The sequence below is a fragment of the Stegostoma tigrinum genome, chromosome 19 (genome assembly GCF_030684315.1).
Source record: "Stegostoma tigrinum isolate sSteTig4 chromosome 19, sSteTig4.hap1, whole genome shotgun sequence".
NCBI lineage: Eukaryota > Metazoa > Chordata > Chondrichthyes > Orectolobiformes > Stegostomatidae > Stegostoma > Stegostoma tigrinum.
Window position 1 is genome coordinate 13905993 of NC_081372.1, and position 208136 is coordinate 14114128.

Sequence of the window (208136 nt, forward strand, 5' to 3'; positions counted from 1 at the left end):
CATCTGTTCTGCAAAATTCAACGACCTGTGCATCTTTACCCTCTGCTCTATCAGCCCTTCTGGTAATATAGCCCTTATTTTAGACAATAAAATGTGAGGCTGGATGAACACAGCAGGCCCAGCAGCATCTCAGGACCATAAAAACTGACGTTTCGGGCCTAGACCCTTCAACAGAGAGGGGGATGGGGTGAGGGTTCTGGAATAAATAGGGAGAGAGGGGGAGGTGGACCGAAGATGGAGAGAAAAGAAGATAGGTGGAGAGGAGAGTATAGGTGGGGAGGTAGGGAGGGGATAGGTAGTCCAGGGAAGACGGACAGGTCAAGGAGGTGGGTTGAGGTTGGTAGGTAGGAGATGGAGGTGAGGCTTGGGGTGGGAGGAAGGGATGGGTGAGAGGAAGAACAGGTTAGGGAGGCAGAGACAGGTTGGACTGGTTTTGGGATGCAGTGGGTGGGGGGGAAGAGCTGGGCTGGTTGTGTGGTGCAGTGGGGGGAGGGGACGAACTGGGCTGGTTTTGGGATGCGGTGAGGGAAGGAGAGATTTTGAAGCTGGTGAAGTCCACATTGATACCATTGGGCTGCAGGGTTCCCAAGCGGAATATGAGTTGCTGTACCTGCAGCCTTCGGGTGACATCATTGTGGCACTGCAGGAGGCCCATGATGGACATGTCATCTAAAGAATGGGAGGGGGTGTGGGAATGGTTTGCGACTGGGAGGTGCAGTTGTTTATTGCAAACCGAGCGGAGGTGTTCTGCAAAGCGGTCCCCAAGCCTCCACTTGGTTTCCCCAATGTAGAGGAAGCCGCACCGGGTACAGTGGATGCAGTATACCACATTGGCAGATGTGCAGGTGAACCTCTGCTTACTGTGAAAAGTCATCTTGCGGCCTGGGATAGGGGTGAGGGAGGAGGTGTGGGGGCAAGTGTAGAATTTCCTGCGGTTGCAGGGGAAGGTGCCGGGTGTGGTGGGGTTGGAGGGCAGTGTGGAGCGAACAAGGGAGTCACGGAAAGAGTGGTCTCTCTGGAAAGCAGACAGGGGTGGGGATGGAAAAATGTCTTGGGTGGTGGGGTTGGATTGTAGATGGCGGAAGTGTCGGAGGATGATGCGTTGTATCCAGAGGTTGGTGGGGTGGTGTGTGAGAACGAGGGGGATCCTCTTTGGGCGGTTGTGGCGGGGACGGGGTGTGAGGAATGTGTTGCGGGAAATGCGGCAGACGCGCTCAAGGGCGTTCTCGACCACTGTGGGGGGAAAGTTGCGGTCCTTGAAGAACTTGGACATCTAGGATGTGCGGGAGTGGAATGCCTCATCGTCGGAGCAGATGCGGCGGAGGCGGAGGAATTGGGAATAGGGAATGGAATTTTTGCAGGAGGGTGGGTGGGAGGAGGTGTATTCTAGGTAGCTGTGGGAGTCGGTGGGCTTGAAATGGACATCAGTTACAAGCTGGTTGCCTGAGATGGCGATTGAGAGGTCCAGGAAGGTGAGGGATGTGCTGGAGATGGCCCAGGTGAACTGAAGGTTGGGGTGGAGGGTGTTGGTGAAGTGGATGAACTGTTCGAGCTCCTCTGGGGAGCAAGAGGCGGCGCCGATACAGTCATCAATGTAACGGAGGAAGAGGTGGGGTTTGGGGCCTGTGTAGGTGCGGAAGAGGGACTGTTCCACGTAACCTACAAAGAGGCAGGCATAGCTGGGGCCCATGCGGGTGCCCATGGCCACCCCCTTAGTCTGTAGGAAGTGGGAGGAATCGATTAGATGACATGTCCAAAATGGGCCTCCTGCAGTGCCACAATGATGCCACCCGAAGGCTGCAGGAACAGCAACTCATATTCCGCTTGGGAACCCTGCAGCCCAATGGTATCAATGTGGACTTCACCAGCTTCAAAATCTCCCGTTCCCCCACCGCATCCCAAAACTAGCCCAGTTCGTCCCCTCCCCCCACTACACCACACAACCAGCCCAGCTCTTCCCCTCCACCCACTGCATCCCAAAACCAGTCTAACCTGTCTCTACCTCCCTAACCCGTTCTTCCTCTCACCCATCCCTTCCTCCCACCCCAAGCCTCACCTCCATCTCCTACCTACCAACCTCATCCCACCTCCTTGACCTGTCTGTCTTCCCTGGACTGACCTATCTCCTCTCCACCTATCTTCTTTTCTCTCCATCTTCGGTCCGCCTCCCCCTCTCTCCCTATTTATTCCAGAACCCTCACCCCATCCCCCTCTCTGTTGAAGGGTCTAGGCCCGAAACGTCAGCTTTTGTGCTCCTGAGATGCTGCTGGGCCTGCTGTGTTCATCCAGCCTCACATTTTATTATCTTGGATTCTCCAGCATCTGCAGTTCCCATTATCACTAGCCCTTATTTTACTTGGCTTTCAATGTCCTTCCTATCAAAATACATCAATTCATTCTTCTCTGCATTGAACCTCAGATGCCAGTTATCCACCCACTCCACCAACTTATCAGTATCCTTTAGAAGCATAAAGCACAAATTGTGTGAACCCATTACTATCACCTCAGTATGACAGATAGAAATAGGATGGTCAACAGTAAGTTTTGTAACATAGCTTGATAGCATTGCGGAAGATGCTTCCATCACATTGCTGTTGCTCAAAGGTAGACTAATAGGGTGATAATTAGCCAGATCTGTTCTGAAGGAGGGTCACTGGACCTGAAACGATCACTCAGATTTCTGTCCACAGATATTGCCAAACCTGTTGAGTTTTTCCAGCAATTTCTGCTTGTGTTTCCAATTTCCGGCATCCAGAGTTCTTCTGTTTTTTTTATTTGGTAATTAGCTAGGTTGGATTTATTCTGCTCTCTCAGGGTCATTAGCCTTTGCAGTAATCAGTGCCTTCAGCCATTTCTTGATTTCATGTGGAGTGAATCGAACTAGCTGAAAACTGGCCCTGCTAATGCCAGGGACCTCAGAAGGAGGCAGAGATGGATTGTACTCTTTCTTTGCATTTCTGGCTGAAGATGGAAGCAAATGCTTCAGTTTACTCTTTTGCATTGATATCCTAGGCTGCTCCATCATTTAGGATGGAGATAGTTGTGGAGCTTTCACATTCTTAGTATTTTTGTCCATCATCATTCATGACTGGATATGGCAGGATTACAGAACACAGAATAGATCAGTTGGTTGTAGGGTCGCTTAGCTCTGTCTTTTGCAAAGTGTGGAGCTGGAGGAACACTGCAGGCCAGACAACATCAGAGGAGCAGGAATGCTGACATTTCAGGCCGGGACCCTTCTTCAGAAAAGAAGGGTCCTGACCTAAATCGTCAGATTTCCTGTTCTTCTGATGCTCCCTGGCTTGCTGCGTTCCTCCAGCTCCACACTGTGTTATCTCTGATTCCAGCAACTGCAGATCTTGCTATCTCTGTCTTTTGCATGGTGCTTTCCCTGTTGGCATGCAAGTAGTACTGTGTTGCGGCTTTGCCAGGTTGTCACTTCAATTTTTAGGTATGCCTAATATTGCTCCTGTCATGGCTTCTCACACTTTGAATTGGGGTTGGTACCAATTTGAAGGTAATGATAGAGTGGAGGGTTTGCTGGGCCAGATTGCGCTTATGTACAATTCTGCAGCTGCTGATGGCCTACAGCATCTCATGTATGCCAAGTTTTGAGATGGGAGACCTGTTCAGAGTCTGTCCCATTTTTAATGCCGGTAATGCCACACATGATGGATAATATACTCAATGTGAAGACAGATTTAACCTCCACAAGTCAGTGCACTGGCAACTCCCATGATACTGCCACAGAGAGATGCATCTGTGGCAATAGATTGGTGAGGACGAAGTTGCGTAGACACGGGCTGGTGCCTATGTCCTTTAGGCTCTTCTAGCTTGGTCAGTAGTAGTGATATGGAGCCACTCTTAGTGAGGGACAATGATGTTTTCCATCCAGTATATTCTCTACTCCTGCCACCTTCAGTGCTTCCTCCAACTGATGTTCAACACTGAGGCGTATTGATTCTTAGCTGAGGGTTGAGGTAAGGGCTTAAGCAATTAAGTGGGTAACTGTTACCCTGTCCATGGTTTACCTGAAGGCTGGGAAATCCTGGGGTCAATGTTGAGGACTATCAGGCAATCTCCCTTCTGACTATATATCATGTGCTTCAAGCTTCATTGGGACTGTCTCGCCAGTAGGACAGAACATAACTACAATTGTGATGGTAGTAGCTGGAACATTCAAGTTTTTGAGAAGATTTGCAGCTCGGGTTGTGGATGAAGTTGTAGACTTGCTCGCCAAGCCAGTGTGTTTGATTGCAGACATTTCATCATTTTGCTAGGTAACATCGTCAGTGTGCCTCCGGTGAAGCGTTGGTGTTCTGTCTCACTTGTTATTTACATGCCTTGGTTTGCTGGAGTGGTTGGTATCATTTTTGTTCTTTGGTGATTTGTATATCGGGCCCAGTTGAATGTGTGTGTTGATGGAGTTCCAGTTGGAATGCCAGGCCTCCAGCCATTCCCTGGCATGTCTCTGTTTGGCTTGTGCTGTTATAGATGCGTTCTCCCAGTCAAATTTGTGTCCTTTAATTGTGCATGTGTATTGTGAGAATTGTTGATGTCTCTTCGTGGCTAGTTGGTGTTCGTGTATCCTTATGGCCAGTTCTCTTCCAGTTTGGTCTATGTAATGTTTCTCACAGCCCTTGCATGGTAGTTTGTATATTACATTAGTTTTATTGGTTGTCGGTATGGGGTCCTTTATGTTCGTCAGTAGCTGTCACAGGTAGTTGTTGGTTTGTAGACCACCCTGATACCTAGGGGTCTGAGTAGTCTTGTGGTCATCTCTGATATTTCTCTGATGTACGGAGGATGACTTATGTGTCTGGCCGTGTTATGTTTTCTCGTTGTGGTCTGTTGTGGAGGTAATGGCAGATTATGTTTTTTTTGCGTATCCATTGCTTTTAAAAACTCCATATAAGTGCTTCTTTTCTGCTTTGCACAGTTCTGGGTTGCTGCAGTTGTGTCAGTGATAATGGGAACTGCAGATGCTGAAGAATCCAAGATAATAAAGTGTGAAGCTGGATGAACACAGCAGCCAAGCAGCATCTCAGGAGCACAAAAGCTGATGTTTCAGGCCTAGACCCAGTTGTGGCTCGTTGAAAAATGTCCTGATGCAGCTTGTTATGCATGCTGGGATAGTTGGCAGTGTAATTAAGTATCTGGTCCATATGTGTTATCTTTCCATATACTCTAGTCTGGAGATCCCCATTGTTCTTATCTTCCATGATTACATGCAGGAAAGGTAGTCAGTTGTTGTTCTCTTCTTCTTTTGTGAATTTTATTCTGGTGAGGATGTTATTTATGTGTCGGTGAGCTTCTTCTAGTCTTGTGCATTTGAAAAGGTGTCATCTACATAAGAGGGCCCAGCGTTTGGGTTGGATAGTGGGAAGCACTGTCCATTCTAATCTTTGCATTACCGCCTTGGCTATCAGTCTTGATATTGGGGGTCCCATTGGTGTTCCATTGATTTGTTTCAATGTATTGTCTGTAAGGTACAATTCCATGAATACCAGAGAATTATAGAATCATACAGTGCAGAAGAGGCCCTTTGACCCAGCAAGACTGTCCTGCCAAAACTACTCCTTCCCCTACGCTTGTCCCACTTTCCCACACTCGGCTTATCACCTTGGATGAACACTTGAGATGTCATAGCATTCAAGTACTTTTTAAAGGTTGTGAGGTTACCTGCCTGTGCGTTCCTGACTTGCATTATTCTCTGAGTGAAATTTCTGTTCCTCAAATCCCTTTTAAACCTTCTGCATTTCATTTTAAAAATGTGCCCCTTTGTTGTAGCCCTTCAACAAAGGGGAACAGCTGCATTCGATTCAACCTGTTCATGTCCCTCAGGGAATGGCTTACCTGAGAAAGAAAGTAATGGGATTAGAAGCAATTCAGAAATGGTTCACTCCGCTAATTCCTGAGAGGAAGGGCTTGCCTTATGAGGAAAGGTTGAGCAAGCTGGAGCTGTACTCAGTTGCATTCAGAATAATTGAAACATGTAAGATCCTGAGGGGAATTTTCAGGGTGGATGCAAGGATTTGTCCCCTTCTGGGAGAGATTAGAACTAGCAGAAACAGTCTAAAAATAAGGACTCTCCTATTAAGATGGAGATGAGGAGAATTTTTCTTTCCTCATTGGTCTGTGGAATTCTGTGAAAAATGGAAGAAAGGTCATTGAATAGTTTTAACATTGAGTGAAATAGGTTCTTGATTGACAAGGGTGCCAAAGGGTATAGTGGGGTAGACAGGATTATGGAATTGCAGACACAATTATGGCCATCATCAGGCATGATTTTATCAAATAGTGGAGCACGTTGCATGGTCCAAATGGGCTATTCCTGCTCCTACTTCATATCTTTGCATGTTACTATTCACCGTTGCAAATCTTCTTTGCATTTTTTCCAGTGACTCAATATTCTTTCCACAATATGGAGGCCAGAGCTGTATGCAGTACTCTTAGCATGGACTAACCAGACTAACCTGCATGATCTTCTGCAATATCCCCTCCTGTGATTCTGTATAGTCTTTTATCCGTTATTTCATCATTGATCAGAGAATTCATCCTTGCCTGCACAATGAAAGGCAACACAGCTCTGAAATTGGGCTTACCACCTAATTTAGAAGGTTGAAGAAATGACTGTACACAAAAGGAAATGATGATGATCAGAAACAAAACGCTTTAACAATCCCCACAAGCAACATGACTCGCAGTTTCTCCTATGTTCATTAGTAGCCTCTTTAAATTCTCGATCTTTGATGATACTTTTTGATGATCCACCAATTTCCTCCATTTGGTTTTGTGTTCTGTCCTCACTCCCATTGCAAATTATTCTGGCATATTCTTATACTCAAGGGTGCTGTGCAAATCATGAAACAAAAGGCTTGCCTTCATATACAGTCTTAATGGCCATAGGACATCCCAAAGCACTTTACAGTCTTTGGAATGCTTTTGAAGTCACAATTGCAAAATCATAGCCAATTTGCGCATAGAGCCACAGAGAATTACAGCATGGAAAAAGGCTTTTTGGTCCATCACGTCTGCACCAGTCAAAAACAACCAGCTAACTGTTCTAATCCAATTTTCCAGCACTTGGCCCACAAGTGCACCACAGAACATATAACAGTACAGGCCATTGGCCCACGATGTTGTGCTGAACTTTTACCCTAAACCTAAGATCTATCTAACCTCCATCTCAACTGAGACAATCATCGATATGCCTATCCAATAGCCGTTTAAATGCCTCTAATGAGGCCAACTCCACTACCCTGTCTGGCAATGTATTCCATTCCCCCAACACTCTCTGAGTGAACCTACCTCTGATGTCTCCCCTATATCTACCTCCACTCACTTTAAAACTATGCCCCTTCCTAATAGCTACCTCCACCCTAGGAAAAAGTCTCTGGCTGTCCACTCTATCTATAGCTCTGATCATTTTGTACACCTCCATCAAGTCACCTCTCATCCTTCGTTGCTCTAAAGAGAAAAGCCCCAGCCCTCTCACCTTTCCTCATAAGACCTTCCCTCCAGTCCAGGCAACAACCTGGTAAATCTCCTCTGCACCTTTTCTAACGCGTCCACATCTTTCCTGCAAGGTGGTGACCAGAACTGGGCACAAACACTCCAGATGTGGCTGAACCATCTAAATACTTCCTAAATATTTTGAGCGTTTCTGCCTCTACCACTCTTACTTTCTCATCCTCTGCGTGAAGACGTTTTTTCCTCACATTTCCTCTCAGCCTGCTGTCCCTTACCTCAAATCTATTCCCCTGGTCATTGATCCCTCTATCAAGAGGGATTTCCACAGATAACGGCCACTGTTTTAGTGATTTTGGTTGAAGTTAAATATTAGCCAGAGCACTGGAAAGAATTACCCTACTGTTTCAAATTTGTGAAAATTTACATGCACCTATTTGAAACAACTCATGGAAGAGGGCAGCGCAATACCTTGCAATGTCAATTTTGATTCTGTGCTCAATTGAGTAGAATTTGAACAGATAGCCTTCTGACTTGGAAGTTTAGCACAACCACTGAGCCAAAACCTGAGCATTGACAGTGCTGGATTTCAGACAACGGACCCGTATTTTGAGAATCAGGAAAGTCAGTCCTAGCTTCACATCCATCGTATGAGTCTTGAGGATAAGTGTTTTCAGAAAGTGTCTGAACCCAGATACTGTGAATGAGAGCACAGCCCTCACATACCAGAGCTGTATGCTGCTTGATGAAACAAGCTTAAAATGACTTTCAGCCTGTGGCATTTCGAATACAGATTTACAATCATCAGGGTATTTAAGATTATTTGCAGAACAGCAAAGGTGGTGGTGTGTTTGGAGAAACATTTCAATGTACTGAGTTATTATGATTTGCAATGTAACAAAGTGTGGAGCTGGATGAACACAACAGGCCAAGCAGCATCTCAGGAGCACAAAAAGCTGACGTTTTGGGCCTAGACCCTTCAACAGAGAGAGGAAGCTCTCTCTGATGAAGGGTCTAGGCCCAAAGTGTCAGCTTTTTGTGCTCCTGAGATGCTGCTTGGCCTGCTGTGTTCATCCAGCTCCAAACTTTGTTATCTTAGATTCTCCAGCATCTGCAGTTCCCATTATCAATGATTTGCAATGTGTTGCCTTAAAGAGTGCCGGTTATATGCCTGAGAAGGAAAACTATTATAGCATTTTGGGGAAAAAGCACAACAGTGAGACATATTGGGTAGCTCTTTCAGGAGCTGCTATAGGCATAATGGGTTGAATGGACTTGTTCTTTGTTGTAAGATTTGATGAACTCTCTCATTTGCATGTCAGGATGCTTTTACATTCATGGCACTCCATGACAAAGCCAGTCCTGAGTTTGTAACCTTGGTACCAGATCATTGCACAGGGGTCTGAACAACTTTCTCACCAGGATAGAGAGAGCTGTCCAGTAGCCATCCTCAACAAGCATTTTTACAGAGTGAAACAAAACCTCCCGGTAATCTGTCAACCAGTGTTGAACAGCAGCAGCTCCTAATGACACTCAATGTACGAATTGCACAGGACAATACTGTATATCATGGACAAGTATTTAATAAACACACTCTATAGCCTGATGCGTCTCTGGTGAAAGGCATCTTTACCATTATATTACATGACATTAGCACAGATGCATTGTATATTCAATGTGTTCTTTAAGTAAGAACAATTCTCACAGTTTAATAAGCAGTAGATCATGAATGACTGACCAGGCTGCACAATTCAACAGAAAAGTAATTACAAAGATGAAACACTGGTCAGTTCCCATCTCTACTGGGTGTGAATTTCTTATTTTTCTCCTCTTTAAAACTATTTATTTTTAACAGCACACTATAAAAATGTCACTTTCCTGTGAATACAAAGATTATGAATCGGAGAGGCTGCCCAGAATAGGCCAGAGCCAGCAAGTTTCCATAGAAACCAAATTGTAGCAGTCCACGTCCCTCGAACTGACAGAGAATCCGCACAATCCGTCTCCACCAACCTTCATCTGTTGTCTCCACTTATCCTAGTTCTTCTTAATAATCTGAGTGAAAGAAACAGAATAATGTTGTTTACCAGTAATGGAAAGTCAATGGCAGCATATCATAAGAATAAATTATTTCAAATTTAGAACGGCTACCAAAAGAAGCAGGATTAGGTCTTTCACCCTCTCGAGCACACTCTGCCATTCAATGAGATCATGACAGATCTTTGACATCAACGCCATTTTTCCACATTATCTTAACATCCCTTGATATCTTTAATATAAGGGCTAGGCGATGGCCTAATGGTATGATTGCCAGACTATTAATGCAGAGATCCAGGCAATGTTCCAGGAATTTGGGTTTGAATCCCACCATGTTTGATGGTGGAATTTGAATTCAATAATAATCTGGAAATCAGAGACTAATGGCAACTACGGAAACATTACTGATTGTCAGGAAAAATCCATCTGGTTCACTAATGTCCTTTAGGGGATGAAATTGCCATCTTTACTTGACCTGACCTACATGTGACTCCAGGACCCTGAATTAGAGATTGAGAATAAATGCTCACCTGGTCAGTGACGCCCACATCTGATGAATAAAAAAAGAGAGATATCTTTATTCTCTGCCTTCAATACATTCAATGATTGAGCCTCCGCAGCTCTCCAGGGTAGCGATTTCAACGCCCTCAGCGTCAACAATTCCTTCTCAATTTGAAATGGCCTCTTATTTCTGAAACTGTGTGACCAGCCCAAAACCTCCCTACTCCCATCCAGGAAAACATAGTGCCTGGTTTCACCATGTCCAGCCCTCTTTGAACTTTGTATGTTTCAATGAGAATAGCTCTCATCCTTTTGACTTCTAGAGAATACAGGCCCTGTCTCCTCAATTTCTCTCATAGGAAAATGCAGCCAGCCCAGGGCTGGTGAATCCTTGTGGCACTCCCTGGATAGCAAGCGTATACTTCCTTAGGTAAGGAATCCAAAACTGCGTGGAATTCTTCAGGTGGGGAGACGCTATACAATTGGAGCAAGACTTCTTCTCAAAACCCCCTGAAATGAATGCCAACATCCCAATTTACCTTCCTGATTATTAATAATATTAATCATTGCCTGGAATAACTCTTTAGGCAGGATGAAGATGATAGACTGTTGAAAACATAGACATTAGATGGAGAATGATATTGCAGCAATTACTGGTAGACAGAATAGATATTTATCAGCATGAAATTTTCATCATCAGTAATGGAATAACAACATAAAAACTGAATAAATACATGCACAGATGTACATAAAACGGTGTTCAGAATAAATATACCCAAAAAAAACATAAGATTAGGTGCAAAGGTGCCATTCAGCCTATTTGCTCTGTCATTCAATGAGGTACATGGTTAATCTGATAATCCTCAACTCCACTTTCCAACCTTTTCCTCATAAACTTTAAATCCATTATTGAGTAAATGTTGTTCTTATTTGTGTCTTGAATATTCTTGACAATCCAGCCTCACTGGCTCGCTGTGGTAATGAATTTAATACATTCAATATCTTCTGAGGGAAGAAATTCCTCATCTGTCCTCCCCATCTCCCTTACTCAGAGGTGGTGCCCCGGTTCTACAATTCCCTACAACTGAAACAACCTCTCAAATCTACCCAGTCAAGCCCCTAAGAGTCTTAGATGTTTCAGTAAGGTCTCTTCTAATTCTTCTAAACTCCATTTAGCAGTGGCCCAATCTACGCAACTATGCTTCATAAGAAAACCCCTCCTTGCCCAGAATCAACCTAGTGAATTTTGTCTGAACTGCCTCCAATGCCACTATATTATTCCTTAGACAAGGGGACCAAAACCATTCACAGTATTCCAGGTGTGGTCTGCCTACTGCCTTCTATAGTTTTAGCAACACCCCCGTTTTGTTATACTCCATTCCCTTTGAAATAAAAGACAATATTTCACAGCGCTTCCCAATTAGCTGCTGAATTTGTATGCTACCTTTTGTGATTCATTTACTAGGATATCTAAATCCCTTTCTACTACAGGTTTCAGTGACCTTTCTCAAATAGATAGTGTTCATCTCCTCTTCATTCGACAAAGTGCATAACCTCACATTTCTCACATTTTATTCCATCTGCCAAGTTTTTGCCCATTCACTTATCTATATCCCTCTGTGGACTCTTTGTGTCTTTCTCATTACTTGCCTTACCATCTATTTTTGTGTCATCCACAAACTTGGAAACAGTGTCTTCACTTCCCTCATCCAAGTTAGTAATTTATATTAGCACATAGAACATAGAACGGTACAGCACAGAACAGGCCCTTCAGCCCACGATGTTGTGCCGACCATTGATCCTCATGTATGCACCCTTAAATTTCTGTGACCATATGCATGTCCAGCAGTCTCTTAAATGACCCCAATGACCTTGCTTCCACAACTGCTGCTGGCAACGCATTCCATGCTCTCACAACTCTCTGTGTAAAGAATCCGCCTCTGACATCCCCTCTATACTTTCCTCCAACCAGCTTAAAACTATGACCCCTCGTGCTAGCCATTTCTGCCCTGGGAAATAGTCTCTGGCTATCAACTTTGTCTATGCCTCTCATTATCTTGTATACCTCAATTAGGTCCCCTCTCCTCCTCCTTTGCTCCAATGAAAAGAGTCCGAGCTCAGTCAACCTCTCTTCATAAGATAAGCCCTCCAGTCCAGGCAGCATCCTGGTAAACCTCCTCTGAACCCTCTCCAAAGCATCCACATCTTTCCTATAATAGGGCAACCAGAACTGGACGCAGTATTCCAAGTGCAGTCTAACCAAAGTTTTATAGAGCTGCAACAAGATCTCACAACTCTTAAACTCAATCCCCCTGTTAATGAAAGCCAAAACACCATATGCTTTCTTAACAACCCTGTCCACTTGGGTGGCCATTTTAAGGGATCTATGTATCTGCACACCAAGATCCCTCTGTTCCTCCACACTGCCAAGAATCCTATCCTTAATCCTGTACTCAGCTTTCAAATTCGACCTTCCAAAATACATCACCTTGCATTTATCCAGGTTGAACTCCATCTGCCACTTCTCAGCCCATCTCTGCATCCTGTCAATGTCCCGCTGCAGCCTACAACAGCCCTCTACACTGTCAACGACAACTCCAACTTTTGTGTCGTCTGCAAACTTGCTGACCCATCCTTCAATCCCCTCATCCAAGTCATTAATAAAAATTACAAACAGTAGAGGGCCAAGGACAGAGCCCTGTGGAACACCACTCACCACTGACTTCCAGGCAGAATATTTTCCTTCTACTACCACTCGCTGTCTTCTGTTGGCCAGCCAATTCTGTATCCAGACAGCTAAGTTCCCCTGTATCCCATTCCTCCTGACCTTCTGAATGAGCCTACCATGGGGAACCTTATCAAATGCCTTACTGAAGTCCATATGCACCACATCCACAGCTCGACCCTCATCAACTTTTCTAGTCACATCCTCAAAAAACTCGATAAGGTTTTGAGGCATGACCTGCCCCTCACAAAGCCGTGTTGACTGCATTTGATCAAGCCATGCTCTTCCAGATGGTCATAAATCCTATCCCTCAGAATCCTTTCTAACACCTTGCAGACGACAGACTTGAGACTTACTGGTCTGTAATTGCTGGGGATTTCCCTATTTCCTTTCTTGAAGAGAGGAATTACATTTGCCTCTCTCCAGTCCTCAGGTACGACTCCAGTGGAGAGCGAGGATGCAAAGATCCTCGCAAGTGGCGAAGCAATTGCATTTCTCGCTTCCCAAAGCAGCCGAGGACAAATCTGGTCCGGGCCTGGCGTATTATAATGAGTTGTAACTGTAAAGACCATACCTATTTTAGGGAAGCCTGACAGGGTAGATTCTGAGAGGGCGTTGCCTCTAGCTGGTGGGTCTGGCTAGTTCAGAGTAAAATGAGGAGGAGTTTCTTCACTCAGAGGGTTATAAATCTTTGGATTCTCTGCTCTGGAAGGTTATGGAGTTTCATTTGTTGTGTACATTCAAGACTGAGACAGATAGACTTTGACTCCAGGATATGGATAGTGGGTGAAAAAGTTGTATTGAAGTGAATGGGCACAGCAATCTTCTATTCCTACTCCTATTTCACATGTTCTCAACATGGGTTCTCAGACTGAAAACATTCACAATATCAAGTATATAGTGTACAAGACAAAAACAGCAGATGAGATGATGCAGATGTACAGAACACGTGATCATATTTGTGATTTATATATAGGATATGCATAAGACAAAGTATAGAACAAGTTAAAAACATTACATAAGTATACGCAGTCCATGATGAAATACAGACGATAAATTATGGAGGAAGCAGAGATAAAACAGGGCATGTGTCAAATAAATAAAGACACAAAGTACCAAGATGTCCTTTTAGAATTGTTTATTACTGATCAACAATGTTGACAATAGCTTGTCTATCTTCTGACTTTAACATTTGTTTGTTAAAGTGACATAGGTGAACCATCTTGTGTAAGTATGGCAACCAAGTTTTATTCATTTTGTTCTTTCCCCATTATCAGCTCCCAGACCAGCTACAGGTCTTTCCCTCTGGACACTGGGTTTGCAAATTCTCCAGGCTTCCCCTGGATTCTGCAGGAACAGAATATTCCGGAAAACTAGCTGTGGGAAACTCCCAGGGTAATTTAATAATGGAGTACTTTTGATGTGTTAAATTCTTTCAATGCTTTTATTCATTGGATTTAAAAATACTGGAGATGAGCAAGATAGACATGTGACTGAATAGGGAACATTTGAAGCTGGCGATAACAATGCCAATTACACAGTAATCCCTCTCCTTCCAATACATCAAAGATTTGTCTCCGATGAGCCCACATACACTGTGAGCACATGAATAAAACCTGTGATGAATAAGCACTGTGATTTTGCAAGCTTCCGTACAGAGTGCTAGACTCTGACTCAAGCCTTCTCCATTAATGTTGAAAGGGTCGCTTCACCATGGTAACAAGGTACTCTCTATGTTGGGGATGGTGTCAAGGTGACCCAAGTGATACAATCACAGTATCATGCTGCTGGTCACAACTCAACCAACTTACTTCTTAAAAATAAAAAAAACTAGCCTGTCTCAATAATATGTCACATTATGCCGCAGAGCTAGCTGCCCAACAGAAGCACCAGATTTAATCCTCAATTTATGCTGAATTAGCTGATGACGAAACCGGATTTATACTAGGAATGAAAAGAACGCAAAACTGTGGGGAAAAAGGAATGGGATTAACTAAAGAGCTTTTACAAACAGTCAGTTTGTTACAGACAGTTTTCACTGAGCAGCCTCCTTCCATACTGAATCATTTTATAACACTTGCAATTTCTTTGTCATCCTACATGGGAAGTGAGCTTCATTGACATGTCTAGCATTTGCTGCTCCTTCACCATTTCCCTTGATATGAGTAGTTTTCTGATTAATCATTTCAGAGTTTTTTTGGTTAAAAGTCAACCACATGACTGTAAATCTAGAGTCAAATGTAGGCCAGACTGAGCAAGGTCAGCAGATTTCCTTTCCAGAAGGACATCAGTGAACCAACTGGGATATTACAACAATTGATAATAGTTTGGGCTTCATATAATTTCAAATTTATTAAGTGAGTTAAGATTCCACTACCAGCTGTGACAGGATTTGAACTAGTATCCCCTGAGTACGGCCTAGGATTCTGGATTACCATAGTCCAGTGACTTTTGCCACCCGCCAATGCCATTGTGCTGTATTGTGACCACGTCCTGCTGGAGCCTCAAGCCGTCTGATTTGCTTCATTATTGTTATTTATTCAGATAACACGACTTTACCTCCTCTCTCTGGTCTCTGTGTGCTCCAGCTGCTGTTCCTGGAAAAGCCTAAGATCTTCCTGCTGATATCGAGCATCAAACGATCCTTCCCTGCCCCTGAAGGCCAGCAGTTGGCTAGAATTGTCAGCGCTGCGCTCGCGGAGGGACGGATTTGATGGGCACACAACTGTGTCACCATTTTCCTGGGCAAAGACAATAGTTAAAATTAATAGTGATAATGGGAGCTGCAGATGCTGGAGAATCCAAGATTACAAAGTGTGGAGCTAGATGAACACAACAGGCCAAGCAGCATCTCAGGAGCACAAAAGCTGACGTTTCGGGCCTCTCTGATGAAGGGTCTAGGCCCGAAACGTCAGCTTTTGTGCTCCTGAGATGCTGCTTGGCCTGCTGTGTTCATCCAGCTTCACAGTTAAAATTAATAAGTAGGAGGAGGGGCTAGCAGGAGACAAAGAAGAAGAACAGGAGAATAGAAAGAGTCGATATAATTCTATAACAGCTCAAAAAGAGGCCACTCAACCATCATGCTTCTGTCTGCTCTCTGAAAGGCCTACGTACTTAGACCTGCTAACTTACTTCCTCCCTATGGCCTCCTGATCATTTATTTTTAAGTGGAGATTCCAATTATAATGAATGTTATAACTGTATCTTGTTGGAACACTATCCATTCTTTCTAACTTCTAACACTAATTAAAAAAAAATTAGCAGGGAAGACTGGAGTTCTGAATAACGTTCATAGTTCGGTCAGTACCCCCTCTCACTAGAGAATGAACCTTTGGGAACAGCAGGGGTCAGCATGGATTAGGACTGTCACTGCTTGGTCACCCCTATGCTGCAGAAAGCCAAAATAAGCTGCAAGTGTAGCTGTCCTACCCTTATCATTGATTCCAAGATCTTCAGGTAGACCATTAACGCTGCCAATTCAAGATCCTCACTGTAGCTGTTCTTCAAAGGCACTGATCGGTATCCTGAGAAAACGAAAGAGACCTGCTGAGTTAACAGTATGCATTTTAGGAGAAAGTGGGCAAGGATGGAGGGGTAGTAATGGGGGTTGAGGAGGAATACAATGTCAGCCAATAGAACCTAGCAACTTGTGGATAAGATCATTTGAGAATTGCCAGTGGCAGAACATTTTTGGTAGACACAGGAGTCAAAGGTTAAGGAAGCAGAAGACAGGAAAATGGACTTGAGGCGACATCCAGTTTGCTCATAATCTTATTGAATGGCGGACCGTGCTTGGTGGGCCAAATGGCCTACTCCTGTTCCTAAGTCCTGTTTGTTCTCAAAGGGAGCAGGCAGCAATACACCATGTGGGGTGGGCAATCATAGAAAGACAAATAGGCACTCAAGCAACACAGAATGGCATGTGAAACAACATGCAGCATGGCTTATCATACCAAGTAGGAGACAAGAACTGAATTAGTGAGGGACAGCAGGCAAAAGAAGGAAGGTGTTGAAGCAGGACAATGGACAGACATTACACAGCAAGGGGAGACAAGGATGTTTTTCTACCTGTCCTTATGGCTTTGACAGGAAAGGTTGCTTCTGCCAGGAAATTCTGATCGCTGAACACATCTTCCTCATAGACAACAAATCGTAAGAAGCTGAATTCTGGATTAGTGATGTTTATAGAAAATGGCTTTGCTGCCCATGTGGGGTTTAAGCCATTCACTGCTAAAATGGAAAGAAATGAAAATGGAACTGTTACTTCCTTCAGTGTGCCACCAAACAGAAGACATCTTGGGAGCTACAGCAGGCTCAATCTGTTTAGTTCTAGCCTGTTAGGAACTCCTACTTTCTTCAGATCCACACAATCTTCAGTGCCATGACCCAAAGCTCTGGATTTCCCATCCTAACTCTCTCTGCTCTTCTGCTACTCCTTTATTTCCACCTCTTTGACCATGCTTTTTGTTATCTACCCTCAGATTTCCTGATGTAATTCAGTAACTATTTTTGTTGAAATACCTCAGTAAAAGTTCTCCAGGCATTTCCTGTAAGTGCGATAACAATGAAAATTGCTGCTATTCACTATTAATACTGTATCAACATGTTCAACAATAATATGCCTCACTCTGGATTCAGACCTTCTGGCCTGCTCTCGGTCATTTTTTTCATTATCGCTCTTCTTTGCATGCTATTGATCCCTTCTCTAATAACTCTAATGAATTTAACTGTTCTAAGATACCTCCTCAATTGGGTGGTCTTTATGGGTAAGCCATGGGAACTACAGTCACTTTGTAAGACAGATGTAACCTACCTGAGGAAATCAGAACTGTGCCCAATTCTATCCTTGTCTGATATACATGCACAAATACCCCAAGAGGGGTGATAGATACCAATCTGAGGCTTGACCCTGACCAAGAAGCATTGAGGCTAATGGTAATAGTTATTTTAATCAACCTGCTTGGACACACTGTGACACATCTTTCAGCCAGGTGGAATTTGAATTGGACATTCTGGCTCAGAGTTGGGGCCTAAACCACCACTGTGTCACAGACTCTCAAAAATTATTTTGAAAAACCTGGTCAGGAACAGCTCCAGGGATTGTGGGACTCAAACCTGGACCTTCTCATCCAAAGGCAAGCCCCTCAACAGATAACTTACCTTTTCTGCAGAAGTTTGGTAAAGTACATGTTTGGAGAGAATGGTGGTTTGCTTCTTTAGAATCCCTACAATTCTAGACAGGCCATTTGGCCCAACAAGTCCACACCAACTCTTTGGAGAGCATCCCACCCAGACTTACACACCTACTCTATCCCTGTAATGCTGCATTTCCCATGGCTAATCCATCTAACCTGCACATCCATGGATAATATGGGCAATTTAGCATTGCCAATCCACCTAACCTACATATCTTTGGACCATGGAAGAAAACCGACTCAGGGAGAACATGCAAACTCCACACAGACATTCGCCCAAGGCCGGAATTGAACACAGGTCCTTGGCGCTGTGAAGTAGCAATACTGTCCACGGAGCACTGTGCCACCCCTAACATTTCAGTCAGCCTTTAAGAGTCAATGATGTTACTGTAGGTATGAGTCACATGTAGGCCATATTGAGTGAGAATGTAACTTTTTCTTCCCTAAAGGACATTAAGTGAACCAGATAGATTTTTATAACAATAGTTTATTGACAGTAGTTTCATGGTCACCACTCTTGAGACAAATTCAGGATTTATGAATTATTTCTGTTTTCATTCCAGGGTTCAAGTCTTTATCCCCACAGCATTAGCTTAGATCTTTGAACAACTAGTGCAGCGAAATTACCACTACACTAACACTTCTCTACACTCATCCAGTGACATTCAAGGACTTCCTCAACACGGGAACGATGGCGGGATTTTGGGAGTGGGGGTAGTGGCGGATAAGCACCGAGAGTTTTCTCAACAAGCTACTGAAGGAAGAGTGTTTAAGCAGGGACAGTTTTATGGCAGTACCCTTGACCTGATTCAATATACCTCAGGACTAAATTAGAGAATTAACAACAGCCTGGCTGTTATATCCAGTAAGTTAAAATCTAAAAGTGCAGTTGGGGAAACTGCCCTCAAGTGAATCCACATCAGCATTTCCACTGCAGAGTGAATAAGATAAATTGGTGAAAAGTTGATACCAATTTCACAGAGGAAGTTATCACTGTAACTGTGGGCAGGTCTTGGCTGTCTCAGCGGTTGGAACTATGGACGATATTCTTACCAACAATCTCAGTCTTGAACTTGCAGTTATCGTAGTCAGCTCCACAAACCTCGACCTCTACAAATGGAGAGGTTATGCCTCTGCCATTCTTAGGCAAATGACGAGCCCCCAAGACCTGGTGAGATCAATATTAAGAGAATGCAAAAAAAAGTTATTCACCTGTTATATCTCGCTAACCAGTCTTCCACCATAATCTGCATTTCATTAACACTGCTAAAACTGGGTGATATCCCTACAAAGATGGGGTCAACTTCAACATTCATGCTGCTGACATTACTCTCAAATGCTTCATTGTTACCATGCTGATTGGCGTTGTATTGTACACGAACCAGAATTCCCTGCAAGTTAATACTGGCAACTTTGGACCAATGTGCTCCTACTTCTGTTGAAAACACTGCAACTTATGTTCTGATTATCTTCCCTTCTGTAGTGATTGTAACAAGGTCAGCCATGTAGGCCTCACAGAATATGAGTTCCCTGAGGGGCTGGTTAATCTGGTCCAACGAGGGAGCTCTGGCTGCTAAATATAAGCAGGAGTATCAGAGGTTCTGTTCACACTGGCAGCTGGCTCGGAGGAAGCCAGTCCATTGTCAAATACAATGCACATGTAAATAAAGGGTGATGTGGTGATGGGCTATCGGCCTCTATTGAGTTATTTCACCATCCTGACGCTGATCAATTCTTCAATTTGTCTTCAAAACATGCTATTTCCACAACAGTAATTTTGACCTTGTCCGTTGCATTGCATCTTGTCTGTTGAAAGCTTCATGGTGTCCATAATTTCTTCAACCATCTCCTGATTGGCCTTCTATGATTCATCCTACATGATCTCCAAGTCACTCTTCGTCCTCTTAGGTGATCCTGTGGGATCGACGATTACTTGTTTCTGGTTCGATGGATTCTGAGACGAGTGATTATTCAACGCACAATCTGCATACTCAGCCACATGTGGGCAGGTGGTGCGCATACAATTTGTTTGGAAATTTGTGCCCTCCCTTGACTTCACATCTGTACATTTCTAAGTTGACCCTCTTAAGAGCAATTAGGCATGGTAAATAAATTCTGCCTAGCCAGTGACACCCATATCCCATGAAAGAATAAAAAAATTCAATACTCGGCTCTCCATTCACTGTTAGTCCTGTACAGTGGCACCTTACTCGCCAATTACATAAATAAATCACCATTGCAATTCTCTTAATTCTTTGAAACCTCATTCAGTCCAACTGTAGGTGATGCACTCCGTTGAAGTACTGAAGGTATGCTGCCTGTTGGAACTGTTATCTTTAAACTGACAGTCCATAACAGTTACTTGTAAAAGGTCCTTTTACATTATACTGAGGAGTTATCCCTGAAGCCCTGGTGAATATTTATCTCTAAACCACTGTCACAAAAAAAATTATCTGGTCATTTCCTCACTGCAGATCCTGGGAGCTCGTGTCCAAATTGGCTCCTGTGTTTAATACATGACAACATTGACTATGTAACTGATGGTAAAACACGTGGGGGACCTGAAGGTGGTAAAGACTTGACATAAATGTATGTCTTTTCTTTCCCTCAAATAATCCAGTCTCGCATATGTTAGCTCAGTAGACCCTAAAACCCACAGTATGATTTGTTCACTTTTGATATTTTCTTTTATACCAACAGTTGCCTCCCTGATTACTGCGTCACAATTTCTTCCATACAGAAACGCAATAATGCAGTTGCAAAATAACTCTTTGAATCTGTTTAATGTCTGAGAAACTGATTTCAATCTAACCTCACAGACAATAGTCATGTTGAGCATGTGACGCACCTGGAGTTGAATGAAGAGTGACTCGTTTGGCCTCACCGAGTGCTTGTCAAAAGGATCAAACTGCTCATCCCTCATAATGGCTGGCTGGAGAACATATCCACACTTTCCATTCAACATGAACAATGACTGATTCATCTGCATGGGTTTATCTGGGAGACAGAGATAAAACATAAGGAATAAAAATTAGGATACAATACCAAAGACAACTAACTAGGTTTAACCCTTAACCAGTTACAACTAGCCTATAGTCCGTATCAGGTCCAGATTCATAACTTTACTTTGTCAATCCAGGCAAAACTAGAGTAAATGATGAGGTTTTGTGCCAGGATTAATACTGTGAACTTGAGCCTTGCCAAGAACTGTAAAGCTAATACCATGCCCATTCCACCGCAATACAAGGCAGTTCCAATCAACAACATTCTGCATGCTGGTGTGATTGAAATATAAAGAAATAAACTGGCACTGGAAAATAGATGCATGATATGGGATGCTGAATCAGTGTAGTCAAAGGTTGTGGTTTGTGGAGGGTAAAGCTGGGACTATCAGACAGAGTCATTGGACAATCTCCTGTGTACCTATCCGCTAGCTTCATCATCCCTGTTCCCATAACATACGCCCTTCCCTTCTGCATGGTTGTTGTGTACTGTTGTGGGATTGCTTCAGGAAAGTTTTATTTTCTTTAATCTTCCATTAAAAGTGGGCTTTACTGGCAAGGGTAGGATATTTTTGCCTATCATCATTACCCTTGACCTCAGTTGCTCAGTGGGCCATTTCAGAGGACAGTTAAAAGTTAACAACATTTCTGTGGGTCTGGAGTCAGATATAGGTCAGATAAGGTAGAAGTTGCCAGATTTTGTTCCCTAAAGGACACCAATAAAACAGTTCTATAAGAATGAATAATAGTTTTCATGGTCAACTGACTCCTGAGGCAAGCTTTCAATTGCAAGCTTTGTTAATTGACGTTAAATTCCACAAACTGCCATGGTGGGATTTGAACCAAAGCTTCTACAGCATTAGCCTGGAGCCTGCTGGGTTACTGGTCAGTGATATTACCGCTACCCCACCATTCATTCAGGGCTTGATATTGATGAAATGGAAGTCACCCCATTGGGTAATAAGCATTGTTCACTGCCATCCTTCAGTGCACATGACTGCACACCAACATGGAAAACATAGCATGCTCACTCTGCATCAATGGTGCTGAAGTGGAGATATTCAAGACAGTCAGGTTCCTGAGAGATATGAACACCAACAATCTGTCCTAGTCCATCCATGTTGATGTGACAGTCAAGAAAGTACAACAACGCCTCTACTTCCTCAGGAGGCTAAGGAAATTCAGCACGTCTATACCAAGAGTCTGACCAATTTTTATAGATGCACCACAGAAAGCAGCCTATCTGGATGTATCACAGCATGGAATGGTAACTGCTCTTCCCAAGACTACAAGAAATTACAGGGAGTCTGAACGTTCAATCCATCAGGAAAACCAGCCTTCCATCCATTGACTCCATCTACACTTCCCACTGACTTGGGAAAGCAACCAACATAATCAAAGACCCCTCCCACTCCGGTTATACTCCCTGCCACCATCTTCAGTCGAGCAGAAGATATAAAAGCTTGAATACTTGTAAGAACAGACTCAAGTACAGCTTTTTCCCTGCCGTTATCAGACATTTTAATGGGCCTCTCAAATGTAAATGTTGATCTCTCTCCCTCTCTCTCTGTGTACCTTCTCTGAGGCTGTAACACTGTGTTCTGTACTCGGTTCTGCTAACCTAATGCACTTGGTTTGATTTGGTTACATTACATGCAAAACAATACTTTTCACTCTATCTTGGTACATGTGACAACAATAAATAAAATTCAATCTCAATGTCTTGCCTTTAAGATTCCACACAAATGCAGTGCCTCATTCAAATGCTCTGGGCAACAAAAGCCGGTTCAGATGGGGCATTGTTAGGGAATCGGCAACTGATCCAACACAGAGAAAATTGTGTGTGTGGGTTGGGTGAGTTCAGTAGTAATGTGGACAAAAACAGAAAGGAGGAGAAAGTAACAAGGACCTGGGGTCTGGAAGTTCAATGCCACTAACTGACTGCCACAAATCCACATGGGCAGGGGGTCATAGTTGGATGAATCGAGGCGCTGGCCTTTGGGATAGATGCGACTCAGCTGCAGACGGTTGTATTGTAGAAATTTCTTCCCCTTGACTCGGTTCACATATTTCTCTGCTTTGGTTTCTGGAAACGATGACATATCCCGGTAGCAGGCCCGATCACTCCCAATCTCTGCATCACAAAGAAACAACAGGAGAAATTATTGTCTTATCATTTCTTGGATACATTCCTAATTTTACCTGCATCATCTACACACTCAATTTTCTTGGGGAGGGCCAGTCCTTCCCATTATTTGTAATCCACCTTGTCCATTAATCACTGTCCAACTGCTTGACAGTCAGAAAGTTTCATGCTGGCCACGACGCTGCCTGCTCCTTGTGACAATGGTTAGCATGAAGAAATGATCGCTGGGAGAAACAATTTTAGAAAAATGAACATTCTGACCAGACTGCCGTTGTATCCAATGTTTTGCAGTTCATCTCCTAGCTCACTGGTGCCACAACCAGTTTCCTGCTTCCTCAGCAGTGTGATCTGAGTTTCTAACTCTATTTGTAGTTCTGTAATGATGACCAATGTTCAAATTCTTTCTACACCCTTTGGACCCTCACAGATATACCTTTACATTTAGGTAGCCTTCCTGCCTGACACTCAAAATGAAAAGCTACCCTGACACCCACTGGATCTGCACTTTTGGTCTAACCAGGAGATCAACAATAGGTTAAAGGCAAAACACTGCAATATCATTCAGCAGTTTCAAAATCTTGCATGCAGAATGCAAACTAAGCTTCCTGTTGCCACAATTTCAGAACACACTTTTTTGTTAATTTTAAGCATTGTAGATTCCTGTGTCAACATTTCCCATTCAATGTTCCAATGTTAATTTTTTTACAATGTACTGCAGGCTAGGTCCATAGTTTGCCCTGTAAGAAGTTACCTCGGTCTATTCTTCAATTCTGTCGCCATCATGCAATAAAATCTTCTTTTCAACAAAGTGGCCCTGGGCAATAATTGCTATTATTACCTTAGTGTGACGGTCAGATCACTATCGACCTCAATTTTTAAAAAAAATTAGTTACTTCGTCCCACATGTTCTGGTCAGAATGTTGAAGCTCAAGGACTTCAATATTTACCGAATAACAATCAGAAACTGACTGGAATCCTGCTTTATTTTCATTTCACCATTGCCTTGGGGCACAAGAGACAATAGTCAATAGGGCAACAATGTCTCAGGATATAATCTGGGAACATCCTGATATTAAAAGCCAGCCGTCCTAACAGTAAATTGCAGCCTCAAGTGGAGGTACAACACAAGATGCTTGCTTGGACTGAGTGCCAACGGCTCCCTGGCTCCTTTAAATCCTCCAGGTTATGTTCTGTGTTAGTGGCTGCGACCTAACAGATGGATTTCTTCAGGTCTGATTGCTGCTGCTGCAAAAAAAAATTTTCTGACCACAAGTCGGTATTCATTTTTCTTTTTAAAACCCCCACCTTCAATAATTCCCACCACACTGAAATTCTTCTTGGCTCCTACGCCTCCACTTGTTCAGAAGCTTACGTTTACTTCTAACTTCATCGTAGTGTGACTCCATTTTAATGCTTATGTAGTGACTGGAACCAGGTGGATAATATTGACTATGAGATCTTTGATTGGGGTCATTAACCTGGGTCAATCAGTGAGCCCTGCCTGACTAATCTAAAGAGGGGATTCAGCATCTCTTTGGTTCAGGGACTGATTCTGAGCTGGCTGGTTACAGCCAGTGAATGTAAATGGAGGGTGACTTGGTGATGGGGTACTGGCCTCTGCACAGTTATTTCAGCTTCTGACTTTGTGTGACACAGTGGGGTTGGGGGAAATCTGTCTCCTTCAGCTGTTGGACAGGGATAGGGGAGGTGTGCACTCACCTCTCAGTGCTCAGGAATTAAAATACTCGCAGCCACCAGCCGCTGAAGCTGCCAAACTTGCACCAGGACTCACATAACATTAATAGCAATAAAATGGGGCCACACTGGTTAAGGATTTGGGAATAGGCATTTTTGATTACAAGGTTATAATGACTAAGAACAGTTTAGGTCACGTTTCCCAGACCAGAAATATCTGTAGTACAGCAAATCTACACTTAAAAAAAACAAATCCATAACAGTACACAGTCAACACGAAGTGCAGTCCACCAATTCTCCTCTCCCACTCTGCAAACTTATTAGAGAAAGACAACAATTTGTCTTGGACTTGAGGGCAAGGAACTCACACAGAGAGGAATGTAAGTGTGCGTGTGTACCTGTGTGCACGCGCAGGTGTGTGTACACACATCACACATCAACTGTCCCTGTTACTTGCTGCTAACAGGCTGGTGCTGTCCTCAATATCACTTACTTTCTTCATCAAAAGGAACAGGTCTGCAGTACACTACTAGGTCAGAGAGTTCAAGAGCAATCTTCTTCCTGCGCTCCATCATCTTCCCCTCTTCCTTCTAAAGAGTGATCAAAACACAAATCCATAGCTTTAAAATGACATTGCATCAAACCAACCGAATAATTTTGAATTTTTGCTGGCATTCAATTTGTCATACCTGTTCTTGTTAGGACACACTTTCTGTGTTACCTGTTCTTGTTAGGGTGCAGTTTTCTGTGTTACCTGTTCTTGTTAGGACACACTTTCTGTGTTACCTGTTCTTGTTAGGGTACAGTATTCTGTGATACCTGTTCTTGTTAGGACACACTTTCTGTGTTACCTGTTCTTGTTAGGGTACAGTTTTCTGTGTTACCTGTTCTTGTTAGGGTACAGTTTTCTGCGATACCTGTTCTTGTTAGGGTACAGTTTTCTGTGTTACCTGTTCTTGTTAGGACACACTTTCTGTGATACCTGTTCTTGTTAGGGTACAGTTTTCTGTGTTACCTGTTCTTGTTAGGACACACTTTCTGTGATACCTGTTCTTGTTAGGGTACAGTTTTCTGTGTTACCTGTTCTTGTTGGGGTACAGTTTTCTGTGTTACCTGTTCTTGTTAGGGTACAGTTTTCTGCGTTACCTGTTCTTGTTAGGACACACTTTCTGCGATACCTGTCTTGTTAGGGTACAGTTTTCTGTGATACCTGTTCTTGTTAGGACACACTTTCTGTGTTACCTGTTCTTGTTAGGGTACAGTTTTCTGTGATACCTGTTCTTGTTAGGACACACTTTCTGTGTTACCTGTTCTTGTTAGGGTACAGTTTTCTGTGATACCTGTACTTGTTAGGACACACTTTCTGTGATACCTGTTCTTGTTAGGGTACAGTTTTCTGTGTTACCTGTTCTTGTTAGGGTCCAGTTTTCTGTGATACCTGTTCTTGTTAGGGTACAGTTTTCTGTGTTACCTGTTCTTGTTAGGACACACTTTCTGTGATACCTGTTCTTGTTAGGGTACAGTTTTCTGTGATACCTGTTCTTGTTGGGGTACAGTTTTTTGTGTTACCTGTTCTTGTTAGGACACACTTTGTGATACCTATTCTTGTTAGGGTACAGTTTTCTGTGTTACCTGTTCTTGTTAGGGTACAGTTTTCTGCGATACCTGTTCTTGTTAGGGTACAGTTTTCTGTGTTACCTGTTCTTGTTAGGACACACTTTCTGTGATACCTGTTCTTGTTAGGACACACTTTCTGTGTTACCTGTTCTTGTTAGGGTACAGTTTTCTGTGATACCTGTTCTTGTTAGGGTACAGTTTTCTGTGATACCTGTTCTTGTTAGGGTACAGTTTTCTGTTTTACCTGTTCTTGTTAGGGCACACTTTCTGTGATACCTGTTCTTGTTAGGGTACAGCTTTCTGTGTTACCTGTTCTTGTTAGGGTACAGTTTTCTGTGATACCTGTTCTTGTTAGGGTACAGTTTTCTGTGATACCTGTTCTTGTTAGGGTACAGTTTTCTGTGTTACCTGTTCTTGTTAGGACACACTTTCTGTGTTACCTGTTCTTGTTAGGGTACAGTTTTCTGTGATACCTGTTCTTGTTAGGGTACAGTTTTCTGTGATACCTGTTCTTGTTAGGACACACTTTCTGTGTTACCTGTTCTTGTTAGGGTACAGTTTTCTGTGATACCTGTTCTTGTTAGGACACACTTTCTGTGTTACCTGTTCTTGTTAGGACACACTTTCTGTGTTACCTGTTCTTGTTAGGGTACAGTATTCTGTGATACCTGTTCTTGTTAGGACACACTTTCTGTGTTACCTGTTCTTGTTAGGGTACAGTTTTCTGTGTTACCTGTTCTTGTTAGGGTACAGTTTTCTGCGATACCTGTTCTTGTTAGGGTACAGTTTTCTGTGTTACCTGTTCTTGTTAGGACACACTTTCTGTGATACCTGTTCTTGTTAGGGTACAGTTTTCTGTGTTACCTGTTCTTGTTAGGACACACTTTCTGTGATACCTGTTCTTGTTAGGGTACAGTTTTCTGTGTTACCTGTTCTTGTTGGGGTACAGTTTTCTGTGTTACCTGTTCTTGTTAGGGTACAGTTTTCTGCGTTACCTGTTCTTGTTAGGACACACTTTCTGCGATACCTGTCTTGTTAGGGTACAGTTTTCTGTGATACCTGTTCTTGTTAGGACACACTTTCTGTGTTACCTGTTCTTGTTAGGGTACAGTTTTCTGTGATACCTGTTCTTGTTAGGACACACTTTCTGTGTTACCTGTTCTTGTTAGGGTACAGTTTTCTGTGATACCTGTACTTGTTAGGACACACTTTCTGTGATACCTGTTCTTGTTAGGGTACAGTTTTCTGTGTTACCTGTTCTTGTTAGGGTCCAGTTTTCTGTGATACCTGTTCTTGTTAGGGTACAGTTTTCTGTGTTACCTGTTCTTGTTAGGACACACTTTCTGTGATACCTGTTCTTGTTAGGGTACAGTTTTCTGTGTTACCAGTTCTTGTTAGGGTACAGTTTTCTGCGATACCTGTTCTTGTTAGGGTACAGTTTTCTGTGTTACCTGTTCTTGTTAGGACACACTTTCTGTGATACCTGTTCTTGTTGGGGGTACAGTTTTCTGTGTTACCTGTTCTTGTTACGGTAGTTTTCTGCAATACCTGTTCTTGTTAGGACACACTTTCTGCGATACCTGTCTTGTTAGGGTACAGTTTTCTGTGATACCTGTTCTTGTTAGGACACACTTTCTGTGTTACCTGTTCTTGTTAGGGTACAGTTTTCTGTGATACCTGTTCTTGTTAGGGTACAGTTTTCTGTGTTACCTGTTCTTGTTAGGACACACTTTCTGTGATACCTGTTCTTGTTAGGGTACAGTTTTCTGTGTTACCTGTTCTTGTTAGTGTACAGTTTTCTGTGTTACCTGTTCTTGTTCGGACACACTTTCTGTGATACCTGTTCTTGTTAGGGTACAATTTTCTGTGTTACCTGTTCTTGTTAGGGTACAGTTTTCTGTGATACCTGTTCTTGTTAGGGTACAGTTTTCTGTGTTACCTGTTCTTGTTAGGACACACTTTCTGTGATACCTGTTCTTGTTAGGGTACAGTTTTCTGTGATACCTGTTCTTGTTGGGGTACAGTTTTTTGTGTTACCTGTTCTTGTTAGGACACACTTTCTGTGATACCTATTCTTGTTAGGGTACAGTTTTCTGTGTTACCTGTTCTTGTTAGGGTACAGTTTTCTGCGATACCTGTTCTTGTTAGGGTACAGTTTTCTGTGTTACCTGTTCTTGTTAGGACACACTTTCTGTGATACCTGTTCTTGTTAGGACACACTTTCTGTGTTACCTGTTCTTGTTAGGGTACAGTTTTCTGTGATACCTGTTCTTGTTAGGGTACAGTTTTCTGTGATACCTGTTCTTGTTAGGGTACAGTTTTCTGTGTTACCTGTTCTTGTTAGGGCACACTTTCTGTGATACCTGTTCTTGTTAGGGTACAGCTTTCTGTGTTACCTGTTCTTGTTAGGGTACAGTTTTCTGTGATACCTGTTCTTGTTAGGGTACAGTTTTCTGTGATACCTGTTCTTGTTAGGGTACAGTTTTCTGTGTTACCTGTTCTTGTTAGGACACACTTTCTGTGTTACCTGTTCTTGTTAGGGTACAGTTTTCTGTGATACCTGTTCTTGTTAGGGTACAGTTTTCTGTGATACCTGTTCTTGTTAGGACACACTTTCTGTGTTACCTGATCTTGTTAGGGTACAGTTTTCTGTGATACCTGTTCTTGTTGGGGTACAGTTTTTTGTGTTACCTGTTCTTGTTAGGACACACTTTCTGTGATACCTGTTCTTGTTAGGGTACAGTTTTCTGTGTTACCTGTTCTTGTTAGGGTACAGTTTTCTGTGTTACCTGTTCTTGTTAGGACACACTTTCTGTGATACCTGTTCTTGTTAGGGTACAGTTTTCTGTGTTACCTGTTCTTGTTAGGGTACAGTTTTCTGTGATACCTGTTCTTGTTGGGGTACAGTTTTTTGTGTTACCTGTTCTTGTTAGGACACACTTTGTGATACCTATTCTTGTTAGGGTACAGTTTTCTGTGTTACCTGTTCTTGTTAGGGTACAGTTTTCTGCGATACCTGTTCTTGTTAGGGTACAGTTTTCTGTGTTACCTGTTCTTGTTAGGACACACTTTCTGTGATACCTGTTCTTGTTAGGACACACTTTCTGTGTTACCTGTTCTTGTTAGGGTACAGTTTTCTGTGATACCTGTTCTTGTTAGGGTACAGTTTTCTGTGATACCTGTTCTTGTTAGGGTACAGTTTTCTGTGTTACCTGTTCTTGTTAGGGCACACTTTCTGTGATACCTGTTCTTGTTAGGGTACAGCTTTCTGTGTTACCTGTTCTTGTTAGGGTACAGTTTTCTGTGATACCTGTTCTTGTTAGGGTACAGTTTTCTGTGATACCTGTTCTTGTTAGGGTACAGTTTTCTGTGTTACCTGTTCTTGTTAGGACACACTTTCTGTGTTACCTGTTCTTGTTAGGGTACAGTTTTCTGTGATACCTGTTCTTGTTAGGACACACTTTCTGTGTTACCTGTTCTTGTTAGGACACACTTTCTGTGTTACCTGTTCTTGTTAGGGTACAGTATTCTGTGATACCTGTTCTTGTTAGGACACACTTTCTGTGTTACCTGTTCTTGTTAGGGTACAGTTTTCTGTGTTACCTGTTCTTGTTAGGGTACAGTTTTCTGCGATACCTGTTCTTGTTAGGGTACAGTTTTCTGTGTTACCTGTTCTTGTTAGGACACACTTTCTGTGATACCTGTTCTTGTTAGGGTACAGTTTTCTGTGTTACCTGTTCTTGTTAGGACACACTTTCTGTGATACCTGTTCTTGTTAGGGTACAGTTTTCTGTGTTACCTGTTCTTGTTGGGGTACAGTTTTCTGTGTTACCTGTTCTTGTTAGGGTACAGTTTTCTGCGTTACCTGTTCTTGTTAGGACACACTTTCTGCGATACCTGTCTTGTTAGGGTACAGTTTTCTGTGATACCTGTTCTTGTTAGGACACACTTTCTGTGTTACCTGTTCTTGTTAGGGTACAGTTTTCTGTGATACCTGTTCTTGTTAGGACACACTTTCTGTGTTACCTGTTCTTGTTAGGGTACAGTTTTCTGTGATACCTGTACTTGTTAGGACACACTTTCTGTGATACCTGTTCTTGTTAGGGTACAGTTTTCTGTGTTACCTGTTCTTGTTAGGGTCCAGTTTTCTGTGATACCTGTTCTTGTTAGGGTACAGTTTTCTGTGTTACCTGTTCTTGTTAGGACACACTTTCTGTGATACCTGTTCTTGTTAGGGTACAGTTTTCTGTGTTACCTGTTCTTGTTAGGGTACAGTTTTCTGCGATACCTGTTCTTGTTAGGGTACAGTTTTCTGTGTTACCTGTTCTTGTTAGGACACACTTTCTGTGATACCTGTTCTTGTTGGGGGTACAGTTTTCTGTGTTACCTGTTCTTGTTACGGTACAGTTTTCTGCAATACCTGTTCTTGTTAGGACACACTTTCTGCGATACCTGTCTTGTTAGGGTACAGTTTTCTGTGATACCTGTTCTTGTTAGGACACACTTTCTGTGTTACCTGTTCTTGTTAGGGTACAGTTTTCTGTGATACCTGTTCTTGTTAGGGTACAGTTTTCTGTGTTACCTGTTCTTGTTAGGACACACTTTCTGTGATACCTGTTCTTGTTAGGGTACAGTTTTCTGTGTTACCTGTTCTTGTTAGTGTACAGTTTTCTGTGTTACCTGTTCTTGTTAGGACACACTTTCTGTGATACCTGTTCTTGTTAGGGTACAGTTTTCTGTGTTACCTGTTCTTGTTAGGGTACAGTTTTCTGTGATACCTGTTCTTGTTAGGGTACAGTTTTCTGTGTTACCTGTTCTTGTTAGGACACACTTTCTGTGATACCTGTTCTTGTTAGGGTACAGTTTTCTGTGATACCTGTTCTTGTTGGGGTACAGTTTTTTGTGTTACCTGTTCTTGTTAGGACACACTTTCTGTGATACCTATTCTTGTTAGGGTACAGTTTTCTGTGTTACCTGTTCTTGTTAGGGTACAGTTTTCTGCGATACCTGTTCTTGTTAGGGTACAGTTTTCTGTGTTACCTGTTCTTGTTAGGACACACTTTCTGTGATACCTGTTCTTGTTAGGACACACTTTCTGTGTTACCTGTTCTTGTTAGGGTACAGTTTTCTGTGATACCTGTTCTTGTTAGGGTACAGTTTTCTGTGATACCTGTTCTTGTTAGGGTACAGTTTTCTGTGTTACCTGTTCTTGTTAGGGCACACTTTCTGTGATACCTGTTCTTGTTAGGGTACAGCTTTCTGTGTTACCTGTTCTTGTTAGGGTACAGTTTTCTGTGATACCTGTTCTTGTTAGGGTACAGTTTTCTGTGATACCTGTTCTTGTTAGGGTACAGTTTTCTGTGTTACCTGTTCTTGTTAGGACACACTTTCTGTGTTACCTGTTCTTGTTAGGGTACAGTTTTCTGTGATACCTGTTCTTGTTAGGGTACAGTTTTCTGTGATACCTGTTCTTGTTAGGACACACTTTCTGTGTTACCTGATCTTGTTAGGGTACAGTTTTCTGTGTTACCTGTTCTTGTTAGGACACACTTTCTGTGTTACCTGTTCTTGTTAGGGTACAGTTTTCTGTCATACCTGTTCTTGTTAGGGTACAGTTTTCTGTGATACCTGTTCTTGTTAGGGTACAGTTTTCTGTGTTACCTGTTCTTGTTAGGGTACAGTTTTCTGTGTTACCTGTTCTTGTTAGGACACACTTTCTGTGATACCTGTTCTTGTTAGGGTACAGTTTTCTGTGTTACCTGTTCTTGTTAGGGTACAGTTTTCTGTGATACCTGTTCTTGTTAGGGTACAGTTTTCTGTGTTACCTGTTCTTGTTAGGACACACTTTCTGTGATACCTGTTCTTGTTAGGGTACAGTTTTCTGTGATACCTGTTCTTGTTGGGGTACAGTTTTTTGTGTTACCTGTTCTTGTTAGGACACACTTTCTGTGATACCTATTCTTGTTAGGGTACAGTTTTCTGTGTTACCTGTTCTTGTTAGGGTACAGTTTTCTGCGATACCTGTTCTTGTTGGGGTACAGTTTTCTGTGTTACCTGTTCTTGTTAGGACACACTTTCTGTGATACCTGTTCTTGTTAGGACACACTTTCTGTGATACCTGTTCTTGTTAGGGTACAGTTTTCTGTGTTACCTGTTCTTGTTAGGGTACAGTTTTCTGCGATACCTGTTCTTGTTAGGGTACAGTTTTCTGTGTTACCTGTTCTTGTTAGGACACACTTTCTGTGATACCTGTTCTTGTTGGGGGTACAGTTTTCTGTGTTACCTGTTCTTGTTACGGTACAGTTTTCTGCAATACCTGTTCTTGTTAGGACACACTTTCTGCGATACCTGTCTTGTTAGGGTACAGTTTTCTGTGATACCTGTTCTTGTTAGGACACACTTTCTGTGTTACCTGTTCTTGTTAGGGTACAGTTTTCTGTGATACCTGTTCTTGTTAGGGTACAGTTTTCTGTGTTACCTGTTCTTGTTAGGACACACTTTCTGTGATACCTGTTCTTGTTAGGGTACAGTTTTCTGTGTTACCTGTTCTTGTTAGTGTACAGTTTTCTGTGTTACCTGTTCTTGTTAGGACACACTTTCTGTGATACCTGTTCTTGTTAGGGTACAGTTTTCTGTGTTACCTGTTCTTGTTAGGGTACAGTTTTCTGTGATACCTGTTCTTGTTAGGGTACAGTTTTCTGTGTTACCTGTTCTTGTTAGGACACACTTTCTGTGATACCTGTTCTTGTTAGGGTACAGTTTTCTGTGATACCTGTTCTTGTTGGGGTACAGTTTTTTGTGTTACCTGTTCTTGTTAGGACACACTTTCTGTGATACCTATTCTTGTTAGGGTACAGTTTTCTGTGTTACCTGTTCTTGTTAGGGTACAGTTTTCTGCGATACCTGTTCTTGTTAGGGTACAGTTTTCTGTGTTACCTGTTCTTGTTAGGACACACTTTCTGTGATACCTGTTCTTGTTAGGACACACTTTCTGTGTTACCTGTTCTTGTTAGGGTACAGTTTTCTGTGATACCTGTTCTTGTTAGGGTACAGTTTTCTGTGATACCTGTTCTTGTTAGGGTACAGTTTTCTGTGTTACCTGTTCTTGTTAGGGCACACTTTCTGTGATACCTGTTCTTGTTAGGGTACAGCTTTCTGTGTTACCTGTTCTTGTTAGGGTACAGTTTTCTGTGATACCTGTTCTTGTTAGGGTACAGTTTTCTGTGATACCTGTTCTTGTTAGGGTACAGTTTTCTGTGTTACCTGTTCTTGTTAGGACACACTTTCTGTGTTACCTGTTCTTGTTAGGGTACAGTTTTCTGTGATACCTGTTCTTGTTAGGGTACAGTTTTCTGTGATACCTGTTCTTGTTAGGACACACTTTCTGTGTTACCTGATCTTGTTAGGGTACAGTTTTCTGTGTTACCTGTTCTTGTTAGGACACACTTTCTGTGTTACCTGTTCTTGTTAGGGTACAGTTTTCTGTCATACCTGTTCTTGTTAGGGTACAGTTTTCTGTGATACCTGTTCTTGTTAGGGTACAGTTTTCTGTGTTACCTGTTCTTGTTAGGGTACAGTTTTCTGTGTTACCTGTTCTTGTTAGGACACACTTTCTGTGATACCTGTTCTTGTTAGGGTACAGTTTTCTGTGTTACCTGTTCTTGTTAGGGTACAGTTTTCTGTGATACCTGTTCTTGTTAGGGTACAGTTTTCTGTGTTACCTGTTCTTGTTAGGACACACTTTCTGTGATACCTGTTCTTGTTAGGGTACAGTTTTCTGTGATACCTGTTCTTGTTGGGGTACAGTTTTTTGTGTTACCTGTTCTTGTTAGGACACACTTTCTGTGATACCTATTCTTGTTAGGGTACAGTTTTCTGTGTTACCTGTTCTTGTTAGGGTACAGTTTTCTGCGATACCTGTTCTTGTTAGGGTACAGTTTTCTGTGTTACCTGTTCTTGTTAGGACACACTTTCTGTGATACCTGTTCTTGTTAGGACACACTTTCTGTGTTACCTGTTCTTGTTAGGGTACAGTTTTCTGTGATACCTGTTCTTGTTAGGGTACAGTTTTCTGTGATACCTGTTCTTGTTAGGGTACAGTTTTCTGTGTTACCTGTTCTTGTTAGGGCACACTTTCTGTGATACCTGTTCTTGTTAGGGTACAGCTTTCTGTGTTACCTGTTCTTGTTAGGGTACAGTTTTCTGTGATACCTGTTCTTGTTAGGGTACAGTTTTCTGTGATACCTGTTCTTGTTAGGGTACAGTTTTCTGTGTTACCTGTTCTTGTTAGGACACACTTTCTGTGTTACCTGTTCTTGTTAGGGTACAGTTTTCTGTGATACCTGTTCTTGTTAGGGTACAGTTTTCTGTGATACCTGTTCTTGTTAGGACACACTTTCTGTGTTACCTGATCTTGTTAGGGTACAGTTTTCTGTGATACCTGTTCTTGTTGGGGTACAGTTTTTTGTGTTACCTGTTCTTGTTAGGACACACTTTCTGTGATACCTGTTCTTGTTAGGGTACAGTTTTCTGTGTTACCTGTTCTTGATAGGGTACAGTTTTCTGTGTTACCTGTTCTTGTTAGGGTACAGTTTTCTCTGTTACCTGTTCTTGTTAGAACACACTTTCTGTGATACCTGTTCTTGTTAGGGTACAGTTTTCTGTGTTACCTGTTCTTGTTAGGGTACAGTTTTCTGTGATACCTGTTCTTGTTAGGGTACAGTTTTCTGTGTTACCTGTTCTTGTTAGGGTACTGTTTTCTGTGTTACCTGTTCTTGTTAGGACACACTTTCTGTGATACCTGTTCTTGTTAGGGTACAGTTTTCTGTGTTACCTGTTCTTGTTAGGGTACAGTATTCTGTGATACCTGTTCTTGTTAGGGTACAGTTTTCTGTGTTACCTGTTCTTGTTAGGGTACAGTTTTCTGTGATACCTGTTCTTGTTAGGGTACAGTTTTCTGTGATACCTGTTCTTGTTGGGGTACAGTTTTCTGTGATACCTGTTCTTGTTAGGGTACAGTTTTCTGTGATACCTGTTCTTGTTAGGACACACTTTCTGTGATACCTGTTCTTGTTAGAGTACAGTTTTCTGTGTTACCTGTTCTTGTTAGGACACACTTTCTGTGATACCTGTTCTTGTTAGAGTACAGTTTTCTGTGTTACCTGTTCTTGTTAGGGTACAGTTTTCTGCGATACCTGTCTTGTTAGGGTACAGTTTTCTGTGTTACCTGTTCTTGTTAGGACACACTTTCTGTGATACCTGTTCTTGTTCGGGTACAGTTTTCTGTGATACCTGTCTTGTTAGGGTATAGTTTTCTGTGATACCTGTTCTTGTTAGGGTACAGTTTTCTGTGATACCTGTTCTTGTTAGGACACACTTTCTGTGATACCTGTTCTTGTTAGGGTACAGTTTTCTGTGTTACCTGTTCTTGTTAGGACACACTTTCTGTGATACCTGTTCTTGTTAGGGTACAGTTTTCTGTGATACCTGTCTTGTTAGGGTATAGTTTTCTGTGATACCTGTTCTTGTTAGGGTACAGTTTTCTGTGATACCTGTTCTTGTTAGGGTACAGTTTTCTGTGTTACCTGTTCTTGTTAGGGTACAGTTTTCTGCGATACCTGTCTTGTTAGGGTACAGTTTTCTGCGATACCTGTTCTTGTTAGTGTACAGTTTTCTGTGTTACCTGTTCTTGTTCGGACACACTTTCTGTGATACCTGTTCTTGTTAGGGTACAGTTTTCTGTGTTACCTGTTCTTGTTCGGACACACTTTCTGTGATACCTGTTCTTGTTAGGGTACAGTTTTCTGTGTTACCTGTTCTTGTTAGGACACACTTTCTGTGATACCTGTTCTTGTTAGGGTACAGTTTTCTGTGTTACCTGTTCTTGTTAGGGTACAGTTTTCTGTGATACCTGTTCTTGTTAGGGTACAGTTTTCTGTGTTACCTGTTCTTGTTAGGACACACTTTCTGTGATACCTGTTCTTGTTAGGGTACAGTTTTCTGTGATACCTGTTCTTGTTGGGGTACAGTTTTTTGTGTTACCTGTTCTTGTTAGGACACACTTTCTGTGATACCTATTCTTGTTAGGGTACAGTTTTCTGTGTTACCTGTTCTTGTTAGGGTACAGTTTTCTGCGATACCTGTTCTTGTTAGGGTACAGTTTTCTGTGTTACCTGTTCTTGTTAGGACACACTTTCTGTGATACCTGTTCTTGTTAGGACACACTTTCTGTGTTACCTGTTCTTGTTAGGGTACAGTTTTCTGTGATACCTGTTCTTGTTAGGGTACAGTTTTCTGTGATACCTGTTCTTGTTAGGGTACAGTTTTCTGTGTTACCTGTTCTTGTTAGGGCACACTTTCTGTGATACCTGTTCTTGTTAGGGTACAGCTTTCTGTGTTACCTGTTCTTGTTAGGGTACAGTTTTCTGTGATACCTGTTCTTGTTAGGGTACAGTTTTCTGTGATACCTGTTCTTGTTAGGGTACAGTTTTCTGTGTTACCTGTTCTTGTTAGGACACACTTTCTGTGTTACCTGTTCTTGTTAGGGTACAGTTTTCTGTGATACCTGTTCTTGTTAGGGTACAGTTTTCTGTGATACCTGTTCTTGTTAGGACACACTTTCTGTGTTACCTGATCTTGTTAGGGTACAGTTTTCTGTGATACCTGTTCTTGTTGGGGTACAGTTTTTTGTGTTACCTGTTCTTGTTAGGACACACTTTCTGTGATACCTGTTCTTGTTAGGGTACAGTTTTCTGTGTTACCTGTTCTTGTTAGGGTACAGTTTTCTGTGTTACCTGTTCTTGTTAGGACACACTTTCTGTGATACCTGTTCTTGTTAGGGTACAGTTTTCTGTGTTACCTGTTCTTGTTAGGGTACAGTTTTCTGTGATACCTGTTCTTGTTGGGGTACAGTTTTTTGTGTTACCTGTTCTTGTTAGGACACACTTTGTGATACCTATTCTTGTTAGGGTACAGTTTTCTGTGTTACCTGTTCTTGTTAGGGTACAGTTTTCTGCGATACCTGTTCTTGTTAGGGTACAGTTTTCTGTGTTACCTGTTCTTGTTAGGACACACTTTCTGTGATACCTGTTCTTGTTAGGACACACTTTCTGTGTTACCTGTTCTTGTTAGGGTACAGTTTTCTGTGATACCTGTTCTTGTTAGGGTACAGTTTTCTGTGATACCTGTTCTTGTTAGGGTACAGTTTTCTGTGTTACCTGTTCTTGTTAGGGCACACTTTCTGTGATACCTGTTCTTGTTAGGGTACAGCTTTCTGTGTTACCTGTTCTTGTTCGGGTACAGTTTTCTGTGATACCTGTTCTTGTTAGGGTACAGTTTTCTGTGATACCTGTTCTTGTTAGGGTACAGTTTTCTGTGTTACCTGTTCTTGTTAGGACACACTTTCTGTGTTACCTGTTCTTGTTAGGGTACAGTTTTCTGTGATACCTGTTCTTGTTAGGGTACAGTTTTCTGTGATACCTGTTCTTGTTAGGACACATTTTCTGTGTTACCTGTTCTTGTTAGGGTACAGTTTTCTGTGATACCTGTTCTTGTTAGGACACACTTTCTGTGTTATCTGTTCTTGTTAGGACACACTTTCTGTGTTACCTGTTCTTGTTAGGGTACAGTATTCTGTGATACCTGTTCTTGTTAGGACACACTTTCTGTGTTACCTGTTCTTGTTAGGGTACAGTTTTCTGTGTTACCTGTTCTTGTTAGGGTACAGTTTTCTGCGATACCTGTTCTTGTTAGGGTACAGTTTTCTGTGTTACCTGTTCTTGTTAGGACACACTTTCTGTGATACCTGTTCTTGTTAGGGTACAGTTTTCTGTGTTACCTGTTCTTGTTAGGACACACTTTCTGTGATACCTGTTCTTGTTAGGGTACAGTTTTCTGTGTTACCTGTTCTTGTTGGGGTACAGTTTTCTGTGTTACCTGTTCTTGTTAGGGTACAGTTTTCTGCGTTACCTGTTCTTGTTAGGACACACTTTCTGCGATACCTGTCTTGTTAGGGTACAGTTTTCTGTGATACCTGTTCTTGTTAGGACACACTTTCTGTGTTACCTGTTCTTGTTAGGGTACAGTTTTCTGTGATACCTGTTCTTGTTAGGACACACTTTCTGTGTTACCTGTTCTTGTTAGGGTACAGTTTTCTGTGATACCTGTACTTGTTAGGACACACTTTCTGTGATACCTGTTCTTGTTAGGGTACAGTTTTCTGTGTTACCTGTTCTTGTTAGGGTCCAGTTTTCTGTGATACCTGTTCTTGTTAGGGTACAGTTTTCTGTGTTACCTGTTCTTGTTAGGACACACTTTCTGTGATACCTGTTCTTGTTAGGGTACAGTTTTCTGTGTTACCTGTTCTTGTTAGGGTACAGTTTTCTGCGATACCTGTTCTTGTTAGGGTACAGTTTTCTGTGTTACCTGTTCTTGTTAGGACACACTTTCTGTGATACCTGTTCTTGTTGGGGGTACAGTTTTCTGTGTTACCTGTTCTTGTTACGGTACAGTTTTCTGCAATACCTGTTCTTGTTAGGACACACTTTCTGCGATACCTGTCTTGTTAGGGTACAGTTTTCTGTGATACCTGTTCTTGTTAGGACACACTTTCTGTGTTACCTGTTCTTGTTAGGGTACAGTTTTCTGTGATACCTGTTCTTGTTAGGGTACAGTTTTCAGTGTTACCTGTTCTTGTTAGGACACACTTTCTGTGATACCTGTTCTTGTTAGGGTACAGTTTTCTGTGTTACCTGTTCTTGTTAGTGTACAGTTTTCTGTGTTACCTGTTCTTGTTAGGACACACTTTCTGTGATACCTGTTCTTGTTAGGGTACAGTTTTCTGTGTTACCTGTTCTTGTTAGGGTACAGTTTTCTGTGATACCTGTTCTTGTTAGGGTACAGTTTTCTGTGTTACCTGTTCTTGTTAGGACACACTTTCTGTGATACCTGTTCTTGTTAGGGTACAGTTTTCTGTGATACCTGTTCTTGTTGGGGTACAGTTTTTTGTGTTACCTGTTCTTGTTAGGACACACTTTCTGTGATACCTATTCTTGTTAGGGTACAGTTTTCTGTGTTACCTGTTCTTGTTAGGGTACAGTTTTCTGCGATACCTGTTCTTGTTAGGGTACAGTTTTCTGTGTTACCTGTTCTTGTTAGGACACACTTTCTGTGATACCTGTTCTTGTTAGGACACACTTTCTGTGTTACCTGTTCTTGTTAGGGTACAGTTTTCTGTGATACCTGTTCTTGTTAGGGTACAGTTTTCTGTGATACCTGTTCTTGTTAGGGTACAGTTTTCTGTGTTACCTGTTCTTGTTAGGGCACACTTTCTGTGATACCTGTTCTTGTTCGGGTACAGCTTTCTGTGTTACCTGTTCTTGTTAGGGTACAGTTTTCTGCGATACCTGTTCTTGTTAGGGTACAGTTTTCTGTGTTACCTGTTCTTGTTAGGACACACTTTCTGTGATACCTGTTCTTGTTAGGACACACTTTCTGTGTTACCTGTTCTTGTTAGGGTACAGTTTTCTGTGATACCTGTTCTTGTTAGGGTACAGTTTTCTGTGATACCTGTTCTTGTTAGGGTACAGTTTTCTGTGTTACCTGTTCTTGTTAGGGCACACTTTCTGTGATACCTGTTCTTGTTAGGGTACAGCTTTCTGTGTTACCTGTTCTTGTTAGGGTACAGTTTTCTGTGATACCTGTTCTTGTTAGGGTACAGTTTTCTGTGATACCTGTTCTTGTTAGGGTACAGTTTTCTGTGTTACCTGTTCTTGTTAGGACACACTTTCTGTGTTACCTGTTCTTGTTAGGGTACAGTTTTCTGTGATACCTGTTCTTGTTAGGGTACAGTTTTCTGTGATACCTGTTCTTGTTAGGACACACTTTCTGTGTTACCTGATCTTGTTAGGGTACAGTTTTCTGTGTTACCTGTTCTTGTTAGGACACACTTTCTGTGTTACCTGTTCTTGTTAGGGTACAGTTTTCTGTCATACCTGTTCTTGTTAGGGTACAGTTTTCTGTGTTACCTGTTCTTGTTAGGGTACAGTTTTCTGTGTTACCTGTTCTTGTTAGGACACACTTTCTGTGATACCTGTTCTTGTTAGGGTACAGTTTTCTGTGTTACCTGTTCTTGTTAGGGTACAGTTTTCTGTGATACCTGTTCTTGTTAGGGTACAGTTTTCTGTGTTACCTGTTCTTGTTAGGACACACTTTCTGTGATACCTGTTCTTGTTAGGGTACAGTTTTCTGTGATACCTGTTCTTGTTGGGGTACAGTTTTTTGTGTTACCTGTTCTTGTTAGGACACACTTTCTGTGATACCTATTCTTGTTAGGGTACAGTTTTCTGTGTTACCTGTTCTTGTTAGGGTACAGTTTTCTGCGATACCTGTTCTTGTTAGGGTACAGTTTTCTGTGTTACCTGTTCTTGTTAGGACACACTTTCTGTGATACCTGTTCTTGTTAGGACACACTTTCTGTGTTACCTGTTCTTGTTAGGGTACAGTTTTCTGTGATACCTGTTCTTGTTAGGGTACAGTTTTCTGTGATACCTGTTCTTGTTAGGGTACAGTTTTCTGTGTTACCTGTTCTTGTTAGGGCACACTTTCTGTGATACCTGTTCTTGTTAGGGTACAGCTTTCTGTGTTACCTGTTCTTGTTAGGGTACAGTTTTCTGTGATACCTGTTCTTGTTAGGGTACAGTTTTCTGTGATACCTGTTCTTGTTAGGGTACAGTTTTCTGTGTTACCTGTTCTTGTTAGGACACAGTTTCTGTGTTACCTGTTCTTGTTAGGGTACAGTTTTCTGTGATACCTGTTCTTGTTAGGGTACAGTTTTCTGTGATACCTGTTCTTGTTAGGACACACTTTCTGTGTTACCTGATCTTGTTAGGGTACAGTTTTCTGTGATACCTGTTCTTGTTGGGGTACAGTTTTTTGTGTTACCTGTTCTTGTTAGGACACACTTTCTGTGATACCTATTCTTGTTAGGGTACAGTTTTCTGTGTTACCTGTTCTTGTTAGGGTACAGTTTTCTGCGATACCTGTTCTTGTTAGGGTACAGTTTTCTGTGTTACCTGTTCTTGTTAGGACACACTTTCTGTGATACCTGTTCTTGTTAGGACACACTTTCTGTGTTACCTGTTCTTGTTAGGGTACAGTTTTCTGTGATACCTGTTCTTGTTAGGGTACAGTTTTCTGTGATACCTGTTCTTGTTAGGGTACAGTTTTCTGTGTTACCTGTTCTTGTTAGGGCACACTTTCTGTGATACCTGTTCTTGTTAGGGTACAGCTTTCTGTGTTACCTGTTCTTGTTAGGGTACAGTTTTCTGTGATACCTGTTCTTGTTAGGGTACAGTTTTCTGTGATACCTGTTCTTGTTAGGGTACAGTTTTCTGTGTTACCTGTTCTTGTTAGGACACACTTTCTGTGTTACCTGTTCTTGTTAGGGTACAGTTTTCTGTGATACCTGTTCTTGTTAGGGTACAGTTTTCTGTGATACCTGTTCTTGTTAGGACACACTTTCTGTGTTACCTGATCTTGTTAGGGTACAGTTTTCTGTGATACCTGTTCTTGTTGGGGTACAGTTTTTTGTGTTACCTGTTCTTGTTAGGACACACTTTCTGTGATACCTGTTCTTGTTAGGGTACAGTTTTCTGTGTTACCTGTTCTTGATAGGGTACAGTTTTCTGTGTTACCTGTTCTTGTTAGGGTACAGTTTTCTCTGTTACCTGTTCTTGTTAGAACACACTTTCTGTGATACCTGTTCTTGTTAGGGTACAGTTTTCTGTGTTACCTGTTCTTGTTAGGGTACAGTTTTCTGTGATACCTGTTCTTGTTAGGGTACAGTTTTCTGTGATACCTGTTCTTGTTAGGGTACAGTTTTCTGTGTTACCTGTTCTTGTTAGGGTACTGTTTTCTGTGTTACCTGTTCTTGTTAGGACACACTTTCTGTGATACCTGTTCTTGTTAGGGTACAGTTTTCTGTGTTACCTGTTCTTGTTAGGGTACAGTATTCTGTGATACCTGTTCTTGTTAGGGTACAGTTTTCTGTGTTACCTGTTCTTGTTAGGGTACAGTTTTCTGTGATACCTGTTCTTGTTAGGGTACAGTTTTCTGTGATACCTGTTCTTGTTGGGGTACAGTTTTCTGTGTTACCTGTTCTTGTTAGGACACACTTTCTGTGATACCTGTTCTTGTTAGAGTACAGTTTTCTGTGTTACCTGTTCTTGTTAGGGTACAGTTTTCTGCGATACCTGTCTTGTTAGGGTACAGTTTTCTGTGTTACCTGTTCTTGTTAGGACACACTTTCTGTGATACCTGTTCTTGTTCGGGTACAGTTTTCTGTGATACCTGTCTTGTTAGGGTATAGTTTTCTGTGATACCTGTTCTTGTTAGGGTACAGTTTTCTGTGATACCTGTTCTTGTTAGGACACACTTTCTGTGATACCTGTTCTTGTTAGGGTACAGTTTTCTGTGTTACCTGTTCTTGTTAGGACACACTTTCTGTGATACCTGTTCTTGTTAGGGTACAGTTTTCTGTGATACCTGTCTTGTTAGGGTATAGTTTTCTGTGATACCTGTTCTTGTTAGGGTACAGTTTTCTGTGATACCTGTTCTTGTTAGGGTACAGTTTTCTGTGTTACCTGTTCTTGTTAGGGTACAGTTTTCTGCGATACCTGTCTTGTTAGGGTACAGTTTTCTGCGATACCTGTTCTTGTTAGTGTACAGTTTTCTGTGTTACCTGTTCTTGTTCGGACACACTTTCTGTGATACCTGTTCTTGTTAGGGTACAGTTTTCTGTGTTACCTGTTCTTGTTCGGACACACTTTCTGTGATACCTGTTCTTGTTAGGGTACAGTTTTCTGTGTTACCTGTTCTTGTTAGGACACACTTTCTGTGATACCTGTTCTTGTTAGGGTACAGTTTTCTGTGTTACCTGTTCTTGTTAGGGTACAGTTTTCTGTGATACCTGTTCTTGTTAGGGTACAGTTTTCTGTGTTACCTGTTCTTGTTAGGACACACTTTCTGTGATACCTGTTCTTGTTAGGGTACAGTTTTCTGTGATACCTGTTCTTGTTGGGGTACAGTTTTTTGTGTTACCTGTTCTTGTTAGGACACACTTTCTGTGATACCTATTCTTGTTAGGGTACAGTTTTCTGTGTTACCTGTTCTTGTTAGGGTACAGTTTTCTGCGATACCTGTTCTTGTTAGGGTACAGTTTTCTGTGTTACCTGTTCTTGTTAGGACACACTTTCTGTGATACCTGTTCTTGTTAGGACACACTTTCTGTGTTACCTGTTCTTGTTAGGGTACAGTTTTCTGTGATACCTGTTCTTGTTAGGGTACAGTTTTCTGTGATACCTGTTCTTGTTAGGGTACAGTTTTCTGTGTTACCTGTTCTTGTTAGGGCACACTTTCTGTGATACCTGTTCTTGTTAGGGTACAGCTTTCTGTGTTACCTGTTCTTGTTAGGGTACAGTTTTCTGTGATACCTGTTCTTGTTAGGGTACAGTTTTCTGTGATACCTGTTCTTGTTAGGGTACAGTTTTCTGTGTTACCTGTTCTTGTTAGGACACACTTTCTGTGTTACCTGTTCTTGTTAGGGTACAGTTTTCTGTGATACCTGTTCTTGTTAGGGTACAGTTTTCTGTGATACCTGTTCTTGTTAGGACACACTTTCTGTGTTACCTGATCTTGTTAGGGTACAGTTTTCTGTGATACCTGTTCTTGTTGGGGTACAGTTTTTTGTGTTACCTGTTCTTGTTAGGACACACTTTCTGTGATACCTGTTCTTGTTAGGGTACAGTTTTCTGTGTTACCTGTTCTTGTTAGGGTACAGTTTTCTGTGTTACCTGTTCTTGTTAGGACACACTTTCTGTGATACCTGTTCTTGTTAGGGTACAGTTTTCTGTGTTACCTGTTCTTGTTAGGGTACAGTTTTCTGTGATACCTGTTCTTGTTGGGGTACAGTTTTTTGTGTTACCTGTTCTTGTTAGGACACACTTTGTGATACCTATTCTTGTTAGGGTACAGTTTTCTGTGTTACCTGTTCTTGTTAGGGTACAGTTTTCTGCGATACCTGTTCTTGTTAGGGTACAGTTTTCTGTGTTACCTGTTCTTGTTAGGACACACTTTCTGTGATACCTGTTCTTGTTAGGACACACTTTCTGTGTTACCTGTTCTTGTTAGGGTACAGTTTTCTGTGATACCTGTTCTTGTTAGGGTACAGTTTTCTGTGATACCTGTTCTTGTTAGGGTACAGTTTTCTGTGTTACCTGTTCTTGTTAGGGCACACTTTCTGTGATACCTGTTCTTGTTAGGGTACAGCTTTCTGTGTTACCTGTTCTTGTTAGGGTACAGTTTTCTGTGATACCTGTTCTTGTTAGGGTACAGTTTTCTGTGATACCTGTTCTTGTTAGGGTACAGTTTTCTGTGTTACCTGTTCTTGTTAGGACACACTTTCTGTGTTACCTGTTCTTGTTAGGGTACAGTTTTCTGTGATACCTGTTCTTGTTAGGGTACAGTTTTCTGTGATACCTGTTCTTGTTAGGACACACTTTCTGTGTTACCTGTTCTTGTTAGGGTACAGTTTTCTGTGATACCTGTTCTTGTTAGGACACACTTTCTGTGTTACCTGTTCTTGTTAGGACACACTTTCTGTGTTACCTGTTCTTGTTAGGGTACAGTATTCTGTGATACCTGTTCTTGTTAGGACACACTTTCTGTGTTACCTGTTCTTGTTAGGGTACAGTTTTCTGTGTTACCTGTTCTTGTTAGGGTACAGTTTTCTGCGATACCTGTTCTTGTTAGGGTACAGTTTTCTGTGTTACCTGTTCTTGTTAGGACACACTTTCTGTGATACCTGTTCTTGTTAGGGTACAGTTTTCTGTGTTACCTGTTCTTGTTAGGACACACTTTCTGTGATACCTGTTCTTGTTAGGGTACAGTTTTCTGTGTTACCTGTTCTTGTTGGGGTACAGTTTTCTGTGTTACCTGTTCTTGTTAGGGTACAGTTTTCTGCGTTACCTGTTCTTGTTAGGACACACTTTCTGCGATACCTGTCTTGTTAGGGTACAGTTTTCTGTGATACCTGTTCTTGTTAGGACACACTTTCTGTGTTACCTGTTCTTGTTAGGGTACAGTTTTCTGTGATACCTGTTCTTGTTAGGACACACTTTCTGTGTTACCTGTTCTTGTTAGGGTACAGTTTTCTGTGATACCTGTACTTGTTAGGACACACTTTCTGTGATACCTGTTCTTGTTAGGGTACAGTTTTCTGTGTTACCTGTTCTTGTTAGGGTCCAGTTTTCTGTGATACCTGTTCTTGTTAGGGTACAGTTTTCTGTGTTACCTGTTCTTGTTAGGACACACTTTCTGTGATACCTGTTCTTGTTAGGGTACAGTTTTCTGTGTTACCTGTTCTTGTTAGGGTACAGTTTTCTGCGATACCTGTTCTTGTTAGGGTACAGTTTTCTGTGTTACCTGTTCTTGTTAGGACACACTTTCTGTGATACCTGTTCTTGTTGGGGGTACAGTTTTCTGTGTTACCTGTTCTTGTTACGGTACAGTTTTCTGCAATACCTGTTCTTGTTAGGACACACTTTCTGCGATACCTGTCTTGTTAGGGTACAGTTTTCTGTGATACCTGTTCTTGTTAGGACACACTTTCTGTGTTACCTGTTCTTGTTAGGGTACAGTTTTCTGTGATACCTGTTCTTGTTAGGACACACTTTCTGTGTTACCTGTTCTTGTTAGGGTACAGTTTTCTGTGATACCTGTTCTTGTTAGGGTACAGTTTTCAGTGTTACCTGTTCTTGTTAGGACACACTTTCTGTGATACCTGTTCTTGTTAGGGTACAGTTTTCTGTGTTACCTGTTCTTGTTAGTGTACAGTTTTCTGTGTTACCTGTTCTTGTTAGGACACACTTTCTGTGATACCTGTTCTTGTTAGGGTACAGTTTTCTGTGTTACCTGTTCTTGTTAGGGTACAGTTTTCTGTGATACCTGTTCTTGTTAGGGTACAGTTTTCTGTGTTACCTGTTCTTGTTAGGACACACTTTCTGTGATACCTGTTCTTGTTAGGGTACAGTTTTCTGTGATACCTGTTCTTGTTGGGGTACAGTTTTTTGTGTTACCTGTTCTTGTTAGGACACACTTTCTGTGATACCTATTCTTGTTAGGGTACAGTTTTCTGTGTTACCTGTTCTTGTTAGGGTACAGTTTTCTGCGATACCTGTTCTTGTTAGGGTACAGTTTTCTGTGTTACCTGTTCTTGTTAGGACACACTTTCTGTGATACCTGTTCTTGTTAGGACACACTTTCTGTGTTACCTGTTCTTGTTAGGGTACAGTTTTCTGTGATACCTGTTCTTGTTAGGGTACAGTTTTCTGTGATACCTGTTCTTGTTAGGGTACAGTTTTCTGTGTTACCTGTTCTTGTTAGGGCACACTTTCTGTGATACCTGTTCTTGTTAGGGTACAGCTTTCTGTGTTACCTGTTCTTGTTAGGGTACAGTTTTCTGTGATACCTGTTCTTGTTAGGGTACAGTTTTCTGTGATACCTGTTCTTGTTAGGGTACAGTTTTCTGTGTTACCTGTTCTTGTTAGGACACACTTTCTGTGTTACCTGTTCTTGTTAGGGTACAGTTTTCTGTGATACCTGTTCTTGTTAGGGTACAGTTTTCTGTGATACCTGTTCCTGTTAGGACACACTTTCTGTGTTACCTGATCTTGTTAGGGTACAGTTTTCTGTGTTACCTGTTCTTGTTAGGACACACTTTCTGTGTTACCTGTTCTTGTTAGGGTACAGTTTTCTGTGATACCTGTTCTTGTTAGGGTACAGTTTTCTGTGTTACCTGTTCTTGTTAGGACACACTTTCTGTGATACCTGTTCTTGTTAGGGTACAGTTTTCTGTGTTACCTGTTCTTGTTAGGGTACAGTTTTCTGTGATACCTGTTCTTGTTAGGGTACAGTTTTCTGTGTTACCTGTTCTTGTTAGGACACACTTTCTGTGATACCTGTTCTTGTTAGGGTACAGTTTTCTGTGATACCTGTTCTTGTTGGGGTACAGTTTTTTGTGTTACCTGTTCTTGTTAGGACACACTTTCTGTGATACCTATTCTTGTTAGGGTACAGTTTTCTGTGTTACCTGTTCTTGTTAGGGTACAGTTTTCTGCGATACCTGTTCTTGTTAGGGTACAGTTTTGTGTGTTACCTGTTCTTGTTAGGACACACTTTCTGTGATACCTGTTCTTGTTAGGACACACTTTCTGTGTTACCTGTTCTTGTTAGGGTACAGTTTTCTGTGATACCTGTTCTTGTTAGGGTACAGTTTTCTGTGATACCTGTTCTTGTTAGGGTACAGTTTTCTGTGTTACCTGTTCTTGTTAGGGCACACTTTCTGTGATACCTGTTCTTGTTAGGGTACAGCTTTCTGTGTTACCTGTTCTTGTTAGGGTACAGTTTTCTGTGATACCTGTTCTTGTTAGGGTACAGTTTTCTGTGATACCTGTTCTTGTTAGGGTACAGTTTTCTGTGTTACCTGTTCTTGTTAGGACACACTTTCTGTGTTACCTGTTCTTGTTAGGGTACAGTTTTCTGTGATACCTGTTCTTGTTAGGGTACAGTTTTCTGTGATACCTGTTCTTGTTAGGACACACTTTCTGTGTTACCTGATCTTGTTAGGGTACAGTTTTCTGTGATACCTGTTCTTGTTGGGGTACAGTTTTTTGTGTTACCTGTTCTTGTTAGGACACACTTTCTGTGATACCTGTTCTTGTTAGGGTACAGTTTTCTGTGTTACCTGTTCTTGTTAGGGTACAGTTTTCTGTGTTACCTGTTCTTGTTAGGACACACTTTCTGTGATACCTGTTCTTGTTAGGGTACAGTTTTCTGTGTTACCTGTTCTTGTTAGGGTACAGTTTTCTGTGATACCTGTTCTTGTTAGGGTACAGTTTTCTGTGTTACCTGTTCTTGTTAGGGTACTGTTTTCTGTGTTACCTGTTCTTGTTAGGACACACTTTCTGTGATACCTGTTCTTGTTAGGGTACAGTTTTCTGTGTTACCTGTTCTTGTTAGGGTACAGTTTTCTGTGATACCTGTTCTTGTTAGGGTACAGTTTTCTGTGTTACCTGTTCTTGTTAGGGTACAGTTTTCTGTGATACCTGTTCTTGTTAGGGTACAGTTTTCTGTGATACCTGTTCTTGTTGGGGTACAGTTTTCTGTGTTACCTGTTCTTGTTAGGACACACTTTCTGTGATACCTGTTCTTGTTAGAGTACAGTTTTCTGTGTTACCTGTTCTTGTTAGGGTACAGTTTTCTGCGATACCTGTCTTGTTAGGGTACAGTTTTCTGTGTTACCTGTTCTTGTTAGGACACACTTTCTGTGATACCTGTTCTTGTTAGGGTACAGTTTTCTGTGTTACCTGTTCTTGTTAGGACACACTTTCTGTGATACCTGTTCTTGTTCGGGTACAGTTTTCTGTGATACCTGTCTTGTTAGGGTATAGTTTTCTGTGATACCTGTTCTTGTTAGGGTACAGTTTTCTGTGATACCTGTTCTTGTTAGGACACACTTTCTGTGATACCTGTTCTTGTTAGGGTACAGTTTTCTGTGTTACCTGTTCTTGTTAGGACACACTTTCTGTGATACCTGTTCTTGTTAGGGTACAGTTTTCTGTGATACCTGTCTTGTTAGGGTATAGTTTTCTGTGATACCTGTTCTTGTTAGGGTACAGTTTTCTGTGATACCTGTTCTTGTTAGGGTACAGTTTTCTGTGTTACCTGTTCTTGTTAGGGTACAGTTTTCTGCGATACCTGTCTTGTTAGGGTACAGTTTTCTGCGATACCTGTTCTTGTTAGGGTACAGTTTTCTGCGATACCTGTTCTTGTTAGGGTACAGTTTTCTGTGTTACCTGTTCTTGTTAGGGTACAGTTTTCTGCGATACCTGTCTTGTTAGGGTACAGTTTTCTGCGATACCTGTCTTGTTAGGGTACAGTTTTCTGTGATACCTGTTCTTGTTAGGGTAGAATCTCTGGGATGTTAGTTCCTGCTGAGCCTCGTTTCTGGGATGGTCAGTTCTCTCTGGAGTAGAGTTTTGGGGTTACCTGTTCTTGCTGCGGTACAGGAATGTCTCTCTGGCCATGGCAAGTTGCTGCGATATGCTTTCCAGAGAATTTGCATTGGAACGGGTTGAGAGAGCGAGCAGAGCCTACAGTGATTGACCTTGATGAACACTCAGATCTCTCTCCTGGCAGCCTCCAAGATGTAACAGAAACATGTAACTACTATCTTTATAACCAGTGAAAACATCACAGTAACCCAGTATGGAAAAAACAATCTACCTCTGTGCATGAAATTCAATCGAGTGAAAAATCAGATACTAAATGTAGTGCTTGTTTTAAATATAAGGTATAAGCTCTATCATGAATCTCTAACAAAGACAGGAGTAACTAATCCAAAGCTGTTTTCTTTAAGTGTGTGAATTTACCCTGGCGTCTGCAGTCTGTGCTGCTTCCCGGATCTTGGCCACCCAATCATTCATATCTTCCTGTGTTTCTGCTGCCAGGTCCATTGTCTGGCCGGCACGGTTGAATGAACTCACATTTATTTTAAAAACATACGGACGACTACCTTTTCCATCTGGATGAATGGCTGAAATGAGACAAGAAGAGTGAACAAAATAAAATACTGTTTGTCCGATAGCGTGGCTAAGCTCCAAAGTGCTATCGGCCAAAGACAGTCAACTACAGAATCAATGCCAACTACCGTCAACAACAAATTGGGAATTCAAGAAAACATTCTAGATGTCAGTGCATATGTTAACTCCCGATTCTGAAGGGGTTGTTTGAGATTTCAAAAGTCGTGTGGTAAAAGTGAATTGTGGCATGCCTATGTGCAGTTGCCATTTTTTTATTTGCCAGGTAAGGTCTGCTCTTTTGTGCAAGTGAGTCATAACCTCCAACACAGCTTTGCAACATGACGTGTTGCCGGCCTTATCCCTTGTGCTCTGTCAGAAGTGAAACATCCGTTTGTGGGGTGAAATATTGAGGGTAACTGCTAATGGAGTATGATGTGGCTTGGCTGCGTGGAGTTTGCACATTCTCCCCGTGTCTGCGCAGGTTTCCTCTGGGTGCTCCAGTTTCCACCCACAGTCCAAAGATGTGCAGGCTAGGTGGATTGGCCATGCTAAATTGGCCAATCCATCTTGTTCAGGGATGAGTAGATTAGGCGAGTTATAGGGGGATGGGTCTGGGTGGGTCAGTGTGGACTTGTTGGGTCGAAGGGCCTGTTTCCACACTGTAGGGACTTTATGATTCTTTTCTATGAAAAGTAGGGATGAGTCTATCCATCAGTGTAGACAAATAGGTGATTTTCGGGACTGGTAAAATAGGGTCATCATATACACATTGACTTTTATGTCTAGAATTGTCTATTTGGCTCCAATCAATGTGGCAGCTTGGTTTAGTCTTCAAAATAATGGTCTTGCTGCAAAATCAACAATAACAACCTGTATTTATGTAGCACCTCATGCAATAAAACATAATACCACAATAAATAAGTGCAGTAGCAGACAATAAGATATCTCAAGTTTTCCCCATGCTATTTTATAGGATGATGGCCAATCTCCTGTCCCAACCACATTCTCCTTCCAACTCCCCGTATCCCCTAATTTCCTGAGAAACCAGGAAAAAAAGTGTTCATTTTAGACTTAACTATATTTAAGGATAGTGAATCCATAAGTCTTTACGTTGTCATTTCCAAAGACTTACAATCCTATGATGGAAGACATTTTTTCCTCATTTCAGTCATAAATGATCAGCTTCTTCTAGAGCTGTCCAACAACAAACACCATGTCAATAGTTGTTCGACCTTTTCTGAAATTGCGCTGACTCTCTTGCAGCAGATGAGCTAAGATGGATAGCAAAGTCAGTTCATGTTACAGAGTTGAAAGCAGGGGGTTGTAGAGAGAATGCAGATTTGTGGTTGAAAGCTCATCTCTAGATCAGATATGCAACAGCTGGCTCAGTGTCAGATGGGCAGAGGTGATGGTGCCAGTGGGTAGTAAGCAGTTTGTGGTGGAAAGCGAAGAAAATGGCATCAATCTTCCTGAAATTTAATTGTCAATGGTTTCTGCTTATCCGCTACAGAATGTCAAATAAACAATGCATTAATCTAGAGACAGGAAAGGGAACAAAAGAAGGGTTGGTGAGAAAGAGTTGAGTGTTGTCATTGTATGTGTGGAAACTGCGGTGCTTCCGGATCATGTCTCTGTAGGGCAGTTGTCAATGAGAATCATGGGTGATGCCAAAGATAGATCCTTTCGAGATACCAAAGATTAGATTCTAGATAAGATTAGATTCCCTACAGTGTGAAAACAGGCGCTTCGGCCCAACAAGCCCACACCGCCTCTTGAAGCATCCCACCCAGACCCATCCCCCTACAAGCCACACACCCCTAAACACTACGGCCAATTTAGCATGGCCGATCCACCTAGCCTGCACATCTTTGGACTGTGGGAAGAAACCCACGCAGACACGGGGAGAATGTACAAACTCCACATAGACAATTACCCAAGTCTGGAATCGAACCCGGGTCCCTGGTGCTGTGAGATTGCAGTGCTAACCACTGAGCCACCGTGCCGCCCCAAAGTTAATGGTGTAGGAATAAGAGAAGTTGTTTGTGACAATTCTCTGGCTCTGATTAGATAGGTGAGAGAATGCAATGAAGCAAGATGAGTCCCATCCACCTGGACAATTCTGGAGAATGGTGTGATGGGTTGAGAAGGATGAGGAGGGACTGTGTCATAGTCACATAGAACAAAGTTGAAGCTGAATGCAGACAGCGAGTGAATACATTTTATCTCTTTCTCTCGTTTGTTCCAAAGACTCTTAAGTTTGTAATATCTCTGTTCCAAATGTGAAGGGAGCACAAATCTTCTTGACATGAGGCTAACTGCTCATCCTCCATTCACTTACCTCAAATTGTCAGGCAGCCATTCTACTGAGAGGCTGAAGAGGTGGCCACCTGTCAATGCCACTCGCATGCATCTGCCGTAGTCATAACAGTGGCCTTTAGAATATCTCCACTGCCCTTAATGCAAGGATATGTTTCAGGTCTTCTCATGAACGGGAACTGTGCCCTGTCAGTCCATGTCCCTCCACCATAATGAAATGCCTGTCTTTTGGGTTTAAGTTAGTAGCTGGATGATTCACTTGACTCATTTGAGGCTAAATTAGATTTCATCTACTAACTAGGTTATCTTGCTGCTTGTAGGAACTTGCTGTGGGCAAATTGGCTGTCACGTTGCCTATATTATAAGTCACCACACTTCAGAAACACTGAATCAACTATCTTTGGCATCACAAATGTTTCTCATTGTCATCTGCCCCTCAGACACATGATCTAGAAGTACAGCAGTTTTGGATGCCTTAAGATCATGACCAGCACTAGAAATACAAGTCTATCCTCCTTTGTTTTATACACTAAATGGCTCCCATTCCTGTAAGAAACTGCTGGATTTCCACTCAGGTTCAAAGGCAGGACTGATTATTTTTGAAGGAACTAGAGATATCTACTGTGGAGACATTCCCCTTTCTCTTCACGCCAGTTAAATGGCCCTTCAGATTGGTCCCAGTTAGTTAGTGACACTGGCTGAAGAAGGTTAGTTGTGTTTTTACCAGACTCAGTGGCAGTACTCACCAATCTGACAGGAAGGTACATCCAGAGATCCTCCCAGTAAATCCCCGAGAGGACTGTTTTCATTCAGGGGCTGCAAGCGGAGGGAAGAAGAGGAAGAATAAGTACCACACTAGTCAACCTGTCTGTTAAAAGTTCAACACTTCAAACATGCCATTTCTCCCATTGTAGAAATCCCTATGGCATCAAATTAAAACCTCACGAAAGAAAGAGATTCCGTAGTAAAACCATTCCCACAGGAAATGCACTTTCTAGCTTTGTTTCTTACTTTTCAAAAATTCATTCACGGGATATGACTTAACTGTCCTTGAGAAGAAAAAACACAGCACAGCACAGGAACAGGCCCTTCGACCCACCAAGACTGTACCAACACGATGCCTTTCTAAACTAAAAACTGTTTGCCATACATCTGTCTTGATGCCTCTTAAACATTGCTATTATATTCGTCTCCACCACCTCCTTTGGCAGTGCATTTCAAGTGTAAAAAAACCTGCTCTGTCATCTCCTTTCAACTTACTCCCTTTTAATCAAATCTATGTCCATCACTGGTCACAGATCTCTTTGGGGTGTAAGTACAGAGTGATTTTATGAAGGGAGTTCCATGATTTGCTCCTTTGTCAGTTAAAGAGTAGCAATATATTTCCAGAACAGGATGGTGTGTGACTTGGAGCTGGTGGCGTTCCCCATTCTTTCAGGTGGTAGACATTGTTAGTTTGGAAGCTGCTGTTGAAAGAGTTGCTGCGGTGCATCTTGTAGGTGTTACATACTGCTGCTGCTGTGTGTTGGTGTTGAAGAATGGATGTTGAAGGTGGCGGATGGGGTGGGAATCAAAGGGACTGCTTTGTCCTAAATTGCATTGAACTTCTTGAGTGTTGTTGAAACTGCACACAGGCAAGTGCAGAGTATCTCATCACATTTGAGTTGTCGATGGTGGATAGGCACAGGGGAGTAAGGTGGTGAGCTACTCACCGCAGAATTCACAGCCTCTGACCAGCTCTGGCAGCCACAGTATTTATACGTCTGATCCTGTTCAGTTTCTGGTAAAGACTAGCCCCCAGATGCTGACAGTGAGATTCAGCAATGGTCATACCACTGAATGTCAATAGAAGAGGGAACAGGTCTTGAGTTAAGCTAAATCAAGGTGTCTCACCAATCTCTCTGGTTCTGCAGTACTTGGGCTCATTATCTCCTCCACATAGTTGGCAGGGAACCAAAGCTGTCGTTTACCTCCGTAGTCTCCTTTCCACCTGAAAAAGCGTTGGGAAGAGATCAATCACCGTACATAGCAGAGGCAACAGTAGTCAACAGTGGTGATGTAAAACTGAGGCAGGTAGACGTGGGTACGGTGTGATGTTTAGGAACAGATACAAATTGATAGTGTCAGGAAACAGGTTGAAACTTTAATTTGATGTCCGTGTTAAGTACTTTCTAACTGTCTAACCACTACTTTATCAAGTACAAAAGTACTTATGGGCTGGATCTTGAATTTGTGGCTAAGTATGAATGGTGTCATATTTTAGAGCGAATCCCACCAGAAGGTCTAGTCGAAATTCTCACCATATCTTACCAAACACACCTTGTAAACTACGTACCTCGCCCTACGGGCATCCCTCATGTCCTCTGCCCCACCTTACCATGTCTTAGTCCAAGAAAAAATTAAAATTCAGCTGATGACCGCCAAAAGACTGGCATCCCATTTGTCCATGCCATCTTTTAAGAACCACTGTGTCCGAGCACTGACATTCCAAAGTACTCCTGCTTGGTCAAGGATGTTCCTAGAAGGGGAAGATGGCACCGTGATTCTATGACAGGAACGTGAAGGTCCTGCTGGAGGGGCTCATGTAAAGGAGAGGAGTCCTCTTTCCAGAGGACCACCAGAGGAACCTATGCCACCAGAAAAGAAAGCCTCAGCAAATGGGCAAAAACTTGGCACATGGAATATAATGTGGAAAAATGTGAGGTTATATATTTTAGTAGGAAGAATAGAAGAGTTGAATATTATAAAAATGGGGGAAGACTGCAGAAAGCAGTAGCAAAGAGGGACTTGACAGTCCTTGTGCATTAATCACAAAAAATGAGTATACAAGTTCAGTGGGTAATAGGAAAGGAAAATGGACTGTTGGTTTTTATTTCAAGGGGAATGGAATACAAAAATGGGGAGGTCTTGATATATTATACAAGGCTTTAGTCAGATCATAACCTTGAATACTGAATGGTTTTGGTACCCTTATCTAAAGAAAGAAAAACCGGCATTAGTGGCAGTCCAGAGAAGGTTGACTAGGCTCAGTCTGGGTATGGAGGGATTTTCTCAAGATGAGGGTTAAATAGGTTGGGCCTTAACTCATTGGAGTTTAGAAGCATGAGAGATTGTTTCCCTTTGGAGGGAAATCTAGGAACAGAGGGCATTAACTCAGAGAGAAGGGTTGCACATTTAAGACAGAGAAGGAAGAATTTCTTATCTCAGAGGGTTGTTAATTTGTCAAACTCTTTAGTACAGAAGCTGGGTTGTTAACAAAATTCAACGCTATGATTGACAGATTTTAATCAGTAAGGGAATCAAGGGTTATAGGGAAAAGGCAATGGAGTGGAGCTGAGAATGATCAGAACAGCCAAGATCTCACTGAATGGCTGAGGAGACTTGATGGGCCAAATGGTCTACTTCAGCTTCTACATCTAAAAGTCTCAGTCAAATAGATACAACATTCAGGGTAATGGGGAAGAGGATGGATAATGGCACTAAATTAGATTTTCAGAGAGCTGGTGCAGGCAATACAGGCCAAATGGCGTCTTCCACACTGTAATATCTGAAGATGAGGTGTCAACCTGGTGAAGCCAAACAGGACTATTTACATGCCAAACACCGTAAGCAGCAAGTGATAGACAGAGCTAAGTAATCCTATAACCAACGGATCAGATCTAAGCTATGCAGTCCTGCCACATCCAGTTGTGAATGGTGGTGGATAATTAAACAACTCACTGGAGGAAGAGGCTCCACCAATATCCCCATCCTCAGTGATGGAAGAGCCCAGCACATCAGTGCAAAAGATAAGGCTGATGCATTCGCACCAATCTTCAGCCAGAAGTGAGGAGTGGACGATCCATCTTGGCTGCTCCAGTGGTCCTCAGCATCATAGATACCAGTCTTCAGCCAATTCAATTCACTCCTCATGACATCAAGAAACAGTTGGAAACACTGGAAACTGCAAAGGCTACAGGCCCTAACAACATTCCGACAATAGTACGGAAGACTTGTGCTCCAGAACTGGCCGCTCCCCCAGCCAAGCTGTTCCAGTACAGTTACAACACTGGCATCTACCTGACAATGTGGAAAATTGCCTAAGTATGTCCTGTACATAAAAAAGCAGGACAAATCCAACCCAGCCAATTACCACCCCATCAGACTACTCTCAATTACCAGCAAAGTGATAGAAGGTGTCAGTAACAGTGCTATCAAGCAGCACCTGCTCAGCAATAACCTGCTCAGCGATGCCCAGTTTGGGTTCCACCAGGGCCACTCAGCTCCTGACTTCGTTACAGCCTTGGTTCAAATACAGACAAAAAAGAGTTAAACTCCAGGGGTGAGGTGAGAGTGACAGGCCTTGACATCAAGCCTGCATTCGACTGAGTGTGGCATCAAGGAGCCCTGGCAAAACTGGAAGCAATGGGTATCAGGGGACAAATGTTCTGGTGGTTGAAGCCACACCTGACACAAAGGAAGATGGTTGTGGTTGTTGGAGGTCGATCATCTCAGCTCCAGGACATCTCTGCAGGAGTTCCTCAGGGTAGTGTCCTAGGCCCAACCATCTTCAGCTGCTTCATCAATGACCTTCCCTCCATCATAAGGACAGAAATGGGGATGTTCGCCAATGATTGCACAGTGTTCAGCACTATTTGTGAATCCTCAGATACTGGAGCAGTCCATGTTCACATGCGACAAGATCTGGAAAATATCCAGACCCGGGCTGACAAGTGGCAAGTGACATTTGTGCCACACAAATGCCAGGCTATGACCATCACCAATAAGAGACAAGCTAACCCCACCCCTTGACATTCAATGGTGTTGACATCCTGGGAGCTACCGTTGACCAGAAACTCAACTGGACTCACCACATTAACAGAGTGGCTACAAGGGCAGACCAGAAGCTGGGAATACTGTGGTGAATAACTCATCTCCTAACTCCTCAAAACCTGTCCACCATCTACAAGGCACAAGTCAGGAGTGTGTTGGAATACTCCCCACTTGCCTGGATGGGTGCAGCCCCAACAACACTCAAAAAGCTTGACATCATCCAGGACAAGGCAGCCCACTTGTCTGGCACTACACCCATAAACATCTACTCTCTCCACCACTGACGCTCAGTAGCAGCAGTGTGTACTATCTGCAAGATGCCCTGCAAAAATTCACCAAAGATCCTCAGACTGCCCCTTCCAAACCCATGACCACGTCCATTTAGAAGGACAAGGGCAGCAGACACATGGGAACACTATCACCTCCCAGTTCCCTTCCAAGTCACACATCATCCTGACTGGGAAATATATCTCCGTTCCTTCATTGTTGCACGGTGAAGATCCTGGAATTCCCTCCCTAATAGCATTGTGGGTCAACCACAGCAGAAGGAATGCAGCAGTTCAAGAAGGCAGCTCACCACCACCTTCTCAAGAGTAACTAGGGATGGGCATGAAACGCTGACCAGCCAGCGACGCCCAGATCTCATGAAATAAATAGAAAAAAAGAACTCTGTGATTTTAGCAGCCCGACCTAGGTTGCAATCCAGCTTAGTGCCATCTCCACGGCACAGGGGACCAGCAGTGCCATCGGAATTTCAGTGACCTTCTCCACTACATCTGGATAAGTGCCCATTTTTCTCTCTGTTACCTCACCCTCACTTTATCTCTGCCCGTGCAATATCACCTCCCAAGGATCATGTTCCACCATTCTCAGTGTTGCCCACAAAATCTTCCCTGGTTCTGTGTCAATCACCCCTAACCCCAGCACCAGTAACTCTGCAAGGCCTGTGCGCAGTCTCTTCACTTGTTTGAGACACGTCCCTGCCTACAGAGGAGGTCCTCCAGAGTGAGTGGTGAGCTGGGATTCCTATGTTGAGATTTTCATTGTCTAGCTTGTTTGTTGCATTTGGTAAGATAGGAAGCTGCTTATTAATGAGGCAAGTTGGGCCTTTAACGAGACATTTAATGAGCAACAATCCTCCTTCATTTGCAGCTTGCCAGTGCCTACCTAGCAAGAAAACCACCTCGTCACTGACAGAATGTACAAGTTGCTCCTGACAACAAGGTAGGCTTTGGCTCTTCTGATCTCACTACAGCCCTAGTCACTTGGACCCTTGTAAGATTCTACTCTTTGTCTAATAAACAAGGTTACATTCTGAACAAAACTGAACGACTACTAGCCACTGCCAGTGCTGCCTACATCCAGCAAAATGTTGAACAAAGAGCAAAGGACTAGGGAAATCCTTGGGCCTAACAGTACTATAGCGATATGGCAGGGGGTGGCCACGAGGTTGGAGCTCATCATTGCCACATTGGAAGAAAACTCTTCCTTTAGTTTGATCATTGATGAATAGCGGCAACAAAAGGAGTTTTCTTCGAATTCTCAGGGCTGTAGGAGAAAGGTGCCGAATAGGGATTTTTTTGCAGTATTGTTGAGGTATTCTCAAAGAAAGAAGGAAAGTGCTACATCAGCAAAGAACATGCAGCTGTGTAAGTTACTAAACCTGCACTTCTCTGTTGACTCGATCAGAATTTAGTAATAAATGCGGATAAAACAATATAAAATTAAATACTGCAATTGCTGGAAATCTAAAATAAAAGCAGGAAACATGAGTGAAGAAGAAACAGAGTTCATGCTTCAGGTGTATGATACTCCATCTTAACTATGAGTTCTGAGACTAGAGATGAAAAATCATCGACTGAAACTTTAACTCTTTCTCTGTCCTTGCAGACAATGCCTGAACTGCTGAGCATTTCCAGCATCTTCCTTTTCAAGCAATTCCTGATGCTGAAAGGAACCAAGGTAGGCCGTTTGGTCCCTCAAGCACATTCTAGATCTGCACTGTGATTTCACTTACCTGTTTTGGTTCCATCTCACTAATTGAACAAAAGAAGTGAGGTCTTGTGGCTTAGTTTGTAGTGCACTAGCCTCTTAAGTCAGACAATCCGGGTTCAAGTTCCTTCTTGGCCATTGAAGGAATGTTCATGAAATGAGATTCAATAGAATCAGCCTTCTAAAACATCCTCTTGATTGTCGAAAAGAAGTAAAAATTGTACGAAGATGCAGAACAAATCTATCAATCTCAGTTTTGAAATGTTCAATCTGGCTTTTTGGGGAGAGAGTTTCAGGAGGTGATAACCTAGTAGTATTATCATGAGACTGATAATGCAGAGATCCAAATGATACACTGGGGACCTGGGTTCAAATCCTGCCATGGCAGGAGGTGGAATTTGAGTTCAACTTTAAAAAATCTGGAATTAAGAGTTATTGATTGTTGGAAAATTATGTTGAGGTTGTACAGGTCATTGGTGAAGCCACTTCTGTAGAACTGTGTCCACTTCTGGGGGCCCTGTTACAGGAAGGGTATTATTAAGCTGGAGATTTACCAGGATGTTGCCAGGAATGAAGGGTTTGAGTAATAAGAAGAGACCGGATAGGCTGGGATTTTTCCACTGGACGTAAAAGGTTGAGGGGTGACCTTAAAGAAGTTTATAAAATCACGAGGGGCATAGATAAGGTGAATGGCAGGCGTCTTTTCCCTAGAAGGGGGGGGATGTCAAGACTAGGGGGCATATTTTTAAGGTTAGAGGGGAAGGCTTTTAAAGAGACATGACAGGCAATTTTTTTTTTAAAAAACACAGAAAGGGTGGTTTGTGTGTGGAATGAACTTCCAGAGGAAGTGGTGGACATGAGCTCAGTTACAACATTTAAAAGACGTTTGGATAAGTACTTGAACAAGAAAAGTTTAGAGGGATATGGGCCAAGTGCAGGCTGGTGGGACTAGTTTAATTTGAGATGATGATCATCATGGATTGTTTGGACTAAACAGTCTGTTTCTGTGCCATGTGACTCAAAAACACATCTGATTCAGTCCTTTAGGGAAAGAAACTGCTGACCTTACCTAGCCCGGCCTCCATGTGACTTCAGATCCACAGCAATGTGGTTGACTCTTAACCGACCTCTGGGGATGGGCAATAAATGTTGGCTAGCTAGTGGTGCCCACATCCCGTGAATGAATTAAAAAAAAACCATTACTGTTTGTGTGAAGGTATGTTTCCTTACTTTTCTCATGAATGCCCTCTATTTCAAATATTAAGACTGCACTTCCTCGTTTGAGATTCCTTCACTAGATGAAAGAGTTTCTCTCTATTGAACCCTTTAACTGTCACAAACACCAAATTCATTTTACACTTATCCTTCTATATTGAAGGAAATACAAACCAATGGTTCAATTTGCTGTAGAACAATTACCAGGCCTTAATTTATTTAAGGTTACTTTTTCCATGTATATGCCTCAACCTTACCATCCTCCTTCTTGTTTGTCCACATTCTGAATAATGGAGTGTTTGCAGAAGGACAGCTCATCATCACGCTGTGCCTTATAATCATACATCGCTTTCACTGTACACTGTAACACAAAACCAGTGAGAAGCCACATTATAAACACAGACCACAGATGGGCTGGACATGTCTGTAATATATAAAAGCTGTGACATGATTGTAGTGAGATCCTTCTCCTATGCACTGACAATGAACAGAAAGACTGGCTATATCGATCAGACCTGGTTTATGACTCAATCTTATTATACTCCATACCTGTACCAACATTGTCCATTGAGGAAGAAGGTTTGATAGTTAATTTGGCACCTTTGCTAATCATTATCTAAAAGGGAAATATTAGCTCGTATTTCCTGAAATAAGATCTGGGAGGTTGGGATGTTGAGATATAGTTCTCAAAATCTAAGTTGCTGATGACACAGGTGATTTAGTATCAATTGTTACCAGCATGTGGTGCTGTGACCATCTTCTGCATTGAAATGATTACCATCTATTACATACAGAAGGTGCAGCATAAAAAAGGCTATTCAGCCCAACTGATCCTTGTTCCATGAACGCCACTGCCCACCCCTATTCATCTAACCCAATCAGCATGACCTTCTATTCCTTTCTGTCTTCTATGTTTATCAAGTCTCTCATAAATGCACTTATCCTAACATTAGAAGGTTAAAAGATGACGTGGTCAAAATTTTCAAGGCAGGGGTAGGTCAAGTGAGGGGTAGGTCATGCCTTACAAACCTTATCGAGTTTTTTGAGGATGTGACTAGAAAGGTTGATGAGGGTCGAGCTGTGGATGTGGTGTATATGGACTTCAGTAAGGCATTTGATAAGGTTCCCCATGGTAGGCTCATTCAGAAGGTCAGGAGGAATGGGATACAGGGGAACTTAGCTGCTTGGATACAGAATTGGCTGGCCAACAGAAGACAGCGAGTGGTAGTAGAAGGAAAATATTCTGCCTGGAAGTCAGTGGTGAGTGGAGTTCCACAGGGCTCTGTCCTTGGGCCTCTACTGTTTGTAATTTTTATTAATGACTTGGACGAGGGAATTGAAGGATGGGTCAGCAAGTTTGCAGACGACACGAAGGTCGGAGGTGTCGTTGACAGTGTAGAGGGCTGTTGTAGGCTGCAGCGGGACATTGACAGGATGCAGAGATGGGCTGAGAGGTGGCAGATGGAGTTCAACCTGGATAAACGCGAGGTGATGCATTTTGGAAGGTCGAATTTGAAAGCTGAGTACAGGATTAAGGATAGGATTCTTGGCAGCGTGGAGGAACAGAGGGATCTTGGTGTGCAGATACATAGATCCCTTAAAATGGCCACCCAAGTGGACAGGGTTGTTAAGAAAGCATATGGTGTTTTGGCTTTCATTAACAGGGGGATTGAGTTTAAGAGTCGTGAGATCTTGTTGCAGCTCTATAAAACTTTGGTTAGACCGCACTTGGAATACTGCGTCCAGTTCTGGGCGCCCTATTATAGGAAAGATGTGGATGCTTTGGAGAGGGTTCAGAGGAGGTTTACCAGGATGCTGCCTGGACTGGAGGGCTCATCTTATGAAGAGAGGTTGACTGAGCTCGGTCTCTTTTCATTGGAGAAAAGGAGGAGGAGAGGGGACCTAATTGAGGTATACAAGATAATGAGAGGCATAGATAGAGTTGATAGCCAGAGACTATTTCCCAGGGCAGAAATGGCTAGCACGAGGGGTCATAGTTTTAAGCTGGTTGGTGGAAAGTATAGAGGGGATGTCAGAGGCAGGTTCTTTACGCAGAGAGTTGTGAGAGCATGGAATGCGTTGCCAGCAGCAGTTGTGGAAGCAAGGTCATTGGGGTCATTTAAGAGACTGCTGGACATGTATATGGTCACAGAAATTTGAGGGTGCTTACATGAGGATCAATGGTCGGCACAACATTGTGGGCTGAAGGGCCTGTTCTGTGCTGTACTGTTCTATGTTCTATGTTTTCTATGTTCTATTAAGGATAACATTGAAGGTGAACAGAGAAACTGTTTCTGATGGGACTGTCCTATGAAAAGACATTGGGCAAACCGATAATGCAGCCTCTAGAGTTTCAAACAATGAGAGGTGGACACACAAACTCACAAAATACTGAAATAGATAGACAGGGTAGATATAGGTAAAATGTTTTCCCTGGTGCGAGGGCACAATTTAAAAATAAAGGAGATGTCACTAAAGTCTCAGATGCGGAGAATTTTTTTTTTAAACTCTGGGTACTGTGTACCTTTGGAAATCTCTACCTCAGAAGGAAGCTCTGTCTTTGAGTATGTTTAAAGTAGACATTGATAGATTTCCAATTGCTGGTGGCATATAGGGTTGGGAGAAGGAAATGAAATTTTCAATCGACCATGATCATATTGAATGGCGAAGCATGCTGAATAGCCTACTCCTGAGTCTATGCTCCTATGGTAAGGTGTTTCAAGACAAGGGGGTATAGTCTAGTAATTCAATCCAGATCTCAGGACGGACATGAGGCAAAGGCAAGTATATGGAGGTAAGCTGTAAGCTTTGATGGTGGCATGATGATATTGTCACTGGATTTAAATTCACAGAGGCCTACACTAATTCATGAATTCAAATCCCATCACAGCAATTAGTGGAATTTAAATTTAATTAGTTAACAACTCTGGAATAGCCTTGTTGGTAATAATCCGGAAACCATTGGACTGTTGTGAACAGTGGAGTTAGCTAGCTCAGTTGAGTTGATTGTGATGATAAATAAAGCCAGCAGTACAGGCTCAATCATGACAGCTGATGGAGCCCTGCTTCCTCACCTTACCCTGTGATTGTGGAGTTTTCCTTCGAACTATACATAACCATTGCCACTCTCTAATGGACAGACATGCCTATGATTCTTGTGAACAAAGTCCTTCCTGGGCTACTGTTTAAAAATCCGTCTGGTTCACTAACATCATAACTTTGCTCTGAAATGGTCTAGCAAGTGATGCAATTCAAAGGCAATCAGAGATGGGCAATAAATACTGGTTTCACCAGTCCTGTTCGCATTGAAGGAGGGTTAAAATAAAAAAAAAAATTGTAGAACAGACTCAAGCAGCTGAGAGACCTTCTCCAATTTCTATCTAGCCTTCATGTGGTTGTGTGTGCCATATTCTAACCACGCTGGTGAAAATCCTCCTGAATTTCCAATTGCCTTCATTAGTGTTTTTGGCCCCAAGTCCTGATCCCTCCACTATATGTAAGGAGAAACCTTTTCTCTGTGTCTGTTCCAGCTAATCCTCAGCTTTTGTTTTCTTGTGAAATGAATGTCGAGTCTGTTGTCTTGTACACAGCCCTTTCCATCCACAGACCTTATCTTCTGTGATCAAGGTAGCCGTGCAATGTTTGATTGCGAACATTTGTAATTCAAGCTTTCTACATTTTGGAACAGGTAGGATGGACTAAACCATCTTCTTCTGTGTTGCATCATTTTATAGTTCACTGAAGAATATTTTATAATTTGTGTTCTTATATACAGTAATCTGTCAAACTGGCCAGTAGATGGTGCTGTACCATCTCACCCAACATCTAACCATGTTTTTATCTGTTGCTGCCTCAGTAGAAGTCATATCAGATTTGCAGTGTTAATTCTGTTTCTCTGCATGGATGTTACCAGATCGGCCAATTTCTTCTTCTTCTTTTCTAAAAAAAAACTTTCTGTTTGTATTTCATAAGAAACAGGAGCTGGAGTTGGTCATTTTACCCATTGAGACTGTTCTGTCAGTCAACAAAATCACAGCTGATATGATTATAACCTTAACAGCATTTTCTTGCTCACCTCCGTAACTCTTAACTCCCTGGTCAATCAAAGATCTGTCCAAATCAGTTTTGAATACATTCAATGATCCAGCCTCCACTGCTCTCTGTAGGCAGTATTCAAGAGTAATCACTCTTTGACAGAAGAAATTCCTCCTCATCTCTGTCTTAAACAGGATACCCATTATCCTTACACCTCCCTCATTCTAGATTCCTCCATGAGATGAAACATTCTTTCAGCATTTACCCTGTTAAGTCCACTCACGAGCACGTGGATTTTCAACAAGATAATTTCTCCATAATAGGAGATTCCTGCATGGGTCAGTAAATTGCACGGTGGCTCAGTGGTTAGCACTGCAGTCTCACAGTGCCAGGGACCCGGGTTCAATTCCAGTCTCGGGTAACTGTCTGTGCGGAGTTTGCACATTCTCCCCGTGTCTGCGTGGATTTCCTCCGGGTGCTCCGGTTTCCTCCCACAGTCCAAAGATGTGCAGGTGGATCGGCCATGCTAAATTGCCCGTAGTGTTCAGGGGTATGTGGGTTATAGGGGGATGGGCCTGGGCGGGATGCTTCAAGGGGCGGTGTGGACTTGTTGGGCCGAAGGGCCTGTTTCCGCACTGTAGGGAATCTAATCTAAGACTTTGCCCCACAACATTGTGCCTTCAAGTCTGGAATTCTACTCCACTCAACCAGCCTGGTTAAGCCCTGCTATTCCACTTCAGTCCTAATTGTTAGTAAGTTTTTGCATCACTTTGTATTGCTGGTTTTGGGATGCGGTAGGGGGAGGGGAGATTTTGAAGCTTGTGAAGTCCACATTGTTGCCATTGGACTGCAGTGTTCCCAAGTGGAACATGAGTTGCTGTTCCTGCAACCTTCGGGTAGCATTGTTGTGGCACTGTTTCATCCCAAAACCAGCCCAGCTTGTCCCCACCTCCCTAACCTTTCCTTCCTCCCACCTCAAGCCCCACCCCCATCTCCTACTTAGTAACCTCATCCCGCCCCCATGACCTGACCATCCTCCCTGGGCTGACCTGTTGCCTCCCTAACTCCCCACCTACACTCACCTTTACTGGCTCCATCCCCGCCTCTTTGACCTGTCTGTCTCCTCTCCACCTACGTTCTCCTCTAACCATCTTCAATCCGCCTCACCCTTTTTCCCTATTTACTTCAGAACCCCCTTCCCCTCCCCCATTTCTGAAGAAGGGTCTAGGCCTGAAACGTCAGCCTTCCTGCTCCTCTGATGCTGCTTGGCCTGCTGTATTCATCCAGCTCTACACCTTGTTATCTCGGATTCTCCAACATCTGCGGTTCCTACTATCTCTGGGACTATAATCTGGTGTCATGTAATTTCAGACCTTGTCCACACCAGTGCAACACCAGCACCTCCACATCAAGAAAATAAGGCAGGAGAGATAAAGAAAGAGGGAGGGGAGAGATTGACAGAAAGGATACAGGAAAGAAAAGTTGAGAAGGTGATGGAGAGAGATGGGACTGACACCTTGTGCGGACAGAAACAAATGCCGCGTGTGATAAAGGTTTATAATTTAGATTGCTACTTGGAACCCTGGGTTCTAATTGAAAGAACCATGTACGAATTCTAGCTTGATTTGAATTTCTATGTTGTGTGTGTTAAGGGGAAGACACAGATTAAGTATAGTTTTTGAATTTTGTGAATTGCATGGGGTGTCTGGAAATTTGTTTACAAGCATTTTATAGAGGTGATTAAAACTTAAGGTGAATAGTTCATTACAGAAGTGAAAAAGGGCAAAAGGAAAACCTTAGAAAGACAGAAGCAACTGGAAAGTCAGTTAATCTGTCATTAGTGGGTACCAGATACTGGAAGCTAAAGTAGAGAGACAACTGGTCGGAAAAGTACTCAAAGCTGAGTGAATGGAAAACCCACGTGTTTGCTCTGAAAGTGCTGACAAGTCAATAAGAATAAAGCTTCAGAAACCAATTACAGTTGTGCTAACTGAACAATGACCTTTAGAGTGGAGACAGGAGACCTTTCATTGAAGTTTCAGTGTTGGTAAGGTTTTTATTGAAGGTAAAAAGGTTGAAGTTTATGCTATCTATAGTGCATTTGTTTCAAATGATTCTTGTATGGCCAAACATAGTTTGCGTGTTTTTCCTTTCATGTGAAAAACTTTTATGTCATTTTGTTCAAGTACACTGGAAGCCTCGTGTGAATAATGTTCAGTGACCAAGCATGGCAGCAAACAAACTGTAAGAACAGAACTTATTGTATGTCAGGGCAGGTTTCACTCAGGGATCTGATTTGTGCAGTGATCCCATCAGATGGGATCATAACATAAGATAAGAATATACCAGACAGATGTAAAGAGAATAAGATGATAGAGAAATGAGCAAGATCGACACTGATAAAGAGAAGGGATTGACAGGGTAGACGGCAGACGGAATATTTTTTGTTCATTTTCACCATAGCTTTGGCGGTGCCTCTGCCATTGTCTTGCTTCTTCCCTGGTTTTCTTCATGCCTTTCTCAGTTCACATTTCAATGTTATCCACCCATCCCATTTTCTTGTTCCTCTTCCATTTCTACCCTTGATTTCTCCTTCAACTGCTAACAGGACAAGGCTATTGGCTCTTTGTTCCCAATTTCTGCACTTGACCATCTCTCGCTCACATCCTGTAATGGGACTCAACAATCTCAACCTCTCCCCCAAGGAACGTGCAGCCCTCTGCTCCAACCTAAACTTACCTTCAAACCCACAGATAAGGGGGGGCACTGTAGTGGTACCTTTCAATAGCTGAGGCCAGGTGCCAACTCTGAGACTTTCTCCTACTGCCCCCACAATCATGACCCTACCCCTGGCCACCAAACCATCATCTCTCAAACCATTCATAACCTCACCACCTCAGGTGATCTCCCAACTACAGCCTCCAACCTCATCATTCCCCAACCCTGCACCGCCCACTTCTATCTTCTTCCCAAAATCCACAAACCTGGTTGCCCCAGCCAACCTGTTGTCTCTGCTTGCTCCTGCCCCACTGAACTTATCTCTGCTTACCTTGAATCTGTCTCCCCTCCCCCCACCTCAGTCCAGGAACTCCCCACCTACATCTGGGACACCATCCACGCCCTCTACCTCCTCCAAGACTTCCACTTCCCTGGCCCCCAACACCTCATCTTCACAATGGACATCCGATCCCTACACACTTGCATTCCCCAGGCAAATGGGGCAAATCTTCCTGTCCCAAAGGCCCTACCAGTCCCCCTCCAGTGACACACTCATCTGCTTAACTGAACTTGTCCTCACCCTTAGAAACTTCTCCTTTAACTCCTCCCACTTCCAACAGACTAAAGGGCTGGTCATGGCCACGGCCATCTGCATGGCTCCAAGCTATGCCTGCCTCTTAACAGGATACATGGAACAGTGCCTTTTCTGCTGTTACACTGGCACTATCCCCCACCTCTTTCTCCACTACATTGATGACCGTATTGGCGCTGCCTCGTGCTTCCACGAGGATATTGAACAGTTCATTAACTTTACTAGCACCTTTCACCCCAACCTCAAATTCACCTGGACCATCTCTGATACCTCCCTCTACTTCCTGGATCTCTCTGTCTCCATCGCTGATGACCGCCTCAAAACTGACATCCATTTCAAGCCCCACTGACTCCCACAGCTAGCTAGGCTCCACCTCCTCCTCTCACTCACCTTCCTGCAAGAATGCAATCCCCTACTCCCAATTCCTCCGCCTCTGCCGCGGCTGCACCCAAGATGGAGTGTTCTATTCCTGATCATCCCAGATATCCTTTCATTTCAAGGACCGTAACATCCCCTGCAGTCGGTGATCAAAAATATCCTCAAACAAATCTCTTGTGATTCCTGCACCTCTTCCCTCACTTCCCCTGCCTCCAACAAAAAGAAAGACAGAATACCCCTTGTCCTCACATATCACCCCACCAACCTCCATATTCAACGTACCATTCTCCGCCATTTCAGCCACCTACAATCCGACCGTACAACCAAAGATATATTTCCCTCCCCACCTGTATCTGCCTTTCATTGGGACACGTGCTCCGGACTCCCTCATCCGCTCCACACTCCCCACTAATTCCACCACACCTGGCACTTTTCCTTGCAACCCGCAGGAAGTGCTACACCTGCCCCTACACCTCCATCCAAGGCACCAAGCAAACCTTCCACATTAGACAGGGGTTCACCTGCACATCCATCAATGTGGTCTGCATCCACTGCTTCCGATGTGGCCTCCTTTACATCGGTGAGACCAAGTGCAGACCCAGAGACCATTTTATAGAGCTTCTGCACACTATATGCAACAAACGACACCACTTTCCGGTTGCCAACCATTTTAACTCCCTCTCCTACACGCATTTATTTTAAATTTTATTTTTAATCAAACTGCTTAGACTTATTATGACACATACCTGGGGCAGGTGTGCCTTCAACCTTGACCTTCTAACCCAGAGGTAGAGACATTACTCTGCATCACAAGAGCCCTTTTATAGATATTTTCTAATCAATCTGTTCAGTGATGTTATGTCACATCTCTGGAGCTGGTAGAAGTTGAACATAGGGCGCTTGGCACAGAGATGGGCACACCATTACACTGCCACCACAGATCATTAACAGCCTTTATACACCCAGTCAAGTTCTCATCTAATTATTCCCTAACTAACATATCACATAATTAACCATCATCTACTCCCTAGTTCCAGTCAGTCTCAGGCACCTTTCTCGTTTCCTGCTAAATGATTACACTCAGTGGAAGATTGCCTGGCTATGCCCTTAAAGCAAAGGATATGTAAGTGGCCCATTGTGAAACCTAGCCCAGACTCCTCCTGAAGACCATTAAATGATCAAAGAAGTTGTCAACAATTCCATCAAGCAAGAATTCCTCATCAATAACCTGATGACACTCAATTCCTCACCTTTTCCCAGCTTTTATCCAAATATGGAAAAGAGACTTGAGTGCCAGAGATAGGAGTTGTTACCTATGTATCCCACCAAGGAGGCCAGCAAAACTGAGATCAATTGGAACTGAAGTGAAAACTGTTTAAGGACGAGGGTCACTTCTGACAAAATATGTTTCTGGCTGTCACAGAGTGCCACAGCACCAGGACATTACTTCAGGAGAGTCCTTAGGAACCGGTCTCAACTCGGCTAACTGCAGCTGCTTCAGCAATGACCTTCCCTCCATTACACGTTCTGTAATGGGGTTTTTCGCTGATGGTTTCTCAATGTTCACCTCCATACGTAATTCCTCTGAGAATGATACAGTGCACAATGGCTTACATTGCCAGACTTCAGCTAACAAGTAGAGACATTTGTGCCATAAAAGTGCCAAGTAATGAGAAACTCAAATAAGAGAATGCTCAGCTTTCTCACCATGACCTTCAAAGGCATCAGCATTGTCGATTCCCCACCATCAAGATCCTGGGAATGGGGAGGGAAGGTCACCGCCAACCAGCATCTTAACAACATCATGTCTACAATAATAGATCTGAGGAAGGATAATCTGTAATGGATTGCTCACCTCACCACTTAAAACCTTCTCTAGATCCACAAGGCACAAGTCATACGTGTAATGCAAAGCTCCCTCCTACTCAAGATAATCAGAACTGTAGCAACACTTAAGTAGCTCAATGTCCAGCATAGTCACCAATACAAGTGAACTGCACTATGTAAGTGCTGTCAATAGTTATAAAAACCCATCTGACTCAATAATGCAGTTCAAGGAAGGAGGTCTGCCATCCTTATCTGGTCTGGCCTACATGTGACTCCAAACCAAAGGGCGGCATGGTAACTCAGTGGTTAGCGCTGCTGCCTCAGAGTGCCAGGGTCCCAGGTTCAATTCCAGCCTTGTGTAACTGTGTGGAGTTTGCATATTCTCCCTGCGTCTGCATGGATTTCCTCCCACAGTCCAAAGATGAGCAGTTAGGTGGATTGGCCATGCTAAATTGTCCACAGTGTACGGGGATATGGAGGGATTAACTATGGGGAAATGCTGGATTAAGGTAGAGGGGGTTGGGGGTGGGTGGAATGCTCTTTGGAGGATCATTGTGGATGCAATGGGCTGAATGGTCTGCTTTCACACTGTAGGGATTCTACGAAAACCATAGCAATGTGGTTGACTCTTAACTTACCACACCAATTCACTCAGTTCAAAGGTAGTAGGTATATAATAAATATCTATTTAGAATGAATGACAGCAAGTTTGACGGCTCCTGACACTGGCCAACTCAGATCCCTTCTCCCATTTTGGTTACATTGTTTATAATCTCCAGAATAGCACCTTCCTCCTCTCCAACTTTGGCATCCAGAACACAAGAACAGCTGCCCAGTATAAAGGGAATAACATGACCTTCAAGTTCACTTAAAAATTACACATCATCAGAGTTTACACCAAAAGCCTTGAATTTCTACACGAGAGATATGTGCCCTACTTAGAACATATTCCACGGAGGTTTGCAGTTTGTTAGTATATGAACAAGCCATGCATTATAGTTCCTGAAAAAAAAAAAGAGATGCAGGATTGCTTTTACAATGGGATTATTCTTAAGTGAAGAGGAGGAAGCATTTGTCAGTTTTTACCTTAAACGTAGGCATTTGGTTAGCTTCTACATAGAATCCTGGCTGCCGGCCTTCATAAAGGGCCCCATAATCTGGCTCCTGTTAGAAGGAAGGAGAAATTAAATCAACATGTTCTAGCTTTATGCTTTAATCAAACGGGTCAAAAAATCCCATCTACATCTTACAGCCAAGAGGAAAGGAACCAAGAGTCTGTGGAACAAATGAAGTACACATTTCAAAATTCATCCTCATCTTTCAATCTGACTTTTCCTGCACTTTTCAAAACTATCTACATCAATATTGAATGCTATGTTGTCAGGGAGATAAGAGTTTTGTTCCCACCAAAACTATATCAATGTATCAGGAGGTTGTAGTTGGGATTACAGCTCACTGCAGGTGATCCTTGCTTCTCCATGCTGCCTGCTAAGTTCACCTTAGTTCTGTGACAGGCTGACAAAGTAGTGCTCCATTACCTTGTTTTATTTACTTCCCCTCACTCCCTCCCTCCTTCCCTCCCTTTTTGACTTGCTATCTCTGCTTCTCCTCTAATGTAAACAATGCTGAAAAACAAAGGGTGAGTGAGTCAATTTAGAAAACAAGATCAGGATAGGCCATTCAGCCCTTTGAGCCTGCACCACCATTCAACATGGTCACCGCTGATCATGCAATCTCAGTATCACATTTCCACCCTCTCTCCGTCCCCTTTGATCCCTTTAGCTGCAAGGGTCACGTCCAGATCCCTCCTGAATATATCTAATGAACTGGCCCCCAACAGCTTCCTGTGGGTAAGAATTCCACAGGTTCACAACTTTACATGAAGAAATTTTTCCTCATCTCAGTCCTGAATGGCTTGCCCCTTATCCTTAAACTGTGACCCCTTGTTCTAGACTTTCCCAACATAAGGAACATTCTTCCTGCATCTAGCTGGTCCAGTCCCATCAGGATTTTATATCTCTCTAATTCTTCCAAATTCCAGTGAATACAAGCCCAGTCAACTCAATCTTTCCTCATATCTCAGTCCTGCAATCTCAGGTATCAAGCTGATGAACCTTCACTAGATTCCCTCAATACAAAGAATCTCCTTCCTCAAACTGGGAGACCAAAGCTGCACACAAAACTGGCCTCAGCAAGGCCCTGCATAACTGCAGCAAGACATCCCTACCCCAATACACAAAAATCCTCTCGCTATGAAGGCCAGCATGCCATTAGCTTTCCTCACTGCCTGCTGCATCTGTGTGCCAACCTTCAGTGACTTTTCTACCACGACTGCCAGATCTCATTGGACCTCATCTTTTTCCTAAGCTGACACCATTCAGATAATAATCTGCCTTCCTGTTTTTGCCACCAACGTGGATAACCTTACGTTTATCCACATTATATTGTATTTGCCAAGTAGTCGCTCACTCAGCCAGTCTGTCCAAATCACCCTGCAGCCTCTTAGTATCCTCCTCACAGCACACACTGCCACCCAGCTTAGTGATATCTGCAAATTTGGAAATATGGCATTCAATACTTAAATGCAAAGCAACAGGCTCTGGGGATTTAACAGATTCTAATCCCATCAATTTCCCCAATACCGTTTCCTAACTAATAAGGATTTCCTATTGTTCTTCCTTCATGCTTGACCCCCTGTCCCCTGGCATTTCCTGAAGATTATACATATGTATCCTTAGTGAAGGCAGATTCAAAGTATTGTTTAACTGGTCTGCCATCTATTTGTTGTCCATTATGAATTCACCTGATTCTAACTGTAAGCAACCTACATTTGTCTTCACCAGTCTTTATCTCTTCATACATCTACAGAAGCTTTTGCAGTCAGTTTTTATGTTTTCCGCAAGTTTATTTTCACATTCTCTTTTCCCTTTCTGAATTAAACCATTGAATTTTAAATTTCATCCAGTCCTCAAGTTTGCTGCTTTTTCTGTCCAATTTAGATGCCTCTTCTTTTGCTTTAACACTATCTCTGATTTCCCTTGTTAGCAATGGTTGAACCATCTTCCCTGTTTTACTGTTATTCCAGATGGGATGTACAATTGTTGAAATTCATCCATTTGTTCTTTAAATATCTGCCATTGCCTAGCCACTGTCAACCCCTTAAGTATTCTCGGCTGGTTAATGCTAGCCAATGCATGCCTCATAAAGTTTGCTTTCTTTAAGTTCAGAGCACTAGTCTCAGATTTAATTGTGTCACTCTCCATCTTGCTGAAAAATTCTACCATATTATGGTCACGTCTCCCCAAAGGATCTCGCACCACAATTTTGCTAATTAATCCTCTCTCGTTACATAATACCATCTAGGATGGCTTGCTTTCTAGTTGGTTCCTCGACATACTGATCCAGGAATCATACATTCCCGGAAATCCTCCTCCATTGCATTGCTACCAGTTTGGTTAGTCAAATCAATATGTAGACTGAGGTCAGCCATAATAACTGCTGTAACTTTACTGCATGCATCTCTAATTTCCTGTTTGATACAGTCCCCAACCTCACAACTACTGTTTGATGGTCTGTACTTAACTCCCACTACTGACTTTTTCCCCTCTGGTAACTGCAGTTCCACCCATACAGATTCCACAACGTCCAGGCTAATGCCCTCCCTTACTACTGTGTTAATCTCCTTCTTAACCAGCAACACTACCCCACCTCCCTTTCCTTTCTGTCTTTCCTGAAAACTGAATATGCCTGACATTGAATTCGCATCCTTGGTCACCCTGGAGCCAGGTCTCTGTGATCCCAATTACATCATATCCATTAATAACTGTTTACGCAGTTAATTCTTCCACCGTATTACACAGAGCCTTCAGGCTCTTTTTTTCTTAAACATTTCACGCCTTTTGTTTTTGGTTTCTCTGCCTTCCACTTTCACTTTTCCCCTTACTGTGCTTTGTTTCTGTCCCTACTTTACTTCCCCTTGATTCCTGCATTTGTTCCCACCCCCCTGCCATATCAGTTTAAACCTTCCACAACAGCACAAGCAAACATTCCCACTAGGGCATTGGTTCCAGTCCTGCCCCGATGCACTCCGTCCAGTTTGTACTGGTCCCCCCATCCCCAGAACCGGTTCCAACATCCCAGGAGTGTGAATCCCTCCCTCTTGCACCATCCTTCAAGCTACAAATTCATCTTAGCCATCATGACATTCCTACTCTGACAAGCACCTTGCACTTGTAGCAATCCTGAGATTACTATCTTCAAGATCCTACTTTTTTGTTTCACTCCTAAATCCCTAAATTCAGCTTGTCGGACCTCATCCCATTTTTTTCCCCCCTATAAAATTGGTGCCTGTATGCGCCATGACAGTCGGCTGTTTACCCTCCCCCTCCAGAATGTCCGGCAGCTGTTCTGAGACACCCTTGTCCCTTGCACCAGGGAGGCACCATCCCATCTGGACTCTCATTTGCAGCTGCAGAAATGCCTGTCTAGTCCCCTTACAATTGAATGCCACATCATAATTGCTCTGTCATTCTTTCTCCTGCCCTCCTGGGTGCTTCCAACTTATCCTGGTGAGCCATCTCCCCCAACAGTATCCAAAATGGTACACCTGTTCTGCAGACAGATGACTTCACTTCAGGACCCTTGCACTGCTTCCTACGCTTTCTCTGTCGGTCATCTATTCCCTTTCTTCCTTAGTAATTTTTATCTGTGGACTGGCCAACTTACTGAACCTGCTATCCATGATTACCTCAGCCTCGCAAATGCTCCAAAGTGAATCCAGAGCTGTCAAGCTGGCAGGAGTCATGCTAACAAACCCAACTCATTTAAACGTCTTGTACCCACGAGGGTAGCATTTCTGTTTTCTGAGTCAGGACTTCCATTCCAGAGACCTGAGAACATAACCTAGGCTGACGCTTTGGTACAGTACTGAGGAGGTGCTGCAGGATTGGACGAGCCAATTTGAGACCTTAAAGTAAGGACCCCATCTTCCTGTAAGCTAGACATTGAAGATCCCACTTATACAAATGAGGGCTGGGCAGTTTGTTCAATATTTATTTCTCAACCAAGTCATTGATATAGATCTTTTGGCCTTTGACTCATTTCAGGGACATAGCTGTGCATGTATTTGGCAGCTGTGTTTCTGTTTACATCAGTTGATGTGTTTCAAAATGATTATTACATACCTTGGAATACTGTGATGTTCTGACAGGTGCAACATAGAGGCAAGTCTTTCTTTTATCCTTCTGTGGTGAAGTGTAAAGCATTGATTCCTCTGACTGAACACGCAGTTAAGACTGGCTATTCTCCTTATAGGCAAGGTGGATACGAAACGGTGCAATACCTCTCCTTCAAGATCCACCAGTCTTTATTACCAGAGATAATACAGTGTGAAACCGGATGAACACAGCAGGTCAAGCAGCATCAGAGGAGCAGGAAAGCTGACATTTTGGGTCGAGACCCTTCTTCAGAAATTTTCTGAAGGGTCTCGACCCGAAACGTCAGCTTTCCTGCTCCTCTGACGCTGCTTGGCCTGCTGTGTTCTTCCAGTTTCACGCAGTGTTATCTCAGATTCTCCAGCATCTGCAGTTCCTACTATCACTGTAACAGTCTTTCGTACCACTTGGACTGAGGCCAGGAATTCTTCACCTAATATGACTGTGGAAACACCATCACCACAGAAACCACACTGGTTCATGTTATATAAGACACTCGGCCTGAAATGATTGTGTCTCAGAAGCTCTGCTCACTGAAATGTAAATAACAATTTCTGGACAGAGCTACTCAGTAGTTCTACTAGTTTTGTTTTTAGTTTTACAGACTACCACCCTACTATCTGTTCAGAGGCAACAACAACTCTTACCTTGTGTTAATGTAGGTAACCAGTCTTTGTCTAATGTAACCTGTTATCTCTTTATTACTTAAAAGACAACAGTGTGCTACTCGAGAATGTGTGTCTTCTGCTAAAGACTTACTGTGGTTAATCGTTATCTACTTAATACTAATAAACCTCACCTTCAAGGTAAAACGTCACATTTTGCAGCATCATCGGGATGGGCAGATAATGGAAGCTGGTTAGTGATGCCAGGGAGACACTAGAATAAAATCCCACCTACCACAGCCTGGCAGTTCCAGCTTCAAGAAGTCTAATAGCCAAAAGCATTGGAACCAGGAAATCCAAAAGACTGCTTGGTGACAAAATAACGTACATTAACATATTCATGAATAAAACTGGGATTATGAATGAGATTCACTCTAAGATTATCCAATATTGGAGGATTTACAAGCAGGTATGTATCTTCAATTCAATTTTTAAATTCATGCCAAACCTCCCTTTCACCAAAGAGTTGTTCTTTATTGATATCTGGGCCCAGTCTCAGTCCATTTCATTATCATTGATCTGATTCAAAGGACGGCAATGTCAAGTATTGCCATAGACTTACCAGACCAAATGGCTGCTCTCTCATAAGAGAGAGAGAGAGAGAGGAGTGGTAATGGTTTAACCTGAGGGTCACCGCTCCTCAGGCATTGAGAGAGGTTGAGGAGCAGAGTTCTTTATTGTCACCTCAGCTGGGTGGAGAAACTGAATCCAGGCAGTTGGCGTGACTCTACAGTGCAAACTACCCGCCCAGCTAACTGAGCTAACCACGCTTGTTCAAATTGTAAGAAACACTCAGAGTTGGGGGTACCCAACCAGACAGATCAGCATCGACGTTAGATGCAAGCAATGAAAGCAATGCTCCTTGAAGCTGGTTACCAGTTGACTTTACATACTTACTGCAGTGCCAATTTTTTCCAAGGTCTCCTCATTTATTGGATAACGGAGTTTCATCTTCCTGTATAGTGGATTCTTTTCATAGTAGCTGACTAAGTCAACCAGGCTGTCAAACTCCGAACTCCCTAGGATGACGACCTGGCCCTCCTGCTGGACACGACAGTGCTTGATCTTTCCTTCAGCACTGTTTGGAAAAGACAGCAGAGAAATGGGTAGGCTCTGTGGTAGCATTGTCACCCCATGAGTTTGGACTGTGGATTCAAAGTATACCTGAGGTCTCGCCTGCCCTTAAATGGTCCCATGGTGCTTTGAGAGCAGGAGACTTCTGCCCAGAGACTGTAAGTTAACGCCCCAGTGAAGAAACTGCTCAACTCAATGCGTGGTGTGAATATGGAACTCATAACAGACTTGGGTTGTAGTGAACAATACAGATGCTTTTGAGGGGAAACTAGAGAAGCCTATTAGGGAGAAGTGATTAGATAATAGGTGGGTAGCACAGCGATTCAGTGGTTAGCATCGCTGCTTCACAGCAGCATGGACCTGGGTTCGATTCCAGCGTTGGGTAACTGTCTGCACGTTCTCCCCACGCTCTGGCTTCCTCCTGTACTCCAAAGACATGCAGGCTAGGTGGATCGGTCATGCTAAATTGCAGCGTAGTATCCAGGGATGTGTAGGTTAGATAGATTAGCCATGGTCAATATGGGGATAAGACAGGATAGATCTGGACAGGGTGCTCTTTCGAGATTTGGTATGGACTGAATGGGCCAAGTAGCCTCTTTCTGCACTGTAGAGATTCTGTAATTATGGTGGTAGGTGTGGATGAGAAAAGATAGATGGAGGCTCAAGTGGAACACAAACAATATGGTGAAATATTGCAGCATGCTCCTGTGCAGAGAGAACTGTATGTCCTTGTGCCTGACCAATGAAAAAGTTGGACTGCAGGAGCAGCAGGCAATTAAGAAGGCAAATGGAATATTGTCCTTCATTGTTTGAGGGATGGATTTTTAAAGCAGGGAGGATCTGCTGCATCTGTATAAGGTGCTGGTGAGGCCACAGCTGGAGTATTGTGTACTGGTTTAGTCTCCTTTCTTGAGAAAGGATGTACTGGCACTGGAGGAGGTGCAGAGGAGGTTCACTAGGTTGATCTCAGAATTCAGAAGATTGTCTTATAAGGAGAGATGGAGTGGACTGGGACTGTAGTCACTGGAAGTCAGAATGAGGGAGGATCTTTTAGAAACATGTAACATTTTGAAGGGAATAGATAGGATAGAAGCAGGGACATCGTTTCCATTGGCAGCTGAAACTAGAACAAGGGGGCATAGCCTCAAAATAAGGGGGAGCAGGTTTAGACCGAGTTCAGGAGGAACTTCTTCATGCAAAGGGTTGTGAATTTGTGAAAGGTCCTGCTCAGTGAAGCAGTTGAGGCTACCTCGTTGAATGTTTTTAAGGCAAAGATTTTTGAACAGCAAAGGAATTAAGGGTTAAGGTGAGTGGGCGGGTAAGTGGAGCTGAGTTTCAAAAAGATCAGCCATGACCTTATTGAATGGTGGAGAATGCTTGATGGGTCATCTAGTCTATTCCTGCTCCTGTTTCTTATTGACTGTTTGGACCAAATGGCCTGTTTCTGAGCTGTATATGCAATGCAGTTCTATGTAAGCTAGCTGGTAAACTGAATTCACTAAATTGGGACTATTATGCCTTGGCAGAAAATGCCCTTTAAGAAGTGTCAATTGTCATTGAAACACAAATGATTTATCAGTCCCTTTCAGGGAAGGAAATCTATCATATCCAACCTAGAGGGGTCTACAGAATTGTCAATAAAAAGGGTTTCATCAGTGTTGTCCATATCCCAGTATACAATTCACAAAAACACTTACCGGAAAGAGATTGCATATGAGTTGGGCTCATTCCGTTTACGAACAAGGAACGCTCCATCTCTTGGCACCCTCATTAGCATATGCTCCGCCTCTGATCGCGATAAGTTGGCATGGTACCATCTGGGTAATAAAGAATGAAACTAGTAAACAGTTGTACAACAAATGTTATCCATTAAAGATCATTTTCCCAATCTGTAAATATCATAGAATACACGATAATACATACAATAACACCAAGCAAAAGAAAAACAATACAGAATCTGGTAATCAGAAATGAGAACAGAAAATGCTGGAAACTTTCAGTAAGATTGAGGATCAATGATAATACCACAAGGAATATGAAATAACTCCACAGAGGCCGGGTATCCCATCATCAAGTCACACTTTATATATACAAGGAAAGTTCATGACACTGATCCAGCTCCCGCAGAGCCAGCCGTCAGAATCAACACAACACTCATTCTCCTGTCTGTATCTGTCAGCCAGGGCTCCCTGACTGGAACAGATTAACAGCCCCAATCGGGGAACTTATATTCAATACCTCCATCTGGCTGCCCTCATTACACCACTACATCCCACCCCCCCTGAGTCAGAGGACATTGGTCAGTTCCTTTTGTTGTAGCTCCTCCCGGGACATTTTAGCACTGGGTCAGTTTCTCCAACTCTGCCTCTGATAACACATAGGAGCTCACCTCTTGTGCCCAGAGTATCTTGGAAGAAATTCATTCTCCTCTTCAGGTAGCAAAGGCGTTGAAGCAACGACATCTGCCATGTCCGTCTCAGATTCCACTTGATGGACAGGGACAACCCATGGGTTTTGGAAGAGTCAGAAAGACAGTCGAGGAGCCAGGCATGTTTTGGTCCTGCACCATTGGCGAGTTTGCAGCTTTCATATGGTCCATGTACTTGTTCAGCACTGCCTCACCTAACCGAACTTTGTACATCACTTCACCTGACCTAGCGTCGACCAGGCCTCTTACCCATGGAGGGCCATTCCCATGGTTCCCACACCAAACTTGGTTCTCTTAAGTAAACTGTCTCTTTCACTTAGTGGAGTCTTGCAGCCAGCACTGGCATTCCTGATGCCGTTTCAACCTCCCCCCGCCAACAGGTTTGGGAAGATCAGATTTAACCTGGTGTGGAATATTCGCCCCATTGGCAACTCTGTGGAGCTATTCCTATAGTTGCATGAGGGGTGGTCCTATAATCAATAGGAACTGGGGAAGTATGATATCCAGTAGACAGTTTCTTTTAGGCTGCCTTTAATGTTTGGACAGGTCTTTCTGCCAGGCCATTGGATAATGGATGGTATGGAGCTGTCCTTATATGATGAATACGATTCGACTGTAGGAAATATTCAAACTCCCTGCTGGTAAACAATGGTTATCTGTGATCAACACTTCCAGAAAAATTTCTGAAGAAGGGTCTAGGCCTGAAACATCATCATTCCTGCTCCTCTGATGTTGTTTGGCCTGCTGTGCTCATCCAGCTCTACACTTGTTATCTCAGAGCCTATGACACTCCTGTTCTTATCTGTCAGCTGGGGCTCCCTGATTGGACGAGGTTGACAGCCCCAATCAGGGAACGTCTTAATGCGGCACAGTGGCTCAGTGGTTAGCATTGTTGCCTCACAGCACTAGGGACCTGGGTTCATTTCCAGCCTGTGTCTGCTTGAGTTTCCTCCGTTAGCTTCGATTTCCTCCCACAGTCCAAAGATGTGCAGGTTAGGTAGATTTGCTGTGCTAAATTGCCCGTAGTGCCAGGAATATCAGGTTAGATGGATTAGTCATGTACACTATGCAGTGTACAGGGGGAAATCCAGAGTAATAGCCTGGGGGATGTGAGTGTCAGAGGGGGTATGCTCTTTGGAGAGTTGGTGTGGACTTGTTAGGCTGAATGGTTTGTTTCTACACCGTAGGGATTCTTATTCTATGCAATATTCTTTGAGGTCCACCTGGACTGACCTCTTGACAATCATTACAGTGTAGGAGCAGAAGCAGGCCATTCATGGCTGATCTGATCATTCTCATATTCACTTTCTGCCTTATTCTGATAACCCTTGATTTCCTATTTGATTAAAAAGCCTTGAATACAGGCCTCTACGGGAAAAGAATTCCACATTCACTACCCTCAGAGAAGAAATTCCTCATTCTGTTTTACACGGATGACACTTATTCTGAGATTAGGTTATGAATGGTTCCATTCTTGAGTTTTTCATAGTCAATTTGCATGCAAGTCAGAATGCAACACAGTACAATATAAAATAGCCATTTGTACGTGCAAGCAAAAGCTGCATGTTGGATCCTTAAAATTAATATTAATATACCCCTCTATGGGATCTTGTTTGTCTGAGCTTCCATTAAAATGGACATTAGGTAAACTGGACATAGAACATAGAACATTACAGCACAGTACAGGCCCTTCGGCCCTCGATGTTGTACTGACCTGTCAAACCGATCTCAAGCCCATCTAACCTACACTATTCCATGTACGTCCATACGCTTATCCAATGGCAACTTAAATGTACCTGAAGTTGGCAAATCTACTACCGTTGCAGACAAAGCGTTCCATTCCCTTACTACTCTGAGTAAAGAAACTACCTCTGACATCTGTCCTATATCTTTCACCCCTCAATTTAAATTTATGCCCCCTCGTGCTCGCCGTCACCATCCTAGGAAAAAGGCTCTCCCTATCCACCCTATCTAACCCTCTGATTATTTTATATGTTTCAATTAAGTCACCTCTCAACCTTCTTCTCTCTAATGAAAACAGCCTCAAGTCCCTCAGCCTTTCCTCGTAAGACCTTCCCTCCATACCAGGCAACATCCTAGTAAATCTCCTCTGCACCCTTTCCAAAGCTTCCACATCCTTCTTATAACGCGGTGACCAGAACTATACACAATACTCCAAGTGCGGCCACACCAGAGTTTTGTACGGCTTCACCATAACCTCTTGGTTCCGGAACTCGATCCCTCTATTAATAAAAGCTAAAACACTGTATGCCTTAAACTGCGCATATATCATCTGGTCCTCGACTGACAAGGGGAAAATCCTTCCACTTCCACTCTATCAAGTCTCTTAAAAATCTTGTATGTTTCAATAAGGTTGTTTCTCATTTTTCTAAATTCAAAACAACTCAACTTTGCAAGTCAATCCCTCCATACCTGCTATCAGCCCAATGAACCTTCTCTGGAATTTCCTCCAATGCCAGCATGTTTTTCTGCTAGAAATCAAATGAAAGGTCATCGATGGGAAATATTAAAATGATCCTTGCTCAGTGAGTTCCTTGTTATTGTTTCAAATACAACAGAAATTTATGTACTGATGTATTTATACTTCATAATTTTTGGAATACTGCATGCAGTTCTGGTCTGCCTGCTGTAGGAAAGATGTTGTGAAATGCTAAATGGTTCAGAAAAGATTTACAAGAATGTTGCCCAGGGCTGGAGTGCTTGAGCTATAGAGAGAGGCTGAATACCCTGGGGCTATTTTCCCCGGAACATCAGACGCTGAGAGGTGAACCTATAGAGGTTTATAAAATCATGATAGGCATGAGGGGTGAGTAGACATGGTCTTTTAACTGGGGTGGGGGGAATCCAAAACTAGAGGGCTTAGGCTTAAGGTAAGAGGGGAAAGATTTAAAAGGGACCTAAGGGACAACATTTGCACACAGAGGGTGGTGTGTGTATGAAATGAGCTGCTGGAGGGAGTGGTGAAGTCTGGTACAAATACAACATTCAAAAGGCATCTGGACGGGTACACGAATAGGACAGGTTCAGAGGGATATGGGCTAAATGCTAGCAAATGGGATTAAATTTACTTAGGTTATCTGGTCGGCATGGACGAGTTGAACCGAAGGGTCTGTTTCTGTACTGTCCACTCTGTGACTCTATAACTCATCTCCAACTGTCTACTGAGTGTTTTACTCAGTCCAGGCATTGGTTGCCATGATAAGGTACTGTAACAACCTGTTGTCAGTAGTTGATGGGTTCTGCTACTGTCTCTAGTTCTAAGGACTCTGGTGTATTATCTTATCTTCTCCGCTTCAACTCTAGTAATGTTCAGAGATTCACCTAAGATCCCCAGATAGCACCTTCCAAACCCACAACCACTTCTGCCTAGAAGGACAAGGGCTGCAGATACATGGGAACACCACCATCTTCAAATTCCCCATGAAGGCGCTCACCATCCTGACTTGGAAATATAACCGTTCCATCACTGTCGCTGGGTCGAAGTCTTGGAATTCCTTGCCTAATTACATTGTGGCTCAACCCAAGGCAGGAGGACTGCAGCAGTTCAAGAAGGCAGCTCACCACCACCTTCTCAAGAGCAACTAGTGATGGGCAATAAATGCTGGCCAGCCAGCGACGCCCAGATCCCACACATGAATCAGAAACAATCACTACAGTATCATACAGGACAAATGGAGTGTGTACGGTCAGTAGCTGCATCATCTTTTTGGGTAGGCCATTTGCTCTTTGTGCCTGCCAATCAAAAAGGCTGATTGTGTTTAGATGCTATTCAGAAATTCAGTCCTTGTGGGAAATGGCATTAGACTGAAAACAGCAGACAGCTGGTTGTGAAAGCAGCTCATACACATAGAACCTGTGTTGCCTGTTGGACTGATCTGTCACCTGCAGAGGGCAGATGTTCTTTCCCAGATGAATTCTACATTAAATTCTGCAAAGATAAGCCATGCCCTCCATTGGCATCAGCAGAAAACTGTTCACACAGAACTGACTGGGTGCCACCTTTTGGACTAAAGTGAGATAAGAGATAAGCAGTCTGCAGAAAACACACAAGGAAAGTCACAATACAGATAGAACAGAGCCAGGCAGCGTGAACACTCTTTCCACTGAATCCTTTGGTGGAGGTACCTTCCAATGTGATTCTGAAGCAGACAGAGCATGAAAGGGTTCGATCACCAGCCAATTCTCAGGTGACAACGTCAGTGCTACAATGACTCTAGTGCTCCTGTTCCTGTTATCTCAATCGAAAACCCCAACACCGATTACTGCCTTGCTACAGGTTCAGAATGTGCGCAGTCATTTACTTTTCACACCTTCTGCATGCCTTTTGCAAACACATTCTTTCCAATAATGGTGTCCTTCCTCTCACTGTCATCATTTCCTCACTCTTGCTTCACCACCTCCCTCCCCCTCGCGGACACCGGCTCGTTCTCAAACATCCAGCTGCAATTGCAATTGGGCTCTAGCTCCTTCCTGCAGCTAAATGCCTCGAACAGTGAACAAAGTCCCCTTACTCTACTGGAGGGACTGGTGTGGTACTTACTCTTTGCTTTCATGTGCATTAGTCTGAGGTACGGGCTCTGTCAGCCGCATTTCAAACTCATTGCAACGGAGAGGCACCTGTTGATAGTGTGTTATCAAGGCGTAGAGACTGTCGAACACCAGGTTGTCTGTTAGGTAGAATTTGGGGTTACCCGCTTCCTGACGGGAATGGATACGGCAATGCTGCACCTTTCCAGAACGCCTGAAAGGACCGGAAAAATACATTGAGATTCACTTCTTTTCAATAAGCAAGAGGTGAAGTTTACCAGGGAATAAAACTTTCCAGCCTGAAAGCAATGACAAAACAGAAACTAATTAGCCAAATACCCCTGTTGCAGGTGCCAACGGTGGACAGTTTGGACCATGCACAGCAGGGTGGGTAACCCACCACCCTCCCCTTATCCTTGAGCTCACCCCTATAACATTAGGAGGTGGCAGCTCATCACCAAGTGTGAGTAGATAAGGGTTAATTAAGTTTGTTAGAACTCTATTCTCCCTGCTGTTACCCTGTCCACACTATCATTGTGTCATGGGCAATTGGATGGAACTTGGCAGCTTGTTCTCTTTAAAAATGGCATGAAGCACGGCGGGGGGGGTTCTATCTTTGGAAGCTGCATTTTTCCCAATGAGGCACCATACCAGGAGTACTCCTGCTTCCTTCCTAGCTGTTTGGCTATTAAAACACAGTTGTAGCCTGCTCCTTTGATGGCAGACTGTCCCTGCGCAAAACCTGCTGACTTACCTCACTCCAAGATCCATCCATCAATCTCCTTCCTGGACTTTCCTGCAATGCCAGCAAGGTCCACCATGAGGCTCTAACACCACAGGGACTGTTACAATGACCAGTCAAAGATGGCTCTGCATAATTGAGCCTGCCTCCAGAGCTTAATGGTCTTCTTTATCTGTTGGCTTCTTACTGATATTTTATCTGCGCAAAACATCTGCTCACACTCCCTTGCAACTTTCTGCCCCATTTCTGGGAAGCAGTCCCCTTTAGCCATTCCCATATTTCATAGCTCACAATAAACCTTAACCACATCATAACTCTCCTGTAAACTGTAATACATTGGATAGAATCAGAGACTTGGGAGGAGATATAGTATTAGGGGGTATGTATGACTGTGATAGATGAGTAGAACAGCATACAATCTCACAGGCTGCGATGCAATGTCACATAACCTTGCAGCATTGTGGTCAGATAAGGTCACTGTAATATGTTTCTGACATAACGTTAATGTTCTCCTTACTTCCGGTGACTGTGAATATTCTTCAGCAGCAAAATGAGGTTTAAGAACATTAGATAAACTAGAAGACTATGAGACAAAGGAGCAGACATAGACCATTCAGCCCACTGGGTCTGCTGTACTATTCAATGAGATCATGGTGGATCTGATAATCCTCAATTCCATTTTCCTGCCTTTCCCCATAACCCTCTATTCACTTACAGATTAAAAACTATTTATAACAGCCTTGAACATACTTAATGATCCAGCTTCGGCAGCCGTCTGTGGTAAAGAATTCCATAGATTCACCAACCCCAGAGAAGAAATTTCCTCTCACCTGTGTGACTCCTTATTATGAGATTCTGCCCATTGGTCTTAAACTCTCACACACAATCTTTCTGAATTTACCCTGTTCAGTCCTCTAAGAATCTTCCATGGTTCAATTAAGTGGCCTCTCATTCTTCCATATTTGAATGAATACAAGTCCAATCCACTCAACCTCTCCTCATAAGATAGTCACCTTCAATACTGACTTTTATAAACCATCTGGCATGAACATTCCATTTACCCATTCCCAGTATTCTATTTCTCCCATAGTTTCACATCTCTTTTTAACTACCTCTATATACCACCTAGTTCCCCGGAACCATTCCACACTCAAATATCTCTGATATATTACACTTTTCATCATTCTACACACCATTAGTATATCTCATCCCATCTAAGACATAGGGTTCTTGTCTGCACTTACCAGAATGAGAGTGTGTAGTCACCCACAAAGGTTTCACTCTCACGAACCAGAAATGAGCCGTTGGGAGCCCCAGTTTCAATGCAGTACTCTGCGAGCAGCTTCTCTGCGATCTGCCGCCCGTCACGGCCTGCTCCAAGTTTCCCATGGAACCACTTCTCTGTCACATGAAGGTCTGTACCACTACAGGGCTGGAACGGTGAAGAGTATTAGAACTGGGAAGATGGCAAATCACACATTATCCTTATACTCATTTATATTGGTGTTGGTGGAGCGAGGAACGACTCATGGGGCTATCTTACCCAGCCAAACTCTGGTCTCTCCAGCACACATGTTATATTGTAGAATCACACAGTGCAGAAGTGACCCTTTGGCCCATAGCTTCTGTACCACCAAAAATACACTTCAACCTACATCTGTCACACTTTCCCACACTAGACCCATAGCCTTGAGTATTATTATTACTTCGAGTGTTTATCCAAGTACTTTTTAAAGGTTGTGTGGCTTCCCACATCAACTACCCTTTCAGACACAGCATTCCAGGCCCCCACTACCCTCTGGTTGAAAGATGTTTTCCTTAAATCCCCTTCTAAACCTCCTGCCATTCACTTTAAAACTATGCCCCCTTGTTACTAACTCTTTGACTGCTTTCTATTCACCTGGTCCATACTTTTCATAATCGTATACACCTCTATCAGATTCCCCCTCAACCTTCTCTGCTCAAAATAAAACAACCTGGGCTTATCTAGCCTCTCTTCCATCACTGAAATGCTTTATCTCAGGCAACATCCTGGAGATCCTCCTCTGTACTCCCTCCAGTGCAATCACATTCTTCCAGTAGTGTGGTGATCAGAACTGTATACAAATACTGATAAAAGACTGTTTGTATCACTGGAGCCCAGTGTGCAGTAGTGACAGGGATCAGTACTGGGTCCATTCTTGTTGGTGATATTCATAGATGATGTATTCATAGATACAGTAGTCAAACCAAAGTTCTGTACAGCTCAAAGATAACCTCCCTGTCCTTACAACTATGTCACCACTGGTAAAGGTAAGCATCCTATATGCCTTCTTAATTACTCTATTAACCTGCACTGCTGCCTTCAGGGCTCTATGGGCAAGCATCCCATAATCCCTCTGTTGCTCTGAGTTTCCTACTATCCTGCCGTACATTGAATAATCCCTTGTCTTATTCCTTCCTCCAAAGTGCATCACTTCACGTTCAATCACGGTTAAATTCCTTCTGCCACTGATCTGCACATCTGACCAATTTGATACATATTCTCCTGTAACTTAAAACCTACCCCCTGACTGTCAACCACCTGGCCAATCTTTGTGTCTTACACAAACTTTCTAATCATGTGCTCACATTCTCATCTACATCATCTATGAATATCACCAACAAGAATGGACCCAGTACTGATCCCTGTCACTACTGCACACTGGGCTCAGGTGATACAAACAGTCTTTTATCACCACCCCATGTCTCCTACAACGAAGCCAATTTTGGATCCATCTTGTCAAGTTACCCTGGATTCTATGTGCTTTTACATTCTTTATTAGTTTCTCATGTGGGACCTTGTCAAAGACCTTGCTGAAATCCACATAAACCACATCAAGTGCCCTGCCCTCATCTACACACTTGGGTCACCTCATCAAAATATTCAACCAGATTTGTTAGACAGGACCTCCCTCTGACAAAGCAATGCTGACTATGCCTGATCAAATCTTGCCTCTTGAAATGGAGAGTTTCTCCTTTGCTATTTTCTGTGATAGTTCCCCCACCACTGATGTTAGATTCACTAGTTTATAGCTCCCTGGTCTATCTCTACCACTCCACTTGTAACCACATTAGTGGTTGTCCTCTAGTCTTCTGGAACCTCCCCTGTGGCCAGAGACAATTTAAACATTTGGCTCAGGACCCCTGTAATTTCCTCCTCCATCTCTCACAGCAGCCTGGGTTCAACTCATCAGGACCTGGGGATGTGTCCACTTTTAAATCCATCAAAACCTCCTATACCTCCTCACATCTGACATCAACCTGTTCAATAACTTCACAGGCCATCATCTCAAATCACAGGTGCACAATATTTGATATTTTATTGCCTGAAGATCAATCTAGCATGGCCTTGCTCATAGTGATTTGTAAATGGGTCAAGGAGGAAAGAGTGCCAGGGTGAGAGAGCTACACATCTTTACTCTCAGAATTTGAAAAGATTCCCTTCAGAAATTTACTTAAATGTGATACAGATAATTTTAATACTTTTTCTTAGAAATTTTAAAAGTTTTAAATCTTAATTGTCACACAGAAATCACTCCCCACTTTAAATCTTCAGTTCATTCAAGGACCAGCTGGCAGATTAAGGAATAGTCAAGAAATAATTTGTGTGCGAAGGTCTCTTTCTGTTTGGTGCCTATTGTAATCTGCCCTTTGTTTTCCTGGGCATCTGAAATTTTCATTACTTGGTACTTGCTGATCTAGACATTTGTCACCTGTTCTGTCTGAACGTTTTGTTAATCATGAATACAGGCCAGCGGAAAGAAGTAAAAATATTTGCATATTGTTGGGTTGTGACACCTCTTCATACACAACAATGGAAATCTTTCATCCATCATGCATGTGTTGACAAATATGAAGGGAAATGGATAAAATACGTCAGCAAGATCGGTCTGTCAAAATCAATTGCAGAGCAGACATCCTTTTGCTTTGTGTTTTATTGACTGTGAAGTGCTAAGTGCTGTGCCTGGGTCAGAGACATACTATCAGACCATAAGTAAGCTTAAAAACTTTACACAGATCATCAATATTTTAGAACTTCAAAGCTAAATTTTTTTTTGCTTGATAGAGTTAAAAGGCCTGGCCATTTCTCATCTGTACTTAAGTAGGCGGAAGGGTAAGGTCAAAGCAATGTTTCATATTTTCAGCAGTTACGTCTGGGGAATTGAGGCTTGTGGTTTGCACATCCTGCACTCTACAGGGAATTTCTGATGCTCCTGATGGTCTGAATGACCAAACAAGCAGGAGATAACTCCAGCTGAAGCAACTCCTGCTCTAGATTTTTGAGCTGGAGCATCAGCTGGGAATGATGGGCACATCCAAGAGACTGAGGGGTTCTTGGAGTGCACTTTTCAGGATGTAGTCATCTCGCAGCTTAAAGAGTTGCAGGCAGATAGGAAATGGGTGGCTGCAAGGCAGAAGATGGGGAGCAGGCAGATAGTAAGTGAATTCCTGAGTGCATCTTGCTCAGAAACTATATATTAATCGACGAAGATGGTGAAAATGATAATTCTTCTGTGGAGGCCATTCAGAGTCAAGACCATAGCACTTGGGTGGTCTAGCTGTTTGGGGTAGTGGTGGAGGAAGGAGGAGTGTGGAAGAGCAATAATGATAAGGGATTCATTAGCACAGAGAGCAAATGGGACTCAAGATAACATGCTGTTTTACCCCTGGTGCCAGGGTCAAGGATGTCATAGAATGGAAGCAGGAGGGTGAACAGCCAGAGATTATGGTCTCTGTTGGGACCATTGATATAGGTAGAAAGAGATTGATGCCCTGAAAGGAACCTTAAGGAATTTAGATCGGAGATTGAAAAGCAAGACTGCAAAGATAGTAAGTGTAGGGTATCATATCTATGGCTGAAATTAGACCTGAGAGATGGGCAGGATTAGCAATGGAATGTTTCTGGTTGGAGGGTGATCAGAAACAATAGCAAGGCTGATTGAAATTGGGGAAGGGGGGCTTGCCGTCAAGGAATCAATCATAGCAGTGAAGAGGGATGATATTTTGGACAGATTGTCAAATGAGGCCATATGGTGGAAGTAAAAGCCACAGAAGGGGCAAACTATTAGGTGTGTAAGACAAACAGCAAGTGAGTCAAATGTGTAATTTAATTTCATAGTAAGACAGTATTCATATGGAATCTGAATTACCTGAATATTAACTCTACTACAAGACAGGGAGGGAGCAAAATTCTTAAATTGTATTCAGGAGTCCTTTTATAGCCAATCAGTAGGAAGTCCAACAAAGGAGGAGATGTTCTTGGACCTAATATTGAAGTGAGTGTAGGCAGGCAAAAGGCATATCAGTAGGTGAGTATTTTGGAGATAGTGACTGTAACTCAATTAGATTTACGATAGAGAACGATAAGGATGGGCCAGGAATAAGCGTGCAAAACTGAGGCAGGGCTAATTTTACTCTGATCAGTTAAGAATTGGCCTAAGTGGACAGCTAACGAAAGAGGAAGAAATGAGAGTACACGACAAATATGTTCCCTAAAGACAAAGAATGGGGACAACAGCAGAGGACCCTAAATGTCAAGAGACGAAAAGGTTAGGATTAAGAAACAAACAGAAGCTTGTGGCAGATATTGAGGGCTCAATATAGCAGAGTTCCTACAGTATAAATAGTGCAGGGGAGAAACTAAAAACTAAAAAGTAAATTAGGAAAGCTAAGACAGTACATGAGAAAGTTTTGGCAATATACAAAGGGCAAGAGAAGAACTAGGGAAACAGTAAGGCCCATTAAGGATCATAGAAATAACCTGTATGTGGACCCAGAATATGTGGGCACAGTCCTCAATGATTACTTTGTGTTAGTCCTCACACTGGAGAAGGGCCTGTATAGAAATCAGGGTGCAGGGCTGCCAAATACCACATCCACAGTTGGAGAGACAGGGGTTAATTGGGCATAGTCAGCATAAATGTCTTAAGGTAAGGTTGTGTTTGAGAAATGTGATCACAGTTTTTAAGATGGTACCTGAAAATGTTGATGAAGATAATCATTTGATGTGTTCCACATGGACCATGGCAAGGCTTTTGCTCAGATCCCTTGTGGAAAACTGGTAAAGAAAGTAAGTGCCCAAAGGATCCAAGACAAAGTGGCATGTTGGATCCAAAATTAGCTGAGAGTCAGGAAGTAGAGGGCGATGGTAGAGGGGCGTTTTGTGACTGGAATTCTGTTTCCAGTGGGGTTCTGCAGGACTTGGTGCTGGGTCCTTGCTGTTTGTGGTATACATTATTGATCTGGACCTAAATGTCAGATGTATGATCAAGAGGTTCAGTGACGATGTGAGAATTGGCAAGGTGGTGAATAGTCAGGACAATAGCTGTAAACTGTAGGAGAATATCAAGGGATTGGTCAGCCATGCACAGCCATATTCAAAGGGAATTTAACCTGGAAAGGTGTAAGGTTGGGGAGGCAAGGGATTACATGTGAATGGTAGGAACCTGGGAAGCATTAAAGATCACAGGAACCTTGGTGTGTACATCTACAGATTCCCTAAAGGTAGCAGGGCAGGTAGATAAAGGTGGTGAAGAAGACACACGGGATATTTACCTTTATTAGCTGAAGCCCAGAATAATACAGCAAGGTGGTTCTGCAGGGACTGTTTGACACACTGGTTAGGCTGCAAATTGAGTACAGCATGCAGTTCTGGTCACATTATGGATGTGATTGGACCAGAAAGGCTGCCGCTTGGGCTGGAGGGTCAGAACTCTGAGGAAAGATTGAATAGGCTGGGGCTGTTTTTCTTGGTGTAGCAAAAATTGAGAGGGGACCTGATAGAGATCTATAAGCTTATGAAGTGTATTGATAAAGTGAATAGAAAGACACATTTTTCCCATTCATAGAGGCGGGGGGTGTGGGGGTCGATAGTCAGGGGACGTAGATTTAATGTAAGCGGCAGAAGGTAACAGCAGAGTTGAGGAGAATTGTTTTCACCCAGCAGGCAGTCTGAAACTCACTGCCTGTATGAGTGGTTAAGTCAGAAACACTTAAGCAGTTTGCATTGCTGTAGCCTCCAGGGCTATGGGTCACGAGCTGAAGAATGGGATTAGTGAAGTGATGTTTTTATTGACAGCTCTATATGGGCCAAATGGTCTCCCGCTGTACTGTAATTGTCTTTGAGTCTATGAGACTAGACTTGCAAATGGAATGATAACAAAGAAAGAATTAAACCTTTTGTTTGTGGGTCCATCTAGGATCTGTTCTTCCACATTCTTTCTTCAACTTATCTTGCACTCCCTTATGGCTGCACATATCATGTTCAGACTTTGAGGGTGTATTTACTACAATGTTATGTAGTCCTGTGTAAAACAGTAAGCTGCTTGGTGCTTATTCACTCACCTCCCTCTGTTCTTCCTCGTCTTCGTTGGCTTGATTCCCTGATCTCTCCTCTGAATAGTAAATCTTGCTACTCGTGAGGACAAAGTAGTGTGGATTCCATTCCTAGAAAATCCACAGGAAAGAAACAAGATGCCAAGTGGTGAGTACATCACAAGGAACTCATTACTAGCAACACCTAGTTAAGGAACAGGCCTGGGCTATACGAAAAGCTAACAGAATGTTCTATGTTTTATATATTCCTTATACAAACAATATTTTATGGAGTTAATTCTGAGCCTGTAGAGACAGGTGGACTGGGCATGCAACCTCAATCACCCTGCCTCAATGACTTGTTTTCCAGAAACGTGACCCGTTTCACATGTCCCATAATGCCCCTTACTGCCAAACAAAGCCTAAATTGTGTAACTCACAAACATGTCAACAGACCCGTCGCACTCAATGTACCATGCTGTACTGCCATAACAGGAGCAGCAGCTAATCGTTCTAACAGCCTGGGGGAATAACCAGAGGAATATCTCTACACATACTTTGAGAATACTGGGTGGATTGGAAGGGCAGAGGACTGCAACGATTACGAAACATTTTGGTTTTTACATCCAATGTGCTTCCTAGTGCAGTGAAACATTCACACTGGGACCTTGCTATAATGTGACAATGCAGTGATTTTAACTGGTGTGTGCTGTGAAATTTTCAGGAAGCAGTGCTTTCTTGAGTTTGTATACACTCTGCTGCAAACCTCCCTAGTAAGGCTGCAACACACAGTAGATGTAAGTAAATGTGATGTCAATGAGCTATCGTCTATGCTTAAAGAACTGGGTGTGCCATCGAGCTGTTTGTCTCCTTGAAACGTGCCTTGATACTGAAAGGTTGGGAACGACTGTGCACTAACAGAACTTGTTTGGAAAAAGTTTCACGTATATTTTGACCAATACAGCAAAGACAAATTAGATCCATCTTGATGTTCCAAAATAAATCATGGTGCGCTAGAGTATCAATCTTGATCTACAACAGTCAAGTTAACTGTATGTTTTGTGTTTTATCTACCATAGATTGCATTCCATTGCGGCAAAGTTAATATTTTCTAATGAGGTTATTGATCATATTTAAAACACTAATCTTTCCTTTGAATGTACAAGTAGAACAGAACAGCAGTGTACACATCTTCAGTCTCCTACAGTCTAATTTCCAAACCAGAAGTTTTCATGGACATATTGTCATTTTTTCAGGTGAGGGTTATGAACAGGCATTTGCTTTCAAAAGGACATTTATTCAGAGGGAATGTAAACTTTGTGAAACAATTTCTTGTATAATGTACATAAATTAAATTTATACATTCATCTGGTTCAATTATCATCTTATTATCAGATGTTAACACAGAAATAAAAGCAGCCTAATATATTGCTTCAAGTCCATATGCTTACGATTTCTATTTTTAATTGTATTCAAGTAGAATGCATTTCTATTGAATTTATTTTGGCTGATATGAAGAGTCAAGTCAATCACCAGCTTTGATCCAAATCATTTGCAGTGAGACTACTGTGCACCATTATTATGGCTGAACTGAGGAAGCAAGTTCAAGACATTGTTAAAGGAGATCTGTTTGTCCGCATTAACAAATTTCTTCAGCATTTACTGGAAATAATCTTTACACAGAATCTTTGAAAAGAGGCCCCCATTGAGCGTCTTATCCATAATGTAGTCCTGAGATTTAGACCTTGGAGGCCATGTTTCAGAGTGGGATATCTGTACAATTCGGACAAACTGACTTGCGGGAGTAGCTGGTGTGCTCACTACATCCAATGGGTGAAAATAATGTAAGCTGTGGCATTCAGTCTTACAGATTAGAATAAGGGCACTTTGAATTCCTGGCTTAAATGACCTTAGAATTCCTAATCTGGTTGCTAGCTACTGGAAGAGCAGGAGTGAACAACCAAGACTACGATTACATGTGAAGGTCATCATAGTCGAAGAGCCAGCAAGTAGTTACTACAAGGCTCTTGACTGAGATACCAGAAAGCTACTGCCTATGAAATTGAGTCACCAGCTTCAGCAAAGCAGGGAGCGATGTGAACCAAAAAGAAAATGAGGAACTAGCGACGGCAAACTTAAAAATGAACGAGTGTTGCAGCTGACGCAGGATCAGAATCTGCAGCTTGAACAACCAGCTAAGGCTGGAGTTCAAAGCCATTTCTGGCACCTACGTGATTGATTGGATCTTCGAGGTACAAGATTCCATTCTTTATTGAGTTACTGATGTCGTTCTCAGAGTAGGTAGAAGTTGAGACTTCCTCATAAGCACTGCCCTCAGCCAGCTTCTTGTGCTGCAAAGAAGGAAGAGATGAGGAATGAACTGGGAAACATTCCCTCCAGGATCCCAATTAGCCAAATTCCCAGCCACCATGTCCACTATAGCCCCTTATTACATTACATCAGTTTGTAAAATCCAAACTCCTTTACAGTGCTGAGAAAGTGGAGTCCACCCCCATAACTAATCCCAAACCTAAGATTTGTTGAATTAAATTTAAATTTCCACGTTATTTGTTCTTAATCTTATGTTTCTTGCTAATTTGTCCAGTCCTCTTAACTAACTTAGCAACCAAATCACTATGCTACAGTTCCCAATCTTCAGCTTGCTCTCTGCAATTTTACCAAAGTCCAGACCCCGACCTTCATGCTGCAATGATCTTCTCCACTTCTGGGCTCTTAAACAATTAGCAACGTTCACTAACCTCGCACAGCTTCAACTTCACTTCTTCATTTGCTGAAGAAGGGTCCCTACCTGAAAAATCAACATTCCTGCTCCTCTGATACTGCCTGGCCTGCTGTGCTCCTCCAACTCCACACTGTGTTATCTCTGACTCCAGCATCTGCAATTCTTGCATACACATTAATGTAGAGATAGCATGTTCTGTGGACAACCCAGGCTTCAGCGACCTCAGAACTCATCATTCAAGAGGCATTTCCTTCTGCAATCTTCAACTTGATCAAAACTTAAGTTATATCTATAGAGAGCAGTCTGAGCTGTTAAACACATTGTTGCAAAGTGGTAATAGCAACAGACATTTTTTATTTGTTCACTGGATGTGGGCATCACAGATATATTTGCCCAAAGTTTAAATAACAATTGAGTTGTCTGAAAGTACTAAAAGCAGCACCAGATTTCAGGGCTGTACATCCTCCTGAACTTACGTCCAAGATGGCAGCAGAGTAGAAGCACAACGTGTGAGGTCCTCAGCATTGGAGCTCATATAGACCGTCTGCTTCTCTTAATTTTTCTTTCTGTACTCTTTTTTTTAATGTTTCCATTTATTATGGTACCTGACCTCCTTGTAATAACTTCTCCCTGCCCAGGCCTAGCAAAAAGGCTGCTTCCAGTGGCCCTGAATGGCTGTATAGGCCTGGCGCCTGGCGGGAAAGTTTACCGATGTGGCAGTCTTGTCAAGGGAAGGGCGGTCTTGGTCTGGTGTGGCGGTCTTGTCGAGATTGTGAAGGTCTAGTCCTGGCATGGAGATCTCATCCTTGCTTTGGAGGCTGCTCTGGGTCTTCCAGCGGCCCAGAGTGCAGGTCTAGTTCCAGGGTGGAGATCTCGTCCCAGGGTGGAGATCTCATCCCGGTGCGGACTGGGCCCAGCCCTGCACAATGGTTTCAGCTCAATCTTCCAGCGTATCCCAAACCCAGGAGCCGTTAATTGAACTATGATGAACGTGTACTTTCTTGCCTTCTTATTTATGACTTCTGCAACTAATTTAGGCACCATGGTATGGTGGCTTATAAATTTTGTAAAAATACACGTGACAATAAATTGCTATCCTATATTAAAACACCCAGTACTTTCAAATCTAAATGCCCCAACAATATTATAAATATGAAGTATCAGCCAGTTTGACATATCCTAGCTGGGGGAAAGAGTAAGATTTAAAAAACTGTTTCTTCTTTCTAGAGAACATTAAGCAAATCAAGGAGCTGCCAATAATGGCAATGACTGACCTTAATCAGGAATTTTCTCCTCAATTGACTCGGTGAGGGAAGCCCGTCTGCAGTGATATCAACTGGTTTGGTCAGCAGCATATCAGCAAAAACCTTCTTGAAGACATTAGCCATATTTCGTTGTTGAACAATACTACAGTGATCTTCAATGGACAGAATAACAGGAAACCTGCCAAACAATCCACAGCACTAGGGTAAATTTCAAAATGCTGGCATACATGAACTCAGGTAGACTGCAACATCTCTAGCCAGCTCAGATCAGTGAATGCTGCCTTATCCTAAGCTAAATTTCACACTCCTGCAACTGCTCATGTTTTTCCCGAGCTGTTTAAACATAGCTGCTAAACTCATCTATCCAACATACGCAACACATCAGCCAAACTATGTCAAACTATGACCCAACTGTAAAATCTGATCTACACATGTTTAGCTGGTCTTTAAAGCAAGCCAAGGAACTTTAGCTGGACATAATGTCGAACTAGTTTTTTTAACAAATGTACGCAATCTTTTTGTGCCATTTATCTCTTTTGCCGGAGTGCAGTAAATGCTCATTAGTGTCAAGGCTTTGACTAATGCTTCTCTATACATACTTTTCACAACACGGGGGAGTAAAACTATGTGACACATCATCCTCGTCCATCCAGAAAGTCTCTCCATCGCTGCATCCAACTGAATGCTAAGTGATTTCACGATTGTTTCTTTTACATCTTATAGTCACGAAGTCAATATACTTTCAAGAGACAAGCTCATGATGTCACCACAGCATGATTACATGGGACCTGAGGGTATAAAGGTCTCAGACTCTGTCTTATCCCAAGCTCATGGGATTTGGGATGCCGTGTGGTGTTGAAGAAGGGGTTTGATACCGCTGCATTTATTGGTCAGTGCAACGAGTCTAGGAGATGGGAGGCCATGCTGCAGCTGCACAGGACATTGGTTAGGCCACTTTTGGAATGCTGCATTCAGTTCTGGTCTCCCTGCTATGTAAGATATTGTTAAATATTGAAGGGGTTCTGAAAAGATTTACAGGGATGTTGGCAAGTTTGGAGGGTCTGAGCTTTCGGGACAGGCTGGGGCTATTTTCTCTGGAGCGTTGGAGACAGGGGTGACCTTTTGGAGGTTTACAAAATCATAAAGGACATGGATAGGGCAAATAGTCAAGTTCTTTTTCCCAGGGTGGAGGAGATCAAAAATAGAGAGCATAGATTTAAGGTGCAAGGGGGAGGATTTGAAAGGGAGCTAAGGGGCAACTTTTTCATGCAGAGAGTGGTATAGTATGGAATGAGCTGCCAGAGGAAGTGGTGGAGGCTAGTACAATACAACATTTAAAAGGCATTTGGATGGGTACAGGAATAGGAAGGGTTTGGAGAGATGTATGTCAAATGGGACTAGATTAATTCAGGATTTCTGGTCGGCATGGGAGAGTTGGACCGGAGGGTCTGTTTCTGCACTATAAAACTCTATGATTGAAGCATGAAATTCTACCGGAAGTATACTGCTCTTTTTAATCTAATAGCATAATGTTAGCCCAGACACTTAGGTGCCCAAGAATGTAAAGTTTGTATACAATTATTAGCTGTAACAATTATCTGCTGAATTCCCTAAAACCACAATATTACGTCCAGCTTCTTATGATATAGGAAATAATAGTCAGCTAAAACACGTTGTTGGAGTCAAGCAATTACGATTGTTGTCTAATCCTCTAAATACAAGCTCACTGCCGGAACTGAATTTTAATCTGAGCATGAGCTGCCTGCTTTACTATCCAGAATAACATTCAGAGCCAAGTCCACCTGAGGCAGCCCCACCCCGGCCTCCACCAAGTTTCTGGCAGCTGCCTTGTCCCAGAAGCATCACAAGGAGCAGTGCCTTTGCTGGTTCTGCAACAATCACCAGGGAAGGTGTTCAGTAATGTAAACTGGAGACTGAAGTGAGTCTGGGTCTCACCAGAATCACAGTGAGGAAGAAGAGGGACTGGGTGGCACTTCAGATGGGATTTTCATCTGACAGGCCTGAAACTTGCTGGTGGTTGCCCCTACAGTGGATAAAATCCCAGTGTGATGGTTGAAGGAGACTAGTACATGGCCATGAATTAGCTGTTTATGAACCCAATTAGTTCAAAGGTGAGTGGACTACCTGATGACTCTCACACCTGTGGTAAAATTGCAGATGAGAGTATAGGCAGCTACATGGCATCGAAAGCCTGGTGCCCAATATTATGCACCCCAACTCCTACCAGCCCACCCCAGGGTGCTGAAACTTCCTAGGCCTAGTGTAAATCTCTCTATGTTGCGTCAACAAATATTCCAGTATTAGCCATAGGTATCCCTTTTTAATCTGTGGCCATTGTCCTCTGCTTAAAATATTTGTTGACATCTATCGTTTCAGTGCTTTTATTTTCTTAAATGCTAACATCCAAACTCTTCTTAGACAACTAGACTTAACAGTTCAGGATTCCCCACTTTTTCTACATTAAGCCTATCTTCAAGTTGGGCATCCATCTGACATCAATTTACACAGAGTGTACAACTTAGAAAAGACCATTCAGCCCTAATGGTTCATACTGGTGTTACAATTCTACACAAACCGTCATCTGTCCTTCTTCATCAGCAATTGCTTTCTTACTCAGGTGTTTGTTTAACTTTAAACTTAAATGTATCTATTCTATTCACCTTAATTGCTCCTTGTGGTAGTGAGTTCCATATTGAAACTACTCAGGTTTTCACTCCTGAATTATATACTGGGCACATTCGTGGCTATCTTATCACTTGTGGCCTCTGGTTTTTGAGCTTCCCCATGAGTGAGAACACAATTCTAAATCAAACTCTTCCATAACGTTTATGCCCTTTATTGGGTCACCACTCAGACTGGTCTGTGGAACTGATAGTGGTATAGCGGTAAAGTCACTAAGCTAGTAGTCTCAGGACCCAGGTAATTCTCTTGCGCCATGGGTTTGAAACCTTGCCAGTTGGTGGAATTTTAAATTTAATCAATAAACCTGAAATATAATGCTAGTCCTAATAATTGCATCGAGAAAATATCGTCAATTGTCACAAAAACTTTTCCAGTTTGCTGATTCCCTTCGGATGACATGGCAGCTTAGTGGTTAGCACTGCTGCCTCACAGCACCAGGGACTTAGGTTTGATTCCAGACTTGGGTGACAATCCGTGTGGAGATTGCATGTTCCCCTTGTGTCTGTGTGGGTTTCTGCTGGGTGCTAGAGTTTCCTACTACAGTTCAAAGATGTGCAGGTTAGCATTGGCCACGTTAAATTAACTGCAGTGTCCAGGGACATGTGGATTAGGTGGATTAGCCATAAGAAATGCAGGGTTAGAGGGCTGGGTTTGGGTTGGATGCCCTTCTGAAGGCTGGTGCAGATGCGATAGTCTGGACAGCCTCTTTCTGCATTGTAAGGATTCTATGACTTTAGTAAAGGAAATGTATTGTCCTTAGCTGGTCTGGCCTACGTGTGACTCCAGACCCACAGTAATGTTGTTTACCTTTAGCCACCCTCTGAAATTACCTGGCAATGGTATTTCCTTGAACAAACCAAAGTAATTCAGGATGAAAAGCAATACTGGCCTTACCAATGAGGCCCACTTCCCCACAAAGAATCAATAAAGAATCCCATTCAGGTCTTCAAAGTCTCCATTGTGTCTCACTGACTGGGACTTAGCATTCTCCAGGTGTCATCTGAGCAGATTACTGCACAGTTCAATCCAGCTCTGATTTCCAGACTACATCATCTTCAAAGCTTGCTACTTTAGTGGCTTTACTGGAAATGACAATTGTGGCTTTCAAAGAGAATTGAAACATTATCTGAAGGGGAAAACTCCCCGGGACTAGTGCGAAAGGGAGGGGAGTGGGACTATATGAGCTACTCTTGCAGAGAGCTCACCAAAGCAATTGGCTGAATACCCTCTTTCTGTTCTGTAATCATACTTCGATTCTATGACAGTAAATCACCATGAAGAGAGGAAAAGGGAATGCAATGGTTTAAAATGGTGTCAGGTTTTTACTGCTTTAACCAGTGCATACAATGCAACAGAACACCATTTTCTCCAAATGGACAGACTGGCTGATGTAATATGTTGCTGCTTGGGTTCTTTTGCTTAAATTCAAAATGGACAACACACAGGGGTTATCATGATAACAAAAAAGACTTACTCTGAAGTGACAAAAGCATGTTCCTTGATTGTGGTCAGAACATCATTAAACTTGATCTTTGAAGTCAGTGTGTGACCATGGTAAATAACTGGCATTCCCTCAGGTCCGTCCCAGCAATCCACTGTAAGAAATGTCGTAATTGATTCAATATTTTTATAAATACGATGCAAACAAATTGTGCTCAGTTCACTCATTCACACTGTTGATCACATTAATCACTACCCATCTATATCTCTCTTAAATTACTCATTTTTTAAATGGTATCTTCAGTTTATTTTGAGTATAACAACCCTTTTAACATGACTACCACCTCTCCTGCAACTCTGACTCCAAATGGGGTGCAAATGCTGTCCAATGCTTCATCCAAAAGCTCCATATTCAGATGTGCTCCCCAAGTCATATCATCCATCTATTTTGCCACAGTTACCAATTGAGGCAGGGCTTTGTTGTTGTCAGATGTTCACTACGCTGGGACCAACAGACATCCAGACAGAAGTGGGAAATGCAGGATGCGACGAGGTTGCTCCTGATCCTTTACTGAGGGGCCCGTATTCGACACTGTGGCCATCAATGGGAGGTCAGTTCAGGCTCAAATCATTGTCCTCCAGGGTCAAAATAAAGGGGCATCAATTTAAGACTGTGATGAGGAGGGATTTCTTCTTTCAGATAAAAACCACAAGAACTGCGGATGCTGTAACTTAGCAACAAAAACAAAGTTGCTGGAAAAGCTCAGCAGGTCTGGCAACATCTGAGGAAGGGTCACCGGACCCGAAACGTTAACTCTGTTTTCTCCTCCACAGAAGCTGCCAAACCTGCTGAGCTTTTCCAGCAACTTTGTCTTTGTTTCGTCTCTCAGAGGTCTTTGGATTCGTTGCCACAGGCGGCTGTGGGGAGATAGTCCCTGTGTATATTTAAGGCTGAGGTTGATAAGATTCTTGATTAGTCGGGCAATCAAGGATTATGATGACGGGGCAGGAAAGTGGATGTAAGAAATGTCATCTCAGCAATGATCCTATCAAAAGGCAAAGCAGACTCGTGTGGATTATTCCCGTTCCTGTTTCTCACGGTCTTATGGCTGACTCAGGCTGCATGCAGGTGGGGAGGTAATGGCCTAGTGCTCCAATTGCTAGGCTATTTACTAGAGACCCAGGTAATGTCCTGGGGATAACACAGTGTGGAGCTGGAGGAACACAGCTGGCATCAGAGGAGCAGGAAATGTGACATTTCGGATCAGGACCTTTCTTCAGCAAAGTGGGTCCCGACCTGAAACGTCAACATTCCTGCTCCGCTGATGCTGCCTGGCCTGCTGTGTTCCTCCAGCTCCACGCTGTGTTATCTCTGACTCCAGCATTGGCAGTTCTTACTGTCTCTAATGTCCTGGGGACCTGGGGTTTAAATCCCATCATGGAAGATGGTGGAATCTGAATTCAATAAAAATCTGGAATCAAGAAATTAATGATGACTGTGAATCCCATTATCAATTATTAGGAAAAGCCCATTTGGTTTGTTAATGTCCTTTAGGGAAGGAAAATGCCATCCTATCTGTCCTACATATTACTCCAGAGTCTCAGCAGTGTGGTGGACTCTTAAACTGCCCTTGGAATGAGTAATAAATGCAAGCCTCGACTGCAACACCCTCAACCCTTAAATGAATCTTTAAATAAAAGAACATACACAGTTATTCTGATGAAGTGCTGGCTAGAGCTCTGCAACTGAGCGTAAGTCTGTATCCCCAGGAGGCAAAAAATAGTTCTGTCTAAAGGTGAGTGACTTGAAATATTAACTCTGTTTGATGACCTCCAGTAGTACTGGCTGATATGCTGTGTATTTGCAGCATTTTCTGTTTTTATAACTTTAAGTTGTGAGTTTCCGACAAAAGTCTTTCTTTAATTCCGCTTTTTAGATCCAATACTGTGAAATATTCAGGCAGCCACCACTCACTGTAGACATGTCCCTTTGATAAGAGGCCAGGCCACAGAAATCAAGTGTCTGATGCCAGAGTTAGAAGTGCAGGTTACATTAGGACTCAGACAGATCGGCTTTCAATCAACTCTGGAGCTGTTGATGTTCAATAGACACTTGTATTTAAGAGTGGAGTTCTCTGCACTTCAACTTCAGCTATTTGGTCGGGTATAGGGTGTCACATTTTGGAGGATCTCCTTGTGGGACTGCTCCTGGGCCTGGCCAAAGTAGCCATCAACAGGTCCAGGCAGTGGGCTGTGGAGGGCATCATAGTTCCAGACTGCATGCCCTTCATCCAAGGCTATATTTGTGCCCAGGAATCCTCTGATGGAGCATGTAGTGTCCACTAATATCCTCAAAGCTTTAGGAGGTAAGTGGCCACTGCAGGGGGTATGCAGCCTTATTTTTCCATCCAACTCCATTTTAATTTAGTCCCCTCCCTCTTCCTTCACCTTTCCCGCTCACGTTTGGTGTAGTTGCACTGCCCCTGATGGGCTGTGTAAATTGTTCTTTTAATTAGAAATGTGGGTGATTCGATGGTGGTAAAAGAAACTTTAGTTCTTCATACTTGTGGAGCAGCAATAGTGTACCTCAGAGCTCAGAGGCCATGGGTCCAAATCCCATGTGCTCAAGAAGTGTCATAACATCTCTGAACAGGTTGATTAGAAATTTGTGAAAAATCTGTCTGCTCTCCAAGATATTTTCTTTGTGCTATTAGGGCGGGCTGAACTCTTAAGTTTTCAGGAAGCAGATTTGCATTATAAAACAATTACAACTGCTCAAGATCCTTCACATCAGCACTAGGATGGTAATATCAACCTGTTGGTTCAGGTGGAGTTCAGATTGACATTTCCAAGCAGAACAGAAAATGTTCCCAACCATTACAATCCCCTCATCCCTCTCTGTGCTGCACCTGATATCTACCCAATAGTTCACATTGCTGGGTAACAGCTCACAGGAAAACATACTGATTTGCTTACATTCAATACACCGGCATCCCATTCTTAGGCAGCGAGCATAGGCTTCCAGTGAGGATTCGCTGGAGAACTGATCCCCTGTTAGATAGCTGCAACAGAGATAGCAAGACTTACAGGCACATTGCACAGACAGCCAAGCAGAAACACCGTTGACATAAAGGAGTAACTGTTTCACAAGTAGTGGATTTATTGAGCAACACTGTCAATATAGAATAGCATATTAATTCAAAACTTTTTTTTTGGGCAGCACATGCATCCACAGAGACTGAAACTGTCCATGACCATGGCTCTGCCAGGTTGAGTGCCTGCAACCCAGTTCGGACATTGTGACAGTAAATCACCATTGGCCGTAAAGCCATATGGTCGATCTTGGAACAGCTGCAGCACCTGGATTCAGGACCAATGCAGTCAGTAACATTCAGCTGCTACTGTTGGAGGGGGATCGGTTAGCTCTGTTGGCCGGACAGCTAGTTTGTGACGCCAACAGAGCTAACCGATGGGCAGCCATCTGGAACAATGGTGACTTTACTTACTATAACCAACAATATAATCACTACCTGTTCTCATCACTGCCCTGACAAAATTCTACCCTGTACTGTAAACACCATTAGATCATGAATACAGCTGGTCAGAACACATCACATGCACCACACAGAAATGTCTCAGTGCAGTGTAGTGTTACATTGTTAATATAGATCATTTGTTTAGACAGATAATCGGTTTATTGAAAATTAATTACAGGGTCCGGTGCTGAATTGTGATGACAGTACAAATAAAACTATTAATCATAATCCATCATTTTTGATGACCATTAGAGATAAAATTAAACAGAAAATAATAAAGGAATTGCACAAGAATGTGCAGATAAACAATCACAATATGCTATGAAATGCAGGTCTCCTTCATTTATGGATTAGAACTGAAAGGTCTACGATCCCTTGTATTTTGTAATAAAATTGGGTTGTTATGTTGAGTTTATTGAATTCTCAAGCATTTGTATGCTATCTATAAGTTGAATAAAGTGGGGCTGTCTTGTAGTTTATTCATTTTAAATCCTATTTGTGGAATGTTGTCTAATAATGTCAAGGTAAAAGGCATTGAGGACGCTGCTGTTCAGGCCACTTTGCCTAAATATAATTGTTTGATTGGGAGGATGGGAGTGACACTAGCATGGCCAGCATTTATTACCCACACCCATTCCCAGTTGCACTGAGATGGGGGTGGTGAGCGGCCTTCTTGAACCACTCCAGTCTATGTGGCGATAATGCTGTTATGAATAATCACAGGTACAGATGGGCAGTGAAATATGACAGCTTGTTGAACACAGCAGGTCAAACAGCATCTTAGGAGCACAAGAGCTGATGCTTCGGGCAGAGACCCTTTTCTGATGAAAGGTCTAGGCCCGAAACGTCAGCTTTTATGCTCCTGAGATGCTGCTTGGCCTGCTGTGTTCATCCAGCGCCACGCTTTGTTATCTCAGATTCTCCAGCATCTGCAGTTCCCACTATCTCTGTGACAGCTTGTTGTCAGGTTTTTTCTCCCAGAAGGAAAATATATGAATTTGGGAGAGCAACTGAAAACAGCATTTGAAACGAGAAGCAGAAAATGAGGGAGAAACACAGGGAGCATCTTTGGAAGGATAGAGTTGAAAGCAGTAGTAGTTATGGAATATGGAAGATCTACTGAATCTGCACTAATCTATCCACACCAATCGCACTTTCTAGCACTTGGTTTCCAGACCTTAGTTGCTCAGTTGTTGAGTAAATTTAAAAGGAGATCAGATTTTTGGTCAATGAGGAAATTAAAGGATATAAGGATAGGATGGTAAGGTGTAGTTGAGATGGAAGACTAGCATGGTCTTATTGCTAGCAGAATAATCTGAAGGGTCAAATGGCCTACTCCTATAATTTCTTACACCTTGAAAAGTGACAGGAACCTCATTACAGTGTAAGCTGTTTGGTAGAATAACATCCTTCCCTTCTGCTGCTCCAGATGTACAGTTCAAAGAGCTTCTTCATATCACCTTTCCACTCACAGATATGTCACATAACTTCCTGTTTACAGCACTCTCTCTGTCAGCAATACTGAAAGTGGCAGCAACAGGTGCGGGGTTTGTTTCATACAGAATGCTCCTCACAACTTTCAGGAATAGCCTGCTCACTGATGCTCAGTTCAGCTTTCACCGGGGCCACTCAGCTCTTGACTGCACTACAGTTTGGTCCAAGCATGGAGACAAAACAGCTGAGTTCCAAAAGGGAGGTGAAAATGACTGCCCTTGATGTCAAGGTTGCATTTGACCAAGTGCAATATCAAGCAGCCCTAGCAGAACTCGGGTGGAAACTGCAGCCTGGAGTCATTCCTAGCACAAAGGAAGACGGCTGTGGTCATTTGAAGTTAATTATCTTACTCCCAGAACATCACTGCAGGTGATGATTCAACCGTCTTGAGCAATTCAGCAAGTCCGTTCTCTCCGCCATAAGGTCAAAAGCAGAGGTGTTCGGTGATGATTGCACAGTGTTCAGCACCGTTCACAATTCCTCAGAATTTGAAGCAGTCCATTTCCAAATCCAGTAGGACTGGGACAATATTCAGGCTTGGGTTGATAAATGATACGTAACATTGTTGCCATATATGCGCCAGGCAGCGTGACTATGTCTAACATGAGACAAGCTAAGCATTCAACAGTCCAAAGATGTGCAAGTTAGGTGAATTGGCCAAGCTAAATTGCCCATAGTGATGTATAGATTACGTCGGTTATAGGGGGCTGGGTTTGGATGGGATGCTCTGAGGTTCAGTGTGGACTTGTTGGGCCGAAGGGACTGTTTCCACACTATAGGGATTCTATTCTATGAATCTCTCCACAGCATTCAATGGCACTACCAGCACTAAATTCCCCACTATCAACATCTTGGTGGATTATTATTGATCAAAATCTGAACTGGACCAAACATATAAATATCATGCCTACAAATGCAGGGAATTTTGCAGTGAATAGCTCACCTCCTGTTTCCACAATGCCTGTCCACCATCTACAAAGCACAAAACAGGAGTGAGAAAGTATACAGTGTGCAGCTGGAGGAACACAGCAGGCCAGGCAGCATCAGAGGAGCAGGAAAATTGATGTTTTGAGTCAGGATGCTGTCTCGCCTGCTGTGTTCCTCCAGCAACACACTGTACTATCTCCTACACCAGCATCTGCAGTTCTTGCTATCTCTGAGTGAGATAGTATGTGCTCCATTTCCCTGGGTAAGGGTGGCTCCAACAACGCTCAAAAAGCTCAACGGCATTTGGGACAAAGCAGCCTGTTTGATTGGCACTCCATCCACCGCACCATTGACGCAAAATGTCAGCAGTTTGTACCATTTACAAGATGCAATGCAGTAACTCACCCAGGCTCCTTCAACAACACCATCCAGGTGCTCAACCTCTATCATGGATAAGGACAAGGGCAGCAGATGTAATGGAACAGGACCATCTGAAAGTTGCCCTCCAAGTCATACATCATCCTGACTTGGAACTGTATCATCATTCCATCAGCGTTGCTAGGTCAAAATCCTCAAATTCCCTCCCTAACAGTGCTGTTGCTGTCCTTACACCTGAATGACATTAGAAATTCCAGAAAGTAGCTCACCACCACCTTCTCTGGAACAATTAAGCATTTGCAATAAATGTCAGCCTAGCCAGCACCTTGTGCAATGACAAATCACAAAATAGCCTGGCAGATGATTAACCTTTTACACTGCAACAAATACTCCCTAGTTTGCTCTGTACTGGCACTTGGTTTCAGCATGGTTATTCTTCCAGGAGTTTTGTGCATAGAATCTTTTAGCAAAAGATATTACAGATATTGGCAATTTGATCCATATTTCATGCGGAGTTAGTTGCTCTCAACTGGTTAGGTAGTTAATTGTTGCCTGGGCTAGGGAGAGAATTTAAGTTGTCTAGGAATTCCCCATTTTCAATCACTAACCAGCTACTTATGTTTTTATTCGGAAGACAATGGCATTATTGCTGGTGACCCAGAGAATGTTGTGGGAACCCAGGTTCAAATCCTGTCATTGACAGATGGTGGAATTTGATTTCAATAAAAATCTGGAATTAAGACTCTAATGATGAAACCATTGACAATTAGAAAAAAATTTAGGCTAAGAAGCTGTCCTGTATCTTATGGCACAAGGCAGACAATGCATATGCTTAGCACTGTTACTCTAGCCAGACTTCTCCCGGAACTAGTGACAGCTTGTCACTAGAGACTCTAGCTTGACAGTGCCCTTCCCCATCAAGAAATTGAGAGAGGTTCCAGGTTAGCCCCCTCCTCTTCTCCATTCTGAAGGTGCAGGTCTGTAGGCACAAACTTGCCTGTATCTGGCCTATGTGGCCTTATATAGCAAAGCCCAATCTGCCTTTTATCTGCTGTCCCTCTGCAGGGCCATTTTTAAAATTCATTTATGGGATGAGGGCATTGTTTTATAGTCACCATGTATTGCCCATCCCAGAGGGTTAAGTCAACCACTTTGCTATAATGAGGGCAGTTTTGTTCCCTAAAGGACATTAGTGAACCAGATTGGTTTTGCCAACAATTGTCAATGGTTTCCTCCCACCTGCCATATGCAAATTGGGAGGATTTACAGGTTGCTAGTTTAGTTATAAAACCTGAAAGATCTGCAGATACTATGAATCAGGAACAAAAACAAAGTTGCTGGAAAAGCTCAGCAGGTCTGGCAGCATCTGTGGAGGAGAAAACGGAGTTAACGCTTCAGATCTGGGACCCTTCCTCAAACCTGGTGGCTGGGAAAACGTCAGTTTATTTGCAGAAAATAGAGAGGTGGGTGGGGTAGAGAGTAAACAATAGGATTGAGCCCAAAGAGAGAGACAGACAGTTGGGAAGACAAAAGAGTTGCTAACGACCGGGCTGGAAGGGCGAATAGTTGTTAATGGGGACTATTAGTGACTAACAACAGGGGGTGTGTAATGGCAGGCTATGTGATTACAAGGTAAAAACTTTGTTTTTGGTGCTAATTTAGCTATGTAGTTATGAACACACTTTCTTAAGGCTTAACTCCTGGAATAGGGGCCGAGTCCAGAGCACTGGCTCAGGGGCAGGGATGTTACTCACTGGGCTACAAGATGTCTAGAACAAAGTTCAGAACTCAGAAAATTTATTCTAAAGTCAAGGCATTGATTAAAATACATTGATTAAAAACTTTCACTGGAAACCTGGTAGTGTGCTTTAAAGAGATTAGATACATAAGGAGTGGAGACTGCTCACGGCTGTCCACTTCGTAATGATTACTCACGTGTTATGAGATGATGAGATCCAGTAATGAGATAGTGGGTTGCTCATATCTTCTGGGAAGACCTGATCAAAGCTCGAATCCCAAATGGAGTTTTCTTTGGAAAACAGGAAAGTCAGGAACTGAAAGGACAAGGGAATAAACAGTCAAAGATTTCAAGCAGCAACAACAAAAGCTTGCCCAACCTCCACACCCCAATCTCATTTAACACCCCAACAAGGTTACAACTGGATTTAGTAAGGAGCCTAAGTACCACTCTCACCACTTTACTGAGCCCCCTACAGTAAAATGGATGTGCCCACACTATAACTTTTAGCTGCAGTTACACAGCCACATTCACTGCTTCCCCTAGCATTGGCGTATACCTGCTTCCCATTTCAAAAACCTCTCCAGAAACCTCCTGACCTATGTCTTCTGTTACCATAGCCCCCTCTCCCAATCAGTTATGAGTGTCCCCTTTGTTCCTTGCCTGATAGCATGCTGAAGTATTTACCAACAGTTGAGGAGTTGTTTGCTGTAGAGGACCTGATTTCCACATAGACTAAAGCAAGAAATGTAAAATCACTCATGTAGGTTGCATCAAATTTCTTTGTTCCTTCACAGGATGTGGCTACCACTGACGAGGTTGGCATTTATTACTGTTGAGATGATGATGGTGAGCTGCTAAATTGAATACAACTGAGTGGCTGTGACAATGATAAACGCAGAAAATGCTGGCAATAATCAGCAAGTCTAAGCAGCTTCTCTGGAGTGAAAGGGTAAGCTTTCAGGTTGATGATCTTTCATCAGATCAGTTCTGATCAATCTGTGCACATTAACAGCTCCTCTTGGTACAGGTGCTGCCTGACCTGCTGGCATTTTCAGCATTTTTTAATCTTTGTCCAGATTTCCAACATCCATAGCTTTTTGCTTCTGTTGTGGTCATTTCACAGAGGGAGAGTCAACCACATTGCAATGGGTCTTGAGTCACATGCAACTCACAGCAGGTAAGGATAGTGAACTTCATCACCTCAAGGGTTTTATTGAAACAGGAAGGCTCTTACACCAGCCAGGGTCATGTTATCTTAGCTAGTCTCAGAAACCAAGGTGTGAGAGCTGGATGAACACAGCAGGCCAAGCAGCATCAGAGGAGCAGGAAAGCTGACGTTTTGGGTCTAGATCCTTCTTCAGAAAATGAAGGTCTAGACCTGAAACGTCAGCCTTCCTGCACCTCTGATGCTGCTTGACCTGCTGTGTTCATCCAGCTCTACACCTTGTTATCTCAGATTCTCCAGCATCTGCAGTTCTTACTACTTCTGAGACTAGCTGGTCGTTCCACATCAGTCCATTTGAATTTATGTTCCTCAACTGCTTTTGCGGAATTTGAACACTTATCTCCAGTGCAGGAGTCTAGGCCTGAGGATTAACAGGCCAGTAACATAACCACAATGTTACCGTATATCAACTGAGCTGTATGCTTTGTGGAATACTATTCCAATCCACAGCAGACAGTAGTGGCTTCTGGAATTCTCTCACCCAGGTTCTGTGGATGCTGAATCAATTGGAATTTAACAAAGGCTGAGATTGATAAGGCATTTTTGGGTAAATATTTCATAGTTATGAAGTATAAAAGAAATCAAAGTTACAGTGTGAAAAAGCAAAAAAGAGAAGGAAAGAGGGAGTAAGAAAAAAGACTTGGCAGGCAACGTAAGAGGGAGCCCCAAAATCTTCTATAGGCACATACATAGTAAAAGGGCAGTAATAGTAGGTTTAGGTGTAAGTCCCCCTGGTGACCCTGTCTCCAAAGGCATGGCCAGCATGAAAGAACCCTTTGCATCTGTCTTTAGCAAGGAAGAAGAAGTTACCCATTCTTTCTTTCATGTGAAAGAGGAAGAAATCCAGTTGCTAGGAGTGTTTATAAGTGAGGAGGAGGAGGAATTGGATAGGCTGTCGGAATTAAAGTTGCCAAGGTACCAGGGCCAGATACTGAGGGAACTGGGAGTGGAAATTGTGGAAGGACTGCCAATAACTTTTCAGTCTTCCTTAGAGTCAGGGCAGAAGACTGGAGAATTACGACCATTAACGCATGTTCAAAAAAAGCTACTGCAGGCTCACCAGTTTAACTACCATGGTGGAAATTTCTGGAAACAATAATTTCGGGACAGAATTAGTTTTCAGAGGGAGTCATTATAGATTTCTTAAGAGAAAATCATATTTAACTAAATTGCTGCCTTTTTTTGAAAAGGCAACAAATAGAATCATTGCGAGCAATGTTGTTGATGTGGTATACATGCAACTTCCAGAAAGGATTGGATACTTTGCTTCACAATAAAGCTGTGCGAAAATTAGAGATCATGAAATACAGGAGACACTAGCAACATGGAGAGAAAACTGGCTGAGTGACAGGAAACAGACAGCAATGGTTAATGGATAATTTTCAGGTTGCAGGAAGTTGGAACTGGAGTTCTCCAGAGGTCAGTGTTGGCCTACTTGCTTTATCTGATATAAAATACTGATTTAGACCTTGGTGTACAATGGAAAGCTTGGAATTACTGTAATTTATGAGAACGACATAAAGAAACGTCAGAAGGATTTTGGGATAGCAAGAACTGCAGATGCTGGAGTCAGAGACAACATAGTATGGAGCTGCAGGAACACAGCAGGCCAGGCAGCATCAGAGGAGCAGGAAAGTTGATGTGTTGGGTCAGGACTCGTTTTCAGAAAATGAAGGAGGAGGGTTCTGACTGAAATGTCAAACTTTCCTGCTCCTCTGATGCTGCCTGGCCTGCTGTGTTCCTCCAGTTCCATAGTGTGTTGTCATAAGGATGTTGACAAGTTGGAGGAGTGAGGTAGATAGATGGTAGATGAAGTTCAATGTAGGAAAGTATGAGGTGATGTATTTTAGTAGGAAGATCATGGAGACACAATAATAATAAAAAAAGAAGAACAACTCTAAAGGGTGCACTAGAGCAGAGGGACCTTGGGTGTGCACATGTGTAATTCATTAAAGATGGAAGGACAGGTTGAGACAGCAGTTAACATACAGTATCCATTTGTAGAGTACAACAGCAAGGTGGTTATGTTGAACTTATATGAGACATTAGTTTGGCTTCAGTTGGATTATCAGATATAGTTCTAGGCTCCACACTTCAGGAAAGATATGAAGACATTGGACAGAAGTATAAAACAGACTTATACAAGAATGGATCCCGAGCTGAGAAACTTCAGTTTTGAAAACAGATGAGAGACATTGGGCTTCTTTCTTCGGAGAAGAGAAGACTGAGAAGAAGTTTGATATCAGTTTCCAAAATCACAAGAGATCTGGACAAAGTAGATGGGGAGAAATTGTTCCCACTTGAAAAATGATAGGGAATAAGAGGGCATGTATTTAAAGTAACTAGTACATTATGCAGAATTGATATGAAGAAAAGCATTTTCACAGAACAAGTGCTTCAAGTCTGGAATTCTCTGCCTAGGAATGTGGTGGAGGCAGGTTCTTAGAAACATAGAAAATTGGACCAGGATTAGGCCATTTGGCCCCTTGAGGCTGCTTTCCCATTCAATATGATCATGGTTGATCCTCTATCTCAGTGCCATACTCCTGTTCCCTCCCCATTCTCCTTGCTGCCTTCAGTGAGTTGAAATCTACTTCTTTCTTAAATATAATCAGCGATTTGGCCTCTGCAGCCATATATGATGGATGTACTCCAAAGGGGATTAGATGGATACTTGGAAAAGAAAAATGAGTAGGGTTAGGGACAGAAGCCAGAAGAATGGCACTAACTGAGATGCTCATTCAGAGAGCTAGTACAAGGATGATAGGCCAAATTACCTCCTTCTGCCGTGTAACAATTCTATGATTCTTATTTAGATGCAAATCTAACATTAGTCCAATCAAAAAGGCTCCTGCAGCCAAAAAAGTTTAAGAATCATTAATCATAGCAGAGATAACAACTGAATACACAGAGAACTTGGCTGCTACCACTGTAACTGAAAACTTAGGCCACAAAGACTATGCCCACTGCTCTATGATATGGTTTCCATACAATGGTGCTACATATTGGCGATATACATATTAGTGCTTATGTGATTTTTTTTCGAAACTTATTCTTGCAAAGGTGGCAAATCTTGCTGGAGCATCCAATGGCATCTTAAACACCAAGCTGAGTTTTGCTAATTTTGCAGACTTGGGCAGCACGCCCAAGATGTAACCTTAGGACTTGAGCACAGAACTCAAAATGGTTGCGCACTACTGATGGATTGCTGCACTTTCAAAGGTACTACCTTTTGGTTGAGACATTAAACCAAGACTCCAATTGCCCCATGTATGTAAATGCACTCTCTCAAAACTTGGCAGACATCTTATTGGCAGTGTTCTGACCAATATTTATCCCTCAATGAATAACATAAAAGCACATCATGTGGTAGTTGTGACATTATTTTTGACGGTTTATTGCTGTGCGCCGAGTGCTCTATGTCTAAAGTTCACAGAAGTGACATTTGTAATGTATTGTTCTTAGAATGAGGGTGTCACTGGCTACATCAGCTTTTATTGTCCATCCGTAATTATTCTTCTTCACTTGTAGGACATGGCCATTGCGGCTGGCCAGCATTTTGCTGCCCGTACCTGGTTGCTCTTGACAAAGTGATAGTGAATTGATTTCTTGAACTTGCTTTTAGGAGGGAATTCTAGGATTTTGACCCAGTGGTAACGAAGGAATGGCAATATATTTCTAAGTCTAGATCCTGAGAGATTTGGAAGGGAACTTGCAGATGGTGGTATTCCCATCTATCTGCTGCCCATGTCCTTCTGATGGAAGTTGTGGTTGGTTTGGTAGGTGCTGTCTGAGGATCTTTGGTGAATTTCTGCAGTCATTCTTGTGGCTAGTATACACCGCTGCCGCTGAGCGTCAGTGGTGGAGGGAGTGGATGTAGTGACAATCAAGTGGGCTGCTTTGTCCTGGATGGTGTCAAGCTTCTTGAGTGTTGTTGGAGCTGCACTCGTCCAGGCAAGTGGGGAGTATTCCATCACACTCCTGCCTCGTGCCTTGTAAATGGTGGACAGGCTTTGAGGAGTCAGGAGGTGAGTTACTTGCTGCAGTATTCCTAGCCTCTGAACTACTCTTGTAGCCACTATATTTATGTGACAAGTCCAGTTGAGCTTCTGGTAAATGGTAGTCCTAAGGACGTTGATAGTGGGGGATTCAGTGATGGTAACACTATTGAATGTCAAGAGATGGTGTTTAGGTTATCCCTTATTGGATATGGTCGTAGCCTGGGCATTTGTGTGGTGTCAGTGTTACTTGCCACCTGTCAGCCCAAGCCCAGGTCTTGTTGCATTTGAACATCGACTGTTTCGGTATCTGAGAAGTCACAAATGATGCTGAACATTGTGCAATCATGAGCGAACATCCCCATTTCTGACATTAAGATGGAGGGAAGGTCATTGATGAAGCAGTTATAGATGGTTTGGCCTAGAACACTACCCTGGAAACTCCTGCAGAGAGGCCCAGAAGCTTAGGTGGCAGACCTCTAATAACCACAATCATCGTCCTATGTGCCAGGTATGACTCCAATCAGTGAAGAGATGGCCCCTGATAATTGTTAATTCCAGTTTTGCTAGGGGCCTTGATGCCTCGGTCAAAAGCGACCTCAATGTCAAGAGTTGTCACTCACATCACCTCTGGAATTCAGCTCTAACTCCATTTGCTGATGACACCACCATAGTGGTTCAGATCTCAAACAATGATGAGACAGAGCCCAGGAAAGAGACAGAGAGCTTAGAGGCTTGGTGTAAAGACAACAATCTCTCCACCAAATGTCAGCAAACAGGCGCTGGTCATTGAATTCAGGAGGACACACCATGTCTGTATCAATGGTGGAGTGGTCAAGAACTGCACGTTCCTAGGAATAAAAAAAAATCACCAGCAATCTTTCCTGGCCAATTCACATTGAGGCTACAGTCAACTCCAACACCTCTACTCTCTCAGAAGACCAAGGAAACCCAGCATGTCCACAATGAGTCTTACCAATCTTCATAGATGCACCAAGGAAAGCATCCTATTCAGAAGCATCATTCCTTGGTATGGTAATTGCTCTGTCCAAGACCACAAGAAACTACAGAGAATTGTGAACATAGCCCAGTCCATCACAAAAACCAGCCTTCCAACTATTGGCTCTGTCTATACTTTATGCTGCCTCGGGAAATTAGCCAACATTATCAAAGACATTTCCCACCCCGTCTATTTTCTCTTCCACTGGGCAGAAGATATGAAGGTTTGAAAACATCTACCAACAGATTTATGAATAGCTTTTTCCCTGCAGTTATCAGGCCTTTGAATGGACCCCTCGCATATTAGAGTTGATCTTTCTACACAACTTCTCTAACTATAACACAGTAATCTGCATTCTGTTCTATCACCCCAATATACTTATGTAAGGTATGGTTTGTCTGGTTTGTATGCAAAACAATGCTTTTCACTGTATTTCAGTACATGTGACAATAATAAATCAAATGAAATCAAAATCAGTTCTTTTGTCTATATTTGAACCAAGGCTGTAATGAGGTCAGGAGCTGAGTGGTCCTGGTGGAACCCAAACTGGGCATCGCTGAGCAGGTGCTGCTTGATAGCACCGTTGATGACACCTTCCATCACTTTACTGATGAACGAGAGTAAGCGGATGGGGCAATAATCAGCCGGGTTGGAGTGTCCTGCTTTTTGTGTGCATGATATACCTGGGCAATCTTCCACAGCGACAGATAGATGCCACTGTCATAACTGTAGTGGAACAGCTTGGCTAGGGGAGCGGCAAGTTCTGGAGCACAAGTCTTCAGTACCTTTGCCAGAATGTTGTCAGGGCCCAAAGTCTTTGCAGTATCCGATGTCTCCAAACATCTCTTGCTATCACGTGGAGTGAATCACCCTTGAAAAGCTGATGGTGAACTGCCTTCTTGAACTGCTGCACTCCTTGTTGTATCGGTACAGTCTGTGAGGTAGACTGTTCAGGATTTTGACCTAATGGCACCGAAGTAACATATTTCCAAGGCTGGATGTAAGTGGCTTGGAGGGGAACTTGCAGACGTAAATCTGCTGGCATCCAGTTGATAGAGGTCGGTAGGCTTGGAAGGTGTGGTATAAGGAGCTTTGGTGAGTTTCTGCAGTGCATCTTGGAGCTGGTACACATGACTGCTACCAGGCATTGGTGGTGGTGAGACTGAATGTTTCAGGTGTGGATTGAGTGCTGATCAAGTGGGTTGTTCTGCTTTGGATGCTATCAAGCTTCTTGAATGTTCTTTGAGCTGCATGCACTTGTATACTTATGGAGTATTCCATCACACTCTGGGCATGTGCTCTAGAGATGGCAGACAAGTGAGGAAGTGAGTTACTCACCATCTCAGAATTCCCAGCATCTGCTTTTCTAACCACAGTATTAATATGGCTGTTTTGCACTTCAAAAGTCCTCTTCAAAAAGTACTTTGGGATTTTCTACGGTCATTAAAGGTGCTATATAAATGCAAGCTTTTCACTTTTTTTCTTCCTTCCTTCCTGCTTACAGCACAGACCCCGCTGTTTCATTGTTACTTCATGGTGAAGCTGAATGGCTGAAGCCCACAACTAACCCACAGCTGGAGGTAATCTTACCTCATCGAGGTAGAAAAATGGATCGTCAATCTCACGGAGTGGATCGCTAAGGTAACTGAACATGAACTCTCTCACTTGGTGTATATCTGTTGCCCACAATTCCTAGACACGAAATAAAACAGAACATCAGCAGTGCACAGGAGTGATATATCACCACTTAAATCCTAGGTTAAGGAACATTTAAGTTAAAAAAAATACTAAGTGATCACTGAGACAGTATCAAAGGTTACATTAACCGTTCTGAAATAGAACAATGATTACTGAGCGCTATGACTGAATTTTCCTACAAAGGTACGGTGGACACCACTCTCCTTTATAAGTTTCCAGGTTGGCACTGATCTTTTTCACTCAGCACAGAATCTGTAAACAGCAGGAGTGCTGTTCCAATACGCTAATGTCAAATATTTGCCAGTCAACTGCCCACCCTTGGCCAGTTTTTCATTTCTTTAAGATTTTTCATGGGACACGGGTGCTGCTGAGAAGGCCAGTGTTTATTGTCTGTCCCACCTCCTGCTCCAGAGTAACAGTCAATCATGTCACTGTCGGTCCCACATAGGCTAGACCAGGTGAGAGTGGCAGATTTCCCTTCCTCAAGGTCATTAGTGAACCAGGTGGATTTTCATCGCATTCAGTTTCATGGTCATTGGAGCTAGATTTCAATTCCAGATTTTTTCCTGCAAATTTTAATTTAAATTGCACCAACTGGTGTGACAACACCTGAATCCCCCAGGGAATTAGCCTGAAGGTTACACAAGGACAGTATTAACCTGTGGATTACTAGCCCGGCAACGGTACCACCATCTTCCCCATTTCCTTATTTTAAGATGCACATTGCCAGCCTTCCCTCTTGCTCAGAAGAACAACTTGATTGAAAGAAAATAGTTTAATGCTAAATGAAAAACCCTAAGGGAGAATTTTTGCTCTATTAAATTTGGAAAGTACTTGATGATGGCAGGTACCAATTAGATATTGCATGGCTGTTTTTTTTTTAACCCTGAGAGAAGGTTTATCCCACTCACCTTCTGATATTCCAGCAGGAAATGCTGGAAATCCTGCAGTGAGACTTGACTGAGTTCAGGCCTCTCACAGCTCCTGTGGAATGGAAACATCACAAGTTAATTTGGAAAAGCCAGAAGAGGCTGAAAAGTTACTTCAATCAAAGCAAAATACTGTGGATGCTGACAATCTGAGAAACAGGTGTTGAAAACACTGGAGAAATTCAGCAGCTCTGGCAGTATCAGTGGAAACAGCAAACAGGGTTAATGTTTTTGAGTCTGGTAGTGACATGGAAATGATTAATCTCTTTGACAAATGCCTTTGACAGAGTGATTGAAGGATCCTTGCTGTTTGCCTCTGTTGATTAAAAATGATCACGACTCTTGAGTGGTTCAGTTCGGGGCCTGGGATGGAGGGCAAGGAGTTGGAGGTGCATGAGGACCCAATAATGAGGATCCTGGGCCTCATCTTATTGGGGGCCCAGACCAGCAGCACTGGAACCTGCAATTTCTATTGATTGTAGACACTCCAGCAGAACAACGTGATGATTATGTGAGCAGTTTGACCCCAGTGCTGGCTGCACTGGGCAAGCTGGTCAAACCAACGGGTGAGGTGATGCAGCTTGGCATTACCACCTTTGTTATCTCTCAACTTGGCTGTTCCAGTATGTTTATAGCCCGTGTCCCACGATCTACCTTCTCGGAATTCAAAGTCACCTAAAAGTTTGCTGCCCATTTCTTATCTTGCGCCAAGTCCCATTCCCCATCCTCACTGACTTACACTGGGTTCCAGTTAGCAATGTTTTAATTTTAAAATTCTCATCCTCACTTTCAAATCCCTTTCTGTTCTCACCTGTCTCTATTGCTGTTATCTCTACAACCCTCTGAGATACCGGCACTCCTCGAATTCTGGAAGGTGGACATTCCCAATTACAACTGCCTCCAGGAGATTAAATCCCGGGTTTTCGGAATTATTTTCCTAGGCCTCTCCGCTTCTCTACCTTACTTTACTGTCCTACATCACATCTTAAAACCTACCTCAGACCAGGTTTTTGGCCATTTTATCTAATATGCCTGCAAATAAAACAAAGAACTGTGGATTCTGCAGATCTGAAACAAAAACAGAAATTGCTGGAGAAATTCAGTAGGTCTGGCAACATCTGTGGAGAGAAAGCAGAGTTAACGTCTCAAGTCATTTTGAACATTTCGAACTCTTGTTCTGATGTTCTTGGCTATTGCAGTCATCATCGGGCTTCTTGCGAAGAGCTGATTAACTCTTGATGCCAGGAGCTGAGCAGCTTAGCTATTTTTTTTTAATTTGCTATTCTGTTGAAGACCTGTGAGAGTGACAAGTGCCAATCACCAGGAGTGGGTCTTGAGCAATGAAGTACAGTATCCTATAGGAACACGGTAGGCTAGACAATGTTCTCTGATTAACGTCTCAGTGTAACAGTTTAGTTTCAGAGTTGTGCCCTTTGACCTCTAGGCCAGCAAAGCGAGCTACCCAGATCAGATACAGGTACAGTATGGAAATGCTTCTCCACATTTTGGATAGAGGAAGAATTTTTTATTTTACTGCCAAATGTGGGCAAATCGTGTTGAGACTAATGCACTCATTCTAAGTGGTGGTGATTACAACATTTAACATGAAAATAACCCAAGTAACTGGTGATCTAGAAAGCCTTTAAAGTAGCACTTTGCCCCAACTGGTTACAGGTGGCATTCTGCACTTACTTTTGAAGAAAGTGAACCTCCATCTGGGGAAGGGAAGAAGAAAATAAAATCAGAGAAATGCTTCTTACACAAACACACACAAAATAAAGCATTCTCCTGCCTTAACGCACATTGGTGGCAACGCGCGAAAAGTCCAGAGTGCAGACTGGATCAAGGATACTCTTATTGATGATCTACTGCTGAGCAATTCCCCTTTTCTTTTATCCTTGACACCAACCCCTCTCAGCCCACTCTCAGGAAACCATTTGAGGTGCTGAATCCCAACACAATAACATCACCAATTTAGACAGCCAAGAGCAACGATTTCAGTTCAATTTCTTATCCTCCCTGGCCTGGTTTTATTTAAAACGGAATGAATTTTTACTGAACCCCTTTCATCATCTCAGGATGGGTTTTCCAGCAAATAAATTTCTCTCAAGTGTAGCCCCTACGATGAAACAGGAAATAGGGTGGCTAATTCACACACAGCAAGCTCCCAACAGGATAAGTGACCGGATAAACTTCAATTGGTGAACACTGGAGGTAGGAACAGAGGACGGCAGAGCTGGGAATTCCCGGTGGCAGGCTGTGTGCAAGTTTGCTGGCACCTTTCTGCCTCTGGGCTATTTTTACACAGGGAGGTCAGGCCTGATGAAGGTTGTGTGTCTGCAAGCAATGGCAGCTCATTGGCATAATGAAAATGCCAGCTGCGGACAACAAAGGGCCCCACTGGGACATCTTGGAGTATGGCAAATGCGTGCTGATAGGGAAGGGGGTGACCACTGGCCGCCTCCTTGCTGCCACCATACCTGCTTGTCCACAGCCACGGGCACAGGCTGCCCTACAGAATGGCTCTTTCTCTCCAATGGTGAGTCTACAGCTATGGCCATTTGAAGAAATCAGGGAGTTATGTCCCCAACCTGTCAGCGCTCTGGCTTCCCAAGATCTCTCTCTCTCAATCCCCATCCCACACCGTCTTCGATTGTACAGTGAGCGCACCCTCTGGATGCTCATCACTAAATCATGGATGATGGAGTCAGGACCCACAAATGATCCCAACATCGGAGCCGAAGGTGTAAATGCTGCCCAATAATCAAATTTTAGTGATGTCAGTTGAGAGTCATCTCTGGTTCAGAGTAACAGGAGAATTCCTCCTTTGAAAGAGTGCTACGCAGCCTTTTATGGCTGCTTACAGGGTGATACCAGGCCCTGGTTTCATGTCATCTGCAAGACTGCACCTCAGACAGTGCAGCACTCCCTCAGCTTCCATCAAATCAATCCTACATTGAAATCAGTTCATTGAAGTCAGACTAATGGATCAATTCTGGGACCTTAGGGCTCAGTGCTATTCCAGATCTTCCTTAAACAATGACATTAAATAAAGAACATTATCTAAAATTATAGCTCAGGATCTTTCATTCCTTCAGGTACACAGTGACATTGAGAAGCCTGTACATAATGTGCTAATTAGTCAATTCCTTATCAGTACTGGAACGATCAGTGCCTTCAGCAATTTTATGTAGCGACCTTGATTGTCCCTCAGAAGTACTTTGGGATGCACTTCAGACATATTAATTCTTAATTTTAAAACCCATTCATCACATTTGGCACTTACATGTTTCTGAGCGTTGAACATCAGGTTACGATACAGCTGAGCAAACTGGCAGTAAGTGACATCCCCACTCCGCAACTCCATGTCCTAAGGGCATAAGAAGTCATCAGGGAACTGAAATTATGTCATTTTATTCCCAGTACTAAATACAATCCGATGTTACTGTTACGTAGCACCATTCCACAGAAGAGGAGGAGCGTGGGGAACTTCACTTCCTGCCCCCCACCGGCTTCTTCCAGTTGCATTTGTAACTAAAGCAGACATTCCTGGATGTGAGTAGCCACAAACAATGCTGTCATAAATAATACCTCACCTCATTATTGATCAGCATGCAACGATGTACTAATGACACGAGGTTAATTCCCGGAATGGCGGGACTATCACACGTTGAAAGATTGGAGCGACTGGGCTTGTATACACTTGAGTTTAAAAGGATGAGAGGGGATCTGATTGAGACGTATAAGATCATTAAGGGATTGGACACTCTGGAGGCAGGAAGCATGTTTCCGCTGATGGGTGAGTCCAGAACCAGAGGACACAGTTTAAAAATAAGGGGTAGGCCATTTAGAACAGAGTTGAGGAAAAACTTCTTCACCCAGAGAGTGGTGGATATATGGAGTGCTCTGCCCCAGACGGCAGTGGAGGCCAACTCTCTGGATACTTTCAAGAAAGAGATAGATAGAGCTCTTAAAGATAGTGGAATCAAGGGTTATGGGGATAAGGCAGGAACAGGATACTGATTGTGGATGATCAGCCATGATCATAACGAATGGTGGTGTTGGCTCGAAGGGCCGAATGGCCTACTCCAGCACCTATTGTCTATTGACACCAGTTGCTGCAGCATCACATTTAAGTTGCTACAGGATCATATAGCAAGCATTAGTCAATTCAAGTTCTCCACAGAGACTACAGCTTGCCCAGGATTCTTTCATGTGCAGTGATTGCTAAACACAGAATTACCTAATACAGGCTCGCATCTGGAGCTCTGCAGTATCTTAAAGACAGCATCATACAAGAACAATGAATGGTGCTGCATGGTATTGAGACATTGGGTGATACAGCATCATATAGTAGTGAATGATGCAGTATGATACAGACAGAATGAGTGGTATGGTATCATATGCAGAGACACTGAGTAGTGCAGCATGGTACAGAGACATCGGCATCATATAGAGACACTGAATGGTGCAGTATAGTGTATAGACAATGCTGGTACAACATCTGGGACAAAAAACAGAATTTTCTGGAAAAGCTCAGTGGGTCTGGCAGCACCAGTGAAAAACAAATCGGAGAGTTCACGTTTTGGGTCCGGTGACCTCAGTACAGTTCTGTGGAAGGGACACCAGACCTGAAATGTTAACTCTGATTATTTTCTTCACAGATGCTGCCAGACCTGCTGAGCTTTTCCAACAACTTCTGTTTTTCTTCCTGATTTACAGCATCCGCAGTTCTTTTGGTTTTTATTTGGTGGTACAACATCACAGAGAAGCAATGACACAACATGGTATAGGGACAGTGAATGGTACATCATCATGTTGAAACACTGGGTGGGACAGCATGGAATGGAGACACTGGACAGTTCAACAATATATGGTAGTTCTGGATGGTGTGTAAGTTTTAAGGAGACAGTGGATAGACATGGGGATACTGGATGACAAACAGCTTGTCTGATGACCCTAGCAGGTAATGTTCAAAAGAATAACAGTTCTGCATTGGCAACAGAGTCAGTCAAACAAAGAATGAGCAGAGAAGAGAGGTAGGATTAGACTTGGAGTCTGAGAGGGATCTGAGGAAAAATGTAGTAGCTGAATAGGTGGAGGCTTGGCAGTACTAGGAAAACAAACACAAAGTAAGGTAAGAGAATGAAGAAAAAGCAAAATTTCTTTATGAAACCACCTTGTCTGCTTTCATAGGACGAAACTGGTTTGAGACAATAAATATTTTAGATAGAATAAAGGAAGTCTAGAAGTCTAGTTGCTTCAGTGCACTACACAGATAACAGCAATCAGCAGCATTATGTTAAAAGCAAGAATTTAAAATAAGATAATCAGCTTAAATAAAATTTCTTTGACAAATGAAGTGTGTGCAGAAAGAAGTAAATTACCGTAATTTTTTCCCGCAGAAATCTCATGTTGGGCACTCGGTAGTTGACTTGAGCCAACATGTTCTTCAGATCCTTCACAGTGATCCTAGAAGAGGGGAAATATACTGTTATCCTTGAGACATTTTGACTTGTAACATGCAATATGGTTGGTAACTGAGGTGTTACCACTTGTCCAATCCCTGAAGCAATAACCTGGTGATGAGGCCCAGCTAAGTGAGGTATTCGAGAGTGCACTGGACCTTTTCTTTGGATATGAATAGTGTGCACGGGAAAGGCAGGAAATTGGCATCAGGTATACCAGCCAGGCTGGACAATAGAGCCAGTGCAGGCAGGACGGGCTGAACAGCCTCTTTTTGCTTTATAATAATCCTGTGATTCCATGATAACTTGCACACTGAAGTGGTGTCCACGCTGTTCACACATCCTAACCCGCTGAGAACTACATCTCAGTCAGGTTGGCTGGATGAGTGAATCACTTCCCTGGAGAGAAATGGAGAGAACAGCGAAAGCAAAGTTCACTCAGAGGCTGCTGTCAGCTGGTGACATTGCCTGGGAATTCTGTGATCTCAGTTATGGAACCAAACAGAGGAGTTAGAAGCACTTTGCTTTTGTACAAATTTCGAATGTGGCCATCTTTTATTTTTCATTCCTAATATCAAGCTCTTTTGTAACTTTTGGGTGGGGTACTTATGTTTCATAAGGACATTCTGTGTTAAATAGCCATTTTACATGTCTGCTCCGCATGGTGCAGTCATCATCTTGTTTTGTTGCGGAACTCCACTTCTTTAGCAGAATTCCACATCTTTTGTACAGTTATTGAGGGAAAACTCAACACTCATTGTCCAGCACAGCCTAGAATGCAATATTTGCAAAGCTACACACATTGAAGATACACAGGCACATAGGTAGAAATCACAAACAAATAGATAATACACGCCACAGTTTCCATTGTCTGTGAGGATACCATGCAAGTATCTTCAGATATCAAAGGGCTATTAAAGTTGGGTAAATATTGCTCATAGAATCCTTACAGTACAGAAGCAGGCCATCCGGCCTGTCAAAACCACACCCTCTCTCCCAACATGCATCCCACCCAAATAGACATCCTTACCCTCTCCTTGTAACCCTGCAGTTACTGTGGCTAATCCACCCAACCTACACATCCTGGACACTATGGACAATTGAACATGGCCAATCCTCCTAACCTGCATATCTTTGGATTGGGAGAGGAAACCAGAGCACCCAGAGGAAACCCATGCAGACACAGGCAGAATGTGGAAACTTCATACAGGCAATGGCTCAAGGATGGAATCAAGCCCGGGTCCCTAGTGCTTTGAGGCAGCAGTGCTAACCACTAAGCCACCGCGCCAGGTAGTTCTACAACAACATTTTCCAGTTTGGCGGTGATCGGGCCTGATGACACGGATCGTTCCATCCTCACCCCTAAGTGATGTGGAAGCCTATTACAATACCAATTTCACAGTAAAATGAAGATTGTGTGACACAGTGGCTATTGTCCCTGCCTTAGAGCCAGAAGCAGTAGGTTCAGATCCCATTCTTTGGCTTGATGCTGCGAAAGCTGTGTGCATAATGCAGCCAAGAACATCAACCTGTAAATCCCTCCTACGTACAGATTGGCAAAAGATTCCTTGAAAGCCTGGTGATGGAAAGAAAGCTGGTCTCTCCACTGTCACTGTCCAAAGCCCCTTGTTATAGTATATGTGTAAAGGTGCATGATACCACAGCAACTCAGACTTTCTTGAGTAAACTGTAACACCCATCACCATCATGGTCAGGTTCGGCTAACAGAGCACAAGCCGCTTTTGAGTCCCTACTGATGTATACAGCTCACTTTCCACTCTTCTCTTGTACTTGAGTACATGTGAGAATAAAACACAATTCTAATTCAATACCGTATGTTCACTCCCCAAACTGTTGTGCAGCTCAGAACATACAGTGTAGGAACAGGCCCGCTAAGTCTGACAAAGGTTTTTTTCAGAAGAAAGAAAATACAAGATATTTTTTGCAGGATTTATTTTGAATTGTATTCTTTATCCTCCTAACTATCTATACAGAGTGGTCACCACACGATTTATCTGATGATTTACCTGAAATACTAACACTTGCTTTTCTCCCCACAATTGCTGCCTGGCTTCCTGTGGTTCCAGCACTTTCTGTTGACATGACAGAATTTACTACTAGCTGTCCCACTAATCTAGACTAGGGTAGACGGGGTTAGCGGTTAGCACTGCTGCCTCACAGCGCCAGGGGCCCGGGTTCAATTCCACCCCCGAGTGACTGTCTGTGCGGAGTTTGCACATTCTCGACGTGTCTGCGTGGGTTTCCGCCCACAGTCCAAGCATGTGCAGGCTAGGTGGATTGGCCATGCTAAATTGCCCGTAGTGTTCAGGGGTGTGTGGGTTAGGTGGGATGCTCCGAGAGTCGGTATGGGCTTGTTGGGCTGAAAAGCCTGCTTCCACACTATAGAGATTCTATGATACAAATCCAAACCTCCAACTGGCAAACAATCTGTCAAGAGCAGGACTGACAAATTATTGTAAACTGGGAAGTTGCCAGATTCTGATAAATAACTCATGCAATAATCAGCATTGCCTTACTGATTTGTGAACTACCCGCACTTCAGTGAAAGGGGATCACATAATTTATCACACGTTCCTGCCTGCTTTTATGACAGTCTTTGGGGTCACCAATTGTGGCAACCATCAGACATTGTACCACAATGTGATAGAGAGCATTAAACTATAGAGGAAGATCCATAAATCACTGACACAAAACAGCCCGAAAGGACAGGCAAACACTCATACAGGCGCACCTATAAAACATACAAACACACTTAAATCTAGACACACATGCGCCTTCAAACGCACACATTTATTCAGACACGCACAAACATACAGAAACATAGGCAGACTGACAGACAGATCCACAAACACAGACACATGCTTGTCGACACACACATCTGTCAAAGACAAAAGACAAGCAAGCACACGCACGCACACACACGCACGCGCACACACACGCACGCGCGCACACACACGCACGCGCACGCACACGCACGCGCACGCACACGCACGCGCACGCACGCGCACACGCGCACACACACACACACACACACACACGCAAAGATAGTTCTAAGAAGAGGCACAAGATTGAAGTTTTGTCTTGTACTCATCAGAACTGAAACAAAAGGAAACCAACTTTACAAAGATAACAACAATTTATATAGTATGAATAAGAGGCCGTGCAAGCCATTGTATTCTATAGATTGTTGCTTCCTTTCTAAAATCAGTTTTCTTCACCCCAATGAGCGCAAGATGTAAAGCTTTAACTGGTTTAAGGTTTAAGAACCATTCTCCACCTTTCCCAATCTGTGTTGTTCAAATATGTTTGAATCTCAAGTTGTTTTGGAGAATGCACACTCATGACTGGAGTGAGAGATGGCTCTTCAATTGCAAATCTATAAGCCCAGAAGCATCATTAAGGAGTATTCAGTTTAAACTGTGAGGATGAGCAAGTTGCGAGGGGAGGGAGGGGCAGAGGAAGAAGGAAAAGAAATCTCCCAGCCCTATCCCTGACACTCCAATTCCGACATAAATTCTGCATTCCAAAAGGAAACCACTAGCTGGGATTTACCGGTCCTCCCGATTTCGGTCTACATTGTAGAAATGCTTCCTCAGCCACCTACAATAAAAAAAAGACAGAATTCAATCAGCTGGGGGCTTCTTCATAACTTACTGTTCCTGCTCTGAGCAACAGAGTTTTCTCCAAAATGCAAATAAATTTCTCCAAAAGGTTGCAAACGGCTCAGTGCAGGCACACCCACATTTCTGTAAACTGTGAATTGTGCAGTGCAACGTAAAACGAATGAAGTCTGTAGGTGATGACTTTTAGATTGGCCCCAGATTGCTCCTTTGTTTTGTTAATCATTTATTCCGTCCAATCAATTGAATGTTATATTCTGCAACTCAGAATTTACACTTGTATAATATTGTCAAATGCAGAATGGACAACATCTTCTGAATCTTGCTGCTCCAGTTTAAGAACTACAAAACGGAAGAGTCCTACTAAGACAAAAAAAAAGCACATTCGACACGAATAGCAGAGATATTGGTCATTAGTATCAGAGATAGTGAGAACTGCTGATGCTGGAGAATCGGAGATAACAAGGAGTAGAGCTGGATGAACACAGCAGGCCAAGCAGCATCAGAGGAGAAGGAAAGCTGACGTTTCGGGTCTGGACCCTTCTTCAGAAGAAATCATTTCAGCCTGCTGTGTTCATCCAGCTCTACTCCTTGTTATCTTGGTCATTAGTGTGACTTATACAGAATCACAGAGCAATACAATAGCCCAAAGACTGTGAGTCAACTCGACCGGTAGGCAACCCATTTAGTTCTACTCTTCAACTCCTTTCTGAAATCCGATAAATTTCATATGTTTGTCTGATTCTCCTTAAAAGGATACTACTGCTTTTGTCTCCAACAATCTGTTAGATGAAGTGGTCCAAATTCTAACCACATGGTGTGTAAAATGATTTTTCTTTACTGCGCCATCTGAGCCTTCAACTGTTGGGAACAATTCTGATCTAAATACTTCATAGCTTTAAATTCTTTAACTAAATCTCTTCACCATTTCCAAATCTATGAAGGACAGCACCAGTTTCTTCAGTCTATTACTACTGCAATCCCTTACCTCTGGAACAACTCCAGTAAATCTGTGCCTCTCAAAGGCCTTCATATCCATTCTAAAGTGTGAAGCCAGAACTGGACTCTATAACTTTAGCTGGGGCCTGTGTGGTGGTGGGGTGTTACTTTGCCCCACCATAGCAAGTTTGGAGGGTCAGAGGGCATTGGCTGAGAAGCTGGGGCAATATAGATGGGGGGTAAGATTGCCATAGCTGCTGGGGAAATTTCCCAAGAGATGCCTGGAAAGCAGATTGCCTACCTGCTCCATGGAAATGGACAGGCACCCTCCATAAAGACCCAGTCAAGAGCAATATGACAGCACCAAGGGGCCTTGACAGATTAGCCCCATCATGCACAGAGGTTACCAGCTCCATGGAGCAGCTCTTTCTACAGCATTCTGAAGGGGTTTCCAAGCCTAGGTCTCATTACCCACGAAGAAGGGGCCATTGTTCAAAAAGACAATGGACATTGGCTGAAAGGGCTTCCCTCTGCTTCGAGTGGCCTATTGATCGGATCCCTTCAAAGTGTCTGTTGTGATTTACGGACCAGGCTGAGTCCATCATGTGACCCTGCTGTCCTGTTCCCTGACCTGAGCCCATAGGAGACATCTCTCCTGCGGTGGAGAGTGGTAACTGGTGCCCCAAAGCTCAAGTCAGCATTGAGAGGACACCCAGTACCTTTCATGAGGAAATGAGCCATTTGCAGAGACAACCAGGAGGCTGACCCTGGAAATATAACTTGGAAGGTCTCCGTCCTGACAGGCTGAATAAGCTGGGGCTATATTCCCAGGAGCATCGGAGGCAGAACTTATAGAAGTTTATAAAAATCACGAGAGACACGGATAGGGTCGATAGCCAAGCTCTTTTTCCCAGGGTACGGGAGTCCAAAACTGGGAGGGCTTAAATTTAAAATGAGAGGTGGAAAAGATACAAAAGGGACCTAAAGGGCAACTTTTTCCACTTAGGGTGTGCAGAGTGCAAGGAATGAGCTGCCAGAGGAAGTGGTGGAGGCTGGTACAATTACAACTTTTAAAAGGCATCTGGATGGGTACATGAATAAAAAGGGTTTAGAAGGATATGGGCCAAATGTTGACAAATAGGACGAGGTTAATTTCGGGTATCTGATCGGCACGGTTCTTTTTCCATGCTGTATAACTCTATGATTCAAAGTGCAGGATCAGGGCCCATTTAGTTCTGGCCTCGGGGCCTTGAAGCTGTGCAAGGACCAAGATTTCCATCATTCATGGCTGTTCACAAAGCCTAGGCTCCCACTTGCTTTATTACTTGCTAACCTTATTTACCACCCTCAAAGATTTGTGCCGAGTATTCCTGGCTTCTTGGATCCCATTCCCATTTAGAATTGTACCATTCCTCTTGCATTCTCTTTTTTCATTCTCCCTAGGGAAATACATCAGCTTATACTTTTCTACCTGTTTAACTTTATCTGCTGTGAGTCTATCTATTCCACTCACTTGTCCATCTGTTCTTGTTGGCCCTTACTATCTCCCTCACAAACTGATCATTATCCACAGTCCTTGGGGAAACAAGGCGAGAGAGGTTCATTGAAATCTTAATTATCTATCATCTTTAGAAAATTGAAGTATGGACTGACTGTAAATTCAAGTGACCCAAGCAAAGGCCCTCCAACCAGATCACATTTCCCTTCTTTTAATCAGATTAATAGAGTCATCCATCCACTTAGAAGAGCAAGGATAAAAGTTGACACAAGACAAACTTATATAAGATTGCCTATCCTTTGCTTTTGAGTCTGCTAGCACCAAGCATTAATTTTCTGGAGACAACAGTAAGCAAGGTCTTAATAAGATAGTTTAGCTGTTGCTTCCTCCTCAAGGGCTGAGCAGAACGGTCAATGTGAGACTCTGTGCTGGAAAATGGAAAAAACAGCTTGGACCCACTGTAATGGGAGAGTTGCTGGTGCCAGCCTGCAGTCAGGGCCTGGCAGATATTCTCTCTCTGGATTTGCATAGCAAGAGGTAAAAAAACAAAACTAGGCAGTCAGATCCAGCCAAGACTGCAAAGAAAGTCAGATCATTTAGACAAAAAAAAACTGCAAGGGTTAAGGAGGAAAATCTGTCAGTTTCATTAGGGACTGCATTGTCCATGTCAAGCCAGACAACTTACATGTGTGGTAAAGTTGTATTTTGTGTTGTCTCTCAAGATCAAACTACACAGCTTGAACAAAGAGATTACACTTGCATCTGGATGTTGTCACGCTACAAAGAAAAGCACGTTCCTTATTATATTCCAAAAGAACATTGAATTTGCAGCACAGAAATGGGTGGCACGTTAGGAAAGCACTATAAAAATGCAAGTCTTTAACTTGTGCGCTTGCCCAGGTCTCAGTAGACAATTCACTATTAAAGCAGCATTGCCAAGACCTTTGATTGACAAAGTTTACTTGATTCTCACTGATCTCACCCATCCAGGAGACTTGCGATAGCAGCAGAGTCACAGCAGATCTGCTCAGGTTGGGATTTAAGTGTTCTGTACACCAAGTGTGGGGACAGGTAAGTTCACGGGCGATGATCTCTCTCTGCCCCTCCCCCAATCCTGCCTGCCAACCAGAAGGCCGCAAGCCCCAGCAGGGTATTTCAATGACATCTCATGAACTGCTCGTCCAATCAGGAGCTTTGCCACTGAACAGCCACCCAGATTGGGGTGGCAGCCAACAAGAGGCCAGGAGCCTCAGAGACTTGGACAGCATCACTTGGGGCCAAGGAGGAAGCACACCTGACTCATCTCGTGAGGACAGTCTCACAGGGAGGGGAGGATGCTAAGGTCAGGGTTGGGGGGTGGGTTAGGGTTAGGGGGTTGGGGGGTGGCTAGGGAGGGGTTGGAATTGGTGGTGGGGAACCAGCTCTCAGTAGCCACTGCCATGGCCCCATTGTTAGCCCCGACTGCCCACACTTCAAGTGGAGGCCTCACCCAACCCAGCAGGTAGGCCGCTAAACTTCGCTTCCCTGGTCTTCTGAGATGGCTCGTAATCGAGAGGTGATGAGCTGAAATCCTTAAGGAGCCTCAATCGAACAGTTATTGAGGTTTTTTTTGAGGGGGCTGAGAAGATCATTGACAAGCTTCTTTGTCTGGGACTTTTTGGAACGGGGGAAAAAGTATCTCCCTGGGGCCAAACTGCTCAATTATTTGTCCTTCCTGTTGGAATAACTCCATAAAGTCTGGTATCCCATCACTGAGTCAGTCTTTATTTACACGTGGAAAGTTCACGACACTGATCCAGCTTCCTCAGAGACAGCTCGCAGATTGAACAGAACTCCTGTCAGAGATAGTAGGGACTGCGGATGCTGGAGAATCTCAGATAACAAGGTGTAGAGCTGGATGAACACAGCAGAACAAGCAGCATCAGAGGAACAGGAAAGCTGACGTTTCTGAAGAAGGGTCTAGGCCAGAAACAGCAGCTTTCCTGGTCCTCTGATGCTGCTTGACCTGCTGTGTTCATCTAGCTCCATACTTTGGTATCTCAGATTCTCCTGACACTTCTGTTTGTATCTGTCAGCCAGGTTAACAGCCCCAATGAGGGAGTTTATATTCTATGACCTGGCTAATCTGGTTACAATCATTACACCCATCAATATCCTCTCTTATTTTATGGAGGGGTAAAACAATAAAATACAAACAAAGAAAATAAAACCAAAGAAGTTTCCAGATTTGTTGAGTTTCTCCAGCACTTTCTGCTTTTGTTCTATCATGGAGTAAATTGGTCCTCTGCCTTTTCTCCAGACCCTCATTTAGCCGTTTTGAGAATCACAAGTATTAAGAGTGCTAGTGGACAGATATCTTGTTCCCACTTTCTGCACCAGCTGTGGCACTATGGTGAGGTACAGTCAAGTTTAGTGTCATTCGTTCTCACTGTTAAATTAATTGGATGATATGCAGGTGATGGGCAGTAACTGGGGATCTATTTGAGGCCCTACAAATAGAACTAGACTGAAACATGGTTGTTGAGTGAGAGGTGAATGTTTTCAATAATAAAATGACTGCATATTAAAGTGTGCATAGATTGCCTCCAGTCCTACTTTAAACCACCTCCCTTTCACAAACAGAACATTCACTTGTGATTTAACATCTGCCAGGAGCTGGAATGAAATTCACAAATTGTAATTCATCTCCCATACATTTTTAACCAATGCTTTGTTGATTACCATAGGTGATTACCAGTTGTCATGTTGTAACAAAATTAAGATGTCACCTTTGCAAACATTCTCTCTTGCAATCTTTACAAGATACCAACAAAAATCACACAAATGTTTCTCGTGCAAAGTAACTCGGTTTCCTTCTGTCTCGTTGTGTGAGTGGTTCAAGTTAGCATTGATGGTACGACAGGAAATCTGCATAAGTTTATACTGGCAGCTGCAGATCTCCCAGGAAGTGAACACAAGCTTGTGCAGATTAGTGAGCCATTACTTCAAAGCCTGGGAAATGTGCCCAAACTTGTACAAACCAACCCTTACAAATACTCTGCTAATGATTCCAATATTGTGGTGGCAGCAAATATTTACATGATAAAACCCCAATTGAGGAAATAATGTTCTGATAATGGAAACCAAACTATAAGCAAAATATCGCCATATTAGTTGAAAGAAAGTTCTTAAGAAGAATCATATTAGGAATCAAAACTTTAACTCAGTTTCTCTCCCCACTGATGCTGCCAGACCTAATGAATTCCTCCAGCACTGACTATTTTTGTTTCAGATTTCCAGCATCTGCTGTATTCTACTGCTGTATTACTTGAATCTCACTTGGATGGTGAAACAGGGTGCATAAGCTTGGCTTGGATCTCTTTGAGGATTGAAGATTGAAGTGCTTAGAATAATTAGAACAGTCCAGTTGGGTAGAAACAGAAAGCTTCATCAGAAACTTCAGAATCCTTCACCTGAAAGAGGAGCGAAAGAACACAGTTTTCAATGTTAAATTGGGTCCCATCTTTGATCCCTCAGCCATGTTGGCCTCAACTAGAGTTGCTTCAGAGAGTGTTAAAGCTAGCGTTAAAAACCTGTGGGCTGGGAATGGTTAAAAATCTGCAAGATTTCTAGCATCAAGTTGTCTTCCAGTGACTGCAGCTGGAAAGTGAAGTGAAAATGATCAGAACTATGATTCATAGTGTTTTTTGTTGGGAAATGATATTAACGGCTTTGATACCAAAGGGCATGATGGTATAATAATTACATTATTGGACTTGTAATCCAGGACTAGGGTAAGATCCAGAGACAAGATTAAATCTCATCACAGTAGCTAAGGAACTTAGATTCAATGAATTAAATAAGCTAGGATTAGCTACGGGGATAATACGAATGTTGCTGTGCCTTTCAAAACCCATCTGGTTCACAAATGTCCTTCAGGGAAGGAGCATTTGCTGTCATTATCCAGTTGGTCTACGTGCAACTGCAAACCCACAACAATATGCTTGACTCCTAACTGATCTCTGAAATCACTGAATCCCTGTGTGGAAGCAGGCCATTCAGCCCATCTGCACCAACACTCCAAAAAGCTCCCACCCAGGCCCATCCCTGTAACCCTGCATTTCCCATGGCTAATCTGCCTAGCCTGCACATCCCCGGAAACTACTAGCAATTTAGCACAGCCAATCCACCTAAACTTCACATCTTTGGACTGTGGGACGAAACTGGAGCACCCAGAGGAAAATGGCACAGACACGGGGAAAATGTGCAACCGCCACACAGATAGTCGCCCAAGGCTGGAATTGAACCTGGTTCCCTGGTGCTGTGAGGCAGCAGTGCTAACCATTGAGCTATCGTGCCACCCCTGCATGCTACTCCGTTTTATTCAAGAACAATGCTGCTGGAAAGGGAGTACCAGGATTCTGATGCAGTGATGGTGAAGGAATAGTGTTGTAGTTCTGAGTCAGGATGGTGTGTGGCTTGCAGAGTGGAACTCCCATGCAACCTGCTGCCTTTATCCTACTAAGGTGGTCAAAGATCAGACTGTGTGGCCAGGCAGGTTCAACAGCCCCCATTACTTATTCCTGCACCTATTTCTTATACTTGTCTCTGCATTATGTCCCATTATTAGAAAAGCAATTTGGAAGAACACATATAACAATCCAAGATTTCCATACCAAAGAAATGGAATGTGAATTACAGTACTCACTGCAAAATAGTGATCCTGTTATTGTGTGATTGGTAGCTAAATTTCAATCTGTTCGTTATAATTTGAGGATGATTTTATGACAAAAAATTCTGCGTTTTCAACATTATGTAGTGACAGTAATAGAGCCGTAAAATGAAAGTATAGAATAAATTGAATTTACAGATTGTTTGAATTGATTTTGAATAAAACAGTGAACACTTAATCCTTAATTCCATCTGTAAGGTATGCATATTGTTGCAATGTCAGTGTAGATTCAGAAAGTAAATCATCTCAGCCCCTCCTGCAAAATGGCTTGAAAGAGTCCAGGAAGCAGGCACATGTGACTGACTGTTATAGGATTGAAATGGGGTCTGGGAGCCGTTTCTAAACATTTTTAATCATCTGAACAAAGTGATTTTCTGGAACATACATCCCTCTGAAAGCACAGAGGAAACAAATTCAATAGTAACTGTCAAAAGGAAATTGGATACAGAGTTGAAACGGATAAATGTGCACATTTAAAGGGAAAGGCTAGGAGAGTGGAAATAACTGAGCAGCTCTTTTGGAGGGCTGTCACAGACACAATGGGCTGAATGGCCTCCTCCTGTGTTTTAAAATTCTATACTTATGGTACCAAGAAGGAACAATCCAGCTGCTGTGTATATACAATGGTTTTGAGTATCTTCATGAACCAGGTACAAAGACAATGATACACTTTAGGCATCCCTTGTAAACACACACCCATCAAAATGATATCAATCCAAGGGGACAGCTCTTTTCTTTTACCTCTCTATCTGAAGTGGTGTTGGCGATTTCATCGTGTCTGTCAAAAGCCAGTTCAGCCCCGTTATCCACATGTTCATCTCTTCTTCGGAAGTAGCTGTGAAGAGCGTGACAAGAGGAGAGCGTGAGAAGGAGAACAATACTATTCTCAAACTGGCTGAGCATAGAAGTCTGAAAGTTAATGCTGGGGCTAATGTCCCATTAGTCCGACATCTGCATGCAATCATGCAATTTGATTGAACACAAGTCAGCGAATCATTCATTCATATCGACACTGCAATTGCCAGATTTCTTGGCTAGCTGACTGGAACAGAACTGTCCTTCCATATCAGTTTAAACCTGCACTAATAAACAGTGGCATGTTGTTGATTCCTGTTTAAACCATTCAGGAGCATTTTCTGGCCTGTAAGAATATTGCATCAGTCTTCCAAAAGTGCCATTAACTTTGTACTAAACTGTACTCAGGAAGCTGGTGTGTATTGATGGCAAATTCCCAGGCTCTGCTGTCCCAAGGCAATTAGTCAAGAGAGAACATGTGTTTACAAGTACATTCCCTTCACCTAATTCTCTCGTGATGTCTGCCACCTCTATGGGCCTTAGCCATCAACTGGCAAATGCAGAGAGTGTCAGATAAAGATTGGAATCAGGCCAAGTACTGATTGCTGTGTGATGGTCACAAGATGAGATGAAGAGGATGAAAAAAGTACATCATAAAATGAAGAATGCATGTATGAAAATGTAGGCGGTTCTGAACCAAAACTTTCCTTTTTATTTGTTAAATGGGAAGATGGCCATCACTGGCTAGGCAGCATTTATTGCCCATCCCTAATTGCCCAGAGGACAGTTCAGAGTCAACCACATTGCTGTGGGTCTGGAGTCGCATGTAGGCCAGACCAGGTAAGGATGGCAGTTTGCTTCCCTAAAGGACATTAGTGAACCAGATGGGTTTTTCACGACAATCGACAATGGATTCCCAGTCATTTTTTGATTCTTAATTCCAGATATTTTTACTGAATTCAAATTCCACCATCTGCTGTAGTGAGATTCGAACCCAGGTCCCCAGAATGGTATCTAATCTCTGGATTAACAGTCCAGCGATAATATCACTAGGCCATTGCCTCCCCTTACTATTACTTGTAATGCTACTTTGAACTGGAAGAATGACCAATCTGGGATCTACCTAACTGTAGTAAGAAATTTACCTGCTAGGCTGAGAGTTTTTAGCCGGAATTCCATTCCATACAGAATGACGAAACAGTGAGCTAAATCGGCCCGGGATATATCAGACCTGGCGGCATCATCCTGGTATCGTTCAAAATCCCGGGAATTTCTTCCTGAACGAATCTCTTTGATTTCCCGAATATCAACTGGAAGAAAAGAAAAAGGTTTATCAAATCAAGAGTGCTCTTTGTTCTTTTCAAAAATCCACACATTCCTGGTTTATGCACAAAAGATGCTATTCACAGTTAGCAAGCTGTTTGTGAGCGCCTTAGGTTCAGGAAGTGATACAGTTGTTCATTTGGTTCAACTTTTGCAGGGCACTGGGAGGATACAATAGTAAAGCTGAAAATTTAACAGAGTTAATGCCTAGTGGCAATATTAATAAGGAAATATTGCAGTCTACATGTGGAGGATGGGAAAGAAGAAACAGTGTACAGTAACAATAACAGCTTGCATTGATGTAGTGCCTTTCATGTAATAAAAATCATAGAAACCATACAGTAAATACAAAAGGCCATTCAGCCCACACTGACTTTCTGAACAGCACCCTATCTCTGTAAGCCCTTATTTACTATGGCTAATCCACCTAGCTTGCACATCCCCAGATGCTACAGGTAATTTAGCACAACCAATCCACCTAACCAGAGTATCTGGTGGAAACCCATGGAGAAACGGGGAGAAATGTGCAAACTCCACATAGATAGTCACTCGAGGTTGCAATTGAACCTGGGTCCCTGGTGCTGTGAAGGAGCAGTGCTAACCACTGAGGCATTCCTCATCTCTCAAGGCTCTCCACAGGCACATGATAAAGAAAAACCAACCTCTCCCTTAATACTGCCACTAGACACCATGGTTGCACCCTCTAGTGATAGGATATGGTGGGCAACTGTTTTAACCATTCATTGCCCAGATCTGGCTAAGCCTCTTCAAACATCACTGGGTCCTGTTCTCATTAAAAAAAAAATGCTCTTTATGCTAGGATCATCCTAGAATGGAAAGATAACATCCAGTTTTTTTTAATCTATTGTGAATTATCTTCTTAAATCTCCTTTCTATCCTTGTGTCCACTACATACAAGGACTGCTTTGTCATTAAAGAGTTGCCTCTGGCACATCCCTTCATTGCACTATCGCAGCTGGCTAAACATCCACCAACATACACTCCTATCCTGGTCCTGAATTCTCACCTTTCTATACTTTTGCTCTTATCTCTCCTCGTGCAGCCTGAGAGCTCATCTTGTCCATGAGGATCACATCGTTCTCCAAAGCCTCAACATTGCAGTCTACCTTTATGGGACGGCTCTCACCTGCTTCCATTTTTTGTTTCGTTAATTGGAGCCAGAAAGTCATTTGTGGTGACTTCACTTCCTACCCCACTACCATTACCACTGGTGTTTCCTTCGCCCCCTCCTGTTTCTCACCTACATGCTGTCATTTTGTAATAGTACCTGAAGGTACAGTGCTAGTTTTCACATTTATCTGTCGAAACCCTGCTGTCCCACTTCTCTTGACTCTCTTACAGTTGCTACATGGTCAGACTACTTAACTAACATTGAATTTTCTTCAACTAAACATTGGGAAAACCAACAGTTATTACGTTTGATCCCTTCTGCCAAACTCTATTCCCTAATTGTTGACTCTATCCATTTCCCTGGCAACAGTCTGAGATGAAGCCAATCTGTTTGTAAACCTGGTGCCACATTTGATCCTGAGATGAACTTTCAACCCTACATTCATGCCATTACTCAGACCAACTATGTCCACCTCCATGGCCATTTTCATCCCTATCCTAGTTAATCAGTTGCTGAAACCCTCATCAATGCATTTGTTGCCTCCAGACTTCACTTGATTTAACCACACTTGGCTGCTCTCTCACATTTCACCCTCCATAAACTTGAGGTCATCCAAACCTTTACCGCCCACATCTTAACTTGCAGCTCCTGCACCATGCCGTGTCATTGACCTACACTTGCTCTTACACGCATCACACTCTGCTCAAGCGCAAAATCTGCATTTTAAACTCCTCACACTTGCTTCCAAATCCTGCTGTTGCTGTGACCTTCCGATTCTTCGTAATCGCCAGCCCATAAACCCGAGATATCCGTGCTCCTATGATCCTGCCCTCTTCAGCACCTCTGTCACCACTGGTCATTCTGCCTCTAGTCTCCCAAGTGCCAAGTTTTGGAACTTCCTTCACCTTGTTTTCTGACTTTAAGGCACTTCTTAAAACATAAAACGTTTAGTCAGCTGACCTAATATCACTTAGGCGACTTTTTGTTATTTTTCTTTGTAATGGTCGTATGAAGAGCCTTGGGACATTTCACTATTTTAAAGGCTTTATATAAGTTGCTACAGTATCTCAGAAAGAAAGAAGATAAAATGCAGTAAAAAAAAGGAAAGAAAGGATTCCATTTCCATGGCGCTTTTCACATCTCCCAAAGTGTACTGCAGAAAATGAAGCACTTAGGCATTTCATTACTGTAATTAGCAAATTCAGCAGCCAGTTTGTGCACAGCAAGATCCCATAAACCACAGTGTGGTAACTGAACTTGTTTTTATTAAGTGATGCTGTCTCATAGAAAATACAATAGCTAAAACAGTGGGGAGAATATTTCCACTCTTCTTTAAAATAGTGCCACAATATATTATCGGCCCATTAAAGACAGGGTTAACATTGTACCAGGTGGATGGTGTCTCTGACTGCGTGGCACACCATCAGAATTGTTCTAGAGTGGGAGCTAAGCCTACAATTTCCTGGCTCAGACGCTAAACACTGAATCACTGGTTAAAACATTGCCTTAAATAGAAATCATTCCATTCAGGTGGAAAACTGGGTTTAAAGCATGCTCCACACTGTTCCAATCACCTCTAGGAAAACTCCAGAAACACAAGGAAAACCAAGGTGAGACGGGGTGAGGGTCAGGGTTAAAAATGTCATTCAACATCCCGAGATTTGATTTCTATCCCAATGTATTCTCCTAACATACCAACACTTGTATAACGTTAGCTTGCATGGCATCTTTGCAAAAAAAATCCCATACGTCATTTATTGCTTCTTGGTAAATTCATTCTTTCTTTACGTCAGAAGGTGCCTGATTGAGATTGAACAAACACGGTGACCGATCGAGTTAAGTCAGTGACAATGCAGCTAAGGGGTAGGGCTGTTGAGGCCATGCAAGACAAAAATCACAGTCTTTCAGGTTGATGGCTGAGTCTTCAAATCCCACTAACTTTGTCCTTTTTTGGAATGGCTGGTAAAATCGGGGAAAAGATCAGTGAAGAAGGACAATTCAGATTTTACCATGGGTTAGTTAAGAGGATGGAGGTGTTAAGGTGGATTGAATAAACTCTCTCATCTGGAGTTATGTTGAAGCCATCAATTTTCAACCTGTATTACTGAGTTTCATTTAAATCCAGTCCTGCATTACGCGCAACTCATCTGCTTCCCTCATCCCTCTCCTCCCTGCTTTCTCTTACCAAGTCGTTTCAGGATTTTGTCTCTAATCAAAGACAACTACAAAGTAAAAATAACCTGCACTGATATAGCACTTCTAATGTAGCAAAAATTCCCAACGAACCTCATCTGACTAGAATTGACACTGGGTCAAACAGATACGAGAAAGAATTCCGAGTAAAGGGAGGAGGGAACTAGGGTTGGAGATTTAGGGAAAAAAATTCAGAGAATTCCAAATTCTGAAGACACAGGCACCCACCAGCGGTGGAGGTAAATGTTGTATTCCAGATCGTCATGAAGGATTGAACTAGAGCTTAATCTTTATATGTTTCTTAAAATTTTATTTACAATGATACATTTGAACAATGTATGCCGCCTCACCAAACACCTGCCATTTCAGTCTGTTCCTATTTCGAATTATTTTTATTAATAACATACTCGGTGGTCATCACATCTGAGATGGGAATTGAACCCAGATTGAAAGGAGCACAAGTTCATGTCAACCATCCACTCACAAGCAAACTCAACCAATACACAAATAACACACAGGCGATACGTAAGAGGTCAGATTTGAAGGAATTCTTGAAGGGTAACCTTTGAGATGAGGAAAATTCATTAAAAAACAAGGTAATTTTTAGTTAAAAGATAATCATTTTCAAAACTAAGGTGGGAGATTAATCTGACCAAAAATTAACCCTATGAGACTATCCTTCCTTTTTAAATGAAGTGGACTGGTGGAATAATCAACAAACGCAAAGTGTAAAGATATCAACTATCAGGAAGATCTTATCGAGAAGTTTGAACTTAGCACTTTGTAACATTACATCAGGGAGCTCAGATCAATATCATAAGCTGATAAATCGCATCAGTCAGACCTTAAGGATCACCACCTTAAGACACTGGCAACCACAGCTAGGCTTTATCAACTGTAAGGTTGTGAAATTTTCTTTTTAATCATTTATTTGAAGGATTGCCCATTCCAAATGCTGTCAAGAAGGCAGCTGCAAGTTCCTTCTGGTGCATGTACGCCCACAGAGTTGTTAGAGAATGTTCCAAGATTTTGACCCCATGACAGTGAAGGAAAGGCGAATTATTTCCAGTTCAAATGGTTTGGAGGTTACAGGCAAACTTGGTGCACTAGTTATCTCTATAGCACAGAAACAGGAGTCTGGAAGATTGCTGAAGAAATCTTGAGGTTGTTGCTGTGCATTTTTGTACATGATTCCCAGTGCAGCTACAATATGCTGGGAGTGAATACTGAAGGTAGTGGATGAGGTGGGGCTAATTAAATGGGCTTCATTGCTCTGAATGGCATTGAGCTTCTCGAGCAAGATTAGCCACTGGAGGGTGATCCTTCACACTCCTGAAATGTGCCCAATGTGGGTTTTAAAATCTATAGTTGCCTCAAGAAATTAAAAGGTAGTTAGTACAGCCCTGGGAGTGGAGTAACAGTTCAATATAGTTAAAGTTCAATAAATAGTTTACCCAAAAAAATGGGTTGGTAATATTTTGCAAGACCAAGGTATTAAGGATTATAGAACTAAGGTAGGTTGATGAAAGGTAAAATATGAATCAGCTTATGATCTAAATGAAACAGGAAACAGGCTCAACGGGTTGAATTTCTATTCCATGTTCTTATGTACGAGCATAATCTGAAAGAAATGTATATAGCATCTTTCATGACCGTGGCGTATTCCAAAGCACTTTACAGTCAATGAAGTAGTAGTGAAATGCTACGGCAACGCTGAAAAGGTAGCAGCCAATTTGTGAACAGCAGTTTCCCATAAACAGCAACGACATCATGACTAGGTCATCTATTTTTAATGATGTTGGTTAAGGGATAAAGATTAGCTAGGATGCCAGGGTGAAATGCTCCTTATTCTTCCTTTGAAATATGCCATTGAGTCTATTACGTCAAGTCAATTGACAGACAAGGCTTGTCTGACAATGCAGTATCATACGATCCCTACAGTGTGGAAACAGGCCCTTCGGTCCAACAAGTCCACAACAACTCTTGGAGCATGCCACCCAGACCCATCCCCCTAATTTACACATCCCTGAACACCACGGGCAATTTAGCATGGCCAATCCACCTAGCCTGCACATCTTTGGATTGTGGGAGGAAACCCATGCAGACAGGGGTAAGAATGTGCAAACTCCACACGGACAGTCGCCCAAGGCTGGAATCGAAACAGGGCCCCTGGCGCTATGAGGCTGTAGTGCTAGCCACTGAGCCATCAGCTGCCCTAAGTGCTCCCTCAGCACTGCATAGAAGTGTCAGCCTAGATTATAAACTCAAGATCCTGGATGTGGATTTAAAGTCACAATTTTCTGACTCAGAGGCAAGGGTGCTACTCATTGGGCTGTGACAGAGATCGAAACGCAACAGTGCATGCAAACAATGTTTGGATCAAAATGATGAAGGAGGTCTGGCATGGTTCAAGTTGCATGGTGCAATTGTTCTTAACTCGGAGAAGCACGTAATTTGAGCTGTGCAAGGAGTATGACAAGCAAATTGCTGCAGATGCTGGAATCTGCAAGGAAAAGCATGAGCTGAATCTGACATCTCCCTTTTAGCTGGACTGCTGTGGGTGGGGATATCCTCCAACATTCAGCTGGCTCGTGTATTGGCTGGGGCGGGGGGAGGGGGTACCCTGGCTGTAAGGGGATGCCTAATTCACAAGAGGAATGAATTAACATCCACTGCAAGCTCTGCATTGACAGCTCTGGCTGCCAGGGATCTGGTCTCAGCAGATGTCTGCACTTGGAGAACAGAGGCCGCTTTGTTCCACTACTGCTGGGGTCAGCTGACAAGCCAGCAGCTCTGAAAATTTGCCAGATTTCTCCCCAGAAACATAACCTCCTCCCGCAAGGCCTTCGCCTCTGCGGTATGTGCTGGGACACAGCTGAAAAAGGCCTGAGAGGCAACGGGTGCCCAGCAATCCATGACACGACAGCAAGACTGCAAGAGGGCGCAAATCTCAAGATGACCGCAGAAATGAATTAAAAGGAACCTTAAGTGAAAGAAAGGTTCACATAGATCATGGTTAGAAAGCAGAATTCTCTGCCACAAAACCACTGAAGCACAGTTCAAACATATGTATACAAAGAATATATTTGCCTAAAAACAGACTTGCACACTAAACAGGATAGAAGGTTTTGTCCAACAAATGACCAACAGTTCTTCAATAACAGCAAGGCTGATGAAAGAAAGCAATGCATAGGATTATCTGCCAAAGGTCTTAAAGACCCCATCATGTATAGGGGCTGGCTATGCTAATACAAATCAGCTGTGACATGACTCTGAAGTAGGTAACTTGACCCTGGAGTTTCTCCCTTCCTCAAATGTTAGGAATGCTACCCAATCCACCACAAAACTCCTCTGAGCGAGCCAAGACCCTGCAGCAGTGATAGCCCAGCTCACCTCAAATGCAGACAAAAAGAAAGTAGGTTTAGATCTCCATTAGCTCTCAAGATACTTCCCTAACCAACCTGTTCACAGATGCTACTACATGCCCCTGGCGCAAGTGCAACTTGAATCCAGACCTCCTAGTCCAAAGGTAGAGACACTTCCACTGCACTACAACAGCTCTCCGCATTCTTTCTAATCAACCTGTTCAGACGTTAGGTTCGACTTGAAACTGGTCCTCCTGGCTCAGAGGTAGAGGCACTACTAGAAACAGTCCAGCAATAAAACCACTTGGTCATCACCTCCCCTCCCATTAGCACTCTGTACTCCTGGCAGAAATAGGTATCAGCTGTGGTTTACTAAGTAGCACCTTCATCTCTTTGATCCAGAAGGTTGTTGGTTCAAGTCTCGCTCCAGATCTTAAATGTAAGAAATCAGATCTGATGCTCTCGTGCTTAAGGGCATCAGAGCAGATTTCATTTGGATAAGATGTTAAACTGAGCTCCCAACTGTACTTTCAGGTCAAGCTCCGAAAACTGTTCAGGCACTCACCCAAAGAACGGCAGGAGAGCTATCCTCAGTTTATTAGTCAATATGTGTCTCTTATTAATCCTATTATCTCCTATCGCAAAATCAGGTCGTCTGGTGATATCACATTGCTGTTTTTGGGAGCTTGCTGTGCACAGATTTGCTACATTATTTCCTACAACACAATGGTAGCTTGACTTCAAACCATTCCTTCATTAGTAAGTTTTGGGACATCTGGTGGTTGTGAAAGGAGCTATTAAAATACATGACTTCTTTTAAATGAGGAGACAGCAGTGATTGCAGACAGCTTTAATCAGAAGATTTAATGAGAGATCAGGCTGCCCTCTGCTATTTATGTTTTGTGGTTCTAACATTTAGCTATTTATGTTGCAGAGTGAGATGCTGACTGGATATAGTCACAAAGAAGAAAACATAGTTTTAAAAGGTTAGTTAGTGCTGAACTGCACAAGAGGCAGCACATTTTAAATGACCCATTTGTAATGGTAGTTTGTGACAACTAATGGTGTAATTTGCTTGTTTCTAGGCGATTGTCTGTGGAAAGGCAAGATGGTATGCAGGTTGGCGATTGTAATAAATGGTGCCAGTGCTTTCAATATATAACTGAAGGAGAAGGGATGATGAGTATAACTTATAGAATCATTCGAGTGCAGAAGGCAGCCATTTGGCCTATCAAGTCAATGCTGGCCCTCTGAACGAGCATGTAAATTTAACACTATTCCCTCACCTCTTCCTCTTAACCCTGCCCTTGTTTCTGTTCAAATTATCATTTACTGCCCTCTTGAATGCCTTGATTGAATCTGCACTGACCATACTTCTAGATAGCACATTCCAGATCCTAATTACTCACTGTGTGAACAAGCTTTCACTTCCATCAAATCTGTTTATTTCTACAATTACTTTTAAAAAATGCTGTCTCATTCTTGACCCTCTTTGAAATTCCTCGAATTGCACCAATAACAAGCACTGAACATTCAGGCTAAATAGATTCATGCTGCTTCACCGAGATATACTCGGAGCATCTGCAAGCCCCGAGAATCTACAGTGTGTAGGACATACAGGGCTATGGGTGGTAAGCCATAGGGTGACTGATAGAAGGGGAAATGGAGGGAATATCTTTTATGAAGAAAATTTCAAGCCCCTTCCTATGACTGAGGCTGTGTCTTGGAATGCAGCAAGCAGAGAGTCCCCTTGTCTGTGTTACATCAGCCCCTTAACATGTACTGAATACAGATACTTATCAGGCAAATTTACAAAATAAGCTCTGATCTAAAGGCTGCCAGGCAGTTGATCAGATCTCTTCAGGTTCCCTGCTCGCATCTGGACCCAATTTATCAGAGGGGCATCACACTCAGTCAGTGTCGCTTTGCGTGGGTTTTCAACATCAATGTAGGCCACCAGTACACAAAAACAGCCTCATTTGCAGCTCCAATAAATTATACGAGGCTTGTCAAAGACGAGGATTTCCAAAAGTTCTGGCAGGGAAGTCCTCTCTTTAGACAGAGTTCTAACTGATATGTGAGGTTCTGTGCACACTGTGCAAGCATGTCAATTCCCAATGGAAAGAATTCTCTGCTCTGTCAGACCCAGAGATGAGCAAAGTTGTTGCCAGCACATGAATTAAAAAAAAAACAACTTTGGAACCACAAATGACAGCATTACTCTTCTGCTTTGGTTTAAACCATGGACAAAAATTCAGCTCCTTTAGTGCAAATGGGTTTGGCTAACTAACGTGATCTACAGCACTGGGTGTAGCATTTGTGTCCCAAATTCAAAAGGTTATGAGCCTCGAGGACCCCTTCACAGGCTTGAGCGCAATATCCAGGCTGACACCTCAGTAAAAAGCTGAGACAAAGCAGCACTCAGTGATGCTGACTTTTCATTGGAGCAAAGAAGGATGAGAGGTGATTTGTTAGAGGTTTACAACATGAGGAGAGACATAGATACAGTGGATAGTCAGAGACTGTTTCCCAGGGTGGAAATGACTATTACAAGGGGGCATAACATTAAGGTGATTGGAGGAAGGTATAGGGGAGATGTCAGAGGTAGGTTCTTCACACAGGGAGTGGTGGGCGTGTGGAATGCGCTGCCAGCAGTGATAGTGGACTCAATACTTTAGACACTTTTAAGCGACTCTCGGATAGGCACATGGAGGATAATAAAATGTAAGGTATGCAGGGTAGATTGATCTTAGTAGGATAATGGGTCGGCACAACATAGTGGGCCGAAGGGCCTCTGCTGTGCTGTACTGTTCTATGTTCAATGAAATTTTAAACAAAAGCTCATCTGCCCTCTCATGTAGACATGAGGAACCCGCAGTATTATTTGTAAAGCCATCAGGTGAATTCTCCCCATCCTCCCATGCATTATCCACCCCCTTGACAAAGGCCAAGACAAATAAATGAATTATCTGGTCATGGGCCCACAGCTACGTATGGGAGCTTGCTGTATGTGAATAGGCTTCCTTATATCCTACGTAACAATGGTGACTGCCTTTCACAAGTACTTCTTTGCTTGCAATAGTGCTTCGAATAAAGAAAGGTGCTATGCAAACATAGAATTGTTACAGTGTAGAAGGAGGCCAATCAACCCATTGTACCAGCACTAGTTCTATTACCCAGTGCCAGTACCCTGCCTTTTCCCCATACCCAACACACAATTTCTAATTTCCTGAATGCTTCAATTGAACCTGCCTCCACCATATTTTCAGGCAGTGTATTCCAAACCCTATCTATTCAGAGTGATTTTTTTTTAAACTCTTGTTTCATTTGCACATCAGTTTAAATCTATGCCCTCTTGTTCTTTTTTCTATCACATGCAAGAACAGTTTCTCCCTACCTACTCTGTCCAGGCCATACATAATTTTGAAAAACCTCCATTAAACTCCTCTCAATCTTCTTCTCTCCATGGAGGACAATCCCAATTTCTTCAAAGATCCTCATAATGGAAGTTTCTCATTCTTGGAACCATTCTTGTAAACTGCTTCTGCATTCTCTCCAATGCATTCACATCTTTCCTATAATTTGGTGCCCGAGAGTCCTCCCTCAAAATTAAATATTCTATGAAATTAATTTATTGCTTATGTCAATGTCATTACTGTTTGATTTATGGCAATTGACCTGACAGGGTTCTTTGTGATCAGATAAACAGAATGCCAAACTTTTTACTAGATCCAGGTCTGTTATTTGAGAATCTTCTCTTAACTTCAGTGATGCACAGGTTTTAAGATGTTGCTACTGCTCTGGTTCAGATTTCTTATCCGATGCCACTTAGGCCAGGAGAGTTTGGTGAAACAGAGTGAACCACAGTGAAGTCTACAAACGTCACACTGTTACAGAATTGCTATTACCGTGCAGTTAAGGAGATTAAGAAATATTACATCGGCTGACAAGTAACTACACGTATAGTCTTTCAACATTCAAAGTCACAAGACCCCAGCAGGATAATTAATTCTAAAGTCAGTCAAAAATTACAGACACAATAGACTGAACATAGCTGGAGGCCAATTATTGAAACTGTAACGAATTCACCTTCGCAGTCTTCACATGTCTCATATCACAAGTGAATGCATGAGCGAGTATCTGAAGAGGGATCCTTTGTAGCTTTGTACGGACCGACAAGTTAAAGAAAATGCTTGGAATAAGAGCACTTTTAGAAAGGCTCAGTGTTATTGACCATCCCTAGTTGCACTTCAGAAGGTGGTGAGCTGTCTTCTTGAACTGCTTCAGTCCTTGTGGTGTAAGTGCACTGTATAGATTATCTACTTTTTGGAGATGGTCTCTGCCTGGCACTTGTGGCGTGTGAATGTTATGTGCTGCTAGTCAGGAAAGGTCTGAATGTTATCAGAGATAATGGGAACTGCAGATGCTGGAGATTCCATATCCTGGGTTTGCTGCATGAAGGAGGAGTCACAAATGTACTGAGGACTATGTAACCATGAATGAGCTTCCCAACGAACTTCTGAACTTATGATAGTAGGAAAGTTATCGATGAAACAGAATTTACGTGCAAGTATAAAATGCATATGCTGCAACCAAAAATTTTGCTAAATCTCTCAGTTCTGAATTTTTTTGTTTCAAGTAAATACCCAATTCCCTTTGAAAGTTACTGTTGAATCTGCTGGCACTGCAATTTCAGCTAACACGTTCCAGATTGTAACCGCTGGCTATGCAGAAGTTTTAACAATTGAATCCTATGCAGAAGAAAACCAGGAAAGGAAGCAACGAATCTTCAGAATTTTAAATTTAAGATTTAAGATGTGGTGAATAACAGTATGGCAGATCAGAACATTATGATGCATACCAACTGTGCCTCTTTCTCCCACACGCATTAGTACCAGGCCAGGGAATTTGTAGAATGTTTAAGTGGACACCACAGCTTTCAGCCCTTCCCTTGTCAATGTATTAATCTGTTCAAACTGCACATCGTTCAGGAGCTTCCTAAAGTTTGGACTTTCTGATTCAAGAAACAGCACCCACGTCTCAGCTTCGCCCAAGTCACAGGCATAATAAACAATCCATGTTCTATGACACCAGCATCATGAAGCAACAGCAGAGATAAAATGAGAATGATTAGTAAGGATGACCAAGGGAATTTGGTCCCATGTGTCTCTCACTCAGTAGCAAGATTGCTAATGTTTTGTGAATAACTGTCGTGATTCTCCTCTGAAAGAATACCTTAGAAGAAAGTACTTCCATTATACTGCTTTAGTCACAATAAGATCAACCCTGAAAGTACTTTTATTTTTCCAGTTTGTTGCTTCTTCTGGTTATTACCAGAGTTACAGGCCCAGTGACTGCTGACTGCTCCTTGGTGAAACTCAGGTGAGTCTGGACAGTAAATGTTGGAGGTTAACGTAACAATGAGAATAATTACCACCCAGTTCAAATCACCTTTCTCCCAATGCTCGAATGCACACCTTATCATGCAGCAGCAACAAGTGAGAGGAATCCCGCATATATCTATCTCTGCTTCTGAGATCTGAGTCCACGAAAAGATCAGCCATGATCTTATTGAATGGCAGAGTGGGCTTGAAGGGCCGAATGGCCTACTCCTGCTCCTAGTTCTTATATTCGTTGAAAGAACCTCAATGGTGGCAGCTCGTGTGCATTTCTAATTCAACCAAGGGTAGAAGGTGGTGAGTCTCTCACGGTGCTTGGCTCTGCTTGACGTTAGGGTAATTTCTTTTCAATCCCTTCCCTTATGTTACCATGCATCATGTCAAGTACAACATCACAGTCACAGCTGCCAACCCTGCAGGACTGTCTTGCAATGTCAAGGATTTAAGATTAATTTCTAGCAGACTATGACTGTTAACAGCCAGGAGAAATAAAATATTTCTTTTCGTTTACAAAACTGAAATCTTTATTAGTTCTAAAAACACAGGAGATGCGCAAAAAGGCAATCAAAAGTCTTCCAGAATCATTACAAAGAAAACCACTCACCCATCAAGTCCATGTCAGCTCTCTGTTGAGCAGGCCCATCAGATCCATTCACTCTTGTGCTATAATCATAGCCCTTCAAGTTTATCTCTGTCTAATGCCCACCCTATCTGCCTTGAGGTATAGGCAGAGGCTGAATAGGCTGGGCGTTTTCCCCTGGAACATGGGAATTGGAGGGCTGACCTTACAGAGGTTGAAATCATGAGAGGCAACGACAGGGTGAATAGCCAAGGCCTTTTTCCCAGGTTAGGGGAGTCTGAAATTAGAGGGCGTAGGTTTAAGGTTGGAGGGGTAAGATTTAAAAGGGGCCAGAAGGGTAACTTTTTCCCCCGGAGGTTAGTGTGTGCATGAATGAGGGGCCAGAGGCAGGGGCAGAAGTGGAAGTACTGCATTTAAATGACATCTGGATGGGTGGCAAACAGGGCTAGACCAGTTTACCATAGCTGGTTGGCATGAATGAGTTGGACCGAAGGGTCTGTTTCTGTGCTGCATAACTCTAACTCGATAATTTCCTTTTGAAGCTATTGGTCTCCTTTTCTTCCACCATCCTCGTGAACAGCAAGTTCCAGGTTATTGTGACTCTGTAAAATAATTACCCCCATGCAAACCTTGTGCAAAGAGTTGAAATTGGTATCCCTTGTCTTTGTATCATCAAATACTAGAAATCGTTTCTTTGCCTGCTTTATCTAAAGCTATCATAGACTTGAATGCTTCAATTGAATCTTCTCTCAATCTCCCAGACTCCAAAGGAGTCTTGCATCTCCCACCTAACTTTTTAGTGTTTCATCCCTCTGAAACTAACTGGCAAATCTCTTCTGCACCCACTCAAACACGCCCACATTCTTCTCAAAGTGTGGAGGCCAGAACCAAATGTGATCAATACTCCAGCCATGCCTCAAACAGAAAGATTTTTTAAAAGCTCTGTAAGAACCTACTTACTTTTGTATTCGAGACCTCAATTTCCGAAACCCAAGGTTGTATAAGTTTAGTTATCTTCTCTCTCAGCATGTTCTGTGAATTTCAAAGATATATGCACATGAATGTCTGGGTCCCTTTGCTGGTAGGCCCTCTTTCGAACAGTGCCAAAGTGTATTTCATCGTGCTCCCTTTCCCTTCTGCCAAAAATACATCACCTCACACTTCTTAAACTGCATTTGTCACTTGTCTGTTCATTCTCCTAGCCTATGTTCTGTTGCAGTGGAGCGACACCATCCTCACTGCTTGCCATACCTTCAAGTTTGGTATTATTGGCAAAATTATTTCAACAAACAAAAAAGTAGACCGAACTCTAACCCTCAGGGAACCTAGGTCCATCATACTTCAAAATCAGCACTGTGAATACTACTCGGTCCTTAAGCCAATTGTTTCTTTCAAGCTATCGGTGACCCTCTTGTTGCATGATCCTAAATGTTGTTGACCAGCTTTTATGTGGCCAAATGCTTTCTTAACATCCGTATAAACTGCATCCACTGTTTCAACTTGTTTCATAGATGCCACACCATGGGGATGGACTTGCTGGGTGACCAAAGGTAGGTCTGTGTGGTCCAGAGGTCAAGTGATGGAAACTCCAGGAATACATCCGGAGTTGCCAAACCTTGCCACAGCCACACACATAGCAGCTGGAAGATCCACTCCCAGGATTCTCTTGCTGTTGTTCTGTAGCCAGCTCTACAGGGCGTGAGACAGATTAGAGCTGGTAAGTGTTTCGACTTGATCATTTGGGGTTTTGAAAATGCTTGCACAGGCAAAACAAAACTGAGTCACCACAGAGAAAAATTACGCAGAAACCCTGAAAACCAGTGTGAATAGTTTAACAACTTCATAGCTGCGACGGTGACATTGACTTCACTCCTCTTTTTATCTCTGTCTCCTGCAGCATTCACGAGTTATTCTACCACCCCAGCTCCAAACGGAAGCATAGGGTCCATTTGGTTACTGCACAGAGGACTTTTGGTCTGACAACGTCATCTGGAACAACAAACAATGTGGAAGGATCACAAAAACAGTTCAGATCTCATGAGCTAACAGATTTAAGTCAATACACTTGGAGTGTCCAATGCAAGTCACATTTACACATCTATGAGAAATATAATTAGTCATGCCTATTCCATGTACCAGAAAGATCTGGGTTCAAGTCCCAGATTCTGGAGAGGTGTGTACAATATCCCAGTTATTTTAAATCAACCTCTGGAGCAGTGTAATTTCAATCTAGACCCCCTGGTCCAACAGTATGGACAGTACCACTGTGCCACAAAGGGGCCCTAACAACACTTTTTTTTCCCCATTCAATCTACTTTTCTAATCAGAGATGTTATTACACACCTTTAGGACAGGTGGTACCTGAACCCCAGCCTCCTAGTCCAGAGGCAGGTACACTATCACTGTGCCACAAGAGGACCCCTAACACATCTGAAATGTTTTAAGAAAAACTAATCTATTTTTCCCAATCAACTTGTGGAGAGATGTTATGACATGCCTCTGGAGCAAGTGGGATGTGAACCAAAGCCTGCTGGTTCAGAGATAGGGTCACTACCTCTGCATCACAACAGCATTACTCCCAATTTTCACTGTCTTCATGCCCATTCCCTTGCTAATCATTTTGTCATCCTGTTGTGCTGTACTTTTCCCTTTCCTTGTCCCATTTCTCTTCATGAATACAGTTCCTACTCTTACCTGTTGCTTGCTCTTTCTCTCTTGTCAACCTACAACTTGGCCCTCCACACTCCACCACTACCTGAATCTGGTAGCGTAAGACTGGATTCACTCCTCTCGGCACTCCTCCAGCTGGTATCATCTCCCATGCATACCTGATGTAGAAAATACCTATTCCCACAACCCCTCACCTCCCACCAAGGGTCCTTGCTATAGTTAGCCAGTAGTGCTGAGAAAATGGAAGCATGGTGGCTCAGTGGTTAGCACTGCTGCCTAACACAGCCAAGGACACAGGTTTGATTCCAGCCTCAGGCAACAGCCTGCATGGAGTTTGTACATTCTCCCCATCTCTCTATGGGTTTCCTTTGAGTGCTCTGGTTTACATTAGATTAGATTCCCTACAGTGTGGAAACAGGTCCTTCGGCCCAACAAGTCCACATCGCCCCTTGAAGCACCCCACCCAGATCCATCCCCCTACAACTCTCACACCCCTAAACACTACGGGTAATTTAATCCCACAGTCTAAAGTTGTGCCATGCAAAATTGCCCTTAATGTCCAGGAGTGTGCAGGCTAGGTGGATTAGCCAGGGGAAAATGCTGGGCCACGGGGTGGGTGGGATGCTCTTCAGATGGTTGCAGTGTGGACTCAATGGGCCAAATGGCCTGCTTCCACACTGTAGGGAGTCTATGATTTTGTGAGAGTGGAGCAGGCCTGTGAATAAAAGAGATGCCATTGGGCAGCTGGAGGTGAGTGGGAGTTGAGAGCAAAGGAACCTAATTGTGTTAATTTTAGCTAGCAAACGCAAGATACAACAACAAACATCTGCACAAAATTCTGGTGTTTGACTCACCCCAGTTTCCACATGCTTGGCAATTCACACTGTCCATAAAGTACTCTCATTAACAGTTAATACATTTGTTAGTCATTATAATATGCAAAAACACAACACCACAGACACATTATTAGGATTGCGGTTTCTACAAGTGACCAAAATTGACAAAACTCAATTTAAATGGCGAAACTACTACCACAAGCAGAGTGCTCACAGCACATTTAAATACTGGAGACTTTGATAGGCGTCATTAAGAAAAAGGTCAACGTTGGGGAATATGTCTTACAAGCCTTCTTAATTTGAAGCAGCAGGTAGATGAATGCTCAGACAGGTGTGCTCTTAAGCCAAGATCTTCTCTATTTTTCCATGCTACAACATGGTTGCATCATACGGATGTCACACCTGGCCCTTACAAGCAACATTTCCTCTAAGCTGCACAGCTCCGTACATTGGTATGCCAATTGTGGCATTGACGTCTAGTTCTGGAAGCTGCTACCTCAGAACCCCACACAGCTGGCAAAAAAATTAGAGGAATGCTGCTTACAACCCTGTCTCTACAGGTTCAGGATCAAATTCACCATAAAGGGAAAAATAGTAAAACGGAGCAGAGGAAGGCCATTTGGCGACTTGAGCTTGTGCTGCCATTCTATATGGTCATGGCTGCTCATCCAACTCAGTCGCCTATTCTCACTTTGTCCTCATCCCCTTTGATCCCTTGGACTCTAAAAACTGTATGTAACAGGGCAGGGTTTGCCTCCTCATAATGACTCACTTCCAAGGTGACAGCTCAAGTTCATTCGCATTCTTAAAAGGTACAGTGCCTAATCCACTCTCAGAGCATTGGGTTCAGGCTGTTGTCCATTACTTATTATCTCCATTAATCCAAAAAGCATTGCGAATATTTGGAATTCTCAATTCCTCGAGAGCTGCTCCTGCTCAGTTATTTAGTACATGCAATAATGAGGTTAGGAAAGACTTAATTAAGGGAATTGCGCAAAAGAATGGAGCTAAGGTAAAACATGAGCCATGATCGTGTTGGATGGCACAGCAGGTTCAACAGGACAAAATGGACTAATCCGTCTAATATTTCTTGCATTCTTAGGAGAGGATCTGTTCTTCGAAACACTATTCTACAAAAACAGTACCACCGGGCACAGAAACCCAAAGCATAGATTCAACCTAAAAGTACTAGGGAGAAAGAAAAGGCCCTGATAATATTCACTAAACCCACATCCCACCCCCATTGTGCTCATCACGCTAAGCTTTGTTTGTGTTAGAGAATGGTACATTGTACCACTTTGGTGCTCAGAGACAACGTCATTGTAAAGCTACAAGTAAACAAGTAGATTCCATCTGCTCCACACCAACCATATGCCTTACCTCTTATCTCAGAAAGAAACCACGTGTCAGGTGGGGTTGACATTTTTTTCCCCATTTCTCCTACACCAGCCATTCTATCAGGTCTAAATTGAATTGTGAACTTAGCAACAAATTAAAGGTCTGCAGTTTAGGAGAGATAGTAGCTTTCAGATAGGAATTAAGAAGGCTCAAAGAGGGTTCCCCTCGAAATTTATTACAAGAGGATTGGTCACTTACTTTTGGCCCCTCCATGAATCCCAATTTCATTCCCTCTACTGGTGTTCAAAGCTGAGCCAGGCTTTCAAAACCTTTCATTCAATGCTTTCAGCCATTCAACATCCTGACGCAGGAATATACTGCCATTCCTACAGCTTTGTTGGCTCAAAATCCTGAAATTCCCTCTCTTGCGCCACTGTGGGTCAACCCACAGCATATGGATTGCTACAGTTCAAGGCAGCAGCTCGCCACCACCTACTCAAGGGCAATGAGGGATGGGCAATAAATTCTGACCCATCCAGCAACGGCTACATTCTATGGGTAAATATATAGAATCCTGGCGACCTATTTGACCACGAACTTAACTGCCAACTGTCATATCAACTCTATCACCAAGATTGATATTTAGACCCTCCCACTACACCCAACGTCAGCTCATGTGCAGTTGAAAAACAACTCAAGATATCTTCTGTTCAAGGTGTCCCATGATACACAAAGACTGGCGTGGTGATTGATGAGGAGTTTTTCTTTGAGAGGACAATTTGACACCACACTTAGAATTTATTAGGATACTGCAACAGTCGGGCTGAAACTTGCAACAATAACAATGCTACAATTAGCCCCCGCCACCCAGACAGTAGGAGTGGGTACATCAGTTAGGATTTGCTTCTCATTGACGTCCAGGGATGGCACTGTGGATCAGCAGTTAGCAGTGCTGCCTCACAGTGCCGGGGAAGCAGGTTCGATTCCACGCTTGGGTGGCTGTGCAAACTCTGCAGAGACAGAGACATTCTCCCTCTGTCTGTGTAGGTTTCCTCCCACCGTCCAAAAGATGTGCAGGCTAGGTGGATTGGCAACGCTAAATTGCTCATAGTGTCCATGGCTGTGCAGGCTAGGTAAGGCAGCCATTGGAAAAGCAAGGTTGTGGGACAAGGCAGAGGATGGGTCTGGGTGGGATAGTCGTCAGAGGGTTGGTGTGGATTTGATGGGCTGAATGGCCTGTTTCCACACAGATCTATGTGGAGGACAAAACTCAAAAGTGTGATAACCCCACCAGTAAACCTTACTGTCCAAGGGGAGATGGGAGGAATGGGTGGGTAGAAAACCCATACACTGAGGAAGAGAATGTTAGATTTCTCCCCTCAAAGAATGCAGCGTAACTCTGGCACGTACATCAGAGTTCCCACCCTCCAGACAGTCAGTGGCAATAAGCTTTATCATTTGACAACAGTGAGCCTGTCCCCTGTCCTCGCTTGACCGCTCTGGAAGAAGTTCAATGTAATAAGGATCAAAATTCACTTTACCCCTTCCTCCATCAGTCAGAAGCACTCAAGTCATAAGGTCAGAACCAGCTGCTATTCTGTTGGAGATGAACCGACTTAGCAAATCAGGATCCACTCAAGGAGTTTAATGATTAGTTTTACATTCGGCATTTTATTTAATTTGATCAATTTTTCAGGGGATCTTTTAAAATGGAATTATAAAAAGGTCCTAATCATTCAGGAGGGAAATGGGAGCGCATTTAGGGAAAACTGTTCTGTCAGTCAACAAATTGGCAGGAAAAAATGAAGAGTCAACGTCTCATCTCATCGCCAAAGCTTGTATTTCTTCATTTCGGTTCTAAGTAGATTCACAGAGTGGTTACTCCCTCCCCAAGAATTAGGTTTCTAAGAATACAGTTTCTGATAGCACAATCTGTCACCTGAAGAGAAACTGTTATGAAACCTCACAGAACACATTTCAAAAAGCCTCGACAGGAAGTTAGCAGCAGTACGGCTGCCGTGCGGTCTCTGTCAAGTCAAACGATGTCAAATAGAACAAGCAAAGAATGAGCAACATGTTAGCAGCATTTGTGGAAGCTAGTATGCAGCACCTGGCTGTGGGCTAGTTTGTTTCCTGCCAGCCTACAACAACTGCATTCAGAGGAAGAGATAGCAGTGTTATATGGGCTACAGGGAAGCAACAGGCCAATGAAGAGAGCCACAAGTGCCTGTGATCTTCTACCCTCACTTAGTGTACCCCCTTGCAAGTCAACACACCCTCCTCCCAATGTGAAAGTATAAAAGGAACAATACACAGTTATAATTATCCCCCACGGTCATTTCCATTACCTGGACAACCTCAGGAAACAGCCAAACTGAGGGATTTGGGACAGAGAGAATCCATAATCTTGCTTCTTCAAATTAATTTTCCTTTGGAGCTGGTAGCATTAGAAAATTGGGAAGGCAAAGAGCAACAGGGCTTGGGTATAAAATTAGAGTTAGAGCTGATGTCTGGAAATGCTACTTCACACAGGCGTGAAGATCTCTCCAATCACCCACACATCACTATATATTAAAAAAAAATCTCAACAGCGAGATTGGTGAGACTTTTCCTCAGCAAGGCTTTTCAGGAAGATGGAACTAAAAATTAGATAAATACAGATCAGCCATTATCTAACAAGAACAGGATAGCCAGCTCCTGAGTTCCCTACGTTCTTAATTCAACAGCAAAAATAACTGGGAATTGTTGGGCAGTGATTTAAACAAGAAACTATTTCATAACATTAAAGACGCCATGTTAAATCAAAGTGCTTTACAGGGGCATAATCAAACAATACTTTGACACCAACTTTTTGAGGAAATAGGAGATGAGCTAAAGGTGAGTCAAAGAAGGGGTTTTGAGGAGTGCTTTAAAGATAAAAGCTAAATAAATCACAACGTTTAGGGAGGGAATTCTATGACTTAGCGTCTAGACAACTGGAGACATGAATCCAAATGATGGTGTAATAAAATTTGTGGATGGGCAACTACTCCAAATTGGTGCTAAAATATCAGAGGCCTGGAACATTCTGTACAGGAAGAATTAGAGACTGAGTAACGCAGTGCTGCATTGACAGAGGCATTGTTCTCACTGACAGAGCAGAGTGAGGAACTAAAGTCAGCTTAGTGTCAAACCACATGGAGACGCTACTCATCATTCACCATTGCCAGAGTCAATGCTTGTGGAGGTGAATGGAGTTGACCACGGTTACAGGGAGCTGGCAAGGGTTTAGTTACATTAAAAAGTGTGGCAAAATTATTATTATTCACCTGACTCTCAACGGAGCAAATTGTCTCTGGGGCAATTAGGGGCCATCAACAAATGCTAGCTGTGCCGTGGTGTTCACATTCTACAAGAGGTCATGGAAATTTAAAGTTTGAGAAGATCAGAAACCTAAATTGGGTCAAGGCCATTACAGACACAGTGAGGTAATTACTGAGGAGATTAATAAAATAAATCAATAGCATATATCTTGAATGCTACAGAAGGGAAATGTTGATAAGATTATCTTCAGAGACATGAGGCGTTATTTCCAATATTCTATTAAAGAATACATTTAGCTTGCGAAGGCAATAGAGATCACGAGAAAGGGAAAGTGGTTTCAAAAGAAACACTTTGACAGAGCTCCCAGAGACTTTTGCATCCCGTGTTATATAATGAGGCATTTTAAAATTAAGTTACTGGATGTGGGCAACACCAGCTGGGCCAGCATTTATTGCCCATCCTCAATTGCCCTTGAGAGGGTGAAAGGGAGCGACTTTCTTAAACCACTGTAGACCATGTGCTGTTGATGGAGTTACAATACTCCCGGATTTTTGTCCAGCATTACTGAGGAAATGGTGATATATTTTCAAGTCAGGAGTGGGCAACTAGGTGGTAGTAATTGTGGGTTTGGAAAGCACTGACTGAGGAGCCTCGGTGAATTTTAAGTGCACCTCGTAGATGGCACACAATGCTGCTATTTTGTTGGTGGAAGGGGTAAATATTTACAGATGTGGTGCCAATTACGTGTCTTGGTTTGTGTCAAACTTTGAGTGCTCTCGAATCCGCACACATCCAGGCAAATGGGAGTGTTCCATCACATGGCTGACTTGTGATGGACAGATGAGGAGGTAGTTGCTGCAGATTCCTAGACTCGGAACTGCTCTTGTAGTCGTTATATGTATTGACCAGAAGCTGAACTGGGCTAGCAAATGATATCCGCAAACTGATCAGTGGGCAAATGCCTGTCTCATTTCTGCTCCTCAGTTACCACAATCCTCCCCTCCTGTCACCCCGTACTCTTCTTCAACGAAGAAAAGCATCCACTTTCCTCAGGAATTCAAGACAATTGTCAGGAACCTCAACAGCACAGCACGGTCAATAAATTCCTTTTATGCGCAACACTTGCCGTGCAGTTTGAGTCCGCTATTGTCTGCACAGCGAGATCCCACACACAGCAGTGAGACAAATGACTAGTTACAACCTGGTGGCAAGGAAAGTGAATCTGGCCCAGGAATCTCGAAAAAAGTTCAGCTCTCATGTGCCACCTCCAATTGGAATGATCCCAGAATACAAGGACAGGATTTAGGTTAACATCTCCCATGCCTGGAATCTGGTGCCCTGACAACATCAAAGCCAGAGTGCATATAAATTTAACCAGCTGAAACCCTGGAGTACAAACTGAAACCAAAATAAAATCTCTTTCTGGCACACAGGCACCAGAGCTACCAAACACAGTCAGATATACTGCTGAGCTAAATGACATTCAATTCTTAGTTTGTGCAGCAAGAATTCACAGTAAATATAGTTACCCATAAAAGAAGCAGCGCTATGCCAACAAGGTCCAGCTCCCCATTTCACACACTAATTCACACAGTGTCCACTTAATCAGAACAATCTGTGGCTTCAGGCCCATATTATTTCTTTGAAGGGCAAATCAATTTTATCCAAAGTTCAATTTTAAGACTAACCAGCAAATTGCTGTCAACGAACACAAGAATCAGATGAACCAAACATGAAACCACAGAGGAGAGCAGGATTAAACGAGAAAACAAAAACAGCAAGATTCAGGTAAAGCTCTATCCCCTCGGTCAGAAAGCAGCTTTAGATGCTTATAAAAAGAACCTTAAGCCTTTTTAAGGCAATATTCTACTTGTAGAACTGACTTTTACAGAAGGCAGTTTTAGATTTGAATTGGACGAGGCTAGCGAGAAGGAGTAGGCAAGTGTACACTGTTGCTCCTTCAACAAACGGCATTGTGACTGTCCCGGCGAGTGCAAGGCAAAAATCTTTCAGGATTCATCCTTATTCAGCAATATTTATCAAAGATAAATTTGAAGATTAAATAGAAAACATGCCTTAAGCAGTTGAGAACAGTTAAGTGATTTCCAAAGGCACAGACTGCGAGCTATTTATCATTCTTCAGAAAAGGACCAGCCAAGCTACAGTCTGCCTTCTCTGCTGGCAGAAGACTAGTCAGAGACAAGCAGAATTTCTTTGTGCATTCTTAATCCCCCATCTCAGTGCCCAAGTACAGTTCAACCAGTTGAATTCAACATGACCAGGAGGCCGAATTTGAGACCTTTCTTGTGTTCCTAGGATGTTTCTTTGCAGTGAAATCTGTTCTATCAAACACCATGATAACTGCACATTCTAGCTTCCCATGTCACCTTGTGCATCTCCCCACACAAGCACAGCAAAGTAGCAAAGAATGTTTTTTGCACCAGTTTGTCATGGCAGCAATTAATCCCCAGCAAGAGAGCTGGGAACCACAAAAACCAGTTTAGATAACATTTAATTAAAAGTAAATGCAGGGCTTCCGCTAGCTGATTGTAAGTTGCTGTCTGGTGCCAACCAACGCCATCACCTTAAATTGTAAATGCTAAGAGTCTACTTAGTACTTAGGGCTGCAAGCCTGCGAGATGATCATTGCCATATGTAGCCTCTTTGACCCTAAAGCTTGTTTCTCTCCTGAAGGTGTTGAGGTACAATTCTACAATGTTATGGGCCAGGCTGCTCAATCACTGAAGAGGCACCACGGGCAAACAGAAATTATTTTATTCGCAGTAGGAAGTAAAAGATAGCTTTGGCACAGCGAGCAATATGGAGAACATTGCATTCTTTTTATGGGAGACTTAAAACAACATTTCAAGCAGAGGTCCAGAATGCAATGAGCTGAGTGGTCTGCCTCAGTTTTTCAAAGCCCTTGTGATTAAATCACATCTTCCTTTCCCTGTGTCATGGGGGAGGCGGGGGGGGGAGAAGGCTGACTTTCTCCCCTTCTTACACAAGTTGTTGGACTTAACATGTAGCCAAGATCCCTTTGAGCCCATTTATAATGTTAAACACCTTAATTAGATCACCTCTCAACCTTAAAAGAATGGGAATGGAAGCCAAGAGTGGGCAACCTACCTTATAAATCCCTTATGACTGAGGATAATTCTGGGTGAACCTGTGCTATATTCCTTGCAAGACAAAATGACTGAATCACTGTCTGGTCAGAACTCGACAACTGCTTATTAGAGCTATCCACTTGTCAGCAGCAGAAAGATATCCCTGTGGTATATTATACCATCCATAAAGAACTAGAAACTTATTGTCATATGTGAATAGATACCCACATTCACTGTAGTCACCTGCAGAGTAACAATGTGTCATTCTAGAACTACATGAAGTGCAGCAGGAAGTACTACAGCTTCATCAAGTGTATTCCAACAGAGACTATTTGTAACTTACAGGGGCCAGAAGATATAACAGGGGTCTCCATCTGACAGTCTGTTAGGGACAAGATTGCCATGATGGAAAAAAAATACTGCAGAAGCTCTGTCTCAGCTCCGGTGAGAGACAGCAAATTTTCACCACTTTTCACGTCCAAATATTCCTCACTTTCTCCGTGTGCCATACTGTAATCATTCTGGTAAGAACTCCCTTTTCTAGCTCATCTCATATCCTGGCAGCTTGGTCACAGCCAGGCACCAAACCAGAATTGGCAATGCAAGTGTTTTCACTTGGTGGGGGGCGGTGGTTTCAGATACACGTGGGTGTGCCCGTCTGCAGTGTGGGCGAGGTAGGAGTCAAATTAAATGACTCCAGCAGTTCCAGGTTGCTGAAAGGCATGAGCAGCAAGTAAACTGAGCAATCGATTCATAGCCACAATTGTACCTTCAGAAGTGGACAGGGACAGGCAAAGCGGATGGGAAGGTGGCCTACAAAGCACAATAGAAGTTACAACTCAAATCCCACAGTTAAAATAAAGCCTTGCTCCACTGTCCCATTTCACTTTCACAAACTTTCAACCATATTCAGTTTGATTTTGATTCTTTCAATGAGATACGGGGTCCACTAGCAAGGCCAGTCTTGGATGCCCATCTCTTAATTGCCTATGAACTGAGTAGCTTGTGAGGGCCATTGAAAAGGGGGCAGTTAAATATTTCTAGGGATCTGGAGTGATATACAGGCTAGACTAGCCAAGGAAGGCAGATTTTCTTGCCTCAGGGATATTGATGAACTGATGCTGATGAAGCTTTTTCTTTCCTTCTCAACTTTTTTTAAAAAAAATAAAGTTTAATCTTAATTGCCTTCTTGAGGAGAGTTCAGACAGCATCAGCATGTCAGAGACAAGATTTGTTTCTGGTTGCAGGTGTAAAGTTGTGCTTCCGTCAATGGTGGAAGGAGGCTGGTTTGGGGCCAGTGCCTGGTGGGAGACCTAGCAGCTTCAGCGACGGTTGCACCGTTGCAATCGGCCCAGTGCAGTCACATAGCGGTGACAGCAAGAAAGGCAAGATGGCACCAAAGAATGGCAAAGGGTCTTGTGGCTGGCTGATTGCTTCCTGCTGGTATTGGTGTCAGTGTTGGGGAGGATGAGCCCAGACCCAGGCCCACGGTTAAGTACTCGAGGGACTACAATTTTGAACTTGTAACTTTATAGCTGGTTTATTTCTGCATTTTAAGAAGGCAGAGAGTGGCAATATTACAGAGCTTTTTTCACTATATTTGGGACAATATGTACCAAACTCATGTGATAACAAATAAATCAAATGAGATGGGATTTTGTGTGTCAACGGTGGTTTAAGTGGTCATCATTACTGAGGCAGGTTTGCAATGTCATCTTTACATGGATTCATTGAGTTTAAATGTCCCACAATGGCGTTTGGTGCAATTTGAATGCCTTTCCTGGGAATTAGCCAGTCTCTTGAATTTCTAGTCCAGTGACATTACCACTACATCCCCATCACCATATCTTACTGTTTTTTTTACAGCAAGCAATTGCAGGTTTGGACAATGCACAAGCTGGAACCGACCAGCAGGTGCCAACTTTGCCAATTAAAATGCCACCCAACCACAAACTCCATAATTGCAGCATGAGCACTGAGCTGACATGTAAACATAAACTTGTCTGCAATTTTGCTCGGATTAAGTTTCCACGTACTATCCCCATTGCTGCATCAGACTGAGGGAAAGTTACTTTCACAGCTCTAAGCAGAGTTTCGGCCTGACTACATAATGCTCAGCAAACTAGTCTGACTATTTTTTTTTGAGTACTGCATGGGCAGATTCAGGGAGAAGCAGTGGATGTGGTGTACTTGGAATTTTGGGCTTTTTGACAAAATCCCACACAGGTTAAACAGAATTAAAGCTCAAGGGATCAGGAGTAATTACTTGCATGGATTGAAGATTGGTTAACTGGCAGAAAACAGTAGAAATAAAAGGCATAATTTTCAGTTTGGCAGGCGCTGATTAATGGAGTACTGTAAGTATCAGTGCTCAGGCCCTAGCAGATCACAATCTACACCAAAGATTTGGAAATATTCACACATATTCCCAAGTTTGCGAATGACATAAAACTTGGTGGGAGTAATTTGCAAAGAGACTTCTAGACAGGCTATGTGAGTGTGCAAGAGCTTGATAGATGGAATAGAACATAGATAAGGGAGAGACAAAAACAAAAGAACTGCGGATGCTATAAATCAACAACAAAAACAGGAATTGCTGGAAAAGTTCAGCAGGTCTGGCAGCATCTGTGAAGAAAAAAAAAATTAGAGTTAATCCACAGAACTGAGGAAGGGTCACCAGACCAGAAATGTTAACTCTGATCTTTTCTCCACGGATGCTGCCAGACCTGCTGAGCTTTTCCAGCAACTTCTATATGGATTAGTGAGGGGTTTGGTAGGAGGAGAGAGGTGCAGAGAATTGCTTAAATGGGAGTTGGGAAGATATCATTGCCCTCATCCATAAAAGTTGCTGAAAGCTAGCACACAGGACCCAGCAAGCAATTCAGAAGGCAAACAGTATTTTAGCCTCAGTCAAATGCTTGCTTCAGCTGCATCGAGTCAGTCAAGTCGCCAGTTTTACAAACCCACTGGGCGGCTCTCTCAGAGACCGAGATGACTGGTGGTGGTTTAACCATAGGGCCACCATATCTCAGGCAAGGGAGGATGGTGAGAAAGAGAGTCCTTCATTGTAAACCCAGCTAGCAATGGGAATCACCAGTTGGCATCACACTGCTTCGCATACCAACCATCCAGCCAACTGTCCAAAGCACTGTTGAGACTGCAGCCTGGAATACAGCATGGAGCTCTTGCCTCAGAAAGGACGGTTGCGCGATGGGGGGAGTGTAGCTAAGGCTCCTGGGACTGTCCTTTGAGGAGAGAGTGAGTCTTGTATCCTCTGCAGTTTAGGAGGAGAGGTGATTGCATAAAAACTCAGAATTTAACACAGATAGACATGATAGATGCAGAAAGACTGTGGGGTCCACAACCAGGGGACAGCATCTCAGAGTAAAAGGCAAGATATTTCCAGCTGAAATGAGGAGGAACATCTTTACTGAGAGGTAGCGAGTCTTAGGTATACTGTACCCCAGAGGGCTCTAACACATCTGTTGTTAATTAGCTTCAGGACAGAGACTGGTAGATTTCTTGTTACTAATTACATAAAGGGGCATGGGGATAACTCGGGATTATAGCACTGAAATAGAAAATGAGCCATGATCAACAAAAGCAGAACAGACTCAAGGGGTTGAATGGGTTGCTTCTGTTTCTATGCTCTTGACTTCAGCTGAAAGGGCAGCGCACCAAAAGCATGTGATTTCAAATAAACCTGTTGGGCTATAACCTGTTGTCATGTGACTTCTGACCTTGCAAACAAGTTAGGCATGCAAGGCTTGGCACATATTGATTCTCATATGTATAAAGGTCAGGCGATAGTGCAGGCTTTAACGCTCCCAACACATTCGCAGGTTTCATTCTGCTGCAGGCATACAGAGCCGTGGACTGACTTGCACTCGAATTGTTCAAGAACGTGCTGTCAGTGACATGTACTACAAGGTGCATTCATAACAGAATGCTGCTTTGATCACTGTACCAATATTAAAAGCTGGAGAGTTCCTGGTAAAAATGATTCAAGCATACTGGGGCCCCGGTTACAAATTTGCTGATGACACCTGAGCAGCGGGTCGGATCTCAAACAGCGACAAGACAGAGTACACGAAGGAGACAGGCACCTTAGGCATGATGTAAAGACAATGACTCCCTCAATGACAGCAAAACATGGAGTTGATCATCGACTTCAGGAAGCAGAGTGGAGGACCCGCCCGGTCTGTACCAATGGTCCTGAGATGGGGGAGGCCAAGAGCCTCAAGTTGCTAGGAGTAAATCTCACCAACAATCTATCCTGGTCCATTCATGTTGATGCTACAGTCAAGAAAGCACACCAAAACCCCTACTTCCCCAGAAGGCCAAGGAAATTTGGCATGTCCGCAATGACCCTATCTGGATGCATCACAGCTCGGTATGGCAACTGCTCTGCCCAAGACCGCAAGAAATTACAGAGTCGTGAACACAGCCCAGTCCATCATGAAAACAAGCCTTCCATCCATTAACTCCAACAATATTTCCCATTGCCTCAGGAAACTATCAATAGCAAAGAGACCTCCCACCCGGGTTATACTTTCTTCCACCTTCTTCTGTCCGACAGAAGATACAAAAGTTTGAAAACATGCAGCAACAGATCGAAGAACAGCTTCTTCCCCACTTAGTAAGGGGAGGTCGTGCCTGACAAACCTGTTAGAATTCTTTGAAGAGGTAACAAGTAGGCTAGACCAGGGAAACCCAGTGGATGTTATCTATCTAGACATCCAAAAGGCCTTTAAGGTGCCTCCCGGGAGGCTGCTGAGCAAGGTGAGGGCCCATGGTGTTTGAGGTGAGCTACTGGCATGGATTGAGGATTGGCTGTCTGACAGAAGGCAGAGAGTTGGGATAAAAGGCTCTTTCTTGGAATGGCAACCGGTGACAAGTGGTGTCCCGCAGGTTTCAGTGTTGGGGCCGCAGTTGTTCATTTTATATATTAATGATCTGGATGAAGGGATTGGGGGCATTCTGGTGAAGTTGCTGACGATCCGAAGATAGGTGGACAGGCAAGTAGCACTGAGGTGGTGGGGAAGCTGCAGAAAGATTTAGACAGTTTAGGAGAGTGGTCCAGGAAATGGCTGATGAAATTCAACATGAGCAAATGCGAGGTCTTGCACTTTGGAAAAAAGAATACAGGCATGGACTATTTTCTAAACGGTGAGAAAATTCATAAAGCCAAAGTACAAAGGGATCTGGGAGTGCTCGTCCAGGATTCTCTAAAGGTTAACTTGCAGGTTGAGTCCGTGATTAAAAAAGCAAATGTAATGTTGTCCTTTATCTCAACGGGGTTGGAATGTAAAAGCAGTGATGTGCTTCTGAGACTTTATAAAGGTCTAGTTAGGCCCCATTTAGAATATTGTGTCCAATTTTGGGCCCTACACCTCAGGAAGGACATACTGGCGCTGGAGCGTGTCCAGCGGAGAGGAACACGGATGATCCCTGGAATGGTAGGCCTAACATACGATGAACGGCTGAGGATTCTGGGGTTGTATTCATTAGAGTTTAGAAGGTTGAGGGGAGATCTAATGGAAACATACAAAATAGTGTATGGTTTAGAAAGGATGGACGCTGGGAAGTTGTTTCTGTTAGGCGGGGAGACTAGGACCCGTGGGCACAGCCTTTGAATTAGAGGGGGTAAATTTAGAATGGAAATGAGGAGATATTTCTTCAGCCAGAGAGTGGTGGACCTGTGGAATTCAATGCCATGGAGCGCAGTGGAGGCCGGGACATTAAATGTCTTCAAGACAGAGATTGATCATTTCTTGATCTCACAAGAAATTAAGGGCTATGGGGAGAGTGAGGGTACGTGGAGTTGAAATGCCCATTGGCGATGATTAAATAGCAGAGTGGACATGGTGGGCCGAATGGCCTTACTTCCACTCCTATGTCTTATGGTCTTATGATCAGTCCTTTGAACAGACCACTCATATTTGAGTTGATCTTTCTCTGCACCTTCACTGTAGCTGTGACACCATATTCAGTATTTTGTCAATTACCCTGATATACTAATGAAAGGAATGATTTATCCGGTTAGCTTGCAAAACAGTACTTTTCACTCTATCTTGGTATGTGAGGCAACAACAAATCAAACCAAATCAAAAAACCAATTTACGAAGCATCATTAAAATGTAGAAAAATGTATAGAGAGTTGAACAAAAAGAAATACAAGCACCAAGCTACTGTGGAAGAACTGGGAAACTGACTCATTAGGAGTGGAAAGATACCTTTGGGAAGTTGTTTTAGAAGATGTGTGGGACAGATAGATACTGCTGTGTAAGTAGAAGGTGTCAATGATGATATGATGAAGAAACTCAGTCCTGCTCTCAACAAATTTCCAAGATTTCACATAGGCCAAGGAAGAACTTCTGGGTTTTTTTTGTGGCCAAAACTTGTGGTTTTTGTTTAGTCTTTGTACATTTCGGTCAGAGAATATTGTACATACGTATGGCTTAGAAAACTTACAGCGTAGACGTGGGCCACTCAACCAGTCATGTTTGTCCAAGCTCTTTGAAAGAGCAGTCTGTGCTTAGTTCCACACTATAGCCTCTTCTCTTTGTGAGAGTTCTAAGGCAGAAGAGATATGGATATCACCAGCACACGTTTGGAATTTGCCCAAGTACTTGGGCTGCAGGAAATCTCACCAAAGGTGCAGTGCATAAAGAAAGAATGGCAAAGGTCAACAACTTCAAGTTCTCACAAAGGAATCTACTGAAAACTGGTGATACGCAAGAGCATAAGAAATAGGAGTTGGCCATTTGGCCCCTTGAGCCGCTCCGCCATTCAATAAGATCATGGCTGATATTCTGTGGACTCAGCTCCACTTGCCCGCTCACCATAACCCTTAATATTCCTTTACTGTTCAAAATTCTAATCGATGTTTGCCTTAAAAACATTCAACAAGGTAGCCTCAAATGCTTCACTGGGCAGGGAATGCCATAGATTCACAACCATTTGCCTGAAGATGTTCCTTCTCAACTCAATCCTAAATCTGCTTCCCTCCTAGTTCTAATTTCAACTACCTGTGGAAACAACATCCCTGCTTCCACCTTAACAATACCCTTGATAATTTTATGTTTCTTGGATGTCTAGCTATTTTGGGACAGAGGGGAATGGAACAACAAAGAGAAATTCCACTCAGCTGTAAGATTAGTTAAAGAGCAACAGAAAGGGACTGCTGTCTCAGATACAGACTATTATTCCTTTTGGTAGATGGCTACTTGCCACACCATCAGTGTCCCTCATTTCATGATATGCCAACTATGACCCAATCAGAGTCATTCCCAAAGTCAAGTCTCTTGCCTTTACGTTCAAAGTTCCAAGTGTTATGATCCCAGCTGACAATAATTCTAGACAAGGCCAATTTCAGAGTGAAACCTGGCCTGACTGACTATAGTTTTACTTTTGCAATTTGTTTACAGTGTTGGTCAGTCACCGAACATTTTCACAAAAGGCTGCCAAACTACATTTAACGACAAACAAATGTTATTACACAAAGAAGGAAAATACTATTTTACACTGTGCAAAAAACTGATTCATTACAAAAATCGTAAGTAAAAATTCCTCCCTTTTTACTCTCATAACAACCTTACAGATACCCAAACCTCAGTGAAGGTTCACCAGGTTCCCAATTTAAAGTCCCTTGTTCAGTGGGCACTCGGTTTCTTTGTAGCAAATTTCTGCATTCACTTCATGCTATCTGCTTGAGTTAATGTCTCTTCATAAGACTCAAACTGCCAACACAACCCAATGATTCCTTAACATTTTGTGAAGGGAAAGTCGTGCCTCACAAACCTTATTGAGTTCTTTGAGAAGGTGACCAAACAGGTAGATGAGAGTAAACCGGTTGATGTGGTGTATATGGATTTCAGCAAGGCATTCGATAAGGTTCGCCACAGTAGGCTATTGTACAAAATGCGGAGGAATGGAATTGTGGGAGATATAGCAGTTTGGATCAGAAATTGGCTTGCTGAAAGAAGACCAGAGGGTGGTAGTTGATGAGAAATGTTCATCCTGGAGACCAGTTACTAGTGGTGTACCGCAAGGGTCGGTGTTGGGTCCACTGCTGTTTGTCATTTTTATAAATGACCTGGATGAGGGCGTAGAAGGATGGGTTAGTAAATTTGCAGATGACACTAAGGTCGGTGGAGTTGTGGATAGTGACGAAGGGTGCTGTAGGTTGCAGAGACATAGATAAGCTGCAGAGCTGGGCTGAGAGGTGGCAAATGGAGTTTAATGCAGACAAGTGTGAGGTGATGCACTTTGGTAGGAGTAACCAGAAGGCAAAGTACAGGGCTAATGCTAAGATTCTTGGTAGTGTAGATGAGCAGAGAGATCTCGGTGCCCATGTACACAGATCCTTGAAAGTTGCCACCCAGGTTGACAAGGCTGTTAAGAAGGCATACAGTGTTTTAGCTTTTATTAATAGAGGGATCGAATTCCGGAACCAAGAGGTTACGGTGAAGCTGTACAAAACTCTGGTGTGGCCGCGCTTGGAGTATTGTGTACAGTTCTGGTCACCGCATTATAAGAAGGATGTGGAAACTTTGGAAAGGGTGCAGAGGAGATTTACTAGGATGTTGCCTGGTATGGAGGGAAGGTCTTACGAGGAAAGGCTGAGGGACTTGAGGCTGTTTTCATTAGAGAGAAGAAGTTTGAGAGGTGACTTAATTGAAACATATAAAATAATCAGAGGGTTAGACAGGGTGGATAGGGAGAGCCTTTTTCCTAGGATGGTGACAGCGAGCATGAGGGGGCATAGCTTTAAATTGAGGGGGGAAAGATATAGGACAGATGTCAGAGGTAGTTTCTTTACTCAGAGAGTAGTAAGGGAATGGAACGCTTTGCCTGCAACGGTAGTAGATTCGCCAACTTCAGGTACATTTCAGTCGTCATTGGACAAGCATATGGACGTACATGGAATAGTGTAGGTTAGATGGGCTTGAGATCGGTATGACAGGTCGTCACAACATCGAGGGCCGAAGGGCCTGTACTGTGCTGTAATGTTCTATGTTCTATATGCTCCTTAAACTCGTGCATTCAACAGATTTTCTAGAATGTCTTCACCTCTGGACACCATGAGGTCTTTCTTTATCGTGGACCTCTCTCCTTCTAACTGCTTGGCCATTTGAGACATTTTTCCCCTACAGACTGCTAAGCAGCACTGCCAATGGCACTCCCCTTTTCCTCAGAATGATCTACTTCTCTCAAAAGATACCTGCACACTCTCTGGTCTTCTGAATGGAACTATTCCTCTTCCTAACGGGAAGCCTATTTAAGTCTCTGCCTTGGTGTCAGGGCATCTAGTTGCTAGGCAACAGTCCAACATTTTCTAACCCCCCACCCCCCACCCTTCTTTGCTGAAGCACTGAACTATTCACTTCACAGATTTTTCATTAAAGAAAGGTCGCACTTAAGTGCAAGGAAATAAGCTCCAGATAACCAGACACTACTTTCAGAACTCAAAAATCTATAATGAAGCTGAAATTATGTTTCCTCCCATCTCAACAGACACAAGAAACACAAATCAAACCTGAAGCTGAACAGGGTTGCGTCTACTTTGAAACACAAGGTTCCAACTAAATGATAACAACAGATCATGAACATTCATCACACGTTACATCATTTGCTGATTATGGGCTTTCTAGATTGGACACCTGCAAGGGCACTGTCACCCTTTGTTCCTTTAACATAAATCTGATCAATTAGAGCACACTACCACTTATTGCTTCCTTTGATGTTAAGGAACAAAAGGAAGCTTGAGCAGGCTAGACCATTCAGCCCTTCATGCCTGCTCTACCAGTCAATGCAAACATGGCTGATCTTCTACCTTATCTCCAATATCCTCATATTCCTTGATAATAAAATGTGAGGCTGGATGAACACAGCAGGCCAAGCAGCATCTCAGGAGCACAATTGTGCTCCTGAGATGCTGCTTGTCCTGCTGTGTTCATCCAGCCTCACATTTTATTATCTTGGAATCTCCAGCATCTGCAGTTCCCATTATCTCTCTCCTCATATTCCTTGTTATCACTGCCGCGAATCTATTTGAGATGCCTAATATTTTCACTGAACTGCAAATATAAAGGACCTGCCCAATTCATTAAGCTGCCTCAGTCTTCCAAACTTACTCTGTTTATAAACTGGCTTCTCAGATAACATTCCCTGGTGTTTATATTCAGATCACCCACATCCTATCAATCAGAAAACATCCATCTGTCTTTTGGTTTCTAGCCCTCAGCGAGCTCCTTATCCATTTGGCCCCATTCCCTTTCTCTGAGCATTCATTTTTCAAAGCCTGTTATTCAGGTAACTTGACTTCTACCATTTGATTATCCTTTACAAATTAACTCTGAAGTTTACATACACAGGTTCTGCCGTTTTGTCTCATTAAACTACCACTTGCAAACATACAGCAGTTAATTACAGAAAAAAAAATTGGCGCTAGGAGGATTTGTAGGTCGCCCACACCATCTTCCTCCGAGTATAAAATTTTTCCTGGATTGTACATGACTATTCTGGAAAATCATGGTTTTGGCAAGCATGTAGTCCAAAAACACAATGGTGTCCTTGAACATCAAGTGCTTGACATGCAAAAAATAAAGTGGCGTTTGGTGATGGTGAAAAGATTAGTCATTTCATAAAACATGCAATCAGTAAAGATAATTCTGTATTTACCAGATAGTAAAAATTGTGTTTGAACCAATAACTTGATGAGCCCAATCTGAGGGTTTACACAGGGTTTTGATTTTAATTCTTTTGTGGGATGTAGGCGTCGTTGGCAAAGGCAGCATTTGTTTCCCCAATTCTGATGGGATGTATTGAATGGAACGGTATCAACGGCACATAACAGTACATTCAGTCGCTCAATCAACTCCTTCATTCAGCAGCAACCAATGGTGTTCTTACACACAGCCAGCGATCTCTATTTTCTTGGGGTTGTGGCCACTTTAGGCTTAGTATCAAGCTTCTCAAACAGGAACTATTTTGCGTGGAGTGCAGAAAATACAGAACCCACTTCCACCAGGATGAAGGTGCACCCTTCTCTATTTTATGAAAAATAAATATCATTTGGGATCTGGTGACCAAGAGCAAACTGTATCTTTCACCCCAGGGACTGCAGGTGTTCAGTGCAAACACTACACCATAATGGGACAACTAAGATTTCTTACTCCTGTACAAATGTAAATGATGTTTTAAATTTGATCACAATTCAAAAATTACCTTGTTTCTAATTGCATATTGCTGTAAAGATACAGCAGCTAGTTGAAACACATGTTAATGGCCTCTAGTAACTCTATGATGCCTAGTCTGACAGGGCTTTCTTCATGTGTGAATCTATTCAGTGAACATTGGCAGACTATACTGTCCCGTGGACGGCTCTCAGTCCAGTAATAGTCAGCACAGAGCCCCAGTGTTCCCCTCTCCATGCACCCTCTGGAGCCACTCTCAACTACTGTGAGGGAAGGCCAGATTTTGCAACTTTAAGCTTCAAACACTAGGGCTCAGAAATTGTAAAATCAACATTCAATCTGCCAGATCATAGATAAATGTTATTTTTTGTAACAAAAAGTAAACTAAAGTAGTACTGCCTTTCTCAGCTCCAGTGTGCAGATATCACACCAACAACAATCTCACTAATCAGTACCAGTAGATACTTGTACTGCTGCTCCTTCCCTAACAGGCCCAAACGTTAAAGCTTTCAACTGGGCAGCAGGTTTAAGAGTTAGCAGGTGAAAAATGAAGGTTGCTACTCTCATTTCTTTTCTGAAGAAGGGTCTAGGCCTGAAACATCAGTTTTCCTGCTCCTCTGATGCTGCTTAGTCTGTTGTGTTCATCCAGCTCTACACCTTGTTATCTCAGATTCTCCAACATCTGCAGTTCCTACCATTAGCTGAAACAGTAGATCAGCTGCTTGATTAGCCATATAGTGCCAGCAAAGGATTGCAGGCAGGAAAATTGAAAAAAATGAACTTGTGGACCTGACCACAACAGGCATGGGTCAACCGAAATAGAAATGCAACAATTGAAGTTGTGCTCTTTGTTAATATCCAATTAATCAAAGTAATGGAGTCAACGTGGTTGCCCTGTTCAGTGTGATATCTGACGTGGGCCACACCATATTCAAATGGGATGTATAGCCACTCTCAGCGGTTCTAATAATCTGAAGGACATTGAGGTGGAACAGAGAGAGGCATTGTGGGAGCAGCTGGATGCTTGGAGCGGCACCTGAAAAAGACTCTGGTGGCCTGTGGCGATGAGGCTGGTGAGCCTGAACTGCAGTCGGCGGTGGGGTGGCAGTGCAGAGGATCGAGAGATTGAGCCAGTGTGGGAGAAAGATCGAACCCAGCTTGTGAGAGAGATTGGCCCCTCGTGGGGAAAGCCTAGTGTGAAGTACCTGCAGCCCATGGTTAAAGGAGAACAGTAATTTGGAAATTTTATTTCTTATTTACTACTTTATTTTGATAAGAACTGTTACGTTGAACTTGACTTATTTCTTTACTTTTCTGTTCTTTATCTCAGACTTTGTACCTAGGTACCTGTGCCTAAGATGGCACAATAAACTTTTCACTGAAATTCTGTATCCCCATACTTAAATACACGTGACAATAAAAAAGTAAATTCTTCCTCTTGATACAAAGAAGATACACTTATCTATCTTCTTACGCTCCTCATGCAGAAAATCTAAGGGAGGAACTGGACACCGCACAATGGCACGGTAAAAGGATTTTGTTTCAAAGTTAACGCCAAGACATGTTGATGGAAGTGAACAGTAACACATGGGAAGCCTCAGTAACATGAAGTAGATTAGGCCATTTAGCCTATTGGACCTGCTCTGTTATTTAATGGCTGCCCATATCCCTCAATGCTACCTTCCCGTGCCATCTCCATATCCCTCTCAATAGCATGAAAAAGTGACATTTCCGTAGATCTCAAATATCATTAGCCTGCAAAAAAAGTCCCAGTTTCTGCTTTGAACCCATTTCAACAAGTGAAATTCTGCAGCCCTGTGGGTAAAGGATTACAAGCATTCATCATCCTTCAAGTGAAGAAATTCCTCCTCAACTCAGTCTGTGATTTTCTATCCCTTATCCTGTTGTCTAAGACAAAAATGCTTGGTTTCCTTAAACACTGGAATTACAGCAAAGACATCTGCCAGCTGAGTACTAACTTAGTTAGGAGTTGAAGAATTACAGCAATAACTAAATGCAACAGGTTACTGTTCACAATCATTATCCAATATCATCCAATCAAAGAAGTGAATGGACATTAGGGAAGTCAAAGTTGAATCCAAAAGTCAAATTGCAAATATTATTTATCCTACATTTTCACAAAAGCGGGTACTACAACTGAAAGAACTAACCTAATGGGGAACAGTGTTATGTAATAAAAACTAGAGAGGACAGGATTAAAAACCAAAATCAATTCAGAAGCTGAGTGCTGAGTTTAGCTAGTACAATAATAATTAATTCTAAATGAAGCTTTGGAATGTTTGGATTGTTTCACTAACTAGCTGATACATTAGTATCATTCAGAGTGGGGAACTGACATTCTTATTCAGTTTACATCAGAACGGAGAATGGTAAATTCCCTCTGCAGTGGAGTAACAACATTCAATTACATCCTCACCTCTGCGGCAACAAAAGGCAGTTTTGCCGATGATGCCCACATCACAAGAATGAATAAGAAACAGAGGCTCGCAATCATATTCTTGGGGTAACTGGACACTGGTATATAGCTTTTCCCGAGACATCCACATTCAAAAGTACCCAAAATAATAACTGCTAAATGTTGAAAAACAGGCAGTACAATAACTACAGCACATACACAATGCAAGAGATCAGAACATTGAACAGGGAATGAAACAGAAAGTAGGTCAGAGCGCCGGTCCTTCTCTCCATTAACATCTTCCACACACTGAACAATAAATTGAACAAATCACAGACTGGGACAAAATCACTCCCTTGGTCAATGCAACAACACCTAATGCTAGGCCTCCTCAATACATTCACAATTAACATTGAAAATCCCCTTTCATCTTCATTCTCCTTTAATATCTTGTCTAAAATAGGTGCTATAACTGTAAGTTACCAGCCTGACAGAAACAAGACAAGTGCATATATTGAGCAGATGCTGAATCATTCCTTTAGACACACAACAGCAACTCCACTGATTAGGAATTCTGTTTTCTGACAGCTAGGCTCCACAACTACTTCAAGGCCAGTGATATCATTAATTTACAATTGTTCAGACGAAATACATAACATTCCACCCCCTTCTCCTGCCTGCTTTCGTGATTAAAAAGAAGTTAATTTTGCACCTCTACACTCAGCAATCACAGTGCTCTCTTGGCTGGCCTCCCATTGTTTATTCTCCACAAGCTGCAGCTCATCAGGATGTCTGTTGCTTGTTCTTTCCAACAACCTTGTTTGCCTATCATCCTGCTGGCTTATTTTGGCATTATCGAATTCCTCGGAACACAATCAACCAATTTAAAATGCTCCTCAGGGGTTCTCCCCTTCTCTAACTCAGTAATGACTTTCAACTCCACATCCCGAGAAGTCTGCTTTTCTCCAACTCTATCTTGTGATGTTGACTTTACCCCAATATAATGTGCCTTTGTCAACCTAAGCCCCAAATTCTGGCCTTTTCTTCCCTTGCAACCCTCTTGAATGTCTACTTCTTTGCCAAACCAAGCTTACATCCCCTGTGGCTTGTGTCAATTACATCTTGACCACATCTGTGAAGTGTATTGGAATGTTACCATGTTAAAGGGCAAATGCAAAGTGTTATTCTTTTCTCTGATAGCTATGATTCTTATGGTACTAAGAAAACACACTAGAAACTAATCAGCCACTGTGTAACTGTCAGTCACTGAAGAGCTATGCAGACTTACCCACCTTCTTGTTAAGGATCTGCAGCCCCACAGCTCATGACGCATCAAGTGGCTACTCAAGGAATTTGTAAATGCGGGGTGAGAGTTTCTGCCTCTGCCACCCTTTCAGGCATTGAGTTCAAGACTCTTAATACTCTTTGGATGAAAGGACATTTCCTCCACTTCACTCGAACCTGCCCACTAAAATCACATGAAATCAATGAGCCCTGGTTTTTTGATCCCTCTGTGGAGATAAATATGCTTTCTCTATTTAATCCATCCAGGCCCTTCATAATTTTATATTCCTCAAAACAAAACTGTATATCAACTGAGATAACAAAGTGTAGAGCTGGATGAACACAGCAGGCCAAGTAGCATTATCTCTGTACATCAACTGCTTAAGAGATAGCAGGAACTGCAGATGCTGGAGAATCTGAGATAACAAGGTATAGAGCTGGACGAACACAGCAGGCCAAGCAGCACCAGAGGAGCAAGAAAGCTGATGTTTTGGGCCTGGGCCCTTCTTCATAAAAAAAGGAAGAAGCTTTAAACCTTGTTATCTCAGTATCTCAACTGCTCTCTTTCCCATCCCACAGCCACCACCTACTATTCCTAGGAAAAACAACTGAGTAGGCTGGAGTTGTTTCGCTAGACCTTCCAAGTCCTACTAACCTCTGCACTCTCTCCAAAATAACATCTTTGTTTTAATATGGTGACCACAACTGTGTAGCGCTCTCAAGCTCTGGACTAACTCAGGTTTCACACAGTTCTAATATAAATTCCTTGCTCTCACCATTCTATGTCTCAGTGAATGGAGAAAAGTATGCCATATCACTTTTAACCATCTTATTGCCCTGTTTCAACATCCAAGGATGTCCTAGGTCCACCTATTCCTCCACAATATCCCAGATCTTCCCATTTATTGCGTAGTGCCTTGCCTCACTCCACTTTCTGAAACACAAGAACTCTCTTCTCGCATCGAATTAAAACTTTCACTTTTTTCATCCAACTCACCGGACTATCCATCTTCCTGGAATCTAAAGCTTTCTTCCATATGGTTAATTTTTACACCCTCCGCAAACTCCTTTACCATGCCACCCACATTAGAGTCTAAATCACGAATACAGAATACAGAAAGCAAGGTGGTGAGTATGGAGCTGTGTGGAACCCACCAATAAGAACCTTTTCAGTCAAAGAAACATAACCGCAACCTTATCATTCTTACATTAAGCCAATTCTGGATTCAGTCTCCCCTGAATACCAAAGGATTTTACTTTTTTGACCTACCTTTACGATACCTGTGGGATTGTATAATTTTATTATTGCAGTCCAAGTTTGGGTAATCAATAGCTAATGGGACACAGCCACTCAGCCTGATCCTGTTCTCACTGTATAGGCATGTACGTGCAGTGGTACTGGTGGAGGCTGTGGATCTTTAAGTAACAAGAATGAGGACGACTCATTCGTCGTCCTCCACCCTTTACATCCAGAAAAGCTGGAACAATTACAACAGCTGTTTCAACGCATTCAAAGCCTGCGATGTCTTTAGCTAATTCCATTTGAGAGGCTGACCAAAACAAGTTTGTTTTCACAATGAAGAGAACAGACAGAACGAAAAAGGCCACTATCATTGATTTTTAACAGTGTTTGCAAAGGAGTCCAATAATGACTTTGGAACTACAGGGGCTTGTAGAGTCAATTATAGAACTGACATGGGATATGTACAAAAGATGGATTCTGGCACAACCTGTATGCTGCTCTTATACTTAGTAATAACGACAGTGAGGTTATTGTTATGGACTATGCCAGATGTGGCAGCCAACCTGAAAGCAGCTTTGGTTCATCCTTCTATACAAACATGAAAACTTCTTACAGCAAGTTGCCCACATCAGGAAATCCAGGCACATAATGCAGACTAAGATAATAAAATGTGAGGCTGGATGAACACAGCAGGCCAAGCAGCATCTCAGGAGCACAAAAGCTGACGTTTCGGGCCTAGACCCTTCATCAGAGAGGGGGATGGGGAGAGGGAACTGGAATAAATAGGGAGAGAGGGGGAGGCGGACCGAAGATGGAGAGAAAACAAGATAGGTGGAGAGAGTATAGGTGGGGAGGTAGGGAGGGGATAGGTCAGTCCAGGGAAGACGGACAGGTCAAGGAGATGGAATGAGGTTAGGAGGTAGATGGGGGTGCGGCGTGGGGTGGGAGGAAGGGATGGGTGAGAGGAAGAACCGGTTAGGGAGGCAGAGACAGGTTGGACTGGTTTTGGGATGCAGTGGGGGGGGGGGGGGGGGGGGAAGAGCTGGGCTGGTTGTGTGGTGCAGTGGGGGGAGGGGACGAACTGGGCTGGTTTAGGGATGCAGTAGGGGAAGGGGAGATTTTGAAACTGGTGAAGTCCACATTGTCCACATAATGCAGACTATTTCTTTTTTGAGAGCGTCCAAAGAAGCCATGCTCATTTTCCAACTAAGTGGAAATGTGTCGTGTGTAAAAAGCATAACTTAGATCCAGAAAACAATGCCAGTGTTTGCAATGTTGATCATTCACCTTTTCATTGCACCTGTGTTTACTGATCTGCAAATATCAATGCCTGACAGAATTAGTTGCAAAGTAATGCTGTTCTAATTGTAACCAGAGTAAGGTTCTTTAACTTTGTTTTAAAAACAAGGGAATCCTTCAGTGGGAAAGATTCACCCATATCAATCGTTCGACAACAAAATCAAGTTCGATTTAAAAAATATTACATTGGTAAGTTAAATGTCAAACTCAGGCTCATTCCCCGAGATTTGCCCGTGTTGTTACAATTTGCACTGTGACAACAACGTTCAACAATTTCATGGGGTGGGAAGGAAATTGACTAAATCCTTTTGGCAGATTCCTCTACACTGAATTATAAACTATAGTCATGCAAATGCACAAATTAATAGGCCATTCAGCCAATCAAGTTTGCTTGGAGGCTGATCAGATTGTGCCTCAACTCCATATTGCTGCCTACCCTAGATTCCCTTGGAATCCCTGGTCAAGGAATTACTTACTGATCCAATCTAGTATCTTCAGATTTCTTGGATTATCCGCAGTGACAGATCCAGCACAAAGTGGGTCTGGTCACTACTGTTCATGAAGATTGGCGAGTTTAAACAAACTAAAATATTCCAAGGCGCTTCACAGATCATTGTAAGATTTTGTTTGATTCTTCCTATTTAAGGAAGCATCAGAGCAGGTGGCCAAGAAGAAAATAGAGGCAGATAGCTTTAAGGTTGGAATTTCGCATCTTGAGGCTGCGGCAGAAGGCGGCATGCTGCCAAAAAAGTGGAGAGTTTAAAGCAGGGATGCTCAAGTACCAGAATGTAATGAGCACAGATATCATGGAGGGCCATACAATGGGAGATTACTTCGGGTGAAAGATGAGGGCCATGGAGGCATTTGAAAACACTGAGAATTAACTGGTGTTGATGTAGGTCAGCCTGCACAGGGCTGATGGGTAAATGGGACTTGATATGAGTGAACAAAACAGCCAGAGTTTCAGATGACCTTAATTTTTTCTTTTACAGAGGCTAGAAAGTGGGAGGCCAGCTGAGTGAGAGTTGGAATAATTGAGTCTGGCTCAAAGGCACGGGGGAGAACTTTGGTAGCACAAGAAATGAGCATGAAGGTGAAAGTAGGCAGTGTTAGTAGTAGGTAGATGTGGTCGGAAGCTCAACTGTGCCCACAATACACAAATTCTGACTCCTGGAACATGCTTAGCTCATCAAGGCAGAGCACATGGTACCAGAATTAAAACTTACTTTTACATTTTTCTGGGCAGAAATCACAACATTAGCAACTTTAAACACGTCTGCTTTTATCCTCCCTCAGGTTTAAAGCTGTTTCAACCCCATTATCTCTTTATAGAAATCCACATGTAACACTCATCAAGTGGCAATACTCTTGGCTGAGTCTACACAGTGAATGCCAAATGATCACTATATGTTCCAGAGAGGTGGTACATTCACAGCTGAGCTCTTTTGTAACATTCCCACATCCACATTTCCTACTATGGTTCCACGGACTGTGATGCAGTTGAACTTGCCAGATTCTGCCTCTCTATCCTGCTTTCACTGCTGCATCACTACTGGTAACCTTTGGATGGCAGATGGTTTCTGGCCTTAAATGACTTAGTAACTTTTTTTAAGAACTAATTCATAGGATGAGGGCATAGCTGGTTAGGCCAGCATTTACTGGCCATCCCTAATTGCCCAGAGGGTAGGTAAGAGTCAACCACATTGCAAAGAGTCTGGAGTTACATCACACCAAATAAGGATGAATATTAATATCCTTTAGGGAAATAAACTAACTAGATGGGGTTCCCCCGCCCCACCCCCACATAATCAACAATGGTCAGCATTAGGCTCGAAATTCCAGAGTTTTATTCAATTCAAATTCCACATTCTGCCATGGTGAGATGTGAATCCGGTGCCCCAGAACATTCCCTGGGTCACGGGATTAACAATATAAATTATTAATTTACTCACTTCCAATGAGCTTAAGCAATTCAGGATTGATAAAATAACCCTTTTTAAATGGCCTTGCACCTAAAAAGGTACTCCGATTTTTAAAGACAGAATTGCTGTGCCGTACAATGAACTAACAACATCTGCTAGTGAGCTCAATATTTTTGAACCGCATACAATAATCACCCTTGGCTTGTATACCTGTATTTCATTTATAAAAAAAGAAATAATTAACAGAAAGGCCTCAAGACACACAACAGGATAGAGAGCGCACACAATGAGAAACCTAAGTTAATACTGCAAACTTTTCAGTTTCAACATGACATTTCAGTTCTATTCCTAGGCAGGAATCATTTACAATCGGCTAATCTGGAATTAATTTGACCTATACTTTGAGTATTTGATGTAGATGCTACAAATGGGGAGAGATGGTTTGATCATTGGGTGTGAACACAATGATGGTAGAGAGCTGATTGTGGTGTAGAGCTGCACATAGTGACGGTAACATGCCATTCAGCCCTTCAAGCTTGTTCCACCATACAATTACGTCTGGAACTGAAGACCAGTTTCCTGCCTTTAATCAATTCTTCATATGAATCAAGTTCAGTTGGAGAATGGGTAATTGTCCCTACATGCAGGGCCATTATGGGGAATACATTCAATAATTAAACTATTTTGTGTGGATCAAAGAAAAAAAAACTGTTTCCTGATTTTATCCCTAAATAATAAAGTTCTAATTTTAACATTGCATCCCCTTTGCTCTGTTAAAGTCATCACAGTCCTACCAGACCATCGGACTGCTCTGTTATGTGGGAAACACACAGACAGAGAGGGAGGGAGAGAGAGAAGGGGGAGGGGTGGGAAAGAAGCTGGGCGGCAGTTGAACATGCCTCAGGAGAAAACGTGGAGGTGTAGGGCGCACCATGAAGGGGGATCGTTCATGTAACTTCAGTCCTTGAAGGAACTGAATCCACACTGTCTGTATCACCCCAATCACAAACCAGCCAAACGCTCTGGATTCTCCCACTAGAGGAGATAGCATCGGGGCACCTACTTTATAGGGTTACCATTCCATACACCTCAAATCAGACTGCCTTTTAACCCTCCAATCCCAAGTGAATACATCCCAGTTTGTGCAAGAGGGAACCGGTAAACCCTACTCACTGCTACAGGCTGAATGATATCGAATGCTTGGAGTTTGATTTCCAGTTCAGGTCTCACACAGCGGCAGCGACTGTAAGTCGAACCGACAGGCGTTAACTATAGTTCCCAATTAAAAATACTGCACAGAAGTTTAACCACAAAGTGCTGGAGAGACTCATCAGGTCTGGCAGCTTCTGTGGACAGTGAAGCCAAGCCAGCTCCCAAGAGCATGTACTCAGTGTTTCTCTCTCCCCAGATGCTACCAGACCTGTTGAGTTTCTCCAGCACCGTCTGGCTTTATTTTCACGAGCAGTGCTTTGCTTCTGTTTCAGTGAAGCCTTGTAGTGTGGCCATGACGGATGGGGCACCTCCCAAAGCTTGTAGGTGGCTCCTGACCAAGAGAATGAACGCTGCAGGGCGTATATAAATGTATATATAAATGCCTGGGGGGGGGGGGGGGGGGAATAAAAACAATGATTGCGACAAACTTAAGGCGACGCATTAAGGCTGTTCCCCAAACTTCTCTGAACAAGCACTGCCCTCTTAAATACTGGGGCAAAGACAGATGTGGGACAAATAAAAAAAAAACTCTGCCAAGACCATTTTTTGTCCCCAGTCCCGATAGTCTCCCCCATCCCCTCTCCCAACCTCCTCGCTTGGAGCAACAGCCCGAGCCAAAGCTGGTCACTTACTTTCACCTTCCACTTTCTCGCCTCCCCGGCTCCAGATGATCTGGCGGGTCTCCAGCTTTACCTGCAGCGTCCTCCTCTCGGGCCGCTGGGACTTCTTGGAGTAGAAGACGGTCATCACAGTGCCCACTTCTAAACTGCGGCAGAGTTCGGCGATCTGGGGCTCGCTCGGCACCCCATGGTTCTGTTGCAGCAACCCGTTGTGGAATAGCCGTCCCGCAGCAACAGCCATGTTCTGGCTTTTGTGTGTGTGTTTGTGTGAGAGAGGGAGAGAGAAAACACTAAATTGCGAGAGAGAATATAAATAAACCAAAAAAAATGGAAAGGGCGAAAAATAAAATCAGGATTTTTCTTTTTAAAAAAAAACCCAAAAGGAAGCCCAGCAGTAGCAGTGCAATTTCAGGGTCAGTTACAGAAAGAGAGAGACAGAAACAGCTTTCTATTGTGCTGGTCCACGCGATTCACTGTCTGGCTGGGAAAACGTCTACAAAACCCTGCAGGATCGTCGTAAACTTCCCTCCCCGCATGGAGTCGGTGCCTTTTCAACGTTCCCTGCTTCCCCCTCCTTCCTCGCCGTGTTTCGCTTGTTCCGCTGTAGTTATTGATCACAAAGATTCTCCGCAACAATGTGTATATAGATTTTTTTTTCCTTTTGGCGACGGTCCGGAAGTAAAGCTTCTTGTGTTGATTTCACACAACCAACCGGGGAGGGGTGTGGGGGGGGTCCTGGATATCTCCAATGTGTGCGCGCACACACACACACACACAATTTAATTCCACTTTCCCCCGAGGTTACTTGGAGCTCTTCACTGCTCTCCGACTGCTGTTGCTTGCATCCTGCCCGAGTCCGCACACACCATCCAGCTGGCGAAACGCTACACTCACCCTTCCCCCTCCCACCAGCTTCCCTGAGCTGTAACCCCACCTCCAAATAAAGCCAACTGCCGCACTTCAGATCCTAACTGCCGAGCTCTGCATCGCTAGGATTTCAGGTCTCCAAAAGCCATCACGAAAAGAAACTTGCCTCTCTTCCCCCGGGTCCCTCCTTTGCAGTGCAGTTTGAGAGCTTTACACGCTCTGCATGATACACCTTTAAACAAAGTCGCTATAGTATCCCTCTGGCAACTCCAACCCCCTATAAGAGGTGGAAACTTTTTTTGGAAATGCTGCTAACAGCAGAAATGAATAAGATGAAAGAACGAACGAACGAACTGCGGATGCTGGAAATGTGAAACAAAATACGAGTTGGCTGGAGAAACTCAGTAGGTCTTGCAGCATGAATGGAGATTTTAAAAAAGTTGACCTTTCCGGTCCAGTGACCCTTCCTCAGAGGAGTTAGTCACGTGGACTATACGTAATATTAAGTTTTTACTTCTTTGCATCAAGAACTTCATCTGGATCAAACAAGAAGTCCTGAAGCAGTTAAGAAATATGAGTGCAATGCTTTCGGGCCATTTTCAGGAATGGGACCAGTTACAAGACATTGTATGGCCCACTATCACAGCAATATAGGTTGCAAAGCTCAGTTGCGAGTGCGTTAAACTGGATTCTAAAGGTCCCTGATTCAATCCTGGGTTTTGGCAGAATACACAGATGAGCCAAGTCGTCCCTAGTTCAGAACTGACACCAATGGGCAAAGTTTATTCAGTTCCATCTTTACTGTTTGGCTGACAGATGGGAAATCATGCCACTGTGAACACAATGGACAACACCCTTGCCCTTATAAGGATCATGGGTAGACATCAGCTACAGCAGCTTCACAGGATCAACTAAGGCAGATCAGGGGGCACAGGCAGAACATGATAGATACGGCATCATGACTATTACAGAAACATGGCTTAAAGCTGACACATAAATGGCAGCCTAAGGTTCTTGGGTGAGGATTTTTGAGACAAAACAAAAAGAGGGAGATAAAACAGGAAGAGGCAGAGTGTTAATTTTGGTCAAAGAAACAATTACAGTAGTGGGGAGGGATTAGGGTAGAAATATCATCAAATGAAACCATATGCACTGAGCTATGGCACAAAGATAAAGAGACAGCCTCACAGCTGGGAATGTAATGTAGACTCCTCAACAGAGAGAGGGAGATTTAAGAGCAAAAGCATAGGAACATCTTGAGATTGCAGTGACAACAGGAGGTTTGAACTGGGCGGATGGGTTTTGTCAGAGATATAAAAAAAAAGTTCACTATACACTTCCAAACACAGGGCCAGGCATGAATACTTCAGTGAGTATTTTGCATTAGTCTGTACCAAGGAAAAGGATGCTAATAAAATATTGGTAGAAAAGATGGTAGAGCTGATGGATGGGGTGAAAATTGAAAAATGAATGTGTTTAGAAAGTGGGTAAGTTGCCTGGTCTAGATGTCTTCCAGATAACAAAGGTGTAGAGCTGGATGAACACAGCAAGCCAAAGAGCAGAAAGGCTGATGTTTTGGGCCTAGACCCTTCTTCAGAAAGGGGGGAGGGGAAGGGGGATCTGAAATAAATAGAGAAAGAGGGGGGAGATGGATCAAAGATGGACAGAGAAGACAGGTGGAGAGGAGACAGACAGGGCAAAGAGGCAGGGATAGAGCCTGTAAAAGGTGAGTGGGGGGGGGGGGGATAGGTCAGCCCAGTGAGGACAGACACATCAAGGGGGCAGAATGAGGTTAGTAGGTAGGAGATGGGGTAGGGCTTGAGGTGGGAGGAGGGGATAGGTGGGAGGAAGGACAGGTTAGGGAGGCAGGGACGAGCTGGGCTGGTTTTGGGATGCGGTAGAGGGAGGGGAGATTTTGAAGCTTTCGAAGTCTAGCCTAAAACGTCAGTTTTCCTGCTCAGCCTGCTGTGTTCATCCAGCTCTACACCTCGTTATCTCAGATTCTCCAACATCTGCAGTTTCTACTATCTCTAGATGTCTTGCAGCCCAGGTTGTTAAAGGAAGTGGGAATGACAATAACTGAAGGGCTGACCATAATGTTGGTAAACTTTTCTGGATAGAAGATAGAACTGGAAAGCAGCAAGTGTGAAACCCATATTCAAGGAAGTGTGCAAGGATGTTCCTTGTAACTACAAGCCAAACAGTTTAACAGTGGTTGGTAATGTTTTAGAATCATAAAAATATCCCTTGAAGAGATTTAAGTTAATCAAAAAGAAGCAAGGTTGTGTAAATAGCTAATTATGTCCAGCTAATCAAATTGGATGCTTTGATGAAGTAACAAATGGTTATAAAGGGAATATGGCAAGACATTGTTCTGTATGGAATGTGTATGACAACATACCACGTAAAAGCATGGCTAACAAAATTGAGCCCAAAATAAACTGGAGGAATGACACCTCATTTTCTGTTTAGAAATTTTAGTCTTCCTAATTCAACAGAGTTCAATAACAGCAGACTGACAGGTACACCGTGTGGATGTGCAATTTGTTTCATATTTTCCTGTCTGTCAGTGCCGTCCTCTGTTCTGCCATTAATTCCTACTCTGGAGCTTTGCTTTGTCCCTTCTCTACAACCCCAAACATTCCCTTTCCCTTTTATTCAGTGACATCTTGCCCTCCAATCTCCCCGGATCCTCCCTCTACTGATCACATATTCTTCCCCTTGTTTCTCACCTACTCCCTCACCTTCCACAATCTATGCTGAAGGTGGCACACTGGACCCAAAATCTTAATTCTGCTTTCTCTCCATAGATGCTGCCAGACTTGCCAAGTTTCTCCAGAATGTCGGTTTTTGTTTCAGATTTCCAGCATCTGCAGTTCTTTTCCTTCCTTCCTGGGTTGTCCCTCTGTTCTAATTGTTCCTCCCCCACCTTTATCTAGAGCACAATACTTTTTCTGCCTGTTTCTTCACTTCTCAAGTCATGTTGAACTCAAAATGTTAGCTACATGTCTCTCTCTGAGATGCTGCCAGATTGAAAACAAAGTGCTGGAGAAACCCCAAACAAAAGTGACTTGGATACAAAACTGGGCTTGATTACTGAATGTCTGTTCTTATTATACTGTTAATAGAATAAACGGCAAATGTTACAATTTGCCAATTAAACTGGAAGATATGGCAGACAAAGAGGGTGATATACCAATCAGGACAGATAGGTTTACAGGATAGATGGATAGAATTTCATGCAAATTACTGTGGGAAGATGCATTTACCTGAAGATTAGTGTATACTGTATAGTACAAAGATTTCATAGCATAATTCTAAAAAGTGAGCAGGGATAGATGGGGTTCATGCCTAGATATTTAAGGGAAACAGGCAACATTGAAAGCAATTAGCAAAGTAAGCAAGATCTAGGACTTCATAAATAAAAGTAACAAGTACAAAATTAGGAAGCCACTGCTGTACCTAGCAGTTTCATACAACTTTGCCTACGGCTAGAGTAATTGCATCCAGTTCTGGTCACCACAAACTTGGAAAAAATGTTGTGTCCCTCACAATGTGCAGAGGAGATTTCAAGATTGGTTCCAAGATTGAGAGATTTTAGCTACAGATAGTAGATTGGAGCAATTGTGTGCTTTCTCCATGGAACAAAAGGTAGTTTTGATCAGCCTATATGACAGGTGTAGACAAGATAGATAAAGAAACAAAAATTCATTCCCAGTTAATGGTACAAGGACTGGGTAACAAATATTTAAAAGATTTGGGGTAAGATGGAACGACATGTGAAAAATGACTTTTGTTTTAAACTGCAATAAGTGAATTGACTTGGGACACAGACTTCACTTCCATCTCCTCACAGGCAATGAGTGATTTCAAAAAGAAAATTAGATGAAATTAGATTAAAGAAATAAAATTGTAGTAAAGAGGTAGGGAAATTGGACTAATTGAACAGTTCTACAGGGAGCTGGCATAAATTACTTGGGACAAGTCGACATTTATTATGCTGTAATGATTCTATGACTCTCAGAAATCAGAGGGTGGGACCACTGTTCTTCATTGTTTTTGTAAACAATCTGCATGCAGGAAGTACAATTTCAAAATTAGATGAAAAGTTGCAGGTACAGTTTTCTTCAGTGCTGAAAATGACAAAACTCAAGACATTTCTTACAGAACATTATGTGGCAACATTAATTTCAATATTGATAAGAATGAACTGGTGCATTTACACCAGACAAGAAATGAAGCCCAATCCTTCTGGAAAATCAATGTCAAAAATGGGGACAGCTGCAAAAAGTCTCTAGAAATACTAATAGTAAAAACAACAGTTAATAAGACCTTAACGAAAACAAAAGTAAAACAGATTAATGCTTAGATATGCACAGTTGAAAAATAAAGTTTTGAATCACTTCATAACTTTCATTGGATCATTGTCAGGCCACATTATTTTTATAAAATGGAGACAAAAATCTATGAAACTGTTGAGCAAGGTGCAAAAGTGATTTTAAAAAGGGTTTATTACAAAGAGATGAGATCCATGAAGAACAGATCAGAGTTTGCCTGGCAGGGGAGATGTGGTTTGCGTAGTGGTGGTGTTGGGGGGAGGGGAGGGTTTTGAGGAGGCAGGGGTGGCGTTTTTGGGAGGGGACACAGCCTAAATCAAATCCACTAATGTGGGAGAAAAAAGAAGTGTCACCAATAAATTCAACAATGAATTAAAAGGAAAATATTTTTAACCCCCAAGTGTAGTTAGAATCTAGCAAACTTACTACGTCAAACAGTTTTGGCAATTAGTATAGATGTACAGCACAGTTGCATTTAAGGGTAAATTAGATGGTCACATGGGTGAAGTAAATAGATGGATATCTTGATGGAATTTGAACACAAGTTATTTTTGAAAAGCTGATGTTGTACTTTTTCCTAATTATGCATCTATTGGTACACATATTAGTGTTACAGAGGGAAGCATTTTACAGTCCCCATCACCAAGTTCAGGGTCCTGTGAGCCTCCACTGAAACTCTCCTGCCACCCTCAACCCGTCCACAATTTTATGCAGAATAGGTAAGGCCGAGATTGACGGACCTGACCATGTCAGTTGGAGATGCTGAAGTAGATAACCATTAGCAACTTAAAATTCAGCACAGCGACTCAACGGTTAGCCCTGCTGCCCCTCAGTGCCAGGGGTGCAGGTTCAAAGCCAATCTTCATTGGAGTGTGCACGGTGTGTGTGTGTGCGCACGTGCGTGTGCGCGTGCCTGACAGGTGCTCTGGTTTCTTCCCAGTCCAAAAGCATGCACATATGGTGGATTGGCCATTTTAAATTGCGCTGTAGCATCCAGGGATATACAGGCAAGGTGGGTTAGCCATGAGAAATGTCAGGTAACAGGGAGGGTGCTGGATCGGAGTGGGGGGGGTGGTGCAGTGTAATGCTCTTTGGAGGGACAGTGCAGACTTGATGGGTTAGTTGGCCTTTTTCCACACAGAAGGGATTCTCTGATTAACAGCTGCTTCCCATTGGCACTTAAATTTTTGAGGTAGGTGGGAAGAGTTCAGAGACAGTGGTAAAGTCCAGCTTGACTGCAGGTTGAGGAAGTTCAGAGACCCTGCCTATATTAAGAGCCTTTTGCACACTCCCTCCCCTACCCTAGCCTAGCCTTTTCATTACAACAACCGCAGCAGCCATCACCCCCTTCCCCTCAATCTTTCCTGGGGTCTCACCTCCCCTTCCAGGCCCGTAGCACTTAACCATCTCGGGACTCCAACTAAGAATCTGGGGATTGTGTGTAATCCTAGCCCAGGCCAATACTGCCATTGGTACTGCTGGGGCGACGGAGGTGGGCCTAAAGCCTGAGCCTCATCTTCAAACAGCTAATAATCCGTGGAGCATTAAATGCTATAGGACAAATCTAGGGATTGGCGGGGATATGTTCTTCAGGTGAAAGTGTCCTTCTGAAAAACCTCAGCTGGGTCACCCTCTGTAAAATCTTTCCAATTATGCTTGCAAACACAGGAACAGACCATTCAGCACAACAGGTCCACGATGGTGTTAATGTTCCACACAAACCTTCGCCTAACTGCACTCCATCAAATCTCATAGACATTGCCTGCTATTTCTTTCACTATCCATGTTCTCTCTTCCTTCTTAACTGCTTCATATATATTTATAAATAACAAACACATTATATATACACACACACACATTGTATAGATGTGTATTTAATATAACACACACACACACACACACACACACACACACACACACACACACACACACACGGATTTTTATTGCTCACCTTGACAATTCCTTGTGATAGCACGCTCAAACATGCACAACACTCCACATAATAAAGTTTCTCCCAAGAAAGATGGAGCGGTTGGAGGAAGCTTGTGGGGTATATACAATATGGCATGAATCAGCTTGCCAAAATGGTTAGTTTGTGTTTTGCACAGTCTAATTGATTCCACAACTGGATTCCCAAAATCTGCTTTAAGAAATAACAAAGTGTGGAGCTGGATGAACACAGCTGGCCAAGCAGCATCTCAGGAACACAAAAGCTGATGTTTCGGGAAGGGTCTTGGCCCGAAGTGTCAGTTTTTATGCTCCTAAGATGCTGTTTGGCCTGAAGTGTTCATCCAGCTCCACACTACGTTATCTCGGATTCTCCAGCATCTGCAGTTCCCATTATCTCCCAAAAACTGCCCACAGTATTCTACCTGTGACTCAACTAATGTATGTGAAATCATGACTACTTATACGCTGCCTGCTTTTTAAGATTTGAAAACATAGCTTTGAGACACTTTTATCAAATACCTTCTGAAAACCTTTTGCATCAATTCTATCTTCCCACCCATGCTGGAGAGGTGGTGGATTTGCATTGCAAGGTGACATTATGGACTGTGACGCACATAAACATTGTATTATTATATTCTGCTGTGTATCACAGAACAAAGACAAGAATTGTTGGAATGAAAGGTGTAATCTTCTGTGATCCTTCAGCACAAAGTGGAGTTCTGTAGGAAGATTGAATTGATTGTCCTGAAATGGCAATTACATTTACACAAATGCAAGGTTGAAGCTTTTATCAGTTCCTTCTGGCATTTTGAAATCTGTGAAACTTCATGTTTATAGAATACCTCATACTTCACTTCTACTGCCCCAGATCAGCTTAAAATTAGTGTTACATTCATATATACAGTTCTTTTTCTTAAAATAGAAACTTTTCTTTAGTTCTTCCTGATGTACCAGTGGATGTAATGCTTTGTATTCATGTATTCAAGTGACAAGTTAGACCATTTGCTCCATGCTGGTATTCTGCTCCATGAGCTTCTCTCACCCTTTTCATCTAATTCATTGAGTTCATCCCTTTCATCTAACCCCTCTATTCCTAACTCCTGCATGGATTTCTTTCCCCTTAAATGCATCTGTGTTATGCGCCTCAAACACTTTGTGATAGGGAGTTCCACAGTCTCACCACACTTTGGGTAACAAGTTTTTTTTCTTGAATTCTCTTCTGAACTTTATCAGTTGTTATTATTTTATAATAATGAGTCCTGCCTCACGAACAAGCCTACACATCTGTCAGACTCTTTCCCAACATTAAAAACTCTATCAGGTCATCCTAGTCTTCTATTAAAAATGTAAAGTTACTATAGTCCTGGAAGGCTGTTCTGTCAGACCGGAGACAACTGATGGTGAGTTTAAACCGAAGGTCACCACACCTCAGCAGAGGCACAAGGTTCAGAAAGTGGAGCTTTCCTGGTGATCTCAGCTACTGTGAGATTTGAATCTTGCTGCTGGAGTCACCATGCATTGCAAACTCCTGCCAACTGAGCTAACCAGCCCCCAATCTCATGTTATGCAGTTATACAAATTTCTAAAAAAAAAATTACCGCTAGTGACTACTTGGTAACAAAGGTTGCTTGAATGGGGGATGAAAGGAGAGTGAGAGGGGACCTGAAATAATCCAAAAATAAAAAGTTAGCCAGGCTTCCCTATCCTGACAAAAATAAATGCAAATGCTGAAAATCCGTAATAAAAACACAAAGCACTGGAAACATTCAGCAGGTCAGGCAGCATCCATGAAGATGTAAAGTCAATGTTTTGAGGTCAATATGACTCATTCTCAGAACTTACTTCTCCTAATTGCTGTTCAAAAACCATGTACACATGTGGGAGTTGAGTGAGACTCCACAGGTTACATAGCTTCCACAAATTTACATACAATGGGTCAAAAACCTTGAACTATGCAGCTAACAACATTGCAAACTCTCATGTGATTTATCACCAAGATAACTGCTGCCAAGTGATTTAAAAGTAATTGCAGCATCATGAAAATTCTCAATCATAACAAGGTTATATAAAACCTTGTGGAATAGCCAGAGTTAGTTCAAGGAGTCATTAGCTGTGTTCCAACTAACATTTACCCTTCAGCCAAAGTCAACAGAAATAGATTAATTTGCAATTCATAGCATTGTTCACTGTGGCTCCTTGCTGTGGATAGCCTGGCAACCACATTCACCTACCTAACAGCTTCAAGAGAACTCTTTGTCCGTGTAACACCTTGGGCTGTTACCATGCGAAGGGATGTGGTGCTATAAAATTTAAGCTTTCCATAACAAATATTTAATTGTTATTACACAGCAGAGGCTGATAAAGCACCATTATAACATTTGTGTGAATAATCTCTAGATTCACTAGTTAAAGAAACTAGGAACAACCTCACTAACCCACTTGGATACTTCATCACTTCTGCTCACTCAAATGTTATTCACCAATTTAAAGTCAACTTCCATAAGCAACAGCAGTTAGAATAAACTCTCAATGAGGAAGGTCATCAGAAATTGCAGCAACATCTCAAACAGCTGGGGAAGTGGGCCAAGAAATGGCAAGTGGAGTTTAATAATAGTTAAGGTTGAGGTGCTGCATTTTGGAAAGACAAAATCAAGATAGGAATTTCGTGGTGAATGGCAGAGACTTGAGCAGTGTGGTGGAACAGAGGGACCTTGGAGTTCAGGTGCACGGTTCTCTGGAAGCGGAATGACAGGTTGACAGGGCAGTGAAGGAGGCTTTTAACACAGTGGCCTTCATCAGTGAGGACATTGAGCTATGTTGCAATTGTACAGGATGTTGGTGAGGCCACACTTGGAGGTTTGCATTCAGTTTGGTCACCTTGCTATAAGAAGGATGTTATTAACCTGGACAGAATGCAGAAGAAATTTACAAGAATACTGCCAGAACTCAAGTGATTGAGTTACAGAGAGAGGTTGGACAAACTAGGACCTTTTTCTTGAGATTGTTGAGAGACTGATGGGTGATTCTATAGAAGTGTATAGATCATGAGAGGCATGGATAGGGTGAATGCACTCCTTCTCCCCTGCAAGAGTTGAAGAATGGAGGACTAGACGGCATCAGTTTAAGGTAAGAGGGGAAAGAATACTCAGGAACTTTAGGGGCCACTGTTTTCACACAGAAGGTGGTATACATGTGGAATCAGTTGTCAGTGGAAGTGGTTGAGGTGAGTACATTAACATTTAAAAAGGCATTTGGATGAATACATGGAGAAGAAAGGTTTAGAAGGATGTAAGCCAAGTGTAGGGAAATGGGGTCATTGTAGGTGGACATTTTGATTAGCTGATGGGCCTGGTTCCACACCACAGGGCTCTATGACACTGTCACTTTCATTTAGATACATGGGAGCAGCACAATCTGCACATTCCCCTCCAAGCCACTTGTCAAGCTGACTTTGACAATGAAGAAGCAGACCATGTGTCAAAAATCCTTGAAGTCCTTTCCTAATGGTATGGTGAGTAAGCCTACACCAAATAGACTGCAGGTCACCACCACGACCTGCTCAGTTAGGATCTCTTCGGTCAGGTAGAAGAAACAAAAGCTTAAACACATGGATACCAGATTCAAGAACAGTATACCCCACCTCCTGCTGTTATCACACTTTCGAATGAAACTCTCAAATTTTAAATTTAAATGATTTTGCTCTTTGTGAGCCTTCACTCTGATCTATTACCTTAGTGCACTTTGTATGGCATGATCTGTCTGTACTGCACACAAAACAAAACTTTTCACAGTACCAAGGTACATATGACAATAATAAATCAGAATCAAGTGCAAGAAGGGATAGGGAGTAAATGTTGGTCTGTCCAGTGAAACCCACATTGCCCAAAATGAGTAAAAAAAGAATGATTAGTGTGGTGAAATATTCTAAAAACTTCAGCTACTTTCATAGAGTGCTTTTGATTTCTGCAAACGGTGGCTTGGGTCCACAAGTAGCAGATTTGGAGTATTAGCTAATTGGAGGAATACACAGAATAAAATTGATGGGATTTATTAATAAATGTGGATCAATATTGTCTACAATTTTCCTCTGCCTTTGAGTGTAAAACACTCTCTCCAGATATAGTTTTGAACACTCGCCCCCAATTCTTATCCACAAAGTAATCATTCATTACGCACAGGCCAACAGGCCGCTGGCCCAGGACTGGCATTACAATGGAGATCAATTCTGTCCTCATCCTTGATTTCAGGAGAGATTTATTGAAAGAGGTGGTGAATTCAGCCAAGTGTTTAAAATACAGTGCCTTCGTATGAACTTGGTACCATTTAACTTTACAGAAGAAGGTCCGTACAAATTACATGGTTTGTTTGCCCCTGATTGACAGGCCTATATTACAGGCAGGGAAAGAAACATCTCTCTTTAAAAGCAGGTTTATTTTCATCCCCTCCCCAGATGTATAATCATAGATCATCATGGAATCCCTACAGTGTGGAAAATAGGCCATTCAGTCCAACAAGTCCACACCACCTCTCCAACGAGCATTCCACCCTAACTCATTCCCCTACCCTTGCATTGCCCCATGTCTAACCCACCTAAGCTGAATGTCCCTGGACACTATGGGCAATTTAGCACAGGCAATCCACCTTGACTTGCACATCTTTGGACTGTGGGAGGAAACCTATGCAGACATGGGGAGAATGTGCAAACTCCACACAGACAGTCTCCCGAGGGTGGAATCGAACCCAGGTCCCTGGTGCTGTGAGGCAGCCGCAGCGCTAATCACTGAGCCACCGTGCCACCCCATGTAGAACTCAAGAGCTTATTGAGAGCTTTGTACTGCCCCTATGCAATGAGAGTATTGTTTACACGTAGCTGACAGCAGATTCCAATTTGCTTCACCTACCACTGTCTCACATTGTCCTATAATTTTGTTCTATTTCAAAGAGAAACTAAACTTAAATTACCTTGGCTTAAGGAAATTAACTGGATGAAGTCAATGTCATTAAATGGGGAAATCCGTCCAGACATTCCACTGACTAGTTAAAACAGATCCACAATATTACCCACCAAATTTAGAGTCCAACCTGCCTCAAATACACCCAGAAGTAACCAGGGTGAAAACCACTTAGTGAAGATCAGTATAGCAGGTCAAGATGCACCAGACTTTGAACTCCTAAAACAGGGCAGTAAGCCCTGAACATTAAAAGAAATTTAAAGTTGTTTGATATTTCAAAGCTGCAATGATTGCAGAGATGTGAGCATGTAAGAAGATGGAGTGGGTAGGGCAGCAGTGATCTGGTGAGGGTCTAGAATAAATGGATGAGAATTTCAGGCAGTTTGGGCTGGGGTAAATCATTGGGTGAGTTGGTGGCAGGTCAGAAAGGGAGTGTGGGGAGGTTGGTGGTGTCAGTACTAAATCAGGGGCTGTTTTATAGTTTCCAGAAGTTATAGTGGATTCTGCGTTCTCTAACCTTTCCTGGGTAAGTATTACAGCTCAAATGAATCAGACTTTGGAGGGGCTGTGTCAAAGGATCCCCAACACAGGCAAAACTGTCTAACACTTTCAGGCAAGTCCGTTGCATCAGGAGTTGTATGAGGTCCTAATGCATAAGCGACCATCTAGGCATTGGAATTCCAGGGCCATCATTTTATTCTCCTTTTCCTTTTTATTCAAATTCCCAACATATTGTGAAAGGAAACTACTATTGATAGTTGAAGTCTAAGAGCGCTGAGAATGTTCATGTCAGGCTGAATCTGTGAAGGGAAGAAACTGTGTTGGGGTTTTAGGTCAATGATCTTCACAGAGATCATCATTTTTCATTCCTCAGATGCTGCCCAGATTCAGTAATTCCAGCATTTCCTGCATACGAGAGATCGGGGTTGGGGGGGGGGGGGGGGGGTGGAATTGGGTGGGGGCTGGGGGCTGGGGGTGTGGTTGGTGATTGGTGATTGAGCACTAGTTATTTTAAAAATAAGGCTGGCAGTGCAATATCTGAAAAAGAAACATTGGCAGCCATTGAATAACAAAGTAAGATCACATGAAGTAAGAGCAAGTGACCACTCAAGCCTGCTCCATTATTCAATAATATCATGGCTGATCTGATAGAGACTTTAACTCCACTTTACTGATGTCTGCAGAGCTGTTGGAATGTGCGTCTGAAAGAGTCAAGAATGAAGAGAACAATAAGTAGCACCTAAAAAAGGTAGGGAAAAACAGCTTAGGATCCAAAAAGGAGTGAGACTCAACAAATAGCCTCTCTCAAAGTCTCCATCAACATATCTCAAAGTGAGCCGTTACTAGGTGCTAGCATGCAATGCACTATATCTTGATAATTACAACAGATTAGAAAACAGCTTCCCTCCGTCATGCTAGACTGAACAGGCTCTGTAGTTTCCGATGGTCAGCAGTCCTGCTCATGGGGAGTGACTGAAACAGCGTAGAGAGCAGGAACACCCGTATAACTCAATAGACAGCAGCGCAGATTGGATTTGCTTGCCCTTGCTGCATCGTTAGCAGCAGGCTGCATTAACAAGTTTAAAAAAAACTTGCAGCTTAGATTGAGCATCATGACCATAGCAAGTGCACATAAGGCAGTTAGACAGCATAGATAAAAAGGCCACAAAATAAATATTCTGAGAAAGATTGTAGATCCAGGGACAGAATAATGCCAGTAGTTAAACAAAAGCAAAATACTGCAAATGCTGGAAATCAAATAAAAATGAAATGCTGGAGAAACTCAGCAAGTCTGGTACTTCTGTGGAGAGACAGACAGAGTTGATGTGTCGAGTCCAACACAATTCCTCCTCAGTTCTGAAGAATCATTGCAACAAATCATCATTTCCAGATTTATAGGCATTTCTGGGGAGGGAGGGAGGGAGGGAGGGATTGACTCATTGCCAGGAAAACTTTAATAAGAAAATTATTGGGACTGTGAACTGATATGTCCTCCCTGTGTCCTGACAGATTTCATCTTAGGGTTTAAGATGAAATGGCTGGTCAGTTTGCTGATCCGTACTCTTATTTTTCCACAAATTCCCCATGTTCGGGGAAAATTCCATTGGATAGCAAAATAGCAAACAAACTCCTTTATGCAAAAAAAAAGGCCTGGGGAGATGTCAAGCATAAAATTAGAGGCCAGTTAGCCTAACATCTAATCAGAGGGAAATGGTTTAAAAAAATTATAGCATTTTGAAAAGGAATCAAAAAGCAGCATGTAATCTAAATGGGGAGAGACTGCAGAGAAACCTGGTGACCTTGTGCATGAAATCACAAAGGTTAGTACGCAGGCACAGCAAGTAATTCAGGAAACTAATGAACTTTATGGCTTACTGAGGTGGAAATTGAATGCAGAAGTGTGTGGTTATGCTTCTGTTGTACAGAGCATTGGTAAGACCACATTTGGGAGTACAATCTATAGAGTTGGTCTTCTTATTTGAGGAAGGACAGAGAAGATTTCAGATGAATACCTGCATTAGTTGGTTGTCTTGCGAGAAACTGGACAGACTTTAATTCTGAAATTTTGAAGAGTGATAACATGATTGAGAAACAAAATCCTGAAAAGGGTGAATATGGAAAGGGTGTGGGAGAAACCAGAACTAGGGGATCATCATTTAAAAATAAGGGGCAGCTCATCTAAGAGACAGATGTGAGGAACTATTTTTGCAGAATCTTTGGAACCCTTTTCCTCAGAAGGCTATGAAAGCAGAGTCTTGAAATATTTTTAAAGGCAGAGGTAGGGAGATTCATAATAAACAAGAGGATGAAAAGTTATCAGGGTAGGTGCAAATGTGCAATTGAGATTATGCACTGTCGGGCTTATAAATGACATCTTCAAACCAGATTAATCATTAAGAGTTAATTACTTACAGTAACGTACTAATTTTGTCAGACATTAAAGAACCCATTAGATACTGTCCACCTAGTAATATAGGTTACAATCGTGAGCTTGCTGACTCAAGGGGCCAAACGGTCTACTCTTGCTGCCGAGATACCTCTGCACACGAACGTGAATTAGGGGCAAGCTCATGTAGAATATTTGTTACAAATCTTCCCGTGGAATAACCTCAGGAACCGTTATACATCATGCCAAGCCAGAAGCAATTCAAAAATAGCAGAACTAAGGAAGTGAACACATTGGCTTTTTTTTTAAAAAACCAACAGTGCAGTTGCTCAGGCAGAGGAGTGTGTCCAAATCAACCATCATGTTGAAATAAAAAAAAAGTTTACATACTTCAACACAAATCCACAGGCAGATAGAGAATATAATCTACTGATACAGATTGAAGACATGATGCACACAACTCCATGGAAGTCACCACAGGGAAGGAAGGGTCAGCCCCAGTGAATCAAGGCACCACAAAAGTCAGAAATTCAGCAGGGAAGACACCTCCACGTAGGAGATCCATGGTAAACCCCTAGTTTAAAACGGGACCTAATGACCTCAGACTGTCAGGAAAAGAATCAAGGTCAATGGTCTTCCACCCAGCAAATTAGTCATCGTCCAGGGTCCGTGAGAACGTGTTCAGAGAGAACACTGAAACCTCTCGATCGATAAAATTTGTAAAGTCTGAGATTGAGAAATGTAGGGCAGTGGTGTGAATATTGTACATGTGTCTATAACTACAATGAGGAAAGCTTTTGGTGGAGGGGTCAGAAAGGGTTAACACTGAGCTGCGCCATAAGCACTGCCACTATAATGACATCAAATGGAATTGTGGGCCATATAGCTCTAGCTCCTTCAAGATCCAAAGCCAAGAAATATTCTTCCTCAAAGCTTGCAACAATGTCTATCATATCAAAATAACCTGACACCAGATGCTGATATACAATGAACTATGCAGCGTTAACAAAAGACTCTTCTAGTTAGAACAGAAAGTGATTTCCTCTAACACATTAGGTCAAAGTAAACCTGTAGTTTCCTATACTTGAGGATAGCGGCAGCAACCTTTATCACGAGGAACAGCTCAGACAGTGCAATGAGCTGGCGTGCCCGTTCAAATTGGGCTGTAGTCCTGTATTCATCTTCAGTGTTAAGTCACCTGCTCATACTGCACATAAACAGCAGTGAAAAAGAGAAGCAGATGTAAAAGCCTTACAGAAAACAAAACCTCATGGAAGAATACTCAAGTTAATGATAAAAAAGAAATCACAGATTTGAGAAAGAGACATGCTGCAACAAATGAGTCCAGCAACTCACTGGAGATGGGCTCCATTGAGAGCCTGCTTTCGACAGATCTTTACGCTAGTTACAAATCTAGCTGCAATATACCGTTCCTACATCCAAGTCATTAAAATCGACTGCAAATATGGAGGTCCTAGCACCACTAATTCACTTGTTCCCTTTTACAAAACTATGTTGACTCAGCCTGATTACAATTTTCTAAATGTCCTACTGCTGCTTTCTTAATAATGGATTTTAGCATTTTTCTAATAAGGCAATAAGAAATAGGAACAGGATTAGGCTGTTCGTCCCACAGGTCTGCTCACCAATTCGATGGGATCACGGCATGTCTGAGGATCAGAGTGCATGTTCCCATACTTTCCCCAAAACCCTTGATTCCCCTATTGGTCAAGAATCTAAGCCTTAAATATACACACAAGTTGCTGAGACATTTGTATCAACGATAGCCACAGGTGAGGTGTCAGAAGACTGGAGGCTGGGGTGCCACTATTTAAGAAAGGTGGTAAGGAGAAGCCAGGGAACTGTAGACCAATGAGCCTGACCACAGTGGTGGGCAAGTTGTTGGAAGGAATCCTGAGGGACAGGACTTACATGTACTTGGAAAGGCAAGGGCTGATCACAGACAGTTGGCATGGCTTTGTGCTTCGGAAAGTTGGGTCTCACCAACTTGATTGAGTTTTTTGAAGTAACAGAACATTGAGGACAGAGCGGTGGGCGCAAACTATACAGGCTTCAGTAAAGTGCTCCTCACGGTAGGCTGGTTAGCGATAGGGTTAGATACATAGGTTTGTAGCTCTGGTTGTGGATGTTGTGGTTGGTCGTTTTGCAGATGTAAGTAACAGGTGGGAAAACACAACGGCGCCTCATCAGAAGCTGCACTGATGATGTTACCCAACAGGGTAGTGAAACGTTTGCGGAACAACAAACCAGCTCGACGAGCCAACCAACCACAATACGTAGTATACACAGAACTAGCTATTTGAATACAGAACTGGCTTGAACGTGGAGACAGAGGGTGGGGTTGGAGGATTGCGGTCAGTGGTGTGTCACAAGGATTGGTGCTTTTCATCATTTACGTAAAGGATTTGAATGTGAACATAGGAGGTATAGTTAGAATGTTTGTAGATGACACCAAAATTGGAGATGTAGTGGACAGCAAAGGTGGTTATCTCAGAGTATAATGGACCCCTGATCAGATGGGCCAATGGATCAGGGAGTTGCAGATGGAGTTTAATTTAGATAAATGAGGTGCTGCATTTTGGAAAGGCAAATCAGGGCAGGACTTATTCAATTAATGGTAAGGTCCTGGAGAGTGTCGCTGAACAGAGACATCTTGGAATGCAGGTTCACAGCTCCTTGAAAATGGAGAGTCACAGGTAGATAGGATTATGAAGATAGCATTTGGTATGCTTGCCTTTATTGGTCAGTAAATTGAGTATGGGAGTTGGGAGGTCACGTTGAGACCGCACAGCACATTGATTAGGCCACTTTGGAATACTGTAAGCAATTCTGGTTTCCCTGCTATTGGAAGGATGCTGTAAAACTTGGAAGCAGACAGAAAAGATTTACAGGGATATTGCCAAGGCTGGAGGGTTTGAGCTATAGGGAGAGGCTGAATGGACTGGGGTTATTTTCGCTGGAGTGAAGGCTGAGGAGGAACCTTACAGAGGTTTATAAAACCACGAGGGGAATTGATAGGATGAGTAGACAAGGTTTTTTTCCCTCTAGGATGGGGGGGGGGGGGGGGGGGGGGAGGGGAGTCAAAAACTAGAGGGCATAGGTGTAAGATGAGAGGGGAAAGATATAAAAAGGAACCTAAGGGGAAACATTTTCATAGATGGTGGTGTGTGTGTGAGCTGCTAGAGGAAGTGGAAGTGGAGGAAGCTGGTGGAATTGCAGTACGTAAAGACATCTGGATGGGTATACGAATAGGAAGAATTGAGGGGGATATGGCCCAAACATTGGCAACTGGGACTAGATTTATCTAGGATATCTGGTCAGCATGGATGAGTTGGATTGAAAGGTCTGTTTCCATACTGTACATCTCCATGACTCTGCCCCACAGCTCTCTGGGGTGAGGAATTCCAAGGACTCAACATTTGGAGACAAAATTTCTCCTCATCTCCGTCTTAAATTAGCGTCCCTTAATTCCGAGGCTTTTTCATTTGGTCCTGGACTGTCCAATGAGAGGAAACATTCTCTCAGCATTTACCCTTTCAAGTCCCTTAAGAATAATGCTTTCTCTCTCAATGAAACCACCTCTCATTCTTCTAAACGCCAATGAGTAGAATCCCAACATGTTTAGCTTTTGCTCATAAGACAAACCCTCTATACTGGGGATCATCCTAGTGAATCTTATCTGCACTGCCTTCAATAGAAATATCTTTCCTCAAGATAACAGGACCAAAACTGCTCTCAGTACTCCAGGTGTGTCTCATCAGCACCTTGTACAGTTGTAGGGCAGTCTACTCGGCTACTCCACCCCCTTGAAATAACGGCCAATGTTCCATTAGCCCTCCTGGTTACCTGCTTCACTTGTGCACTAGCTTTGTGTTTTGTGCACAAGTACCCCCAAGTTCCTGTGTTGCAGCTTTCCTCCATATAAATAATTACCATTCATTTTGGAAGGAAGGTGAAAAAGAACAACTTCACATTTTCCCACATTATACTCTATTGGTCAACTTCCTGTCTACTTACTTAACCTATAAATATCTGTCTCAACCTTTTGTATCCTTTTTGAAACTTGCCTTTCTACCTATTTTTATGGTCTTTGCAATTTTGTCTACCATCCACTCCTTCCTAGGAGCAAATATTGCCCACAATCTATCCTGGCCCATCCATGTTGACGCTACATTCAAGCAAGAACATCAATGCCTCTACTTCCTCAGGAGGCTAAGAAAATTTGGCATGTCCATAATGACGCTTATCAATTTTCACAGATGCGTCATAGACAACATCTTTTCTGAATGCATTAGAGCTTGGTATGGCAACTGCTCTGCCCAAGATAGCAAGAAATTAGAGAATTGCGAACACAGCTCAGTCCATCACAAAAACCAGACTTCCATCCACTGACTCGGTCTAAACTTCCCACTGTCTCAGAAAAGCAGCCAAAATAAACAAAGACCCCTCCCACCCCGGTTATACTCTCTTCCACCAGACAGAAGACACAAAAGTTTGAAAGCATGCAACAACAGATTTGAGAACAGTTTCTTCCCCACTTATCAGAATTATGAACGGTCCTCTCACAGAGTTGATCTTTCTCTGCACTTTCACTGTAGCTGTAGCACCATATCCTGCATTCTGAATTATCACTTCAATGTGCTTATGTAAAGGTATGATTTGTCTGATTAGCACACAAAACAATGCTTTTCACTACCTCATGACAATAATAAATCAAAAAGTCATTAATATGTATTGTAAACAGCTGTTATCCCAGCACCAATCCCTGTAGAACCCCACTCGTTACAGGTTTTCAAGTTGAAAACATTTATCCCCACTTGCTGTTTCCTGCCCATTAGCTAATTCTCTTTCCAATTTACCTAATTTTCCCCTCCCTCCATTCTTGAAGTGAAGAATTACCGTTAGGGTTTTTCAATTCACTAGGACTTTGTCTGAAATCTAGAGATTTTGAGGATTACAATGAATTCACCATCTCTGCAGTCACATCTTTTAAGAACTCAGAATGCAGACCATTCGGTCGAGAGGGACTTGTCAGTTTTCAGTCCCATGAATTTTCTAGTACACTTTCCTCCTGTAAAAAAGATCTTCTTTACCTTTCATATTTAATTCTCTGCAATACTTAGTCTTCTACCATTAAGACAGATACAAAATTCTTGTTTCTGTCCAACTACCTTGCCCAAAACACAACCAGGTGCTCTTGCATTCCTCTTCAAATTTGTAAATTTCACCTCACCTGAGCCCTGATCTCCACGATCTAGTTTGACAATCTTCTCTGCAGCCCTGATCATTCAATTCCCGAGCACACAGGTCACACCACAGAGCAAGTGAGTGCCATCTCAAAAGAAAGGTATCGTTCTGCAAATCGAGCCACTTCCCAACAAATTTAAACCATTTTACCTACAATCTTTGACCCACCATCAGGAAAGTGGACTCCATCCTGCTAACTACATTGGTCCCCATTGCTAAATTATTTCTCCCTCAGTCGAATGGTTCCTTGCACCACAGTCAGTCAGGTTATTCACTCTCCCTGTAGTCCCTGCTCTTGTGCACAAAGGGTACAAGAACATCACACCTGTTGGACAAGCACAAGCAAGGGTGGTGGCTCTCAGACTACATCGCCATTTCTATACCTGCCTCAGTCATAGTCGTGTCCTCGACCACCAAATAAATTTATAAAGCTCTTACCTTGAGGGATGCAATTGCCCGTGAAATCCCAGGTAACTTTCTTCATCCTCGATGCAGAATTCAAATTGCACACTCCAGTTCATCAACTTGGAGGCCACTGTCCTTGCTGCTGTGAATCACACTGATATCCACCAGCTCCCACATGCTACAGCTCAGCACCTGCATTTCCATCTCAATGATATCTTCGGGTTTCAAACTCTGAAGTGTCAAATGGCTACTTATAGTTATAGCTCTTTTGGTTAAGACAACAATAAACAGTTGACAATAGGTGCTGGAGTAGGCCATTCAGCCCTTCGAGCCAGCACCACAAGCTAATATATTAAGCTAATTTTAATACAGTACTCCCTGAGAGATAGCACCCGCAAGTAAGTTATCCTTTGTAGAAGCCCCCAGTTTACCAGAAAGTTTTGATGTTGGTTTGAGAGAAATGTTAGTCAGAAGCTAGAAAAGAAAGCTAGAGGTTGTTGCAGTCTAGGTACATTGGACCAACAGGTAGAGCAAGAACAAACAGTGGTAAGATAGATGTGACAGAAGAGACACATGGCTTGATGCAATGTTGAATGACTGACTCGACAGGGTAGGTGGTTCAAAGTTGTCTTCAACCTGTTTTCAGATCAGGACCAGTGATCAGTTTTCTTGGACTCCCTTCTCAAAACTAATGACAACAGCGCCCTCAGAAGGGGATGGTGTTTCTCACAACTGAAATCCCAGCTCAGATTTTCCTTAAATTACTTTGATTCTGGCAGAGGACATCAAATTATCACTGCAACGCAGAGACTGGTTAACATCTCTACTGGAGGAAAATCTAAGATATATTACCTTAAGCTCCAAATATTACCTTCAAATTATTTAAGGCAAATTTAGGAACATGACAATGTCATGATTTCGTCTAAGTGATTCAACAATATTTAAACATTTGAAGATAATAAATGTAATAACTGATGTCACAGATGTTTGAACATAGGAAAACAGTCCTTTAGCATTGTGAACGCATTACTGACAATACGTTAGGTTCATTTGATCTCTACCTTTACTACTTTGAAAGCATGGAAAGATTTGCCATTTGGCTTTTAAAGATGGTCTAAGCTTAAGACCCATGCAACTGACAGCCAGACAACAAATGGTGGCCAGACTAAGAGGATTGATCAGAGGTCAGAAACAGAGAATTTTAGGCGGTTGTAAGACTTGAGACCAGAAAAACGGAGGGCCAAGGTTATGGATGGATTGGAGGGAGGGGGGAAGGAAAGAGAGAGAGAGCGCGCGAGAGCGAGAGCAAAAGAGTTATAAAACTGAGATTCCGTTTAACGAGAATCCAGTGCAGGTCAGCGAGCACAGATATTATGAGTGACCGGGGCTTGGTGCAAGTTCGGACAAAGTTTTAGATCACGTTTACTGGCAAGATGCTGATACTGGTGCTGGTTGGGGCAGGAGCAAGAGACCAGCCAGAATAGACAAACAGTAACAAATAAGATTATTAAAATTTTAGGTGTGGAAATTGGAATTTGAGTAATTTTGTAGATATGAAGAATCAAAAGAATTACTCCTGACCTCCGAGAAGTACCCTGTTTACCCTTCAGAGATGGGGAATTCATTCTGTAGTGTACATTATTCTAAAGTAGACAGACAGGTCAGGTGAACTTCAAAATTAAGTAGCACAAAAAGAGGACTCATTCTCTCCCCCCCCCACCCCAACTTTTCGAATGGAAAGGAATATAGACAAACTTTATTTTGAAAGAAAAATTTGAAGACAAACAAACAAAAGTGGGTGTTCACTACAGTCTAAAACCAAGAATTGTGATAGACTAAGAAAATTATCCAATAAAGCAACCAACAACAGGATTAAAATGGATTACACAAAACAAGTTGTCAATGACTTCAATTTGAAATTTAGAGTAGAGTAATCTATGAAGCACAAAATCTGGTTTAACAGGGACAAATATGGCATTGCTGTATGCAATAATTATCTACCAAATGTTATCTAATTGACCCACCTGTAGACGTTAGAGTAGACACAGTGTCCAAACTATTAAACTTATAATGGAAACAAAGTATTGAATCTTACACCCAGGGCACCATTTGGTACCTCGTGTTTGTGCTGACTCATTGAAGGAACTCTCCAATTCATTGCACTTCTTTATCTATAGCTCTAAGGAGTCCTTCCTTTTCAGAAGTTACAATTGATTTGGCTTCTGTCACCCATTCAGGTATTGCAACCGGACTGTAACGTGCAGTGAAACAAGAGTCACCCCCTCTGGTTCTCTCGTTATAACGGTGCTGTTTATAGCTAAGTAATTTGGATCAACATACAAGAGAAGGTGGTGTGCAGATTTACTTGGTGCACAATGAGCAAGGGAGCAAAAACAAAAAATAACCTGCCCATCTTTGGGTAAATACTCCTCCAATGGCAGTGCCTAGGGAGTCAACAAATGTTGAATCACCCACCTCCTGGAGTTTCAGGCTCTGCTAAAAGGTGGGGGTGGAAAGGGAAGGTGGTAGTTTTTGAGGTGAGGGGGTAGGATGCTCTGGATTCTGCCTGTTCTTTCTGCTGCTTGCACTTGGTCTCACATGTCCCCACTCAGTTGGATTGGTGCCTTTGCAGATTCCACTCCTATTTGTGCATCTTGAGGAGAGACTCCCACATGTAAATGGAAATTTGTTTAAGGAGACCTTCTGGGGTGTCCTTGTAGCACTTCCTCTGAACGCCTCAAAAGGTAAGCAATCACTGACCAAGAGAGCAGAGCACAGCACTTGTTTAGGCAGCCTTGTATCAGACACGTGGATAAAGCTCATCGTAGCTGATATTGAACAGATACTGAAGAAATTTGGCAAACAAACACAAAGAAGTAACAGCAGACTTGGCAAAGGGGAACCAGTAGAAACAGTGTATTTGAATTTTCAAAAGGCATTTGATAGGGTGTTACCATAAGAAAGGTTACTGCACTTGAGCATGCGATGTTGGGGGCAATAGTTTTATGTTAGCTAGTCCTCAATCTGTTACTGTCAGGACAAATGGACCATTTTCAGATTGGCAAAATAAACTAGTGGAGGGCAACAAGGATCAGTGCAATGGTCATAACTGATTATGATCTTTATTAATGACTTGATTACTGACTTCAATTGCCCTCAAGATAGGTAGAAAAGCAAATCGTGAGGAGGATCAAAATCTGAAAAGAGGTACAGACACAATAGGATTGAGTGGCCAAAAAGAATTGATAGATGGAGTATAGGAAAATGTCAACTTTGTTATCCACTTTGGCAACAAGAATAGAAAATCAGCACGTTTAAAGAGAGAGACTGCAGAACATTGCAGTAGCAGGATCTGGGAGTCCTTGTACACGTACTGCGCAGGTGCAGCGAGCACTTTGGAAAAGAAATGGAATAGAAATGGAATATTGTCCATAGCGAGTTTTGAGAAGATTTGTAGCTCAGGTTGAGGTTCTGGATGAGAGTTTGCTCGCTGAGCTGGAAGATTCATTTTCAGATGTTTCGTCACCATTCTAGGTAACATCATCGGTGAGCCTCCGACGAAGCGCTGGTGTTATGTCCTGCTATTTATCTGGTTCGGTTTCCTTGGGTTGGTGATGTCATTTCTTGTTTTTTTCTCAGGGGATGGTAGATTGATTTGGAGCCAATGTGTTTGTTGATGGAGTTCCGGTTGGAATGCTATGGTTCTAGGAATTCTCGTGCGGGTCTCTGTTTGGCTTGTCCTAGGATGGATGTGTTGTCCCAATCAAAGTGGTGTCCTTCCTCATCTGTATGTAAGGATACGAGTGATGGTGGGTCATGTCGTTTTGTGGCTAGTTGATGTTCATGTATCCTGGTGGCTAGCTTTCTGCCAGTTTGTCCAATGTCGTGTTTGTCACAGCTCTTGCAAGGTATTTTGTAGATGACGTTTGTTTTGCTTGTTGTCTGTATAGGGTCTTTTAAGTTCATTAGCTGCTGTTTTAGTGTGTTGGTGGGTTTGTGGGCTACCCTGATGCCAAGAGGTCCGAGTAGTCTGGCAGTCATTTCCGAAATGTCTTTGATGTATGGGAGAGTGGTTATGGTTTCTGGGCCCGTTTTGTCTGTTTGTTTGGGTTTGTTGCTGAGGAATCGGCGGACTGTGTTCATAGGGTACCCATTCTTTTTGAATACGCTGTATAGGTGATTTTCCTCTGCTCTGCGTAGTTCCTCTGTGCTGCAGTGTGTGGTGGCTCGTTGGAATAATGTTCTAATGCAGCTTCGTTTGTGGGTGTTGGGATGGTTGCTACTGTAGTTCAGTATTTGGTCCGTATGTGTTGTTTTCCTGTAGACGCTGGTTTGAAGTTCCCCATTGGCTGTTCGTTCTACTGTGACATCTAGGAATGGCAGTTTGTTGTTGTTTTCCTCCTCTTTTGTGAATGTTATGCCAGTAAAGGGTATTATTGATGGTCTTGAAGGTTTCCTCTAATTTGTTTTGTTTAGTGATGATAAAAGGTGTCACCCACATAGCGGACCCAAAGTTTGGGTTGGATGATTGGCAGAGCTGTTCGTTCGAGTCTCTGCATTACTGCCTCTGCTAAGAACCCTGACATCGGAGATCCCATGGGTGTTCCATTGGTTTGTCTGTAGGTTTTGTTATTGATATTGTCCATTACTGTAAATGGGATAGAGTATAAAAGTAGGCTACAACTATTCAGGAGAATTCTGAGAACCTGGGACATTTGTGCATAGGTGATAATGGGAACTGCAGATGCTGGAGAATCCAAGATAACAAAAAGTGAAGCTGGATGAACACAGCAGGCCAAGCTGCATCTCAGGAGCACAAAAGCTGACGTTTCGGGCCTAGACCCTTCATCAGAGAGAGAGGGATGGGGAGAGGGTTCTGGAATAAATAGGGAGGGGGGGGGGGGAGGGGGGGGGAAGAGGTGCACCGAAGATGGACAGAAAAGAAAATAGGTAGAGAGGAGAGTATAGGTGGGGGAGGTAGGGAGGGGACAGGTCAAGGAGGAGGGATGAGGTAGTAGGTAGGAAATGGAGGTGCGGCTTGAGGTGGGAGGAGGGGGATGGGTGAGGGGAAGAACAGGTTAGGGAAACAGAGACAAACTGGGCCGGGTTTGGGATGCAGTGGGGGGGAGGGGACGAGCTGGGCTGGTTTTGGGATGCAGTGGGGGAAGGGGAGATTTTGAAGCTTGTGAGGTCCACATTGATACCATTGGGCTGCAGGGTTCCCAAGCAGAATATGAGTTGCTGTTCCTGCAACCTTTGGGTGGCATCATTGTGGCACTGCAGGAGGCCCATGATGGGCATGTCATCTGAGGAACGCAATGGGGCGGGGGGGAGGGAAAGAGTTAAAATGGTTTGCGACTGGAGGTGCAGTTGTTTATTGCTAACTGAGCAGAGGTGTTCTGCAAAGCGGTCCCCAAGCCACCGCTTGATTTCCCCGATGTAGAGGCAGCCACACCAGGTACAATGAAGGTTTGAGGCTTCAGCCGAAGCTACAGAGTGAGACTGTTGGAAAGCTGGAGGATGGTGTGCAGCAGGAACGTACAAGGGAGATGGTATCCAGAGAGTGTGGAGTGCAAAAAGGGAGGAAGCCCATATCATGCCTTGATTTTTTGGTGGATGTCAAGTAGAGTGTAGGGGGGGGAGGACGAGGATGAGGATGAGGAGTCAGGGAATAGGCCGGAGATCCCCATCTTCCCATTAGGTGTTTTTAAATGGCAAGATTCAGGCCTACTCAATTGAGAGATCACTCCCATGATTAAAAGAAAACACTGATCTTGGGCACAGGTGTCTCACCAGTTAGCATTTCAGACTTCCCAGAAGACATTGCTCCACAACTGAGAAGCTTTGGCTGCTCACAGCACTGGGGTCACGACCCTCATTTTGGGAAGCCTTGGCCTGGTCCAAGTCAATAATCATAAACAAGTTGTCCTTAAACTCTGACATAGAATGGGTAGAGTCACCAACAGAGCACATTACATTTGGATAGTCAAAAAAGTAGATGGCACAAAAACCTTCAATGAAAATTATAAAGGCCGACTCACATCCAACTGAACTTCCTGTAGATTTTTGTTTAAAACAACTTGTTCAAACGTTTTGACGTACCTCCGGAGCAGGTGGGATTTACACCCAGGTCTTCTGGCCCTGAAGATGGGACACCATCACTATGCAACAAGAGTCTAACTCAGCCATGTTGTACTCAAGTGGGTTAGTCAGCTGTCTACACCTTTCCATTGTGCACAATTTAAACGTTTGAATGCGAGTCATACCCTGTGTGTACAAAATTAGTAATAACGTTCAGTTATGGCTCAGAAAGGCTCCTTTCTGCTGGGTTTGGGAGATAACATGCACAATGTTCTGCACCTACAAAAGGAAATAAAAAAGGTACGTTTCCAGGTTTCTCATGTTCATTTTTGGAAATTAAAATGCAATAGGTTGAAATATAGCCAAAAATTGTAACTCCTGAATTGCATCTTGTATAACATCAATGCTCATGCCTTGACTATATGTGCATGAATAAAACCCATTGTACCAGGACAAAATAGGGCTAACAGGTAATTGCAATAGATACAAGTTGTTTTGGATGGCTTTCCAGGAGGCCTATGTTTGGTAATAATACAGCAAGAAAAACTATCTAGCCTGTATCTAAGTCTGTCACATTTGATTTTATTTCTATCACACCTTATGTCATTCCCAGAATGACTCTCCAATCAGTGATAGCCTGGAATTCACCAGCATTCCTTGCCACTGCACCATCCTTGGAAGCCTGTTGTACACCCAGACAAACACTGTCAGCATGAAGCTGCCCTGAATGGTTCTTGGCATTTGTTCCAGACATGGCAAAGTTTTGGGGGCAGGGGGTGAAAAAAATCAGCACCTTGTTGTGCAGGTGTGGGCTGGCAAGTCCTGTTGGATGGGGTGGTGTAGACAGCACTTCCTCTTCTCACAAGCAGAGCAAGTGTGGCCATGACACTACACCTTTCC

General features: G+C 42.8%; 1 protein-coding gene across 1 annotated transcript; it reads right to left on the minus strand.

Moving 5' to 3' along the window:
* Window positions 1–9044: 9044 nt before the first annotated feature.
* On the minus strand, window positions 9045–181404 carry LOC125461413 (1-phosphatidylinositol 4,5-bisphosphate phosphodiesterase gamma-1-like). The gene is made up of 32 exons (XM_048550162.2): window positions 180502–181404; window positions 135189–135353; window positions 133990–134083; window positions 126033–126080; window positions 122379–122463; window positions 120278–120361; window positions 118684–118706; window positions 116974–117046; window positions 115955–116056; window positions 108336–108454; window positions 103042–103127; window positions 100100–100220; window positions 95932–96100; window positions 94146–94265; window positions 91945–92046; window positions 85824–86011; window positions 83851–84051; window positions 78559–78678; window positions 76685–76865; window positions 70996–71073; window positions 60617–60720; window positions 54234–54330; window positions 53087–53156; window positions 49875–50038; window positions 25265–25361; window positions 22840–23064; window positions 20777–20925; window positions 18982–19096; window positions 16802–16963; window positions 16163–16257; window positions 15293–15474; window positions 9045–9525 (listed from the first exon to the last, which is right to left on the minus strand). The coding sequence occupies exons 1-32, from the start codon at window positions 180728–180730 to the stop codon at window positions 9486–9488; spliced, it is 3888 nt and encodes a 1295-aa protein (XP_048406119.2). The 5' UTR covers window positions 180731–181404; the 3' UTR covers window positions 9045–9485.
* Between the last annotated feature and the right edge of the window lie 26732 nt (window positions 181405–208136).

Excerpts from the sequence above, each read along its gene's own strand:
- LOC125461413 (XM_048550162.2), bottom strand. The coding sequence starts at position 180,730 with ATGGCTGTTGCTGCGGGACGGCTATTCCACAACGGGTTGCTGCAACAG. Across the intron at positions 108,455-115,954 it reads CATTTTTCTACCTCGATGAG|TTCCTGACTTTCCTGTTTTC; the intron begins GTAAGATTACCT and ends TTGTCCTTTCAG. Across the intron at positions 9,526-15,292 it reads ACAGAGACCAGAGAGAGGAG|ATTATTAAGAAGAACTAGGA; the intron begins GTAAAGTCGTGT and ends TCTTTCACTCAG.